This window comes from Elgaria multicarinata, chromosome 13 (genome assembly GCF_023053635.1).
Source record: "Elgaria multicarinata webbii isolate HBS135686 ecotype San Diego chromosome 13, rElgMul1.1.pri, whole genome shotgun sequence".
NCBI lineage: Eukaryota > Metazoa > Chordata > Lepidosauria > Squamata > Anguidae > Elgaria > Elgaria multicarinata.
In genome coordinates, this window is record NC_086183.1 from 3,186,203 (window position 1) to 3,474,560 (window position 288,358).

The 288,358-nt window shown below is 47.6% G+C and overlaps 2 protein-coding genes across 3 annotated transcripts; both read left to right on the plus strand.

Moving 5' to 3' along the window:
• The first annotated feature begins 26,581 nt into the window (after positions 1 to 26,581).
• Positions 26,582 to 181,620, plus strand: COL16A1 (collagen type XVI alpha 1 chain). Its single transcript, XM_063140567.1, has 72 exons — positions 26,582 to 26,666; positions 31,223 to 31,352; positions 52,826 to 52,900; positions 54,261 to 54,378; positions 72,744 to 72,867; positions 75,606 to 75,881; positions 77,982 to 78,062; positions 78,952 to 79,086; positions 84,970 to 85,023; positions 89,767 to 89,802; positions 93,240 to 93,266; positions 95,008 to 95,070; positions 95,257 to 95,298; positions 95,406 to 95,450; positions 98,645 to 98,680; positions 99,405 to 99,467; positions 100,273 to 100,317; positions 100,413 to 100,508; positions 104,253 to 104,291; positions 104,445 to 104,489; positions 105,561 to 105,596; positions 106,370 to 106,486; positions 106,791 to 106,934; positions 108,030 to 108,084; positions 108,429 to 108,493; positions 109,836 to 109,952; positions 110,981 to 111,025; positions 111,859 to 111,885; positions 114,051 to 114,104; positions 114,243 to 114,365; positions 114,689 to 114,724; positions 116,859 to 116,966; positions 118,826 to 118,948; positions 121,820 to 121,873; positions 122,538 to 122,579; positions 122,674 to 122,709; positions 123,609 to 123,662; positions 125,775 to 125,843; positions 126,591 to 126,671; positions 130,208 to 130,234; positions 130,505 to 130,570; positions 130,758 to 130,811; positions 130,940 to 130,993; positions 133,501 to 133,554; positions 133,892 to 133,927; positions 136,728 to 136,841; positions 139,285 to 139,320; positions 140,987 to 141,061; positions 141,160 to 141,204; positions 141,712 to 141,756; positions 145,897 to 145,950; positions 147,149 to 147,202; positions 148,034 to 148,087; positions 150,275 to 150,319; positions 151,424 to 151,477; positions 156,359 to 156,394; positions 159,022 to 159,084; positions 164,272 to 164,343; positions 167,515 to 167,568; positions 168,358 to 168,402; positions 168,852 to 168,896; positions 169,355 to 169,408; positions 170,341 to 170,394; positions 172,398 to 172,448; positions 174,482 to 174,571; positions 174,825 to 174,860; positions 175,134 to 175,178; positions 175,598 to 175,786; positions 176,321 to 176,387; positions 178,529 to 178,705; positions 178,963 to 179,040; positions 180,653 to 181,620. Exons 2-72 carry the CDS (start codon positions 31,265 to 31,267, stop codon positions 180,853 to 180,855), a joined length of 5,100 nt encoding a protein of 1,699 aa, XP_062996637.1. The 5' UTR covers positions 26,582 to 26,666; positions 31,223 to 31,264; the 3' UTR covers positions 180,856 to 181,620.
• A 59,689-nt stretch (positions 181,621 to 241,309) lies between these two features.
• PEF1 (penta-EF-hand domain containing 1) lies at positions 241,310 to 250,245 on the plus strand. Of its 2 annotated transcripts, none has more exons than XM_063140160.1 (5): positions 241,310 to 241,391; positions 245,074 to 245,356; positions 246,463 to 246,621; positions 247,863 to 248,006; positions 249,171 to 250,245. In XM_063140160.1, the coding sequence occupies exons 1-5, from the start codon at positions 241,365 to 241,367 to the stop codon at positions 249,398 to 249,400; spliced, it is 843 nt and encodes a 280-aa protein (XP_062996230.1). In that variant the 5' UTR covers positions 241,310 to 241,364; the 3' UTR covers positions 249,401 to 250,245. The 2 variants fall into 2 exon arrangements, with proteins under 2 accessions (XP_062996230.1, XP_062996231.1); XM_063140161.1 differs by having other exon boundaries at positions 246,466 to 246,621.
• Positions 250,246 to 288,358: the final 38,113 nt, after the last annotated feature.

Sequence of the window (288,358 nt, forward strand, 5' to 3'; positions counted from 1 at the left end):
AATCTTGCAACAGACAACAGAATACTTCCTTGAGACTGGATTGGATTTGAAGACCTCTGTAGGGGTTTATTGTTTCAAATCATTTTTTATCGGGATTTACCCAGTTCCCACCTTCTGGAACAACTATGGTTTCGAACACAATCTGCGGTTGAGGGCTGTACATTTCTGAGCTTGCAATGTGATTTGCAGGCCAAAATAAATGAGGGTTGGGCAAACTCATGCAGGTCCTATCCACCGCGTGAGCTTCTTTTGCAGCTCGGTAAACATCTGACAATGTCGCGAGCCCGTCCGCCCTCATCCAGAGCTTCCATTGTGTGTGACCATGGAGGCTGCTGAAATTATGTAATTTCCCCGGTTGTGTAAGTGGGGCCTTTCCCAGCTGCCATTTATGCAATGGGGGAAATGCACAATTTCCAGAGACTCCATCGTCACGCACAACGGAGGCTCTGGACAAGGGCAGATGGCTGCTGGGTGCTCGTCGGCCCGCATGGGTGCTCGGTCCCTAGGCCTGCGAGTGTGCCACGGGCTCCCAACTGGGTCCAGGGGGACGGACACAGGGGAGTCCATCAGGCGCCTGGGTGTAGTCAGCCTCTGTAATTGACCAGCAAGAGCACTTTTGGAAAATGCATATGAAATCAATGTACTTTTGCTTTAATCAATGAAAGAAGCATGTGTTCATTCCAAAGATGTGCACAAGTGGGAAAACATGCACAAACACACACACACACACACACAAAGCACCAAAGCTCACAACCCAATACCAACTAGAGTCAGAATGAGCTTTGAAATGGAATTTGGAGAACGACGGGGAGCTCATGGTTTGCTGCTGATTCACCCATTCCTGCTCCTCGGACGTGGTGCTGTGCAACCCTCTTTTCACGGCCCGTCACAGGGCTCCAAGCCAGTGGGCGGATCAAGGCAAGAGGCATTTGCATCGGCACGCTGCGCGAAAGCCGCGGCTGCTGCTTCAGTCGAGGCATGAGCTCTGGAGCCTCTGGGTTTCTGGCAAGCGCCCAGGCAGGCAGCTGAGCTAGCAAACGAGAGCAGGGGAGGATCAGATGGGATCTGGCAAACTGAAATGGCCTCCCCTGTCGGTGGAAGACCCCAGCCCCCTTGCAGGGAGTGGGTGCATCTGAAAGAACGGGCACTTGGCCTTCCTCTTGGGACACATGTAGAAGTCAGTCTACATGTGTGCAGGTGGGTGGGTGTAAGGAACAGGCACTGGTTTACATATTGGCTCCGAACTGGACATTCAGAAGGCAACGACAGAGAGTGGAGAAAGATGTTGCAGTGGCCATGGACATCCGACCTAGGGTGGCCGTATGTAGGGATGTTGCAAGAGCCCACTTTGGTCTGGGAGTCTGGCAGACGCCCTTGAGCCTGGATACCGTTTGCTCAGCTACGGGGTGCTGGTGGGCACATGCTCGCTGAGTGCCTCACAGCTCAGAGAAGGCCCAATGAAGCAGCCAGCACCTTTGCTGAGCTGTCGTTTTCTGCACAAAATGTCAGCTGGGACATTCCCTGTAAGCTCATGTTGTGTAAATGGCAGCCATAAAGCAGCCATTTATCCAATAGTAAAGGCATGAATACGCCTCTGGCATCCCATGCTGAGGTGTGGTGAGGAGTTCAAAAGAATTTTCCAACATGAAAATGCTCCATCCCCAATGCAAACCAGATCTCCTAGTCAAAGTCAATGAGTCTGGCTACAGTCACAACAATTGCTGTGGTCATAGTATGTTATTATTATTATTATTATTATTTATTTATATAGCACCATCAAGTATGGTACCATGTGTGAGTGTGTGTTTGTGTGTGTGTGATATAATCTATTGGAAAATCTGGACACTATACTTTTCTTAATGCAGCCTGTGTACTTCTGGTTTTGATTTTTTTCCCTCCTAAATGCAGCTTTTTTAAAAAATTCTCCACTAAATTCCATCTTCTGCATTTCAGCCCAGCGTTCCAGCCTGTCATGGTCGTTCTGAAAGTTCCTTCAATCTTCTGTGATGCTAACCCAGCCTTGCATTGTCTACATATCTGATAAGCCAGCATTCCCTCTATGCCTTCATCCAAACCATTTATAAAAAATATTGAACAGCACAGTAGGGCTATGCACTGCTTCAGATCCAAATCCGAAGTGGATCAGGGTGATTCGGACCTCTCTAAAACAGATCCAAGGTGGATTGGGGGAGGTCCGAACCAATCCAAAGCAGATCGGATCGGTTTGAATCAATTCAGATCAATTTGGAGATTCAGACATTTTTGTCAAGGACTACAGATGGGAATTTACAAAAATGCATTCATCTCCATCATCTTTAAAGATAAAGACATGAAATTTGGCGCCATAATAGCACTTAAGTAGGGCTTTAGGCATGCCAAGTTTGAAGCACATTGGTTCTACCCCTGATTTTTAGGATTTTAAAAAAAATTTGAGGTTTTAAAATTATTATTTTTAAATACGCTGTCATTTTTAAAGGTAAAGACATGTAACTTTTCAACATGATAGCACCTATGTAGAGCTTTAGGTATGCCACATTTGAAGCACATCAGATCATCCCCTGATTTTAGGATTTTTAAAAAGATTTTTCCCATCGGCCACCTAAGAGATGCACCCCAGGACCCTTTGTGATCTCGCCATGGATGCCAGCAGTCATAGGTCCCTGAAAAGGATTCCAGGGTGTATCCCTCAGGTAGCACCAAAATGACTTAGGCCGTAGCTAGACCTAAGGTTTATCCCAGGATTGTCCTGGGGTCAAACCTGTTCGTCTAAGTGCCACACTGGGCATCCAGTGCTCAGGCTGGTGCTGGGGCGTGGCCTGCGGGGAGTCCAGATATTTGGACTGAGGGACCCGGAAGTCCATATTCATCCCAAGGGCCCAATTGGTGTGGAGACAAGAACAAGCTTGATTGACCATTTGTCAGACTTGGTAGGAAACAGCTTCCCATGTTCATTTTCAAGCACAATGCGCCAATGATGAGACTCCCCTCTATCCTATACAGCTGCCTTCCCGAATCTGATGCCGTCCAGATGTACGGAACTGTAACTCCCAGCATCCCCCAGCCAGCCATGCCTAAGAATGGCTGCTGTTCCATGTTAAGGGCTCACTCTGTCAAAATGCTGCATTCGTTGCCACGTATTATGGGGAATGGCCCTTTGCCTGGCTCTGAGGTGGTGCCCCCCCCAACACACAGCTCTTCCTGCTCTTCCGCTGCCCCCCTCCCCACTTTCCTTGCGGTGTATCCCCATCAGTAACTAATTACTCGTAACCGAAGCAGCTCTGTTGGGATTCTTTCCATTGGGCACCAGATGGAACGTTAACCCTCAAACCATCATCACTAGGGGGGGAGGGGGACACACAAATCTGCTTTATAGAAGAATGGGATGGAGGGAGGCGGAAGGGGGGACAACAGAGATAAATTAGGCACCATAAATTGCTTTTAAGTGACACTCCGTTTCCAAGATGCAATTTCACAAGGCTAGAAAAATTCAGCGATAGCATCTTTTTAAAGTTTGCCTTCTCGTGCTGCGTGAGCATTTTGATTTCAGTTTGTTCGTTGTTGGTGTGTGTTTTTCCCCTTTTCTTTTTTAAAAAACTGTCTTAGCTGCCAAATCTGACAGGGGTGTGTGTGCGGGGGGGGTCTCCTTTAACCCTCTCTGGTGTCTATTTATATCTTCCTGGTTCTAAAATGTCAGAGGGGGATCCCCTCCCCCTTGGATCATCCAAGGAGTGAAATGAAAAGCTTCAAAATGGATGTCTTCAGTTTGTCATTCAAACAGATTTCAGTGTTTTGTAAAAATAAAAATAAAAAGTGGGGGTACAGAAAAAAGAAGATTTGTAACTGCTGAAGCCAAAGTGTGCGTTCCTGTTTCTCATGAAAGAAATCCAAGCTGCCCAAAAGAGATGTGTGCATACCGACCATTGCTGAAGAGCGATGGCTGCCACTTCCCACTCCCATGGCATCACCCCCACAATCCAGGATTTAACTGAGAAATGCACTGAACTTAAAATTTAGGCATATAACATGTACCTAACCATTTTTATAGGAAACTTGCACAGTGAGGTGAGCGTTGGAGATCACTGTAATTCTGCCATGCTTACGACACATCTGACGTGTCCTATATATATTTTTCTTTTTTTAAAAAAAAACTTGGACTAACGATGGCAGAGCATGTTAAATAACGATGAAAGCTAAGGGGTAACTTGTTCTTTAAATTTTACAGTGGTTCGTTGGCACAATAGGTGGGGTCACTTAGGCCGTTTCTACACTTGCCTTTTCCCCTGGGACCATCCCTGTGCACCCAAATGACACACAGGGGATCCCGGGAGCAGGCAGGGACGACCCCTCCGTTTTCCTGGGATAATCCTTAGCTGTAGAAAAGGCCCTCAGGGTGCAGAATGAATTAACCAATCTGGATGTATCAGAGAGCCTTGGCTGTAAACAGAGAGCAAAGTGGGTGGAGGATAACACCAGGCAGGCAGGCAGGCAGGCAGGCAGGCAGGCAGGCAGGCAGGCAGGTAGGCAGGTAGGTAGGTAGGTAGGTAGGTATGTATGTATGTATGTATGTATGTATGTATGTATGTGGAGCCAAACAAGTTTCCTTCTCAGCCTTGTGCATAAAAGGAGTATTACGGTCTCTATGTTTAGTGGTAGTGGCAGTGAGTTTCAAGCCTGCCTGCTTCTCTCAGCTGTTTTATACTTCTGAGTGTAGCCTGGGGGTTATCTGTTTATGACCCGGTAAAGATTGCCAAGCCCTTCACTATCTGGGTTCCATCTGCTGGGTTCCAGTTCTGGGCTCCACACTTCAAGAAGGACGCGGACAAGCTGGAGTGTGTTCAGAGGAGGGCAACCAGGATGATCAGGGGTTTGGAAACAAAGCCCTATGAAGAGAGACTGAAAGAATTGGGCATGTTTAGCCTGGAGAAGAGAAGACTGACGGGAGAAATGAGAGCACTCTTCAAATACTTAAAGGTTGTCACACAGAGGAGGGCCAGGAACTCTTCTCGATCCTCCCAGAGTGCAGGACATGGAATAACGGGCTCAAAGGAAGCCAGATTCCAGCTGGACATCAGGAGAAACTTCCTGACTGTTAGAGCAGTATGACAATGGAATCAGTGACCTAGGGAGGTTGTGGGCTCTCCCACACTAGAGGCATTCAAGAGGCAGCTGGACGACCACCTGTCAGGGCTGCTTTAGGGTGGATTCCTGCATTGAGCAGGGGGTTGGACTCGATGGCCTTGTAGGCCCCTTCCAACTCTGCTATTCTATGATTCTATGCTTTATTCAGCCATTTCTAGCACTATCCATATACATGGCGCTTTACATGTATAAGAGGCCGGGTCCCTGCTGCAAGGGTCTTACAGTCTAGAGATCCCAGGGATATAGGGTGGGATACAAATGTTTAAATAAATAAATAAATTGGGGGGGGGGACTTGTTCACCCCAAGGGCAACATACACACACACCCAAGTGTGAATGTATGTGTGCATTTCAGGGTGGGGTGGGGAGTTTCTCTCCCGCAGGCTTCCCCAATCCGGTGTACTCCAGATATGTTGGACTCCGACTCTTGTGTTTGGACTGAGGCAAGGTGAAAAAGATACTAAACCTTAAATCATCTATCCTCGCTATAGAATAACAACTAGAGTTGTACAGTGCCAGATCTACACATCGTAGCGAAGGCGCTTCCGTGCGCCTTTTTTAAAGACGTAACCTAAAAGAAGCGCCTCTTTCTTTACTGTGTGTACTGTGAGCTAGGCAGCGCCGCCTGCGGAAGAATCTCTACCCCATTCAAAGATGCTGCTCTGCTCTGGCCGCTTCCCCCTCGCGTGTTCTTCCATTCAAATAATCCCCCCTCCCACCCGGCGGCTCTTCTGGCGCGTCCCGGCGGCGGCGGCGGCGGCTCCTCCTCCTCCTGCAAAACACTTTTCTCCCTCGGTGTGTTTGTATTTGCATTTGCGTGCACGCGGCGGACGAGTTCAGCTCCTGCCTCTCACTCTCCCCCGTGGTGTCATCTCCCCGGGACTCTCTTTGGTGTGTGCTTGCACACGCGCACGCAAACGCAAATACAAACACACCGAGGGAGAAAAGTGTTTTGCAGGAGGAGCCGCCGGGACGCGCCAGAAGAGCCGCCGGGTGGGAGGGGGGATTATTCGAATGGAAGAACACGCGAGGGGGAAGCGGCCAGAGCAGAGCAGCATCTTTGAATGGGGTAGAGATTCTTCCGCAGGAGGCGCTGCCTCGCTCACAGTACACACAGTAAAGAAAGAGGCGCTTCTTTTAGGTTACGTCTTTAAAAAAGGCGCACGGAAGCGCCTTCGCTACGACGTGTAGATCTGGCCCAGGTTTTGTTTAAGCCATTCCTTCTGCGTTTCACTTCTGTTCATTGATGGAATCAGATCTTTTTGTATGAGAATTCCATTCACTTGCATTTGCACTCAACCTCTCACCTGCCCTCCAAAGCAAAAACAAACAAACAATCCAGTCCAGAAGTCCTCAGAATCCATGCAACCCAGCAAATGGCAGTCCACTGTGGAATTTGCAGATTGGATTTACAGAAATCTGAACTCATTTGAATGTGTTGCAGGTCTCCCCTACGTCCCTAATAACAACTTCATGAAATGGTCAAATGGGAACATGTTAAGGACATGGCGAGGGGTGTCTCAGAAGTGGGAAGGTAGATTCTTCTCTCACATCTTCTGCAGGGCGTCTGCTCCATCCCTCTGGTTTTAAAAATAATTGGCATCAAATTTGAATACGAACTTAAAATGTGCCTTTGAGTGTGCAGCAGCACGTGCCAACTCAGGAACTAAAGAAGCCATTCTTAATTCTGACATTTTGGGGTGGGATACCAGCCGCTGGCCTACATTAGTGATGAATTGCTTGCTGGTTTGTGGTTCATTTCCATCCCAACAGTTCCTGAATTGGAAGAACTGATATCAAAGGAGAGTCAGTTTCTTGGATTTGTGGATTGCTCTGCAGGCTCTACCACATCAAAAGCATCTGGGTCTTTATTTGCACCAACACAATGATGCATATAAAATCTTTCCCCACCCTTAACCCTGGGCTGTTTAGTTTTCATCCTTGAAAAATATGAAACCCGCGTTCAGTGCAAGGATGAATGAAGATATATGGAAGGCACAGATGGACTGTGTGCAATAGAGATTCCTCCCTTTCACTGGAAGATGCACACCTTTCCAGGATGGAATTTGATCACACACTTTGAATGTAGCAGTGCATTCAAGATGAGAGCCAGTATGGTATAACGATTAGAGTTCTAGACTGGGACTCGGGAGTTTTGGGTTGTCATCCCCACTCAGCCATGAAGCCCACTGGATGAATTTGTGCCAGTCCTTGACTCTGTGCCAACCTACCTTACAGGTTGTTGTGCGAATAAAATGAAGAGGAGGAAGAGAACCATGTAAGCCACCTTGGGTTCCTTCGTGAAGAAAAAAGATGGGATATAAATATGATAAAAGAAATAAAAATGGAAGGCACTGGAAGCCTTGAGCCAGGCTGCTGAGGTTCCGGCCAACCCAGCCATCCATGGTAAGGAAATCCGGCCCTTTGGGGGGCTGACAGATCCCTGCGAAGGACACAGTTTGGCTTGGATTTGCCAATTGAGCAGTGTGAGTTCCCCAAACCTAGGATCTTTGCCAGGCTTTTTTGCATAAAATTGCAGGCCGATTTGCACAAAATCGTGGTCATAAATGGTCTAATTTCGCACATTTACAGCTGCAATTTTGTACAAAATGCAACTTGTGCAACCCACAGGTTGTCCTGACTCATTGTGGGCCAAGTCAGGTCGGCCTGCAGATGATTGAGCAGGAGCCTGGGGGTGGCAGGAGAGCTGGTGAAACCCCTGGATTCCTCAGACATCCCCACAGGGAGAGATGCTACCGTGCGCTCTGCGGCATTTCAGCACCACCAGTGCGGATAAGCAGAGAGTGGTATTGCAGCTACCAGCTCAGTAGCCATCAAGTGACTCAAGAAGTGACTCACCAGACTTTTGTGGCACTCCTGACACAGTTTGCTTTTGCTAGTCCAGACGCACGTTTTCCCTACATTCTGGGGACTTTTTATGCAATCGGGGTGTGTGTCTGGGCTGTAATTTGTGCAAATAAATAATTCCACAAATGATGCAAATTACGCTGGATTCCTCTGACATCCCTGGTCACAAGCAGCGGTAAAACGGGAGGTTTGGCGCAAGGTTCAGGAGCTGGTGGGGAGACGCAGCTTCTGATGGTGAACTGGATGGAGAAATGACTATGACATCCTACGATTTCCCAGATGGGCCAGATAATGGCTGCTGGTTCTGGGAGAACCCCGTGAACTACCCAGAGAGCTTTGGCTGTTGGGTGGTATAGAAATGCAATAAATAAATAAATAACTTTGCAGAGAAGAGCCATGACCTGGGCAGGTGTGGGGAAGAAGGGTTACTATCCCAGCCCTCTGTTTGACTTGCACACAAAAATTGGCATGTGCAAACACGGTCTTTGGGTTTCCACCCCTATTTGTCAGTCCATGCAAAGCTATATTGTTTTACAGCTCCCAGTTGGTCTCTAAAATAAGGAGCAGCGCTATGGGGAAAAATAATTGTCCAATAAAAGAAGAATTATCAGAGCCAGGTGATACCTCATAGCCAGCAGTTCTAATTACCCCCCCTAATTACCACCATGTAACTAGCAACGGAATAAATTCCCTGTCGCGGCGTCTTTGGGGGTTGTCTAGAAAACAAATGGCCAAGGTTGGAGCTGAGAATGGGAGAAGCAGAGCACAAAAATCATTTGGACCACTGAGACGTCTCCTTCGCCATGCGCGGAGGCAGCCATCAGGTGCTAATTAGGTGCCTGCTTATTGAGATGTATGCATGCATATTTGTTAACAAAACAACAACACCAAATGCCAGGAAAATATATTTGTCACCATTAAGGACCAACGCTGTGCAGAAAAGAAGCAAACTCTCAACCAGGGGTGTTGAGCCATAAGCTGTGGGGGGGGGGAGGAATTTGGTCCTCCAGGCTTCCCAAAATGGCCCCATCCTCTTCCCCTGACCACTGAACGTTTGGTGGTTCCTTGAGCTTCATGCAGTATTTTCTAGAGCTGCGTGCAAGCAGGTTTTCCAAATCCCTCACCTATTTGTGGGTAGAGAAATTGGGGGGACAATTTCACCGAATTTCTCCAGAGGGAGTAGAAATTCTCTAACAATTTTTCACAGATTGGCATCCCCATTGGCAAGGGTGGTAGAACAGCTTCTTTCTTTCTTTTCCAAAGGGTTTTGGGTTTCTTTGCACTGCCCTGTAAGTGGCAACAGCATCAACTCTGTGGACAGCCTGGGCCGCATTTTGCATCCTCTACAATGCTCGATATATTTAGCATCACTCCAGGGCCGTGAGGAGAGCGAATGCAGCCACCGCCAAAAATAATGGTGAAGAAAATAGGGAGAAAATTCTGAAAAGTGTCCTAAGGGGTAAGAAAAGAAAACTCTCAGGAATTTCCAGGACGTTTTCTTTACCCATGAAGGGGGCTTCCATTTTTCTGCCTCATCATTCTCAGGGTATTTCAGAATTTATTTTGAATGTGTCGTGGTGTTATTGACTTTAACTAATCCCTGTGAGGGGGCTGCCTATATTTTCCTTTCTATTACACATCTCACCATTGCTCTACAGTCTCCCAGGCTGCCTGAAAAGCCCATATGGGAGGAATGCATGCATGATGTTGTCTTCCCCTGGGCAGGAAGTGTGAGAATGTCAGACAGCAGATTGCACAGGACACTCACACACACACATACTCCTCAGTTGTCTCGTAAGTAAGGTCAGCACAAGAACCCTGAACCAAACCCATGGGAATTTCTCCAAAATTTCTTCTCCTTTGAATTTCTTTTCTAAAGCAATTTCTTTTCTACCAAATTGCGTGATAATGGCTGCAATTCTTATGGGACAAATTTTCGGCACAGCACTGGTATTTTCCCTTTCTGAAAAGTTGGAACGTCCTTCCTAAGGCTTAAGTTACAGGCGGTAAGAGCTTTACTGCCCGTAACTTACTGCCCCCTCCCTCCCTCTACACCAGCGTGGTGTAGAGGGAGGGAGGGGAGAGGATCCCACAAGATCCTGATTGCGAGATCCTCCCCTTAGTCCACATGCAGGCACCACATCCCGGCAGGAAGGAGGGTGTCGCCCCCGCCATTTATTTATTTATTGGTAGGACCTGAGCGCGCGTGTGCTCCAATTCAAACGTAAGTAAAAAGAAATGAAAAAGCCCCGCCCCTGCCCCCTCCGATTCCTCCCAGCCCAGGTCCTTCCCTCTACTGCTCCCCGCTACTCGTGGGGAGGAGGGAAGAAGCTGAGACGGGCGGCCACACGCCACGCGGTCTTGGGATGATCCCGAGACTGTGGGAAGTATCGGATTTTCCCAGGGAGTACTTATCCCTGGGAAAACCCGTTCTCAGCCCTCTTTTTTCCTGGGAGTCCTTGTGCGTCATTTGGATGCACAGGGACTCGGCCGTGACCAGCCCGGACTATCGGGCTGGTGTAGAAACGGCCATAGCTAATACCCATTGACAACCTTCTCCTCCGGGAATTTATCCAACACCCTTCTAAAGCCATCCAAATTGGTGGCCATCATCTTGTGGTAGTGAATTCCATAGTTTCAAATAACGTGTTTTTAGTAGTGCTAATAATTTGGTTGTTTAGCTATAACATAACAAAAACAAGGGGTGTATAAGGCATCCATGTCACTTCATTTTTGATCAGCGTTTATCCAGTTGGCACCTTCTGGACCAAACATGGACTCTGGTACAATCTGCGATTGAAGGCTGAATATTTGTGAGCTTTCAATATGTTTCATGGAACACAGAAGATGTGTTCAACAGCATGGGTACATTTGAAAAATGTGCATGAAGAAATGCATGCTTTTGGGAAATGGGCACAAATACAGGCCTAATCTACACCAACCGTGTATTCCTGAATAATATTGAGGTCGTCCCTCCCACGCCACGTGATGTTCACCTACTCCCGTGGTGATCTAGGGACGACCCCTCAGTTATTCAGGAATATCGCAGGTTGCTTTTGCCATGGTTTTTCCTGCTCTCTTGCTATGATCCTGAAGTCCAAGGCTGGTGTGCCCCCACCCTTCCCAAAGCTGTTGCTGTTCAGTGTGAGCTTCTGGCTCGGCAAACAGCCAACCTGCTGTCAGGGGCGTGTTCAGCAGTTTTGGACGTGGGCGGGAGTGGGCGGCTGCCATTTTTGGCACATTTTTTGATTGGTTATCGGCGTGTTTTGGCCCTAAACATTTGGATTTTTTAAAAACACAAACATATCAATGCAAAGGAGCGCATTTTCGACACAGTACCTATCCCTCCCCCCCCACACACACACTGCATTTCTGCATATTTACACTGGTGCGCATCTCAGAGGAGGTGGTTTTTAAAAATATATATATTCCGTGCCCTGAACCCACCTGCCAAGTCCCGCCCACTTGTCCCGATGGACATTGGAAGGCGCCATCACAGGGAGCACATCCTCCTGCAACATGCTCAATTGTCAGGAAATTCCTGAATCAGTAAAAGACAGCATGAGTTGGCAAAGCTTGTAACGTCCATCTAGAAAAACCACCACGACCAAGAGATGATGATGATGATGGTGATGATGCATGGATTTGAGAGTGATGGAATAATTTGATTGTGGAGAAGGTTTGAGTTCAGACTGTTCTGCGGCGATCTGGAAATGTGAGGTTAGAATAACTGCCACAGCTCTCTGCCTGCCACACAAGGCCTCATGCTAAGCGATTTCCCAGCCAGAATGAGCAGGAGCTGCAATCCTCTTTCTTCCCTGCTGTTCCTGGAAAATCACTTTTGAGCCTATATGAACCCGCAAACGGCAGAGCACTTCTGAGGTTTTCCATTCTGCCTGAGTCAGCTCAGCAACGTAGCAGTGGGGGCGGAATGCATGGAAGCTGCGTGGCTCTGCAAAACGGCCCTCTAGGTTTGCCCTTGACTCAGTTCTGCAAACGTCGGCCAGCCTTGCATGTTAATTTTCCATCTTGGGGGAAACCCTTTGTGGCGGTACTTGGGAGGCTCCTCTGCATGGCAGCAGGAGCTGGAAGCACAAATGACAGCAGGGGTTTGTGAAGAAAGCAAGAGTCAGGGGACGGGTGAGCCTCCATCTCTTCTCCCCTTCCCACCCCCCACCTCACTCACTCTTTCTCATTCTTTCTTGAGTAGGAAGCAAGAGGCTGCCAGATTGTGGATGGAGAAGGATTGTAAGAACATAAGGACATCAGAAGAGCCCTGATGCTGGATCAGACCGAGGGTCCATCTGGGCCAGCACTCTGTTCACACTGGGGACAACCAGCCATCAGCCAGGGAGGAACAAGCAGGACATGGTGCAACAGCACCCTCCCACCCATGTTCCCCAGCAACTCATGCACAAAGGCTTTCTGCCTCCAATACTGCAGATAGCACACAACCATCAGGGCTAGTAGCCATTGATAGCCTTTGCCTCCAGGAATTTATCCAACCCTGTTTAAAGCTCTCCAAACTGGTGGCCATCACCACACCTTGTGGCAGCGAGTTCCATAATTTAACTATGTGCTGTGTGAAGTAGTCCTTCCTCTTATTTGTCCTGGATCTCCCACCAATCAGCTTCATGGGATGACTTTGGATTCTAGTATTTTGAGGGAGGGAGAAAAATGTCTCCCTTTCCACATTCACCATACCATGCTTTCTGGTAGATCGTGTGGCCATGTACAAACCACAGAAAAAGAGGAAATGCATCACCCCAAAAAGTGGACAAAAGAGGATATGATTCGCATGTGCAGATTTACATATATATGTGCAAATTTTAAAAATATACAGCAAATCTCGCCCTAGTATAGAAGATTGTGACCAGGTAACTTGTGTTGTCTGCCTGTTCAATCTTCTGTCCAGGTGGTAACTGGTGATGGACAATATAGTTCCAATGGTTCCTAGACCTTTCAACTAGAATTGGACCAGAGAGCCCTACAAATACAGGACATCCTTTAATAGAGAATGGTCCTCTGGAAGCCTTTCAAATAGAGGACTGTCCTCTGTAAAGGAGGATACATTACCACCATAGGTAGGCCACAGTTCAGTCTTCAGCATCTCCTGGTTCCACAGTCATAGAATCATAGAATCATAGAAAAGCAGAGTTGGAAGGGGCCTACAAGGCCATCGAGTCCAACCCCCTGCTCAATGCAGGAATCCACCCTAAAGCATCCCTGACAGAGGGTTGTCCAGCTGCCTCTTGAAGGCCTCTAGTGTGGGAGAGCCCACAACCTCACCAGGCAACTGATTCCATTGTCATACTGCTCTAACAGTCAGGAAGTTTTTCCTGATGTCCAGCTGGAACCTGGCTTCCTTTAACTTGAGCCCGTTCTTCCATGTCCTGCACTCTGGGAGGATCAAGAAGAAATCCTGGCCCTCCTCTGTGTGACAACCTTTTAAGTATTTGAAGAGTGCTCTCATGTCTCCCCTCCATCTTCTCTTCTCCAGGCTAAACATGCCCAGTTCTTTCAGTCTCTCTTCATAGGGCTTTGTTTCCAGAGCCCTGATCATCCTGGTTGCCCTCCTCTGAACACGCTCCAGCTTGTCTACGTCTTTCAGCAGTAGACAATATTGGGTGGGATGGGCCAATGGTGACTTCCTAGGTTATTGCTTCCAAAGAACAAATCTGATTGTGTTTCTTGGAGTATGAGCCAAGGTTCAAGATGTTCAAAAGCCTTCTCATCACCCGCTTGGATGCAGAGTGTGTTTGTATGGACGTGTTGTGGCTGAGATGCCACTTTGATTGCAGTAAGGGAAGGGGCTGCTTGAGGAACGTGATCTTTATGGATTCTGGTTTGACTCTGATGTACCTACAACGGACATCCCTAGCTTCTGCTGGTGCACTGCCACGCCAGCTGTGTCTCCTGTTGCAAGGAGATATCAAGGCATGGGTCATTGAGGCCAGACTAACATCCAGGTTAGATTACTGCAATGTGTTCTACCTGGGGCTCCCTGGGGACTATCTGGAAACATCAAGAATGCAAATTGGAATGACTGATCAGAACTATCCTGCTAGTTTCAAAAACATCGTCACTGGCTCCCTGTGTGTTTCCAGGCACAATTCAGCCTGCTGCTTTGTTTTTGTCTGTTTTGGTTTTGTGCTTTTTTGGAGCCTTTTAAGACTTATGACTTGGGGTTCTCCTAGGAAGCTGCCCAGGCAACCAGAGAACGGGTCTTTTCTGTGGTGGGGCTGCCCAGACTAGAGGACCTCCTTCCTGGAAATGTTCACTTGGTGCCGACCTCTAGGTGCTGCATGAAAATAGTGGAAGCTACGAAAGATGCCTTTGGTATTGTCAACACTGACTGGCAGCCGCTCCCTAGGATCCAGCAGTGAGAGGCCTTTCTTCTCCAGTCCAGCTGCCTGTGCTCTTTTTAAAACCGGAGATATAAGTAAGTAAGAGCCTGTGTGGCGTAGTGGCTAAAGTGCTGGACTGGGAGCCGGGAGGTCCGGGTTCTAGGCCCCACTGGGCGACTTTGGGCCAGTCACAGACTCTCAGCCCCACAGTGGTGGTGTTGTGAGGGTAAAATGGAGAGGAGGAGGGGGAGGGTTATGCACACCCCCTTGGGTTCCTTAGAGGAAAAAAGGATGGGTATAAATGTAATAAGCAAACAAACATTCAAACCTGGGAACTTCCGCCTGCAAAGACTCTGCGCTTTCTGTAATCTTGGCTCTCGCTGCAATGGGGAGTTGTTGCTCTGTGGTTTTACCGTTGTGGCTTTATTTTAATCTGGTTTTAGATGCGTGTGTTTGGGGCTGTTATTTATAAAGTGCATTTATTTTGGTAGTTTTGTTCCCCGCGACCATGTTAAACAGCTGCGTGATTCTCCCACAAGGAGCTGAACAATCCCGCCTCCTCAAATACTGTTGCAAAATTATAAACTGAGGTGGGGGTGTGGCTCTGATGCCTTGAAATGCAAGGCCAAACGCGCCCTTGGCACTTCACCTGGCGCAACGCCAACATGCGCGCCAAGGTGCCACCTCAGGCAGTCCCACCCTCTCATACCTTGAACCGAGCAGGCAAGGCAGGCTGAGACTCAGCTGTGGGATGCCGGGTGGGGCCTCAAAGTCAGCTTCCAGGCCTGAGCACTCTCTCCACCCCCAGCGGAGCATCTCAGGTCTGTGGGGGCCCCGAGGCCTCTGAGAGATTAGGCAAATGGCCTGGAAACGATACAATATATGTCAAAGTATGCACATTCCCCACATCCTCCTGGAGAATATGGATACTGACCAGGAAAGGTGCAGGATTCCCTCTTCATATGGACAAATAATGTGCACTTTTTCCATGAGGTGTGGTGAATGTGCACAGTGGCTGGTTGTTATGCACTTGACCATTCAAATCCCATTACAAACACGCACGCACGCACGTTGTGAGAAAACGAGTCCCAATCATGCAGAGGGTTTTACCATGTTTTGCTGAACACGTGTAGAAAGCCTCTGCAGACTTCCGTGCTCAACACAGGAAGTTCTGTGGAAGAGCTGCTTGTCAGTGTTGGTGATGGGGTTTGCACGCACGGCCCTGCCCTCCACACAGTTGTAACCTTCCAATGTGTGAGGCCAAAGTCTTCTTCTCCTTAGAGGAAGCGGGCAGGGAGAAGGAGCACGAATCAGCGCCTGCTGGGACCAGGCCAAACGGAGCTCAAAGCGAGGATGAGCAGTGTTCAAGATAGCCAGGATCCTCGGAATATTGGCTCACTGCCCAATTCCCATTCCCATTTGCAATTGCTGCTTGCTCAGCACAAAGGGGGAAATTGCGCAAATCCAGCAGCAATTGAACGAGAAATTTGCACAACTTTCCTCTGTTCCCTGTTCCATTTGCATAACTTTTTCCTGTTAAATTTCCTAACGTTATTCAACTTTCTTCCATAGACTAAAGTGGGGCTGATTAAGTCTAGGGGGAAATTTGCTCTGTTTAGGAAATGTGCATAGGAAAAGTACATAAATTTAGGAAATGCACGCAAAACAGAACGCAAGCACCTGTTTGGCAATTTATGGACATTTTTGATGGACGTGTGCTCACAGTCATGTTTAGAGTTGTGAGCAGGGCATGTTGGCACATTCTGTGAGCAAAAATGAAATTCCCGTGTTCCTGTGCACTCCATTCCCATGCACTCCAGAGATTCCCGTGCACTCCGTTCCCATGCACTCCGTTCCCATGCAGTCCAGAAGGAGCAGAGATTCCCATGCACTCCGTTCCCATGCACTCCAGAGAGTCCCGTGCACTCTGTTCCCATGCACTCCAGAAGGAGCAGAGATTCCCATGCACTCCGTTCCCATGCACTCCGTTCCCATGCACTCCAGAAGGAGCAGAGATTCCCATGCACTCCATTCTCATGCACTCCAAAAGGAGCAGAGATTCCCATGCACTCCGTTCCCATGCACTCCAGAGAGTCCCGTGCACTCCATTCCCATGCACTCCAGAAGGAGCAGAGATTCCCATGCACTCCGTTCCCATGCACTCCGTTCCCATGCACTCCAGAAGAAGCAGAGATTCCCATGCACTCCATTCCCATGCACTCCAGAGAGTCCCGTGCACTCCATTCCCATGCACTCCAGAAGGAGCAGAGATTCCCATGCACTCCGTTCCCATGCACTCCGTTCCCATGCACTCCAGAAGGAGCAGAGATTCCCATGCACTCTGTTCCCATGCACTCCAGAGAGTCCCGTGCACTCCATTCCCATGCACTCCAGAAGGAGCAGAGATTCCCATGCACTCCGTTCCCATGCACTCCAGAGAGTCCCGTGCACTCCATTCCCATGCACTCCAGAAGGAGCAGAGATTCCCATGCACTCCGTTCCCATGCACTCCGTTCCCATGCACTCCAGAAGGAGCAGAGATTCCCATGCACTCCGTTCCCATGTACTCCGTTCCCATGCACTCCAGAAGGAGCAGAGATTCCCATGCACTCCATTCCCATGCACTCCAGAGAGTCCCGTGCACTCCGTTCCCATGCACTCCAGAAGGAGCAGAGATTCCCATGCACTCCTTTCCCATGCACTCCAGAGAGTCCCGTGCACTCCATTCCCATGCACTCCATTCCCGTACACTCCAGAGATTCCCATGCACTCCAGAAGGAGCCCTACCACTGATAAACGCAGAAGAGAATAGCTCGCTGAAGTGGTTAGATCGTTTATGCAATTTTGAATAATTGGTGCTGTTTACAGTCGCCATTTTGCACAAAATGGCAATTTCCACAAATAGCTTCCCCACGATTTTATGCAAAATACTGGATCATGGGAAAGGGGGAAGCCATGCACCGGATGCCACTTGCCTGAGGACCAATTGGCAGCTTGCACGATGCACCAAACAGGGTCAGGAAGCCAGCGGGCGTCCAGCGAGTGGTGCATGGGGAAAGTGCAGGGTGCTCGGACATCCTTAATTATACTGCTTGAATGGAGAACATGATATAAAATTAAACTAACTGTGGCTAACAATGCATGTTGTATATGCAATACTTATACTCCCAAGCATTGTGAAAATCATGTTTTTCCTCTGTAATGAATCTCCCCACCAGCAACACCAGCAACACCAGCACACAAGAAGGGAAAAATATCTGTGGAAATAGAGGACAAGTTTCACATAATAACCCTTTCGAAACTCTGTGGAGAAACACCCCCCCCCCCCCATCATTTCTAGCACTGCCTCTTGCAGCAATTTCAAAGCGTTCCGCACTTGGAAAACTGCCCTCCTTTTGAAAAAGGCAAAACTCCTTTTGAATCTCAGTAGGGTTCGATAGGGGAGCGCCGCTGCCGCATCTCTGCCCGAGTCCTGACAATGGGGATTCTGTCTTGGTTCTGGTTTCACCTTCAGGCCTCTGTAGCACTTAACGCAGAGCGTGATGCTGGGGCAGCCAGAGCTGCATCCCGCTCTCTTTTCCATAACTGCGTTGGCTGGAGAGGGCTGGCAGGAAAGAGGAGCATTAACGACAGCTATTTCAGTCCCAGAAAGTAGGCTGCCATCGCCTGCTCTAAAAGTCCCTGGCAAATTTCATGGTGGGTGTTTCCCCCCTCCCCTATTTTTCATCAATATTCTTACATTTTCTAGTTTGCCTTCTCTCATACATCGGAAGCTGCCTTATACTGAACCAAGCCATTAGTCCATCTAGGCCAGTACTGTCAACACTAGCCAGCAGGAGCAGCTCTCCAGGGTTTTGGGTTCGAATTTTTCCAGCCTGCCCTGGAGATGCCATGTAGTTCGGCTTTCAGATTATTAATCCACATAAATTGGCTTTGACAGCATCTCTCCAGGCATCCTGAGACACCTGACATTAAATTTGGGGCCTTGTGCCTGCAAAACATGCGCTCTATAGCAGAGTTATGGTCCTTCTCTCAATGAAATGGTAAGATTTTTTATTACCTTGTTCCCAGCTGGGCTATTGTCCCAACTACTTCAGTATTGTTGACATTGACTGACAGAAGTTTTGAAGGTTTCAAACAGTTTCCCCCCCCCCACCCCAGCCCTAATTGGAGACGCTGGGGGTTGAACCTTGGGACTCCTGGACACAAAGTATGTGCCTGCTATTGAGTGAGAGGCCTTTCTCCCAGAAGGGAAGGGATCCCTGAGCTTCCGGCTTCTTGCTTGAAATGCCAAGCTGAGAGCACAGCATGGGAACATGGGAATAAGGCATTTATTTATTTGGAGTGCAACCCTATGCTGTTTACAGAGAGAGGAAGTTCTACAACTCCCAGCATTCCCCAGCCAGCATGGGAGTTGTAGGACTTTTTTCTGTCTAAATATGCATAAGATTGTGCCCTTAAATATCACTTTTCAACATAGGCTTAATCTACACCAAACAGGATATTGCAGTATGAAAGCAGTATGAAAGTGGTATATAAGAGGCAGGAGCCACACGGCTGCTTTATAGCGGTATTGAAGTGCACTGACAAATGCTGGGGCCCGTTGAAACAGGCCACATACTGCTTTCATACCGCTTTCATAGTGCTGTATCCTGCTTGGTGTAGAATAGGCCATAGAAAATAGAGTGGTTCACATCCTGAAACATTTTTAATTCCAAAGTTCTCAATATAGGCCATGAATAGACCTGACGATATCCCGAGGATCTCCCAAGGATCATGATGCACAGGGGATCCCGGGAGCAGGGAGCGATGATCCCTCCCTTGCCCAGGGATATCAACATAGCCTTTAATCCCACTTTTTCCATGGTCTTGGGATTGTGGGTTGTCCCAGCTCCTCGTGAGGAACCGTGAGGACCTGGGACCCGGGCACAGAGCTCCTCAAAGCTCTGTGCCCATCGGGGGTGGGGTGGGGGGAGCAGGGAAATTTAAAAAAACAAAAAACCCACTAATATTTGCCATTCGAGCGCTTGTGCGCTCCTCCCTCTTTAAAAAAACCACAACATGGCGGGCATGGCGTCCTCTTCCTTCTAGGACGTCCCGCGCCCTGTGTAGACAGAGAGGGAGATCTCGCGATAACCATATTGCGAGATCATACCCCCTCCGTCATGCTAGACCGGGTAGGTCTGGCCATGGCCATGGTGATGGTGTGTCTTCTGCTCTCTTCCCTGAATCAGCTGTTCACGGACTCTCGCAGTCTTTGCCCATGGCATGGTCACTCCGCGATGGCTTCTGGCCCCTGGGAGTTTCAGAGCTCTTGAGGGAGGGGTCTGTGTAACCTCCTCATGCACATTACAAATCCTCAGTGAGGGACTTCATAAACCAGCTGACAGTCTTGAAGAAATTGTCAATCCTCCTACTGCAAGGACCCGTTCCCAGACATTCTCCCCCTTTGGATGGCCTCAGATTTTCCAGTGACTGCCGGCTAATTTCCTTAGGCTCCAGGAATGAGCACCGCAACATTAATGGGACTTAAGAAAGCAAACCACAGTCTTGAGCCTGGAGGGAGAAATGTACAACGAGGCACTTTGAGTTGGCAAGCGGCGCTCCCATTCAGAGATCAGCTTCCACCGGAAGGTGACTTCAGGAAACCTTTCTCCAGCCTTTCACAGGTCATGGTTACCACATCCCAATTCTCATCTGCTTCGGCTATTGGGAAGTATAAAAATGTGATAAATAGATAAATAAACAAACCTGTAGAGTCGCTACTTAAGCCTCCTTTTCTCTCCCCACCCTGCTCCCTGCCTGGCTGGGTGATGATGGGAGTTGTAGTCCAACACATCTGGAGTGCATCAGGTTGGGGATGTCTGGTGTAGGCTGGATTGGTTTACTCTGCAAAAACCTGTCCTCCGTTGATTTCCAAGCCAAGAGGGCCATTAACCGAACGAAATGTGCTTGAGAAACATAATTATCCTACGACAGCTTATCAGCAGTTCAGAACAGGCCTCAGCAGCTGCAGTGTGTGAAACGGTGCCTTTAGTGGTCAGACGGATGTTCGCTAGAGATGAAGTGTATACCTTCCCTGTCTGGAAGTTTATTGTTTGTTTATTTGCTAGTTCGTTGGTTTATTTAGGGTATCTCTGGACTGCACAATAGCCTCAGGCTCACTTACCCCCAAAATCAAAATTCAATAAAAACAATTTAAAAGAGTACATTAAAAACAATTGTGAAGGCATTATTTTCTAGAGACAATCCTCCCTGCCACCCCTCGGGGAGTTGAATCCTGGAGGATGGCCAAGTATAAGGCAGACTTCTCCAATCTAGGAGACCACCCAACTTTGTTCACTTTTTGGGCTCCTCCTTCACTTCTGATGATTCCTGAGCAGGAAAAAATCCTTCCAGTGGGTCACTGCCATACAAGAACTGCCCTTCCATTCTGGACAGGCACCTGTGGGGGGTCACCCAGTGCCAAACCCACAAGACCTGGATCATTGAAGTTATAAAGAATGCCTCTGAGCATGTGCAATGTATGCACATCACACACACACACACACACACACACACACACATTGATCCATAATTTCAACCAGCTTCCTATAGTAGATAGCATATTGGTCAGGAAGTATAGGCAACCATGTTCAAGGTGACCGTTGTCCAATCACCTTTTCTCACCCTAATGTACCTCATGTGTAGGGCTGAATCCAGGTTTTGGGGGCCCTCGGGCATGCCCTCCCACCACCTCAAATAGAGGTGAAACATGTGGACAGAGAATTGTCTTGGGCTGTATCTCACCTTCTTGGACTCTGTGCAAACTGGAAATGGCTGCATGGTGAAGGCAGTGGGACCCTCTGCTGGTTGTGGGGCCCTGGAAAACGTCTGACTGTGCCACCATCCGGAGCCATACCCTCCTCACAGGTCTGCTGTGAGGATAAAATTATTATTATTTATTATTATTTATTACATTTATATACCGCCCCATAGCTGAAGCTCTCTGGGTGGTTTACAAAAGTTTAAAACAATGAATATTAAAAGAAATATACAAAATTTAAAAGCATAAAAGGCATAAAATACAAACAAAAACAGACATCTATTTATTGGATATTAAGGGGAAAGAAGAATTGTGTGCTGCTGACGCTTATTGGAAGAAGGCTGACATTCTGTGGTTTTGGTTCCTATTTTTTGCACCTAGACATATGTCCCTTTTCAGTCTTTTTCTTCCACATTTCCTGTACAAACACACTTGAGATTAAAGATTTGTTCTTTCTAATGCATCCTAAAAGGTTGCCTTTTTTTCTCTTTTAAATGCCACATGTGGATCAGACAGACAGCTGTGACCTACATGTGCCTGTAAGTTTGCTGGGGTTCCTGGCAAGCCAGGGGAGGAGAGAAATTCTCTGGGATTATGCAAGTCTTGATCACAGTCATCTGGAGCCCAGAAAGCCAGTCCCTGGTTCAAATCCCATCTCAGCTATGAATTCACTGTGTGGCTGTGAGCTAGTTATACCCACCACCTTCCTAGGTCACGGGTTCCATTGTCGTACTGCTCTAACAGACAGGATGTTTTTCCTGATGTCCAGACAGAATCTGGCTTCCTATAACTTGATACTGAAAAGAGAGTAAAACTCTGGTGTTTAATGAAGTAAATGAATGGTTTTAATAGTTTTCTTTCAAAAATAATCCAATGATTAAAACAATAATAAAAATTGTGTATTGGGAGCCCACGATTTCCCTAGGTAATTGGTTCCATTGTCATACTGCTCTAACAGTCAGGAAGTTTTTCCTGATGTCCAGCTGGAACCTGGCTTCCTTTAACTTGAGCCCATTCTTCCGTGTCCTGCACTCTGAGAAAAGATCCTGGCCCTCCTCTGTGTGACAACCTTTTAAGTATTTGAAGAGTGCTCTCATGTCTCCCCTCAATCTTCTCTTCTCCAGCCTAAACATGCCCAGTTCTTTCAGTCTCTCTTCATAGGGCTTTGTTTCCAGACCCCCGATCATCCTGGTTGCCCTCCTCTGAACACGCTCCAGCTTGTCTGCGTCCTTCTTGAAGTGTGGGGCCCAGAACTGGATGCAATACTCAAGATGAGGCCTAACCAGTGTCAAATAGAGGAGAACCAATACCTTGTATGATTTGGAAGTTGGCTCCGATCCACCGATCTGCATGCACCTGTCAGGGTGCGTGCAGAGCCCTGTAAAATCATTGGCCATTGCACCGATCATGCATGGGAAGAAGACAACAAGAATTAGAGAGGATGTTCTAAATTGGGTGGGGGTGGGGGGTTGCGGTCTGAGCTGAGCTATAAGTAGCCCCTACTGCCCCTGCTGCTCCCTGAATTCAATGAAAAAAATGGCAGGAGGAAAAAAATGACAGGGGGTTGGACTCGATGGCCTTGTAGGCCTCTTCCAACTCTGCTATTCTATGATTCTATGAAATGGTGTCTGTCTACAGAGTCCCCAAAGGGTCAAAATCAGCTTCCTTGAAAGTTAATTCTGTCTACTTTAGCACTCCATAGTTGCTATTGACTCAGGGTTTTCCCCCCTGCTCCTGGGAAGGGGGGGTCCAGGAGTGAAAATGGTACCCAGATTTCTTGCAGTAGCCCACCCCTGCTCTAAACAAATGCTGCTTGACCAAGTGTTTCTATTAAATATGCCTATCCAGGAACAGATGTAGCTGGCATACCAACCAAAGTTGGTAGTTGGCACTCCAGGCTACCGAGGAACCTGGGCCTCCAGTGACAGAGATGGATCTAAGAGCACCCCCAAACTATGGACCTGCTCCTTCAGAAGGAGTGCAACCCCATCCAGAACAGGAAAACACCCAGACTCCTGGACCTGCTACCTCTAACCCATGGGGTCTCTTGTCTTATTGGAATTTAGTTTATTGGCCCTCATCCAATCCATAGCTGCATCCAGGCACTGGTTCAGAATGTGCACACACCCTCCCAATTCAGATGTCACAGAGAAATAGAGCTGAGTGTTGTCAGCATACTGGTGACACTTTGCCCCAAATCTCCTGATGACCACTCCCAACGGCTTCATGTGACCCTGTTACTTCTTCTTGATCTCTCAATGGCTTTTGATACCTTTGACCATGGTATTCTCCTGGACCACCTCCATGAGTTGAGAGTTGGAGGCACTGTTCTACAGTGGTTTGACTTGTACTGGCGGAGTCAGTTCCAGAGAATAGCACTGGGTGAAAATAACAAAGGGGACAGAATGGTGCCCTGTGGTACCCCAAAGCTGAGGTGCAGTCACCCAGTGCTATTCTCTGAAACTGACTCCGCCAGTACAAGTCGAACCACTGTAGAACAGTGCCTCCAACTCTCAACTCATGGAGGTGGTCCAGGAGGATACTATGGTCAAAGGTATCAAAAACCACTGAGAGATAAAGAAGAAGTAACAGGGTCACACTCCCCCTTTCCCTCTCCCAAAGTGGGTCTTCCACTTTGAGGGTGGAACTTGGTGAATTTTTGCCAGCTTGGCCCCCCAGATGCCAGCTCACATATCCGTGAGCTGGTTTGACTTGGCATGTGCCGAATTGAACACGCTCCCAGTTTCCTGTTGGGTGTTTTTGTGCATATACGTGTGCAAATCACAATTTGTGCAAATTCACAGCCGGGAAAATTACAGAAATTGTGATTTGCATAAATACTTTCAGTCCATTACACCTACATTTTTATGCAAATTGTGCTATTTATGATTATGATTTTAGGCAAATCACAATTTCTGTAAATATTCCCTTATGTGAATTTGCACAAATTGCAGCTCATGGACAAAAAATGATGCAAGCACTCGCTGGGTGCCCACGTACCATCTGGTGGATCTTCCCACATGCATGCCAGGGCTAGGTGACCAGGAGGAGTCCAACAAGCAGAGCGTGAACAGGACTCGGGAGTTCACCTATCCCTAGGCAATCCGTCTGGGTAACCAAGGCCAATTCTGTCCCAAAACCAGGCCTGAATCCAGACTGGAATGGCTCCAGATAATCAGTTTCATTCAGGAGCACCTGCAGCTGAGATGCCACCACTATCCCAAACACCTTTCCCAAGAAGGAGTGTTTGCGACGGAACATGATTTAGCATAGATCTCTGAATCACGAGAGAACTTTTTTCAGGAGTGCTCACACCACTGCCTCCTTCAAGGCAGTAGGGACCACCCCATTATGCAATGATGCATTCACCACTCCCCTGATCCAGTCGGTCAGCCCCTCCCCCCATGGCTGGCTTGGATAAGCCTTGAAGGGCAAGGGTCAAGAGAGCATGTGGTGGGTCGAACAGATACAAGCGTCTTGTCCACATCGTCAGGCTCCACATCACTGAACATGATCCCACAAAACAGAATAAGATGTTGCACCGGACGTCTCAACAGACGTTGTTCAAGTCAGCATGAAGGTGAGGAATTTTATCCTCAAAGTGTCCTGCAAACTCATCACAGCAGGCCTCTGAGGGTTCCAGTACTGGATTCACTGGGTTAGATGTAAGCAACCCTCAAAACACTCAGAAAAGCTCAGCTGGACAGCTGCACAAGGATGCGATGGCGGTGGCACCGTAGGCCTTCTTTGCTGCCTTCACTGCCATGCAACAGGCAAGGTTATAGGCTCTTCTGCCTCTTCCATCACCTTCATGACGAGCCTTACGCCACTTAAGCTCCAGCTGTCTTCTGACATGTTTCATTGTCTGGTGCTCCCCGTAAACCAGGGAGCCTTCCGAGCTCCACAGTGCTGAAGAGGGCCCTCAAGAGCTGTTGTGCCAATGGCCCTTCGCCCCATACCATGCCATAGTGCAACAAAGGCCTCAACTAGAGACACCATTAATGGGGGGGGGGTGCGTGTGCGTACAGGGAGAAGGTGGGTCCGGGTGGTAAAAATGTCTCCTGACCTCCTGACATTGCCCAACCCTGTATTCTAAGGATGGACAAATCCATTTATTTCTCATCTTTATCACCTTTGTATGTGTTCACCCACAATTCTTTCCTGTCCCATTTCTACATTCATTGGCTATTTGGGGGTTGGTTCCAGATTTAGTCATTCTTAGAGTAGGCCTGCTGAAATCAATCATGACTAATTTCAGTCCCATTGACTCCAATGGGTCTACTCCAAGTACGACTAAATCTGGAACCAGCCCATTATTTTTAAATCCGAAATGTTCTCTCAAACTACACATTTGTAAATGGATTATGAAACTTTTTTTTTTTGAGCTAGGAATTCCACTGGAATGTTTGGGAAGTGCAAAAGCTGTTAGGTAGCCAAGTTCTAAAGTGTACATTAGACTGGGAGGAGTGGATCAGATAAGTTTATACTGGAATTCACAAAGATCAAATTCCTCAACGTTTCCTAATCTAATACAACCAGGCGTGAGTTCCTAAATAAATTTAAAAATGGACTTCCACCCATCCCTACGATGAGCGGGGATGCTTTGCATGGCAGCCATCTCTGGCTCATTTCTTGGTGTCCCCATTTAAAAGGAGCAGGAAGTAGGTGATGGATAAGAGCTTCTTCTTCCTGAGAGAACCACTGACAGTCAGGGCTGATGGTGCTGAGCTAGGTGGATCAGGACTCTGGCTCGGTAGAAGGCAGCTCCCTAAATTCCTAAGACGGGAGGGCTTGAACACACTGCGAACTTGGACCCTCTCTGCGACAACTTCTTGGCCCAGAAAACTTCATTATGCTGTGTCAAACATTAGGAAGACGGGGGGAGAGAGAGAGAGAGAGAGAGAATAGACAGCAAAGCGATGGAGGAGCTAGATGAGGCTTCCCTTGCCTACAGGCCTTTGTTCCTCTCCCAGCTGGGCTTGATTAAGCTCTCCTGGCGTTCCGGCACGTTTAATAGCTGTTCGCTTCCAGCTCAGGGGCCTGGCGAAGTAGCAGCTCTCTGTCACAGAGACAGACGCCAGCTCAGTGTGCGCGTGTGCGCGGGGGGAGTAATCTTCATTTTTCCACCTCAGGAAGAAAGTCGAGGAGAGGGGGTAGGGGGTGAACAAGTCTAAAAGAACTGCTAGTTGGGTACTGAGATGTCGAAAAATCTATAAGGACCTCATCCGGCTTACCCTGCAGCCAAGGTTGGAACCAGCACTTTTTTGCACACATACTGATCGTCCCTGATTCCCTGCTTTCTCTGTCTTGAGTCCAGACACATCAGAAAGGGGGGGAGGGGGAGTTCCAAACAACCGAAAAGTTGGAGCAGACGTCTGCCAGATTCAACTGTGACGTGGGCTGCAGTCTCGCTGCTTGCTCGCTGGCTTGCTGGGGGACACACGATTTCTCTAACTCTCCTCTTCCCTGCTTAGAAGTATGGCCAGCTGTGTGTAGCACCTCCAACAGGTAAGAGAACTAATCCCTCCCAGCTAGATTTAGAGCTAGCTCTCGAACATCTGTCCGCAATGCAGTGGGGACCCTTTTGCCTGGCTCCTACGGGCATGGGCTTGCTGTCTTAGGGATGGATGCTTTTTTAGGTGAGGCAAGATGGGGGTTGGGGTGTGCTGGAAGGTAGCTTTTGAAGTACAGCTTTTTGGCCAGCTCAGCAAAGGGAGGGCATCACCAGCTCAGCTGCTGCAAGCTTTCCGCAGAGATGTGGATCTCCTGTCTTCTCGCCTTCGGTGACTCCTTGATGAAATCTTCTCGGAATTTCTCCTGTAATCCCTTCCTGGGAAGGAGTAGTCAAATTTCTCTTAATTTGTTGAACTTTAGGTGTCTGTGTGCATGTGGGGGTAGAGCAGACATGACAAGGAGGCTTAGGAAGACCCGGAGGAGCAAAGACAGCAGCTTTGTAATGCACTGTGTACCTTTCCCTAAATGTCTCCAGATGTAGTTTATGTGCAATAAATCCTACTTAAAGAGGGTAATGGAAAAAATGACCTCTGCTTTGGAAAAGCTGGTGTATTCTTTTTTTAAAAAAAAAAACCCATAAAGGTCAGCAGTTTTGTTCTGGAAACAGACACCTTTTAAAGGGGGTAGTTTTATGAAGAGTCATTGGCCCTTTCTACACCTAAGGACCCTCCCAGGAAAATGGAGAGATCATCCCTGCCTGCTCCCGGGATCCCCTGTGTGTCGTTTGCACGCACAGGGATGATCCTGGAATGATCCCTGGAAAAAAGGCAGGTGTAGAAATGGCCATTGTTGGATTTAGCACATGTTTTCGGATACACACCTGTGAGGAAATGATGACGTGAAATGTAGGGGACCCATTCTTATTTATCTAAGCCATTGATCCTAAAACTTGAGGAAGTTACAGGCAGGGAGCACCCAGGTTCTCCCCCCTCCCTTTAATCTGACGCATCAATCAATCTGGGGATACAGCAAGGATCATAAATATAGCATCACATGGTGCAGTGCAAGTTTTTCTTTTCTTTTAAAAACTGTTTAATAATTAAGGAGACTTCTGCCTCAAAGCAAATTTGCTAGCAAATTGTTTGGGGCGTTGTTGTTGTTGTTGTTGTTGTTGTTGTTGTTGTTGTTTTACCAGGGATGGGGGCGGGGGCTTTTCATAGCACAGTGTCGCTTGGTCATTCCCGCAAGACATCTGGGCCATTTCCTCCACAGAAGTTACGCTTGATGACAACATAGTTATATCTCAGCCCTGCGCAAGGAAAGATCTGAAGGCACACCATCAAAGATCATTCATAACAAACTATCCACATTCTGCTCAGCAGAGCCAAAATTCAGTTAGACAATGACTGGCAAATGCACAAAAACCTTGGTGATTGTTTTGGATTAGTTCTTGTTACTTCTTTTTTTATCTGAAAATAGAAGAAACGAAATAATATTTTTTAAACAAAAAACAAAACAAAAACTCTAACATTCTATAGTTAATATTGCGGGAGGTTGCTCCCCAAATGTCCCAAAATATTGAACTTTAAATTCCATGATGTAAAGGATTAAGTTGTGGCTGGAGAGCCGGCTAAGAGACCTACATCCTCGCAAGTAGAAGAGCAGTTGGAATGGTCTAGCCCTGTCCTTTCCCTGCTGTACTATTTTTCTGCTCACAGTTTAACACAAAGGCACATTTTTTAAAAATGGTATTACCCCAACTGCAATATAGGCCTTTGCTAGACCTACCTGAAAATCCAGGACTGAAGAGGGGAGAGCCCGCGATACAACTATGGTGGGATCTTGCCCTTGCCCTCATTTACACGCAAGGCGTGACGAGCTAAGGGAAAGACCCATTGCGCCTGCAATTTCTTGGCTTTTTTTAATAGGGCTGGATGTGCACGAACGCTCATGCGCGGAGGTGAGTTTTTTTTTTAAGGTTTCCCCGCTCCCCCCACCCTGCCCCCGATGGGTGCAGCACTCTTGGGGAGCACTGCGCCCTGTGCACGTCTCCTGGCTATGCATGAGTAATTGCGCGCAGCCAGGAGAAGCCGCTTCAAAGGGCCACACGCTCGCGGTCTCATGAGAAAAACCGGGCCAAAAGTGGTGCCCACTATCCCGGGGCAAGGGAGGGTTGATCCCTGCCTGAGCCCGGGATCCCCTGTGCGCCATCTGGATGCACAGGGGCAATCCCGGGTATCAGCTCGGGATAACCCTTCATCTAGCTAAGGCCATAGTCAGTCCATTTTACCACCTTATGAATGTACCACCACATTTTATTTATTTATTTATTTATTTATCATATTTATCCCCCGCTCCTCAGCCAAGAAAGGCTCTCGGAGCGGCTTACACTTAGCAAAAAAGACAGTCCCTGCCCTCAGGCTTACAGTCTAATAAAGACATGACACACAAGGAACAGGAGTTCAGGAGGGAGGAAGGGAGGGGGAGGAGAGAGAGAGAGTCCAACAGGAGCAGGCCATGATGTTTCTTCTGCCTGCTCCTGTCCCCTTATACATTTTGATGCACGTATAAATCCAAAGGTCATCAACAGCAAGAGTGGGGAAAAGGTAGATCACAGTCCAAGTGTTTGGGACCTCAGCTCCCAGAACCCCCTGTCAGCAAGGCTAACGCTCAGGAATGCTGGGAGTTGAAGTCCCAGCTGCTGGGGACGGAGGGCAACAGCGAACACTCACAGGACTCCTGCAATGCAACCCCAACCCTCTCCCAAACAGCTGGAGATCTACTTTCCACTGACACACAAAACAACTGAACAACTGAACCACACAAAACAATAATCTCCCCACACATCAGTTTCTTATTATGAATCAAATTTCATCAGAGTGCTTACAGGCTGGTAGCAAAATGGATGCTGGAGGTGTTGGGGGGTGGAGCCAGAGAATGAGCTGGGTGGTGCTTGAGATTTATTATGGGAGCTGTGAGGTTCTCCTGTTAAAATGTGCCTTCCAGATGTCCTGTCATTCCAGGCACTGGGGTTGTAATAGGGTCCCACTGGGAGTAAATAAAAAAAGGAGAAATGCTGCAAGAGAAATTCTGAACCGCAAATCATTACATGAAGCATCCTGTGAGCTCATCCGTTAGAAGGAAGGTCCCATAACAGCTTCACATAAGTCCAACAGGTTCCAATCACCTATGTGCTAACCGGCATTTCCCACCCCTTCCTGAAAGCTGCTTCCCAGATGTAGTGGCTCGTCCAGGCTCTACCAGCCACCCTCCCGCCCTGGTCTTCCCTGTACACCTAGGCTAGAACTACCAATGAACTTTGCTTCTACTAAAATTTTTGAGACAAATTCAAGAATTCCTGGCCAGTTCAGGCAAAACATTTGAGAATTTTTGAGATAAGCTGAAAGAGTTTTGATTTAAAGGGATGGATGCAGTATTTAATTGTGAAAGTGAACAAGAGTGCAATTTCCTCTTTTGTATTTGCACTATTCCTCTATACAGGGCGTATAGAAGAAAAGCAGGAAAGGAAATGCTCCCCATGTAGTGTTTGGATCTCAATTCTGCAACAAAACCAAAAGTAGATACAGCAGATTAGTAGCTTCGTAGAAAAGCTCAGGCAAAGTGCTGTGGAGAGGATTGCAGAGGTGTGCATTCATGTCAACGAAGTCCCTAATCCAGAGCCACAAAAGTCCATCACAAATTGTGCAAAACCTCTTGCATTTATCTCTCTGAAATTTGACAGCTTTCATACCCTCAGAAGGGACAACAATGCCTGCAAATCTCATCCTATTTTTTCAAAAAATTTAAGCTTTTTCCACTTCAAAGTGGGTACTATGGCTGCAAATTTCATCCAATTATATAAAAAAGCAAAAACATTATAGTGCTTTCTTGATTTGCACACTATAGTCAATGGAGAGAGATGCAAAGCTTCACATTTCCTGAAGCAAGAGTCTGATCTGGACCCAAGTCAAAGCAGGAACCCTCTGAAGTGGTCCAAGTTGAATCGCAGCACTTTCCAAAGCAACGAAGTGGGTTCCACACCAAACCTTGGCCTCATCTACACCAAGCAGGATATGGCGCTATGAAAGTGGTATATGAAAGGCTGGAGCCACAGCAAGCAGGGTATGGCGCTATGAAAGCGGTCTGTGGCGTGTGTCGATGGGCCCCCACAGCTGTCCGTGCACTTCGATACTGCTATAAAGCAGTCGTGTGGCTCCTGCCTTTCATGTACCGCTTTCCTACCGTTTTCCTACCATTACATCCTGCTTGGTGTAGATGAGGCCCTGGTCTTCAGTTCACAGCCTCTTGTACAGCCTTTGGCCACTTTTCTACATCATGCTGCTGCTTATCTTATCTCTCTTTCAGAAGCTAATTTGGGTAGGAGCAGGAGCAGGAGGAGGAGGGGGGATAATTATCTGCTGAGGAAAAAAATATGGATTTTGTTGTTGTCATGACTGATGACTGTCTCCTGGGAACTTTTTTTCTGGCTGAAGAATGCGATAAAAAAACTTTAAATAAGTAAATAACATGATGTTGGCTAAGCAATTCTGACCTGTTTCTTTTCTCCTGTCAAAGCATCCCAAGTGACAGCTGGTCTCTCTACCTCCCAGGTGCCGCCGCCCTGCCGCGCCTGGGCCGTCTGAAGACCCACCATGTGGGAGCTCAGGGTTTCCACCTTGTGCCTGTTTGGCATCTTCTTTGGCTCCTGCAGAGGAGGGAAATTGCTTGCTTCTCAAGAAGGTAAAAGCTACAATGTTAGATGTGTCTGACACAGACAGGCGGTTCTTTAATGGGGCTATAGATGGATTGCAAAGATTGTGTCTGAAATCTATACAAACTAAACGTACCGATGTTTGGAAGGAATGTTGGGTTTCAGGTATACAATAGCATTGTGTTTGTACCGTCTGTTAAGGCAGTTTTTCTTTGCCTCTGTCTATGTTTATTTTTTGGTCTCTTAAATAAATCGGGATTCTGCTTGAATTCCTGTTTGACTTTTAATGAATTAAAGCTGAGCCCTGCCATTAATTAAGATGCCAGCTAAGCAAACTGAATGACATCCAGCTGCCAAAGTTCATGAAGTTATCCACATTTGTGAATTCAAAATTCAGCATCAAATCTACGCAAATCCTTCTGGCACTAAATTAAAGCAGGTTGCAAAACTTTGACACCAAAGAAAGACAGGATTTGAGGATATTTTGGGTTCATTCAAGCAGCCACTTGTCAGGTGGAGTGGTCACCTAGTGTTGAATTTCCCCCTCCATTTCCCTAATATGTCTTGTGAAAGCACACACACACACACACACACAAACTCTCACTCACGTGGAAAAAAATACAAATTGCTAGAGAAATTTGCTAAAGAAAAGTACTATGAGCCAAATAGGATACTTTGGGATTTGCACCTAAGGAAAGACCAATGCCCTTCATCCTCCCTGCTATCTCTGAAGAATAAGGCACTAGTCCTGATGACACTACATCAGCGGAGGCTGGTGGCTCCAATATCAGTGGGGCGGTGAATCTGCTCCAAGTTTCTACCAGAACTTCACACCTTGGATAGCTCCTCTAGAGTTCTGACAGGTTCTGACTGGAACCCAGAGCAGATTCACCACCCCAGTGACATCTGAGCCACCAGCCTCAACTGCTCCACATCCTGCTGTGGTCCTTGCACGGTGTGGCCAGGCTTGATTTGAGATTCAGAGCTCACCATGGCTTAGTGCCAGAACTTATTTTTGTATTATTCATATAGTGCCGCCAGTGTGCATGGCTGGCTCATTACAGCAGAAGTGGGCAGACTTTAGGCTTGTAGAATCTACTGGTTGGTTGGTTGGTTGGTTGGTTGGTTTTTCATTCAAACTCTGACAGTGACCAACTAAAGTTGGGTGCAAAATAGTGGTTCAGGAAGACAGAGATGCACTATGAATTAAGGCTACGATACCTCTGAGCACTTGCTCAGCCCTGGACAAAAATCCACTCCTAGATTTAAGAACGTAAGAACAGTGCCCTGCTGGATCAGACTGAGGGTCCATCTATTCCAGCACTCTGTTCACATAGTGGCCAACCAGCTGTTGACCAGGGTCCAACAAAGCAGGACATGGTGCAACAGCACCCTTTGTTTGTTCTTTGTGTGTATTTCGCATGTGGGTGGGTGGGTGGGTGTGGAGTGCTTTTGGTTGTTGCTACTGTTGGATGGAATCAGAAATCTTTGCCCATCTGTTGCAGATCACCCAGAGATTTACCACTAACTCCCACTCCACCTTCTACTCACCCCTGCTTTCTAGATTACAAGAGGAGAGGTCCCTGCTCTAAGGATATTACAATGTAAAATTTGACACAGTCCAGGGCCAGATCTGCACCAAGCAGGAAAGCGGTATGAAAGCAGCATAAAAGAGGCAGGAGCCACACTACCCTTTAAAGCAATATTGAAGTGCACTGAGAACTGTTGGGGCCCATTGACACGTACCATAGACTGTTATCATGCCACTCTCACACCGCTTTCATAGTGCTATATCCTGCTTGGTGTAGATCTGGCTCTAATCTACTCCAAGCAGGATTTAACACTCTGAAAGCAGTTTGAAAATGGTATGTGGAATGTGCCCTGCGCCTCAACAGTTGTCAGTGCGCTACAATACAGCAGTAGTGTAGATCCTGCCCCAGAGGAACCAATAGAAGAACTTGAGGGAAATAGAGGTCAACAGGGAAGAAATATCTGGAAAAAAACCAGGCCCCATCCTTGAATATATAATGTAATAATCAAAGGGAAGGTTCTCTGAACATGTGGAAAGTACTTTTTGACACTACCGGCTAACTTCAACCTGTCAAAAATAATGGGTTGGATCCATCTTTAGTTATACCTAGAGTAGGGATGTGGAGGAATCAGTTCAGGCGTGGAGCTCTCTCAGCTTTCATTAGCTCAGCCCCCAGGACTCCACCTCGCTTCTTCATTGAGTCCAGCTCACGGATTTTCAGGAGGTGTTTCTCTCATAAATAGGAAGTTGCACTAATTGCAGCCGCAATTTGTGTAATTTGCACAAATTCTTGCTGTAATTTGCACAAATTTTGATGAGTTGTAATTTGCACAACATTCTTTTTACAAGGAAAAATACCCACCCACCCCCAAATTCCTGGATTTCAGGAAACACCCTCAGTTTGGCTCATAAATACAAGATGAGCTGAATGAACAGAGGGAATCCATCAGGTTGAAAAAGGGATGGATTTTCAACAGGCAGACATCCCTAAGATAGTGCAGATCCATTGAAATCAAGGGGACCTGAGTTAGCCATGCCTAACTTGCATTCCATTGATTTCAATGGGTCTGCTGTAAGTATGATTAATTCCAAGCCCGTGTCTCATGGTTGCTGCCCATATGCACTGCTAATTAAGATGGAAAAGTTGTGTGTGTCAGTCTCAGTAAAAGAGAGTTCGAGAATCCCGTCATATTTGCCAGCTCCTCTTGAACGGAGCATGATCTGTCACAAACATTTGAGAGGCAGATTCTGCCCCAAGGCAGGAGGCTCAGGAGGGCGCTGGGGTGAACGTCAGATCAAGCCCAAACTAAAACACTGCAACACACACACAGACACACACTCCCCTCCCGTCATACACCCACCCACTGGAGGGCAAAATTCAGCCGTGAAAGGTGAGATAAACCTGAGCCTGTTGCTGAATTAATCTGCTGCCATCTTTGATTGACAGATGGAAGTCCTCCAAGGTGCATGTTCAGCAACAATTTGCTGTGACTGATAGCTGCCTTCATGGCTCTTGGCATTTTGCTACTGGCCATCTCTTGAGACGTTCACGGGCTGCCCAGGCTGCACTATGAAGCAGACTCCAGCAGCACCCTGAATAAATGGATGCAACAGTATCTGCCAGTTCAGCTCAGATCCCCCATTTCCGGGGACCATTTACATCTATTCTAGGGCAGGCCAAGTTTCTTTTAGTAGTGGAGGGGCCTTTTCTTTACAACACAGTGATTTCGGATTGGAAATTTGTGTTACAAAATTAGCTTCTTTATGTCAGGACATCATGTAGAAAATCCAAAGGCAGAGGGAGTATTTATATATTTAATTGATTATTACATTTATATCCCATCTTTTTCCCTCTTCCATGGAACCAAAGGTGGTTTATATGGTCCTTCCTCTTCCTCATTTTATCTTCCCAACAACCCTGGGACGTAGATTAGGCTGAAAGTCAGTCACTGGCCCAACATCAGTGAGTTCCCTGGCCGAGTGGGGAGTAGTATCTGGACCTCCAACATTACACCAAACTGGCCCTCAGTGAACCACGGTTTAGTGGGGAAAGAAGCCTAAATCAGTGATGGAGCACCCAGTTTGCATGCAGAAGGTCTAACGGATAAATGTATTTGTCATAAGAACATCAGAAGAGCCCTGATGCTGGATCAGGCCAAGGGTCCATCTAGTCCAGCACTCTGTTCACACAGTGACCAGTCAGCAGTCGACCAAGGACCGACAAAGCAGGACATGGTGCAACGGCGCCCTCCCACCCATGTTCCCCAGCAACTGGTGCACATAGGCTTACTGACTTAAATACTGGAGGTAGCACACAACCATCAGGGCTAGTAGCCATGAATAGCCTTCTCCTCCAGGAATTTATCCAACCCCCTTTTAAAGCCATCCAAACTGGTGGCCATCACATCTTGTGGTTGTGAATTCTATAGTTTATCTATGCACTGTGTCAGCCGTCCTCAACCTGGGGCACTCCAGATGTGTTGGACTGCATCTCCCAGAATGGAGATGCAGTCCAACACATTCTGGGAGTTGTAGTCCAACACATCTGGAGCGCCCCAGGTTGAGGAAGGCTGCACTGTGAAGGAGTCCTTCCTCTTATCTGTCCTGAATCTCCCACCAATCAGCTTCATGGGACGACGCCTTTGGTTTCTAGTATTAGGAGAGAGGGTGAAAAATGTCTCCCTATCCACATTCTCCACACCAGGCATAATTTTGTACTCTGCAATTTTGTCAAACTCACTTTCACCAAGAAAATAGTTTTGGTTTTTTGGTTCTGTTTTGAGGCCTATGTCATTTTTGCACAACCTTATGATTTAAAAAAAAAAAAAAAACTGATAAGGAATTTTTTACACATTTTTCATAGTGTATGAATTAATGGATTTTTGTGCAAATAATTTACACATTCCTGGATGCATGCATCCATGGACTAAAATGTGTTTGTGCACTTTTTTAAAAAAAAGTCTGCCATTTTTCAAATGTGCGCATGCCGTTGAGCACACTTGTTTGGTTTTCGTTCGTTTTTGCGTAATCCATCGCAAGCTCGGAAACACGCAGATTTCCAACTACAAATTGCTTTTGCTTCCATATTCAGATCCAAGAGCTGCAGATTGGATACATCAGTTACAAAAGAAAAAGAGAAAAAGAAAGAAACTTGATGGTTTTTGTGAACCGCCCAGAGAGCTTTGGCTATTGGGCAGTATAAAAATGTAATGAATGAATGGATGGATGGATGGATGGATGGATGGATTTCTCTCCACTTCTCCGCAGAAGAACCCCAGGTCAGTCTCTAGCACTTGCAGTTTTAACAAGTGACAGCAGGTGATAGAAAAGGCTGCTGGAGACCCCTGGGGAGCCCCTACCCATCATGGTAGATCAGGCGGTTGGTGGCGCCGATGTCAGTGGCGTGATGAATCCACTCTGGGTTTCAGTCAGAACCAGTCAGAACCCTAAAGGAACTATCCAAAGTGCAGAAAAGCCGGAACTCTGTGAAGCACCGTGGCTGGCTCCTTCAGAGTTCTGGCTTCACTGCCTCCACTGAGATCAGGGTAGGCAATGTGGTGCCCGTGGGCCTTAATGTGCCCCCAGACAATTTTCTTTCACCAACTGGGATACCCTGCTCCTCCCAATCTTTATTTTAAAAATAAGCTTATATTTTCCTACTGGCTGCAAGGATTGCCTCAAAGCAAAGTGGGGACCTCTAGCTGCTGCTATCTTAACTTCCCATGAAAGCTTCTGAACAGGTTACTTGACCTTTGTGGTTAGCCAGGCCCACCCCCGGCGGTCATTTTATGCTGATGCCCACGACACTTTCTCAAATTTCTAGATATGCCCATGGTCCCAAAAGGTTGCCACACCCTATAGGACTGGGCCAGATGGACAAATTGCCTGGCCCAGTACTATAGTGAAGTGACTCTCTTTCTCTCCCTCCCTCCCTCCCTGCCACCCCGTCTCTCTCTCTCTCTCACACACACACACAGCAAGCCCTCCCCAACCCCATGCTGATCACCGAGACACTCCACCAACTGGTGCCCCCCCATCCCCTACCATCTGCCGCTGCCTCACGAGGGACCAGGGTAATCAGGCATTCCAGGAAAGCAACCAGTGTGGCCCCAATGCCTTGGTCTGGAGAGTCGGAGTCATTCCTCAGACCAAGGCGTTGTGGAGGAGGTGCCCTTGAGACCCAGAATAAGGGGGCAGTGGCACGTGTCTTCCTGCCTCAGGTGGCCAGAGATCTTGGCCCACTGCTATATGCAGACACTGCTCTTCCCCTGTTTTCCATGCAAGTAAAATAGTGGGCAAGCTTTTTAGCACACGTTGATGGCCATCCAGGCCCACATAAAATGGGTTAGCAGTTGGCCATGCAATAGCTTGGCAGTTGTTGAAATAGTGTTGACTACTTGTGCAATGTTTTATTTTCTGCATCACATCACTGTCATGTTTTCAATGTAGTAGTGGGAGAACCAGATATCTGCTTGCTCAGAGGCTCAGTGGGGGCAGCAGTTCTATCTGTTTGTGTCCACTTTGTTGCTGATCCTTCTCTTCCAACTCAGAGCGAAATTTCTCTACTTCTCTCTCTCTCTCTCTCTCTCTCTCTCTCTCTCTCATTCACTCTTTCTCTCTCTCCTGCTTGTGTCAGTGTGAAGGTTGAGTAGAGGTGCTTTTTCAAACAGACACCCACTAACCTTTTGTTCTGCCAGAGGAAGTAGTACAAGGCCCGCCCGTCTCGCAGGGGGTGTTCTCAGATGCCTCCAGCTTGGCTCATGTGATTGGCGCGGCTGTTCGAACCCAAAGCTCCTAGTGGTGGAGTGAATAATTTGTTGGTTTTGATGGCTGGAGTCTACATCATAAGTGAGAATAATGCTAGGGTGAGTAGTGAATAATTCATTAAGGCAGGTTCTGTGTCTTTTTCTTTGCCAGTGTGTCTGTCAGCTGTTTACATCTTTGCAAGGGCATTAGGAAGAAAGTGCTTACAAACAGAAAATCTGGGAAGAAGGAAGGACTTCCACTAGGAATGGAAGAATCTGCCAATTTCAGTTTCTCTCACTTTCTCATTTTTTCCAATCTTAAGTTTGGTTTGTCTCCCACGTAGGGATTTTATTTTTAAGTTCACATAAAAATCTGAATGCATTTGGGTTCCCATTTATCCTAATATTTGCATTTTTTGACTAATGTCCACATTTTTGCAAGCAATTTTCCTAATATAATGCATTTTAACGTTATTTTCCTATTGTCATTGCAATGCTGTAAACAGCTGTCCACTTTTTTGTGCATCTTCCCTTAATATACACATTTAGTATGCTTTTTTTAAAAAAATACCTGAAGAACTCTGGTGAAAAAAATTGGAGATTAGCGGATTTTGAAGGATGAAAGATTTGAAAGTGCAGAAGCAGGTGGGGCCCTAGAAAGAAGGGGGCAGAGACCCGGGGAAATTGCACCCTAAGAGGAGGTGTGTGCTAGACAGGTGAGTTGAGGGAGGGGCTGGCTCAGAAGGAAGGAAGGAAGGAAAGAAGGAAGGAAGGAAGGAAATCTGAGAGAAGAGATGCCCATGGGTGGGGACTGCTGAAGACAGCCAAAGCTCACATATTGATTGGGGGAGGGGCTGCAGCCCAACTAAAATTAATCTTAATTAGAAATGGGCAAATCTGTCAAACTCAGTTTTGTTCAGATTCAGTTTTTTCCACCCCTCAACTTGTTCTGAGTGTTTTTTCCACACACAGAAATCCATACGTATTTGTTGCATTTTTGAAAGTGTGTGCTTTTTGTGCAATTTTTCCCCAAATGCAGGGCATGTATGCATTGACTAAAGTATAATTGTGTGCATTTTTCATATGTGTACATTTTTCCATGCACATTTTCCAAATGTGCACATTTTCAAATGCATTTTTTTCTTTTGCAAACTAAGAAATGTATGGATTTATAACTGCAAATTTCATTCACGTACGCATTCAGTTCTGGGAGATTCCAGTTGGGTAATCTTGCATTAAAATGTGAATCCAACAAAATTCTCATCCAACCCTGGCCTTAATTTCAGTTTTACTTAATTCTCATCTCACCTAAATGCATCTGTTTTTCAAATGCTAGTGACCACTGCAATAGCACATAATCAGTAAAAGCTCTTTTGGACTGCAGGAGGATTCATTTGCTTCATTACAGTTTTCTGCACAAGGAATTACTTGTAAGATATCTTGAGTTGACAGGCTGTTAAGAAGATCGTAGAGGCTATGGATCAAATAGGCTTCCCTCCCTTCCAATTTGTAAATGAGTTGTCACACAGAGGAAGGCCGGGATCTCTTCTTGATCCTCCCAGAGTGCAGGACACAGAATAACGGGCTCAAGTTAAAGGAAGCCAGATTCCAGCTGGACATCAGGAAAAACTTCCTGACTGTTAGAGCAGTACGACAATGGAATCAGCTACCTAGGGAGGTGGTGGGCTCTCCCACACTAGAGGCCTTCAAGAGGCAGCTGGACAACCATCTGTCAGGAATGCTTTAGGGTGGATTCCTGCATGGAGCAGGGGGTTGGACTCAATGGCCTTGTAGGCCCCTTCCAACTCTACTATTCTATGATTCTATGAGTGTGGTCCATGGTGGCCAGATACGCAAACTTCAGCCTGGTTTACTGGTCCCATTTCCAGTGCTGTAAATGTAAATGGCGCTTTTACAACATACGCAAAATTGGGCCCTGTCTTTAAGGTGATTACAGTCTAAAGAACTGTATGCTGTGCATGATGTGGGCTAGCACTGGTGATGGACAAGCTCACCCTTAGCCCCGGCTTCGTCAGTTGCTCATCAAGCCGCTGCCATCACCCATCCCTGCTTGCAGCATTGTGTGAGCTTCTTGGTGGCTCCATGAGTGGCTGACGAGGCCGTGGGGGTTGTCCGTCCTCTTTCTGAGCCACTTCTGAGAAGGGAATGTTGCAAGGAAGAGAGGAGAAGTGGTTGGCACACAGCAATGGGGGCAGGAATCGCCCGTCAATTGGCAGTCTCCATCTTGCACAAAAAGGGGTCCTTTACACAACATCGCCTTTCTGGAAGAGATGGATTTGTACAAAATGGTGGCTCACAACAAGAGTGGGCTGCTCTAGGGAAATGGACATGGGGGAGTCCACCGGCGTCCCGGACCCTAGTGGATACTCACAACATCCCTGGCTAGCACAACTCTACCACTCTGCTCCAGTTGCTTTCCCCACACCGAAAGGAACACCCTCTTTGAGGCTTGCACAGCACAGAGATGCAGCTTGCCCAGGGTCAAAGAAGAAGAGCAGAGCAGGGCTAGGAATAACCCAAACACAATGGCCATTGCAATTGGAGACAATCCGTTATGGGCCTTCAGGCACGGAGCCATTCATGTCTGCATCTCTCTTTGTTCAAAGGCAGATGTACTTATTCCAAGCATATCTGCGGCTCCCACTAGCCTTATAAATGAGCGCCCTGTGTCACAAATAGGACACGGCCTGGGGATAGATTTCTGATTGCTCTTTGGTTGCATTTTTAGGCCTGAAAACCTCTTCTGTTTTCTCTTCAAACAGGGGTATAGTAGGATAAGTTTCAGAAGGGGAAAACTAATCTGATATGGAAGAAGCCCAGCTTCAAAAATATAACCAAGGTTGCTAAATGTTATCGTGTCCCATGGTCCTTGTGGCTTACCATGTTGCTTTCAGCCATGGCTTGTCCCTCTTTGTTGGTCCACAATGGCTAGTAGGTTGAGGTCCACATTGTGTCTCTTGACATGGAGTTACGCCTTTCAGCCCTTGCAGTTTGTAGCTATTGGAGACTCTGGGATTTGAGCCAAGCGCTCTTGCTTCTTTGGGATGGATGAATCTCTCCATTTCAGCTTCTCTCAATTTCTCATTTTTCCAGTCTTAAAGTGGCTTTTTTTTAAAGTGAAAATTAAAAATTAAAGTGAACTATAGCTCTCTAGTATCGCATAGCTAAAGTGACCAGATACAGAAGAGGGCAGGGCTCCTGCAGCTTTAACTGTTGTGATGAAGATGGAATTTCACGAGGTGCAGCATGCATGCAAGTGACACCTGCTGAAATTCCCTTTTCTATACAACTGTTAAAAATGTTCTCCTTTCCATGTTATGGTCACCCTAACCAATAGGCTGTGCCTTTATTTCAAAAGGCCAGGTACCCCGGTGGCCATCATTATCATAATATCCTGCAACAATAAGTTCCACAGATTTATTTATTTATTTATTTATTTATTACATTTTTATACCGCCCAATAGCCGAAGCTCTCTGGGTGGTTCACAAATATTAAAACCATAATAAAACAACCAACAGGTTAAAAGCACAAATACAGAATACAGTATAAAAAGCACAACCAGGATAAAACCATGTAGCAAAATTGATCTAAGATTAAAATACAGAGTTAAAACAGTAAAATTTAAATTTAAGTTAAAATTAAGTGTTAAAATACTGAGAGAATAAAAAGGTCTTCAGTTGGTGACGAAAGGAGTACAGTGTAGGCTCCAAGCAGACCTCTCTGGGGAGCTCATTCCACAACCGGGGTGCCACAGCGGAGAAAGCCCTCCTCCTAGTAGCCATGATTTAATATCATGATTGACCTAGGCGATGGCCAGTATGTCTCCTCCACCAATGAAGGTTCTGAGACCCAAGATCCCATGAGATTTTCCACACACACACAATTCCAGCACTCCCACAGGCACCCCTGAAACCCTCACAGAGGCTACACAATTGGCAACAGTGGGCTCTGAGGCTAGAAATACAGCTCTTGATGAGCTTGTACTGTCCATGGAGTCAGAAAAGAAGGCCACACAACCAACCCACTCTACAGCACCAAAACGTACAGGCCGAGGTGGCCCCTTTCAACAAAACACACACCTGAGGGCCCAGAAAACCAGACTACCCAGCAGTAGGAGGAGTCCTTGGAGGTAGGAGAGCTCCTCAAGAGTAGGGGACTCTTCAAGAGCAAGAGCCCTAGATTAACCTTTTTGCAGCTGGGTCTGGGTGGGCAGGCTGCATAAGTAGGGTGACCCTATGAAAAGGAGGACAGGGCTCCTGTATCTTGAACAGTTGCATAGAAAGGGGAATTTCAGCAGGTGTTATTTGTATATATGGAGAACCTGGTGAAATTCCCTCCTCATCACAACAGTTAAAGGTGCAGGAGCTATACTAGAGTGACCAGATTTAAAAGAGGGCAGGGCACCTGCAGCTTGAACTGTGGTGACGAAGAGGGAATTTCACCATATCTACAAATAACACCTATTGAAATTCTCTTTTCTCTGCAACTGTTAGATACAGGAGCCCTGTCCTCCTTTTCATAGGGTCACCCTAATGGCATAAGCCTCCAGCTGTGGTCCACCTGCTGTGGGAACAACACAGGTTCTACGTAGCCTGCCTGGGGAACTGCCCGTGGTACTGACTGCTGAGTTACCGGCTTTACCTTATTCCTAAGACCTCATTGTTTGACCTTGGCTTTGCTGATAGATCCTGCTCTCTGTGAGAGGTTTGTCCAGGTTTGATCTCAGCCTTTGTTTAGAGCGGTCTTTTGGCAGGCGCTGCCACTCAACGCAAACCATGAACGCTGCAGGGATTCCTCCAACCTGCTGCCTGTGGTGGTTGCTGGCCTTCGCTTGGTTCAGCCAACTCAACGACTTCTGAAGCAGCCTCTCCCGTTATACCAGTCTGCATTGCTGGTGTCCAAAGCTGCTCCGTGCTCCTCCCTTCATTCTTCATGTGCTCCCCTTTCATTCCTCCGTGAGGTGTAAAACAGACATTCCATCTTCCTGACTTATGGGCTTGTTTTTCCGAGGAATTGGCTACGTGTGAAGTAAACAGCAGACGCCTCTCTTTTACTGCCCCGTTTGTTCTCTGGCCCTTTCCTCTCTGTCCTGCTGGGTTGTACCGGGTGACAGCTGCCACCTTTGGCAAAATGAAATGAGGGCCAAATGATGTGTGTGTGTGTGTGTGTGTGTGTGTGTGTGTGTGTGTGTGTGTGTGCGTGTGGTGCAGTTCGGATGAGCGGGGAAGAAAATGCCCCTTGAGGTTTACACAGGCCAGCTTTTTAGGATCTGTCTTGCTTCGTTGCTCTCTCAGTTTTATCCAGATTCCTGGATTTTTATTGTATGATTGGATTTGTATTGTGAATGCTGGATCAAAACCCCATCTAGTCCAGCATTCTGTTCCCACAGTGCCCAACCAGATGCCCCAATGGGAGGCCCACAAGAAGGACGTGAGAAACGTACCATCTTCCTCCAGCTCATGTTCCCCTAGCATCTTCCTCCAGCTCATGTTCCCCTAGCATCTTCCTCCAGCTCATGTTCCCCTAGCACCCCGCATACAAAGGCGTACTGATATTGGAGGTAATATATAGCCATTGATAGCCTTGTCCTCCAGAAATCTAGTTGATTAAAAGGTAAAACATCAAATCAATAAATCAAATTCAGTCAACAGAATTCTCAAGGGGTGTACATGCCAGAAGAAGAGCCCTTGCTGGATCAGAACAAAGGTCCATCTAGTCCACTGTTCACACAGTGGCTGCCCATGAGTGCACCCATGTTCCCCTGCCAAAGGTGTACATTGGCTTACTGCCTCTGATACTGGAGGTAGCATGTAGCCATTCAGACTAGCAGCCATTGATAGCCTTCTGCTCCAGGAATTTGTGTGAGTTTGGCTGCTAAAAGAAGGAAGAATGATTCATTAGGCAGGAACAAACAAGATGCTTCAGAAAGGCAATTTAACCCCCCCCCCCCCAGCTCTGCTACAGATTTTCCATTATGACCTCAGGCAAGTTTCTTAAGAAACCATAGAATATGTCCTGTGTTGCCTTTTGATGGTCTATCACTGCCCCTATTTGCTGTTGGGGGATTCACTGGGAAGGGTGTGTGTTGTGGTGGGGATCCCTTCTATTTCCCCTTCTATTTTCTTGGTAGGCACAGTAAACATGCTGGCTTTCCTTTTGCTACCCATAACTGCCTATCGAGACAGTAAATGTCCCTACATGTGTTTGAGTTGTAGCTATTCTACAATATGACCAAACAAATCCATCCAAACTCGATCCAGATAAGTTCTGTTGATCTGGGCAGAGCGCCTTCTTACTGCTGGTTCCACAGTTGTGCCATATCTTAATGACAATGACCCAACAGGCTTCCTTCCTTTCAGCTTTTAGATGGGTTACAAAATTTCTTTTTTTTCCCCTAGGGAGGCTTGGTAACTGCCAATTTTAACTGCTTTTATGTTCTTTTGTTACTGCTTTTTCACTTTATGGTTATTTTTCTTATAGTTTTTGGTATCTGTATTAATGTTCTTATTATATGACGCTTGGGGTGCATTTTTATGTAGGGAAACAGGATAAAAATAAACAATTCATTGCGTAATTAAACATTAAGTGCTTAATTGGTTAGGCCTCATCTAGAGTATTGCATCCAGTTCTGGGCTCCACAATTCAAGAAGGACGCAGACAAGCTGGAGCGTGTTCAGAGGAGGGCAACCAGGATGATCAGGGCTCTGGAAACAAAGCCCTATGAAGAGAGACTGAAAGAACTGGGCATGTTTAGCCTGGAGAAGAGAAGATTGAGGGGAGACATGATAGCACTCTTCAAATACTTAAAAGGTTGTCACACAGAGGAGGGCCAGGATCTCTTCTCGATCCTCCCAGAGTGCAGGACACAGAATAACGAGCTCAAGTTAAAGGAAGCCAGATTCCAGCTGGACTTCAGGAAAAACTTCCTGACTGTTAGAGCAGTACGACAATGGAATCAGTGACCTAGGGAGGTTGTGGGCTCTCCCACACTAGAGGCCTTCAAGTGGCAGCTGGACAACCATCTGTCAGGGATGCTTTAGGGTGGATTCCTGCATTGAGCAGGGGGTTGGACTCGATGGCCTCGTAGGCCCCTTCCAACTCTGCTATTCTATGATTCTATGACTCTATTTGCATGCATGTTTAGATAGAAAAAAAGTCCTACAGCTCCCAGCACTCCCCAACCACCATTTTAGGGCTTTTTCCCCCAGTCTAAACATACCTAGGATTGGGCCCTAAGTTTTAGAAACAGGAAAATCTTGCAGTCCTCTTACTAACGCACCTTCTTTCTAGCCCAGTACTAGATAAGCTATTGAGCTACCAAAAGAGCAGGCAGAGAATATTTTTGTAGCATTGTGTAATAGCTGGGGGGTTGGTCAGCAAATACACCTGAGAATAGGGGTGTTATGTATAGGGATGGCTGAGGAATTATTGCTGAATATTTTTTATGGGTTTACCCAATTCATACTTCCTGAGCCTTTCAGCGAGCCAAGTCATAGTTGTGTTCTGAAATCCACACTTTTTGTGAGTTTTCTAATGCAGCTTGTTTCAGGAAAAATGAGCACCAAAAATGTGTATGTTAAGGGAAAGTGCCCACGAGGAATGTGCCCACAGAACTGCATTAGTTCAGAAATGATGTTGTTGACCACAGAAAGCCAACGATTTTGCCATGACTGCGGCTGACAGATCCTTCCATTCCTAGAGCAGTGCTGGTTTTTGTTTTTGTTTTTGTTTTGCGGGGGGGGGGGGCTCAAGGCAAAGTTTTCAGTGGGTCTATCCAGCGGAGGGCTGACATGTCCGATCTCATAGTTAAACTACAGAACTTGATACCACAAGTTGATGGCCACCAATTTGGATGGCTTAAAGAGGGGGTTAGACAAATTCCTGGAGGAGAAGGCTATCAATGGCTACCAGTCCTGATTTATTTATTTATTTATTTATTTCACTTATATACCGCCCCCATAGTCAGGGCTCTCTGGGCGGTTTACAGAAATTCTAAAATTGAGATAAAAACAAGTATACAAAATTTAAAATTTTAAAACACAGAACATACACACATAAAGCATTAAAAACTGTTTTAAAAATAAACATGTGGGTGATTAAGATGTGCTGCCATATATATGCCTGGGCAAAGAGGAAAGTCTTAACCTGGCACCAGAAAGATAGCAGCTCTATGCTGATGGCTCTATGTTGTTACCTTCAATATCAGAGGCAGTATGCCCATGTGCACCAGTTGCTGGGGAGCATGGGTGGGAGGGTGCGGTTGTTGTCATGTCCAGCTTGTGTGGGTTCCTGCTTGTGTTCGGCAACTGGTTGGCCACTGTGTGAACAGAATGCTACACTAGACGGACCCTTGGTCTGATCCAGCGGGGCTCTTGTTGTGTCAGTTGGATGGTGAATCTGCTCTGCGTTTGAGCCAGTCAGAACTCTAAAGTACTAGCCAAGGTGCAAAGCTATCCAACAAGCTATCCAAGACTGTAAGGCAGAGCTAGGGTGACCTTGTGGAAAGGAGGACAGGGCTCCCGTATCTTTAGCAGTTGCATAGAAAAGGGAATTTCAGCAGGTATCACTTGTGTGCATCACTTGTATGCATGCAGCACCCGGTGAAATTCCCTCTTCATCACAACAGTTAAAGCTGCAGGAGCTATACTAGAGGGACCAGATACAAAAGAGGGCAGGGCTCCTGCAGCTTTAACTGTTGTGATGAAGAGGGAATTCCACCAGATGCTGCTTTCATACAAACGACACCTGCGGGAGCCGGGTCCTCCTTTCCATATGATAACCCTACTGGCCCAGAGCAGATTCATCGCTCCAGTCAAAACAGGGCAATCAGCTTCCATCACATCCATCCTTTCTCCCCTGTAACTTCCCTATAGGTCCAATCTGCCCTTCTGCCCAGAGAGAGAGAGAGAGAGAGAGATGAGTGAGCAGACATCAATTGTTCCTTCTGCTCATTCCCATTGCTTTCTGGCACTCCTCTGGGGCCAGAGTAGGGGAGCATGTGGCAACACCAAGAGAAACAGCTAAAGGGCCAGTGGGCACCTGCTGAGACGTGGGCCTTGGGAAAGGCCCAACAATGCTGAGCCCTGACACCAACCCTGCATAAGAGCGTCCTTTCCTTTTTGCCTGTGAAAAATTAGAGCAGATGTTTCACACCCTGCATAGACACATTATTTGCTCTTTCGTGGGTGGTGAAAACTGCAGAGCAGCCTTTGCAGAAGCAGGCTCCTTTGGAGAAAAACATCACGGGACAAGCCCCTGATAGCCAACGTTTTCACCAGTTCCTATTTCAGACCGATTTGTGAACTTCAATCACGCCGGTTTGGGCTGTGTACAATTCTCCTTCTTGACCCTCTTTCCTTTATGACGCCTCCCCCTCCTTTGGAACTCCTCTTTCCCTTCGTGTTATTGAAACTCTTCCCTGGACATTCCTCATGTCTTGCGTCACAACATGAGGATCTTCTCTTTGAATTTTCGCTTTAGGCCAAGTCTGGAGATAACGTAGAAATGTGGGGAGCCACAGCCCTGCCCTCCGAGCCCTGCCCTCCGAGCCTATTTATACAATTTCCATCTTGCCCATTATTTATTTTAAAACATTTATATACCCCGACTTTCTGTGGAAACGTTCAAGGCATCTAAAGTTCCTCAGATGTTTGGCTTGAGGAAGAACCCGCAAATTCACTTCCAGCTTTGATTTAGGCCCAATTGCGGTGGCAGCAGCTCTTTATCTAGAACGTTCCGCCGTGGTCTCCTTTCGCTGCCTAGGCAGCTGTCCAGGTGACGTCCCCCGGGCATCCTAGGGCCCACGCTAACTCGGCCACTTCCTCTTTGGGTGTTTTTTAACGGGACTGGCTTCAAGACAAGAAGCAGATGTCGTGGCCAGGACGCCTCCAGAGGGCCCTTGGGAGCAGTTTTTCAGGCGCTGTGATGATGTCCCTTCACAAAGACACTGCAGCGAACCGTGGCTGCAGCTGCAGCTGTTGCACCTTGTCACTCTGGGGGCGCCGCAGTTCTGAGATCATTCATATGGGAGGGGGGTATTTTATGGGTCTAAAGCAGCCTTCCCCAACCTGGCGCTCTCCAACTGTGTTAGAATGTGACTCCCATCATCCCCAGCCATTGGCCATGCTGGCTGTGATTGATTGATTGATTGATTGATTGATTGATTACATTTCTATACCGCCCAATAGCCGAAGCTCTCTGGGCGGTTCACAAAAAGTAAAATCACAATAAAACAATCCAACAGGTTAAAAGCACAATTACAAAATACAGTATAAAAAGCACAACCAGGATAAAACCACGCAGCAAAATTGATATAAGATTAAAATACAGAGTTAAAACAGTAAGATTTAAATTTAAGTTAAAATTAAGTGTTAAAATATTGAGAGAATAAAAAGGTCTTCAGCTGGCGACGAAAGCAGTACAGTGTAGGCGCCAGGCGGACCTCTCTGGGGAGCTCATTCCACAACCGGGGTGCCACAGCAGAGAAAGCCCTCCTTCTAGTAGCCACCTGCCTCACTTCCTTTGGCAGGGGCTCATGGAGAAGGGCTCCTGTAGATGATCTTAAGGTCCGGGCAGGTACATATGGGAGGAGGCGTTCCTTCAAATAACCTGGCCCCAAACCGTTTAGGGCTTTAAATGTCAATACCAGCACTTTGAATCGGGCCCGGATGCATTCACATCCCTGCAAATGATGACAGTTGCAGCTGAACACAGCTGGAGGGCACCTAGTTGGGGAAGGCTAAAGTATGGTGTCTTGTCTGTCCTAAACCTACCACCAAACTTTTTGACTGAGGCCACAGCTAGACCTAAGGTTTATCCTGGGATCCTCCAGGGTTCGCCCCTGCCTGAGCACTGGATCCCCTGTGTGTCACCTAGATGAACAGGTTTGACCCCTGGACGATCCCGGGATAAACCTGAGGTCTAGCTATGGAAAACATTTCTCTCTCCCCAGCATGGAGGGCAGAGGGGCCTGGCCTCCAAAGAAGACCACATTCCTCTTTCCTACAGCAGGGCTGGCATTAAGGGTAGGCATGGCTGAGCACCTGCTGAGGATCCACAACCCAGCAGAGACCAACTGACAAGTGACTCCCCTTCCCCTGCCTCTCTGGCCCAGACAGTGGTGGTGGTGAGAAGGAGGATGAGTAGATGCCCCGGCCTCCTGGCTCACTGGCTCTCTGCCTGCCAAGCAAGCCGGGCCAATGTGAAAGAGGCCCCGCAGCAAGAGCAGCTGGTGACAACGATGGCGGACCCACTGAGGGAGGGGGAGCCAGGCAGGGCACCCTGCCCAAAGGCCTTTCAAAAAATCTGGAGCCGGCACTGTCCTACGGAAACACAATGGCCCAGGGAGATCATGCTTAAAGGCTCCTTTCCCAATTTTCTTTCCTCGCTATGCATTAACTGCATCCCCTTCTTGGCAGCGATGTCTCTTTGAACTCGAACAAGACACTTCTGGCATCTGCACTTTCCAGCAGTTTTGACTACACGAGTTTTTGTCCTGCTGTGCCCTTTGGATAGAAGGAGGAGGAGGAGGGGAAGAGGCTGTGTGTACTAGGGTGACCATATAAAAAGGAGGACAGGGCTCCTGTATCTTTAATAGTTGCATAGAAAAGGGAGTTTCAGCAGGTGTCATTTGTATATATGGAGAACCTGGTGAAATTACCTCTTCATCACAACAGTTAAAGCTGCAGGTGCCCTGACTTCTTTTAAAATGGTCACTCTACTATAGCTCCTGCAGCTTTAACTGTTGTGATGAAGAGGGAATTTCACCAGGTGCTTCATGCATGCAAATAACACTTGCTGAAATTCCCTTTTCTATGCAACTCTTAAAGATACAGGAGCCCTGTCCTCCTTTTCATATGGTCACCCTATGTGTACAAGAGCATTGAGACTGCAGGGGGTGGATGCATAGAGGACTGGTGGTAGGGTGACCCTGTGGAAAGGAGGACAGGGGGCTCCTGTGTCTTTAACAGCTGCATAGAAAAGGGGATTTCAGCAGGTGTCACTTGTATGCATGCAGCACCTGGTCAAATTCCCTCTTCATCACAACAATTAAAGCTGCAGGAGCTATACTAGAGTGACCAGATACAAAACAGAGCAGGGCTCCTGCAGCTTTAACTTCATTAGGTGCTGCATGCATACAAGTGACACCTGCTGAAATTCCCTTTTCTATGCAAAGATGAGGAGCCTGGTTTGAAAACAAGGATTTGAATCCAGAATTTTAAGAGCTAAGCATTGAAAACTGTTGGCCTGGCTAGAAGAATCTGTCCATTGCAGGTTCATTTAAAAATAAAAATAAAAAAATCTCCAGTTCTTTTTGTCCCAAAGATGGCTAACTTTGCAAATTTTAGTAAATTCTTATCTAAATAGAATTGAAAGGAAATTCTCATTCATCCCTACTTAATAAACATTCACTCCATCACATGGAATTTGCAAGAACTGTAAATTTGTGAGGAGGTCTCTAGGAGTAGATTCTCAGCATTATTATTATTATTATTATTATTATTATTATTATTATTATTATTATTTATATAGCACCATCAATGTACTGATGGACAGTACAGTACAGATGGACAGATGGTTGTACATTGTACATGGTCAGCACACACACACACACACACACACACACCACCACCACCACCACCACCACCACCACCAAACTACAATCTCTGGCAAGGTGCCATGATGCTTAGAGAGAGAGAGAGAGAGAGAGAGAGAGAGAGAGAGAGAGAGAGAGAGATCCTATACATGTTTATAGTGTAGATGTGACCCTGATTACACCATAGGTCATGGAGGTCAACCACTCGTTCCCCCTCCTACACCAGGTGTCCCCAACCTTATGCTCTCCAGCCCCCACTGTCTTTTTCTCCCACCTTAGCTTTCACTGCTCCCACCACTCTCTGTCTTTTAGATCTTCTAAGAAAACATACACAGAAAAAATGATGGTAGAGTGACCCACTCAGGTTTGGGTGCAACCAACTTGTGGGCTCTTCTAGGGTGACCCTATGAAAAGGAGGACAAGGCTCCTGGATCTTTAACAGTTGCATAGAAAAGGGAATTTCAGCAGGTGTCATTTGTATATATGGGGAACCTGGTGAAATTCCCTCTTCATCACACCAGTTAAAGCTGCAGGTGCCCTGCCCTCTTTTAAATCTGGTCACTCGAGTATAGCTCCTACAGCTTTAACTGTTGTGATAAAGGGGGAATTTCACCAGGTTCTCCATATATACAAATGATACCTAATGAAATTCTCTTTTCTATGCAACTGTTAAAGATACAGGAGCCCTGTCCTCCTTTCCATACGGTCACCCTAGCTCTTTCCTAGCAGTTGGAGACCAATAATGTGTCATGTATCCTATTCACACTTGCCTGGGAGTAAGTTGTATTCAATCCAATGGGGCTTGCTTGGAAATAGACCTGTCGAGTCCAGTACAGATGGACAGATGGTTGGACTTTGAACATGGAGATAGATTTTAGATCCCTACTAAACTATGATGCTTACTGTTAGGCTGACCCTATGAAAAGGAGGACAGGGCTCCTGTAGCTTTTACAGTTGTATTGAAAAAAGAATTTCAGCAGGTGTCATTTGTATATATGGAGAACCTGGTGAAATTTCCTCTTCATCACACCAGTTAAAGCTGCAGGTGCCCTGCCCCCTTTTAAATCTGGTCTCTCTAGTATAGCTCCTGTACCTTTAACTGTGGTGATGAAGAGGGAATTTCACCAGGTTCTCCATATATACAAACGACATCTGCTGAAATTCCCTTTTCTATGCAACTTTTAAAGATACAGGAGTCCTGCCCTCCTTTTCATAGGGTCACCCTATTTACTGTTGTTGACACCAGTCGCTCAGACAAGTTACTGGCTCTCTCCCTAACCTACATCGCAGGCTCACCTTGAGCTCCTTGGCTGTACAAAATAAAATAAAGTGGAATTTTAATGTGAAAAAGAAATGCTTTCAGCCAGAATGGCTTTGAAGGCCTGGGAAGAATTTGCTGATCCTTTACTATCTTTGTAGAAATATCCGCAAGAGAGGTGCATCAACCTGGTTGTTGTAATCTAAACTGGAAACTGGATAGAGACCAACCTTCATTTTGCTGGGGATTCACCTCTGAGGAGCTGCTAAATATCTGTGCTTCTGCAGAAATAAACGTTGTCTGTTCCATCCTGCTCTCTCTCTCACTCGCTCCCTCTCCCTCTCCCTCTCCCCTCCCTCTTTTAGACCCCTGCAACATTGCAGCGTACTGATAATATCTGAACTTGGAGTATTCTGTTGTGTAATGCAAACACATCAGCGATGGAGCCAGCTTCACGACAGCAGCAGAAAGTATTAGGAGAGGAAAAATTAGATGAAATGTTTGCTGGATGTAGTGCCTTAGCCACATCTTTTATACTTATATTGATAGATAGATAGATAGATAGATAGATAGATAGATAGATAGATAGATAGATTTCAGGATTGTTGTCACCCAGGTTTATTTTTTTTAAAAGAAACAATTTTGTTGTTTAATTGTATGAGTTTTCCTTAATCAGCTGGTCCCGTGTCTTCCCCCGTCCCTCCCACATGTTCAATGCACCCTGATTCTTGTTTGAATTGTGCTCTAGTGAGTTTGTGGTCAATGGGAGATCAGCCCAGGGCTTCACAGCTCCCAGTCCTGGCTGCTACACATTGATGCCATCTCTCATGTGGCTTCTTAATTTCTAGGGGGAGGTGTCAACCATGCTAGGTTTTAGCCATTGGGATATTGGGAATTGGGGAAGGAAAGACCTACCACCAATGGGAAGCAAATATGGATTCTGGTAAATGAGCATTCGGGGATGAGTCATTTTTCCCTTAAAAAAGCTACATCATCATCATCATCATCATCATCATTATTCATTGTCATCAATTCCATAATAAAATATAACACCTGGAAATAGAAGGATCTCAAAGTGAGTCATGGTAAGGCAGGACTGGTGTCTCAGCTGATATGACATTTCACCAAAACAAAAAACCCACACGAAATATGCTTATACTACATTCCGTAATTCTGTAGAGTTAGCTTAGCAATTATTAATCAAATGTGTTTCTCTCTGTAAACATATAGAACATCTTGTAGGTTACAACCTTTTCTTCTACTTTTTTAGAGGGGCGGGTTTCTACTGTTTTAATAAATTCAAATAAATTCAAATCCTAGGCACTGATGGATGGTATGTTTCTTCTTGTAGGGGAGAAGTGTCCACAAATGCAGAACGAAGGTCTCCGGCTGGACCAGAGCAGTGATGAATATGTCAATATAACAGGTGAGTGTGTGTCGTCTTCCTGCCAGGGTTCTTCTCCTGGCCAGCTGCTCCCCCCACTACTTCTACGCTCCACCCCATGGAATTTCACCAGGGACAGAGAGAAACTTGCAGTGGTTCCTTGCTGCCCGGTTAAGCCCTGTGGATCGAAGAGTCCAGCATTTGGGGCAGGGGGCACTGGGGCATGTCAGCACTTCTCTGTCTTGTGAAACTTGGGGGCAACAAGCAAAGCTAAGACCCAGTGAGACCCAGTGTGGTACAGTGGTTAGAGTGCTGGACCAGGACTCAGGGGATCTGGGTTCTAGTCCACACTCAGCCATGAAGTCACTCATTCTGAGTCTGACCTACCTCGCAGGGTGGCTGTAAAGATAAAATGGAGAGGAGGAGGATCGTGTACACTACTTTGGGTTCCTAGTAAGAGGGGAAAAAGGTGGGATATAAATACGTAAAATAACGGAAACTGCACAGCCAAACAATACAAGGACTGCCCTAATCTAGATTAGCGAGATTCATCACAATGTCATAGGAAGAATTTGCAAGGGTTTAAGTGTTGAAGCTGGGGATAGGGCTGGACGTTTGTGGTCAGGGGCTTAGAGGGACCCCCGAGCAGCCAACATTCCTGCAGTTCTTATCCTCCAGAAATTGTGTTGGAGGAAAGAAAGCTGATGTCTTTTTTTTCTTTTTATACTAAGATTGATGGAGTTCATGATACTTTAGTGAACAAATTAAACGTGTGGGCCACATCACTGAGGACTAGTGACATGTCTCACTAAAGAATATTTTAAAACGCGGAGCCCCAAATGGATATTTTTCAGTCCACTAGACAACATTAAAAATAATTTTTAAAAAAACATTTGTACTTCCTAAAGGGGTGTTGAAGCTCTTTCAACATGAAGGCTGAATTCAGAGGCTGCATTTCAGTGGCGGTGATGGAGCTGCAGGCAAAATGTGTGAAGCCAAAAATACCAGCCTATTTTAGCTTGAAGATCTTGTGGCCAGTAGCTAAGCCTTGGGAGAGGCATCCCAACCTTCCAGAATGCGGCGGGGGGGATACACAATTGTTGGGAGACAAACCCCCCCCCAATGATCTGGGAGAAAGAGGGGGCTTGGGGAGAAGCACAGCCCTTGAGGAAGCCCAAGGGGACAATTCGAGGTTCCATACCCCTATTTTATTGTCACACAACCATTCACTCCCCATTCTCCAGCCTTTTCAGAGTTTATCTTTACCAGCAACCTATCCATGTAAAGTGAAAACTGGAATTGAATCAACTCAATAGGCACAGAGGAGGATGCTCTGGGAGGTGTGGCCTAGTCACACAGACCTGGCTTGACTCTCCTCCTTTCTCTCCTATGCCTTTTGCAGGATTCAATCTTATTAAAAGGTTTGCTTTCCTGAAGACCTCGGCGGTTAAGAAGATTCGCAACCCCAAAGGCCCAATGATTTTGCGACTGGGCGGCACCCCTCTCGTCCGGCCCACAAAGTGAGTATGCCAGTTCTCGCTTCTATAAGCTGCCACAGGGCTGAATTTGTACATGTACACCTGCAGATGATGTTATTATGCCACCTTCCTGACTGTTAGAGCAGTATGACAATAGAAACAATTACCTAGGGAGGTTGTGGGCTCTCCCACACGAGAGGCCTTCAAGAGGCATCTGGACAACCATCTGTCAGGGATGCTTTAGGGTAGATCATAGAATCATAGAATAGTAGAGTTGGAAGGGGCCTATAAAGCCATTGAGTCCAACCCCCTGCTCAATGCAGGCATCCACCCTAAAGCATCCCTGACAGATGGTTGTCCAGCTGCCTCTTGAATGCCTCCAGTGTGGGAGAGCCCACAACCTCCCTAGGTAACTGGTTACATTATCATACTGCTCTAACAGTCAGGAAGTTTTTCCTGATGTCCAGCTGGAATCTGGCTTCCTGTAACTTGAGTCCATTATTCCGTGTCCTGCACTCTGGGAGGATCAAGAAGAGATCCTGGCCCTCCCCTGTGTGACAACCTTTTAAGTATTTGAAGAGTGCTAGCATGTCTCCCCTCAATCTCCAGTCTAAACATGCCCAGTTCTTTCAGTCTCTCTTCATAGGGCTTTGTTTCCAGACCCCTGATCACCCTGGTTGCCCTCCTCTGAACATGCTCCAGATTCCTGCATTGAGTGGGGGGTTGGACTCGATGGCCTTATAGGCCCCTTCCAACTCTACTATTCTACGATTCTAGGGAGGCAATTGTCACAAATAAATGAGTTCTTTGATCATAGACATTCAGGTCCAGGCCTGCCCTTAACAGACTGAGGTGGTCTCATCAAGCAGTAGATGCCAGGATGTGGCAACAATGTGTTAGAGGAGAGAGCTGTGTGCCAAGCAGCCTGCCTTGTGCCCACTAAGCTGGCCTGCTGCCTCCAGATGTGGTACAGTATTTCTGTCCCATCACTAGCATTGAAGGAAGATTCAGTTGCCAGTCCATACAGCTTTGGTACAAGGAACAAGAGGTGGCACCATCTTGTTCTTCACCAAAGGGATCAAAATGTCTTGGTATGACCCTATTGACATTCCAATAGGATGTGTCTTGGCTAGGATGTTCACTTGGTACCAATCTCATGAAGAAGCAGACAAAGAGCCCGTTGGCTCCCCAGATGAGGTGATTGTGGGAGATTCAGCCACAGTCCAAGGGCTGGAAAGACATCTTAATCCTAGAAAGTAAATCACAGCACAAAAAGCAACAGAGTTTTGGGTGTTTTCCAAAGCCTTATGCAATTGCTGCTGTTCCGTGTGTTTTTCTTTCTCCGCTGAAACTTGGCGTGCAGCCATACGGGTCTAGACTAGTAGACTGAAACAGCTTTAGCTATTTACTCGCTGGGCCTCTCCTTTCATAAGGCCCTGGTAACAATGCAGAAAAGGCAGGCTTAGAAATTGACTCCCTTCCCTTTCCTACTTCTGTATATGGGACAGTCTTTTAACATCTACAACAAGGGTGTGCAATTATGTGAGATCTAAAGGGCATTTCCATCCCCTGGGCCTCTCCCCTTCCATAGCTGCTGGTGGGTGGGGGGAGTGTCTACTCTGCTACAGAGCATCAAACAAGGTCAAAAATATATTGTTTGCAAGCAAATTTTGACTGTTTGGGAGCATCGTGCTGGCTACAAAGCTAATTTTTACCCTTGTTGCACTCCATAGCCACGACAAACTTCCCCACAAAAAAGTATTACTTTTCATGCACGTGGTCCATGTGTTGCTCACCCGCAATCTACAAGGTGCGATGGTTCGTATCTGCCTGAAATCCATGTCCTTTCTGAAGCAGGCTCCAACGTGCTGGGGAACTTCCCCAAGCGACTGGTTCTCATGGAGCAACTCAATCAATACAACACTTCCTAGTTTCCCATTTATAGGACTGAGTTATTACTGGCTATTTTTGTAGAAACCAAAGTGGAATATAACAAAACCACAACAACCCACCAACAACACTACTATACAGTAAAATTACAACATAGAAGAAATCTCATAAAAATGGCCTGTAACAAATACCAATATAAGGACAACATCAAGCAGCAGAACATCCAAAGTTCAAAGTGTGGCCTACGTGACTTAGCTAATGGTGATCATGGACACCACATTCATACGGCTTTCTCACTAGGGCTGTGCAAATATGCAATTCCTGAGCTCATTGAGAGTATCTGAGTTCTACCTCAAGTCCACGTTTGTATTTTTGTGCACATTTTTGTTTACAAATGCATATCAGTTGTGGGCATTTTTAAAAATCTATGCATTTCCCCCAATGGATTAAAGTGTGTGTGTGCGCGAGTGTGTATGTGTGCACGCACACACATTTTTCAAACACATTACTTTTTATTCGCCAAATCACATTGCAAGCTTGGCAACGTCCAGGGACATTGAACTGGGTAAATTCCGGTCAGGAACAAACTAAAACAAATTTCTCATACATCACTATTTGTAGCTGAAATGGAGCCCTCAGAAATAAGAGAGAGGAAACTGCATACTCAGGGTAACTCTGAGGTTTGCAGAAGTGCATGCAGGCCTCATCTACACCAAGCAAGAGATGGCGGTATGAAAGCGGTATATCAAAGGCAGGAGCCACAGTACTGCTTTATGGCGGTATTGAAGTGCACTGAGCACTGCTGGGGCCCACTGGCACACGCCATTGACCGCTTTCATACCTCCATATCCTATTAGTTGCTGGCATCTGCAGATAGCGTTGGGCTAAACTGTGCCTGAAACCCTGGAGAGCGTTTGCCAGTCAGTGTCAGCAATACTGGGCTAGATGGGCCCAAGGGTCTGACTCTGGAAGGCAGCTGAGCACCTGCCATTTTACAAATGAACCACTTGCTGCATCTTTAACTTATGAAGGCCTTATTTCATGCTCGCCGCTTTCCTGAGCAGTAAGACATTCCGGAATAGCTTTTTTTACAGAAGATAGTAAGACGAGAAGAGATGTGTGGGTAAGAGTCTCTGTTCATTTGGAGACACACCTGTTGACCGGGGGAAGCAGGCGGCCGTTCAGACAGACAGCGCGCATCTTTAAAGGATCATCCGTTTCCCCAAAGCAAGTGGCGGAGCCTCAAATACCACCCACTTGCAGACCAAGGCTCCATTGGCACATCTCTTCCCCCCCCCAAAAAAAAAACCCTGTTGAACGTGTTATCTCCACTCCCACCCACCCCCAAGCAAGTTGGAGACTGTGCCATAAGCAGTAGCCATCAAAGGCCATCAAGGTTCGCTTAAGCAAGCATTTCTGAGCCCTTGGTGTCCACTGGGCTTTAGCTAAAAAGCGAAGAGCAGTCGGGCCTCTCTTTGCTTACAGAAGAGGCTTACAACAATAACAGAAGTGCCTTGGAACTCCTGAACATCTGTGCGTTTTCCCCACACAACCACAAGTTCAGAGCCTCCCTCACTTCTGTGCCCTGCATCCAAATGGCTCGTCCCTCTCCCAGCTCAGAAGATGTGGCACGGAGGAAATGAAGCCAGTTGCTACTTAGATTCTTCTGGCGCCAACAGCATCCAAGACAAATATTTCAACATATTTACCAAAGCCCGGCTTTGACGCTCACTCAAACACCTGGAACTCAGCCCTTGGGAGAGGGTGTTCTGCTACAAATAATCCAATGACTGGAAACAGCCGCTGCGTGGTAGAACAGCCACCACGGCTCTCCCTCAGATGTTCTCCTTGCTGCCTCCTTCTAAAGAGACAAACCTAAAGCTGTGGCGCAAAAATTGCATCAGCCCACATGGAGAGGCAAGTGATCCAGACCCGCTCCAGGTCTTCCCATCATCATTGTCCCCAGCTCCTATTGCTCCTCCTCCTCCTCCTCCTCCTCCTCCTCCCAATCCCCATTGCTACCACTTGCTTGCTTGACAAGCAGAGAGCCAGGGCGTCAGTAGGCCATGGCGTCTGCTGCTGCTCCTTCTCACCACTGCCATTGTCTGGAGCACAGCGAGAGGCAGGTGAACAAGCAGGTTGCAATAGTGTAGAGGAGAAGCAAGTCCAGGGAGCTCCTGTTAATAGGACCCTGATGGAGTGTGGGCTTTCGGCAGGTGCCCAGCCATGGCTAACGTTGACTAGGGTGACCCTATGGAAAGGAGGACAGGGCTCCTGTTTCTTTAACAGTTGGGAATAGGGAATTTCAGCAGATGCCATTTGTAGGCATGCAGCACCTGGTGAAATTCCCTCTTCATCACAACAGTTAAAGCTGCATGCCTAGAGTGACCAGAAACAAAAGAGGGCAGGGCTCTTACAGCTTTAACTGCTGTGATGAAGAGGGAATTTCACCAGGTGCTGCAGGCATACAAATGACACCTGCTGAAATCCCCTTTTTTATGCAACTGTTAAAGATACAGGAGCCCTGTCCTCCTTTCCATAGGGTCACCCTACCATTGACCCTGGCCCTGCAAGTGATCCTTGAATTTGGCACCTCCTGCAGGAGGGGCAGGGTGGGGAGATGACATTTGGTGTTTCATTCCACCATAGAACCACTCAGACAGGGACAACTGGGAAAAAAAACACAGCAAAACGTATGCAAGGCAAGAGGCAGAAGGAAAGAAACACTGAGTGTGTCACTTCAGAAAGTTACTTTTACCTCCTAGCAGCTTGGTCTTGTGACCCAAATGCAAGAGGTCCGTGAAAAGCACCTAATTTTACTGGTAGAACATGTGGCGTTGAAAGCTGAGATTGAATAGCAGGGTAGAAACATGGGGACGAGACTTGTTTGTGCATCTATCCCAGCTTTCCCCACCCTCCAGATGTACTGAACTGAAGCATGTTTAGCCTGGAGAAGAGAAGGCTGAGGGGAGACATGATAGCCCTCTTCAAGCACTTGAAAGGTTGTCACACAGAGGAGGGCCAGGATCTCTTCTCAATCCTCCCAGAGTGCAGGACACGGAATAACGGGCTCAAGTTAAAGGAAGCCAGATTCCAGCTGGACATCAGGAAAAACGTCCTGACTGTTAGAGCAGTACGACAATGGAACCAATGACCTAGGGAGGCCGTGGGCTCTCCCACACTAAAGGCCTTTAAAATTCCATCACCCAAAGTTCTTCAGAACAAGGGACAAGTATCTCCCTCACCAGCTCAGTTCAGACAACATGTTAGTCAACACAGTGTGAAAACTCCACTCAACGGTTGAGTTTTTATGAGGTACCCACCACACAACATGTTCTAACTCCACCATTGTGTGACTGTGGGCTACCGTGGAGTTGAGTAAAATCCATTGTGATGTTTAATTGACAGTTCCTCCACCCTCTCTCCTTCCCCGATCCTCCCAATGGTTTCCCATCAGCCATTGCTGCAAAAAAACCACAATCCCGGTGGCTCTCCTAGAGTGGCACTCGCTCCTTTTGCCGCTTTTGCCAGGGAACTCTATAGCCAGTGGGAAAAGTCAATGCAACAGAAAACTCCATGGAGCTCTTCACACAATGGTTGTGCAGGAACTCTCCTCTGCACAGTGTGGATATTCAGCATGGTGTGTTTTTTTAAAAAAAACCTCTGCCGTGGGGTGGAGTTTTCCCGCCAGACAACACATTTCTCAATGGTGATATAAAAACTCCACCGTGGAGTTCTAAAACCACTGTTGAGAAACATCTTGTCTGAACTGAGACTCTAAGAAACTTTAGTGAATGGAGTGATCTTATATATTACATATTTATCTTTTATCTGCTAAAATATTAAAAACATATATTATTTATTTATTATGTATTTATTCCATTTCTAATCCACTTAATAACTAATGTTCTCTGAGCATCTATTTTAAAAAAATGAAAGGTGCCACACTTGAGGAATCCGGGAGGGTCATGCCTTCCACTTGAAAGTCTTCTACTAAGTCTAGGTATATGCGCAATGGTACAGTTCATAATTTCATTTATTTGACTCATCTGTGATGCATATTCCAAGTGTTCAAAACACCTTGTACATGTTGTAAGTTCGGTCACTTTTATTATTGCCATCTTGTAAATGGAGAGGAGCAAGACTGAGAAAATAGTGGAGGGCTAAATGTAGCTACTCCTCAAGCCTATTTCTGACTTTCAGTTCATCACATGGGGCCTGAGGTAGGGAAAAGGTGCCAGGCCTAAGCCCTTGCTGGTCCGTTGCTCAAACTAAGCCCTGAAATAATAGGGACAGATCTGAAATGAGAAAGTGGAGGGATTTCAAATGATGAAAGAGAGAGGTATTTTTCTTTCCTTTTTGCAGTCAGTGCCAAAATACCTCCTTTTGAGTTTTTCTTGCCTTTTTTTTTCATTGATGGTCTTTAAACAGTTTATTTAATGGCTGGATGGGCGCCGATGCTGTTGGGAAGAGGTGTGTTTGTTTAACCACTTGGCTAGCCGCGGGGAGCCAGTTACGCTCTCCTTCTGTTGGGTCTTGTTTTGCTGGGGTGATTCATGAGCCAGGCCTGGCCCCAGAAAGCAGAGAGGGGAGCAAATGAAAGACGGATGACCAGAGTGAGCCTCCAAGAAGACGACAACGGGAACAGCTTGCATCCGGAGCAGCAGCTATGCCAGAGGCAGAGCAGTGGCCAAGCAGGCTTTCTTCAGGTCTCCTTCCTGAACTGGGCAGGGGAGCCTGAGATGGAGGGAGAGGTGAAAGAGCTCTCCACCACCGTCCCACACTGAGACTGATGAGGGAACCACCTGCAGAATGATAACTTTTAGAAAGCCTTGGCGTTGGCCGTCACCAGGAGCTGCCTTTTGCTGCAGCCTGTGAGAAGCTTGTCTGAAGTTGTTGTTGCAATTCAAAAATGGAAAGACCTTGGTGCTGTTTTCCAAGTTGAGGAAAAGGTTGGCGGGTGGTGATAATGGGCGAGCGAAATGTGATGCCGATCATTCAAAGTTGAAAAGGGAGAGGTTCAGCTCCGCTATTATGCCGGCAAGGGGCTTGATGCACACACAGACTTTCTTCGCAGACCCAGCCGCACCGCAAAAACGGGGGCTTTATTGAGCCCTGGCTGAGCCTCCACACTCAGGCTGCCTTCAATGTGATGGGTTGCAAGCTGTGCAGCCTGCGACCCATTAAGAGGGGGAAAGGGGGGGGCATTGTCTATCATTTAGATCTGGCCAGGCCAAGTCAAGCCCACTGGCCATGGATGCTGGCCCAGCAGGTGCTTGGCAGTTCTTGCGGCCCTCAGCAGGGTAACATCCCAAAGGCTTCTTATCAAGCCCCTGGCTAAGGAGAAGAAGGTTCCCCATGTTCCGTTCTTTTATTGTTCTTCTGTCTTGCTCTGCCTGGTCGTCCAGCCATCTTGCATTCTGGTTTAACTAGGACAGAGAATGTCTAAAATTAATCCCAGAAATTGGGAGCATGTGCAGGCCTGTCCCTGCTTTCAGTTCATAGGGATCTTTCTACATCTCTGCATCAGACATGGGGGGGAGTCTTGGAATGGGTCGTCTATATGATAGCATTACAGTAATTTGTGTGATGTTTTACTGTTTTTGTGCTTTTGCATCCCTGTGCATTGGTGAAAAGTCACACGTAGGACCATACGCTTGATCACATCAAGTTTACCTTTATTTTATTTATTTATTTGAAGCATTTGTTTACCCTGCCCTTCTGCCAACCACAACAAAAAATGCTCCCAGAACAGTTTTCAAAGATTGATAACAATAGAGTCCCTGCTTAGGGTAACTGTCTAAAAGTCATGACACAGAAGGAAAGGAGACTGGGAGGGAGAAGGTGGGGAAAGCACACTTGGGTGCTAGCTTTTCATTACAAAGTTCACCCAGGCCTTCTTGCTGGCAGGGAAGGGCAAAGCAAGCTCCATGCAGCTGCTCCTTCTCCGGCTGATATATGGGAGCAGGTGGGCCTCCCACTTGCGGCGATGTTCCACTTGGGAACAGGGGCAGCATCAAGGGGGCATGGCTGGGCCCTTACTGAAGGGTCCACTGAGAAGAGGCCCCTGGACTCACTCCTCTTCTTCACCAATGCAACCAGCTTGCTTACCCACCTCTCACTCTGGCCCAGACAACAGTTGTGAGAAGGAAGAGCAGTAGAGACTAGGGATGTGCTCCGCTTCTAATCGGACCGGCGAATTAGAAGCGGAGCGGGGTGCTTTGCCTCCCCTTAAGGCGGAGGCAAAGAGGATTGGGGGACCGGCGGAGCATTGCGAAGAAGATTGAGGTGAAGGCAGATCCTTCGCCTCGATCCGGAGCTCCGCAAGAAAGGTAAGTGGGGTTTACCGGGCCCTGCCACTGTCGCTGTCGCCCATGTGGCAACAGCGGCAGGGCCCGGTAAACCCCCCTCCCTCCTCTCCCTTACCTGCATCCATCCGCGGTCCCTCGGCTTCTTCAATTGAGCCCGTGGCTCAACCACGGGCTCAATTGAAGAAGCCGAGGGACCGCGGATGGACGCAGGTAAGGGAGAGGAGGGAGGGGGGCCTTACCTGGCGCCACTCCCCTCCACTGCGGAGCTCCAATTCGGAGCCGGAGCTCCGCGGCAAAGAGGAGCGGACTATGGGCGGAGCAGGGCGGAGAGGAGCGGGCCGATCCGAAATTTTCGGATCGGCCCGCGGGGCGGAGCAGGGGGTCCGTGCACACCCCTAGTAGAGACCACCACTGTCGACTTACTCACTGGCTCGCCGCCTGGTAAGCAAGCCAGTGGCAGCAAGGAGAAGGAGGAGGAGGAGGAGGAGCTGGTGACAATGGCAATGAGGTAGGCTAAGCAAGGGAGGGGGCATGGAGGGTCTCTTGCCCAGGCCCCCAAAAACCTGGAGCTGGCACCGCTTAGAAAGATGGGGAAGAGCCTCCTAGCAGCCCTTTCTTCCCTGGCTGATGGACGAGGCCAGTGTGTGCTGTCTGTCCTTCAGCTCTGCAGTCTGAGGGACGGCCATTGCTCAGGTGCAGACAGCATGCTTCTCATGCAGGAGGCTCCAGATTCAATCCCCAGGAAGTGGGCTGAGAAAGACTCCTGCCCCAAACCCTGGACAGCCACTGCCACACTGCACTGAGCAGTTTAAGGCAGCTCCTGATGTTCCTAACCATTTTAAAAGATGCCCCAAAGAGTCTTGATGCAAACATATATACACATATATGGTCATATCAACATGGCTATTTTGCAGACAATGCACATGTACACGGTGATGACGCAGATGTGGCTGTAAGATGTAAAGGAACTGGAAGCTGTAACAACATGTCCACACAGAATGCTCTGTACAAAATTAGGGAGTTAAAAACTGAACAATAAAAACACTCAGTGCATTAATTCAGGACTCCAGAATCCATAATGGTGTGGGGAGTGGGGGGGGGGGGACCAATGTGGAGAATTTCGGGAATACCCTTACCCTGGCAGGAGGCCACAGTTCAGGGCTGATGGGCTGCACCCTGCTTGGTGGATCATAAGATTTACAGACCTGTGGTAGAGCTTTGTCTCTCAAAACTCAAAGGGACCCGGTTCTGATCTCTGCCTGGCGTCACTGATACCCTCTCTGTAAAGACCTTGGTCCTGTTCAGACGACACAGTAAGCCACTGGGGTTAAGCATTTTGAGCCCAATATGATGGCTTAGCATGTCATATGAACCATTTCTAGACATGGTGGCTACCTAACCACAGTTTAACCACACTCACTAACCATTTGTTGCCCAAGCAATAGTGGCCTAACCATGGCTTAGTGCAGTGCTTCCCAAACTTTTTCAGGTCACCGCCCCCTTGGTTCCACAAACTCATGCCCAGCGCCCCCTACCCTACACTATAAAAATCATTATTCAGAATAGTGGTTTTCAACGACCCACTAGGGAAGATAATAACAAAATTCAAAACAGTAACAATTAATTGAAGATTTATTCAAAATCCAATTACATTTTTTTAGTTTATTCAATTAAACATAATTGATGAACTTGATGCAGTGATATCACCTTTTCAAAGTCTGATAGTCATTTAGCAAGAATATTAGATATCACATTTAGTAACTAGGGTAGAGTACCTCCCTATTCTGTAAATTCTTAATGTGATGGATGGGCTTGAGGAAAGGATACCAGTTTCCCAATGTATGGGTTAAAGTCACTTAACATGAGTCTTAAATCACCACATTTAGTAATCTGGAGTCGATTTCTTTGCTTGGAGAGAAGTAGGCAGACCACACTAAAACCACATTCCACCAAATATGATGTTGGAAATGCAACCAGGAGCTTCTGAACCACTCTCCATAGTGCAGGATAGCAATCAGAAATTTCCTTCTGTAACCAAAACTCCTGGTATGGAAAAGACCACCTTGAGCACCCCCTTTGCCGCCCCTTAACGCCCCCTATACAATCCCACTTTGGGAACCACTGGCTTAGTGTGTTGTCTACCCATGTAATGCAGCCTTCCCCAACTTGACCCTCCAGATGTGTTGGGACTGGAGTGAGTCCATCAGCCATTGGCCATGCCTGCCTGGGAATTATGGGAGTTGCAGCCCAACACATCTGGAGTGCATCAGGTTGGGGAAGGCTGGTTTGTGATGTAGGGGCAAGTCTGTAGCGGAAAGACTTGGCATAAATATCTGGCGGTGATTGAGCCCCAGAATGGGTCATCACTGATGGGCAATGTTGCAATCATAAGACGAATTCCACAGATGAAACTGATCCCAGCTTGGCTTCCAAGTCTCCCAGTCTTGCCTGGTCTGGATCTATTTTTAATGTTCAGAGAAGCAAACACAGATGTTAGTGGCTGCTGTTGCTACCGGAACAAAAATGTTGGACTGACTTCTAGATTCTGGGCCTGATGTGACTTCATCCTATTAATCTTTTTAAAGTATTATTTGCGTTTTGGAGGGTGGCCGGTGAAAGACATTTCTAAATGGTTTTTAACCTTCCTCCTAATATTGCATCTGAGCATGTGCAGAGAATGCTTTCATGGCATTCTAGCATGATGATGCAGTGGTAAGATGGGAAACGTTGCCTCTTGGGTTTATTTACCTCTGCACTAGCATGCCACCTTTCTGCCGATACACTGGAGGTGGAGGGCGGCAAAATGTAAAATAATGGGTTACAGTTTAATAGACATGATGATGCAAGGTGCGGCAAGAGATAGGGAGGAGAGGGAAAGAAGCAAGTTGTAGAACCAGGGCCGCTACATGAGGCCGTTCGGGGAGGTGAGGAGCTAATCGGTATAGCAGGCTCTCTCAGGAACTGCCTCCTTTTATCTCAGCCTCGTGGAGATGTTCACTCGGTCTCTGAGGCCCTCTTCTCATCCCCTGTCAGCTGAGATGCAGCTGGTGGGGTGAGAAGGAGCAGAATATTTGGTAGCAGCATCTAAATTATGGAATAGTTTCTCAACAGAGGTCTGCCCAGCCCCTCCTTCATCTTCTTTGAAGAGAGCTCTTCAGGCTATTTTATTCTGGTAGGGATTGTTAAAATTAGAGCCCCTGAGGGCACAGTCCTGTGCATGTTTAGAGAGAATCGCGTCCTACGATTACTAGCATTCCCCACACTTGAAGGGCTTTCTCTCTCTCTAAACATGCATAAGATGTTGCCCTAAGTCTGTGCTATTGCTATTGCCACTACTCTTCTTGTTGTTATATTCAGGATTGTATCATGTCTTATCTTTCTAAATGTATTTTTAAAATTTTATTTTGTATGTTTCTGTGAGTTTTCCTTTGGCATAGAAGGGCAAGATATGAATGCTAATATGAAATAATTCAGTCAATAAATCAAATAAATACAAACTGAAACTGAATCCAGACAAGACGGAGGTGCTTACTGTCAAGGGTCCTAACCTGGTTTGGAGGTGTGTCAACCAGTTCTGGATGGGGCTACACTCCCCCTGAAAGACTGTGTTCGCAGCTTGGGGGTGCTCCTGGATCCGTTGCTCCAAATGACAGCCCAGATGGATGCGACGGCCAGGAGTGCCTACTATCAGCTTCGACTGATATGCCAGCTGCGCCCCTTCCTAGAGTCGGAAGACCTAAAGACGGTCGTGCACGCGCTGGTAACTTCGAGGCTCAACTTCTGCAATGCGCTCTACATAGGGCTACCTTTGTGCCTAGTCCGGAAACATAAACTAGTTCAAAATATGGCAGCCAGGCTGGTCACCGGAACACCTAGGGGTGACCACATTACACCAGTTTTAAAATCTCTTCATTGGCTGCCAATTAGTTTCCGGGCAAAGTATACAGTGTTGGTTATTACCTTTAAAGCCCTACATGGTTCGGGTCCACGGTACCTGCAGGATCGCCTTCTCCCATACAATCCGCCCCGCACACTCAGGTCCTCTGGGAAGGGTTTACTCCAATCAGCCATAACTAGGCTGGCAACTGTTACCCAGAGGACCTTTTCTTCTGCCCCCTCCAGGCTGTGGAATGGCCTGCTGGAGGAGATTCGTCAGCTTAATGCTCTCTCTGAGTTTAAGACAGCTGGTCTACCCAGATGAATTTTAAACCTAAGAATTTTAAAATGGTGTGATTGTTATTTTAAACTTATATTGGGTTTATATGCTCTTTTAACTAATTTTATGTATTATATTTCATTTAGTGTTGTTCCCCGCCTCGATCCAGAGGGAGAGGCGGGTAATAAAGAAATAATAATAATAATAATAATAATAATAATAATAATAATAATAATATGACAATTGAGGCCATCCAGGGGACCTCCCTCTCTGTGTGTCAAACACACAAACAGAGGAACATAGACAGCTGTCTTGTAACAGAGTCGGGGCATTGGTCCATCTAGGCCAGTCTTGTTGACACTGACTGGCAGCAGCTCACCAGGCTTTCAGACAGAAGTCTTTTCCAGCTGTACCTGGTGATGTTGAGGATTGGACCTGGGACCTTCTGCATGCAGACCAGGGGCTCTTCCACTGAGCTGTGGCCCTTCCCATGCCGCTGGGACGGCAGCAATCCTAAGAGGGGGGAGCAACATGGCAGTTGGTTCCCAGCCAGGCTGATTGGGGGCGGGGTGTGTGTGCTCAGTGTCTCATGTCTCCCTCCCACTGGCAACGCTGAGCTACAACTGCCCCCCACTTAAACAGAAGAGCATCAGAAGAGCCCTGCTGGATCAGACCAAGGGTCCATTTAGTCTGGCACTCTGTTCCCACAGTAACCAACCAGCTGTCTTCCAGGGACCCGCAAGCAGGACACGAGTGAAACAGCACCCTCCTGCCCATGTTCCTCAGCAACTGCTGTAGATAGGCTTACTGCCTCTGATACTGGAGGTAGCACATAGCCATGAGGGCTAGTAGCCACTGATAGCCTCCTTCTCCAGGAATTTATCCAACCCCCTTTTAAAGCCGTCCAAATTGGTGGCCATCATAGTTTAACTATGTGCTGTGGGATGAAGTATCCTGGATCACCCACCATTCAGTTTCATTCAGAGGTGGTATTTTCAGGGGAGGGGGGTTGGCGGCGGGGGGACACAGCAGGTCTCCTTATTTTAAAATGTTTTTTTAGGCCACAGCCATCCCACCATTTTCTATTTCCACAAGTGACTTGGATGTAGTGTCATTTAGGGGAATTTTGGAGGGGAAAGTGCCAGGTGGACACCCTTTCTGCCACCCCCTCCCCAAAATGCCCTGACATGTTGCTGCATCATGGGCATACTGGGAAATAGAAAAAGCAGGCCATCAGCCACTGAGACACTGCAGCATTGAAACTAAATTAAAAGATAAAGAGACCAGCTGCTGCCTGCCTGCCTCTGAAGGAATTCCACCATCCCCACACTTAGTTTTCTACCCCCCTAAAGCCTCTGAAACCCTGCCCAAGGTTCTCAACCCAAAAGACCGTGTGTGTGTGTGTGTGTGTGTGTGTGTGTGTGTGTGTGTTTATTTTTGAGAGCGGGGGGGGTGTCGGGCTGTGATATTGGCTTAGCACAAGGTGGAGCGGCGCCCATCGAGGCAATTACGCTATTTTGTACTTTTCTCAATTTTGCAATGCACTTCTCCACCCAATGTTGTGATGCGATTCTTCCAAATACAAAAAATTCACTTGGGAAAGTACACTGAAAAAGGGGGATATTTGTGTAAATATATTGTGTAAATATTAGAGGGAATTGCTTGCAAAAGCTGCATACATTAGACAAAATTGCATCCGTACTGCATATACTGCCCAGAGAACTTTCGGGTGGTTTAGAAATGTGATAAATATACTAGGAGAAAAATGCACCATAACGCAGATGAGAGGTAGTGCAGATTTTGATTTTGATTTTTTTAAGGCAAACTGATGTGGGACAAAACAAACTTAAGCTCTGAAAACAAAATGGGAAACACAAAAACTGAAATGGACAGATCGGCCAATCCCTAATAAGAGATCCTGGGTAGGAAATGATCGCAGCCCTTGCAGTGTTCATTTCCCCATAGAGGTTTGGACATACCTAGGGGGCGGGGGGGCACGTGTCCTACTTTAGAGGGGGTAGTCCTCTATCTGAAGGCATCCTCTAGCTGAGGGACAGTCAGATCCGAGTCTGGTTTAAAGAAAAGAACCATCAGAAAGGAAGACGTTGACCTTGAAGTGGCCCATCACCTGAACAGCAGACTGGTGGTGGTTGCTGTTGCTGTTGTGATTATTATTAATTGCGTTTTTATACCTCCCAATAGCCAAAGTTCCCTGGGTGGTTCACGAAAACGAAAACAATTCAAAGTATAAAAGAAACAGTATAAAAACATGATATAAAATAAACATTAAAGCGGATTACAACATCTTTAAAACATACCATACATGATTAAAACATCTTTAAAACATCCTGAAAACATCCTGAAAACATTCTAAAATTTCACTGGATAGGCCTGCCACTAGGGTGAGAGGGGTTGTATTTCTATTTAAATTATAATAACCATTTCTAAATTTGCATCTATACATATACAAATTAGCATTTTATGCAAATAAGTGTCTCCTTTTTTCACCCACTTTTTGGTGATGCATTTCTTTTTTGTTGATATGTAAGGCACCACCCTAGCTGATTCCAATGTTACGTGTGTATGTGGTTTTGGTGGCCACCTGGGATGTTTTAAGTGTACATTTGGGACCGTAAAGCAGAAAAACAAGGGAGGACAAACTTGAGTTTGCCAACATATGTAGCAAGTGCTTCCATTCCTTAGGGTGTCAGGACTGGTTGTGGGTTCTGGTCGAGTGTGTACTTGCCAGTCCAGGAGGGAATCTACACGTCGTACTAAAGGCGCCTGTGTGCGCCTCCAGTCTGCCCTCAAAAGGATGGTGTAGACGGAGAAAGAAGAGGCGGAGGAAGAGGCGGAGGAGGAGGCGGCTGGGGCTCCCCAGCCGCCGCCTCCTCCTCCGCCGCCGCCGCCTCTTCCTCCGCCTCTTCTTTCTCCGTCTACACCATCGTTTTGAGGGCGGACTGGAGGCGCACACAGGCGCCTTTAGTACGACGTGTAGATTCCCTCCAGGTTTGTCATTGCATAATGTGTGAAACATCCCGTTGTGTGAAAGAAGAGTTGGGAGTCATCCTATGTTTGCCGTAAGAAATGATTTAGTGGGCTGGTGGGAGGCATTTATTGTAGGACAAATGTTGAGTAATCATCTGCCTTTAAATATATTAATTAGATTAATATAAATAAATTGGTATGTTGCCCATGGGTGCCTTTTTTAGATATTGAAGAAAAGGATAATTTGCAATTAAATAAATAAAAGCTAGCCCTTATGAGAAGGAAAGGTCATCATTCATCTTTTCTGTTTCATTTCTTAACACACCAGACTCAAAATAGCTGCAAAAAAATAAACAAGTGTGACCTTCATTTTCAACCTTGCCAATTAAAAGGACCTCCTAGAATAAACTAAAGCTGTCGTTAATTGATCTGCCAATTAAACCTTTTTATTATCATTTCTATCTAACCTACGTGTGCTCAGACGGGTCTCTACATTTGTTTTCTGCTTGTTTGGTTGAGCTCCTTAAAAATGGGAACAAAACCAGCCTCATCACACACACAAGAGAGCTTTGGCTTTTGGGTGGTATAAAAATGCAATAAATAAATAAGAGGGAGGTATCCTCAGGGAATACAAAGGTTTGCAGTAGCACAAAAAATATTTAGGAGGGGAAACCTTAAAAGAACCGTGGGGACACAGTCCAGTGACAAGTGAGCATGCTCGGTGGATACGAAATGCTGGCAGTCTGGGGGGAGGAAAAGGGAAAACCAAGGGAGGGGAACAGTGAAATGGAGTATTTTGGAAGGGGGACTGGCTGGCTGGCACCCTGAACAGGAGCACTCTGTGGTGCAACAATTTGTTGCAGGTCCCACTTGCACTATAGACCGCAAGTATAATTTTATGCCATAAAGGTTAACAAAGAAGTTTATTCAAAATGTTCTGGGAAGGTGACAGGGCTGGTGTCAAGGGTAGGCAAATTGGGCCTGAGCAGGGGCCCCACCCAGCTTCTCCAGGTAGGGCGAGGAAAGGATCCCGCCTGAGAACCTGGGGAGCCGCTAATGCCAGTCAGTGCCGGCGATGCTGGTCTAGATGGGCCGAGGGCCTGACTCCGCCTAAGGCAGCTCCCCCTAGCCTCGGCTGGCTCCTCCTCTTCATCAATGCAACCTGCTTCACCGGCCTCTTTCTCTGACCCAGACGTCGGTGGGACTGGGAAGGGGGGCAGGAGACGCCGCGGCCTATGTGCTCTCTCTGCCTGTTAAGCAAGCCAGTGGTTGCACCAATGAGAAAGAGGAGGAGGAGCAGGAGGAGCAGCTGGTGACAATGAGAAGGGCGACTCGCTGAGGAAGGGGGGCCACTGACGGTGCCTTGCCATAGCGCCCCCCCAACTTGGAGCCAGCACTGGGGTGACAAAGAAATGAGAGCCGTAGCTTTCTTCATCACTTTGTCCCTCATCCAGGAAACGTTTGATTTCAGTGGCTCAGACAGGAGCTCCCCAAAGCTGGGCAACCCTAGCACTGGCCGGGCCACGCCCACGCGGACACGGCTTTGAGCGTGCCTGCTCACACTCATGCTCACAGACGGAGGTTTCGCACGGAGATAGGCGGACACGCTCCCCTGAGTCCCCAGGTGCCTGCATGATGCCAGCCAGCCTTTGGATAGGAGCCCCTGTGAACAGTCAGTAGCCCATGCTCCTCTTGGTCAACACCCCAGCCAAGCCCCTGTGCTCACACCCAGGGCTGGGTGCAAATGGTGTCTTCACGTTGGAGAAGGACAAGGTGTGCGCACGTGCAAATAGACACGCGTGCCTGCACTGTCTTGTACAAACACACTCACAAATATACTGGAGCCCTTTCCTCATGTTCTTCAGTGAAAGAATTTCAGGTTACAGGGCTGGGAAACGAGAATCTCTAGTCCATGCTGGGAAAGATAGTAGAGCAGTGGTTCCCAAAGTGGGCGGTACTGCCCCCTTGGGGGTGGGTGGGATTGCATGGGGGGTTGCTAAGAGGCAAGGGGCAGCAGGGGGGCACTCAAGGTGGCCTTTTCCAAGAAGCGCCTCTCCAGAAGGTCTTAAAACCCAGGGACATTTTATGGGAGAAGGTAGTTTGGTCCCAAGCCATATAGGGGAAGAATCCACAGATGTATTAAGTTTAAGAAGAGTCCTGTTTAAGAAGAGTCCTTTTAACGGTGAATTGAAATGTCTCAAAAACACCAAAACGCTAATGAAGAGACATACCCTGCTTGGTGTGCCCCACCACACCAGCTGCAAACAGAGGCGTTCACTCTCTTTTCCCTCCCTCCCTCAGCAAGCCTGGGGCGGGTGCTTCCCATTTAAAGGGGAAGTATGGCCCCTTTTTCATTGTCAGCTCAGCTCCTCCACCCAGACGCTGCCACTGCTGCTCCACCCGGATGCCCAGACCAGCAGGATCCAGAGGAGCGCGGCCCCTTTAAATGGGAAGCACCTGCCCCAGGCTTGCTGAGGGAGGGAGGGAAAAGAGAGTGAATGCCTCTGTTTGCAGCCGGTGTGGCGGGGCACACCAAGAAGGGTAGGTCTCTTTATTAGCGTTTTGGTGCTTTTGACTAAATGTGATACCTAATGTGATATCTAAATCACATTTTAGATATTACTAAATGTGATCTCTAATATTCTTGCAAAATGCCTATCAGGCTTTGAAAAGATGATATCACTGGATCAAGTTCATCAATTATGTTTAATTGAATAAACTAAAAAAATGTAATTGGATTTTGAATAAATATTCAATTAATTGTTACTGTTTTGAATTTTATTGTTATTATCTTCCTTAGTGGGTCGTTGAAAACTGTTATTCTGAATAATGATTTTTATAGTGTAGTGTAGGGGGCACTGGGCATGAGTTTGCGCAACCAAGGGGGCGGTTACCTGAAAAGGTTTGGGAACCACTGTAGTAGAGACGCCGTATTGCAGGGCTGTGAGCGTTGAGGTTCTCTGGAGGCAATTGCATTGTGTCGTCAGAATGCCACCCATGAAAAGCTGCCTCTCTTTCCCCTTGACTCATCTCTCCCCCACACACTTTCTCTTTGTTCCCAGACAGCTGTTTCCCCTGGGCTTGCCAGATGAATTCACCTTGGTGCTCACTCTGCTCTTGAAGAAACAGACCAGCAAAGAGAACTGGTATCTCTTCCAGGTCACCGACCGTCAGGGTTACCCTCAGGTACATTCGGCCAGTGTGCCTCTTCCCTACCTTGGCCTCAGTGTTCTTTCTTGGTTATCGCATGCCCGTGCTTTGCACTGAGGTCCACTCCCCCCCCCCCCACAAGTTTCCAGCCCTCCTTCCTTCACCTCCAACTCCAAGGTTAACTAGTTAGTGCTAACAAACGATTCAATCTGTTCCCTGCCTTATCCTAACGGCGCCAGTAGACCTAGTCTACCTTGCATAGGTCAGAAGCTTTTAGCATAGAGTAGCCCTCTAAGGCAGGGCGGGCAGTCTGGTGCCCGTGGACCCCAGCGTTGCCCCAGACCCCTTCCTTGCTGCCCTCGAGGTTCCATACCCCTCCCACTTTTACAAGCAACAACCCATGTTCTTACTGGTGGCTGGGATTGCTTCAAAGTAAAGTGGGAGCTGTAGTCACCGCCCTTTTTACTTCCCATGAATGCTGCTGGGCCACACGTAGGGATCAGAAACAGTCTTAGGAAATTAAGATTTGGGGGGGGGGGTTGCCATGAAGAAAAAGAAGGCAAGAAAAGAAAAGAAAAGGGGACTCCTGTGAGAGTGGGTGAGAGAGAAAAACAATAGGGGGGATGGAACGACTGGCAGAGGGGTGGGGGAGAAAGAGAGTTTGCCTTCAGGTTTCTATTAGCCCTCAGAAGTGTGGGTTCAAATGAGTCGTTCAGTGAGTTGGGGCTCAGACCCCAACCCATCCCCTTTGTACACAGCCTTTGGGGCAGGTGAATTGTCCCTTGTGGTAGCCAAGCCTTTCAGGGCAGCTGTCAGGTCGACCTGGGGATGTGAGTCCCTGGAGGGCAGGGGGTCAGTTCTTGTGGGTGGGGGTACAAGCTCTGAGGATAGGCATTCTGGGGGAGGGGGGTCTAGAGTCAAGTGGTCTCTCATCCAGTGGGTCATGATGCTGGGGTCCTTCCTGAGCCCACGCTGCGTCTTGGGGGTTGGAGGGGGGAGACCTGACACAATGAGCATGACTGATCCTTTTGCCGTAGAGTGGGTCCTCACAGACTTCCTACACTGGTTTTTGCCATGGATAGATTGCAATGTGGGGCTGGCTTAGGCTCTATATCATCTAACATCCAATGTAATACATTTATATCCGGTTGGTATCCTGCAGAGCTGGCCCTACCATTAGGCAGAGTGAGGCGGTCACCTCAGGTAGCAGAAGCTAGGAGGGGGCTGAAAAGTGTTGGAGGAGAGAGCTGTGTGCCAAGCGGCTTGCCCGCTACCCCCCAAACTAGCCTGCCGTCTTCAGGTGTGATGCCGAATGGTAGCCCGTCATCAGTGTTGAAGAAAGGTCCAACTGGCAGTCCAGTAAGCCAGCTTTTGAATCTGGAATGGAAGGAGGCTTGCCCTTTACCTCAAGCAACGTCTTGGGCCAGTCCTGGGGCACGTCTACACAGCTTCACTGTAGCGGCACTCATCTACATGACGCAGCCGCCATTGCGAAGCCATCCAGGGGCAAAACCCGGAAACTCCGCTGAAAAAGAAGTCAAGCACTTACTCTGACTATTTTTGGCAGTGGAGACTTGTCACAGCCCATGGCGCCCCCTGATTGGTCGCCATGGGCTGGACAGGGAAGGGGTGGAGCTCAGGAGCTCGGGAGAGCCCTGTGCCTGTGGATAATAATAATAATAATAATAATAATAATAATAATAATAATAATAATAATAATGGGGAAGGGGAGGAGAGGAGCGGCCCCTGCACCTCTTTAAAAATTAAAAACAGAGTGGGGGAGAGCAATGAGGCCCATTCCCCCCTGCTTTTTAATTGTTTTTATTTGTATCTGCGCAGTTGCACAGATACAGATAATAAAAAAGGGGGGAAGAAACGGGCAGCCAGAGGGAGGTTAGAGGGAGGAGAGGTGGCTCGTGCGCCCGGCTTCCCTCTCCTCCTCCTCCTGGCTGCTCTTGGCTGCCTCGTTCCTGCTCCCTCGTTCCTTTCCCCCACAGCGCCACAGGGAACGCAGGTGCGGGAGCCAGGCACAACACCGCTGTCAAGACAGGGGCCTGGTATCCTTGATATTCCAGAAACATTCTTGATGGATGACCCTTTAACTATCCCATCTCCCCCTATGATTGGCTGAGGAAAACAGCAGGGCCTCCACTTTTCATTTTCTGCTCCTTTGCCTCTGAGAGCAGTTGGATGCAGCAACTGAACCTTTGTCCCAGCATGGACCCAAAAGTAATGTGTTGGGTCGGGGAAGAACTCACCTCCTTCATTTTTTCATGTTTGGCTCTTGTTATTGTGCAGAATCAAAGGTCACAACCCTAGAAGATAATAAGTATGAAGATGAAAGCCAACTTTTTGTATACTTTATGATATTATAACTGCCTTTTAATATGTCTTTCCTTCTCTAATAAAGTAGAATATGACTAAAATTGACGATGTGTGATGAAGAAGCCACTTCCATGGGTGGGATGTGATGTTTTGCCCCGTTACAGCCCACCATTTTATAATGGACAGGTGGACCAGTGTGAACACTACGTGGGCAAAAAACTAAGGCTTCTCTTAACTCATCTGCTGTCACCATCCTCGTCTCTATTTATTTATTTATTACATTTTTATACCGCCCAACAGCCGAAGCTCTCTGGGCGGTTCTGGCTCTCTCTGTTTATTGCACTGTCTCCATCTCTCTGCCTTCTCTGCTTCCCCTCATGCCTTTCCTCTCTCTGCCTCTCTTTCTAGAAAATTGTCTTAGTCAGCGCCGTCTCCTTTCACCCCTTCAGCTCTCCCTGGGGATCAACAGCAAAGAGCGAAGTCTGGAGTTCCAGGCCAAGGGCCAGGATGAGGAGTTCATCAGTGCCGTTTTTGCCGGCAAAGGGGTTTCCTCCCTTTTCGATCTGAAGTGGCACAAGATGGCCCTCAGCGTCCAAAGCCAGGTGGTCTCGGTCCATATTGACTGCAGCTACATCTCATCCAAGCCAATGCCGCTCCGCCGGCGGTTGGTCAGTGAAGGCAACGCATTTGTTGGACTGGATGCCACGCAGGGTGCGCCTGTGTCGGTGAGTCGTGGTGGGGCTTCATGGTAGGGCAGTCCTCTATAAGAAGGGCCATCCTCTATTTGAAGATAACCACTGTTAGAAGAGCTGTCCTGTTCAATCCCAGTTTCAAGATAAAGAACCATCATAACTTATATACTATCTCCTGGAACGCTTCTCCCACAATGGCTGGCTCTGAGGAAAGACCCGTTCATAGCCGGGCATTTTGGCCTGGCCAGCTTTCTGAAGAGACGCACCGGCTGCTTCCTCGGCCAACATGGCTCTCCAGAGGGTGCCTGCTCCAGAGAGTCCTCCAGGCACTCTCTTCATGGGAGAACGGCTAGCAGGGCTCTCTTGAGCTCCTGCTAGAAAGGGCCGGGGGGGGGAGGTGCAATTTGCTACTCCTCCCACTCTGCCGCCCGAGGCAGGCCACCAAATAACTGGTGGGCTGCATTCACCATGGCGGGTCATTAGGGTGTCCATGTGTCCCACTTTATAAAGAACAGGTCTCTATTTTACCAGGACTGTCAGAGGACAGTCCTCTATTTCTTTTTTTCCCACTTTGTAAGTGGTCATAAGTTGCATTAGCCCAATTTGAGTGTTGGTTTCAGCTTCAATGCAACTACTGTGGACCACAAAGCGGCTGGGGAAGCAGCTGGACTTTTAAGCGAAGAGCCGCGAAAGGGACGGTGGGCCTCAAAGGCAGGAGAAGCAGGATCAAGGGGACCCGGTCAGGAAGACCACAGTAATCCTGGCTTGCTATGGAAGGGTGGATGGAGAGAGGGGGAGAGGGAGAGAGAGGGGGTGGCTGATTTGTTTCACACAGCTATACAGCAGTCCCAGGCAATTGGCAGGCGAGCCCAAAGAAAGACTTATCAGGTCTTCAGTGTCCCAAAGTATAAGATTCATGGAGTAGACACAGTGATGTCATAGGCGGGGGCCTTGTGATCTCATGTGCTTGCCAATTCACAACAGACAACATCTAATACCGTAACCAGATTTTGATCCAGCAGGAAAGGGATCTAACTAAAGATGTGAAGGCCAAGAAAATTGGGAAATCAGGGTTTGGTTGTTTGCTTTCCCCTCCATATTGGACGGGGATTCCCTCCCCCCTGCGCAAATTATTCCACTAGGGGTCATGGTAGAAGTTTAGGGAAGCATTTATAGAGAAAAAACTTTCATGCAGTATTTTCTCTACCAGAATGAGTGATTTTTAAAAACAGTAGAACTTTAAAATCATACTACTGCAGAACTCTTTGTAACTTGAGACTAGCCAGAGGCCCTCAGATATAAAAATGCTGTCTTGAGTTCTCCTGAGAATAGGCCACAACACCAGAGCTTTGAGGCCAAACCTCTGAAATGGTTGGCGAGCCTAGCCAGGAATCGTGGGAGGAGCTGAGAAATATCTGATGCAATAAGTGTCGTGTTTCTCAGAACGCTCTTACTTTCGATGGGAGGCAAATGACGAGGCTTGCTAAGTAATCTACAAAGCTTTTATTAAGCAATAAACATCTCTTCTACCTGAATAAAGTCTACCCTCTTGGAAACGTCCTCCTAGGCAAAACTATGCAAACTAAGCAAGACAATTGTCTATTCAAGAAGAATAAGAAGCTACTTCTCAAATGCCCGTAACTTCAGAGCGCCTGGTGCGGTGGCAGGTTCTGGCGTAATCTCTCCGACTTTCTCACGCCTTCTTTATGCGCCGTACATTTCAGCTTCCGGTGGACCCTAGCATAAGCTAGCTTGTCGGGACGCTCACTTTTGGAAGAAACCTCACTTCCCACTGAGTGTGTATTGTTTGTCCTTGAGGAGATCAGCTCCCAGCTGGGGAATCGCCTGTGAGAGCTTCTTCCCCCACTGGTACAGGCTGGCTAGTGTCTGGCGCCTCCTCCTCTATTTCCAAATCTGTTTCTGATTGATTACCTGAAACATCTTCTCCCAAAAGAAGGGCAGAAGGGTTAGACATAACAATAAGGAGAACTGGGAAAGTTAACAATTTGCTCAACTAATTTTATCTGGGGCTTCTTCTCCTAGACCTGAAGTATCCGGGTTCCGGTACCCCCTCAACGCCCATAGGTGTGTGCTCTTGATTTCCGTCCTATAATTGCATTTGTTTGTTTGCAGTTTGACATTCAGCAACTGCACATTTACTGTGACCCGGCCATGGCAATGCATGAGGGATGTTGTGAGATCTCCGATAACGGGGTGAGTAATATGAGAGATACGTGGAACCTGACACTTTTTATTTATGTCTGTGTTTCTGCATTTTCTCATTTTGAAATTGCATCACATGCAACATTTATCCACAAGAACACATACACAATTTTTCCCAGAGTCAAAATAATTATTGTCTCTCTGTTACATGCTTATTAGTTTCTATAACTGTGCATCATGTTCCCCATTCAAAAACACAGGCGATGGAAAACATTAATAGGGTTTTGAATCACTGTTGTGCGTTGCATATGCACGGTTGATTGTCACTTGTACGATTGGAAGTCCACACTTCTTTGGTGGATGTGATGGTAATATTTTCAAACCTGCTATTTATTTGGGTCATATTTTCTGAAACAATGATAACGTGTTTTTGCTTCAGAAGCAGAACATCATGATTATTTATTTGGAGTATTTTTATCTTGTTCCTCAGCCAAAAACCCACAGGATTACAGTCTAAAAAGACACAACACATAAGGAAGAGGGGGTAGGGAAGGAAGAGGAAAAGACTGAAGTCTTTCAGCAGGGCTGGTGGAATCCACTTCTTATCTCCCTCAATGCAGTCTGGTGGAATGACTGCTGGAGATGACAGTTGAGTGAGGAGCAACCTTTGTGGAGGGCTGGTGGAATGGCCCTCATTCCCTTCTCATGTCCCTCAGTACAGCCTGCTGGAATGATATTCTTGAAAAGCCCAGTGAGCACATCTGCCCACACATTCACTCAACAAACTCTGTCCTTTTGTAATATCCCAGACACGGTGAGTCTACAAACACTGGTCTCCCAGGTCCATGTTCATTGTACTAAGGCCAGGACATCTCCATTCATAAACAGTTATCTGGTTTCCTCGCTCAAATTCTTTTAGTACTTTTCTTTGTTTCCATAGTGTTTTCCTGAAGCCTCTAAAACCCGTCGGGATGTAGAAGTCATGCAGAGTAATGACCTGATAGAGATCAACCCCCAGACAGAAGGCAAGGTCTATACACGTTGCTTCTGCTTGGAGGAGACTCAAAGCAAGCAGGTGAGAAACACCAACCAGCTAAGCACAGAGCTATGAAAAAGTCTTAACGCTACTTCCAAAAGGTGCAAAACCTGGAGTCTTGATGAACCTCCAGTTGAAGGGAATTCCAGTGTTGAGGAATATTGCCAAATCTGATTGATTGTGTCTGATCACACGACTTTATTTCCTGAAGCCTTGTTGCATTCTTGCATCAGACGTAATACCGTGACATCATCCTATTTACTATGTATGTGATCCCTGATGGGATGGGATCATCCATGTGACTAATACTGAAAGGCAAGAGAAGCAACATCCAGGAGAAACAATGGCATCAAACAGTACTGGGAAAAGCTTAATATATGTGGGGTGGGGTGGGGCGGGGCAGGGCGGGGAAGGGGGGGGCAATACCCCATCGAAATTGCTAGTGATGATCCAAAAATCTGAAACCAGTGGATACTCAGCATAGGCCTAATCCTCAGCTGAGTAAATTTAGTTTTAACATGGCCCATCTGATAGAGATCAAGTTTGATGTTCCACCACCACTGCAGTTTGGTAAATAGGTTAAAAGGGTCAGAGAGCATGGCTGAAATTAAACACCAGTCATCTGCTTGCTTTTGCAAGGGAACACATTTGCTACCAATTTGGGGATATTATTATTATTATTACTTGCTATCCAATCCTGAGAAGAAATGGACATTGGAAAAGAAAGTGGGTGGGGAAGAAGGACGTTTCAATCCAAACCGTTTGAGGCAACCAGCAGCTTTAGAACCCAATTGTGTACTGACAAGATGGATGAACAGAATATGGAAACCTATTCTTACCCAACATAGTTCTTCAGGAGACATTCAGCTTTTTTTTCTTCTAAAAGTGAGATAATAGAAAAGCAAACACCAGTACAAAAACAAAATGTAACCCTCGGCAGATTAAAAACAGCAGCAGAATTTAATCTATTAAATGCTCATAAAAGCCTCAGTGCGTAACCGTGTTTTTAGCTGGTGCCAGGAGCCGGGCCACAGGTCACTCGGCGGCTGCAGCACATTCTGGCCAGCCCAGCCGAGCTGGAAAGCACAACCTCATGACAAGGAATAGCCAGGCTGGACGTGCCGGTGGGCCAGGGGGGAGGAGCGGGTCGGTGGTGGGCACCTGCCAGAGAAGGCGCTTGAGCTTTTGCATCGCTGTGGCAAAACCCTCCTTGCTTGGCAAGCAGGTGGATTTACAGCCTGCAGCTGGCTGGTCTCCAGGCAGCTCCTGATGCTGCCTGTTGTGGGGAGAGAAGGGCATGAAGAAGTGGGGAGCACGGCGGCGGCAGCTACCTTCTGGGGGGGAAACCAGCACATCCGACCGATGGAGTCTAAAGCAGACTTTGACCAACTTGGTGCCCTCCAGATATGTTGGGTTACGGCCATGTGGGCTGGATGGGGCGGGGTGATGGGAGCTGAAGTCCCAACACATCTGGAAGGCACCGGGTTGGGGAAAGCTGGTAGGGCGAGTCTGCTCATATTTATTTTATCGGTAGTATTTCTATACAGCATTTCTATACCAATCAAAGAGCTCCCAAAAATAAACGCTGTAATCAGATGACATAGTAAAACATGAAAATCATAACAACCTTATTAAAGCCAAGTTAAAAAGATGTTTCTTGACCCCCTTCCTGAATGCAGAGAGAGTGAAAAACAGCCACAACTCCAAAGGGAGGGTGCACCAGAGTTTGGGAGCAATGCAGGAGAAAGCCTTTCTCACGGGCCTAACGAGTGGGCCTCTGAGAGCACCATCAGATGGGGGAAATTGCATTTCCCTACTGTCACTTTTCTGTCCCACAATAGGGACGAGTAGCTTCCTCGTTCTTCTTGGAGAAGAAAGAGGAAGCAGCAAAGACCACAGTGGATATTCTTATTGCGCTGCTTTTCCTGCACACAGCAGGAAACGGCAGCAGGTTTCACTTAAAATAAAAATCAGATTACTGGGTCTTATTTTGTTGTGGAAAATAGAGCAGAAAGAGCGGGAGACGTGCGGGAGGTGGAAAGTGTCATGAAAAGGACCATGTCATGAAAAGGACCCACAAGCATCTGTCAGTGGACAGTAACGAGCGTGCTTTAAATCACCCATCTGATGGTGCTCTAAAAGTGGGGGTGTCTTCAAAAGTGCCTCTCCTACCCATCTTCAGGCAGTAGGGATCAGTGAGAGATGCTAAGCACACCTCAATACTGACACCCCTCAGAAATGTATTCCACACCTGGCCCCTAAACATCATTAAAGTAGGTGCCAGATGAATGGACGATGGACGTGCCTGCCTGCACTCTGAAACGTTGCAGTCCCGGAATTCTACCACATCCTTCTGTAAATGTATCAATCAGTTCTGACTTCTCAGACTTTTGCATCAGGGTCTTCAGTGTGCACTTTAGATCTACCCACCCCCAAAAGGAGAAAGTTGGCCCTTGCACAGGTCCCATTAAAGTGACCTGCGGGTCTGGGGAGTCAACCTGCAAACCAAGTGAAAACTATGGCTGGGATGCAGGAGGAATCCAATCTTTGCAAATTCTTATGAGAAACGATCAGATCCTGGGCTAATGTGTGGATTGAAATTTAGCTATCTATTGAATTTCATACTTCTTCACATGCAGTTGAAACATATCCAAAATACACATTTACATCAGTCTTTGAAGAAAAATACACATTTTTAAAAGTATTTTGAAAGATAATTATACATTAAATGTGCATTTAAATATGTATTTTTGAGGATTTTTTTGAACTGCAGGTTAATGTGGAAATGGAGTGGACATATTATGGGAGGGATGGTGCCAAAGTGGCACAAACAGATCTGCCCACCCCTGCTTAAAACTGACCTCCCCAAGGAAGAAACACTGAACTATTGGACTGTCGTCGTCCCCACCCCACCCCAAAAAACCAGGTTCCCTTTCCCAGTTACTGCTCTCTCCATGCTTCTGTCTGGTTGCTGCTACGGCAGAGTACACAGCCTCAATTCATGTCCCCTCAGGGACACAACTGAAACTGCCTCATTTTTTCCACAAGTCTGAAGGACTCAGAAGCGGAGAGGCCTTGCCCCCAAAGGGCCCAGAGTGAAGGAAACCCAGCTTATCGAGGGGGGAACCTTGGCAGGAAGCAGCAGGAGACGAATGGGAGTGGGGGGGGAACTTGTCCCCCGACTCACAAGCATCAGCGTGTGAGGCAGAGGATCTTGCTGGGCTCAGAGGAAGCGGCTGGGGCGACAGGAGGCTGCAGAGGTGTGGGTGGACAGTGCGAAGTAGAGGGAGAGGCGCCACTGCTGGTCAAGGAAATTCCAGGGGCAGCCTGACAGGCTCTCTTTGTAGGCCAGGAGAATTTACTGGAGGACTGGATGCTGTTTCCACAACATTCTCTTTGTTTGCAAAACAGAGAGATGGAGCAAGCAGGTCGCACTGGCCTCAAAGCAGCATCCATTCTCGTGAGGACAACTTGGCCACTCTGACTCTGGCAGGGTTCCAACCCACAGCTTGCTTGGCTAAGCACTGGCCTGCAGCCCCTGGAAGCGTGTTCAGAGGAGGGCAACCAGGATTATCAGGGGTCTGGAAACAAAGCCCTATGAAGAGAGGCTGAAACAACTGGGCATGTTTAGCCTGGAGAAGAGAAGATGGAGGGGAGACATGAGAGCACTCTTCAAATACTTAAAAGGTTGTCACACAGAGGAGGGCCAGGATCTCTTCTCGATCCTCCCAGAGTGCAAGACACGGAATAACGGGCTCAAGTTAAAGGAAGTCAGATTCCGGCTGGACATCAGGAAAAACTTCCTGACTGTTAGAGCAGTACGACAATGGAACCAATGACCTAGGGAGGTTGTGGGCTCTCCCACACTAGAGGCCTTCAAGAGGCAGCTGGACAGCCATCTGACAGGGATGCTTTAGGGTGGATTCCTGCATTGAGCAGGGGGTTGGACTCGATGGCCTTGTAGGCCCCTTCCAACTCTGCTGTTCTATGATTCTATGACATCACCCAGTGCAGGAGCTGGCTTCCACCTACCACCTGTATGCAGAGGGGAGTTGGCAAATAACCCAGGAAACTCAGCCTCGAGTGAGTTTATATAGGGTGACCATGTGGAAAGGAGGACAGGGCTCCTGTATCATCAACAGTTGCATGGAAAAGTGCCATTTGTAGGCATGCAGCACCTCATGAAATCCCTTCTTCATCACAACAGTTAAAGCTGCAGGACAGAGCCTAGCATGACCAGATTCAAAAGAGGGCAGGGCTCCTTCAGCTTTAACTGTTGTGATGAAGAGAGAATTTCACCAGGTGCTGCATGCATACAAATGGCACTTGCTGAAATTCCTTTTTCTACACAACTGTTAAAGATACAGGAGCCCTGTCCTCCTTTCCATATGGTCACCCTAGTTTATAAGTCCCATGGAGGTCAATGGGTCTGCTTCTAGGTAAATGTGCATAGTTCCATCTTAAAGTAAATATTTTCAAGGAATCTTTGCTGTACCTGCTAGGCCAGCCTTCCTCAACTTGGAGCAGTCCATCACATCTGGCGGGAAATTCCCATTTTTTCCGAGAATGATAAGAATTACGGCCCAAGGCATCAGGGGAGCATCAAGTTGGGGAAGGGTGTACTAGTTAGTTTCCATCACTAATAGATAGGGTGACCATACGAAAAAGAGGACTGGGCTCCTGTATTTTTAACAGTTGTGTAGAAAAATGAATTTCAGCAGGTGTCATTTGTATGCCTGCAGCACCTGGTGAAATTCCCTCTTCATCGGGACAGTTAAAGCTGCAGGAGCCCTGCCCTGTTTTGTATCTGGTCACTCTAGTATAGCAAAAGTGCAGGAACCCTGAAGACGATGTTAAAAGAGGTTCCCTGCTGTCCCAAGCAGGGCTTGGCATGCTGGGTTCCCCTCCCCTGCTGAGCAGGAGGCCAGCTGGCTGAGGCAGCAGCAAGGACGTCAGGGCTAGACACGTCGCCAGGTGCCTCTGCCCAGGAGGCCAGCTAGGTGGTGGCAGTGGAGGCCTCGTGGCTGTGGCGACTACAGCAGCAGATTGGGGCATGAAGACCAGGGCAGCAAGCACTGGGTCCTTCCCAAAGCAGTGGCAGGAGGCCTCTTCCTCACAACCGAGAAATAACTAGGGGAACACACACTGGGTTCTCTCACAAGCACAGGCCACCAGCAAGAAAAACCATGTGAGGAAGGAGCAGAGGCTGTGAACAGCAAGCACTTTCCTCACCCACACCCACACAAAAATCTTTTAAAACTGAACAGCTCTAAACAGGAACAGCTCAGAACCCTGCACTTTTTAAAGAAAGCAAAGACAAGTCTCTCTCTCTCTCTCTCTCTCTCTCTCTCTCTCTCTCTCTCTCTCTCTCTCTCTCTCTGTGTGTGTGTGTGTGTGTGTGTGTGTGTCCGTGTCCGTGTGTCCGTGTCCTTCAGGGTCGGAAGTGAAATTTCCTTGGCCTTCTCAAGCTGGTGAAGTTCCCCTTTTGCTGCTGGCTCCACTCCTCTGCTGACTGAGAAAGGAGCTTTTTTGGTCTACAAGGGAGGATCATCAGAGGCAATTTAAGGCCATCAAGGAGAAGGGTTTTATGGGCCAATAACCTGGAATATCAGGACCAGCCCTACCATTAGGCAGAGTGAGCAAGTCACCACAGGTGGCAAATGCTGGGAGGGGCAGCAAGGTGTTAGAGGAGAGAGCTACGTGCCAAGCGGCTTGCCCTTGACCCACTAAACTAGCCTGCCATCCTCAGGTTTCGTGGGGGATGCTGTACCATCAATGTTCCTGAAGAAAGTTTCAAGTGGCAGTTGGGTCAGCTTTTGTACATGGAATGGAAGAGGGTGCCATCTTGCTCTTCACCTCAGGCAGAAAAAATGCCTTGGGCCGCACCTGTGTAATATTTCTCTTTCTCTCCTCTTTTCCCAGGAGGTGGTGAGAGGTTCCAGAAAGGTTGCTGTGAAAGGTGATCAAGGAGAGAAGGTGAGTCATATAAGAGAACTTTCGTACCATATATTTTATGGAGTCTGAAATATTCATACAGCCTAGGTAAGAAAACTAGTGTAGTAGGGTGGCTGAGAGACTGAGCTACCGATCCAGAAAGCTCCAATTTGGTTCTCCCCTTTTTCTTAAACTCTTCAGACGGCCTTTAGGCACCTTGCTCTCTCTCTCTCTCTCTCTCTCTCTCTCTCTCTCTCTCTCTCTCCTCTCATCTGCAATATGGGGATAATAGCACTGACCTACACCATAGGGTTCTTGTAAAACAGTGGTGGGGAACTCCAACTCCTATCAGCCCTAGCTAGCATAGCCAATGGTGAGGGATGATGGAATTGTAGACCAACAACTTCTGGAGGACCAGACATTCCCCACCCCTGCCAGCAACAAGATATTTATTTTATTTATTTATTTATTTATTTATTTATTTATTTATTTATTTATTACATTTCTATACTGCCCAATAGCCAAAGCTCTCTGGGCGGTTCACAAAAATTAAGATAATGGAACAACAATGGAATCAGTTACCTAGGGAGGTCGTGGGCTCTTCTCCCACACTAGAGGCCTTCAAGAGGCAGCTAGACAACCATCTATCGGGGATGCTTTAGGGTGGATGCCTGCATTGAGCAGGGGGTAGGACTCAATGGCCTTGTAGGCCCCTTCCAACTCTGCTATTCTATGATTCTATGTCTGTGAAGGACTTGCTGGGAGGCTGAGCAATCCAAAGTCAGGTTGAAGGGGAGATCTGCCATGGACCCAAACTGGGGCATCTAGAACCCGGCGAACACAAAAGTGGCTGGAGTAGGAGGGGTAGCTTTCACTGCTTTTTTTCTTCCAGCAGGTCTTGTTGGTTTGTTTTACTTTAAAACAATTCCTCTCATTTACATCAATGGAAGAGGAAATACCTATGTCAGCCTCGGGCTGGCACAGGGAATGGGCCCAGTCCTGGGCTCTCAGAGGGAAATGGAAGATCCAGCAGATCTAAAGCTGTCCCTGGAGTGCTCTATTTCAGGATGTACTGCTGGCAGTAGATTGATGCCTGCAGAGTTTTCCATTTTTTTTTTATTTTTTTTTATTTATTACATTTCTATACCGCCCAATAGCCGGAGCTCTCTGGGCGGTTCCATGGGCATAACTGGGTCCTCAGGGACAGACATGCCCCATCCTAACCTTCTCCAGCTAGCATATCTGGGAGTTAAGATTGTACTCTAAATGTTTATCTTCATCTGAGAAGGCAAAGGGGAATATAGTTCAATCAGTTAAATTGAATTACTTCCTGATAATGTGGTTTCTAAATCACGTGCTCTCAAAATTCAGAGAATATTTGCAATTTGATCCAAAACTTTTGCATTTTCAGATTGCATTGTGAGAACCATTTTAACAATTATTTATTATTTTATTATTGATTTGAAACAAGACAGTTTGGATTTTATTTCTTTTTAATGGAAGTATTGGCATATAAGATATCCACACATTTCAAGACATTCTAACGTGGAGGAGTTTTCCAAGCAATTTCCGTTTCTCTGCTCCGAAGTTATTTCACTGCCATATAACAGACCTGCAGAGCCACAGAATCAAGGCCCTGCTTGTTCCTGCTTAGCGTGTAGCACTTAAGGCTTCCTTGACGTTAATTCTTTCCTGGAGAGCTCACAGTAAACAGTTCCTTCTGAGGACATCTTTGTACATTCCAGACTCCAAAGCTATCAATACCTCAACTGAGGCCAGCAAAAACCTTCTGTGCCCTGGGGCCCATTTACACAGTCAGGAATTATAACCTTCATAGCACACTATCCACCTCACAACTCCTATGAACACTGTGGTCACCAGGCAAGTTCAACTGCTGATGTGGATATTGTAGTTATTCTGGTGTCAACAGTTCTCCTAAACCCATCAAATCTCCAGTTGTATCTAGAGATTCTGATGAAGTTCTTCTGAGCCAGGCCCAGAAAAGAACTTCAGGGGCTCAATAAAGCCCATCTCACAGAAGAGGTGAGTTTTGCAATCTCCACAATTCTTCTTCACTTGAGATTAGAATCCAAAGAAACGCTTACTCAGCTTACCCCTGTTGAATGTAACGGAGGTGAGGCCCTGCGGGGACAAAAACTGAGAACCAGAGAGCCTCACTCCTTTGCACCAGGCCCACAGAGGCTGGCCTCCCCACCAACCATGGCAACATATTTTACTGACCCACATACAAACAGCCCCATCACTTTATATGGGGATGGCTAAAAGATCGTGCAGGAGCAAAAAACAGGTTTCTGGGGTGGGGTGGGGTGGGGAGGCCAAACCCTTGTGGAGAATCTCTTGGCAATGGTCTCCCCCACACCTTTGGATTTTACCTCTGTGGCGCGTTTTATCTACCCCCCATGCAGACTAATGGAATGGCAGTTTGTATGGGGGCAGGTAGAAAGAAGCTCTTGCTTCCTCATTTTCTGAGTCCTCCGATTGCCCCAAGAACTCTTCTGATTCCCCCCCACCCCCGGCCAGAAGAACTCACTGAGGTAATTTCTGAGTTAATTTGATGGGGAGCTTTGCAAAGCTTGTCTCTCCCAAACATAGCAGCAGCTGGATGCCTCGACTCTTGCGCAACCTAGCCAGGGCGTGTTGGGCTACGAACGAGGGCATCTGAATGGGGATCCCACTGAAAGTGAAGGACAACGTCTCCACACCCCATTAAATGTAACAAACAACATCCAAATTACCCTATTTCTTCAATTCTAAGACACACTTTTTTTCCAATATAAACATCTCTAAAAATGGGGTGCGTCTTAGAATCGCGGGCGTCTTAGGTTTTTTTTTCCTGTTTGTGGTACTGAAATTAGTGTGCATCTTACAATTGATGGCGTCTTACAATTGAAGAAATACAGTATATGTATTCTAGGCTGACCCTATGAAAAGGAGGAAAGGTCTCCTGCATCTTCAACGGTTGTGTAGAAAAGGGAATTTCAGCAGGTGTCATTTGTGTGCATGCAGCCCCTGGTGAAATTCCCTCTTCATCACAGCAGTTAAAGCTGCAGGTACCTTGTCCTCCTTTTCATAGGGTGACCCTATACAATGTATTCAGATCCATATCTGAATGCACATCTGATTTATGCCTAAAAGCAGGAGATCTAAGTTGCTCTGTGGAGTATCCATGGATATCCGAGTGTTGTATAGAAAGAGAGGGATAGGGTTCACATCCCCGGACTATGCATCTTGGGATGGGTTGGATACACTCAGAAAAAAGGCACTTCTCCAATGTCCACAAAGCTGGTGTTTCTATCAACAGTTTGTAAATTGGCATTCCAGGTCGTTCCTTCACCTGTGTTTGGTGCAGGGAAACCACAGCAGCCACTGGACACTTCAAGCCGAAGCCTGGTTTTGGCTTCTTTAGATCTGCCTCTCCCATGGGGAGCATCTCATACTTAACTGGTTTGGTGGGAGGAAACTGAGGTTAAGCCACAATCCCTCACATGTAATATAAGACTTTGGCTGCACCCAGAACTTTGCCAGGGAAAAATGATGGAGCCGGTTGCCTTACAAATAACCGAGTTCCTTCACCAGCAGCAAATCGTCTCCTCAAAAGTAAGCTCCATTGACTTCACTGGGACTTACTCCCAGGTCATTGTGGATGGATTGCAGCCCTATACTTCCATCCGCTTTTATTAAGCTGCTTGGCGTGCGCTTAGTAATTAAATCTAAAAGGAGATGAAGGATTGAAACCAATCATTTTGCAAGGTGATCAGAGAAAGTATTTGCTTAGCCCGAGTGCTCCATCTTGGTGTCTTTCCCATAAAAACTGCAAAAAGTATCCAGAATTTGATAATTTGTTTTAGGCCGTAGCTAGGCCTAAGGTTTATCCCAGGATCATCCCAGGTTTGCCCCTGCCTGAGCTCTGGATGCCCTGTGTGGCACTTAGATGAACAGGTTTGGTCTAGCTACGGCCTTAGTGTCCATTAAATAGAATGTTGTAGCAGTACAAGACAAATGACTGATAAATGGATGGATGGATGGATTTATTTATTTATTTATTACATTTTTATACCGCCCAATAGCCGAAGTTCTCTGTAGAGCTGTCACCCAATTGAAGCAGTCTAAGCCTGTATTTAATCTGTATGCATTTGTGTATGAATAAAGCAATAGTTCTGGGGAGGCGGAAATCTTTCTTGGTTTTCAGATGATACACACATGTCGCCTTAGAAGAGGCATTCCTAGCTGTGCTAGAGAGAAGAAGGAATGCCTTTTGTAAGGTTATGCCCACTGCCTACAGATTTTTGTAAGTAGTTGCATTAAAAGCATTTCTAAAAAATCTGCGGCCCAATTCATTGGGGAATCTTTTGAATTTATCAAAACATTTTAAATCAGTGAATCCAAGAAATAATTGGCAATCCAACGCACACATATCTATTTATTTATTGCACTTTTATACCTCCCAATAGCAGAAGCTCTCTGGGCAGTTCACAAAAATTAAAACCATTCAAAGTATAAAACAAACAGTATAAAACATGATATAAAATACAATATAAACGCACAACCAGAATAAAATCAGCGGCAGTGCAGAAATATAATTTTAAAACACAAATTTAAAACAGCAAAGTTAAAATTAAGTTTATAGACTCTAGGGGAAAGCCCCACTGAACACAGAGGGATTTTCTTCTGAGTAAATATGCATAGGATTGTGCTGTAAATGTTGCATTCCTAATTATAAGGCATTTTCCTTTCCAGTGTTCTAATTGCTTTCTCCTTTTGCAGTGTCCCCCATGTCCACAGAGGTCACCGCATGCAAATGTAAGTCAATGGGCTGATGTTAATATAGCATTAATTTTCTAATAGGCTTTGGAGAAGGTGGGCCGATGGATCCCTTGGCTGCTAGCTTGAGAAGGCAATTGCTGTTGCGTGTGGCTTTAATAATCAACACAGGCTCTATTTAATTCTCTTTTGTTTCTTCTCCTCCACTAGTTGTCAGGAGTCAGACATACAGATGGTTATTCCCTCAGTGGGACTCTGGGGCTTGGCTTGGTGTCAGTAGTGGGATCCATCATCAATCCTCTGTAAAACCAAAAATCTGAGAGCAGGCTTCTCCAAGCAGGTTGAGGAAAAGAACCCCACCTGAAACCCGGGAGAGCTGATGCTGCCAGTCAGTGTCAACAACACTGGGCTAGATAGACTAAGGGCCTGACTTAAGTATAAGGCAGCTTGGACCATTGGGACCATTCTCCAGTTGGGACTCCTTCAGCTCAAATCATAGTGGAATGTGCAATGCCCCAAGTGTAGAGGAGCGTGCGGCGTTAACTCCCAGTTGTGAGTAATGTTGAAATCACCAGCCCCCTCCCCCTCCCATCCCCGCACACAGGGCCTTTAATGGGACAAGGCTATATTCTTAGATCTTTCCCCATTTGGCAGCCTAACTCCGCTGACTCAAAAGACTGAGCAGCTGCAGAATTGTTAACCCCAACAGGGACCAATGATTCATTCATTGATTCATCCGTTCTTTCATCCCAATGGCGGGCCTCTTCCCCGGGACCTGGATTTGCATCCTCTTTCTCTCGACGGCAAGCCTTTTTACCTGCCCCAGTTGGCTCTGTGTGTGTGTGTGTGTGTGTGTGTGTGTGTGTGTGTTTGTGTGATATACATGCACCACATGCTTTCCACACAGAACTGTCCCCATCACCCCTCTGACTTTCTCCTGTTCCTTCTGGCTTGCATCCATTGGAACATCTGGATAACTGAAGAAATCTCGGATGGCTTCCAGATGTCAGCAAGAGTTTCTATGGCAACTGCTTTGGCATGTGGAACCGCAGAGGATGAAAGGGGGAGGTGGGGAGAAGGGACTCTATTCAAGCTCTTCTTTGCACTATCCCCTTTCCTTCCAGTGGCTGCACGGCAGGGCTGGATGCTGGAGCTGCCAAGCCATTGCACAGGAATTTGTGGAGGCAGGGCTGCCATTTGGGAGGAAAACCACAGAGTGGTATCTGGGTGGCTTGGCTAGAGTCCCTGCCAGCCATTGACCTGGGAGGCATGCTGATGGGCCCTGTGGCCTGAGCCCTCAACATGAACTGCAATGGGGGTGAAGCAGGGCCAAGTTGGTGCAAAAAATGTAATACAAACGCAGCAGGCTGTTGAATCAGAGCATTGATCTAGCCCAGTACTGTCTACACTGGCTGGCAGTGACTCCCCAGGATTTGAGACAGAATTCTTTTCTAGCCTTACCTGTAGATGCTGGGCACTGAATTAAGCTCTGGCTACTCCTAAATATAGGACTGATTTGTGAGATTCCATTTCTAATTCCATTCTGGTTCTACCCTGAGCACTCGAGTACTCTGCCTCCCTCACATGGCTCCCAGTCACCAGGACAGGGCTGTCCCTCCCATGCCTCCCTCCTGGCAAGTGGACCCTGCTGAGTCAAAAAGAACACAGCAGCTGCAGAATAGTGACTCTTGACAGGGGTTCTTCATTCATCTCCGCAACAGCCAATTTTCCACCGGGCCTGTCTGAAACTCAGCGCCAAAGCTCAGGGCCACTCTTATGTCAGTGTGTGAATGGTTTGTGGCGTGTGCGTTTATTTGCACAGGCTGAACTTGTAGATACCAGGAGTGCTTGCCGCGGGTCTTGAACCTGTGACCATAAGGGATGTCAGATGAAGAGTCAACCTGGACAGGCCAAAAGAGGGGACTGCAGGGAGGCCACCCAGGCCAGAAAATAAGCATTTTACCAGTGATTGGCCAGAGTGAATCATGTGGTACCCTATACAAGCTTCAGGTCAGACCATTGGCTCACTAGGCCAATAGATAACGGGGACTTTGCTTCATATAACAAATTTGCGTAGTCCTAAATCACCCTGGACATGACCAGTGTTTATACAAACTTTGCTGAGAACCTCTCCAGAGTTCTAGGGCAGCTGACCTAAGGATACAAATCCTTCACAGTGGTTAGTTTCTCAAAGTAGCTTGATTGGGTCTAGCAGCATTGCTGTCCTTTCTTATCCCCTTCCTCCCAAACCCAGATGTGTGTGCAAGCTACTCAGTGAGGATGGAAAGGCACTCTGCGTGTCCTTTATTGAAACATGACACATTCCAGGGTTGAGTGTTGGCCCTGGAAATAAGTCCTGGGGCTGAGCCTTGAGTCATGTGCTCAAGGAAGCATTGGACTTTTCTAACCTTCAGGGGTGGCCCTCTCAAAGGCCCTAGTCCAGAAGCCCTTCCGGGGTCTCATCAGCCCAAACCCAGGAAGTTTTTGTCCTGGGATTTCCTCACCCAGGCTTGCCTACCTCTGCATCTTTTTGCCTTCCCTGCTCATTGCTTTCCACATATTACAGGATATCCACCTCATCTTTCATCTGCATGGCTCCAGAAATTGTCTTGCCCCTAAATCCGGCATCCAGAATTAGCCCCATGGCATAGGGTGGCAGTGTGTCCTCTTCTATGGAGGATTGTGCTCTGTTTGAAGGCTTCCTCTATGTGAAAGGCTCTCCTGCCCAATTCTAGTTTCAAGATAAAGTGTGTAACGGCTGTTGCGCATCACCACTTAGCACCTGGACGCCAGGTTGAACGGACAGGCCCCTCAGGTCACAGTAGAATGACCTGTACTGCATTTCTATTTCAATTTTACAAATTATTTCTACATCTGAATCTATACATACACATTAGCACATGCAACTTATATGAACAATTGTATCCTCTTTCGTCCACTTTTCTGGTGATGTGTTTCCTCTTTTTCGGCAATTCATAAGTGGCCACCCTACCCCCAGGCCTGAGCCTGCTACCAAAGCTTATGATCAGCATTGCATTCCGCTTTCTCTATCAGGTTTCCTGATACTTTTGCAGGCTGTTCCACGATTGACCTGCAACATCTGCTTTAACAGAGATTCTTTCTTTTTTAACCATTGATTGATAATACACTTACATTTTCTTTCTGGCAACTTAACTTTCTTTCCGTTATCCTTCCCTTGGAGGCACGAGGGTCGCGGGGGACGCAGGTAAGAATTCCTCTCCATCTTCTTTATGGCTGGCTCTTAGGTCTGAGGCCTGTTACGTTGCCTTTTAATCTTCTTTTCTCTAGGCTAAAGTTATCCAGTCCCTTATGGTTTTGACATTTCATCAGCATTTAATGCTTGCTCTCAGTCTCTTCCTCTTTGGCCTTGATGCTTCCTTGGTTTTCCCCTCTCAGCCTGCAGAGGGATCCTGAGGCCTCCAGCAGATGTAATTATTTTGTTTTTGCCTCCTCAGGCTACTCTGGGTCCCCCTGGCTTAAAGGTAAGTCTTTTACCTTTGCGATTGACTGTAGCTTATTGCATGGATTGGGGCCCCATTGGGCTTCCTGAGTTTCTCCTGTTAATGTCCCACATAGAAATACTTGTCCAGGTTGCTGTTATTAGCACAGCTAAAGATTCCTGTTGCTCTCTTCTATTCCCCCCACCCAGCTTCAGGTGTTTTTTTTTTCTTTTTAAATTTACAACATGGAAGTTACACTATCCAGGACATTCCCCACACTGTACATGTTTTTGCATAAATTCCAAAAATTAATAATGATCGCTGTGTGCGTAAATGGTGCTACTCCTTTCTTGATCTTAATGAGAGTGTTATTTTCTCTCTTAACTGCTAAATCTTACAGTTAACTGCAGGTACTGCAGGCACGTGATCAGGCTTTCACAAGTATTTTTATTTGTGTATGTTTGCAATCATTTTAAGTGGACCTTTAAAGCAGGCCAACCAATTTTGTTAGAACAGGTGCTAAGCCTGCTATAAAGTTGCAGACTGTAGATCTGAAGCTAAAGTTTGAGCTCACATTCACACCTCAATCAAAAGACCTTGAGAGATTCTCCCCATGCCGAAACTCTCATTCTGCCTTTCTCTTCCCCACGTGATCACAACCCCCAAGCCTTCTTCACCCATCTCTCCTAACCCCCCAATCCCATTTTCTTATGCAAGTAAAGGTCAAGTATGGTGTTTACATTTGAAGGACATCACCTGAGGATTTATAAGCTAGTCTATGGTCAGATCTACACCTTGAGCATCATCAGGCGAGCATTTTATCACATGCTCACTACTGCCCACTTATGGATGTCCGCAGGTCCTTTAGACAACGACATCTGCCTCCCACGCACCTCCCGCTCCTTCCACTTGTTTTTCCATCGCAAAATAGACCCCTCTTAATCTGTCTTTTTTAAAAACAAAAAACAAAAAACAATGTGCCACCATTTCCTACTGTGTGCAGGAAAAGTGGCATGATAAAAACAGCCCCTGAATGGGCCAGGTGGTCGTTGCTGCTTTCTCTTTCTCTTCCCATGTAAAGGGATCATTGCTATTGTGGGACAGCAGCAGGAGGCCATAGCGGCGGTAGGGAAATGCGAAAATCTACCCATCCCATTATGCTCTTAGTGTCAAATCATTACAAATGTGGAATAAAAAGCATCAAGTCATCGCACAAGGGGAAATCATGTTTGTTTACCATCGCTTCTCTGCCCATGTGTTTCTCCCTCATTCCTTCCTCTTTCGAAAGAGGAAGTAAACAACATGCACGTGGCCCAGCCAGTGCGCCGTTTTGATCCCGCTGCTTCCTGTGCACACAGCGAGATAGCAGCACCTTCCACCTTTAAAAATACTGGGGTGTTTTTTTGTTGCACGAAGAAGGCCAGAAGGGACGGGAGGCACGTGGGAGGCAGGCGGCGTCATGAGAGGGACCCGCAATCCATGAGTGCCCAGTAATGAACGTGCAATAAAACGCTCATTCTGATGGAGCTCTATAAAGTGGAATGTGGATTGTGCCTCAACAGTTATCAGTGCACCTCAATACCGCTGTGAAGCAGTAGTATAGATCTAGCCTGAGTTTGCACGTAGACGTGGAACTGATAACTTTTTCCTGCTGTGTACTGCTCAGATTCACCACAAATGGCCTTTTGCGCATGCTGGGGAAGCATATTCTGTTGGTGCTCCTGATATTTTCATTGGTGTAAAGACAATCCTTTCCTAAAGGACTAACTCCTCTTCCGTGCAGGGTGGGAAAGGCGAACGTGGACCATCAGGAGCCCATGGATCCAAAGGGGAGAAAGGCGATCGGGTAAGTAGGTCTTTTCTTCACCTGTGTCGTATGCTAGCACGGACTCTGCCACCTAATCTGACTTTGCAGCTACCCCAACGTGCTCTGGGGATCAGTATAGCTGCCACGTGCAGAACTGGCACATCCAAATCCTAACCACCCCCCTCTCGACATGTCTTAAGACTGCTGCTTCTTCTCATCCTCCAGGGTGCTGACTGTGTCCGGATCTCACCTGAAGCTCCGTTACAGGTGAGCTGCCTCCCATCTCTGGAGAGAGGTCATGCATGTTCAGCCACTCCCTTGTCCAGGGTTGCTGCCCTGCCTCCTCACCTGTTCATTTTTTATCTTTTCTGAAGTGTGCCGAAGGCCCAAGTGGGGAGAAAGGAGAGCGAGGAGAAAAGGTAAGCATGGATCTACAAGAGATGGTATCGCCATGCAGGTCTGCCTTGCTTACCCCACCGTTATTCCTTCTTCTTACAACTGGGCAACAAGTCTGTGAGGGGCCTCAGCGACCTCGCACTGCCCCCTCTCCGTATCACCTCTGTTGTGTGGTATATTGTAAACACACCCCACCAAGAAGCTTCATAAAATATATAAAACACAGGGGAAATAACCCAATGCAGATTACTAAAATCAATTTCATACTGTAAAACCAGGAGCAGGATAAAACGAATTCAGCATAATTCAGGGAAACAGAACTTGAATGCACCCGAACAGCTTGCCAAAATCAACAGGTATTGGCCTAAAGCGTAAAAGAAACAGAGCCAGCTGAACCTCTTTAGGGAGGTAGGGGAATCTGCCTTCCTGTAACTTAAGGCCTTTACTTCGTGTCCTCCAGTCTCAGATGATAGAGAACAGCTGGTGGCCCCCTTCTGTGTGACAGCCCTTTAGGTATTTGAATAGCACCCTCATATTCCCCTTCAGTCTTCTCTTCTCAACGCTAAACAATAGGGATGTGCTCCGCTCCATTACAGATCCACGGATCCGAAGCAGAGCGGGCCGATCCGGACTTCTGAAGACCGGTTCCGGATCGGGGGAGGTCCAGATCAGCCCAAAGTGGTTCGGACCAGTCCGAAGCTTTGGAGCCAGGGGCGGAGGGGGGCTTACCTGGCACCGTCGCAGTCCGGGTGGCGGCTTCAACTGCGGCCCCAGGCTAAGGCTGGAAATAGGCCTGTTTCCTGGGCTGCAGTTGAACCCGCCGCCCAGACCACGACGCAGCCAGGTAAGGGGGGGGAGGCTTACCTGGCTCTGCCGCCACAGTCCGTGTGGCGAAGGTGGCGGAGCCAGGTAAGTGGGGAAGGGGGAGGAGGCTTACCTGGGGGGAGGGGGCTTACCTGGCTCTGTTGTCCCCTGTAGTCTGTGCAGCGGCGGACAGCGGAGCCAGGTAAAGGGGGAGGGGGCTTATTCAGCCCCCATTTTGTCCCCCTTTTCCCTCTTACCTGCCTCCACCGTCTACCACGGAGGCAAGTAAGTGGGGAAGGGGGGTAAATGGGTGCCGAATATCGATCCTGACCTCCGGATCTCACTCCGGATCCGGTTCTGGAGTGGATCAGGGGAGGTCCGGATTGACTCAAAGTGGTTCGGGTGCGCTGTGCACAGCCCTACTAAACATAAACAGTTCCTTCTAGTCCCCTGGTCATCTCAGTTGCCTTTCTCTGAACTCGTTCAAATCTTTAAGTGTAAGGTCTAATCAGTGCAGAGTAGAGTGGACCTATTTCTTCCTGTGATTTTGAAATCATACTTCTGTGGCTGCACCTGAAAAATGCATTTGCCTTTTGTGCAGCCACTTCACACTACTGACTCATTTTGAACTTGTATTTGACTATTGGATACTCAGAGCTCCATGGTTTGGAATTATGATCCAGCTATCTGGCTACTCATCTCATTTTTATTTTATTTCAGACATTGTTGTTCGTTGTTTATCTACTACATACGTGAATTACAGTATAAACCTACTGAGGTATACGCTAGATTTGAGATTTGGCTCAAACCCAATTCCAGTGCTTTGGAAAATGGGCTAATTTGACTCAGACCACTTCAGATGAGATCTGCTTCACTTCAGGTTCGAAGCGGAGCCTCACATTGGAAATCCAAGTCTTCATTTGTCTCACCATTGTTTAAGATGCAGATAGCCATCAAGGCTAGCCAGGGCTTGGCAGGACATCAGCAGAAGCCTCTGCCTCAGCCGGCTGGCCTCCCTTGACCCGAGTGACCCCTATCTGAGTTTTGCTGACCAGCCACATCATGTTCCACCAACTCCCTGTGCTGCTTTGCAGAATTTCTGTCTTTGTTTTCCACGTAAATCCGCAGATTTAAATAACGGCCAGTGAGAAAGTTCACTGTGCAGGGCCAAAGTTTATGCTGTGAATGATAAATATTTAGTTTCAGCATCCTGCAGCCAGGCCTGTAAAGACCCTCTGTGTGTGTGTGTGTGTGTGTGTGTGTGTGTCTGTCTGTCTGTCTGTCTGTCTGTCTGCGTGCTTGGCCAGCTGCTTCCTGCACAGTTCGCTTAGCGTGTTAATGCAACGCTAGAAATGCAAATGGTACTTGCATCTTTTACTGGAGCCAAAGACGTTGGCTGGCTATTTCAAACCAATATGAGAACGGCAGGCTTCCGCTCCTAATAGCTCCTCACAGGAAGCCCTGCTCTGTCCTGCTTTCCATCTCTCACTGGCCTCCTCCATTCCCCCTTATTCGTCATCCAACCACTTTTCTCTGCTGCCCCCTGAGGCCTTCACCGCCTTAGCTGCTGCTTCCCTATCTGCCTGGACTGCCTCTCTTTGGCCTCATCTTCTGTGATATGCTGGGAGCTTAGCCAATTGTTACCAGAGGCTTCCTCACTGCCACCAAATCCCTTTGTACGTTATAATAACCTCCTTCAGAAGTTACGCTCCACATATTCAACGAACGTGGCTCACTCACCCTGGCCCCCTCCCTGCCAGTTCCGCCCCCAGACATGAGAGCATAAGAAGAGCCCTGAGGCTGGACCAGACCAAGGGGCCATCTAGCCCATCTAGCCCAGCACTCTGCTCACGCAGGGGCCACACAAGCAGAACATGGTGCAACAGCACCCTTCCACCCATCTTCCCCAGCAACTGGTATATACAGGTTTACTGCCTCTGATACTGGAGGTGGCACAGAGCCATCAGGACCAGTAGCCATTGACAGCCTTCTCCTCCAGGAATTTATCCACCACCACCCTTTTAAATCCAAATTGGTGGATGGCCACCATCCAAATTGGTGGCCATCACCACATCTATGTTTATATATTGGATGGACGGTCTGAAGGGGAAACCTATCCATGTTCACTGTAAAGGGAAAGGGTCCACAGGGAAGGGGATGTTGGGGGCAGACCCAGGTCTGGTGGCTTCAGTGCCTCCTTCTTTGAACCTGTTAACATAGATATTTCATTCCATCTACCTTCAGCCCATGAAATACATTGTGCCCACCCCGCAAACAACAAACATGGATGTTTTTACATATATTGTATGCATTTATTTGCTGATCATTTTGGAACTGGCCCTGACCCTTTTGGATAGTTTGGGGTTTAAAAGTCTACACACCACCAATTAATAAACAATTATGTTGCCAACAGGGTCCTCCAGGACTGGCTGGAACACTTGGACAAAAGGTAAGCAGCTGTGGGGAATAAATATAGGCCACCCAAGGGAATATATGACCCATTGAAAGTTCTTTTCCTCACACCTTATGGCAGGTGGATCTGCTAAAAGAAGTTGCCCACCTTGCTTTCTGGACACTGATAGGTCATCCAAGGAAATGTGATATGAGTAGGAATGAGGTAGAAAGTTGTTCAGTTCGCATTTTAATGCAAATCTGCTTACTTTGCTCTACCCAAATGAATATGCTAAAGAAAACACAGTTATCCTTTGGTATTTGCACTCCCCCAGATCTTGCAATGTAGTTCTCTGATCAAAGACATATGTACAAAAACTGAATATATTAAGGGAAAGTGCACACAGAAATGTATATATTACTGGGGGGGAAATACATTACATTAAGGAAAACTGTTTGGGCAAATGTGTTTATCAGGAGATAACATAATTTTCTGATTCTATACCCATTTTTGTGAAGGATTTTTTTTTTTAAAAAAAATTGCAAACTGGTGTGGAAATGGGATAGAATGGATTGGGAAAAGAGAAACAGAAACTGATGGGAATTGTCCCTCTCCAGATATGAGCTCGAAGAATTGTGGATCTCTTGATGGGTTGCTGCTAGGGAAGCAGCGAGACGTGGGACTTCAGGCTACAGTGATACCTCTGATTCATCCTAGAATAAGGCCAAGTGGAGGGCGTATTAGATTACTAACTCATGTCTTCCTCTGTTGTTTCCTGCAGGGGCAGAAGGGTGAGAAAGGCGACTTCGGGCTTCAAGGCAAGCCAGGGAGCCCAGGGCGTGACGTAAGTTGTGCCGTCAGATTCTCTGCCTTTTGCACCACCAACTCTGAGAGCCAGTGTGGTGTAATGGCTAAAGTGTTGTTACTGGGAGCCGGGAGATTCAGGTTCTAGTCCCCGCTTCGCCATGGAAACCCACTGGGTGACTTGGGCCAGTCACAGACTCTCAGTCCAGCCTACCTCACAGGGTTGTTGTTGTGAGGATAAAATGGAGAGGAAGAGGAGGATTGTGTATGCTGCCTTAAGTTCCTTGGAGGAAAAAAGGCAGGAATCATCATCATCATCATCATCATCATCATCTCTCTCTCCCCATCCACTTTCTCCTCTCTCTTTTTTTCTGTACTAAAATGGCACCCTGAATATCATGGCAGTGTTCTTGGGCAGTGCATTTGGGGACCAATTCTCTGACTTTCAGGAGGAATGCCCCCCAAATTGTCCCTTACCTTTAGCCATGGTGGCTGGCAAAGTCAGCTTCTGCTTGTATTTTTAACTTCATTTCACTGCTGCCTGTTCAGCTGCTTCTATGGTGAGTGGCCATGTGTCCTCTTTTACCGAGGGAAGTCCTCTGTTTGGAGGGCTCTCCTAACATGTCTGATTCTGGTTTAAAGATAAAGAACAATAACATCTGTTGCCCATCAGTAATTATAATTCTAAAGTTCATCTCCACCTAGAAATTAGCATATGCAAATTTTATGCAAATCAGTGTCCTCTTTTGTCTTCTTTTTTCAGTGATACATTTCCTCTTTTTTGGCAATCCATATGTAAAGAAGCCCCATCTTCTAATATGTCCTTCTTTTTTGCTTCTGTCCAGGGCCGGGCCGGGGAGATCTGCGTGGTGGGACCGAAAGGCCAGAAGGTAGTGTGCTCCTTGGAGGCTGGAAGGAACCTTAGGGACCTATGGCTGTTCTGCAGACGGACGTAACACTAGTAATGGCTCTGCCTGTGTTTTAGGGTGACCCAGGCTTCGTTGGTCCTGAAGGGCTCGCTGGGGAACCCGGACCCCCAGGGCTGCCAGGCCCACCTGGAATTGGCCTTCCAGGGAAACCGGTAAGGACTGTGTTTCATGCCTGCCTGCCTGCCTGCCTGCCTGCCTGCCTGCCTCTGGTTTCTCAGTCTGCTGTCAGCACAGGCCTTCTTCACCAACATGTAACTCAGACAAGAACAAAAGTTAGCGTGACAAACTTCATGAACAGCTTCTCTCGTGGATGTTTTGTTTTAGTTCAATGCAGCTGTCTGGGGGAATCAGACTGGGGACAAGAAGGCATTGAGCCCTCCCCCATGTCATTTTCCTGATCTAAATTCCCCTCTTCCAACAACTGCTCCATGGCGTGGAATATACATGTGTGTTTTTTCTGCAAGTCAAATTACAGCTTGAGGGTGGGGTGATTTAGATCAGTAAAAAAAATGTGCAAGGAAGAAAGGGTTATACGCCTCCTCCTGCCCAGTCCTTGTTCTGATCCCACACCCTGCAAGCCCCACTCCATGGCTGCTTTGAAATAAAAGAAAAGCTGGGGCGATTCTGTCCACGGTTCTCCCGCTCCGTACCAAAAATCCAGGGGTCCACTGGACCTCCAACAAACTTCCAAAATTGTAGTATGGTTAGGGGCCGGTTTTAAAACCATCGGAAACCTGCAGTGCAGTTAGATCATTCAGAGCCCTGAATGGATTCGTAGGTCCAAAGGTTTTTTAGGTGATGTGAGGGCACGTTTCATGTTGATGGACAGCTAACTGAATACACTTCCTTATTAGAAAGACTCCTGAGTGAGCGGAGGGGAGTTTTGAGATTGACATCTGTGGCTAACCAATAGCCACAGTCTCCTCCCTGTCCCCCCTTCCAATCACAGTGCTTACGAGGAGGGATTGCAAATGATATAATCCGTTTCCCCCCATCCTGGAGCTCATTCATTTGCTAGCTCGTGGAGTGAGAAAGAGTCCAAGTTCCACTCCCCATATGCGCCATTGATGGTAGCTGAAAGGAACAATTTCGGAAGAATGGCTCACATGAAAATAATGAAAACCATTCCATGTAAATGAGTTGTCCCAAAGTGATGATGACTGGCAGGCGGTGTAGATCCATATAGTCTCACAAGCCAATATTAGGATATGGAAAAGAATCTTGTGCCAAAGGCTGATCTGTGTACTGCAAGTATGGACAAACTCAGGTGGATGTAAAGTCAAGAGAAGAAGGGGCGGTGAGAGAAAAGTCTGCTAGTACTAGTATATCTCCTGTTTTGAAGAGAGGAGTCAAGTTTATATGTTTGAAAATATATATAAAATATCTGTTTGTTCTTGTCTGAGCTCTCATAGGGAGAGCACCCCCACCCACCCACCCATTTCACCCCATTAGAGCAAATGGTTAGGGAACAGATCTCTATTTTTATAAACTGAAGCAGATTTCTGTTTTTATAAACTGAAGATGCACAACTGCGCATCAACAAAGTAAAGGATAAAAGGCGCAGTTTTGTGTGTGTGTGTGCGCGCGCGCACGCATGGGAGGATTTGGGGGGAATTTAAAAAGACTTCCTAAAAATCAAGGGATGAAGGGATCTGCTTTAAACTTGGCATGGCTAAAGCCCTACTTAAGAGCTACCAGGGTGCCAAGTTTTATCTCTTTATCTTTAAAAATGACAGAGATGTATGCTAATAGACTGGTTGTCTGAAAACAAAGCGGTTTTCCACCGGGTAATCTGATGGTGCGTGGAGACAGAGTCGCTCTGAAAATCTGTGTGGGGAATTGCCTCATCTAAGCACTGCTCCAAATTTCAGGGAGGAGCAGACCCACTCTGCACATCTCTAATATATATATATATATATATATATATATATATATATATATGTGTGTGTGTGTGTGTGTGTGTGTGTGTGTGTGTGTGCGCGCGCGCACGCGCATGTATATATGTATATGTGGCTGTAGAGATATGCTTAAAAACACATAAGCAATGCCTTTGGATGTCAATGCCGGGGGCGTGAGCTGAGCAGGACCACCCAGGGATGGAGGGGAGAAGCTCTGGTGTCCTGCTTATCTCCTTAACCCTCTTTGTGGCAAGCAGCAGACAACAGGGAGGAGAATTACAGCACTATTCCAGAATGCAGTACAGAAATTCCCTGCCCCAAGGAGCTTACAGACTACATTTTGACAACCGTGAGGGAAATGAGGGAAGGTTGTGACCAAGGGGACAGAAAAGAGACGAATGGCGGAGCAGAGGGTCAGGAGAACTTGTAAACAAATAGTTAAACCAATTTAGGAAGCCTGTTTTAGTGTGTAAATAAAGAAAAATATATATGCAAACCACTAATTTGCATAACGGTGCAGAATTTGAAGGGTTTTAAAAGACGAACGCTGCCGGAATACAGTGAAGTGTAATGTGCAAACAAACCCCCAATCCCCTTTTTTTAATACCAGCAAACTGTTGGCCCAGCTTCAACGTTGAAGTGTCAAAATCATTTGGTTTGGAGCCAGTGCAGCATCTTACAGCCGGGAGAAATGTTGAGCAATGGCCAGTGGGTGTTGTTTCCATGAAGCCTAAGCAACATTTGCAGCACTAAACAGATGAGTTAAGAAGAGAAGTTTAAAAAGTTGCTTTTCAGGAACCTGAAATGGGGGCCAAGGGAGAAGCCGGTATGCACCGTCCATTCTTATCTCCCACCAGATGCTCTCCAGCCAGTGCCAAACACCACTCCCCCATGAGCCCAGATCCTCCAATATTTTCACGTGCTTCAAGTTCTACAGGGTGTGGAAAGACAGTCACAGGGCCTGCCGGCCTGCCGTACTATTTGCCACTTCCTAGGGTGCAGTGCAGAAGAAGAGGGCGTTATTAGGAGCTGCTTCTCCATTTTCTCTGTCCAGACAAACGGCACAACAGTGGGCCAAGGGAGGGAAAGACTGTAAGGATGCTCATGGTTCCAGCAAAAGGTGTGGGGGGGGGGGGTGAGAAAGCACTTTGTGGCTACAGCATAATAACAAAAGGTTTTTTCATCACCCAACTATAGGATGTGATTGGAGAAAATCCTGCGGTTGCAAAGCAGGGGCGGGGGAGTGGTTTTTCATCTCTCACCAGCCTCTACATGACCAATGGCCTTATAGGTGCCTTCACCTCTGTACACATCCTCCTCACTATCTACAGATGGTTTTCCAACTTTCCTCTGTATTATATGAACAATAGCTGGGGTCCAGCAGCATTCAAGCACAGCTGCAGAACTGGATACTCTGGGGTAAAGGCCTTTCACGAGTTTTGCTTGTTCGGACATCCTTAGATTCTCCTGTCAAGTGGCTGGCGAACAGTCTAGCAAGGCTGCTTCCTTACCAAGAGGAGAATTCCTTTGCAGGTGAAGTGAGATCTCAGCCCTTGTGGGATCAACCACCTCCAGAACCCTTTAAAGTCCCTTCTGCCAGTTAATTCAGTTACAAAAGGCTTAAACAGTGGGGTCTGCCTGGGAAGGGAAATTATATATTTTATACCTTGTTAACATAATTAGACAGCATTGGCACAATTACTAGCCCCAATGTCTCTAATGGGCGGAAAGGTCAGACTCAGTTCAGATTAAATGCAGAGTAATATACCAAATGTATAACGTGGTACAAAGGGCAGGGGAGTTTGGAAGACAATGATGCATGCTTATTTTTCATAGTCATAAGGGACAAAAGTTGTACAGAATCCAAGGCGAGTGTAATGGGCATAGCAGACCTTACCTGGCAGAAGTGGCATATTCTGGGTCCTGTTTCAGATGACAATGTCCTGGGTGGATCATTCAGCTTCTGAACAACTTTTCACAGTTCTGCTCTCATTTCAGGGCGATCCTGGTGGTCCCCCAGGACTGAAAGGAGAGAAGGTAAGGCATATAACCATGTGTGGAGCTTTGGAGAGCTCCGGGGATCCCATCCCTGAAATCTAGTTGATCTCATTAATTTTGTTCTTAGCAGGGTCATGGATCCTACGCCCAATTCCACTCACATGGATCTCATTCTCTGATCTCTCTTTCCAGGGGGGTTCGGGACCTCCAGGGCCCGGCGGGTCAACCGGAAAGCCAGTAAGTGCCTCCTCCAGTGAGTAGACCAAACCAAAGGGGGGAGGATCTATGGCAGCCTTCCCCAAACCAATGACCTTCAGATGTCCTGGACTACAGCTCTTACCATTCCCATTCAACATGGCTGTCATTGGGAAGAGTGGCACTGTGGAGTTGCAACAGCTCCCAGAAAAGCCATGGGAGAGCGGGGCTGTCATATTTTATGTAATGCTTATGCTTTTGACCAGGCCAACCCCACCCCCATCCCCCTTGGCCCACTCCAAGAGATTCTCTACATTAACCAAAAAACCCACATCCTTACAGGACCTTTTTGCCTTTGGTTTCTTGGCAGGATTACAATGGGGTTCTTTATATGCCGTACATGTAGCTTGAATCGAGGAAAGTCCTTCCTCAGCAAGTTCTATATGTTAGTGAGTCTTTCAGTTTACAACCACTAGAAGGCAGTGTCATTATAGTGCATTATAGCGTTGTGCCAGCATTTCACAAAACCAATAGATTGGAATAACATCCCTTTTTCGCATTATCACCGATTTTTTTGAAAGCTGGATAAAAGGGGGAAAGTGCCCCACACACATGCAGCATAGGGAGAGATCTTGATACAATTGGCCAGAGATATAAAGGAGGGTTGTATTTGGGATGGGGCATTTGCTACGGGGCGGTGTGGGCCTTGCTTGCAACATACCTAGCTCACATTGATTCACATTCACTTTCCCTGGGTGTTTAAGACTGTGATCCTATGCTCATTTACATGGAAGAACTTAGTGAGACTGATGTCCGAATAAACAAGTATGGGCTCAGGATGTGGATATCTTGGGCCTAATCTACACCAGGCAGGATTTTGCGCTATGAACGTGGTATATAAAAGGCAGGAGCCACACCAAGCAGGATATAGTGGAATGAAAGCAGTCTATGGCATGTGTCAGTGGGCCCCAACAATTGTCAGTGCACTTCAATGCCGCTATAAAGCCGTAGTGTGGCTCCGCTCTCATGGTGCAATATCCTGCTTGATGTAGATGAGCCCATGGTCTCACTGGTGTTGCATCACAAACTTAACCCTTTCCTTTTTCTCCGCAGGGGAAACCAGGAGTCCCAGGCTTTAAAGGAGACAAGGTAGGTAGAAGGAAGTCAATCAAGGCGGAACTTGTGCATTCTCTGGTTTCAGAGAGATGAGAGGATTGCCTCTGCTATGTTAACATGCCTGCTAGTAGTAAAGTCAGGTGGTGAGTGCTGACAGGACGGGAGCCAGACAGGGCCCCTGAGAAACAACAAGAAGGTATCAACAAGATCCAGATAATCTCAAGAGTAGAAGTATTCTAGTACTCAGAAGTATTCTAAGGGGGCAACCCCAACCCCTCCTGAAACAGCCCTATGGGACAAACACATTAGCAGTGGAATGTTGAGTTTCAGTTGGAAAAGAAAAATGGAAACCTGGGAGGGGTGTGTGTAATGGAGTATCCTGGTGTAGGGCATGGCTGGCTAGCTGGATGGAATCCTGAATAGGAGCACTCTTCTTAGGAGGTGAGGACACGGTTCAGCATTTTGTTGCAAGTCCCACTTGTTCCCTCTAATTGTGAAAGTACGTAGTTTGGAAAACAGCCCATGGGTTATGCGAGGGTTGTTTAACCCTCACATAAGCCATTCTCACCAGACTAGCACGACACGATAAGCTATGGCGACTGACCCTGCAGCTTTAATATTCAAAAGGGTGGTTTTGCAAACTGGTCCAGTGTTTTCAGATATAATTCATTTTAATGCCTTTATGCAAATAACTTTATTCTCTGTTTTAGGGAAGATTGCCACTGAGACTGTTTTCCTTTGCCCCAATTGTCTTTGGCTTGCTTTTATTAGTTTGCTCAAAGCATCTTGAAAATCTTTCTCAACAGGGAGATCCATGTGAGATTTGTCCCACAATCCCTGAAGGAATAACTAACACTGTCAGCATCCCTGGGAAACCAGGGCCCAAGGGAGAACCCGGCCCTCCAGGGAAACCAGGCAAATCGGTGAGTCCCAGGTCACTGGATGAATGCTTCATCCTTTGTGGGGGGGCATGCTGCTGCAGATAAGATACCCCAATAAAATCTTCCCCAACCTGATACCCTCCAGATATTTTGGACTTCAGCTCCCAACAGCCCCAGGCAGCATGGCCAATGGTCAGGAATACTGGGAGTTGTAGTCACCTGGAGGCAATCAAGTTGGGGAACTCTGCCCTGAGATGGGTAGGTTTGTTGGACAGAGAGACAGTGGTTGAGCTGATTGACCCTGGAGTTCCTAAGCGTGACTTCTCCTTCTGCCTCTCTTTTTCAGGACAAGCCTGGCCTTTCAGGAACCAAAGGCAACAGGGTAGGTGTCAGATCCAGCTGCTGGACAGATTTATTTTCAATATTCCTAGGCTGCCTTTTGGTAGAAGAGACCCTCCCAAGGCGGCTTACACAAAAAAGATCCATACAGTAAAACCAGCAAGAATTAATAAACCCAAGCAGTACACTATCTAACCTACATGTTAATAAAAGTATTATTCTGCTCAGGCCCCAGATGAGGACAGAGCAAGAGAAAGGCAGAGTGGAAACATGGTGAAGTCAAGGGACACATGCTTTGCATGCAGAAAAGGTCTCAATTCAGCCCCTGGCATCTCCAGATAAAAAGGGATCGGGTGATGGGAAAGTCCTCTACCTGAGTGTCTATGGAGCTGCTTGTCAGTGCAGGTACCAGACTAGATGGACCAGCAGCCTGACTCTTGGTATTTGCCTGTGTTCCTTAAGGCCATTTGTAGCTAGCAAAACAGCCCTTTTAGTTGCCAACCAGATATAATTGCTTCTCTAAAGTTCACCGCATTGTTCTGGCATTGTTAAACTGATCTCTTCCCTCTGCCAACCTGGTGACCGCCAGATGTTTGAGACTAGCAGGCATGGCCAGTGATCAGGAATGCTGAGAGTTATACATCAAAACATCTGGAGGGCCCCTGGTTGGGGATGGTTGATGCGACCCAAAGGGTCCTGTCGGAAATGTAGCCCTCAGAGTTCAGCACTTGATGAAGCATGTGCATGTTTCCTTGGCCACGCGTGCTCTTGCGGCTCCACCCACATGTACTGAGGTGTGATGTGTATTTATTTGAGGTATTGTTATGCCATTCCTCAGCCCAAAAAAGCTCCAGGAGGAGTGTACATATATAATCAGTAAAACGAGACAGTCCCTGCCTCCAGGCTTACAATCTAAAAAGTCCTCACGTACGGTGGTGGGGGAAGGAAGAGAGAAGGGGCGGAAATTAAGTCTCTCAGCAAGGGTGGCTGAATGGGCTGGTTTCCCCCTCTCATCTCCCTCAGTAAAGCCTTGTGAAATGGAGGTGGATCAATTCACGATGAAAGCATGTAGAGAAATGACTGCCCAGTTGCCCACTGGTTTGACTGTGTGGACCTGGGTTGGCCTTTACCAGGGCACAACAGGCACTGGAACACTTTCTGGATTTGTTTAAACTGGAGCTGCTGTCCATGAATTCATGGATGCAGGCAGCAAGCTGTTTCCGATGCTGGTGTCCTCTCACCCCAGTCTCAGCTGCTTCCGCCAATTGCTGATAATGACATTAAGAGCGTCATCAAACCGGGTGGGTTTTCGCGTTTCCCTACCGCTGCTATGGCGTCCTGCTGCTGTCCCACAATAGTGACGGCCTCTTTACACGGGGAGGGAAAGAGGAAGCAGCAACGACCACGTGGCCCATTCAGGGGCCGTTTATATCGCAACGCTTTTCCTGCACACAGCAGGAAATGGCGGCACGTTCTGTTTAAAACAAACAAACAAAAAAGACAGATTGAAAGGGGGCTATTTTGTGACACAAAAATGAGCGGGAGGTGCGTGGGAGGTGGACATCATCGTCTAAAGGACGCACGAATAACCGTAAGTGGGCAGTAGCGAGCCTGCGATAAAAAAACTCATCTGATGACACTCAAATTTTCTCCGTGACTTCTTTTGTTTTTCAGGGGGACCCTGGGATCAATGGCATTAAAGGAGAGAAGGTATGTGGCCATTTCTTTTAATCTACCCTCTCTTTCCACTCCTGGCACTGCTATTTCTGCTTTGGTTCAAAGTCCTGTTTGCTTGACAGCTTGTTGTTGACTTACTGACTTCAGATCCTATTCAAGTGTCTGCACTGCATGGTGCAAATTCTCGGGTGTGGGACGAAACCAAATTTATGAAACCAGCTAAAGGCACAATGCTATACAGGTTGAGACAGAAAAAGGCCAAAATTCTCAGCATGCTGGGAGATGTGGCCTAAACATGCATAGGACTGCACCTTAATTTGGTTAGAATTAGAGACTGCTGTCAAGGAAGTGTCACTTCAAGGAAATGAATTTTTAGAATAATCACTTTGGGGAAACATCACACAAAGTTTGCTTTATCTGTGAACTGGATATTATTTTATTTGTTACATTTTTGCATCCTGTTCTCACTTCCCCCTCCCTCCCTGACAACAACTTTATGAGGTAGATTATGATGAGGTCTAGGAATGGTGAATGGTCTCTTAGCAAGCTTCATGGCTGAGTACTGAGGTACATGGATTTGCATGGGAAAAGTTTGCCCATCACTACTTTATTTGTTTAATGTGTACTACATGAGAGTAACACAGGTATCTGTGACAGGCGGATAAGTAAAATACTTCTTTTGCGCAGAAAGGAAGAGCTGAAGAGCTGATGACCCCCCCTTGTCCAACTTGGTCCTCTGTATTTTCACCCCCACCACATCCAGCGCAAACGCTTTGCCTGTACCTTGTAAATTCTCCATGGCCTTGTTGCCCTTTACTTTTTGTGGTCTTGCATCCTGATATATTTCCATGAACTTAACTCTTCCTACTCCGCCACCCTGAACTTCCCAAAAGTCTCCTGCTTGCTTAGGACTTGGCCTGTCCTGTCCTGTATACTTGGAACTCCTTCCCCAAATACCTCCAGATTCTCTTCATTCAATTCCCTCCTCAAATGACACCTTCTCCACAGAGCGTTTGGTTGAACCCATCAGTTCTCATCCCCAACTGAGATGAAGCCTAAAGTAAATATAATATTTGCCCTTCTCCTTCCCGTTTGTAAATTCTTTGAGGCAGGGACTTGTCTTTCTATAAAGCATCATGTGCACAGAGAGTGTTGTGTAAATAAAGTAATACATAGTCAAGGGAAGCTTGGAGACTGAGGTTGGGAAATCAGCCAAAAAACGCCCCCTTCCTGCTTCCTCGTGCCTTTCCCGTATTGCCTGCACCTTCCACCTCCGTCCTCCCCCCACATCCTCTAGAGCCTTTTTGGCTTATGGTGACTATTATGGAATGAGCTACTCCAACCTAATGCCAGGCTTTCTCCATTCTCCCTTAAGGGTGAGCCGTGTCTGTCATGCAGCCCTGCGAACCTCATGTCTCAGTTGCAACCTTCTGGAAAAGAAGGGTCCAAAGGAGAGCCAGGACCTCCTGGGATTGGACTTCCTGGCCTTCCCGTAAGTATGGGGCTCCTGTGCCTCTTCCCTCATGCCTTTAATGCCCACTACTGTACGGACTTGGGAACAACAGAGAGAGGGATGAGCATCAGTGCCGGAGCAAGAATGTGAAGGATCACAATCATTTCTAGTACTCATGGACATGGTGAAATCAGCTGTAATTTCCCGGGCAGTTTCTGTGAACAGGCAAGTTTACTCTACGAACATAAGAAGAGCCCTGCTGGATCAGACCAAGGGTCCATCTAGTCCAGTATTCTGTTCACGCACTGACCTGTTTCCCACAGGAAACCCACAAGCAGGACATGCGTGCAGCAGCCCCCTCCCGCCCGTGCTCTCCAACTGGTGTGTATAGGCATTGCTGCCTCTGATACTAGAGGCAGCACATAGCCATCAGAATTGTAGTAATTGATTAGCTTTATCCTCCTTGAATTTGTCCAATCCCCCCTTTAAAGCTATTCAGTGTGGTGTACCCTACAGCCCAAAACTCTGATCAGCCCTAGACAGCATAGCCAATAGTGAGGGATCATGGGAGTTGTAGGCCACAGCACCCGGAGGGCCATAAGTTGCTCACCCCTTGTTGGTTTCCTACTTGCCTTATTATTGTGGCTCCAACCTGAAGAACTGCAGCTCTGTGAAACAGGTAGCAATCTTCAAGGAAGAATTCTTGTCCAACACACAGAACTAAAATTTATAGGATTTGCTGGGGGATGCTGTGGCATTTGAATTTCATTCAAACCTGTTTAATTTGGTCATTCAAAATGGCAGCATGTCTGGGCAAACTGATTTTGAGGGGTTTCCCTGCTAAGAGCAACAGTTAGGGCGACCCTATGGAAAGGCGGACACGGCTCCTGTATCTTTAACAGTCATTTAGAAAAGGGAATTTGAGCAGATGGCATTTGTATGCATGCAGCACTTGGTGAAATTCCCTCTTGCAGGAGCCTTGCCCTCATTTGCATCTGGTCCAGAGCTTTTTGCAGAATTTTCTGCTGACCTTTTCACTGAATTGATTCTCCTTTGTACTATCACAGGGCAAGGCAGGGCCCCCAGGGCTGGCTGGACTCAAAGGGGAAAAGGTAAGAGCAATATTGAAGATAAGAGTCTGACCTAGGATTCTACTCTGCCCCTGCAAGTATAAATTAACCAGAACTTGAAATGAATTCATTGGTTATAATCACATGATAATTGCCTGTAATGAGTATCCAGGTCACAAATTCACCATTCTAGTTTCCCCCTATTTTTTTTCCCCTCCACTATTTTCCTGGTGCTATTTTCCAAATTTCGGGATTTTTCAGGACCAGGGAACACCAAGATTGCAGATTTAGGATGATAATCATGAACCAGCCAATGTTGTTTTTTCACAAGCAGAGAATTTGATGATGTGTTTGCAATGCACACAATCTTCCTATCTGTCTTGAATAAGGCTACGTATTTATTTTATTTTATTTATTTTATTACATTTCTATATCGCCCCATAGCCAAAGCTCTCTGGGCAGTTTACATATCTACCCTACGAGCTTAAACTGCTCTTAAAATGGCCTGTGCATGATTTCCTCACAAGAGATTCTGGAAAGTGTAGTTTTATGAGGGGGCTTAGAAGTTGCATTATCTTTCTCTGACTTACCAGAAAGAGTCACAACAGTTAGACCAGGTTTAGACCGCTAAGTTTGTACTGCAAAGAGGTTGAAGTTAATACCACGTTACTGTGAATGCTCATTTCCAACCCCATTTGCAGACCTGAAGTTTGCATCCTCGCTTATCCTGAGATAAGTGAGGCCTGTCTTACTTCCACCTAATTCCTTGCATATGTAAACAGGTGAGTGGAAGGCTCAGGAGGGTGGATCATCTAAGTATCATTGCTGTAACTTTTCTTTCTCCATCAAGTCACATCTTCTTCTTTGTTCCCTAGGGAGATATTGGAGCTGTAGGCAAACCTGTGAGTATGAGGATGTGGGGGACGGGTATTGGGTATCATCTCGGGCCACACAGGATGCTGCTTTTTGTGGTATGGACAGCAGTGGGGAGCAAGGACAAAGTCAAGTGTACAATAATAGAATGCGGACGAGGGAATGGGTGGATTCACATGTTATGCTGAGCCACCCTGTGAATAAGTCACATGGGTTGTTTGTTTGCTTGCTGACAGACAATTGGGCTTGATGTAGCTTGTCGTCCCCCCTCCCACATCCCGCCTCAATCCTGCCAGCTCTGGCATGTATCCCAGGGAGTTTCCTCAGCCCCTGCGTCAGCACCCTTTCTGCCATTGGTCCGCTGGTGTGGCCGGCTCCTGGGGAGATTCCTGCCCTACCTCACATCAGAGCACCAAATGGAATTAATTTTCTGAGCCCTTATGAACATGGTAACATGGCCACAAACTTAAAAAAATAATAATCCGGGGAATTTCGCTCTTGCAAGAGTACCTGTATGACCTGTATGATCTGTCTTCCTTTAACTTGAATAACGGGCTCAAGTTAAAGGAAGCCAGATTCCCGCTGGACATCAGGAAAAACTTCCTGACTGTTAGAGCAGTACGACAATGGAACCAGTTACCTAGGGAGGTGGTGGGCTCTCCCACACTCGAGGCCTTCAAGAGGCAGCTGGACAACCATCTGTCAGGGATGCTTTAGGGTGGATTCCTGCATTGAGCAGGGGGTTGGACTCGATGGCCTTGTAGGCCCCTTCCAACTCTGCTATTCTATGATTCTATGTTTAGCCCAGCATGCAGATACCCTCCTCAATGTCCTTGTCAATTTCATCCCCCATTTCAGGGCTTCCCTTGCTAGCGAACACCTTTCTCTTTCCTTAAATGCTCCCTCATGTTCCAATGAAGGAAGCACACCTGCTGGCAAAGCACCTCCTCTCCAGCTGCTTTCAGCTCCCCTTCCAACTTGTCGCTTCCCTCTATTCCTAGCTGTGACATATACTTATGGGTTACAGAGCAATTTTGAGCAGAATCACTAAACAGATGCAAATGTCATGGCAAAGAAGTAAAGTGGGAAGGAAAATTGCGCAAATCTCATGGCAGAGCAGTAAAATGGTGGTGAAATTTGCACAAATTTCCTGGTAGCTGTCATTTACTCCCGCACATTTGCACAGGGTCGAAAATTAAAATTAAAAAAGAAGTTGCAAATGTGTTCAGGATACTCTCTGGTGTCCTTCTTTTGCTGTGCTTAGGAGCACCGAGAAGGGATGAGAGAGGACTATGGTGGCATTAAAAGATCATGAGAAGCAGCAGGGGGTTTCACCACTCTTGCTGGCCAGCTCTATAGCTGTTCCCAGCCACCCATGATGAACTTGCCCTGCTGGGTTTGACGACACAGGAAGCCACCATTGGTATTGACAACCCTAGAAGAAGCCATAGGTTCTCAGAGTGGCTTGTTCAGGAAAAATAAGGCACCCTGTAGAAACCGCGCTGGGTTCACACAACACAGCAACCCACCATAACTGAGGTGAGTTGTCATGTTGTGCGGACCGGGTCAATGTCCAAGCCTTTGAGATCACTTGGGGCCCTTCCACACGCCGTACTGAAGGCGCATGCATGCGCCCCAAGTACGACCCCAAAACGATAGTGTGCACTACAGCCAGAAGAGATGGAGGAGGAGGCGGCTGGGGAATCCGGGCGCATCCTTGCCGCCACCGCCTCCCCGCCGGCCTCCTGCTGCCGGGGTAAGAGCGACCCGGGTCGGAGAGCTCTCAGTACGCCTTCAGTACGGCGTGTGGAAGGGCCCTTGTTGGTCAGGTTCTATCCAAGGTAAATATCTTCTCACCAAAATAATAATTATTCTGAAACTAAGTGTGATTTTGCTTGCTTTGTGTTTTGCTTCGTTTGGTAGACAGCCTGTTAAATTGTGTCCAATCACAGTTCTGCATATTTCTAGACTTCAGGATTTGTATTACATCAAGCCCAAGGGATAAAAAAAATAACAACCACAAAATACTTTTCAGTTCACTCTGGTGCTGACAAATTAACTCCAATGGTTAGTCTGTTTATGCACCTCTGTAGCACAATGCAGAAAGGATTTTTCCCCTTTCCCCATTAGTCTCATTGTGCGTTTGTACTCAAAGCTCACCTGTGCCTCACTTTACTTCTTCCTTCACTTCTAGGGAGTCCGAGGAGACAAAGGGGACACTGGAGGTTCAGGAACCAAGGGTGAGAAGGTGAGAGAGTGCCTCGCTATGAAAGGATGCCAAGGGTCTAAGCACGACCCCTGCTCGCAATCCACGGGTCTCCTTTTTCTTCTGCCCCCTGTTCTGCCATCTTCTCTCATCTCACTATCTATTTTCTGTCCCTTGCAGGGGGAGCCTTGCATGGAGTGCCCTGCCTCTCTAGAAGGTGGGATGACCACGGTTGCCGTACCGGGGCATCCAGGAGAGAAGGGCGAGCCAGGACTTCCTGGTGCTGGGCTTCCGGGAAAGCCAGTGAGTGAGCTTTTGTGGGGTGCCTCATTGGAAGCAGAGAGGGGCAGAGGGTTTGGCAGCAGAGCTCGAGGGGAGATGGCTCCTGAAGGCCAAAGAGAAAAGTCTGGAGAATTAGACAGGCACTCGGAATAGAACAGGAGCAGCCTCAGAGCATGGGTGGAGATGGCCACCAACTTCGGATTGCCCTCTCTTACCAGGTTGCCTGCAAGACGGGGTCTGTAGAAAGGGGGTTCCTTGTAGCAGGAGGAATGGGGAGGCCGAGGCAGTCTACCGGTTTTGAGTCGAAAAGGTTTTGTTTCATATTGCCTGCTCTACTTTTTCAGGGAAAACCTGGAGAAACTGGCATGAAAGGACAGAAGGTAAGGACAAGCTACAGGTTGCGGCAGCCTGTGAGAGCATAACCCAAGGGTGGTGGGCAGGGCCGGCACCACAGCTTGAGGAGATCCGGCATTTTCACTGGACTTAAAATGCGAGGCAAAGGAAATCCACCCCTAAAATATTGATGTGTGAGGGAACAGAGGCATTCTCATTGTACTGACACTGCATAATTAGAAAAACAAACTAATTTTCAGTGGTGGCCCCCCAATTATGGCATGATCTCCCCGACGAGGCTCGCCTGGCGCCAACGTTGTTATCTTTTCGGTGCCAGGTAAAGACTTTTCTCTTTTCCTAGGCATTTAACAACATTGAACAATGCTAAGTTTGTTTCTTTTTTAACAGACCCCAGAACTGTTGTTTTTAAATGGATACCATTGTTTTTATACTGTTTATGTTTTTGATGGTTTTAAATTTTGTATACTTTTTAATGTTCACTGTTTTAAACTTTTGTAAACTGCCCAGAGAGCTTCAGCTATGGGGTGGTATAGAAATGTAATAAATCAAATCAATCAATTAACAAAGTTATAAAAGATGGAGAGAAAACTCTGGTAAGGCAAAGACCAAATATACACACAACACATTACCAGGAATGACCAAAATCTACAATCCAACACAGGAATGAAATTGCTTGATGCCCATCAGTGCAGATGAGATTTCTATTCTGAATAAGTCCCATCTAAATGAATCCTGACAGACGATTTGGTTCATTAATCCCTTCCAGTTATCTGTATTCACGGGAAACACATTAATTGCTCCATCTGCAAAGGAATGGCAAGGTTCCACATGCACTGGACCTTTAAAAAGTTACATGCCATGTCTCTTTGAGGGTCCCAAAATGGGCAAAGGGCACGCTTGCCACAGTGGCATCGCCCATGCTCCCTTTGCTCAGGGCAGCCCGAAAAGTCATAGGTGTAACAGACTCGTTTCACCAACAGCAGTGTGTGTGTGTGTGTGTGTGTGTGCGCACGTGGCTGCAAAGGGTGGCCCAGAGGTATCTTTTCCACCCCCAGCCCACCCATTTCATCCTCAAGACAGTCCCTTGAAGTAAGTTAGGCTGAGAGATAGTGACAGGCCCACAGAAACCCCAGTGAGCTTTGTGGCTGAGTGGATATTTGAATTTGGGCCTCCCAAACCCTAGTTCGACACCTTCCGCTCTCTAGCCACAACACCAAACTGACACTTGGTGTAATGCAATGTAGAGTGGTGCCAGAAATACACATATGGCACACCAGACTGTAAGCTGGTATACTCACCATGGAGCATTGTTCTGTGTGGAACATGGAGGTTCGCCTCAGGAGCACTTGCAGCAGAGGTTTTAATGTTGCAGCACCCATCCTCTGGAATACTTTACCAATTAAACAGGCCCCCACAGTTTTGATGTTCAGACATCTTCTTAAAACTTATCTCTTCATGCATGGTTTCCCTGAAGTTTGGCCCAGCCAGTTATAGCATATGGCAGAGTGTGGAGTTTTATTGCTGATTAATTTGTGTTATGTTGTTTTTATTGTTACATTCATTGCAGTTCTTATGCCATTATATTTTATGTTTACCACTTTAAATCATAGTATAGTATAGTTGGAAGTTGCCTACAAGGCCATCAAGTCCAACCCCCTGCTCAATGCTGGAATCAATGTACATGGGGTTCCTTCCAGAAGCTGACCAGGCCTAGACCCGCTTAGCTTCATCAAGGTTGCAGCATCCCATGCCTTCACACCAGATAAGCTTTGATACCTTTGTAGAAAGGAGTATACAAATTTGAATAATAAGTAATGAATAAAAGCACTTCATGTAATTCCCCTTTCGATACAACTGTTAAAGATACAGGAGACCTGTCCTCCTTTTCATATGGTCACCCTACTCAGAGCACATGGCTCAGATTGGCTTGTGAAAAACAGCCAGTCCTGCTCATGCTGCACACACACACACACACACACAAACACACACACGCAGGACACACAGTTGAATAGTCTGTATCCTTTGATTTTATGGTTCTCTGCAAATATGGCAAAGGGGCTGCTACCTACAGAGAGAGTCTGAGGGAGCCACATGAGAGAGGAAAGACCAAGCTCAAAAGCGTCCCCATGTCTCCTCAGATCTGTGTTCTTTCCTGTTTAGGGTGATGCAGGAAACACGGGAGATCCTGGCATACCGGGCACAGCGGGTTTACCGGGCCTTTCTGGTGAGCCCGGAGTCAGAGGGTCTGTGGGGGCCAAAGGCGAAAAGGTGAGTGGCTTTTTGTGTGTGTGGTACAACCACCATATGACTACTAGGATCTCAAAAGAAAACTATGGGGGAAGGAGCACAGGTAGGTTCGCTCATCTGCATCATCCTCTCAATCAATAGAGATAATTTTACCAAACCTGCAAGTCAATTATTATTATTATTATTATTATTATTATTATTATTATTATTATTATTATTATTATTTCTTACCCACCTCTCCACTCTGATCAAGGCAGGGAACAACAGCAAATGCAAAATACATAAAACTGAATTAAGAACATAATATACATTGTTAAAACATCTAAAAACAGTCTAAAAACATCCTAAAATTCCCTGGATAGGCCTGCCGGAAGAGATCAGTCTTGATAGCTTTCTTAAATGCTAATAGGCTTTCAAGTTGACGAGTCTCCTCCGGCAGGCCATTCCACAGTCTGGGAGCAGCAGAAGAGAAGGTCCTCTGGGTAATACCCGTCAGCCTAACTTTGACTGACTGAAGTAGATTCTTCCCAGAGGACCTGAGTGTGCAGGGCGGATTGTACGAGAAGGCGATCCTGCAGGTAGCCTGGACCCAAACCATGTAGGGCTTTAAAGGTAATAACCAACACTTTATACTTCGCCTGGAAACTAATTGGCAGCCAGTGAAGAGATTTTAAAACTGATGTAATGTGGTCACCTGAAGGTGTACCAGTGACCAGCCTGGCTGCCATATTTTGAACTAGTTGAAGTTCTGTAGAGGACTGTAGAAAAAAAATTCATTTTTAAACAAGACATTGTGGGGTAGGGAATGACTTCTGCCACACACACAAATGATAATATTTTGTGACCAGAATTCCCTGTCCTATAAAAACCACTACTGAAGGGAGGGAAACAAAATGGAATCTGGGTAGCTCTTGTGTAAGGGTGGACAGTTTCATCTGTTTCCAGTCTGTGTAACTTTGACATGCGTTCAATCGTAAGTCTGTTTTCTGCAATTAAAATTACCTTTAAATAGTATACACTTTCCACTAAAATATACATTTCTGTGAGCATTTCCCTTAAAATATGCATTTTGGTACACATATTGTGAACTGAGAACTGCATCATATACTTCCAGGAGCTGCGCCGTCTGAAAGATGACTGCGTTCCAAGCCATGTTGTCAGTCTGGGAAGTCTGGATTAGGGTGGTTCACTTAAAGAGGCAGGCTAACCAAAATTCTCCAGCACCCCGACTGCTGCTGACGCTGTGGTGTCGGTACCTAGAAAAGGAGGGAAAGGAAGCCTCTTGATGTCAGTGCTAGAATGAGCTGCTCCCCTGATGCTGGATTTTGTGCACCCCCCTCTGAACAATTTGGAGAAATTGCCCTGGAAATTTGCCACATTTCAACAGGACTACAAAATTCGGGGGCCATTTTAGCCCATCTCTAAATCAAGATGGGTCAGATCCATTAGTATTTACCAGAGTACTGCATGAATAGCTCTAAAACATTGCTCTAAATGTGTTGAGGGGGGAGGCATTGAAATCTTGCCTGCTGGCCCTGCCTGAGACCTCCATGCTTTAAAGGTTCTGTTCATTTTGCCCTACACACCTGGACTCTCTATACATCATCCAGACTGTCCATTCTGGTGCATCCTGGTGTGTGCACATAGGCCCCTCTCCAAACAGGAGCTTCAAATTGTGAAATTTGGGGGCAGGGGCAGTGGACACAAGTACGCTCTGCCTCCAGTCACCCTCTGCCAGTGAATATTTGCACAGGTTATAACAGAACACCCTTGTGAGGGATGAGGGGATAGTGTACCTGTTGTATCTAACTTTGTCTATTCTTTGTTGACACGTTCTCTCTGCGTATGTTCCGCTCCACCCTCATCCTCCTGGCCTGCAGGGTGATGCTTGCGACTCCTGCCCCATCCTCAATGGAGACCTCTCTGGTGCGGTTGGGATCCCAGGAAAACCCGGTCCAAAAGGCGACCACGGACTTCCAGGCGTGGGACAGCCAGGCAAACCTGTAAGTAGCTTTCCACCTGATCAAAATCATGATCCACAATGCACTGGGAAACTCTTCAAACTGAATGCCAAGTTCCAAATTTGTTCTGATATTCTGGCTATGATGGGCCCAGCTGCTAACATTATTTTCAGTTATTCACATGAGCAATCAGAACAGTTCAGATTGCATCCTTAAAAAACAATATATGCATGCGTGACTTTGTATAATACACAGGTTGGGAACCTCAGGCCAGGGGTCCCAATCCAGCCCTGCTGGCTTCCCTGGATGGTCATACCTTCATCCCCTTCCACCACCTGCTTCCCCCATTCACCAGTCATTGGGTGGTTTTTCCAGCTTTTATGCCATTTTTTCCCCATTCTTGAAGTGCCTTTCCGGAGGTTTAGTTACCAGCAGTAAGAGCTTGAAGCTAAAATGCTCTGGCATGTTTTTGTATTTTTCGCTCTGCCCCTTTGTGCCTTTGGCCCCACCCAGCACTGGAATGCAGATCCTGAGAATGTGGTCCTCCGGCTAAAAGAGGTTCCCCACCCCTGGTAGAATGGAATTGTCAACTGGTTTAGGATATTTTAGAAATGCCTTGATGGCTGGTCAGATATGTATGGGTGTCACAAGCAGGCACAACAGTGATGCCCTTCTCTCGTTTCTCTCCCCTACACACACACACACACCAGCATCTGGTACTAAGACACACTGAATGGGTTCACGTATCATGTTAACCTGTGCTGGGTGGTAAAGCTACACTGGATGGGCGGTTATGCAAAGAACCCACCGTGTCCCTGTCAAGCTAGACAGAGTAGTTTATTCCAGCCTCTGCCCCAACCCTCTCCCTCCTGTAGTCCTCCTGTCAAAGCAGGCAGGTATCCCGTCTTCCTTTGCAAGAGGAACAGACCGCTTGAGAGGAGCCGAGTGCTGGCAGCATTTTTGGAGGCTTGGGCCAAACAGCTCTGTAGGTGATCTCTGCAATGCACGCTGCATGGCAGACAACACTCTAACCCACTATAGATATACTGCAGACTGTAGATTCTCTAGCTGGGTTACTAGGGGGAAATAACCCACCAAGCCTGGGGAGTGGGGGCAACACACTGACCCATCATGGGTTGTTCTGGAAAATAAACCATCATGGGTTAGGCTGTTGTGTGAACCCAGTCACTGCCTCTGCACATGGAGTTGCCATATAGGAATCGTAGCTAATAGCTGTTGATAGACCTCTTCTCTGCCATGAATTTGTCTAATCCTTTAAGATATCAGAAGCAATCATCGCAGCTTTCAGTAACGACTTTCATAAGTTAATTATGCATTGTGTGAAGAAGTGCTTTCCTTTCATCTGCCAGGAACTCGCTGCCATTCAATTTTATTTGATGGCATGGTGTTAACTGCCTGGTTTTTATTCCTTTAATTAACTGATTTGATTTACATATCGCAACACCTCCTTAAAGAATCTCTGTAAAGAATCTCCTTTGAATAAAGGTGACCGTATCTGTTAAGTATGAGGATGTCAAATAATTATAATTTTAAAAGCTACCATTCCTTAGTTAGAGAAAGAAAAGCCATCTTTGTTGTTTTCATCAAAGCAGCAGAGTAAGCGATGCTAATGTCCTATTAAGTTTGTGGATCTAACAGGGGATTTGTGAGGTAATTGAAGCAATCTTCTCTTCTTACAGTTAAACACTGTTCTTCAACCAGAGTCAAGAGTTGTGCAAGAACCTACTCTATCTATTACCTCACAATTTCATGCAAGCACAGAAAAGATCTCCAATTTGCTAACTGGTGCTCAGAATGCATCTTCTTGAAAATCACTGCATTCATTTTATTTTAAAAGTAGAAACAAGTTTCTAGCCTTTCATGGTTGAGAAGAGTGACTTGAAAGGATGTAGGCAACGTCTGGTGAAATCCTAGAAGTTGGAAATAAGTTGGCTGCATTTTTCAGCCTTCAGAGTAGGATATAAAATATAAATGGTCCTCCGTGTAGGCAGTGTCCTTTCCTGCAACAAACAAAATCAGAATAGATGATGCAAACTAAGGAAATATTTGCAAATATTCATGATGTTTACAGGTTGCACAATTCTGTTTTTCTTGTCACAAAATTGGAGTGATCCTGGTGCAGAATGTTGCTATCTTTTGGTTGTTGTGAACACCCTTTCACAAGCATAGAACTGGAACATGGTCCCATATTTCTTTTCTCAAGGAAAGGCCCTTTTGGCTCACAAAACATTTGAAAAAATCAGTTTCACAAAGCTCGTAACTTTCTGAAATATGCTTTCAAAACTCCATGCTGAAAGGTCCCAATCAACTTTCTCCAATCAGTGCCCTCCAGACATGTTAGACTACTACTCTCAGGGGAGTGCTGGGAGTTGCAGTCAGCACATCTGGAAGGCACCAGGTTGGGGAAGGCTGTTTTAAATTATTAATCACCCCACCTAAAGTTTCCAGACTTATTTTGAAATCTACTGTTCCAATGTCAAATGGGTTAGGGTTAGTTTTTTAAATTATTTTTAACAATTTTTCCTGCTCACCCCACCGCACCTTGTGCACAGGTCCCGGCTGCTTGCAAGTAACCGTGAGGAGCCGGAACAAACCGTGACGCCTGCCCACACGTTCCGCGGTCTCGGGATCAGCCCGAGAACACGGAAGAAGCAGGCTGCAAGGGTAGGGCCATATCCCGGGGAAAGGGAGGGATGATCCCTCCCTGCTCCTGGGATCCCCTGTGCATCATGTGGATGCACAGGGATGATCCTGGGGATCACCCAGGGATATGGCCCCATCTAGCTATGGCCTTTGTCTAAGAGGTAATTCTGCAAGCAGAGCTGAAAGTCTTCTAGGGAGAGGGGATATAAATCATTTAGGCTAATTTTTCTGCACGTCCCCCCTCAACAGGGAAAACCTGGACTTCCAGGAATTCAGGGACCCCCTGGCTTGAAGGGGCTACAGGTGAGTAAGAACCACTGTTGGGTGGAGATTCAAAGGTATGTCGCGAGTTTGAACAGATGGGGCAGCCTTCTTTAAATCCTCTCTCTAGGCGCAAGGCAATAGATGAAAGGAAGAGTGTGATGCTATCACAGAGCAGCCGCACAAAGTGCCCTGTGACACCTCCATGGCAAATAATGCCCAGCGTAGTGCTTGGGATGGTGAACGGCTTAAATGGGACGGGGTTAAGGCAGCCCCCATGGGCACCCAGCCTGCCCCCCCAAAGCTCCCTCCCCTGTACCTGTGCAGGTTGGTCTTTCTCAGCTGCTGCTAGCAGTGAAGAAAGAGTGGTCTGTATCCAGATCGCTGGAATGTGTGTGCGCGTGTGCAAGAGTGAGAGAGTGCCTGTGTGTATTCGTGTGAATGCATTTGCATGTGGCCCCCGGGCTCCAAGCCAGCACCGCATGTGGCCTTCAAGGCCAAAAAAGGTTGTGCTCCCACTGCTAAGGAATGGTGAGAGATGCAGGGCGATGGGACATAAAATCCCAGGTTGAGGAGGGAAGAAGAAGCAGTCAACCAGGCTTCTCTGTGAAGAGTGTCCAAATAGGTGTGTCCTGGGTGGGTTTCATTAATGGGGAAGGTTTGAGGCTGCCATGTTTCCACTAACCAGCAGCTTATATTTTTCCAGGGTGAGCCTGGTCCCCCCGGGATAGGCAGCCAAGGTCCAGAAGTAAGTATCTCCACTTCTTGTATGTGGCAGTGGTTGCCCCTTCTAGGCATTGCAATTAGAATAACCACTCAAACTCTTCCTTCTTGTTTTTCAGGGAGACCCTGGACAGAAAGGCTCACCTGGCAATCCTGTAAGTACCTACCATCTTGCCCTCCCCCCCACCCAATTTGGCCACACATAAGGCAGGACTGCCACAGTAGACCTCTGTCACACCAGCCCCAGCCCACTGCAAGTCATGGACTCACAGTACAGGTTGTGGTACTATTTTGGAAATTCGCACTCACCTGGAAGATGCAGCCATAGAAAACCCACGTAGCCCTGACATCCCAGTAGGAGGAGCTGACATTCCAGAGAGGAGCGGATCTGAGAGGAGGTTCCGAAACCCAGGGGCCAGCAGCTCAGGATACCTGAGCTGGAAACTGAAGTTTCCTGAGCGGGACTGGTGTTGGGCATTGACATCTCTCAAAGATTTTTTAAAAATCCACTTTGGTTGTAAGGCAACTCTGTTTTATTGCGCGTAATACAGCTGTATGGAGAAAGTCCTACAGACAAAGAACTTCTCAACTGGCAGTGTGAAAAGCAGGTCTATTTATCTTAATCACTTAGCATCTTAATCACTTAGCAGTTAGCAAAGTTCTGAAGCAAAACAAAGACAGATAAAAGAAAACTTCATTATACTTTATCAACAGATGGCCCATAACTCTTCTGGCAATGTCAGATTGACCTGGATGGTCAGTTCTCCTTATCAAGCTAGCTTATTTGTCTTCTCCTATATCAAGAGGTCCTGATAGTTAGAAATTCCAACTAAGCATTTCCTTGCTGATATATCAGTTGTAGCATTACAGCACATTCAGGCACATACATTATTCCAATCTCATCAAACTCCCAATGTGATTTATTATTATTATTATTTATTTATATAGCACCATCAATGTTTTGCCACCAGTATATCCTAATTTTCCCAGCACCTGAGTCTGTTCACCGCCAACCATTTCATTTGTGCTATAATTCTCTTTTCTTGCTCCACAGGGACCCCCGGGACCTCGAGGTCCATCAGGAAATGTTGGGGATAAGGGTGCAAAGGTGAGAATTTGCTTGTGGATTGTATAATTTGCTATTGGGCAGGGGAGGAAGATACAGCATCTAGCAGCCTGTGTAAAGTAATTTATTCAACTTCCATTTCTTTATTATTCATTTCCTGGGAATTATTTCTGGCGATTGCTGAATTTGATAGAATGTCACAGTGCTCAGACCTACCTTTTAAAACAACAGTAGCTTACTCTAACCTTCTATACTGTTCTCATTTTCATGCTTTAGTCAATGGGGGGGTGCACACTTATGAAAACTGTGCACGGAAATGCCATTTTTCCTGTTCAAAATGCACACCTTTCCCGTTTGAATGAAACAAACGAAGAGGTCACAAACAAAAACTATAATGATGCAAACTGAGGTTTGAAGTGAGGTTCGGAAAATCTTGGGAAGCTCAAGCATCCCTGGTTCTCCCATCCCAACTGGGAGCAACTATTCCCATGTTCCCTTCCACTAACCTAGGAGCAAAAAAGATGCTTCCTTTGCAAATGATACTTCATATCCCATGTTTCTTGCCCAGGAGCTATTAGGGATTCCAGCAGAGGCCACGTGGGTCTTAGCTGCTTTTTCCCTGTGATGCTCGGAACTACTAATGCGTCTTCTGCCACTAACAACATCAAACCACGTATTTCCAGTAATACATTGCTGTGGAATGTGCAACGCAGGGAGGCTCACCTGGCACCTACTTTGGTGTCATTCCAGCACCAGGCAAAGACCTTTTGGGGTTTTTTTCCCAGACCTTTCAGTGTGTCTTGTGTGTTAAGCTGTTTTTTCTCTCTGGTGTATTAAGCTGTTTTTACTCTCTGCCTCTTGTGTTTTTATGCTGCATTATACTTTCATTAGCATTGCACTGAATTTTTCTATTTATTTTTGACAATTCTTTATGGGGAGGTGTAAAAAGAGACTGAACCTGAAAATCATGGGAAGGAGTGAGACATTTAGAGAAGTTTCTCAGTGTGCAAAGCTTCAGTGCTTCCCTTGAGCAGGATTTCCTCCCAGTACCAGGAAGTCAAATGAGGCTTGGCTTTCTTCTGTTTTTGTTTTGTTGTTGTTTAGAATCCTTTTAACAACAACAACAACAGCAACAGCAACTTACTCAGCTTTCAGGCACTCAGCAGGTGGCTGCACAGGAAAGCCTCCAGGGAGGCCGCCCTGTTCCTGTCCTCTAGGGGCCTTTTCAGAGGCTGGAAGAACTGAACAGCATCAAAATGGTGAAATAAAGAGTGGGCATGCCCTCAGTCAACTCCGCAGAGTAAGATAAGCCCTGAAGCCCTGCTGCATCCTGAGAAATGCCTCTGGAATTCTCAATATCCCTGCAGAAGAGGAAACAAACCAACTACCTCTTTTACAGGGAAGCAAAGAGGTTGCGAAAGGGCAGATCAAGCTTTCGCACAGCACTAGTTTTGGGCATTGTGTTTACGGTTATTGGATTTTAAATGGGTTTATTTCTTGCTGTGAGCCTCCTGAGAGCTTTGTTACAGGATGTCTAATAAATACTGTCATTGATAAATAAAAAAGAAAGAAAGAGAGAGAGAGAGAGAGAGAGAGAGAGAGAGAGAGAGGTCATGAATAACCATGATTACCTACTGCCAAAGTAAAACCTGCATATTCATCGCTGCAGGTAAGTTTCCAGAACAGGCAGCAGGTTTGTGCATGTTAACCATGAGATCGATTCGGCAGAAAAGCAGAGGTTTATTGCTCAAGGTATTGCTTAAGTAAATCCATTGCCTTTGTGATACACATCAAATTATTCAGATCTGTACTAGACTCTTTCCTTTCAAATGTGTGAGAACAATGGTGTACAGGTACGGTTAAAAATACAGATGTGATGTGCAATAATAATGAAGGATCCACTTGGCAAAAATCACTCAACTCCTTTTGTGAATATGTGTCTCCATTATGCCATGCCAACTTAGGGAAAGGTGGACACGGCTGTGAAAAAGAAGGGGTACATTTTGCACACACCTGTACGTTGTTAGGATGGCCTGTAAATAGGATGGAGCTACGTTTGAGACCTGGACTGTCAAACCGGCATGGCTTGTGCTTCTGCATGCCTGCAGAATGTTCTCAGCTTGGATATAATGCTGTTGTTGTTGTTTTGTATAGGGCTCCCAAGGTCCTAAAGGGGTCATAGGCCCTGCTGGGCCTCCAGGAGCCAGCATCACTGGCCCACCGGTAAGTGTACAGTACCTTTTTTGCCATTGTTTTGTGGCTGTCAGAGAGTTAGGGCTCATCTGCACCAAGCAGGATATTCCACTGTGAAAGCAGTATATAAAAGGCAGGATCCACACTACTGCTTTATAGTGGTACTGAAGTGCACTGACAACTGTTGCGGCCCATTGACACATCTACACCAAGCAGAATGTTCCACTATGAAAGTCTATAGTCTGTTTCCATGGCCCCCAGCAGTGGTCAGTGCACTTCAATACCGCTATAAAGCAGTCGTGCAGCTCCTGCCTCTTATATACTGCTTTCATAGTGGAAGATCCTGCTTGGTGCAGATGAGCCCTTAGAGCACCGTCACACGGGGGGGAACGACATTTCCTTACCGTCGCTTCTCTGCCTGCACGATTGTCCCTCATTCCTTCCTCTTTTGAAGGGGGAAGGAAACAACCTGCCCGTGGCCCATTTAATGGGCCATTTTGATCCCGCTGCTACTCCTGCACAGAGCAGGAGAAAGCGGCAACTTCCATCTTTAAGCATAAGTCTGATTTATTTATTTTTTTGTGGCACGAAGGAGGACAGAAGGGGCGGGAGGTATGCAGGTGGCAGACGAAGTCATGAGGGGGGGTCTGCAAAAATCCCTGAGTGTCCAGCAACAAGCGTGCGATAAAACTCTCATCTGATGGAGCTCTTACAGGTGCCGCCACCTTCCAGTCTTTCCCTCTTTCCTGATTCGCTTGTCGTCTCTGTCGTCTCCAGGGGCGCGAAGGCCAGCGTGGTCTCCCAGGTATTCCTGGCTCCAATGGTTTAATGGTAGGTAAGCTGCAGCTCTGTTTGCTTTGAAGGGGATTTTATTTGGAAAGGAACAGGATCTTGTCCAGTTACCTGAGAACCACCCAGCTCTGGCAATCCTATTGCTGGCAAAAACAGAGCACTAGTCTTCGAAGGCAGGAGAGGTGTGAAAATGCCCTCCCTGCAGCAGCAGTTTTCGAGGTGGAACCTTTCCCTGGAAGAAGAACCTCCTCCGCCCTGCTTCTTAAAATCCTCTAGGTGCTGGAGAACGTGAGAGGCCGCCTTCTCCCCCATGAGCCTGCCCAGGTTTTAAGACCTCTTTTCTCAGTCCTGCCACCTTTGGAGGCACATTTGGAAGGCCTTCTCAGTGGCTGCTCCCAGGCTCTGGAACTTCCTGCTAAAGGGGGGGGGGAGTCTAGCCTGGCCCCCTCTCTGCTGTCCTTCCGCTGGCAGGCAAAGACATTTTTATTCAAGCCGTTGGCACATAAGCTGGTCTGTTGCTGAAGCAGGTTCTGTTGGGTTGGGTGCTGTTTATATTTATTTTATTGTTGTGTTTTTTTGTGTGTTTTTAAATTATGTTTTTATCTATTTGTTTTTATGATTAACTAGTTTAACTTTTAATGTTAGTTTTATTACTGTTAGCCACTTTGAGCGCGATTTTTTTTTTTTTTTGCTATAAAGGAGGTAAAAGGAAAGGTACCTCTCGTGCAAGCACTGAGTCATTACTGACTCTTGGAGGGATGCCAGCTTTCGCTGACGTTTTCGCTGGCGTTTTCTTGGCAGGCCTTACAGCTGGGTGGTTTGCCGTTGCCTTCCCCGGCCGTTATTCCCTTCCCCCCAGCTAACTGGGTACTCATTTTACCGACCTCGGAAGGATGGAAGGCTGAGTCGACCCGAGCCGGCTGCCTGAAACCAGGTTCTGCTGGGATCAAACTCAGGCCGTGGGGAGAGTTTCAGCTGCAGAAACTGCTGCTTTACCGCTCTGCACCACACGAGGCTTCTATAAAGGAGGAGGATATATCAAATTATTATAGTGATTGCCATTATTATTATTATTATTATTATTATTCCTATTATTTAAAAATCTGAGCAGGATCCTGAGGGCATGCAAACCAGGTTCATGCAAACCAAGACTGCTCTCATGCGGCCTCTGACCTTCTTGTGCGACGTGAGCATGGCGGCACCACTGTTGAGCGTGTGGCAGGCCTTTGCTTGTCTGTTGGGCCAGGACTTGCTTAGCTCCGCTGCCTTTTTGAGCAAGCGCTGGAATGGAACTTTTGAAAAACGTGAAGCTCCACACTCAGCCCTGGCATGACTAATGTGTGGGTGGATGTGAGCACTTTGTTTCCACTCCAAAAGAAAGTGGAATGAAAATGACTCAAGTGATGGAGGGTCAGGGAAAGGAGCGGTATGGGCGGAGCACATTTTCTCATTTGCAAAACAAAGACGATGGTTCATGCTGTGGGTGTGACATGTGTGTTTGAAAGGGGCTGTGCAAATGCTCAGTGCACTTCTTACGACAAGCCGTTTCTCCAAGGCCAGCATACGGCACTGAAAACCAAATCGGATTTGGGGCACGTTTTCTTATTTAATAACCTCCGATGAGATTAGCAAGTGAGATAAAGGGATTATTATGTGTTCCCTCTCTCATGGGAAGTCTTCTGACTGTTGAAATCTAGGAGCTACTGTGTGCAGCCCTAAGTGATCTGTTTTGTGGCCTGTGCTATTTTCGAGTAGTTCCAATTGATTTTAGCATGCAACTCAGCCTGTTTTTCTATACAGCACAATCGTTATCATACTGGATGGAAAGTCAGGTGGACCATGGAACAAAGCACAGCTCTGCTGAATCCACAATGGGCTTGGCCTCAGTTCCATGGTCTGTAAGTTAGAAATTGCATACGTCATCCCATGTACCTGCTTCCCTCGGATTATCCCCGTAGCGCTATGCTTTCGTGGTTGTTGTTTTTGCTACCAGGCAACAGCGATACTTTGCATACCAGGAAGTGAGTTTAAGGGGGGAAATGTAAAAAATCATTAAAAAATCAACGAATGACCCAATTCAATTCAAATTTGGTATGCTTAAAGCTCTCCCTAATATCTATTACTGTGCCAATTTTGGTGTCTTTATCTTTAAAGCTTACGCAGATGTAAGCGTTTCTTTAAAATCCTGCTCCTGCGCCCCAATGGAGGCTCGGAAGATACGCTCAAAAAGTAGGGGCTAAATAAGGCGAATCTTTTGGCTTTATTGCACAATTAAGGCAGGATGCATGGGAGTCCTTCACAATCAAAGCAGATTATAAGGTGGATAACGTCGGAGTCCTTTGCATGCAATTTGCAGTGATTGCACAGTATGACGCTGGTGTGATAAAGCTCTGTAAGCAGGGATGTCTCAGGAATCCGTTTGGTGGGTTTGCGCTTTCACCAGCTCAACCCCCCAACCTTCGACTCTGGTGTGAGTCTTTCCTTCTTCCTCCCAGCCTTAAGATGGAGAAAGAAAGACTGTGTGCAAATGGCTGCTTCTCCTGAGACCCAGGAGGGGAGAAGCAGCCATTTGTGTGCTGTGGCAGCGGCAGCAGGTGGTCGTAGCGGCAGCAGGAGCCGTTTGCACACAGAACCTGCAAGTGCTGGTGGGGAGCCGGCAGCTTGGCTTGCTAAAGCAAGAGGCCAGGATTTCCCCATGCCCTAAGCCACAGCTGGCCTAGGGAGAGCTGTCCCTGCAGAAGCATCGCACCATGGCCGTATCTTGGGCAGGGAGAAGGAGAAAGTACAGGAAAAGTTGTAGTGCGGCCACTTCTGAGTCGCGATAAGAAGGAAATGCATCACCAAAAAAGAGGACAAAAGACAACGCCCATTTGCATGTGATTTGCATATGTTAATTTATATGTCTGTTTGTTTTTTATTTATTTATTACATTTATATACCGCCCCACAGCTGAAGCTCTCGGGAAGGTTTACAAAAGTTAAAAACAATGAACATTAAAAACAGATATACAAAATTTGAAACCACCAAAAGTATAAAAACAAGTTTCTATGTGAAACTTTAGAAATAATTATTATAATTTAAATTCAAATACAGCAAATCTCACTATAACATGGAAGACTGTGGCCAGGAGACCTTGTGTGCTGGCCTGTTCCGTCTCCTGTCCTGTCCTGTCCTGTTTCCTGTTGATGGGCAATGATTTTTATAGTCCTTTATCTTTTATCCAGAATTGGGCAGAACAGCCCTTCAAATAGAGACACCTCCAGAGCAGGCTGGTCAACTGAGCATCATCATCATCATCATCATCATCATCATCATCATCATATAAATAAATAAATTTCTTACCCACCTCTCCACTTGGAACAAGGCGGGGAACAACAGTGAATATAAAACACATTAAAAACTGATTAAAAACATAGCATACATGACTGAAACATCCTTAAAACATCCTAAAACCATTCTAAAATTAGGCATGTTTGGTTGCATATCTGGGTTGGTTTGAATGCTGAAGTTTGACCTGGTCATCATATTGTAGTTATATGTGTGTGTGTGTTAAGATCAGCACCATGTTCCATCTGACTTCCTGACCTTCTCTTTTTCTCCAGGGTGAAAAAGGAGCCAGAGGTGAGAAGGTGGGTCGGCTTCCCCTCCCCCAATCCAAAGCTTGAGGACACTCAGTGCTTGTGGCCCCAGGCTTGGGGGGGGAGGTGTTGCCCCACACTACCAGTATATTGTGCAAAAAATACGCGCTGCTTTGCTGTGACTTGCACCCAGCCCTCCAGCCCTCCTTTCTGTGAGCAAACCAGGGGCAAAGGCTGCCCTGCAAGCCCCACACTCCTCTGGCCCCAGCATCTCCAGGTGCTCCAGCGGCTCACCCCTTATCCCCACCTTTGTCTCCTCAGGGAGATTCCGGCGAATGCAGCTGCCAACCCGGCTCTCGCGTGGATCCGAACTATGTAGGCCTGCCGGTAAGCGTCGCTTCCTGCTCCCCCTTCCCCAAGGCCTTGGGGATTCGCTGCCAGGCTGGATGATGGCTCAAGACACCCGCGCCCCCCATCCTCCGCTCAACCGCTCAACGCCTTTGCTACCTCGGAGGTTGGCGTGCCCACGTCCCGCTTGGCCTTTGCTAAATGCTCTCCCCTTTTGGACCCGCAGGGCGCCCCAGGACTATGGATCGGGAGCTCCTGGCAGCCGCAGCCAGGCCCTCAGGTGTGTGCGTGTGTATGTGCATGCTTGCTCCTCTATGCGCGGCGACCTTGGTGCCTCTGTCCCCATCCCTCACCCCGTTGCTTGCTTCACAGCTGTTCCTCTCTTTGTTTTTCTTTGTGGCGTTACAGGGACCGCCAGGTGCTCCGGGACCACCAGGCCCACCAGGAGCTCCTGGGAGGCAGGTAAGTGGTAGGACAGACAGACATCCCAGTAACTGACCCAGGTAGGCATGATCAGTCCCAGCTCCAGGATTTGGGGGCCTCATGAGCAAGGCACAGCCTTAGTGGATCCCCTCAACCTGGAGGAAGTGGGCTTCCCAACCCTAGGATTCTCGCTGCCTCTGGTTTCCTTGGTTGCTCAGTGAAACTGGCAGCTCTGTTGAGGTCGTAGGACCTTTGTCGGCCTTGGAGCTGTGTGCTGTGCTGAGCCAGTGAGTTGTGCGAGGGCTGTGAGCGAGGGCATCGCCCTCCAGAGCGCCAGCCCTGCAGCCCTGCTGCAGCCCCATGGAAATGGCGAATGCTGTTAAAAGGCTTTGGGAAGGTGGAGGTGATCTATGAGAATTCTGCTGCCATGACCTTCTTGGTGCTGAACCACCCTGGTCTCTGGCGATCCAAAACAGGAGACAGGAATTGCTCAACAGCCACTGGTGGCATAACACCATACCATGGGTGAGGAAGAGTCCTCAGCACCACCCTGAAGGAGCCCCAGTTGACAGCAATTTCTCACCACCACCACCACCACCACCCTGCACTTCTGAACACAAACACTGATCTAAGCCTCTGACCCTCCCCCTTCCCCCCCTCCATTGTAACAGCAGAGGCTTTGCTCCAACTACAGATGCAGCAGGGCTGTTGGCTCTGTGTACAGGCAACGGATGCATTCCCATCTGTAGACCTTTTTGTGCTAAAGTGGCATCTAGGTCTGAACCACGCCCTCTCTTAGCATGCACACTGGAACACGGCAAGATCAAAAGTTGTGTGCCTTCTAGAAATGCCATGAGTCCAGGATGCATGGGGCAAGCATGCTGAGCCCAAAGTGGCTTGGATTCTAATCTGAGCTGCAAAGAGATTCTCCTCCCACTCTGCTCCCATCCCCCACACCGCCAGCCCATCTGTTTTCCAAATTCTCTCCCCCTCCCCTCCCTTTCCAACCCCCCTCCCTACCTGGCTGATGCCCTAGTGCTGGGGTCTCTTCCAACCCAGGGCCCATAGACACCTCTTTGAGTGCCCCACAGGCTCCCTGAGCCTCCCAACTTTTATTTTATTTCTTAACATTTTTTAAAAGCAACAACAACTGTGAGGCTGGAATGCTGCCAAGCAAAAGGGGCTGCCCTCCAGCACCATCTTTATTTGGGTTCAAAGGGGGGGGGGTTGTGTGTTTTGGAGCTCCGATCCCCTGCCTCTGCTTTGTGCTTAGGTTCTTGGGCAAGTGACTCTTCTTTGAGTCCCACCAGCTTGTCTTCTGAGAAACGAGCAAGGCCCCTCATGGCATTTCAAGAACGGGAGAGCCCTCCTGTGGCAGCCATTTTGTGAGAGTGTAAAAAGGGGGGAGAAGTCTTGCGTGGTCTGGTGAGGGAGGAAGCCTGGAAGCTACCAGGAGGTTAACCATCTGTTTAAAATTCAGATTGGCTCAGAAACAAAATTTCCGAATTTTCAGAGGGAACAATCTCAAATTATTTTCATGCTGGGGGTGGGGGACACACCCTTCCAATTTCTGTCCCCAGTTGGTATCACTCAAAACAGATTTGAATAAAGGGAACGCCTACTTTAGATGGGCCCAGGAAACTCTAAAACATCCCCCCCTTGAAGGGTGGATATAGTAAGAGGTGTTTGTAATGCCTGTACTGGACACTAGGTCTTACCTGGGGCACAGGAGAAGTCAACATGACAACACAAGAGTGGGCTATTTATCAAAGCACAATGCTAGACCATTCCTTTTGGCATCAATCGGGCTAAAGTGTCCGCTTTTTGGCATCTATGTCGTTTAACCCTGGTTGATGGAATCAGGAAATTTGCCAGGCTTCATAGCCAAACCCAACCAAGATAATCCCGCATGCCCAGGTAGTAGAGTGTTTTAACTACCCTTTCTCCCACCTCTAGGTGCCCACTCTTTTCCATGAAGAACCAGGCCATATTGGAGTCTTAAGGAAAGCCACTTAGCGGAATATGCCAGCAAAGAAGCATTGGTTTTACACCCAAGACCATTTCCGCAGTGTAGTAAACCATCAACCATGCTGCATTTGAACTGGGAGGGCTGAAAGAAAAGGAAGCAGCAGGACTTGCCAGATCTGGAGAGAAATGGGGGAGCAAATTGTCCAGAATTGGTTGTCACCTGGAGATATAAAGCAGAGTGACCTAGATGCACAAGAGGGCAGGGCTCCTGCACCTACAGAAGTAGGATTTTCTGCTGCAATTCCCTCCTTTACACATCTATTAAAACTGAAGCCCCCTGTCTGCTTTTGCATCTAGCCCCCCGTCCATCAAGAGGTCAGGCTAGGAGCCTACAGGGGATGAGGAGTAGGTGAAGGGTTGTGGGGGGCGGAGGAGGTAGGAGCCTGAGGCCCCAAGTTCTGCTCCCGTTTGAGGTGCCAGCAGCAACTGAGGGCGGATCCCTTTGAGAAAGCCAGGGTCACTTCAGGAACTAACCGTTGAGAAGGACTCAAATATTCAAAGTTTCTCCTTGGCTTTAGGGCATCCCAGGACACAATGGCTTGCCAGGACTGCCTGGGCCGGCGGGAAACTTGGTAGGTACAGGACCGGAGTGTCCACCTTTCCTTGCCCTCGCTCAGGCCTGTGCTTAGTGCTGCCCTCTTTGCTCAGCTCTTTCCCAAGCCCCCTCCATCACCCCAAAAGGCGAAGTGCGGAAGAGGTCCAAGCTAGAAGCTGTGCTATTTACAAAAGCAGCAACCAGGGGGCTGCTTGAGGGATGCTGTCAGGAGTTCACGCTGCTTTTGGCAAACAACCCTAGATGCTCATAGCAGCACGTTGCTTTTAAGGAAAAAGAGGAAGAGAAGAAAATGCGTTGCTGTGGTCCATGCACCTTTTATCTCTCCCCACCCCCTCTCCATTTCTCCATTGCAGGGACCGCTGGCTGTTGAGGGCATTGACGTGATTAAGGTAAGGACAAAATGATCTCTGGTTGACTTTTGTTATAATGCAAACTACAGAATTGGAGACCCTGGAATTTCGCAGTTGAAAACCAATGTCATCGAAAGGAAAGGTTGGAGAGATGTATGTCAGAGGTGTTTTAGGGTCAGGCCATCCTGCTTTAGGATACAGGGGTGGACTGCACGGATTTAGGGTGGTTTCAGAAAGTATGGTAAAAAAAAAATAGAAGAAAATGCCAAAAACATTTGCTACCACAAGTGGTGTCGTGTCGGACATCAAATTAAAGGTCTTTGGAACGGATGTCTTATACGTTTATGTTTGTTCACATGGCTACTTCCTAACTTCAGAAAAAGATCAATCCCTCATTAATTGATGAATGGATTAATCGGATGGGATTAATAGGATGTGGGAAGTCATCTATATAATCAAGTTGATAAATTTGGTGCAGGTGAGGCAAGGCAGGCAACAGGAGAATAACTTTATAAGAAAGTTCCAGATACAGTTAATCCACATGCATTGGTGGGAATAATTTAATCTGGTCAGAATAAGTGAAGTAATCATAGGAAAAATGTATACATTTATTGTAAAATGTTATAGTGTTTATAAGTAGTTGATATGTACAGGGCATTGTTAAATTATGGAATTCACTACCACAGGATCATAGAATCATAGAATAGCAGAGTTGGAAGGGGCCTACAAGGCCATCGAGTCCAACCCCCTGCTCAATGCAGGAATCCACCCTAAAGCATCCCTGACAGATGGCTGTCCAGCTGCCTCTTGAATGCCTCTAGTGTGGGAGAGCCCACAACCTCCCTAGGTAGCTGATTCCACTGTCGCACTGCTCTAACAGTCAGGAAGTTTTTCCTGATGTCCAGCCGGAATCTGGCTTCCTTTAACTTGAGCCCGTTATTCCGTGTCCTGCACTCTGGGAGAATCGAGAAGAGATCCTGGCCCTCCTCTGTGTGGCAACCTTTTAAGTATTTGAAGAGTGCTATCATGTCTCCCCTCAATCTTCTCTTCTCCAGGCTAAACATGCCCAGTTCTTTCAGTCTCTCTTCATAGGGCTTTGTTTCTAGACCTCTGATCATCCTGGTTGCCCTCTTCTGAACACGCTCCAGCTTGTCTGCGTCCTTCTTGAATTGTGGAGCCCAGAACTGGACGCAATACTCTAGATGAGGCCTAACCAGGGCCGAATAGAGAGGATGGTAGTGACAGACACCAATTTGGATGGCTTTAAAAGGGGGTTGGATAAATTCCTGGAGGAGAAGGCTGTCCATGGCTTCCAGTCCTGATGGTTACGTGCTACCTCCAGTATCCGAGGCAGTAAGCCTGTGTGCACCAGTTGCTGGGGAACATGGGTGGGAGAGTGCTGTTGCACCGTGGTTTGCTTTCTTGGTCCCTGATCGACAGCTGGTTGGCTTACTGTGTGAACAGAGTGCTGGGCTTGGACCAGGGGGTTGGACTCGATGGCCTTGTAGGCCCCTTCCAACTCTGCTGTTCTAGGATTCTATGACCCTTGGCATGATCCAGCATCAGGGCACTTCTTATGTTCTTACTTCTTATTATATATCTTATGGATGGAGATGTATATGGTATGGTTTATACATGGTTTGGTTACATGATTATATTAGTGTATTTATTAATGAATTGAAATAAAAATTGTATTAGATAACAACAAAATACCCATGAAATTAAAATTCAGCTCCATCTGCATTTCTGTGGAGCTGTACCAAATGTGCAGCGAGGAAGAAAGAGGAAGCCATGATTAGTAGGGCTGTGCTCCGCTTCTCCTCGGACCGGAGAAGCAGAAACGGATTGGGGTGCTTCGCCTCCTGTTAAGGCGGAGGCGAAGAGGATCGGGGGAGTAGCAGAGCATCGCGGAGCGGATCGAAGTGAAGGAGGATCCTTCACCTCGATCCGGAGCTCCGCAAAAAAGGTAAGGAGGGGTTACTTGGCCCTGGTGCCACCGCCCACACTGCGGCAGCGGCAGAGCCAGGTAAGGGGGAGGGGGCTCTTACCTGCATTCGTCCGCGGCCCCGCGGCTGCTTCAACTGAGCCCGAGGACTCAAACAGGAAAGTCCTCAGGCTCAGTTGAAGCAGTCACGGGGCTGTGGATGGATGCAGGTAAGAGGGAGGAAGGAGGGGGTGGTTACCTGGCCCTGCCGCCGCCTGTGCGGCAATGGTGGCAGAGCCAGGTAAGGGGGTAAGGTGGAGGGGGGTCTTATCTGTGTCCATCACAGCCAGTCGCCGGTTTCACTAGAGGCCGCGGCTCAACCCGGAAGTGTAGACCACAAGCGGGGCCTACAGTTCCTGGTTGAGCCGCGGGCTCTAGTGAAGCTGGCGGTGGGCCGGGACGGAAGCAGGTAAGGGGGAGGAGGGAGGGGGGCCTTACCTGGCGCCGCCCCCTGCCGCTGCAGAGCTCCAATTCGGAGCCGGAGCTCTGCAGCGGAGCGGAGCAGACCCTAGGCGGATTAAGGCGGGGTGGAGCGGGCCCGATCCACAATTTGCGGATCAGGAGTGGGGCAGAGCGGGGGGAGGTCCGTGCACAGCCCTAACGATTAGGGAGAGGGCAAAGTGGCTGCTGGGTTTGTGAGTGCTGCACCTTACTGAGGTGTTCGTCAGTGAAAAAAAGCTGCTGCAGTTCCCAAGGCAGCAACGACCTGGACCTGCCCAGATCTGGCAAGCCTTGTCCATCCCTCGTTGCTTGTGCATCATTCATAATACAACTGGTGATGATCCGAGTTGGGGAGGCAGCGGGCAGCGCCGGGCTTTTCTGCATCTCGTGCTCTTTTTCCCTCTCTCATGCCAGAACATTTGTGGTGATTGTGCTCAGGCGCAGTCGTCCCAAGCCCCCGGTGGAGTCAAAGGGGAGAAAGGTGACCAGGGCATGCCCGGGGCTCCTGGCATAGAAAACTGTGCTCGGGTGAGTAGCCCACCAGACTCTCTTACGCTTCCTGCAGCAGGGCTTTAAGAACACTGTGAAACCAGTGACCTTGCAATAGCAGGGGTCACTAACTTGCATCCACTCTGCAGGGATGACATGTTTGTACATCTTGGCATGTTATGGTGAACATTAGAGGCTGGTGGCTCTGATGTCGGTGGGGCGGGGAATCCGCTCCAGGTTTCAGTCAGACCTCTAAAGGAGACGTCTAAGGTGCAAACTTGCACCTTGAACAACTCCTTAAAGGTCTGACTGAAACCCAGAGCAGATTCACCGCCCCACCGACATCAGAGCCACCAGCATCCACTGATGGTGAATGTCAAAAGCTCATTGAATGCCAGCATTTAACATTTAAATCTAGATTTAAATTTGCATATTTATTGCAAAACAATTGCAAAGGCATAAAACTCACATATATCCAATATAAACATTTCTTCTACTAACATAATAAATAATATACACCTTGCTATCTCTCCTCCTCGTCATTCTTCCTGATCTTTCACAACAATTCTTTAGAAGACAATATCTACCCATTCAAAGGTTCCACTTCTGTTATTTCTTCCCCACTAATCAACAACAACAAGAAGAAGTTAACCATTTGCATGGTCTCACTATACTTGATTTCTCTTCATCTACGAAGTAGCATACATGTTACTCTGAAATAATGATCACTCCCCAGACTTGATTTCCCCACAATCTAACAATTGGAGTCTTCCTCTTTTTCCATCTACCAACAATTCTTAGTATATGGGGAGGTAAGTTAGATACGTTAGAAACTTCAGGTATTTACTGTAAGAAATCTCAAAATTGGATCAGGACTCTTTTTTTTCAGTTTAATGAAATTTCGTCCTCATTTCCAAAATGCTGATAAAGGAGTGTGGAAGAGCTTCCCAAATAAGTCTGCTGAAGCCACTCATTTCTGACACATTCCTGTCCATGGGCACTCAAAGCCCCACGGTGGCTGCAAATCTGCGCTGCGTCAATTAGATGGTGCAGCCGCAAATGCGCAGCCACTGCGGGACTTTTCCGCAAAGCTGCACAGCAAAACATTTGGGAACTTTACCCTGACTTTTTCGGTGGGAGTGAGGACGCCTGAGCGCTTCTGCCGTCTGACCTCATTCCATGGCAGATGTGGGTGCGGGGAAGCGATTCTGGAGGATGGCGACCAGCAATTGGTTGCTGGACACCAAGAAGAGGCGTCATGGGTGGCTTCAGTACCTGGATAACTGCCAGAAGCTGCTCTCACTTTCTCTTTGGAGTGGAGATTGCCTGACGCCACCCCAGGTAAGTGAAACTGTGGGGTTTAGGGGGATGTGGTGCCACCTCAGTGCCATGAAGACAGCCCTCTGGTAAGCCTCAAGAAGTCCCTTAGGTCAGTGAAACTGTAGCCCTACGTAGCTGTTCATGTTTACGTGCAGTGGGGGAATGGGAATGTGTGGGCTTGCCTGTTCCATGTCATGCTCTCCTACCATCCATGTTTTGTGTGAACCCACCCAAACATCAGAGATCCTATTCTCTGGGCCACCAGCAAGAGCCATTAGGCTGGCAAGTAGTAGGGATAGGGCTTTCTTAGTGGTGGCCCCATACCTTTGAACTCCCTCTCCAGACAGCTACACATGGCCTCATCAATGCTGGCTTAAAAAAACATCAACAGACTGAAGACACATTTATTCCCATCTGCATTTGGTGCTTGAAAATCATTAGCTGCTGCTGCTATACCTGTTTAATTGTAATTTGTATGTTCATGTTTTTGAACTATTACAAGCTGCCTTGTGAGGGCAGTGCAGCTTGAAATGCAGGTTAAAAATCTGATAAATAAATAAATAAATGAATAAGTAAAAGAAGTCCGCATGAGGGGCTACTTAGGCAGAGTGCATTGCATCTATCATGGATTACAGGTCTATGCATCATAGCCTTTACCTATGTCGGCCCCCATGTAAATGCCATGTCAAACACTAGGATACTGGGCATGCCTGGAAGTGGGGCAGGCACACATCTGGGCAGAGGACATCTTCCGCCCTCCACCAATTACTGGTGTGGGCCAGCATCCAGACAGGTCTGACCCGGGACATTTTCCTGGCGTGAATGCCTGTGTTGTGTGTGAGCCAATCAATGCACCTAGGACTGCTGGAATTACCGCAGCTGATGATGGGGAACACATCTTGGAGCACTCTACAGCCATGCATGGTTCACATCTTGTGCCCATTCGAATATTGCAAAAGGGGTCCTGGGCTGCACTTGTCAGGTCACCCACTGCTTCATTGACCCCCCTGAAAACATTGCTGCTCCTACCTGGGTTGCTCCTGCAGTTGGCCCAGCCCTGCCTGTATGACAAAGCATTGGGGTAAATGCTGGACTTTACTGGTAAATCATTCCGCAAATTCTGGGTGAGGAATTAAACTCTCTGCATCTCTACTACTTTCAGTGCTTTGCCCAGTTCCCCAGAGCAGAAGAGCCACAGGTAAGTAAAACTCTCGGCTTTCATATCTCTGCAGCAGAAAGCATAGAAAGATAAAAGCATAATGAATGTCCATAATGCATAGATAATTGTTGCTTGCAAAAAGAGGGTATAACACAACGCATATGTGCCAGGTGATCATCGCTAGTGGGGGCTGGGGTGGGGTGGGGTGGGGCGGGGTGTTGCCTCTGGATGCCACCCTGAAAATGGCTTCCCTAGCAGCAGAGATGTGCTCACAGCTAAACATCCGTCTGCCTTGGTGGGCTTTGGGATTCGTTGTGCTCTGTCTTTGTACATGATCCAGCCACGTCACTCTTTAACTCAAGTTGTTGGGGCTTCAGTTTCAGCTATGCTTTGTAGGAACTTGGGGGATTTAGAAGTTACATGTATTTTGAATATTTCCTTGAGCTCCGAAGATAACTTGAGTATATTATGTTGGGCTAAAGTGTGACAAACCAAGTTTGCCCCAGGGTGGGGGAGGAGGGGGTGAAGTTGCCAGAGGTTGGACAACTTCCGAAAGTCTTTTGTGTTCCTTTAGTTGCGATGACGGCAGTTCCATGAGTGAAACACAGTAACAATTAATCCATGTAACAAGAAGAATCAAAGGCCATGGTTTCATACCTGTATTGGAAAAAGAGGGTATAGCAATAATTAGGTGTAACGAGGAGAAAAATATAAATGCAAAGCAGTTCTAACCAAACACACTGCCAACGAGACTAGAGGGCACAGCAAGAGATGGGCCCTCCCATGTGGGTTTTTAAAATGGCAGGAACAGCTGCGGGTGACATTTGGATCAGGATCACAGTGCTGTTGGAAGGCTAAGCTTTCCACCCTACATGGGGCAAAGAGCAGCTGGGGGACAAGTTTAACTGGGAAAATGGAATTGGGGCAAAGGAATCAACCCCCTTCCCCCAGATCTGTGATCCTGATGGAACCCAATGGCCCCTTCCAACTGCATTTGCCATTTAAAAAAATTGTGGGAGCTCCAGTAATTTATTTCCTGCTATCCCATCTAGCTTGGCCTTTAGAATTAGTCTAAGTATAGAAATATTGTGTCTGTAGTCAACAGTGCATGTAAATATACAGTTAAAAACAGCTGTGACAAATTCACTGATTCAATTCGCAATGGGTTCTGGAAAATGTAAAGTCCCAGACTAGTTCCAGTTCACTGATCTAATCCATTATGGGTTCTGGCAAATTCTCATTCTACTCTCATTCCAATGGGAGAACAGCCCCCAGACCCTGAGCTGGCTACTCTTAAGTCATGCAATTTTATCTCTGGCAATCACCAGTTTTTCTTGCGTTGGACCTCAGCACTGTGATTTCTCTCTGCTCGCTGTTTACTTGAAAGAAGTTCAAAGAGATGTTCCTAGGTGATGGGGTTGTGTGACACTCCAGGAGCAACAACTGAAGTAGCTCACATAAAAAAGAGAGAACTCTTCATTCCCATGACCGATGTCTTAAATGATGTTTCTGCTTGGCTACGTAAAAGATCTGGAACCATGGCTGCCACTTGAATCACAACTACAAGTATTGAATTAGCTGTTCGAGGCAAAGCTGCTGATGGTCCTCATCCAGTAGATATTGTTCCGTGCCTGGAAACTGCTAGCGCCCCTTAAGCACTTAGGAAGGTTGGGGTTGGCTCAGTGCATCTCGTCTTCCCTTCCAGGATGAAAGTGACAATGGACAAGACTGTGCCGGCCTTCCTGGAATCCCTGGCTTACCTGGAGACAGGGGGGAGCAGGTAATGCTACCTGGAGACACCAGGGAGGAGCGATGCTCCCTGTCGCATATTCTTGAGCTTAGAAGTGACCTTCTTTCCTTTTGGCTTCTCCTGCACAGGGCCCACCAGGCTTAAGAGGCTCTCCGGGCCCTCCTGGACCAGCTGTGAGTACATCTCTTCGGCTTTGGGTCACCATCTGCTTTTGGCTTCTCCCTCAAGCCTGTATCCCTCACAGCATCCTTTGCTACCACAACGTGATCCCTGCCCAAGAAGCCAGGAAGAGAAAAGCTACTTCAGGCATATAACCTTCCCCCTTTGTGTCCGATCCATATTTGGGCTTTCACCACTGCTCATGCTGTTCCAGTGCGAGCTCTGACCACTCTGCTCTCCAAAGAGAGCTGTGCTTACATCAGGGAGAGGGAAGGGATGGGCGAGTCCTTGTTCTCTAAGTAGCCTTGCTTTGGGGAGGGAAATGGTGGTGGTTAATTCAGGAGGGCGAGCCCATCGCATTGCCCGTGTCCTGGGGAAAAGCGCAGTCCTGCTTGCTGTGTTAGGACGTGCCGTTCCTTTCAAGCCAGACCTCCCTTCCCTACTTACTTCCCTCTTTGCCCGCCTTCCCTGGTCTAGCTGATGTGATTGCCAAGGTATGACTTCACTGTTTCTTCCCTTAGGGCCCCCCAGGTTTTCCTGGAACGCCTGGCGCACCTGGATTACCTGTAAGAACCCAGTACAGCACGTGCTCTGTGCCGTCCTTTGTCGCTGCCGCTTCTCTGGCTTGTCACCCCCACCCCCCGTCTCCCTCCTTCTCTAGGCTCCGTATCTAATAGCACAGCCAGCCCCCATCCCAGGCGCACTTCTCGGTCACCTGATCTAAAGCTGCGCACCCCCCCACACCCCCACACACCCTCCGGCCACTGCGCTGTGGCACAGGGCAGCTGCCCTAGAAGCTCCCCTGCAACCAGGATAAGGCCCCATCTTGGGCCGATGTGGATCAGCTCAGTTGGACGACGTTCCAGCTTCCATGCAAGACGGGATTCCTCCTTGACTTTATAGGGGCAAGCTGCTTAATCAGGGTCTAGTGCCCCTTCCCTAATACACAAATGCATAAACTCCACAAATGCCTAACTCATGGGCATTTTGTATCGAGCACCATCTGTCTGCCAAGTGGCGAGACGCGCTGGCAGGTCTACTCACAGAAACAGAGGACCCTGCCTTATAGTGAGCCAGACCCCTGGTCCATCTAGCTCAGTACTGTCTACACTGACCAGCAGCAGTGGCTCTCCAGGGTTTTAGGTAGGATGCTTTCCTAGCCCTACCTGGAGATGCCGGGGATTGAACCTGGGACCTTCTGCTTGCAAAGGAGGGGCTCTACTGCTGCGCTACAGCCCTTCCCCAGTTGGCATTTCAGGACCATGGAAGTTGGGTTCCAACAGCCCCCTTTTTTCTCAGTGCATAGCTCGTCCAGTGGCCTTGAACCTCGTCATGAGCTGAATCCCTCCAAATGGAGCAGTTCCACTTGATTCGCTGCAGACACACTGAGAAAGAGTGAGCGTACTTTGAAACGGTGCCATCCCTCCCCTAAATCAGTGAGCCCTGCCTGCCATGTATGTGTTTCTGGTTCTTGAAATAATCATTCCACCTCGCCTGCCCACCACCACCATTATTAATGCCTTAATCTCATGCCCCCAGTGCCTCACGCCACTAATGACACTGTAACTCCCACCGTCTGTGTGATTAATTGCTGTGCCATGTGGGCCCTGTTGCCGGTGTCACCAGTGTGTCCAATAAAAGCCATCACGGTACCACCACCACCACCACCATGTAACCCAAACTAACCCTACATTGCAGTACCCCAAGAGAACCTCTCCACTCTTGAGGGTCACGGGACAGTTAATGGAGAGGCTTTCCCGTATTCCATGTGGTGTAGCTTTATCTGTCAGACATAAAACACAGTTGAGGGCTGCTTGGGACATGTCTGGTGCCTTCTGGGTAGAAAATTACTCCTGGAGAGATTCCCATTGACTGGATAAATATGCCAATCAGTTGTACATGCAGCCTTACACGACAATGTAAACTGAACGCAATATTCTACCACACTTGCTGAACCTTTACATTGCAAGTTGCTAGTGGTGATGGAAAAATGGATTGCAATCGACTTAGAGAAGAATTCAGCCTGCGTCTTGGAATTTACATTAGGAAGTGAAACCCCATTTTTATCTGAGCCTTTCCAGACCACAAAGCAGAAATAATTGTTCCTGGCCAAAACCTTCACTGCCCGGTGGTTTAATTGGGAGTAGAAGCACAGTCTTACAGAAAAGAAGAGCCCACATCTCCCCCTGCCCTTTGGCTACTCAGAAGGGAGAAGAAGCGGGGTCTCTATTGATCACCATCTCCTTCTCCAACTGGCCACCAAAATATGGAAAGGTGAAGGCCATCTTGAGACAGTCTTCTGTGGAAATGGTACCTTGTTGTAACTGCAGTGGAGAAAACATAGTGTCCTTTAATGTGGGAGAGAGAGAGAGAGAGAGAGAGAGAACATACAATGCATCCACTTATTATTATTATTATTATTATTATTATTATTATTATTATTATTATTATTATTACATATTTGTATGCCACCTTTTGCTCAATACTGGGCCTCAAGGTGGCCTTACAAAGTTTAAAACATACTTTGTAAAACCTAGGAAAAGAAATGTAAAAAAAAAATTAACAAAAAAATTAAACATAAACGTTTAAAATACACGACAAAATTATAAATCTACCCCCAATAAAAATAATAGGAATTTCTATTCTAATGGCATTCTAATGTATTCTAAGAGATATCTTCTGGAAAATAAAGTCTCTTGAAATCCTGATGAAACAGGATCTGGATCTCATGTAATACAATAGCTTTGCAGAATGCCAAAGTCCAGCTCTGCAATGGCCCGATGTCTTGACTTATTTGCAGAATACATTTGTGTGTCCAGTCACAGGAATTACTCTGAGCGGTGCTGCCCAGTGTCCGGAAAAATGATTCGGCATACGAAAAAGAGGAAAAATCTCTTACCAAAATCACTATGGTATTCTTTACTATGGAATTACTAGTGAATACTCTTACTAGAATTCACATGGCTAGAAAATAGGACTTACTCGTTGATAATAGTTACTCCAAAAAGAGCCATGAACACGAAATCTGGCATTTCCTAATTTAACAAAAAATAGGGTGCATCATTTTGGATGTTTCCTCTTTTTCTTGTGCTCAGTCTACTGGTGCTACCCGCCATTACTGGCTTACACCTTAATTTAGGACTGCAAAAAGGAACCAGCCTTTCCACCTCTTCTACAAACTATGTCCTGGTTGCCCGGAGGGATTCCCTCATCCTTGGTCTTGTGCTTCATGTGCGGTGATGGCTGCTCATACTGCTAGTGGTGGAGGGAGCTAAATAAGTTACCAAGCAGGAGAGGAGCCACAGCACAGGCAGAAATCCGTTGGTTCTATAGCAGAGGTACAAGAGGGGGCGGGGAGTTGGGTTGGTGAAGATTCTCTGAGGGATGTTGGATATCCAAAATGTCTAGAAGGAGAGCAGCACCACAGAACTTTGAGAAGTAGAAGACAAATTTCCACGAGCTATTTCCAAGAATTATGGTAAGGAGAGGAAGGGAAAAACATTTCTTGCCATTGTGTCCATACCATTTTCAGCCACATTCTAGCAAAGTTGATTGCAACTAATGAAATTTAGGGTGCAATCTTACGCATGTTTAAACAGAAAAAAAGCCGTACAACGCCCCGCACTCCGCACCTGGCGTAATGAATACCCTGGTCGTATACTTGTTTCCACAAGAGTGAGCCTCACTGGGTTCAGTGGGATTCACTGCCAAGGAAATGTGCATACGATTGGAAACTAAAATTGATTACGTTATTTTCAATAGCATTGAGATGTAAGTTACTTTGGCTGGGAAACCACTGGGTGACACCATGGTTGGAGAGTGTGATTTGATCTGATCAGGTTTGGTGGTTCTTGCTTAGATAGCTAAACAAAGAGAAAAGCAGAAAAGAGCAAGGATGAATGTGAACTCTTCTAGAACCTCCAAGATGCCACTGCTGGACATGAGACAGGTCAAACAAACATCACCTCTCACGTCCTCTTTTATTGGATAGTTTCAAGGTGATTTCAGAGGTGCTTGTTCCGTGCCAAAACTGCTTATTTTCTCTAACCGTATTACTCTGCACCACACGCTGCTGCGCACATTCACACAAATATGTCCAAGATGCCTTTTTCCAGAATGCAGGAAAGAAATCCCATCAGTGTCGGTTCTTTTGCCATAATATAATTTCTGGAGGAACTTTTTTGTGCGTGGGGATGTACACAGTTCTGCCTCCATTCTTTTCAAGGGGTGTCAAGGTAAGCCCCTTAGCCTAGACTTCAAGGTATGGACGTGTGTGTGCATGAGCACAAATCATGACTCGGTGCAATATTTGACTGCGCCTTCAAATGTGGCAAGAAGTATTGCTGTAACCACTTCCCTTCTAAAACTTCCCTTCCCTGGCTAATTGGATGCCTGATCAATACAACCTGGAATGAATCATATGGGTATGTAAGTCTTCAACTTCTTAAAAGAAAAGCCAACTGTGTTCCAGATATGTTGACAACAGGGAAAGCTTCTAAGCAACAGTATCCAATTTTTTAAAAAATGGTGTCTGATTGCCTTGGGACCACTCAACGCCTATGCTGCGTTCTAATTTCTATAACTCTTTGTCCATCCATGCTCGCGGTTGTTACGTAGCTAAAGCCTCCCTCTTCACCCCCAGATGCAATTCAGTGAAAAGAGGATAAAAACGAGCAACACTCCCCTTTATGTTTCTCTTCCCAAAGGGTCTCCAGGGCGAACGTGGACCATCTGGCTTCCCCGGATCCAAGGGAGAACAGGTGAGTGGTGGATCCGACAGCTGAGCTCCGAAGTAGCCACAAAACATTCATGAGGCCTCAGCTTCCTTTTGACTGAGTGACTAGGAAGGAAGATCACATGAATGAATGGTGTTGACACTGGTTGAGATCCGCTCAGTGTGATTGCTAGCCTAGTCTGACTGCCTCCACCGAGTAGTTCACATGACTCAAGCAGGCAACTGCCTGCCCAAGGCATTTTGGTGCTTTGCAGTGGACAATCCCAAAGGTCCCTGACTTGGGGGAAACCATAAAAAAAGAGAGATCTGTTTGCTCCCCCATTAATGGGGCCTAAGATCTGCTTTCTGAGGTGATGGCTTCACTTTGCTTCGTGACTGGTCTGGCCAAGCCGTCCACTACAGGACAAGGAAAGGCCCATAGATTGCCCAGATCTGGAGAGATCTCTTCCCGACCACCTACTCAAAACCACAGTCTTGCACTCTGCATTGACTATCTGTAATAGCAACCCCTAGTTCTGCACTCATGGTGGCATGAGAGCTCTCACTTTACCTGTAGGTCTGCATTGAAGGGGTATGATAATTCAGGCTTTTACCGCACTAACTGTGAGTGTCATCACACAGGGGGAAGTCATGTTTGCTTGCCATCACTTCTCTGCCTGCACGTTTGTCCCTCATTACTTCCTCTTTTGAAAGAGGAAGTAAACAAAGTGCATGTGGTCCATTCAATGGGCCGTTTTGATCGTGCTTCTTCTCCTACACACAGCAGGAGATAGCAGCAACTTCCATCTTTATTTTGTCGGACTTACTGGGGTGTTTTTTAGTGGCGAGAAGAAGGCTAGAAGGGGCGGAAGGCAGACAATGTAGTGAGAGGGACCCGCAAAAATCTGTGACTGCCCAGTAATAAGTGGTGTGATAAAACGGTCATCTGATGGAGCTCCAAGAGTGTGACATTGGTAAACGGTCATTTGGAGGGCACTATTCTGTGTTAAACTAACACAGGCAGGTATCCATACTCTGGCGGTGGGGGGAGAGAAATGGGACATTCACCTGCAATTTTATGAGAGCCACCCAGTCACATGAGAATGCAGCTTAGTGACAACACAGAGCTCAACAATGGAAGGGCCTTCCCCCATGGATGAAAGCTGTTATCCTGGTTCCGTTGTGGCTGTTTGAGATCGCAGGCCTCACATGCATTGACCCATTCCCACTCTCCTTCTCTGCAGGGTCCTCCAGGTCAGCCCGGTTATCCTGGTTCAATGGGTCCCCCCGGGCTACCCGTGAGTATGGCATGTGGAGGGAAGGACGGAAATGCCAATTAGGCAGGTGCAGAGGTAGAAGGCTGGATGGATACTCAATCATATGATCCTGGAATCCTGATTTAAAACTAAGCCGTGGAAGTTGGTAGCTCTGATGTCAACGGTGGGGGCGGGGATGAACCACCCAAAGTTTCCATCAGAGCCAGCCAGAATGCCAGAGGAGCTGTCCGTGGTTCAACCACCCCATTGTCATCGGCGCCACTAACTTCCGCTGCATGTTGGGTTGGACATAAGGCTGATGACCTGGGCATATTGCCCCAGAGAGGCTATTTTGCTGGCCTAGCAAAAGGCGTGCAGCAGCTCGGCCAGGCCCAGGGCTCACAAACCAGCGGCCTACAGCAGAGCCAGAAGGCCTCAAGGGAAACAGTCAGAGCTCATTGTTCCCACCAACATTTTGCTCTCTCCAAAATTCACGTTTTTATTCTTTGCATTTGAATCTTTTTTACAGCATACCTCGTTGAGAGCCCCATTGGCTTTTTAAAGGTGGTGGGCAGGGTGGAAAATATCAAATTTGCCTAGCTAACATTTGATATGATTTGTCACAATTAAAATCTACTGTTTGTTTGGGTTTTTAAAAAATCCATCTGACTTTAAAACCAGAATTTGAGCATTTCTGCAAATATTTTCAGCTGTAGCTCAAAAGCTCTAGATGAAACCGGGGGAGAAAGAATTCATTTACGGCATTGCTAAAAATAATGACGAAAAAGCTTTTTTAGTTCTTGTTCAGTTGATCTAGTATCACCTGATGCTAAGCCTTTTTCTTTCCTTTTATGTATACCTACCTGCTACCAGGGTGCTAAGGGGGAACGAGGATCCGTAGGGCCACTTGGGGAGAAAGGAGAATCCGTAAGTACCTGGGAGGCTCTCTCTTCCTTGATGAACCTACGCACACAATCTCCGGAGGACGGCCCTCTGCACATGCCCGCCTTGCTCTCTGACATTAGGCAGAGGGTGACCAGAGAGGAGAGGAGAGGGCCTTCTTGATCATGGCACCCACCATCTTTGGAAGGCGCCCCCTAGGGAGGCTGAGGTTGTACCTACGATTAAGTCTTCTTGGCACCAATCAAGATTTGATTTTTCAGGCCTTTTTAGGCTGCTGCTGTTATTATTATTATTATTATTATTATTATTATTATTATTATTGTGAGTTAAACAAAACAAAAACAGATTGTGAAAAGAAGTGAGTGGGGGGGGGGGGAACCCAAGGAATTATGTGCATAGATTTACCAATGTTCCATCAAATTTGACATTCTAGGTGGGTGGAGGGAGATTATGCATAGACTTAAAAAAAAGCAGACCAAATATCTATATATTGATCCATTTGCGAGTGGCGCCTATATGCCCCCCAATAACGCTGTTAGGTCCTCAATCCATTGCATTATAGGAGGTGAACATTTATTCTTCCAATGTTGTAATATCAGTCTTTTGGCTGTCATAAGGGCTTGAAAAATCCATTTGCACTGACCATCCGTTAACTTATAAGAAACCAGTAAATAGTTTAGAAATACATAATTCTTTTTAGGCTTCATCTAGATTGGGCTTTTTTGTTAGTGCTAGATTTGTATTGTTTCTGCTTTTCTTTTTAAATCAATTGGTTCTTATAACAGTGAGAAGAACTGTCTTAAGGTAACCAGGAGTGGAGTTTTTATTTGGAAGGACCATGTGCTCCATCCAGTTCTGATATTTAATACGATTTCCTGGGCTCAGAATTCTTTCATTCTAAGTTTATGTCTTTTGCACCTGGCTTTGGATGGTGGATCTCAGGGTTCAAGTGAAAAAAGCAAACTAGACCCATCCCCCAAAAATGGTGTCTGCCTAGTCAAGATCCACACTGACTGTCAGTGGCTCACCGGGGATTCCAAAAGGAATCTTTCCGTACCTGCCGGCCCTCTTGGCGGTGTCGCTTTGATGCCGCGAGGCGCCTGGCTCCCGCACTTGTGTTCCTTCCTGGCATCTGCACGGGAAGGAAAGCAAGTGCGAACTTTTCCACTATGCAAAAGTAAAAAACAACAACACGGGGAGTGGAGGAACGAGGCAGGCAGAGGAGACCGCGAGGAGAGGGACTCCAGGCGAACCACCTCTCCTCCCCCCTCGGGCTGCCCGTTCCTACACACACACACACACCATTTCTTTTTCTTTTTATTATCTGTATCTGCACAGTTGCAGATAATAAAATTAAAAAGGGGGGAGGAACAGCCCTGTTCCTCTCCTCCCCCATTTTAATTTTTTTTACTTTAACATAGGCGTGGCCCCCCTTCCCTGTCCTGCCCATGGCAGCCAATCAGGGGGCGCCATGGGCTCCACTGCCAAAAAAGTCGGTGTAAGTGCCTGTCTTTCGGAGCAGCGTTCCCAGGGTTTGCCCCTGGATGGCTTCGCAATGGCGGCTGCATCATCTAGATGACGTGCTGCTACTACAAAGCCACCCTGGGGCAAAACCCTCTATGTAGACGCAGCACTGGAGATGTGGGGGATTCAACCTGAAACCTCCGGCATGCAAAGCAGGTGCTGCTCCAACACCAGACTTCCCCTAATGCAGCCTTCACTAGATGGACCCGCCCCCTCCAGGTATTTTAGACTACAACTGCCAGCATTCCTAGCCATTGGCCATGTTGGTGGGGGTTGATGGGAGTTAAAGTCCAAAATACCTGGATAGTACCAGGCTGGGAAAGGCTGCCCTATTAAGGAGTGCAAATGAAAAATAAAAGCTGACATAATTATTGTTTATGACTATGAATATATTCCCCTGCTCATTCTCGCCATAGACTCAACACAGATCACGATACAGTAGATAGATAGATAGATAGATAGATAGATAGATAGATAGACAGACAGACAGACAGAGGCATCAAAGAATTTCCCAAAACAGCCCCTTTTCTATTCTATGGTCTTTCTTGCCTTCTGGAAATTCTTGTTGTTAGAGATATGATAGGCTCACACTAGAGATAATCTAATCACACACAGATCCGACGGCTGCCTCATTTTCAGGAATTCTGAATTACATAGGTATCCTTTCTCTTCCCTTTGTCCCTCCAGGGTCCTCCAGGCTCAGATGGTCTCGCAGGTCCCATTGGGCCACAGGTAAGCTCACAGCCAAGTAGTATGTTACGATATCACGTGTAAAACCTTTGGCTGCAGGCATTTGGTGTCAGCCACGGTGGGACTGGCCTTTTGTTCCATTGGAAGTTGCTGTTATTTATATGGTGATTTACAAAGAGCAGGTTTGACAGGTCTCTACCTGAAGGGGCTGACAGTCTAAAAATAGACACAAGGGGGGGAGTCTCCAATGGTGCCCCAGCACTAGCGCTAATGATGTTGCACTGGCGTAAACTGACACTTGTGCAATGCAACTAGCACTTTCCCTAGCAAGTGCTAGTTACACTGCACAAGCGTTGGTTCGTGGTAACACAACCTCCTTAGCACAAGCCCTAGAACACAATTGGACACGATCCAGAGCAAGAGGTGAGAAATGGAGGTGGGTAAACAGGGGAAGAAGATGGTGTCCATCTCAATTGCACGTACTTCAGCTTGTATATCTGTGTGTGTCCTTATTCATATTTTATCTATGTCCAGAGGTGGTAAACTTGTGCCTGGACTGTACCACTTCCAACAGCTGGCGGAGGCTCAGATGACTCGCATACTCCTCTATACTTAAAGATTTCCCCCTACACACAGAAAATTAGCACGCTAGGGAATAGGTTTCTGGCCTGGCCTTCTCCCTGGCATGCAAATTAATGAGAAATGTCATTAATCCTAGTGAGAAATTAGTGGGGAAATTAGTGAGAAATTCTTTGCATTCATGCAAGATGTGGGGGACAAAATCCCAGATTCACTTTGGATTTTGTTCTGGGCAAAATGCTGGTGGCGACCCTAAAAATGCCTTCTCCCCAGCCTTTAGAGGTAGAAACTATATTTTCTATGTAGAATGTGCCATATTTGACCCATGGTAATTATAGCTAGAAGAAGAGAATATGTTTACATCTAGGAGCATTCTCTCTCGCTCTCTGACCTGACTCTCTCAAGTCAACGGGAAGTCCCAGCTACAGAGGAAATGTGAGTCTGCACCTACAGTCTGAAGTGGTACAGCCCAGGCACAGGAACCATCACAGTGAGAACTATGTGTGCAGCCAGCTTGTCACGGGGAAAGAGGGCACTCCGTTCACCTTTGTTTTCTCCTTGCATCAGGGTCCGAGAGGAGAGCGAGGGGCGGCAGGCAGCACGGGAGAAAAAGGCGACCAGGTGAGAGATGCTCCTGTCGAAGGGCCCTTCTTCTGCCTGGGTACGTCGGGAGCTGCCTTAGACGGCGTGGAACCATCTTGCCCAATACAGTTGGCAGCGACTGGCAGCACCTCTACGGGCTTCTTCTCTAGCCCTACTGAGTGATGCCGGGATTGAACCGGGGACCTTCTGCATGCAAAGCCGGTGCTCCTGCCACTGAGCTACGCTGCCAGCCCCCCTCCCTGCTGGTAGCAACCGGCATATTTGGCAGACGTGTCATAGGCCAAGCCTGGAGAACGAGAGTAGGCTACTCTGCTGTGCACTGCTGTGCATCACACCTTGGTGTAGTTTTGGCCTCTAGGCTGCTTGGCTGGAGGGTGGGCCGCAGTGCAGGCCTGACTCTGGCTGCATTCTCACATAACCCTAAGCCATGGTTTCCGTTTATCGTGATTTGTTGCTTTAGACGGGAATCATCTTGCAGGTAAGCAAACAAAACACAGCTTGTTTTCCCTATTTGTGGCTTGCTTCTCTTCCATCGGTTTTGCCAGCCTTCAGAGCAATTTCATTGTCAGGCTGTTCTTGCCAGATGCCTCTGTTCCAGAGCAGACAGCAACGTAAACAAACCAGGGATAAGCCACAGTCCCGGGTGTAGATATCACAACAACCCATGGTTAAAACAAGCCAGATGTCATAAGCAATAACAAGCCACAGCTTCTCTTTGTGGTTTCTAGCTGGTTAACAAACCATGGTTTGTTTGTGGGAATAGGCTTCAGATTTCAACAAACCACACCGTGGCTTAGTGTTATGTGAGAACCTGGTAGGGATGTTGCGGGCGCCTGACTGGGCCCGGGGGTTTGGCAGACTCCCCGTGTCCACGCTCTGGACACAGCTCGCCGGACGCGGCGCTTCAAGCCCCCACATGGCCCGACGAGCACCCAGCAGCCTTCTGCACTCGTCCGGAGTCTACATTTTTGCGTACAGTGGAGGCTCTGGAAATTACGTATTTCCCCCTCTGCGTAAATGGGGTCTTTACGGCCGCTATTTACACAACAGAGAAATGCGCAATTTCTGAAGCCTCTATTGCGCACAACAATGGAGGCTCCGGAATTTTCATATTTCCCCGTTGCATAAATGTGGCTTTTACAGCACCATTTACGCAACGGAGAAAATACAGAGTTTTTGGAGCCTCTGTTATTGTGCACAGTGGAGGCTCCAGATGAGGGTGGACAGGCTCGTGATGTCATCAGACACTTGCCGAGCCTCAAAGAAGCTCGCACGGTGCCACGAGGGGGGTCAGGTGGTGGTGGGGCGAGTGACTGACAACTCGGATGTGGGTGAGTCCATCCATCCATCCATCCCTAGAACCTCCGTGTCACAACCAGGCCTCTAAGCCCAACTCCTTCTCCAAGGGTTCCACAAATTCCACCTACTGGCGTCACCCATCCCGTGGTGGCTCCCTGTGCTTTATTCCTCCCATCCTTCCTCTCTGAGATATGTGCACTGTAAGCCCCCAGTACTTACTCACAGAGGAGGCTCCCTGCTGAGTCTCTGTATGATTCAATGATCTGACTTTGCCCCTTGCCATGCATCCTCCCGCTGGCAGGGACCACTCAGTAACCCTGTAATAGTAACTCAGTAATCAGTAATTCAGTAATCAGTCATCCCCCGTCCCCCCGATGCAGAGAGGCAGCAGAATTGATCACCCTCAGGGAAATGCGCCTGTTCTACCTCTGGGAATAACTGCCTTAAGATTGCCTCATTCCAGCCAGGACACTTGCTCACTCAGGCCAGTGACTGATGTGGAGACCCTGGAGGGTGGGTGCCTTTGAGCACAGGCCATGCTTTCTCATAAATGTCACAGACTCTTAAAGGGCCCACACTTGCCACACAACGCTGCCTGCTCTCTCAGGTCATAGAATCATGGAATCATAGAGTAGCAGAGTTGGAAGGGGCCTACAAGGCCATCGAGTCCAACCTGGACTCATCTGGGGAATCCTGCAGCGTGCCGCGAGGCCAGAGAAGGGAGCCACTTCTGCAAAAGAGGGGCCACAATGGCCCCAAATCAGGACAAGTGAGGGAATGTGCATATGGCGAACACTTAGAAATCATTACTGTAATTTAAACAGAAATGCAATATATCTCGCCATGGTTGGGGAAGACTGTAGCCAGGTGAGGTGCACATCTCCTCAGTCTGCTTAGGGTTCTTTGTTTTTATATCAGAATAGGGCTAGACAGCCTTTCAAATGGCAGATGCCTTCAAACTGTTCTCTGTACAGTGGGATGCATTGGCCTCCCTCCTGCTGGATGAAGGTTGATTGACAGAAACACTTGATAGGACCTTCTCTGTTATCCTGCCTTGGTGGTGGAATACTTTGCCCCCCACCCCCTGGAAATCCCTGGATTTTCTCCCTCTCTGATGCCTTTCTGCATGAAGCTAAAAAACCTATTTTTCTGGCAGCCCATTGGCTGCTTGACATTGGGTCTATATAGGGGCTGTTGGTCTTTTAATCTGATTTTCAGTTACGTTTCTATACTGCCCTATAGCCAAAGCTCTCTGGACCGTTCAGAATGTATAATCTGCCGTCTCTTCCTGTTGTGAATATTTCGCATTACTTTATGGATTACTGCGATGCAAGCTGCCGACTTGAATGCCTCCCAGGGAGGCAGAAAAGGCAGAATCAAAATGCTGTGAATCAACTAAACAAACAAGCAAACTCTCCTTCTTAATTCCAAGAGTTCAGAGGCAGGCTGCAGGTCTCCAGAGGTAGAAGAGCAGCATTCTGAAGATGTTCAGATGTTAATTGGCACAGCATGAAAGATTTCTTTAAAGAAAGGGTCTCACCACAGAGGGGAAGGGGTAGGTTGAATGGGTATGACAGCCAGTGTGGTATAATGGTTAGGGTCTTGGACTGGGACTCAGGAGATCTGGGTTCTAGTCCCCTCTCCGCCATGAAGCTCACTGGGTGACTTTGGGCCAGTCACTGACTCTCAGCCTAACCTACCTCACAAGGCTGTTGTTGTGAGGATAACACGGAAAGGAGGAGGAGCATGTAAGCTGCCTTGGGCTCTTTGCAAGAGGAAAAAAAGGACAGGACATCAACGTAATAATACCTGCATGCATATATGGAGGAGGGTAAGTGCACAAGTCCAAGGGTACCTGCGCAAGACTTTTCCCACTTGCACCGCAGCGTAGGTGTGACTCAAAACATCGTCCCATCAATCTTCTGCCAGACAAGGATGTGTGTTGGCTTAAGTTGGCCTTCCCCAACATGGTACCTTTTGGATGTGTTGCACCAGATGTGTTGCACTACAACTCACATCCTCCCCAGTCATCGTGGCCATCATCCCCATGCTGGCTGGGGATCAGGGCTGGTATCAAGGGTAGGCAGGTCTGAGCTCCAGCCGGGGGTCCATATCCCAGCAGAGCCCCACTGACAAGAATACTCTGCACTTGCTGTTCACTTGCCTCTAGCTCCAGCCTAGACAACAACGGTGGCGCTGAGGAGGAGGAGGAGGAGCACATGCCCCAGCCCACTCCCTCCCGGGCTCTTTGCCCGTCGAGTCGGGAGAAGAGAAGGCTGAGGGGAGACATGGCAGCACTCTTCAAGGACTTGAAAGGCCATCACACAGAGGAGGGCCAGGATCTCTTCTCGATCCGCCCAGAGTGCAGGACACAGAATCATGGGCCTAATCCAAGCACGTGATAGCACTATGAAAGTGGTATATAAAAGGCAGGAGCCACACCAAGCAGGATATAGCACTATGAAAGTGGGATATGGTCTGTGTCAATGGGCCCCAACAGTTGTCAGAGCACTACAATACCGCTATAAAGCAGTAGTGTGGCTCCTGCCTCTTATATACTGCTTTCATACCACTTTCATTGTGCTAGATCCTGCTTGGTGTAGAACAGGCCATGGGCTCAAGTTACAGGAAGCCAGATTCCAGCTGGACATCAGGAAAAGCATCCTGACAGTTAGAGCAGCACCACAATGGAACCAATGACCTAGGGAAGTAGTGGGCTTTCCCACCCTAGAGGCCTTCAAGAGGCAGCTGGACAGCCATCGGTCAGGGATGCTTTGAGGTGGATTCCTGCACTGAGCAGGGGGTTGGACTCGATGGCCTTAGAGGCCCCTTCCAATGCTACTCTTCTATGATTCTATGGGGTAGCAATGAGGAGGAGGAGGAGGAGGAGGAGCAGCAGCAGCAACACAAGCTGGTGACAATGGCCATGAGAAGATAAATTCACGGAGGGAGGGTGACCCCTGAGGGTGTCTTTCCCACGGGCTTCAAAACCTTGAACCAGCACTCCTGGGAATGATGTGATTTGTAGTACAATTACAGCTGAAGGGCACCAAGTTGGGGAAGGCTGGCCTAAATAATTGCCCTTCTGCTATGTGGAGTTTGCCTGATCCATGTTTTCCTGCCCGCATGTATGTCAATCTTGAAATCCTTTTGCTTTGGTGTGTGGGGAGAGGGGAGAATTGAACACTCACCCTATTTGCTGCCCCTAACCAAGGAGAGAGACCGTACCCAGCGGCTCAGCCTTCGTGCCCTGTTATCCTTACCTGAGAAAAATAATTTATATTGGATGCCTTGGAAGTTTTTTCACCAGAGCTAGCAAGTGTGTGCATGTGTCACTGATCGGAAGCCAGAGGGAACAGATCACCTTCAGTCACCCGCACACTATGGGAGTGAAAAAAGAGCCATCTACATTAATATGTATGTGATGTTTATTTATTTAAAATGTATCCAGCCTTTCTGTTAAAATGTCCAAGGCAGCTAACACTGTTAATTATCCCCAAAGGCTTCTCTGTAGTCTCCTTCAGACTCATCTATGGGAAGTATTTTATCCACTCCGCTGTGGCTTCAATTGTGATTGATCTAAATGTCCTTTATCCCCAGGGATTCCAAGGCCAGCCTGGTTTCCCGGGACCGCCTGTAAGTACTGCACATCCCTAAAGTTTTTTCACAGGCTAAGGCATTGGGGACCCATTACAAAGTCGCAAATGTCTGCTAGGGGCTGTCTATATGCAGCAAAAGCCCCAGGGTGGCTGCGTGGTGCTGCTGCGTTGATTATACAACACAGCAGCCACCTCGCAGCCATCACAGGGCTTTCCCACAAAGCTGAGAAGCAATGAAGTCGGGGATATACCCTGACTTTTTTCAAGTACGACTCATCTGCCAGCTATACTTGATCCAGAGTTGCAGCGAGGCGTGGCTGGGCGGATGGTAACCACTGATTGGTCACCCCCCGACTGGGCAGAGGGTGGGCCCGGCCGCTGGAACCCCCATGCTTTCACTTCTGCGTCGGGATAAGGCACCGCCCTGCTGACGCAGCAAAAGTGCGGGGGTTTGCTTATCGTGGCGGCAACCCGCTGCCATGCAGGGAGCCCCTTAGTGAGCTCTCCGTGAGCTGAAAGCAGTGTTTTGCAAAGGCAGAAGAAGCACTGGCACCTCCCTTCCTCCCTCCCTGGGGGGCTAGATGTGATTTTGGGGCTTCCTGATATAGAGCAGAATCCTAGGGTGGGGGGAATCATCTTAAGAGGAAAGGCTCTTCAGCCCCGTTCAAGGAAGGCAATAAAGGTGCAAGAAAAACAAACAATCTAACCTTTTGTCTGATTATTACAGAAGGATTTTGCTGGGCTGGGAGTTTTTCAGGAAGAGATGAAAAGCTTAGAACAGGAGGCAGCTGCGAGAGGTTTTGAGTGGCGTGCAAAAACATTCCTAAAGCAGCTTCCTTTATGCCTTCTTGTAATACAGAAATTGAAGGGATATACCAGGCAACTAACATAATGCAATAGGCTTTAACAGCTGCTTTTCAGAAGCAATCTATGGAGCTAAAGGCTGGGGTGGCTGCATGTGCTGCAGTTCAGCACAGGTGTAGAAAATGCGCAGAACTCTGGTTCTGGAATTCAGCTTCCTAAGTATCTGTTTATAGGCAAGTTTCCAGTCTTTATGGTTGCAGAGAAAGCATGTGGGCAGCACCTGCTGAATTCTCAAAAGCCAGAGAGGTGTCTGGATATAGGGTTTAGGAGTACTCTGCACAGTTCCTGCCCTCTCTCCATGACTAGCAAAACAAATTATGCAACATAAGGGCAGGGCCGGTGCTACCATAGAGGCCACTCAAGCTGCCGCCTAGAGCGCCAAGGTAAGGGGGGGCGCCAAACGGCGCCCCCAGAAGCTGCTCTCCCACAGCAGCTCTGAGAAGGCGGCTTCTAGGTACACTGTGCCGAAGCCACCCGCCCGCCCCAGCGTCCTGGCTTCGCTTCGGCTGGGTGGGCGCTGAAGTGAAGCCAGAATGCTGGGGTAGGGGGGCGGGCGGCTTTGGAACGGCGCGCCCAGAAGTCACTCTCCCAGAGCGGCTTCCAGCTGGGTGCGCCATTCCGAAGCCGTCCGCCTGCCGGCCCACCCCACCCCAGCGTCCTGGCTTCACTTCGGCGGGGCGCCCACCCAGCTGAAGTGAAGCCACGCCCACCCACCCCCACCCCAGCATCCTGGCTTCGCTTTGGCTGGGTGGGCGCCCAGCCAAAGCGAAGCCAGAACGCTGGGGTGGGGGGCGGCTTCGGAACGGCGCACCCAGAAGTTGCTCTCCCAGAGCGGCTTCTGACCAGGCACACCATTCCGAAGCCACCGCCTCACCCCAGCGTCCTGGCTTCACTTCAGCTGGGCGGGCGAGACGGCGCCCCGCACCCAGGTATGCAGGGTTGGGGGTGGGTGAGTGAAAGCAGCTCACCTGCCTAGGGCGCAAAATAGTCTGACCCTGCATAAGTGGAATTATTTAGAATCTCTATAATTTAGACATGCTGCAGAATGTGGCTCTTTTTAATACAAGATTTTGATTCATTCCATTTCTTGTTTTGTTCACAGTGGCCACTTATGCCTAGCTGGAACTTTGCTCTCAAATGAAGCTTGCTTATAGATTCCAAAGCCAAATGACTTAGGGCTCCATCAACCCCGCCTCTTCCCCAGCCTTTTTTTGTCTTTTCCTAAAACGCCTAAAGTCTGGATTATTTTCCCTAAGCGCGTTTTCCTTTGTCGCGCATGTGTGTGCGTGTGTGCTGTGATGGGAGCCTTGATGTTGTCTTGAATGGATTGCATCAGGTCCTGGCAGGGAAAAGCGATGTCTCTCAGCAACTGGCTCCAAGCCTCAATAGAAAATCCAAACCTTGCATCCCAGGCTCGAAAGCGTTTTTCTACACACACTCAAATCTCTGCAGAGACAGGACTGTACTCCCTCGATGCCCCCAAAGAGACAGACTAAAGGGTCATTCCATTTTTGCTGGGCAGAAGGGCAGTCTGGTTGAAGTACTCATCTGACCTGCTTCTATATGTCTTGTGAAGCTTGGGGGGGGTGGGAACCAATGAAAAAGAGGGGGAAAGAGAAGGGGCGGAGTGGAGTAGCAAACCATCGAAAGAGCAGTGTATTCCGGTGGGAGGAACCATAAGCCTGACATGCTTTTGCATCGGAGGTAAAAAACACGGAGGCAAAGCAGGGGAAAATATGTGTGATGGAGCCCTTGGTCCCGAGTGCGTTGACCTATCTGTTGCTTTTGTGTATTTTATAGGGGCCTCCAGGTTTCCCAGGAAAAGCAGGGTCGCCTGGACCTCCAGGACCCCCAGCAGAAAAGGTGAGAAAGCAAAAGCTGGATATTGCGGAAGGATGAATATTGTCTTTCCCTGTTCATGGCAAGAACGGAAGGAGTGGGGGAAAGATGTGGCAGGACTGACTGGCCAGTGTCGGAGCCTGTGTGACCCGAACGGGCAGAGAGTGAATCTTGGCCTTGGGAGTGGGGGGGAATACAAATTCCAAATGGGGGAGGGGCGGAGTTTGGGATGAGAGCCCCTCCCGGCTCAGAATGACCCTTCTCACAGTAGGTGCTTCCCAAAGGAGCTTCTGCTGTGCAGTTGCCCTGCCTTGTTCACAGGATTTTACCTTGACGTCTTCCACTTGTGACCTTTCTCCTTGCTGCTTCTTTTTTCTAACCAGAGAAATCCATTGCGGAAGGAAAGGGGGGGGGGGCTGCACAGGGCTCAGAACCATCCACCCTTGAGCCAGGGCTCAGTTGGCTTTGCGTTTGGATCCCCCCACCCCTCCACTGCTGCAAGTCAGCTCTGTCTTTCCTCCCTGTTGCCTCCTTCCCTCCCCCCAGGCTTACCTAGGGCCAGGAGAGGGGCGTTGGGGGAGCAGCAGCGCTAGCAAGGCCTTCGCACCTTCCCCTCCTCCACTGGCCAGCCTAGACGACTGCAGCAGCAGCACCATCCCATATGCAAGCAGCTCTTGGAAAACATGGGGGGGGGGCTCCTTGGCACCAGGTTGGCGCCACCTCCCTCACAAACACCGTGCTTTCCTTCCTCCGGGGTGGCGTTGGGTGATCCCGATGCCAAGAAGGGAGCGCAGGGTTTCTGGGCGGCCATCTGGAGAACGGAGCCCCCCCCCCCCGGTCCCTGGTGGAAGGCGACCCGTCGCAGGTTGCTTTCCACCAGGCACCGCCCGGCCACGCCTCTGCTGCGACTCCAGAGTAAAGGCGAGGGGCTGCCTTGATGTCGCCTTGCGCATCCTGGCCTCGCTCTGGAGGGAAAATGTCAGGGTCGGTCCCCGACTCTTTGCAGATGTGGGTGGGTCTGTGTGTGTGCGCGCAATTGCAGCAGTGTTGTATAACTGATGCCACCGCACACCCACCCCGGGGCTTTCTGAGCATTTAGACAGCTACTGAGGGAAGCCTGGAGAATTTGACACGGTTGATCATGATCTTCTCTTAGATTCCCTTCATGACCTTGGATTTTGTGGCTCTGTCTATAACTGGTTTGCCTCCTATCTAGCGGGTCGCTCTTTCAGCGTGTTGCCTAATGGCAGCTCGTCTTCCTCCTTTCCCCTTTCAGTAGGGGTTCCGCAAGGCTCGGTGCTTGGCCCGTTGTTGTTTTCCTTATACATGTTGCCCTTGGGCAAGCTTATTCAATCTCATGGCCTCCAATATCATCTGTACGCCGATGATACACAACTATATCTGTCATCTCCGGAACTTTCTCCTGATGTTCACGATCGTATCTCGGCATGTCTTTCAGATATCTCAGCTTGGCTGCTTCATCGTCGCTTGAAGCTTAACATGGCAAAGACTGAATTGCTTGTTTTTCCTCCTAAACCTTCTCCTCATCTCTCATTCTCTCTTACTGTCAATGATGTTACGCTTACTCCGGTCAAGGAAGCTCGTAGCCTTGGCTTTATCTTCGACTCCTCGCTCTCCTTTATTCCTCATATTGAGACAGTAGCTAAATCTTGTCGATTTTTCCTGTATAATATTGCCAGGATTCGATCATTTTTGTCTGTCTCTTCTGCCAAGACGCTTGTTCATGCACTGGTTATTTCACGGTTGGACTACTGCAACCTTCTTCTCTCTGGCCTTCCTTCTTCTCACATCAGTCCGTTGGTTTCTGTTCACCACTCTGCCGCAAAGATCATCTTCTTGGCTCGCCGCTCCGACCATGTTACTCCGCTTCTGAAATCTCTTCATTGGCTTCCAATTCACTTCAGAATCCAATATAAACTTCTCCTGTTAACCTTCAAAGCTTTTCACGGTCTAGCTCCTTCCTATCTCTCCTCTCTCATCTCACACTATTGCCCCGCTCGTGCTCTTCGCTCCTCTGATGCCATGTTTCTCGCCTGCCCAAGGGCCTCTACTTCCCTTGCTCGGCTTCGTCCATTTTCGTCTGCTGCCCCTTACGCCTGGAACGCTCTTCCAGAACATTTGAGAACTACAAGTTCAACCACAGCTTTTAAAGCTCAACTAAAAACTTTTCTTTTTCCTAAAGCTTTTAAAACTTGATGTTGTGCAGACTTCTACTGTTACTTTCTACTGTTAGTTTTTCCCTACCCAGTGCCTGCTTACCCTACCCTGTACCTGTTTGCATTCTCTTCCCCTCCTTATTGTTTTACTATGATTTTATTAGATTGTAAGCCTATGCGGCAGGGTCTTGCTATTTACTGTTTTACTCTGTACAGCACCATGTACATTGATGGTGCTATATAAATAAATAATAATAATAATAATAATAATAATAATTACAGTTTGCACCCGGGATGCTGAGGTTGCGAGGGTTAGGTTCCCCAATGGAGGGGGTGGGATGGGTGAGAAGAGTGTTGCGTTTCCCAGAACCTCCCCCCCTTATAGGGAGACAATAAAGAGGTCTGCTACGCAATCCACAAAGCTTTATTTAGGCTATAAACTTCCCTTCCCACCTGAAGAGAGTCCAACCTCTAGGAACTTTCCTCTAGGCAAAACTATGCAAACTAAGCAAGACAATTGTCCTTCCAAGAAAAAGGGAAAGCCTTTTCCCAGAACACTTTAACTTCGAGGAGGCTGGTTCCGAAGAAGCCTTTGGCGAGAAGCTAGCCAGGCCGACCTTAAGAACATCAGAAGAGCCCTGATGCTGGATCAGACCGGGAGTCCATCTAGTCCAGCACTCTGTTCGCACAGGGGCCAGCCAGCTGTCGACCAGGGATGAACAAGCAGGACACGGTGCAATAGCACCCTCCCACCCATGTTCCCCAGCAACTGGTGCACACAGGCTTACTGCCTCGAATACTGGAGACAGCACACAACCACCAGGGCTAGTAGCCATGGATAGCCTTCGCCTCCAGGAATTTATCCAACCCCCTTTTAAAGCCATCCAAATTGGTGGCCATCACTACATCCTGTGGTAGTGAGTTCCATAATTTAACTCTGCGCTGTGTGAAGAAGTCCTTCCTTCTATTTGTCCTGGCTCTCCCACCAATCAGCTTCATGGGAGGACCCCAGGGACCTTCTCTCGCCTTCCTTTAGTTCCGCCCATTTGAGTCTTTGGCGGACTCTAGGGTCAGCGAGCCCTGAAGCACTGCCCTCCCCCTCTGAAGACTACGGACTTCCCCCAGACTGTGTGTGGTTAACGTTCTCAGTGATAAGGTCTGGCGAAGGTTCACCCCCAGCTGGTGAGGAGCCCGTGGGAACCACCTCCCCCACCTCCCGTGTAGGCCGGTACGTTTCTGGCGCTGCCTCCTCTGCTTCAGGACCTGATTCTGATCGATCGCCTGAAACTCCTTCCCCCAGCCTAAGGGGAACAGGCCCGGCCACGACAGAGACAGGCAGCTTGCTGCCACCATCCCATGGCCAGAGAGGGGTGGCAGGAGAGACCGAGGGGCTTGCAGGGATTGGGGGGCCTGCAGGGAGCTTGGGGAGGAGGTGACACAGCTCCTCCATTCACTTTTTGCTATCTTTCCTTGGAAAGACTTGAGGACTGGTGTGTTCTTGTTACACAAATGTAGGAAAGATCACTGAAAGCAAGTGGGAATTTGAGGCAAGCCGAGGGAGTTACATCCGTCAGTACTTGGGCGTAATGCTCCTCCATCTGGCAAGAGAGCCTTGTGGTCAAGGGACGACTGGGGAAATTCGGTTCTTTTGCTCAGCCACTGACTTCCCACGTGCGTCGACCTCCGAGTGGAGTTTTCACCTTTCCTCCGCTTCCACTGCTCTCTGGAAGTGGTTTTTTGTGTGTGTGTACAAAATGCTGGTCAGGGAGAAAAGACTGTTTATAGTATATCTTGTCAAGAAGCTGCTCTGATGACACCTATGATAAATCCAATGAAGTAGCTGCTGACTTGCGGTGGGAGGGAGAGGGGGAGGGGGAGGAGGGTTAGAAAGCCTGGCCGGGGGGGGGGGGCTCCCCTGGCTCCCCTGGCTCCCCAGCCTCTGCTGACATCTGCTGCTCAATGCCAGGACTGCAGCCGAGATTTTTAGCTTGAATCATAGAATAGCAGAGTTGGAAGGAGCCTAGAAGGCCATCAAGCCCAACCGTCTGCTCAGTGCAGGAATCCACCTCAAAGCATCCCTGACCGATGGCTGTCCAGCTGCCTCTTGAAGGCCTCTAGTGTGGGAGAGCCCACCACCTCCCCTTAATTGCTGGGGAGTGGGCTGTCTCCTTCAAAATGGGCAGCTTGGAAAGCGCATAGCAAAACTGCTTGTATAGGCAAGAAACAGCTTCTTCTGCGTGAGGTCAAGCAGGTCTTGGCATCTGGGCCCACATGATACACCTGCATGGCAACACCCGCTGAGCATCTGCAACAACAACACCCATTCACCTCCAGCGCCCAATCTGGGGCAACCTACTTGGAACAACCTTCTGGTGGAGCTACATCAGCTGTCATGTCCAAGTGTTTTCCACATGCTCTCCCAGTGCCATCCCAGCATTCCCTGGTCCATATTATCCCCCCCCCCTCCCGGCAAGAAATCCCCAGGAACAGATGGCCGAGAGAAGGAAGAGAGCAAGGCCTCGCCAATGCGTCTCTCGGTCCCAGCCTTTCTTCCTGTCTTAATGTCGTCTTTGCCCTGGGGTGGCTCCGAATCCGCGTTGCGTCGGTTAGATGATGCAGATTCGAAGCCACTCCGGGGCAAAGATGATGAGTGGCTAAAAGTCAGGGACTTACCCCGACTTTTCCAGCCAGAGCAAAGTGAGACCAGCTCTTCCACCGTTCTGTCCTTGCTTGGAGCCACTCTAGGCGGAAGGCGTGCTCCTATTGGTCACCAGAAGCCGTGGGAGGGGGAGGGGGCGGGCCCAGCAAGCCTCATGGCTGCCGGAGAGCCCGCGCTGCCTCCCCTCATTAGGACCACTTGTTGCCGCCACGCGCCAGCGAGAGCACAGGGCTTGGCGGTGGAACGGTGCCCTGGCTTCCCTTGCAGCTGAGCTCTTTTTTCTCTGTTCTGTCTCCGTTGGTTTCCCTTCATACACGGCACCAGTAGCAGTTAAATCATTTAGACTGTGGGGTTTTTTGTCCTGTTTTTTTGCAGGGTGGCGAAGGGATGCGTGGCGCTCCCGGGATGACCGGCTCACCGGGGCCTCCAGGACCTCCTGGGATACAAGTAAGTGCGCTGGGAACACAGGAGCACACTGTGTTCTAAAGAAACCAAGCATGGCGGTGACAGGCAGGAGCTGGCTTAGCCCTGAGGAGGCACTCTGCTGCACGCTGCAGGGAAGAGGCCCCACCGTGGTCTTCCTTGCGGAGTAGGTGCTCTTTAAGTGTGGCAGCCCCATCTCCTTAAACTCTTTGAAGAATCTCTGCTGCTCAGGATAACGGGCCTGCTCAGATGACACGCTAAGTCACGATGGTTAAGTGCTTTGAGCTAGCCATGATGGCTTGGCGTGTCATGTGTAGGGCATTTCCCCGACGATGAAAGCGGTATGTAAGAGGGAGGAGCCGCACCAAGCAGGATATGGCGGTATGAAAGCGGTCTGTGGTGCCTGTCCATGGGCCCCAACCGTAGTCAGTGCACTTCAATAGCGCTATGAAGCAGTCGTGTGGCTCCTGCCTTTTATACATCGCTTTCATCGTGCAATATCCTGCTTGGGGTAGATGAGGGCCTAGTCTTACTTCCTCGATGGGCTCCAGGACAATGGGCAAGTATCCCTCCTCCCAGCAACTGTGGGGTGGTCCACTGAATGACTGCCTGCTCCTGACGTCCCTCCTTTGTTTCCTTTTGCTCCAACCATCAAGGGTGATGGGGTGGGACTGTGCTCTCTGGGCAGTGCTGATGCCTCTGGGTTCCCAGGCACCTGCCAGCTGCAGTGTAGGATCTGTTGGGGAACCCATTTCCCTTTAATGCGTCGCACTCATGGTGCCACAGTCCATGTATAGGAAGAAAGAAGGGCTGGGAGCAATGGTGCCCCTGGGTGCATTCTTTTCAGGGGCAGAGTCATGAACGCATCTAGCAAAGTCACTTAATCGTTCAGCTCCCCCCTCAGACCCTCTCCCAGCACTCAGATATGTTCTGACACACTAGGAATCACTGGATCCCTTAGATCATAGCACAGTTCAGCCCCCAATAAACCATGGCTTGCTCTAACCATAGTTTAGAACAGGGGTGGGCAATGCATGACGCTCAGGCTACCTTGGGTGCCCTGCCCCCTCTTTTCCTCCCCTGCATGTGCAAGCGCTCTGCTACACTGGGCGCATGAGGAGTATCTTCCCAATGTGCCCTGTTTAGTTGCAGAATTGGGCTCTTCCCAGTTTACCAATCAGCTCTTTAGCAGGCTGTCAGGAGCCCAATTCTGCTGAGAATCGAGTGCACAAGGAGCGCCATCCCTGCACATCCATTTCCTGGCAGAATCTGCTCCCAATCACAATCTCGGAGGAGGAGGAGGAGAGGTTAAAGCCTCTTCCTCCTCCCTGTGATCATGATGGAAGTTGCTGAGATGGGCATGGGAGAGGGAGTGTGTCAGTGGGAAAAGGGAGTGTGCAGTGGAGGCTGATGGCCCCAGAGTCAGTGGGTTTGCCTTTTAGATAGCTCCTTTAGAGCTCTGACTGAAACCCAGAGCGGATTTACCACCCCACTGACATCAGAGTCACCAGCCTCCACTGGAAATGTGTGCCTGTGCATGCAGTGTGCACATCCGGGAGGTTCTGGGGGGATGATCTTAGCCTCTGGAACCCCACTGTTTCCCACCCTGGTTTAGAACCTAAACCATGGTTTGCTCTTCCAAACTTTCTAAAGGCAAATCATGGTTTAGGGCTGTTTGTCTGCTTTCATTTCCCATCCTTCGCTCCATAGGCTGATGAATTCACTCCTATCTCCATGGTGCAACATGACACCTATGGTTTGACTATTCCGGCTTTCATTACACCGAACCAAACTTAGTTTGCAAGCCAACTTCAAGGGGGGATTCGCACGTCGCTCCCAGAGCGCTTCTATGCGATCCCAGTGCACCCTGAAAATGATAGTCTTTCCCCCTCCTCCCTCCCAATCCCCTTTCCTTTTGTGTCATGTCTTTTAGATTGTAAGCCTGTGGGCAGGGACTGTCAAGAAATACTTTTGTAAGCCGTGAGAGCCTTTTTTGGCTGAATGGCGGCATAAAAATCCTTAAATAAAAAATAAAATAAAAAAATAAAATAGTCTGACTTCCCTGTAAAAGAAACGAGGAAGAGCCGTCCATGCCACCGCTGAGGGAGAGCTCTCCTCGGCGGCGGCATGGACGGCTCTTCCTCGTTTCTTTTACAGGGAAGTCAGACTATCGTTTTCGGGGTGCACTGGGATCGCATAGAAGCGCTCTGGGCGCGACGTGCAGATCACCCCCAAATCATGGTTTCCGATTCTGGTTTGGCAACCAGTTGCAAACCATGCTTTGTTTTAAAGAGCAGCCTTGAGCCGAAGCGTTATCTCTAAGTGTTTTATTATGCTGTCCAATTAAATCTCTGGCCAAGAATGCAAGTGGAGGCAAGCGTCAGTCTTTGAGTCATTAAGCCAAGCAGAGCCGGTCACGCAAAGTCCAGAGCCAAGCCGAGGTCCAAAATCCAGTCCTTTCCAAAAGCCGAGTCCGATGTCCAGAATGCCAGGGTCACACGTACAAGCGAAGTTAGTCAGCCGGTCCGGGTCGAGAGTCCAAGGTCAGAAGCAGGGAACAGGACAAGGCATGCACTGGCTGTCAGAGAATCAAAAGGTGACGGCCAGAGCGAGGCAGCGTCCCGGTTCCTTCTTTTCAAGCCCTGCCAGTATGGCCCCACCCTGAGTCCAGCTGTGCCTCATCACTCCATCCTCTGACCCAGCCTCCTATTTAAGCTTGGTGTCTTTTCCCAATGGGTTTTGCATGCGTAAACGCTTTCTTACTGCCTGTGTCTGCTCTGCCCTTTTCCTACACCTACGCTCCCGAGGGCTGGGTGGTCTCCCAATCTCTGCCTCTGATTCCATCTCCTGAGCGTCAGGCAGGGCAAAGGGCTGGCTAGACCCCTCGGCTGCTGGGCTTTCTTCTCCCTGCATGCCTCTCCCTGGCCTGGCTGTGGGGGAGGAAACACCCTCTTCTTCAGGTAAGTTTTCCTCCTCCTCTTCATCCGAGGAGGCTTCCTCAGGTGCAACCCTAACACTTTGTCAGCTCAGACATCATGCGGAATCGTAGTGAAGCCATCATGCAGCATGACGTATGGACTGAGCTAATGCCTGTGAAGCCCTGCAATGCACGACATAAATATAACCTGTGAGGTGGGCAATCTGGATTTTTGATGAGATAGAATGAGTGCACCTGTGACGTGTGTTTATTTTCAGGGCCCACCTGGCTTGGAGGGACTCGATGGGAAGGATGGGAAGCCGGGACTACGGGTAAGAATGGGAACCCCCAGGGCCTGGCAGCTTGTTCCCCTCCGGTTTCTCTTGGCCCTATAGAAAAGATCGCTGTGCATTATATTGTGTTCCATCAATACTGCCCGTGATGAACACCTTCGTATCGACAAGCTCAGTTTGCCCTGTGATTTGGAGCTTTTACCTATACGAAGGTGTTAATCAGCTGTTAATCCCACCTTGGGGTGGGATTACTTTGGGGTTTGTCTTAGCATTGGCATCTGAGCACCTGACAGAGAGTGTTTCCTGCCCTGGTTTTCCACTACATGACACTGTACAATATTTGTACAATAGTACAAATGCAGAATTGAAAAGGGTTTTTTTCTTTGCATTTACAATGAATACCCCACCTTCCCCACTCTAAATTTTTTTTGCAGAAAATGCTCTTCAGACACTGAACTGAAACTGTTGTCTAAAGAGCCCATAAATAGCCATGAGTAGGATATGATGAGCGCATGATAAATGCCTTGTGGAGAAAAGCCCTTGATACCCATAAGGGTGATTAAGTGCATTGCCTGTTTGGGGCTGCTGGACTTTGGTCCAGTGAGACCCAGGAAGAGGTGATCGTGGCTTTCTGCTCAGCCTGCCTTCCGGGCTGGGAGGATGAACCCCTCTGGCAGGATGGTCAGGACAACAGCTGCTTCCTTCACAAGCTGTGCAAGGAGCTGTACGCCACAGATGGGTTAATCACCCTCCCCCCCTTCCCAGCCAAAACCTTGGATTTGCACTGGCCTCTTCCTCTTGGTAGCATAAACTATTTGCTTTCTCTAGGGTGACACTGGACCCGCAGGACCTCCGGGAAGGATGGGGCCTCCGGTAAGTTGTAGGTCATCTAAGGCCATATTGGGCCTAAGGCCACGTTGGGCCTAGGGGTTGTGGGCTTCTGTTCTGGGAACTTCTGCCCTCTCACGTGCCCATTTGCATCACCTGTTTTTCATTGAAAGATCCAGTGCTGACAAGGTCAGCCGGACTGCCAACTTTTCAGCCAACCCCAGCGGCTGCTGTACTTTAAACAGCACCTCGGTCTGCAGATTTTAACAGGTGGCAGGATTTATTTTCATCCTGTGGAAAGCTTCTCTAGCTGATCCCTTCATGGCAAATGGCTGCTGTTGAAGGCACAAAAGCAAGCTGGGTTATTGGGAGAGGGTGTGCCTGTGTCCTGGTCAGTTGGCAACCGTGAAAGGGAAGGCGATGGAGCAACAGCACCTGCAGGACTTAGTCTAGCACTGTAGATCACGACTCTCTCTTTTCTTGCTTCCTTCTAGGGGTTCAAAGGGAAAACGGGTCACCCTGGACTTCCAGGACAAAAAGTGAGCTTTATCATCATTTGCAAGACCATTAATTGCTACCATTTTAAATTACCTTAGAAGTCTAAGCCTCCCACTATATGTTGCTGGTTCTTGTATCTAGACCTCCAGAAGATGTCTCCAGCTCAGTACAAAAATGACAAAGAATAAGAAAGGGAAAGAATTGTTCTAATTTACATTGATCATGGATGTTCTAGTAATGAACAGTACAGAAGCCAGGCTCTAAGAGTTGCTTAGGAAATCTTACTAATTTCAGCCCCATCCGGCATCCTACAACTATTCAAAACTGTCTCCGTGCAATTCGTCTCAGGGCCTTCTTCACACATCGTGGGCAGGTCCAGCCTCCTAGGCATATGCTGACAGGTTCTGCTAGTCCAGGATCGCTTCATGTTATGGTCTGTTGTGGAATACTTCATGTCCTCCCGATAAACATTATGAACCCTGCATGTATTACTTCCCAGGGCGATTGTGGCAAACCAGGACCACCCGGGAATACTGGCCGGACGGGGGCCGAGGTGAGTTACCCAACCGGAAGCGGGTTGTCATCCCAGGCCCCTGCTCGGGGTGCGTGCACAAGATTGCACTCTTTTGTTTTGGATCCCCAGCCACCAAATCCAACCCCCAGCGCTAAAGCAGTGGGAGCCGCATGTGCAAAGGGAAGTCAGTTCCTGGGCTGTGTCTCTTTGCCACACTACAGTGTGACCAATGGAACTCCAGGTGGGGCTATGCAGATGAAGCAGGGTGGGGGACCAACGCAGAGAGATGTTTCCTTGGACATCGCCAGCGCTCTGGGATTGGCAGCCTGTACGGGGCAGGAGCAGTTCTAAGACACTGGCTGATCTCCTGCCCGTCGTGTCCTTGAGTGCAGGTCTCTTGTTTCTCCAAGGTAAGTGAACCCAATGGGGGGAAGCTCTTGGGACGCTGTTGCTCTCAGGCAACCTTCCCCAATCTGGTACCCTCCAGATGTTTTAGACTACAACTCCCAGCATGCCTGACCATGGGTCAGGCTAGCTGAAGCTGACAGAAGTTGTAGTTGAAAACAACTGGAGGGCACCAACTTGGGGAAGGCTGCTTTGGGGGATGTTCCTTGACACACTCCCCCCCTCCCAGACTTTATGCCTTGCCAACCATCACATAATGCAAGGCGAGAGTAGACGTGATGCAGAAGGGTGGCTTTGTAGTCCAAGTCCCCAACCCAGGGGAAGACTGACAGCATTGAAGTCGCTAGTCCACCTCACCCGGGTTTACAAACAAGAGGCGAACAAATCAGTGATAACTTAACGTGTGCCCTCAGCTACCAACATGCCATAAAAAGGCATCGTCAAGAGATCTTTATCTCTTACTGCAAGGGCTGCTAAATAGAGACCTGAATATGCTCTGATTTCTCATGACTCTCTCTCTCTCTCTCTCTCTCTCTCTCTCTCTCTCTCTCTCTCTCTCCTTCCAGGGAGAGCCAGGTCCTATGGGACCTCAAGGCAGACAAGGTCCTCCTGGTCACGTTGTAAGTCAAAATACTTATTCTTGTCCTTTCTGTGGACTGATTCATAGTTGTGTGGCTGAGGGTTCCACAGAGATGTAGTCTTAGGCTGAATCTGAACCTTTCCAAAAACCAATTCATGTGTGTACCCCTGGGTGTGTGAGTCAAAACTAAGCTCACTGCAATTTCTTTCCTTTCTTGTTATCTTTTCCCCATCGTCATTTTATTTTTTATTCTTTAAAAATCCACAGTTGTGCTCTCACAAAAGCTAAACAAAAAACTCGCTACCCATTCCAGAAGAATGACGGCTATACTTAGGAACCCCTCTGAATAATATATTCCAGTTACAGATTCTGGCCCAGCCCAGTGAAAGGTAGTTATCACTAAGCCCCACTGAAACTGTTGGTACTTCAATTAGGTGCAACTAACTTATTCTGTTGGTTTCAATGGGACTTAGTAACCATAAGCCCTGGGTGGATTGGAGCCTCTGAGATTTCTGTGTGTCAGGTTTGGATACTGAGAGCTTGCTAGAGGGTTGCATCTTGGAAATCCCAGTCCTGCCTTGGCCATGGGCTCATTGTGCGACCTCGGCCAAGTTTCACTTCCTTGCCCTTCATCTGTAACATGGTAGCAACAGGGATCAACCTTTCAGGACTGTAGGGAGGGTGGCTGTAGCTGGAAGTGCAAAGCTCTTTGCTAGTTAGAAGCAAAGGCATCTAAATGGAGAAAAGATGCTGTTAGGGCAGACATCCAAACAGAAACACATACATACATGTGTGTACACACAGAGAGAGAGACACACGCAGACACCCCTGATTGATTTACCTTTCAAGTGAGGATGAAACAAGATGAGAAAGGCAACCAGTTCTGTTTATTCAGAGGAGGGCAACGAGGATGATCAGAGGGTCTGGAAACAAAGCCCTATGAAGAGAGACTGAAAGAACTGGGCATGTTTAGCCTGGAGAAGAGAAGATTGAGGGGAGACATGATAGCCCTCTTCAAATACTTAAAAAGTTGTCACACAGAGGAGGGCCAGGATCTCGTCTCGATCCTCCCAGAGTGCAGGACACGGAATAATGGGCTCAAGTTAAAGGAAGCCAGATTCCGGCTGGACATCAGGAAAAACTTCCTGACTGTTAGAGCAGTACAAGAATGGAATCAGTGACCTAGGGAGGTTGTGGGCTCTCCCACACTCGAGGCCTTCAAGAGGCAGCTGGACAGCCATCTGTCAGGGATGCTTTAGGGTGGATGCCTGCATTGAGCAGGGGGTTGGACTCAATGGCTTTAGAGTCCCCTTCCAACTCTACTATTCTATGATCCTATGACTGCCACATTCACACATAAAGCAGGAGTGGTTCGGTACACGAGTGGGGGCAGAGGGCAGAGAAGAGCTGCACCTGCCTTGCCTTGGCAATGCCCAGTTGCTTCAGGCCCTCGGCTCCAATGGCAGAAGTGAGGCAGGCTGGTTGAAAAGTGCCTCGGCTGGCAGAGCAGAGCCCAGGGGACACGAGGCGGGGGGTGAGCCCAACTCCCCTGCCCCACGTGCTTTGTTGGACATAAACATCAACCCCCGGCCCATGCACTGGATGCGATCATCGGGGCAGACGTGGGCACAAGAAATAGGTCTGCCGTCTCATCTCTCGGGGGGGCCCCAGTTCAATGAGGAATCTGACAGGGCGAGCGAAAAATGCACAAGCCTGGCTTGCCCAAACTGCACTGAAAGCGCGCCTGGGCTCTCCACTCTATCTATTCATTCATTCGTTTGTTTGTTTGTTTTTACCAGCTGTCTTAGAACTATCCTGGTGACTCTTGATTATTCAGATCTCACTTGTAGCTGGTTTTGGATACATTTTGCATTTAGATTTTCAGCAGTTTTTAGGATTTTCTGAGCTGTCTTATGAGTCCTTTATGAACTGAAAGCCAGGGGAAATGCTGCAAAATGCCCACAGGAAAACGCCCTGGTTGTGGATTTGCCTCTGTCCTCGTTTCTCCCTTCTTCACCTGTTCCTCTTCCTCTGCCTCTGCAGGGTCCTCCTGGAAGTCCCGGCCAGCCAGGCCCAGCTGGACTCGCTGGAGTTGTGAGTATCATTCCCACCACTGTGGGTTCCCTCTTGGCAGCTGCTAAGTAAACGCTCGACTTCTGGGTCTCGCAGATGAAACTGCCACAATAGTGGTGCCTTTATAGAAATGCATGGTGTGGCCACACTTGGAAGACTGTGTACAGATCCAGGGTCTGTCAGTTGTATTTCTTTCTTTATTTGAAACATTTATATTCCGCCCTATATCATTAAGATCTCAGTGCGGCTGCAGCTTCGCAGCCCCCGCGTGGCTTTTCCCGCAAAGCTGCACAATGAAAATTCCAGGGACGTATCCTGACTTTCTCATTGGAAGCAAGGTCAGTACGGCTCTTCTGCCCTCTGCCCTCGTTCCCAGGGCCAACCCAGGGGGAAGGGGCAGTCCTGGTGGGAGGCGAGCGGCGACTGGTCGCCTTCCACCAGGAAGAGGGGGGGAAGGGGTGGCGGCTCCAGTACCTGGATGACCACCAGTAACCCCGCACTCCCTCCTTGGCATCAGAATTACCCGACGCCACCCTGGGTGAGTAAAACCACGGGGTTTTGGAGGGAGGAGGTGGTGCCTGTTTGGTGCCGTGAAGGCCGGGCTCTGGTCGTTGCACCTCAGCAAGGATATTTCAGAGCTGGAAAAGGTGTAGAAAACAGCAAACCAAATGATCAGAGGGCTGGAGCAGCTCCCCCAAGAGCAGTGGCCATGCTGGCTGGGGATGATGGGAGTTGTAGACTAACACATCTGGAGGACATTCAGATTTGGGAAGATTGTTACAGGAGAGAGGTGCAGCTGCTGCCAAAACCAGCACATTCCGTTTCCCTTTCCTGGCAAGGTCTCATAAGATACATCATGTATGATGAGGTGTCGCCATGTGAAATGACTCACAAACGTTTGTGATTTCTTAATTTCAACCCAAGTTGAAACTTCCAGTGCATGTTCTGTGTGAGCAACACGTATCCCAAACACAACTGGACTCAACCCGCCAGGAACATTTTTAAAGAGTTCTTTTGAAACAGGACGTACCGAGTTGCCATTTCATCACTATGATGATGAAGACCCATTTCTACCTTGCCTTCCTTGCCCCATGGAAACTTGACAGCTAACATCCAAACAGCAATGCAGTTTTAGTAAAATTTCATATTGGGGACTTGGCAAGAGCAGCTCAGTACTTACCAATCTGCTGGGAGTCGTCTCTGTTTGCTCAGAATGGGCTTAACCGTGCTGGCGTGAACGAGTCCCGGAGCAGAGCTCTGACTCCAGGGTTAAGTGCTGCACTCCGCGAGTCCCACAGTGGGGCTGCTGTGCATCACACACGGGTGTCCAAATTGCTCACCACCAACGATGGCGAGGAAGGCAGGCGAGGAAAGCCAAGTCCCATGTCCCTTCCTGCCCAGGTGGATGGATCTTTCCCTGCTGGGGTGGAGAGTGGACCAACCTGCCCTTCTCCACACCTTCTGGAGGAGCCTCTGAAATACAGGCTCGTGCTGGCCGTCACCAGTGTGATCCCCACATTCAAAGGGATCTCAGCACACAGTGGGGGGCGGCGGCGTTTAAACTCCCTATCTGTGCAAGCTAAGATGGCGGAGGGGAGGGGAGAGAGAGTGTGTAGCCCCCAATCCGCTGCCCCATTGTCTCATGCAGCCTTCAGAGCAGAAAGGCTTGTCTACACATACAAGAGGGGAAGACATTTTAAAAGAGACAAAGCATTGGGAAGACTCTTTTTGACATATTTGGAGAAAGAGAGGTGGCCCTTGAAGGAGGAAAGTCTTTTCTGAAACACAATGGGCATCATAAAATGTCTTTTCAGGCACCTGAGAATAGGCCCTCTTCTGTTTGGGGTTACCTGTACCAGAACCAGTGCTGGTCTGGCGGAGCTTGAATAAGGCTGTGCGGGGGAGGGGGGCCTTGGAATTCCGCCCTTTTGACCATCAGGGCACCAATTCACCTGGGGTGGGGGCAGCATCTTTCATTCCGGAGCCTTTTAGGCTTCAGGTCCCTTCTCGGCAGCCTCCGGCGGTATGTGACGCCTACCTCCTCTCTTCCCCAGGGGCTGAAGGGTGAGAGGGGGTCTCCTGGAGAAAGAGGCCTCAGCGGGATTCCAGGCCAGCCAGGCCCACCGGGTCACCCAGGCCCACCGGTGAGTGGAGCGAGATGACACTGCAACGTTTCTGGAGGAATTTGCTCTAACATCTTGTTTTGTTTTGTTGAGGGCCGTTATGGAACTATAGACTGAAGTTTGGATTTGGACTGGAAGATGCAAGTTCAAATCCCTGCACAGAGCCACGAAGCTCTGTGACGCTGACGTTGCAAAGAGAACCTAATGAGACCATTACAAGAGATCACGTATGAGTATTAAGAAGAACGCTCTTTTCTTTTCTGTTGATTCCTAGGGCGAGTCGGGCATGGATGGAGAAGTGGGCAAAGAGGTATGGCTGTTGTTATCTGTGTAGCTGACCATCTGCGCCCTCCCGCTTTTGGCTGGGCTCTGCTCAAAGAGGGCTGCGTCCCTCCATCTCCACCCCCACCTTCCCAGGACTGCTGGGTGCAATGAAGTAATCAGGGGCACAACTGGGGAAGGGAGGGAGTGTCTTTCCAAACATCCGGCCCATCCTAGCTGGCACCATCAGCTTTGCTTACGGTCAGGGAAACATCCTGGGTCCGTCTCCCAAGGTTCACGCCTCCTCTTTGCTCCTTGCTAGGGCCCATCTGGAAAACCAGGCCCTGCAGGACCGTCTGGGCAGAAGGTAAGCAGGACTTGGATGGGAGTGGAGGGTTAGCCTCCCATCCAGTGACCATGGGTGTCATCACACAGGGGGAAATCGTGTTTCCTTACCGTCGTTTCTCTGCCCGTGCATTTGTCCCACATTACTTCCTCCTTTGAAGAAGGAAGGAAACAACCTGCCCGTGGCCCATTCAGTGGGCCGTTTTGATCCTGCTGCTTCTCCTGCACACAGCAGGAGAGAGCGGCAACTTCCATCTTTAAAAATAAGTCTGACTTACTGGGGTGTTTTTTTGTGGCGCGAAGAAGGCAGGAGGCGCGTGGTGGGAGGCAGACGACGTCGTGAATAGGACGCGTGAAAATCCCAGGAATGAGCGTGCGATAAAACACTCGTCTGATGACGCCCAATGCCTCACGGACTTGCCTTGTTCTTTTTTCTTTCAGGGCGAGCGTGGGTCTGCTGGAGAAAGGGGGCAGCCTGGAGAGAAGGGCAGAGGTGGGATGCCAGGAGGGCCAGGAAAGAGCGGCGAAATGGGCCCCATTGGACCACGCGGCCCGTCTGGGGAGAGAGGACAGCCCGGCCCGCCCGGCCCCTCGGGTAGCCCCGGAAACCCAGGATTGCCTGGGACGATGGTAAGAGATGGAAAGAGTGCGTTTGAGGGGTGCGATGGAAAATGAGGGTACAAGATGAGATTTTCAAGCAAGGAGGTTCTGTGGGATGGTGCAGATAGCAGGTGAAGGCTTTGGCTATTGGGATCATTATATATTAAGGTTAATAAGAATAGATGAACTACATGGGTTACAATGCAAAGCAGAGATGTTGGCCCTGTTCAGAAGACACCTTAAACCACTTGCCTTAATATTCGCCATGATTAAAGCCGTGGTTTAAGGTGTCTTCTGAACAGGGCCAATGTGTTACTTGTCCAACACCCAGCGGTATACTAAGTGGTGTATCTAAGCCTGCAGCCAGGGTCAGGGCAGGGTGAGGCGGGGTCTGCCGCTCACACCTTGGCGAGGGCTGGCGCGATGGTGGAGCTGGCCCCAGAGAGGTGGGGCAGGGCTGCACGTGGGACTCCAACCCTGTAATTAATATATGTATGCGGTTTTTCGTGCCAGAACGGAGAGCAACCGACTTCTGCCTTTTCTCTGCCTTGCTTTTCTTGCTAGGGAGACGCAGTCAATTACGATGAAATCCGGAGATTCATCAGGCAAGAGCTGAACAAAATGTTTGACGGTTGGTAGCAGGCTTTGCGGCGCGGGAGGGGGAGAATTGGGTTGGGGGCAGAAATGAGCCTGGGCAATGTGTGGGGAACAGGGAGGAACCCGGCACTCTGGGAGCGGGGGACGGTGGTGTCACCATTCAAGGGAATGAGACTTGCCCCAACGTGCCATCTCATGATCGTACAATATCAAGGCCCTTGGGCCAGTTAAGGTGTCCTTTTCCTCTCTCTGTCGGGGGAAGGAGTGCGTCTTTTGGGCAGTAGAAGCCCCTCCGTGAGGCGAGACGTTGCAGCTGCCTCAGGGGGTCAGTTCTGGCTGTCGTTGAGAGGAGCAGAGTGCAAAGTCCTGTGCAGCTCCTCGTCATCTCAGTGGGAGAGTTTGTACCTCACGGAAAACCATAGTTTATTTGATGATTTATACAATACTTTTATACCATTTAATATAGGAAAATCTCTAAGCAGTTCATATTAAAATATACATATAAGACAATATGAAAACAACCCAAAATAGTAAGTAAAATCAAATCAAATAACAAAACAGAGCAGTGTCACAGTCCGTTAGAGAGCAGAGGAAGTCTGCATATGCAAATGAGTTCTCAAGAGGCGTTTGGAACTTGCCACAGTTTCTGCCTCCCAAACCAGGCACAGGAGAGGGTTCCAGAGGGTGGGGCGCTCTGAACGTTGCGTGGTCCACAGTAGGACAAGAATGAGCCTCAGCATGCTTCCCCCTCCCCTCCCCTCCCCTCCCCTCCCCTCTTCTGGCCTATCAGGGAGGGAGTCCTTAAAAGCTTTCACTTCCATTTATTGTGCTATCCCTGTGGCTCATTCTTGTCATCCTGTGGATAATGTTCACTATGTTTAGTATGAAACAAGCCGACTTCAAACCATGGGTTATGAAGCTGGCTTATTTAAACAAACCGTAGTTAAGATTAACTACAGTTTAGGGTTTGGATGACACGTTAAACAGTAGTTACTGGGAAATAGAAGCAAACGTTTTCATGCTCCCATTCAGAGCTGTACAAGGTGAAGGGGGGTTGCCTGAGCCCGAGGTTCTCTGTGGCGCATTCTTGTCATGCTAAACTAGGGCCGCCTCAGTGAGTTTTGCACAATGTCCTGCTGCATCAGGGCCCCATGTGATTCCTTGGGGACGTCGTGCGCATTGAGTGGGGTGAGGAGCGCAAGCTGCCTTTTTTGCCTCAGGGACCAAAGTTCTTCTCACAGGCCCGTTTTTCTGAACCTGTTTATCGTGGCCCTAAATACCCTTGACCGAAGAACGGTACACTCCTTCTATCAGGGATGGTCGTCCTCTTCCACCGAGCGCGCAGTTTCGGGAGGGACGCCCATGGAGCAGTGAGGGAGGAAGGGGACACCCGCCTAGCCAGCCAGATCAGCCGAATCCACCCTGGCGATCAGTGGGGTGACAGAAGTCGCAGCCAGATCACCCTCACATAAGAAACCCCAAGAAAGAACCTGAGTTGGTGAAGGGGCTCGATGTTATAGTGCATGTTTCAGAGTAGGAGCACGGTCCATCATTCCCCTAGCTCTGACCCCTACTGGGATTGACTTTTTTGTTTTAGTGGATGGATAAACTACCCTTCAGTACGAGACTCACAGGGCGAGGTGCAATTTAAAATAATTATAGCAGATACAATAAAATTCAAGAAAAGACTACTACAAAATCACAGAAGAAGCAGCCATAAAATACAGTAGTCATTTTAATCCAGCAGAAGCCATAAATACACAACAAAGACCACCTCTAAACATGCAGGAAAGCCTGGGAGGGAGGGAGGGAGGGAGGGAGGGAGGGAGATATATATATGCATAAACCCCCACCCCACCCCCATAAACATAACACTTATTTTTGCTGTTGTAAACTGCTTTGAACTTCTCAGAAAAGCAGTATATAGCTACTTTAATTAATAAATAAAAAAGGACGTTTTACATGAGGAGGTGTTTCATATATGGGGTGCCACAACTGGGAAGGCCCTCTATCAGGTCTCCATATGCCTGTTTCCACTGAGCTACTAAATACAAGACCTTAGTTGCAGGTGAGCATCGTTCCCCCGTGCAAACAGCAAATCACCACTGCCCAGACGCGTGGACCAGCCTTACAATACCAGAGCCAATACTGTGGTCCCTTTGTCTCCCCCTGCAGAGCGGATGGTGTATTACACCTCCCGGATGCAGTTCCCCGTGGAATTGTCTGCCCAGCCAGGAAGGCCAGGACCCCCTGGTAAAGACGGAGCACCCGGACGGCCAGGATCTCCTGGTGCCCAAGGAATGCCCGGACAGATTGGGAGAGAGGGGCGGCAAGGTGTGCCGGGAATGAGAGGTAAGCATCCATTTCTGCTCCTGAAAGAAGCAGACTCAGGAAGTCTCTTGCTCTTGGGTAACCAATCATTTTGTTTTGTCCCATTATGGTGGCAACACAAGGAGTTGGATTGTGGGATGTTCCCTTTGCAACATGAGGAGCAACTGATGACAGAAGAACAAATCAATGCATGCTGATACAGGAAGGCAATTCTGTTGGTGCTGAAGATGGGTCAGCTACCTGGTACATTCTCTTCCATTCTCTTTCTCTTGGTATAGGTGAGCCTGGTGCCAAAGGAGAAAAAGGAGACAAAGGGATTGGAATCATGGGAGAGACGGGAGCCCCAGGCCCACAAGGTAACGCAGCCTTCTTTCTGTGTTCAATGGCAGGCCTCCTCTCAAATACGTTTGCTTTCATGATGGGCTAGAGATAAAAAATACGAGTCTTTTTGCAGACCAGGGGTTGGATACAGAGTCAGTCAAGCCAGATTCCAGCTGGACATCAGGAAAAACTTCCTGACTGTTAGAGCAGTACAACAATGGAATCAGTTGCCTGGTTTGGTTGTGGCTTCTCCCACACTAGTGGCCTTCAAGAGGCAGCTGGACAGCCATCTGTCAGGGATGCTTTAGGGTGGTCCTGCATTGAGCAGGGGGTTGGACTCGGTGGCCTTGTAGGCCCCTTCCAACTCTGCTATTCTATGATTCATACTTGAAGTACACTCATTGACATCCATGGGGCTTAAGTTAGTACTCAAGCCCCATTGATTTCAGTGGGTCAGTTCTAGGTAGGATTAAGTCTGGATCCAGCTCCAACACTGTGACCCTGTGCATATTTACTCAGAAGAGAGAGTCAGTGTGGTGTGCTGTGCGGTTAGAGTGTTGGACTGGGACTCGGGAGAGATCCAGGTTCAAGTCCCTACTCAGCCATGAAGCTCACTGGGTGACTTTGGACCAGTCGCTGACTCTCAGCCTCGCAGGGTGGTCATGAGGATAAAATGGAGAGGAAGAGAAGGACCAGGTGAGCTGCCTTGGGTTCCTTGAAGGAAGAAAAATGGTGGGATATAAATGTAATGTAACCCTTAATAAATAAAGTAGGTCCCACTATATTCAGTAACATTTACTCCCAAGGAGGTATGCATAGAATTGCAGGCTTTCGTACAGCTACCTTTTTGCTACCTTTTAATGTTTGTTATATTCAGTTGTTATATTCACCTTCAGAGTGGTTTGAAGGCTGGCTTTTTGTGACCCTTTCAATCCATATTTCTTGGTGAAATGGAGATTTTAATCCACAAAGGGTTGGTAGTTATTCCAAATTATTTAAACAGAATACAAGCATCAGTTCTGTTGCATGGACCGTTAGAAATGCAATCAAATTCTGCCGTCTCAAAGGGTAAAAGCGTTGCTCTGGTCGCCCACTGTGAGGAGACGACCTTTTCTCTAACTTCAGATGAATCCTTATGGAGCGTTGGTGACTGGTTGATAGTTTTGGAGTCAGAAATGCAACTCACACCAAGGTGTGCATGTGAGTGGAAGGAGAGCAATGGTTTGGGGGGGGGGGGGGGAGTCGTCCAGCTCACGGGCCTGAAGGAGCAGGCCTTGGTCTTCCAGGGCCTACGGGACATCAGAGGTTGGCATCACCAGGTACCTGCCAAGGCTGGGCTCTAATGCCTCCAAAGCTCTTTCTTGCTTTGGAGGAAACTGATAGCACTTTATAGGCCAAGCGCCTGCTGTTCTTCTTGCTCGATTTTAGATTTGTAAACTGACTGATATTGCAAACGTCTCATGAGTCTGCCGTACTCTCTCCTCAAAAGGAAATGAGGTTCCCCTGGAGCTTCTTACCTTTTCAGGTAGTGGAGAGCACAAAGCATGCAAAAGAAGCAAAGCAAGCAAGCAAACAAACAAACAAACGCAGCATCTTTTGTGTCCCGTGAAGTGTCCTCCTCATCTGGTTCTCCTTTCCTCTCTGCAGGGATTCAAGGACCGCCAGGATACGGCAAGCTTGGTCTTCCTGGGCCAATGGGACAGCAGGGTATTCCGGGCATCCCAGGGCCGCCGGGAAATACCGGGCCTCCTGGGAAGGCAGGTCACTGCAACCCTTCGGATTGCTTTGGCATGATGCCCCTGGAGCAGCCCATGTACCAGCCCAAGAACATGAAGGGGCCTTTAGGCTGAAGATCTGCTGCACAAACCATTTTAAAAAAAATCACCAAAAAGGACTCCATTGGGAATCACCAATGATCTGGTCTTCGTGACTGGTCAAGGTTGATTATTTTTTCATTGTTGTTAATATTTTGACCATATTTTTTCTCCAGTGGGGTTCAGCCTCTTGTGATGGCCTTTTTTTAAAAAAAAACAACCAACAACCCGTGTGTGTATTTGTGTGTGTGTGTACATTTGTGCGTGTATGGCTCATGTCCTAATGGGAAGTTGATATTGTCATCTGGTCAGCAAAATACATTTCAGAACAATGCTTCAGTCTTTCCATTGCTATGGGCAGGTCTAGCACATAGCTTTCCTGTCCATTAGGAATTAGTTATTATTCTTTCAACATTACAGGCACAATCCAGTGGGGAGTTCCAGGAAGTACTGGAGGATGTTGAGGAGCTCCAGCTGTCCATTTCAGTGTGACTCGTGGGTGGAACATCCTGGTGGATTTTCCTCTTTTAGTTGAAACTGGAAAGCTTGGGGATTTGGAAGGGGAAAGTTCTAAAATGACATTAACAGCACAATACTATGTGTGCCTACTCTGGAATAAGTCCCCTGAATTTAATAGGATTTCTCCTAGGTAAATGTTGCAGCCTAACAACACAATCCTGTGCAGATTTACTCAGAATTAAGTCACATTGCATCCTGTGAGACTTACTCCCTAGCCAGGCAGGATCTACACTACTGCTTTAAAATGGTTTATAACAGTAGTGACAACTGTTGAGGCCCAGGACACACGCCATAGACAGTTTTCAAACCATTTTCAAAGTGTCATATCCTGCTTGGTGTAGATCTGCCCCCACTGTTTATACACTTACGTGAAAGTAAGTTCCATTGAACTGAATGGGCCTTACTTCTAAGTAGTCATGCATAGGATTGCACTGTAAAAGTTTGGTTTTCAAGCATTTCCTTTCCAAATCAATAAATAATACACTATTCATGGATTTGGTTTTGTTGTGGTTCCTGAAAATAGTGACAGATTTTGACGTGTTAGAACTGTATGTGCCTTAGCTATTCTGTCTTCCACAGCTAAAAATCTACGGAGCTCCTGAAACTAAAAAAAACCAGCAGGAAAAATATATTGTATGAAGGTGTTGTTGCTTTGAGGGGTTTGTGTGTGTGTAGCAGGGGAGGGTCATCTTGTGTACTGTGATGTAATTACAATTTTTGCAAGTGTCCAAAACGCTGTTTTCTTCCATTTCGATTGTATGAAATGTGAAATTCGGGGGGGGGGGGCAGTATACCTTTGATTTTATTGGAATCAGTGGTTACTGGATCAGTGTTACTGGAGCATAAATGGTTCATTTTCAAACAAACTTTATCCAAAGTTAAACCTACTTCTGGTTGCTGGCGCCGCTGGGCTTTAGAACCGAGAGTCTTTGGAGGTGGGAAACAACCATATATCCCCACCCCTCCAGCCCTTACATGCAACTGCAGAGGGGGCAAAACTCTCTTTCACTCAAGAGTTCCCTCTCAACCCTCAAATCTTATTTGCAAAGGGAGATTCCATCAGGCCTCGAATTACTTCAATTCGGAAACTAGAATTGGCTGCAGTACAAGCTGTGTGTGCTGCCATCCAGGTCTTTCCACCAACTAATTCTAGACTCAAAACACTCCAGGATGGAGGGATTGTGAGTGTCCCAAGACAGCAGCAGAGTATCTGAAGTGTGCACCCTTGTCCCCTTGGTCTAGAGGAGGGTAAGTAGTGGAGAATCTATCCCTCATCTGGGCAGCCTTTCCCAGTGGCTCGCCATCCTCCTAATTATTTAAATAAATGATGCCTTGTTTCCTAGTTGGTATTTGGCTCACTTTCATTTCGACCTATTGGCACACATGCCATATTTATGCCTGCCTGATTACAAAACATATTTATGCCTTTTGTCCATTTAGCAAACAGACTCTGTGGTGGCAAACATGCGTAGAATGGCAACAACTCTGCTTTGACATCAAGCTTTGCTTCTTTTGTTAAAAACAAAGCAAGGGTTGCAATTAGAAATAATGGCTACAATGACGGGGCTCTTGCCTCCAAACAGGGATCTGCGCAGACTTTGACATTTCTTTATCAAGGCGAGGGGGGGTTCAATGCCTTTCTCTGAACAAGCAAATACATAAGGCATAAATTAACACTTCTCTAAACTTCAGACTCTTAATAACAGGGGGAAAGGAGAGAGGGAGAGAGACCTACTTTTACCAACTGTTGCTGAATAGGAAATTATATTCTCATACACCAGGAAATCAAATGCATGGTTATAAAATGGGGGTCGCCTGGCTTAGCAATAGTACGTGTGACAAGGATCTCGGCGTTGTAATCGATCACAAACTGAATATGAGTCGACAGTGCGATGCGGCTGGAAAAAATGCAATTTTAGGTTGCGTCAGTAGAAGTTTAGTTTCAAAACCAAGAGAAAGAATCATTTATTCTGCACTGGCCAGATCTCACTTCAGATAATGTGTTCAGTTTTAGACACTGCACTTTAAGAAGGATTCAGATAAGTTGGAATGAGTTAAGAGAAGGGCAGCAAAGATGATCAGGGGACTAGAAAATCCTATGAAGAAAGATTAAAGAAACTGGTATGACATGATAGCACTTTGCAAGTACCTAAAGGAGTTACAACACAGAAGGAGCCTGCATTTGATCATCCAAGACTGTAGGACACAAAATAACAGGAAAAAGTTCCAGGAAGGCAGATTTTGGTTAAACATTAAAGAGAGAGAAATTCATAGAATCATAGAATAGTAGCGTTGGAAGGGGCCTATAAGGCCATCGAATCCACACACACACACCCCGCTTAAAGCAGGAATCCACCCTAAAGCATTCCTGAAAGATGGTTGTCCAGGTGCCTCTTGAAGGCCTCTAGTGAGGGACAGCCCACAACCTCCCTAGGTCACTGGTTCCATTGTCGAACTGCTCTAACCATCAGGAAGTTTTTTCTGATGTCCAGCTGGAATCTGGCTTCCTGTAACTTGAGCCCATTATTTCATGTCTTGCATTCTGGGATGATTGAGAAGAGATCCTGGCCCTCCTCTGTGTGACAACTTTTAAACCTGTGGACATAATATATCTTGACTTCAGCAAAGCTTTTGACAAAGTGCCCCATGATATTCTGATTAACAAACTAGCTAAAAGTGGGCTAGATGGAACATCTATTAGGTGGATTCACAGTTGGCTACAGAATCGGACTCAAAGAGTGCTTCTAAATGGAACCTTCTCAAACTGGGAGGAGTGGGGTACCGCAGGGCTCAGTCCTGGGCCCAGTGCTCTTCAACCTTTTTATTAATGATTTGGACGAGGAGATGCAGGGAACGCTTATCAAATTTGCAGATGACACCAAATTGGGTGGGATAGCTAATACCCTGGAAGACAGAAACAAACTTCAAAGTGATCTTGATAGGCTGGAGTGCTGGGCTGAAAACAACAGAATGAAATTTAATAGGGATAAATGCCAAGTTCTACATCTAGGAAATAGAAACCAAATGCACAGTTACAAGATGGGGGATACTTGGCTCAGCAATACTACAAACGAGAAGGATCTTGGAACTGTTGTAGATCACAAGATGAATAGGAGCCAACAGCGTGATATGGCTGCAAGAAAGGCAAATGCTATTTTGGGCTGCATTAATAGAAGTATAGCTTCCAAATCACGTGAGGTACTGGTTCCTCTCTATTCAGCCCTGGTTAGGCCTCATCTAGAGTATTGCGTCCAGTTCTGGGCACCACACATCAAGAAGGACGTAGTCAAGCTGGAGCGTATTCAGAGGAGGGCAACCAGGATGATCAGGGGTCTGGAAACAGCCCTATGAAGAAAGGCTGAAACAACTGGGCATGTTTAGCCTGGGGAAGAGAAGATTGAGGGGAGACATGAGAGCAGTCTTCAAATACTCAAATGGTTGTCACAGAGGAGGGCCAGGATCTCTACTCGATCCTTCCAGAGTGCAGGACACGGAATAACGGGCTCAAGTGACAGGAAGCCAGATTCCGGCTGGATATCAGGAAAAACGTCCTGACTGTTAGAGCAGTATGACAATGGAACCAGTTACCTAGGGAGGTTGTGGGCTTTCCCACACTAGAGGCCTTCAAGAGGCAGCTGGACAACCATCTGTCAGGGATGCTTTAGGGTGGATTCCTGCATTGAGCAGGGGGTTGGACTCGATGGCCTCGTAGGCCCCTTCCAACTTTGCTATTCTATGATTCTATGACTCTAATTGCATGCATGTTTAGATAGAAAAAAAGTCCTACAGGCAGGCAATGGCACTAACAGCCTATGGAGATAGTTGGGTCTCCGTTGCTAGAGGTATTCAGGCAAAGACTGGACAGCCATTTGTCAATCATGCTTTAAACTGGATTCTTGCACTGGATTTGGTAACTTAAATGGCCCCATCCAGCTTTATTTTTCTATTATGGGATTGCAACAACCTCATCCTTAAAAGAAACTGATTCATTCCACATTCATCTTTAGGGTTAGACTACTGACACTGTACTCTATGTAGAGCTACCATGAACAGTATGGAAATAGGGGCTTCAGCTTCTGTCTTGATATCTTATGAACAGAAATCAGAGTGTTGGTGTTTACCTATAAAAGCCTACTGCTGCAATCCTATCTCCACTTACCGGAGCTGAGCCCATTGAACTCAATGAGGCTTACTGCCTGAATAGATATGGATAGGAGTGCGCTGTAAATGATTTTGCTGCCAAATGTCAAAGAAAGTGTCATTATCTGGCCCTGTGCAAACAGCAGCCTCTCGAACTAGCAAAGCAAGAGAACTGGGCTTCTTTAAGATAGATAAATGTTATAAATCAGCACATGAAATGTTCCCTGAATCAATGTCATTTTTCTTCTTCAGTTGGAGTGTGTTGTTTGTCAGTGTTGAAATGGGTCCCTCCATGTGTGAAGCTGGCAGCAATGCCCCCCCCCCCCCATTGCTCCACACCTGAAAGGCCTGTGGAGGAGCATAGCCGGGCCTGCTCCAATGGACATTTATCTATCCTTATCTGTTACCACGCATGTCTATCCACATTTGCAGTCTACTCCATGTTCAGGAAATAAGCCGTTCCATGATATTAATGTCTGGCCAGGGATGGGGGGATGTGTGAAATTTAGCGTGAATGTGCTGGCAAAGGGTGGGCAATGTGGAGACCCAAGACACTTTTCTTGGTGCCCACCGAGGTGCCCAACACCTCCCACTTTTCTTTTCTTTTTAACCCCCCCCCCAATAACAAATAGGTTTCTGTTGGTGCTGAAAAGTGGGGCTTTCAAAAGAACTGCTTATTGTGTTGGGGTTCAGCCTCCATGTCTGCCTTGTACTCAGTCTTTGGGACAAGTTACTTATCCTTTGTGGCTAGCCATGCCTCCCAGGGCAGTCATTTTGTGGTGGCGCCCACAACAGTTTCTCAAATTGCCAAATATGCCCATGGGCTCAAAAAGGTGGCCTACTCCTGTGCTGAGGGAACTCTTTCCCTCGGCAGCCCTGGCTCGACTCCGCTAGAAGACAGACAACAACCTGTCTGTCTAGTAAAGCCGGTCCCCAAATTAGCACATTTTCCAAATACATTGCAGCACAGCATGTATAAGTTTGGATTGCTTTGTCAAGGTACTGGAGTGTCCATGTAAGGTCCATAGGAGAAACACAGACAAGATCAGAGCTTTTCCAGAAGTAGATTTTTATTCAGAAAGTAAACAAAATGGCAGCTTACTACTTAGTTATGAAGGTTGTTCCAGAGACAGGACAGGAAGAGGGTGAGAGGGGGCTAAGAACTGATGTTAAAACTGCAGGAGCCCTGCCTAGTGTGACAAGATTAGCTTTAACTGTTGTGATGAAGAAGGGATTTCACCAGGTGCTGCATGCATACAAAGGACACCTGCTAAAATTCCCTTTTCTATGCAATTGTTAAAGATACGGGAGCCCTGTCCTCCTTTCCATATGGTCACCCTAGAAGCTTTATCACACCAGCGTTATACTGTGCAAACACTGCAAATTGCATACAAAGGATTCAGAAGTTTTCCACCTTATAATCTGCTTTGATTGTGAAATACTCCCATGCATCCTGCCTTAATTGTGCAATAAAGCAAAAAGATTCGCTGTATTTAGCCTCTACTTTTTGAGCGTATCTTCCGAGCTGCCGCTGGGGCATAGGAGCAGGATTTTAAAGAAACGCTTACATCTGCGTAAGATTTAAAGATAAAGACACCAAAATTGGCACAGTAATAGATATTAGCAAGAGCTTTAAGCACACCAAATTTGATTTGAGTTGGGTCATCCATTGATTTTTTAATGATTTTTTACATTTCCCCCTTAAACTCACTTCCTGGTATGCAAAGGATCACTGTTGCCCGGTAGCAAAAACAACAACGGCAAAAGCTTAGCGCTACAGGAATAATCCGAGGGAAGCAGGTACGTGGGATGAAGCTTCTTCTCTCTCTGGACATGTGATACAGGGCAGTTGGTTAGGCCGTCTACTGGAGTGTTTAAGCAGTAAATTCAGATATTACAAAACACCATAAACCTCGAATGACCATGTTCCAAACAAAAATGAATCTCAATATGCAACTTTGGAGTTATAAACATACAAACAGAACATGAGCAAACAAAAGCTTAAAATACAAATTTGCCCCAATAGGGTGGGGCAAAATAGGGTGGGAGCCACACTGTGCAAACACATTGGAAGAAGCCCCCAAAGGCTGGTATTCTTGTGGGACTATCAGTCATTGCGGCAAAGCAGCCACAAATCTTCCTACGTCTCTAAACATTTTTAAGGTGCACGTTACCCAAGCATTAGTCTGAATGCCACAAGATGGCTGAATTAATATCGGCTTCAGCTGCCTGGAAATAAACAACATAGAAACACAAGGGTATTTTTTCATCTTCATCCACAAAACACAAGTCAGAAGCATCAATCAATACAAGCAAATAAAGCTGAAAAGGAACATTTGAAAGCAAATTGACTTGGAAGAAGATTCTTCCTGACGTAAAGACGGTATGTCAGATCCCAAGAATGAGCACAATCTATCAAGGCTTCAGAGGAGAAATTTTACCAAGGCGCAAATCCACAACCATTCATTCTCCTGGACAACAGGTGTAGCTTTTTGCAGCATTGCAGAAAGTGCTAGAGAAAGCAGCACCTGTTGGAGTTCTTCTGCCCTGCCACTCATATAATAATGTCTCCATTAGGGCCATAAGGAGCAGGTGTGGCAAACATAGTACAGGTGGAACCAGGGTCAGCGCAAGACAGTGGCTGGGTTCAGACAGCATGATAAGCAAGAGTCAACCTACCGTTGCAGTGCTTATTGTGTCATCGGCAGGGGCAGGGCAGGGCAGGGCAGGGGGGGCAAACAACTCAAGTTGTGCTAATTTCTGTAATTAAGCCATGGAGAAAAACAACGGACTGCCCCATTGCTTATCCGGAGATCCATTGGTTATCATGTTGTATGGCAGGCTCCGTTGCGGACTTTCCTGTGTTGCGTGTGTTATTTCAGAAGGACATAGAGTTCTCTGGCAGGAGGTGCCCTGGCCAGCAGGACTTGCAATGCCTGATGGGATAGCCTTGGGAGGAGGGAGGGTGGACCAACGGCCGGCTGGAAGGACAACGAGAGCTTCAGCTGCGCAACAGGGGGCGGGGCAACATGTTGTGTGGGGAGTACCGGTGAGATAACATACGGCGAGTCGCCTATTCCCCCCTCCATTGGTGAAAGTGTCGCCCAAACTCAGCCCGTGTACCAGCTGAGATGGGCAGACCTACCTCCTTCTCCTCACTGCCTGCCCCCTGGTTGCCTTTTTTGCATGAGTGGGTAATCCCAGGTTCCTCATGGTCATCTAATTTGTGTAGGAAGAGGCACTATGGGTGAAATGGTGTTTTAGCAAGGATAGAATCATAGAATAGGAATCCACCCTAAAGCATCCCTGACAGGTGGTTGTCCAGCTGCCTCTTGAAGGCCTCTAGTGTGGGAGAGCCCACAGGGCTCCCAACGCCCAGCTCCTCATTGGGAATCTGCAGTGTGTGAAACGGCTGCTGCCCCCGTGCCCTGCATGGTGCCGGAGCATTTAGCTGCATGTATTTGTATGTATGTATACTAGAGCCCAATCAGCCTCCCCTCAGAAATGCAACGACTCTTCCAGAAACTCTGGAAAAGGGTAATGTTAGCAACAGAGAGAACAATAAGGAACTATCCCCCAATAGCAAAAGCAGGGAGGTTGTGAGCTCAGCCAGGTACAGGGACCAGACGATGGGTAACACTCCCTGGGGAAAAGGGGCCCTTGGAACATTTGCCACATTTCAAAATTGAAACAGGGGGCACGTTTGTAACACCCCAGTCCTCAAGCCAAGGAGCACTGCCTGAACCCCATCCATGGGTATCTGCAAAGGATGGCAATCCTAAATGTATGTCTGTATGTCTGTATGACTGTATTTATTTTCATGGACACAGACACACATTCAACTAGTCAAAAAGAATTTTGCACCAATTGCTAAGACTCCTCCTATTGAGAATGGCTGGTAGGCTTGGGCTCACAGCACTTTTCTGAAGGAGCGGGAGCCTTCCTGGGCCAATGGGCGGCTCACATAAATCCTGTTTATTCTGATCTAATGATGCTGCTTTTGCAAATGTTATGAGAGTTGGAAACCCTAGAAATGCAATGATAATGTAAACAGAGGAGTTGTGGTACCTTTGTGTGACCAGGTGAAAGCCTTGGGGATGTTGTTGGATCCAGACCTGCTTTTTGAGGGCAGGCGGTGGCGATGGCAATGGCAATGGCCAAGAACAGACATCAAAAGTGCTGACCAGGCCTTGACTACACCAGCCGTTTATTCCTGAATAATATCACAGTCGTCCGTTCTGGGTCACATGATGTTCACGTGATGATCTCCGGTCGACCCCTCAGTTATTCAGGAATATCACTGCCTGGATTTGCCACGACTTTTCCAGCTCTCTCACTATGATCCCGAAGTCCGTGGCTGGTGTGCCCCCCACCCCCGTTAGTGAAGTTGTTGCTGTTCAGCGCAAGCTTCTAGCACAGCAAGCAGCCAATCTGCTGTCAGGGGAGCGTGCAACGGCATGTTTCATCACTGAGTGTTTCTTTTCTTCTTTACACAAACATATTGATGTGCAGGAGCGCATCTTTGACACAGTACATATCTCTCCCGCCCCCCCATGTTGCTGTATGTCTGCACTGGTATGCATCTGGGAGGAGTAATTAAAAATAAATAAATTCCGTGCCTGGACCCATCTCTCCAGTCCCGCCCACTTCTCCAAATACCCATTTGGAACTGCTGCCACAGGGCACACGTCCTCCCGCTACAGCTCCCCTTTACTTGCAGGAAACCTCCCTCGCGTGTGCCCAGGAGCGATGACCCCGGGAGCGGGAAACCTCGCAATTATCCCTCCTCCGTTGCAAAAGGGCTGTAGGTGTAGATTTGCCCCAAGTTCTCAGGAAACGGGTCACAAAAATTCTTTTCTTGGGAAACAGAAACATGGTGCTACTGCTTTGATTGGCTGAGAGGCTGAAAGAACAGCATAAAGGTTTTCTATATAAGGTTTTGCTAGAGAGAGGAAGCAAAGAAGTAGAGCGCTCTCGGTTTGTTTGGCGATGGAGAACTGCACCTACGCCCCAAAGCAGAAGACAGCGAGGGAGCCCCAGGCACATGCTGATGGTCCTACTTTATCAGCCGTCATGCAAGCAGCACCCAATGTGTCTGCCTCAAGAGTCATGGGCCGGGCGTGAGAACATACCAAGTGGAAATACTAAGGCAGCTGTCGGTACGGCACAACTTGAATGACAGGAAAAACTGGACATAGGGAATTACATATCAGAAGCAAATCCTCTATTGGCTGAGTTAAAATCTGAGCTGCTTACACAATGCTGGACCGCTGCATGAGTTATGACATGACCGTGTGGGTCCAATAGGGTGACCATATTTTGGAAACCAAAAAGGAGGACAACATGGTCGCCATCTTAAAATTATTTTTTAAAAATAATTTTAAAACCTCAAACTTTTTTCAAAAAATCCTAAAACTCAATGGTTGGACAGAGCTGTTTCAAACTTGGCATAGCTAAAGTTCTTGTTAAGAGCAATCATGGTGCCAAGTTTCATCTCTTTATCTTTAAAAATAATTTTTTTTAAAAAAAAATTTAAATCTTCAAATTTTAAAAAATTCCTAAAAATCAATGGATGAACAGAACTGTTTCAAATTTGGTATGGCTAAAGCTCTACCTAAAAGCTATCATGGTGCCAACTTTCATCATTAAAAATGACAATTTAAAAAATAATAATTTTAAAACCTCAATATTTTAAAAATTCCTAAAAAATCAATGGATGAACCGATCGGTTTCAAATTTGGTGTGACTAAAGCCCTTCCTAAGAGCTACCATCGTGCCAAGTTTCATGTCTTTATCTTTTAAAATGATGGAGTTATAAGCATTTTTGTTAATTCTCATTAGAGCTGTTCTTGGGGGGGGGGGGGGAATCTGGATTTCCCCTCCCCCTCCCGGATTTGTCATCAAAAACCCGGGCAAATCCGGTCATATGGTCACCCTAGGTCCAAGAGCTGTGCTGCTGGGCCTTCTGCCTGTAGTATACACTTACGCTATAAGCAGCCATCTTCCACAGGTATAAAAGCCAGCACAAGGGAATGTGGCCTACTTTTGCTTTTCTACTGCTCCTGTAGCCTGATGGAACGCTAAGAAACGTGTGTGTGTGTGTGTGTGTGTTTAAAATCTTGAAGAAGCAGCTCTTGAAGAAGAATTATGTACATGTCAGAAGCTCACACTCTATGACAACGCTGATAGGTCCTCATCAGTTATTCCTGCCTTGTCTTTGGGAGTCAAGGTGCTCCATTTCTATAACAGGCTGAGAAAAGAAGTCACAAACCTGCCAAGCACTCAGAGATGGGGGGGAGCTATTGATGTGCTCACTTCCCCAATGCCATCACCGGTCCGCGGGGGAGGCCTCTGCCAGTACCAGCGAGGCAGGAGATGAAGTCAGAGATGCTGACTGGTAGCAATTGGACCCTATGACCTGGTGGACATTTTTGTTTCTGTGCTTGGAAAAATAGAGACAAAACCCTTCTCCCAGTGTCTACAGGAGCATTTATAGATTGCATTATTTATTTTAGAGGGTTTTATCCTATCCTTCAAAAGGTTTCCAGGGCCAGATCTACACTATTCATTACACTGTTGTTTAATTCGATTGTTGTGACATTCCTTGCTACGTTACCGAATGTAACTGAGCCCAATCAACCGAAATACCTTTGTTTCGTTTTACCTCTGCACATTCTTCTTTCCAACGTTGTTCATTATGCTGCATTCCGTCTCGGAAGTGATCCTCCTACTTCCTGTTAGTCACTTGTGCGCCTCTGCCTTTGCCCATGTACTATGCGCATGCTCCCAATTCGAAAAAATTTCAGGCAGGATTTCTGGAGGAATTCTTGCTTTGGTGGTTGCAGTGATATATGTCATGGTTGGTGAATGGAATCTCAAAAGATTTTTGGATATGATTTCAGTGGCCTTGCATTCATTGGAGAGTGCAATACACGCCTTGCAAAATATGGATGAGGTGGAAGTGATGATTCGCCATTCACGGCTGAGTAGGTACATATCATATCAAAGGAGGTTTGCCTGCCTTGTTCAATGCGTTAACATTAACCTTAATGACATGTGTAAAGGAAGCACGCCCCAGCAAAAGCTGGCTCCTTGACTGGATTTAGCACAGATCCCCAGGACAGACACTCACGGCTCACAATTGGAGGTTTAAGACCTTTATTATTAGGAAACGGGTAGGATACATGGGATTAGCAGACTAAAACTATAAAAACATGCATATATATGTCAGAACCCAGAAGGAGCAAGCAAGAGACTAAAACTACGAATCATACGTCACCCAACCTTGGTATCCAGCCGACCGCAATTGTTCCCCCCACCAAGTAGACTTTATACTGTCTTTTCATGCTCCTTCCCCCCTCCCTTCAGCTTTGATGTGAAGATCCTTTCACACCTCTGCCTGAGATGTTAATTTCTCTCAAGGCCAAGCGGACATGCCACAAGCGGTCTTTGGTTCCGGCCGTCTCCCACATGAAGCTGGGCCGCTTATCTCCCCTCCTATGGACCATAAAATTTTCACATTGAAAAGATGCCAGCCCCAAGTTCCAGTTAACCCTTACCTTACCCTTACAACATGGCCCAAATTTCAAGATTTATCTACATGCCTGTCGTATTCCAGTGATACTGGTCCCTTCCTACCAGCAAGGATTGGTGGGAAAACTTTGTCCTCAAGATATGGAGTGATGCGCAGTGTATCAACACCATTAGAATGACAAGGGCAACGTTATTCAAAATAGTTGCCCTGTTAACTCCTTCTCTCCTTCGGAAGCGTACCGCAATGAGCGAACCCATACCTGTTGAAAAGAAAGTCGCAATTGCAATTTGGAAATTAGCAAATCCGGGGTACTACAAAAGTGCTGCTAATTTGTTTGGAGTTGGGCGGTCAACTGTTGCAGCAGCGTTCGTGGAATTTTGTTTCACCCTAGAGGAAAAGCTGTTGAAAAAGACTGTCTGTGTTGGAAATCTACAAAAGGTAAAAATAAATAAATAAATAAATACTTATTATGCGCACATGTGCAGATTTCGATTAATTCATATGTAACAATAGAGTTTAATTTGGTTTACTGATTTTTATTAATTTTAAACATTAATTACATTAATACAGAGTTTCGTGTAATGTTATTTCAAAAATCAATGCTTGTCGTTGCTGTTTAAATGCGCTATTAGGTATTGTGATTAATGTTTAACTTTTTTATTTCCTCCCCACAGATTTTGGATGGATTCGATAAATTAGATAAATCAGTCTGGTTTTATGTTTCATTGTAAACTGCCCTAGGAACTTTCCTGTAGGGTGCGTGAACCTTTCCAGAGGAGTAACTGTCTTAATCTGTTGTAGCTTCCAAATTTCTACTGTGAAACATTCCCTACCCTCCACGCACCAGGAGTGAATTCTGGCAGTTCACTATAAATGATAATACTTGCTGTTGAATTCTAAGGAGGTTATAGGTTATCTCTTGGGAACAGAGAATGCTGTGGTCAGGGGTAAATTAATTTTCTAGGATGCTACAGTAATTTTTTCTTGTAACAGAAACTTTCTAATTGGAGCTCTTCAGGGGGAAAAAATACTGAAAACTGGACAGATTTTCTTTTCATGATCCCATCTCTCTTCTTGCTTTAATTCCTTTCCGGGTTTTTTGGAGGGACATTTTGGCAACTTTGCAATGTTTAAGAGAAAATCACATTTTATTCCTGTAGTCATGCCGGTGTGATAAGTTAAAGGCACAATCTTCTGCATATTTAGACGAGAAAAAGTCCCACAACTCCCAGAATCCCCTAGCATAGCTGGCTGGAGAATACTGGGAGTTTTAGGGGTGGGGGGTTCTGTCTAAACATGCATAGGATTTACCTTAAGTGAGTTTAGAATGTGAAACTCTGCACATATATGGAAACATGAAAAAATTAACAGGGTTGCCATTATTATTATTATTATTATTATTATTATTATTATTGCTGTAGCATCAGAAATGTAGCAGCTGTGCAATGTGTAAGTGAAATTATGCATTTTAAGATATAAAGGGGACTGTAAGACCATTACACCCAGCATCCAAAATTGCTTAACAATACCATTGTAAGCTGGTGCCTGTCAGGGCAGAGAGGTGCCCACCAGTCAAACACTGCATTTTGCCATTGTAGGCAGTGAGGCTGCTTGCAAGGGGTGAGCAGGTACCCTGGCTGCTGACATGTTCAATAGAGTGCCAGAGGCCTTCCTCACCTGTTGCTTCTTCCAAGCTAGCTCAGGTTTTGCTGCCCAAAAGGGATTTGAGCAGTGATGTTTGGACTAGAGGGCAAGGAAATATGTGAGTGCATAGTGTAGCTTGGCTTGGCTTGTTTGAGTGTGTCTGGATCTCCGCGGCTATAATGGCATCTTTCTGGAGTGCACCTGCTAGTTGCATGATCCATGAGGCCAGGCTCTGGTGAGTGCATAGTCCTCCTTGACAGAAGGGGTTTGCACTTGCTAAAGTAATAAAGTGTCGCGTGGCACCTTGAGGACTCGCAAACTATGTTCATCTTGTGTGTGACTGACAACTTGCTCCACAATGGCAGAAACCTCCCCCTCTTAACAACTTCCCCCCTTCTCTGTCAATGATCTGGTTTTGTGTTTCCAATTATGTTTATGTTAACACTTTGGGATTGCAGGCCCTATTGCAGTCTTTATATATGCCTGGTTATCACTACAGCAAAAAAATAGTATTCAGAGTCTCCGTTTTAAAATGTGTATTTTTAAAGTACAGATTACTTGTTAATTAAAAAAATACAGTTTACTTCAGTTTTCGTTTATTTCATTTGTTTGATGAATGAAAAAAAAGTCCTTTATTACTGTATATTCAATCAATGTTTACCTTAAAAAAAAAAAATCCCTGGCCGAACCACCTAATGAAATGTGCTGCGCACGCCTATGGTAACAGTGTGCCGGTAATTAAACCAGCAGGGAGTTTGGCCAATTCAGAAGACGCAGAGGGAGAAGCAACAAACTTACCTGCACAGTTGTTTAGGCAGCATAGGGCGGAAAAGGAAGCCTGGCGCAGGTCTCTGCGTATTTATGCTAAACGCCAGGTCATTAGGGAACACCTGTAGCTGCCAGGGAGGGGTATTTAGAGAGCAGGGTAGCAACAGGAACTTTGTCAGAGATTAACTGAGCATCCTGGTGAAAGCTCTTGGTTCCTGTTTCTGATCTTCGTGACCGTGTATCCTGGTTGGACGTCGGACTGCCTAGGCATTCGAGACCTGCTCGTGCTCCTGGACTTCTGGACTGTTTCTTGGATTCTCTCTGCCTGTCGTAAGCCTTTGACTCTGGGAATGGAACTGGACTCTGCCTCATGTTTTGCAGTCTCTGCTACTCTGATATTAAAGAGTTAACTGTGCTAACTTCGTAGCACAGCTGGAGACGAACCTTGGTGTTATTTGTGGGGATTGGGTTTTTGGCTGAATTCCCGGACTTTACTAGGCACGCTGCCCACGTCTGTATCTCTGTCTAATTAGCTGGTCATTTGGCCTCTTTCCCGGACACGAGGTTGTTCTCCAAATGCATGACCGTTGTCTGTGAGAATCTCAGACTCTCTAGCATTGAGGTATATCCATACCTCAACAACTGGCTCCTTGTCACCAAGAAAAAGCTTCAACTACAGAGGTCCATCGATGTCACCTGCACCCTATTAGATCAACTCGGTATAAACTATGACAAACCACATCTTCACCTGCAACGAATGATCCAATTCATTGGCGGTGTATTGGACTCTACCATCAGCAGGGTTTTTCTCCCAAGGGATCGAGCCCAGAAGATAATGCACCTGGCAACAAACATCAAAAGAGCAACCCTTGTCAGGGCATTCAATATCCAGCGCTTACTCAGGCTCATGGCCTCCACAATGGCTGTCATAGAACAATCAAGATTCCAAATGTGACGTCTGCAGTTTTGGTTTCTTCAGACGTACAACCTCAAAGCCAATGCCAGGCATACCAGGTTGGTCCTACCCCCTTTGATCTGGGCATCCCTGACATGGTGGACAATGCCAAATTCTTTAAATCAGGAATACCTTTTCACCCTCATGACGTCCAGGGAACAGACAACAGATGCCTCCCTCCTTGGTTGGGGTGCGCACTACCAAGTAGATACGCACATGGACATTGGTCAGATGTTGAACGCACCAACCACATAAACTGGTTAGAACTAATGGCGGTCTACAACGCATTAAGAACATTCCAACGAAATCTAAGATAAGGGCTCTTACAAATTGCATCAGACAATACCACTGCCATTGTTTACTTGAATAAGCAAGGGGGAACATGATCTTGCCCCCTTCTGGAGCTTACTTTGCAGATACTGGCTTGGTGTATCAACAAGAACCTGCAGCTCACGGCCATACACGTTGCCGTGCCGGTGCTTGCAACACCGTAGCAGACACTCTCACATGAGTGGCAGCTACACAGATGAGTCCTAGACCACCTATTCCACACCTGGGGCCATCCGGAGATCAATCTTTTTGCAACACCAACCAACTCTGCTTCCCCGGTTTTGCAGAAGAGTGGGACAGGGAATGAACTTGATGGGGGATGTGTTCACCCTGGGGTGGAACACAGCTCTGTACTACGCTTTCCCACCATTCCCTCTCATAGCTTGGGTCATCTCGAAGATCATAGCCAATCAAACATCCTGTATTCTAGTGACACCGTGGTGACCACACCAGATGTGGTTCGCTCGTCTCCTCTCTCTGTCACAAAACAACTACCGCAACCTTCTGAACGACCCAGATCTCCTCACTCAATGTCGAGGGATGCTCTGCCTCACAGCGTGAAAAATCTAGCCCCTGAACTGAACAATTGGATGGTTGAGGGGGCGTGCAGATTGGCTGAGTAAGAGTGGGAGGAGCTGGAGAAATGTATCTACAGTATATATAGTTAAGTGAGTGGGAGGAAGGGGTGGGAGGAGAGGGTGGGAGATGGTATGTGAAGAGAGTGAGAGATACAGTGTGTAGGTTAGAATTCTGTGAAGTAGGGAAAAGTAGATGATTTTAGGATGCTATAGTGGAATCTTGTAATAAAGAAGTTACTGAAACCAATAGGCTTGAAACCTTGTAACCATACACATTTGAACTGAGGAAACCATTAAGCTTCTACATGCATTTACTTAAGTTAATAAATTCAAATTATATTTACAAACAACTGGTGTGGTGTGGTCTGTGGAGGGGTGTCTGAGGAGAAAACAATGGTGGCAGCGGAATGGGAAACTGAGGGCTGGGTTGCTGGGCTGTGGCGCTGTGGAGCCTGAGAATAAAGGCGAGACAGGAGCAGCAGCAGTAGGCCTAGACACCCCCACACACACGCCATCAGCACAGGGGGGATTGAAGTGGTCCTGGGTGCTAGTGGCGTGGATAGTCCTGTCAGGTAGCTTGTGGGTGTCTCATGTGAAGTTGCTACAACACAGAGGTGTTGTCCCCTAAGTGGGGGGAGGGGTTCATTACCCTGGCGCGTAATTCCCAATCAAAAGTCATGAGGCTGGAGGATTGAACTTAATCCATTTACTTCCGATACTGCAGTACGGCGTGCTCTCCAGTGATATGCAAAATGGAGGCACACACAACAAAGGAATCCCACTTACATTTATAAGCTCTGTTTAAAAGTGGGTGTGAGTCTCTTGATTAGTCATTACATTCAAAGTCTTTTATTGGTCAGCTTTGGATTAGCAAGCTAGGCTACATTCAAAAGATAGTTAAGGTGCACATTTTCATAGAGTCAGTTCATTCGAAGGCTAATTGGCTACTGTCCGCCATTAAGGAATACAGCTGGAGCCACCCTTTGGCAGAGAGGAGCAATCTTCTAACCCTTTAACTTTCTTTCACAAGATGAAATTCTCTCTGCAGACATCAGAGGGGCAGGACGTGTCACAGTTACTGTGTGTTACCTTGCAGCAATCTCCGCATCCCACCCTCCTATTGAGGGATTCAGTTTTTTCACACAACCGCTCGAAAAGGTTTCTCAGGGGTGTTCGTAACTTGGAACCAACGGTCAGACCTATTGTCCCAGCATGGAGCCTTTCAGTTGTTCTAAAGGCCTTAACCACTTCTCCTTTCGAACCAATGGTCACACCGGACCTCAGGTTGCTATCATGGAAAACAGCCTTTTTGGTCACAATAACTTCTGCACGCCGATCTAGCAAACTTTGTGTGCTCTGAGTAGACCCACCATATCTTTTATTTCATAAGGATAAGGTTCTTCTAAGACTGGACCTTGGCTTCTTGCCCAAGGTTGTGTCGGATTTCAACCGTAATCAGACAATCATTCTGTAAGGGTAAGGTGAGGGTTAACTGGGACTTGGGACTGGAATGTCTTTTAATTGGTAAATTTTATGGTTTCATAGGATGAGAGATAAGGAAACCAGGCAGCTGTATGGGGGAGAAGACTGGAGCCAGGCCGGTTGTAACTGTCTGTCCTTGAGTGATTAAACGGCCCAAGCGAGAGGTGTGAAGACACTCCACGCATCAGAGCTGAAGGGAGGGGGGAAAGGAGTGAAAAGGATGGTATAAAGATATCCCCTGTGAAGGGAACAGGGGGTGTCGGCTGAGATCGGTCTGGGGTGACATATGAGATTGTAGTCTTAGTTTTTAGCTTGCCTGCACTGGGTTCTTACGTATATGCATGTTTTTATAGTTTTATTCTGCTATTCCCATGTATTCCTACCCTTTTCCTAATAAATGGTCTTAAACCTCATTTTGTGAGCTGTGAGTGTCTGTGCCTGGGGATCCGTGCTAAATCCAGTCAAGAAGCCAGCTGGGTGCTGGGCGCTCTTCCTTTACACACTCTTCCAACCTTCTTTCCAACACTGACTTCAACTTTGGAGAAAGCAATGCATATACCCTCGATGTCAGGAGAGCACTTGCCTTTTATAAAAAAAACAGGTCTGAGGATTTCAGATCGTCACCTCGTTTATTTCTGTTACTCTGGCAAAAATAAGGGCTTACCAGTTTCATCCCAACGCTTAGCTACCTGGATCATTGAGTCTATTGCTCTAGCATATGAACTACAGGGCCTATCGCTCACCACACCAGTCAGAGTACATTCGGTTTGGGCTATGGCTATGTTGACAGCTTTCAACAGGGGCATTGGACTCCCAGACCTTTGCAAGGCTGCAACTTGGTCTCATCCTCCCACCTTCGTCAAGCACTACCGTTTTGACATTCGGGCTCGAGCAGATTGCACCTTCGGAAGAGCTGTCCTTTCATCGCTATTGGCATAAATACCAACCATCCGACCTGGTAAGTCAGCTCGCTATTCACCCATCGCATGATGCACAGAGACCGCGAAGAAGAAAGACAGGTTGCTTACCTGTAACTGAAGTTCTTCAAGTGGTCATCTGTGCATTCACACGACCCACCCACCTTCCCCGCTAAGGCGTTCACGCCTACATGGGTATCATACTGACATTTCAGAGGGCATGTAAGAGGGGAACGGTGTCATATAACTATGATATATGTTTAGTAAAAAGTCTCGGTTCGAGGCCACAATGTCCACCTCTGGGAACTGAGGGAAATGGGTGGGAACCCCTCGCAGCATGCCGTGGGGAAGGAGTTCCCGCCCCAAACGCCTCAGCTTTAGAAGTTTCCTGGTGGTTGCTCCGTGCAGGCTCAGAGCCCATAGTGTGATGCACAGATGACCACTCGAAGAACTTCAGTTACAGGTAAGCAACCTGCCTTTCTGTTTCCTGGCCCCCGTCTTGACACCTGTGCATTAGCACGAGGAGCCCTCAAATCCCCGCATTTACGCTCCTTCGCGTTGTCCCCATGTGAAGGAGAGAATGCAGGGGTTGCGACAGGAAGGGAGAGAGGAGCCACTCTGCCGCGCCACCGGATAGGCATTGCTGCAGTTCAGCGCGTCCCTCCTCAGTCCCCACCCTCGTTTACCTTGCTTTCCCAGGAGGATGGGGCTGATCTTGGCTCTCCCCAGAGGAGGCGGGGAGGTGGCCCGGCAGCCAAAGGAAAGAGTGAGGGAGTTGTGACAGGAGGGGAGGGAGGAGCCGCCTCCCCCCTCCCCGGTCTCAGTGCACCAACGCCCCATCCATTGTTTTGGTGGATTTTTTTTACAGTTTTGCGCAGAGGTGAAGAGGCAGCCCAGTAGTCAGTCGACTTGCTTGGCCATCCCCTCCCACCTGTCCGGGCCCGTCACACTTGGCTCCACTGCGCTGCGGGCCCATGGAGGTGCAAAGCCGGCCCAGCGGCCATTTGCCTCACTGCACTGCCCCCTCCCCCTGTCACTGCCCATGATGACCCAATCAGGGTTCGCCAGTGGCTGGGGACACGCCTCCGGCGCAAAACCGGAAGAGGGGGATAGACGAAAGATGCGGGTCTGCCCCTCACTGGCTTGAAAAAGTCAAGGTAAGTGCCCAACCTTTTTAAAGCGGGACTTTGGGGAATGCCTCTGGAGGGCTCCGCAATGGCGGCTGCATCCTATAGATGACCTGCCGCCACTGTGGATCCACCCCGGGGCAAACTCCTCATCAAGACAGGTCCCTGCTGTCAGTTAGGACTTCCACTGGAAGCCCCAGGGTTTCGTATCCTTGCCTGGTAAAAACCATTTCATTACTTGAGATCTAAACTGTCCTAACAATAATTAACACCCTGCAATTAACAATTATTAACCATAAAAACCAATTGCTAATATAAAAGTTAAACTCACAATTAATAAGTTAAAATAAGTTTGACATTAAAAAAGCAACATACTAAAACAAATAATGTAAAAATGTCTGTAGAGCTCAAAACACAATGATCTCTTACAAAGAGATTCTTCAGCCCTCGAGACGAGAGTTCCTGCCACAGTGTATGATGATACGATGTAGGGACCACTTGCATTGAAGAAGACACCGGACATGTGTAGCCTCCTGTACGACTTAGTGCCGTACTTGGTACAGCTCCTTCTCCACAAACACTCTCCCAGCACCTTCCCCTCTCTGTTGTTTCGCCCCATCCAAGAATCCTCCAGATCTCTTGCTGAAACACAAGCACCACACAGTGTAAATCCCATCAGTGTAGCCTGAACTCTACCCCAGGATGCATAATCAGGGAAGGAAGTCACACATCCCAATTCCCTGGTTACCCTAAGCAAAGGAGGCCATAGTGGGTCTCTCTCTGCTTCCTGTCATCCATTTTGGCCCTTTCGAACCAAAGCTAAATCCTGGGCCTCTTTTCAGTGCCTTAGTCTCAGCCCTACCACATATCAAGCAAGGATGATAAGAGTGCCTCTGACCATGTACAGATTGCCTTCCTTCCCACAGCACTTTGTAAATACTGACAGGTCTCATGAGTCTGGAACTAAAGGGCAGGGTTTCCAGGACAGTAGTCACACCTTCCCGACTGCCTGAGCCACAGCACCTCTTCTTCCAGAAAGATGCCGCTCAACATGGCAGCCTCCAGGGCTAACACTGCTCTCAAGCCGAATATGGCATCTGACGAAGGGCTTAAGGAACCTCCCGTTGCTGCAGCCTGCCAGAGACTGTAAAATTCACATGTTTGTGTGTTAAGCACCTGCTAGCAAGCTAAAAAGAACTTTGTAACTTTAAGAAGCAATGCCTGTCTGCTTGTTTTCCTCTTCCTGCCTCCTCTCTTTTGCCTTTCCTGTCATGACTTTTAGACTGGAAACGTGCTGGCAGGGAGTACCTTGTTTTTAATTCATGTACAGTGCTTAATATATTTCAGGCTCTTTATACGTGATTAATAATAACAATCATATTCAATCCTAGCTGCTAGCTATTGCTTCATTTGGTGGGCTATACATTGTGCAAACGGAAGCTTCCATGACTAAATGACTCTTGCTTGCACACCACTTATTTTTACTCGCCTTGCTTTTCTACCTTTAACAACAGCTTGGCAGCCACACATCTGAAGATGAAGCTTTTCTTGGCATGGAAATAAAATAATGGGAATATCTACACCTGTTTTATTTATACGTGCCAGGCTGTTGTTGAAAGTACAGGTCACAGAAGGAGTGCAGAAGCACAGAACCACACAAGCCAACAACTGATATAATTGTGGTTCCTGACTTTCTGGTTCCTGACTTGGAGCTAAGCAGAAGCAGGGAAGAGCAGCTGGCCCAGCTCAAGTAGGAGCTATAAAAGTAAGCCAGATTCCCAGGGAGCGAGCGAACAGGAAGAGCAAACAGGAGTTTGACAGGGGGAGTTCGGCAGGGGAGGCCAAAGGGGAGGCTTCTAAATAAATAAATAAATAAATAAATAAAAATAAAAATAAAAAAGAGGTGGGGGAAAAAAAGAAAAACATAAAGAGAAAAAAACCCCACAAAACCACCACCAAACAAAAGCAAAAAAAAAAACCCAAAAGATTACTTTCCCTTAAGACATCCTCATATAGTTGTGTACCTTCAGAGAGGACACAACAAAGCAAAGGCAATTCCACTATAATCAAAAAGGAAAAAAAACAAAGCAGAAATCGACAATATGGATGGAAAGGAGTCCCTAGAGGTGGTGACCTGCAAAGGGTGTGCAATGTTCGTGTTTCTGCCTGAGCTCAACATGGCGTATACCTGCAACAAGTGCAAGCTGGTGGCACTTTTGGAAGAAAAAGTGAGAGGACTTGAGCGGCGAGTGTCCACCCTCCAAGGAATAAGAGAAGTCGAGAAGTTCTTAGACCGAATGGTGGAACTGCAACAGCAACAAGAAGCACATGAGATTGAAGAACAACAGCCAGCTGAAGCAGAAGTGGAGTATGCTGAGGGGAGGGAAGCCAATGAAGAGGAAACTCCCTGGAAAAGAGTGACAGTTAGGAGAGGAGGAATTAGAGGGCGTTCTGCACCGGTGGAGCCATTGCAGTTAAGCAACCGCTTTCAGCTTCTGGAGAATAAGACTGAAGGACAGCTTGCAGAGGAAGAAGTACAGGAGACACCGTGCAACAGTGACCAAGAGGCAGAAGGTAGGTCAACCAAGAAGAAGAGAAGAGTAGTCGTTGTGGGAGACTCCCTGCTGTGTGGGATTGAAACCCAAGTATGTCGTGAAGACCCATGGACTCGCCAGGTGTGCTGTCTCCCTGGAGCACAGATTAGAGATGTGACTGAAGGGTTACCGAAGCTCATAAAGCCCACGGACACATACCCCTTTCTTCTCATCCATGTGGGAACAAATGATGTCGCCAAGCAGAGCTACGAAGAAATCATTTCAGACTTTGAAGTTCTGGGAAGGAAACTGAAGAACTTTGGGGCCCAGGTAGTTTTCTCATCCATCCTCCCGGTTCTTGGAAGAGGATTAGAAAGGGAAAGAAAAATACTCTGGATGAATGACTGGCTTCGAAGGTGGTGCCGTCATGAGAGTTTTGGATTCTGGGACCACGGGCTACGCTACTTGGAACATGGACTGCTGGCAAGGGATGGGTTGCACCTCACAAGGGCTGGAAAGAATGAGTTCGGCCACAGCATGAAGAACTTCATCAGGAGGGCTTTAAACTGAATCTTACGGGGGTGGGAGACGTAAATTTTGAGGCAACAATGGATGAAGGCCAATGCACCACAGTACAGAGAACAGCTCCAACAGTGTCCCAAAATAGTGTCTGCAACAAGGTAGGAACAAAGCCAGACTATAAAACACATGATCTTCGATGTCTATATACTAATGCCCAGAGCATGGGAAACAAACAGAATGAACTTGAACTCTTATTACATGAAGGCAAATACGACTTGATAGGTATAACTGAAACTTGGTGGGATGACTCCCATGACTGGAATATAGCAATTGAGGGATATGACTTGTTCAAAAAGAAAAGAAGAAATAGAAAGGGAGGTGGAGTTGCACTACATGTTAAAAATACCTATCCCTGCACAGAAATACAGGCGGATGAGATTGGGAGCCCCGTCGAGAGCGTCTGGATAAAAATAAATGGGGCTAGGAATAAAAAGAATACGATAATCGGAGTCTACTACCGACCACCCAATCAAGGAGAAGACGAGGACGAAACTTTTGAGAAACAAATTGCCAGTGTTTCAAGGAAGTGTGATGTAGTAGTGATGGGGGACTTCAATTACCCTGATATCTGTTGGGAGACCATCACTGCCAAAAGCGGCCTTTCCAAGAAATTCCTGACATGTATGGGTGATAACTTTCTCCTACAGAAAATGGTGGAAGGAACTAGAGGATCGGCAATCCTTGACTTGTTATTGACCAATAGGGATGACTTAGTGGATAAAGTGGCAGTTACGGGAACTCTGGGGGAAAGTGACCACGTCATACTTGAATTCTTGATTATGAAGGAGACAAAAGTTGAGCGTAGCCATACACGTACTCTGGATTTTAGGAAAGCTGATTTTAATAAACTCAGAACTATAATAAGTAAGGTCCCGTGGCAAGGGAGCCTAAAGAGAAAAGGAGTGCAGGATGGGTGGGAGTATCTAAAAAATGAAATTTTAAAGGCACAGTTACAAACAATTCCAACAAGGAGAAAAGATAGAAGACAACAGAGGAAACCAATGTGGCTCCACAAAAAGCTTATTGATGAACTGAAAACAAAAAAGGGATACATATAGGAATTGGAAGGAAGGCCAGGCTACAAAAGAAGAGTACAGACAAGTGGCGCAGAAGTGCCGAAATGGCGTCAGGAAGGCTAAAGCTGTGAATGAGCTGAGATTAGCGAGGGATGCTAAAAGCAATAAAAAGGCTTTCTTCAGATACGTGAGTAGTAAAAGACAGAGGAAAGAAATGGTGGTTCAACTGCTTAATGAGGATGGCAAATTGATAACAGACAACAAAGAAAAGGCTGAAGTGCTCAATTCCTACTTTGCCTCGGTCTTCTCCCAAAAGCGGGTCTATGACCCCCCTGGAAAAAGTGAAGCAGAAGTTGAGGGGGCAGGATTGCAGTTTGAGATTGATAAACAAATGGTCAAAGAACACCTAATTTCCTTGAATGAGTTCAAATCTCCAGGGCCCGATGAACTGCATCCAAGAGTAATGAAGGAGCTAGCGGAAGAACTCTCAGAACCTTTGTCTATTATCTTTGCAAAATCATGGAAGACGGGTGAGGTGCCGGACGACTGGAGGAGGGCTAACGTTGTCCCTATCTTCAAAAAGGGCAAAAAGGAGGAACCTGGGAACTACAGACCAGTCAGTCTGACATCCATCCCTGGGAAAATTCTGGAGCAGATTATAAAGAAGTCAATCTGTAAACACCTTGAAATCAATGCAGTGATTACTAGAAGCCAACATGGATTTGTCAGGAACAAATCCTGTCAGACTAATTTGATCTCATTTTTTGATAGGATAACCTCCCTTGTGGACTGTGGGAATGCTGTGGATGTCATATATCTTGACTTCAGCAAAGCTTTTGACAAAGTACCACATGACATTCTGATTAACAAACTAGCTAAAAGTGGGCTAGATGGAACAACTATTAGGTGGATCCAACAGTTGGCTACAGAATCGGACTCAAAGAGTACTTATCAAGGGAACCTTCTCAAACTGGGGAGAGGCAATGAGTGGGGTGCCACAGGGCTCAGTCCTGGGCCCAGTGCTCTTCAACATTTTTATTAATGATTTGGACGAGGAGGTGCAGGGAACGCTGATCAAATTTGCAGATGACACAAAATTGGGTGGGATAGCTAATACCCTGGAAGACAGAAATAAACTTCAAAGTGATCTTGATAGGCTGGAGTGCTGGGCTGAAAACAACAGAATGAAATTTAATAGGGATAAATGCCAAGTTCTACATTTAGGGAATAGAAACCAAATGCACAGTTACAAGATGGGGGACACTTGGCTCAGCAATACTACAAACGAGAAGGATCTTGGAATTGTGGTAGATCACAAGCTGAATATGAGCCAACAGTGCAATATGGCTGCAAGAAAGGCCAATGCTATTTTGGGCTGCATTAATAGAAGTATAGCTTCCAAATCACGTGAGGTACTGGTTCCTCTCTATTCGGCCCTGGTTAGGCCTCATCTAGAGTATTGTGTCCAGTTCTGGGCTCCACAATTCAAGAAGGACGCAGACAAGCTGGAGCGTGTTCAGAAGAAGGCAACCAGGATGATCAGAGGTCTAGAAACAAAGCCCTATGAAGAGAGACTGAAAGAACTGGGCATGTTTAGCCTGGAGAAGAGAAGATTGAGGGGAGACATGATAGCACTCTTCAAATACTTAAAAGGTTGTCACACAGAGGAGGGCCAGGATCTCTTCTCGATCCTCCCAGAGTGCAGGACACGGAATAACGGGCTCAAGTTAAAGGAAGCCAGATTCCGGCTGGACATCAGGAAAAACTTCCTGACTGTTAGAGCAGTGCGATGGTGGAATCAGCTACCTAGGGAGGTTGTGGGCTCTCCCACACTAGAGGCATTCAAGAGGCAGCTGGACAACCATCTGTCAGGGATGCTTTAGGGTGGATTCCTGCATTGAGCAGGGGGTTGGACTCGATGGCCTTGTAGGCCCCTTCCAACTCTGCTATTCTATGATTCTATGATTCTATGATACGTTAACAGCTTATTAATGCAAAAGTACAGGAGCAGGGGCAGTAAAAGAGTTGGCAACCCAGCCACTTGAGCCCCATGACCACCCTGGGCCCTGAGAAGGCCACCTTACGCGTACTGGTTCGAAATATGGCAGTTGTTGCTCTGCCGCCCAGTTCTGGGTGTATTTACATGGTTGCCAGATCACTGAGGTTCCGATCTGGCCCACCTCATTCCAAAGGAGGATGCAGGTTCCATTATTGCTCTTTGATTTCTGGACTTCGTTGCAGGCAGAAGTGCTGTTGCATGGCTCCTGCTAGCGCTCAGCTCCACCCTGCTTGCCTGTGCCTGAGAGCCACCTCCACCTCTGAGATGGCTACGATGGAGAGGTCCAGAGTGAGGGTTGACCCCCCCTCCTGGGTCCAAAAAGGTATGGGGAAATTGTTCTCTGGGACTGGTTTGTTGTCAGATAAGGGAATTCTATGATAGGGCCCATCCTGTCCACTTTGGGGTGGCCAAGGTGGGCACAACCCCCCTCTCCCATCTCCCCCTCTGACCCGGGGGAATTTTTACTCTCCTCTTTCCTCCAACAAAGATGAGAGCAGGGATGTCCCTTCAGCCTCCTGGACATCCTCGAAGAAGGAGATCCCCTGGCTCCAGTGAGGTAGGATACACTGCTCCCAACCTCTGCTTCAGATGGCTTAAGCGCCACCACCTCTCTCTATGTGAGCCCCAAAAGACAGAGCCCTGCAGACAAGGAGCTTGTGGTCCCCATCAGCCTTCCCCAACCTGCTTTCCTTCAGATGCATTGGAATACAACTCCCAACATATCCAGTCAGCATGGCCATTTGGACCATGGATGATGGGAGTTGTAGCCCCATACATTTGTGAGCACCAGGTTGGAGAATACAAATCTAAATTCTGGCAGTGGTGGGAGGACGAGGGGAGGCAAGGATAGGAAAGGATAGATGTGAGCAAATGGTGGTTCCCAGTTCTGATGGATGAGGTTTGTGACCCCAAGCACAAAAGCAGGTTCTCACGAGGGCAGAGGTGGGGACCGTCCCGCCCCAAAAGACATATAACTCTCCATGGCCGAGTTAAGGATCAGTGCCGTCTACTCTGAGTAGCAGCAGCCTACCAAGGCCCAGAGAAATGGCTCCCCCATCTCAGGGGCCTAAGACTTTGAACTCTGAGCCTGTGCTGTAGTCCAGGAGCCGTGATAGCCTCCCAACCCTCCAATCCTTTAGCCGCGGCTTTGGCTCAGTAGAAGAGGGGATGTGGGAAATGGGTCTTCTAAAGCCAGAGTACTGCAGGGAGCAGAGAAGCTGCAACTGCCAAACTGCCCTCCTGTGCACAGAGATTGCCTCTGGTCACCCAATGCTATGTGGTGGCCAGTTCCATAAGAGAACAATGTCTCTTGGGTGCAAACAATAGTGGTGGCCGTTGCCATTATGCCTTCTTCATGAGCTTCTCTGAGGCCTCTGGCTGCCCACTGCTGAAAACAAGGCACTGGGTCCTTGAGCTGACACAGCAGGGCTCTTGCAGTGTTTCCATGTTCTCAGAGATTGTGGCTTCTTTCTCCTCTCTGTGCCCTGGAGCCAGCAGGATGTGGTGCTGAAGAGCCCATGGAGGTATGGCAAGAGGAATCTCCTGCCTGAGATGAAAGCATAGTGGAGGTAGCCCCCTTTGTCCACATCCCATCTTTCCTCCTACGTCCCACTGTTTCCCCCTCAGCAGTGTCCTGGAATTGCTGGGAGGGCAAGAGAGCTGTCTCTGGCCTGTTCTGCCCAGATCTGCATTTGCTGGCAGGGGCTCCCCAGGAGTTCGGAGAGGGGCTGCTGTGGCATTACCCCACAATTAGGATGTCTGGTGAGTATAGAATGCTAGCACTGAGTGGGTGTGGTTTGTGATGTAATAGGTAGGGTGGGGGAAGGAGTATATAAGGAGTGTACAGTCGTGTGAAAAAGAAAGTACACCCTCTTGGAATTGTATGATTTTACATATCAGGACATAATAACAATCATCTGTTCCTTAGCAGGTCTAAAAATTAGGTAAATATAACCTCAGATAAACAACAACACATGACATATTACACCATGTCATGATTTATTTAACAGAAATAAAGCCAAAATGGAGAAGCCATGTGTGAAAAAGTAAGTACACCTTATGATTCAATAGCTTGTAGAACCACCTTTAGCAGCAATAACTTGAAGTAATCATTTTCTGTATGACTTTATCAGTCTCTCACATCATTGTGGAGGAATTTTGGCCCACTCTTCTTTACAACGTTGCTTCAGTTCATTGAGGTTTGAGGGCATTTGTCTATGCACAGCTCTCTTAAGGTCCCGCCACAGCATTTCAATCGGGTTGAGGTCTGGACTTTGACTGGGCCATTGCAACACCTTGATTCTTTTCTTTTTCAGCCATTCTGTTGTAGATTTGCTGGTGTGCTTGGGATCATTGTCCTGTTGCATGACCTAATTTCGTCCAAGCTTTAGCTGTAGGACAGATGGCCTCGCATTTGACTCTAGAATACTTTGGTATACAGAGTTGTTCATGGTCGACTCAATGACTGCAAGGTTCCCAGGTCCTGTGGCTGCAAAACAAGCCCAAATCATCACCCCTCCACCACCGTGCTTGACAGTTGGTATATGGGGCGTTTGTGCCGATATGCTGTGTTTGGTTTTCGCCAAACGTGGCGCTGTGCATTATGGCCAAACTTCTCCACTTTGGTCTCATCTGTCCAAAGGACATTGTTCCAGAAGTCTTGTGGTTTGTTCAGATGCAACTTTGCAACCCTAAGCCGTGCTGCCACGTTCTTTTTAGAGAGAAGAGGCTTTCTCCTGGCAACCCTTCAAAACAAACCATACTTGTTCAGTCTTTTTCTAATTGTACTGTCATGAACTTTAACATTTAACATGCTCACTGAGGCCTGTAGAGTCTGAGATGTAACTCTTGGGGTTTTTGCAATTTCTCTGAGCATTGCACGGTCTGACCTTGGGGTGATTTTGCTGGGACGTCCTCTCCTGGGAAGATTGGCAACAGTCTTGAATGTTTTCCACTTTTGAATCATCTCACTGTAGAATGATGGACTTTAAATGGTTTGGAAATGGCCTTATAACCCTTCCTAGATTGATGGGCAGCAGCAATTGCTTCTCTAAGATCATTGCTGATGTCTTTCCTCCTTGGCATTGTGTTAACACACACCTGGATGCTCCAGACCAGCAAACTGAAAAAACTTTGGCTTTTATACAGATGGTCATACTTGCTGATGATCAATTAATCACGGACATTTGATTAGCAGCACCTGTCTGCTACTTAGCATCTTAATTCCTATGGAAGCAGTAAAGTGAGGAATTATCATGCTAGTAAGTGAGGAATTGTGGGTGTAACTAATCCCAGGAAGAAAAATGTAGGAAGTTCAGCCCAAGTTCCTCCCCATGGTTCTGCTCCCTTTCCTTCCACGGGTGGATGGAGGTGTGGAGGACTGCAGGAGATGCATTTCAGGGCAAGGAGAGGGTCCCTTGAGTATCCCTTGGCCTGGCTGTAAGCTGCCCTTCTCTTGCATTTCTGCAGTTGTCGACATCTTGATCCGCGACAAGGAACCTGCCATCAGGTGAGTTGCAAACCAGACCAGTGACATCCACTGAACTCCATAGGTAGACTGGGCCGCCCATTGATTTTAACAATTGAATATGGCACCATTGAAACTCCTTTGCTCCGCTTGCAGTTTGTGTAACAGAGGATGCTGCGAATTATCCAGCACAAATAAATATCAGTGGATGCTGTTGTGTAAGCCTATTGCCATAGTCTCACAGCCACAAAAATCAGGGTTTTCAAGGAATCTAGGAGCTAATGAGGAGTCGTATGGACACACACACTCCAGAGTGGTTTAAAAAGGTCATTTGTCTTACAATGTAAAACACACCAAACAAAAGGAAAAGAGATTGGGAGGGAGAAGCAAAGACGTAAACTCAAGCACTAGTTCTTAGTTGCCAATTTTTTATAATGGAAGTTGTTCTTCTGGAATGGAAGTTGTTCAAAGAGAGGAAAAAAGAAAGCCCTTCTAGCTATTTGCAAAGCCCCCAGGAGCCCCCGTGGTTGCTTCTGAATCTCCTTCTCAGCACAAGCGACGAGGGCCACTGGGATGATCATTCAGTCCATAGATGATGCCATGGTACTGGATGCTCAGTTCCTGAACTTCTGCTAGGCCTAGTGAATACATTTTATTTGTCTATGGTGCAAAGGCCATTACAACTACAAACAAACAAACAAACAAAAAACAGGTATCTGTATGACAGCCTAAATTCTTACAAACTCAGAGAGAGAGAATTCATATAAAAGAACCAAGCTGAGAGAAAAGGCTGAGATTTCTGACCCTAGTAGCAATGTTAACAGAAAATTATAGCAGGTGGTCCCCTCTACAATCTATGCCTGATTTCTTTAGAAAATGTTGGCAGAGTTTTTGAGCTGCTGCAGCAAACGTTGCAACCTTGATTGTAATCGCTTTACAATAATCTGCTAACAGATCACAGATATTTATTTATTTATTTATTTATATTTATTTTATTACATTTATATACCGCCCCCCAGCCGAAGCTCTCTGGGCGGTTTACAACTATATCAGCAGTGAGCCAACCCACTCTTGCTCTTAGATCTCCCAGAAAACAATCCCTAATATCTTTATACAAGGAGCAGCATGAGAGGTAATGTACTACATTTTCCACTTCTCCCACACCTCAAATACATGTCCACTGAGCATAGGGAACCCCTTTGTACTTCCCCTCCAGATAAGGCATTGTTTGGAAATGCCTTTCTTAGAGCAAGGGAAGTCAGTTCTCTAAAATGCTGCAAGTATTGTTCTCTCTACAAGGGAAAGGCCTGCAGCTGGCTGGAAAGTAAATTTTCATAGAAATCTGCCTCAAAAATTTTATTTCGGATAATAATAAAAATCCTTGTTGGCCAGAAGAAACTGAGCATCCTCTAAACAAGCATGTGGCAATGCCAACCAATTGCAAGCCCATCCACCTTTTGCAAGCTGTTCTGTAAGACATTGTTTTGCCAAATTGCTTTCCTCAAAATACATGTCTTTTCCCATAAAGTATGATTGCCTTATGAATTCTTTCCTTAATGGACGGCAAATCAACTTCCAATCATAGTAAAGGGGAGGCCTACCACAGCGTGGAGTGCCAGCAATTCTTTCAAGAACTTATTCTGCATGATCTTAGCAGTTGGGGCAATGGCTGTTCTGAATCATCCAATGTCTTATCATCCAGCCAACAATGGACTTGCTGAACATTTCAATGCTATCTTAAAAGGGATGATTAAGGCATACATACAGGATCACCCAAATGACTGGAATGACTGATTAGGTTGTTTTCTGTTTGCATATAGGGAAGTACTCCAGGAATCCACAGGCTTTTCTCCTTTTGAGTTGATGTTCGGTAGAAGAGTTAGGGGACCCTTGGAACCGTTAAAGAACTTTTGGGAAGGAGAGTTAAAGGAACAAAAGACCACAATTGTATTGTAGATTATATATTAGGATTGTGCTCAAAAATGGAAGGTATAATGCAAGCCTAGCACAACAACAAAGTGTTTGGTATAATAGGAATGCACGAGAGAAACAATATGAGGTGAGAGACCTGGTGATGCTATATAGCTAGACAACACAACAAGTTGCAAGCTAGCCAAGAATGACCATTTGTCAGCTGCGACAAGTTAGACACCCTGACATATGCACTATCTATCGGGCAAAGTGGAAAACACAAAATCATACATATGAACATGCTGAAGCCTTTTAGAAGCAGGGAAACTAAGATATCACAACTGACCTTATTCCCTGAGGGTAGTGGCCCTGATCTGCCAGAACTAGCGCAAGACAGCAAGCAAGAAGGGGGTCCTGATCAGATTGTGTGGTCAGAAAGTGTGAATGAGAACGTAAAACTGGAGATATCAAAACTGTTAACAGTACGACGGGGTTTCCAGTAATAAACCTGGAAGAACAACAGCATGCAAGCATTTTTTTTAGATACTGGGAATCACCCTCCCATCAGATCAACTCCCTACCAAGTCAATGGTCCAATACTTGATTCCATAAGGAGGGAAGTTCATGAGATGTTAGAATTAGGGGGTCATTAGGGAATCTATAAGCCCTTTGGCATCAAGGGTGGTGTTAGTCCCTAAGAAAGTTGGAACTATATGTTTTTGTATTGACTTTAGACTCAGAAAAAGTATACATTGGCTGATGCCTACCCAGTGCCTAGGGTGGATGACATGCTAGAGCTATTAGGGTCAGCTCTGTGATGCCCTGCCCCCGTGTCGTCTCAAGTTTACCTGAGGCACCCACAAACACCTGACAGGAATGTCCACGCCACTAGCACCCAGGACCACTTCAATCCCCCCTGTGCGAATGACGTGTTGGAGGGTTTAGGTCTACTGCTACTGCTCCTGTCTCGCCTCTTCTTCAGGCCCCACAGCTCCACAGCCCAGCCACCTAGCCCTCAGTTTCCCATTCCGCCGCCACCATTTGTTGTTTTCTCCTCAGCTGTAAGTAGCGAAGGCACCCAGCCTGCTGCCGTTGGCGAGATCGCTCCAGTGCCTTCAGATTGGACAGAAGCACGCCTAGACCTGCCCCTGGGGAAAGAGCCTCAAGCTCACCAGACCACACCAGTTGTTTGTAAATATAAATGGAATTTATTAACTCAAGTAAATGCATGTATAAGCTTAAAGGTTTCCTCAGTTCAAATGCGTATGGTTATAAGGTTCAAAGTGTATTGGTTTCAGTGTCTTCTTTATTACAAGGCTCCACTATATAGTTTTAAAATCTTCTACTTCTCTCTACCTCACAGAATTCTAACCTACACCCTGTATCTCTCACTCTCTTCCCAGACAATCAAGCTCTCGTACCCCACAGACTCATCTACCCCTCCTCTCACTCACTTAACTTTATTTATTTATTTATTTATTACATTTTTATACTGCCCAATAGCCAAAGCTCTCTGGGCGGTTCACAAAAATTAAAACCATGAAGAGCATTAAAACAACCAACAATTTAAAAACACGAATACAAAATACAATATAAAAAACACAACCAGGATTAAAACCACACAGCAAAAATTGATATAGGTTAAAATATGGAATTAAAAGAGCAAAGTTTAAATTTAAGTTAAATTAAGTGTTAAAATACTGAGAAAATAAAAAAGTCTTAAGCTGAGGACGAAAGGAGTACACTGTAGGTGCCAAGCGAACCTCTCTAGGGAGCTCATTCCACAGCCAGGGTGCCACAGCAGAGACGCTTGTTCATGCACTGGTTATTTCTCGGTTGGACTACTGCAACCTTCTTCTCTCTGGCCTTCCTTCTTCTCACATCAGTCTGTTGGTCTCTGTCCACCACTCTGCCGCTAAGATCATCTTCTTGGCTCGCCGCTCTGACCATGTCACTCCACTTCTGAAATCTCTTCATTGGCTTCCAATTCACTTCAGAATCCAATATAAACTTCTCCTGTTGACCTTCAAAGCTTTTCACGGTCTAGCTCCTTCCTATCTCTCCTCTCTCATCTCACACTATTGCCCCGCTCGTGCTCTTCGCTCCTCTGATGCCATGTTTCTCGCCTGCCCAAGGGTCTCTACTTCCCTTGCTCAGCTTCGTCCCTTCTCTTCTGCTGCCCCTTACGCCTGGAACGCTCTTCCAGAACATTTGAGATCTACAAGCTCAATTGCAACTTTTAAAGCTCAGCTAAAAACTTTTCTTTTTCCTAAAGCTTTTAAAACTTGATGTTGCTCGGACTTTATACTGTTAGTTTTACCCTACCCTGTGCCTGTTTACCCTACCCAGTGCCTGTTTGCATTCCCTTCCCTTCCTTATTGCTTTACTATGATTTTAGTAGAATGTAAGCCTATGCGGCAGGGTCTTGCTATTTACTGTTTTACGCTGTACAGCACCATGTACATTGATGGTGCTATATAAATAAATAATAATAATAATAATAATCCTAGTAGCCACCTGCCTCACTTCCTTTGGCAGGGGCTCGCGGAGAAGTATATAGATACATTTCTCTAGCTCCTCTACTCAGCCAATCAGCAATCCCCCTCAACCATCCAATCAACATGCAGGCATTCAAACCCCCTATACTAATTGTAAGTACCTTGAGGCCTACTTATTTCCTAAACCTTATACATAATATAAACAATAACTTTGTATATATAGGCTGCTGAACATCACAAGCTCACATCATCTCCGCCATTGATCTGTGTAAAGGGTTCTGGCCAATGGAGCTGGAAGAAGATTCAAAGTGCAAAAACAGCTTTTAGTATGCCGGATGGGTTGTATGAATTCAGTTTTACCTTTTAGTCTAAGCAATTCTCTAGTTTCCTTCCCAAGACTTATCAATACTGTGATCTCAGGAATGTCAGAATTTGCCATGGCTTACATAGATGATGTTGTCATATTCAGTAAGACTCTATCAGAACACTTACAACATCTGTTTATCGTATTAAAAGCAATGGACCAGGCAGGGTTAACTGTGAAAGAAAAAAAGTGCCAGTTTGGACTGTCTGAGGTCATAGACTTAGGTCACAGAATGGGGAGTGGCCAAATATCACCATTATGGGATAAGGTGGAAGCTATCCAAAAATGGCTGATAGCTGTAACCAAGAAACAAGTAAGATCCTTTTGGGGAATGTCAGGCTGTTATAGGAGATTTATAGAAAAGTTTTGGAGACATAACAACACCTCTGCATGTACTCATCAAAAAGAAAGGCCCAGACAAGATCAACTGGAACAACAAATGTCAAGAGGCATTTGACCAATTGAAGCAAGCTTTGTGCCAGAGCTCAGCATTGATGGCTCTGGACTTTGAACAGCCTTTTGTCATGGCTACTGATGCCTCAGATATTGGAATTGGTGTGGTGCTTTTACAAATAAAAGATGAGGTAGACCTCAGTCAAATTGTGCGGTGGGAGGTGGATTACGAGAAGAACAGAGTTGAATGCTGGGAGTAAGATGCTTACCAGAAAAAACCTATTAAAATGATCCAGCCAGGAGAGGAAGCACTGCAAGGCAAGTGGCCAACCAGCTGCTGCTGTGTACTGCCTTGTGCAGGTTTACCTGGTCTGCGGAACTTTCCAACTGCCTCCTGGCAGACTCAGCCCCCAGCAAAGAGTCATCCCACCCCCAGCTGCAACAACTTTTCGGGACTGGGAACATAAAAAGCAGGATCTTGCAGGGGTCGCTGCCAAAAGAGCCACCGCCAAAGGGCGAGGGCCCGTCCCCATTTTTGTGTGTGTCTGTTTGTTTTTATCCCACCCGCCGCCGCCACTTTCAGTCTGCCGGACTGCCTCCATTTAATATTATGTGAGGGTACTGCCAGCCTGTCATAATGAATATATACTTTCCTGGGAGGGGGGGTGAAGGGAGGCAAGGAGCAGCCATCAGAGTTATACAGGGCAGAGGGAGATACAGGAGGGTGGGGAGATTAAGAGAGGGTATACAGGGTGTTGGCTGTCATCAAACTTTCCCCCAATTCAAATAACCTGGATGGCCCTGGCAACAGACCCCCTTGGTTGGAATTGCTGCTAGTGAATGCCAGGTCCGTTAATGGGAAAACAATTATCCAGGACTTGATCCTGGATGGGCATGCCAACCTGGAGTGTATCACAGAGACCTGGTTTGGAAGAAACTTGGGGAGTTAATCTCTCTCAGCTTTGCCCACCAGGGTTCTCTGTCCAGCAGCAGGCAAAGCTTGGAGAGCGAGGAGGTGGAATGGTAGTGGTCTATCAGGATTCCATCCCCCTGATCAAGATGGTTTGCCCCAGGAGGCTGATGTATCCGAATGGTTTCCTGATGGCTCTTGGGGATTTTCCTGTTGCCTTGGAAGGTGATTCTGTCGAAGCCCTGGTCGATCTCTGGAATAGAGAAATGGTCAGGGCAGTGGACATGATTGCTCCTGAGCATCCTCTTTCACAATGTGGAGTCACACCAGCCCCCTGATTTTCCAGGGAATTGGCAGCAATTAAACAAGTGAGACGGAGACTAGAATGACATTGATGGAAACCTCAGAGTGAATCCGATCAAACATGGGCTAGACTAGAGCCTATTTGAAGGCCTACTCTATGACAATACAGGCAGCAAAAAAACCTTCTTCCACTACTGCGTCTGCAAAGAGCCGTCCATCGGAGCTGTCTCGGATGGTCAGGGGCCTTTTACACACTGGCCCCCAAGAAGAGAATTCAGACCTTTCAACAGCTCGTTGTGATCAATTTGCCCAGCACTTTGCAGACAAAATCGTTCGGATCTGCTCTGACTTGGATGCTATAGTTGATACAGACCCAGTGGATGTAACTTTGGTACTGTTTGTCCAGTATTACTGGATACTTTTCAATTTGCACAGTCCAATGATGTGGACAGGGTCCTTGGCGAGGTGAGAGCCACCACATGTGTGTTCCTTGCCCTTCCTGGCTTATAAAAGCAGCCAGAGGGGGACTGGCTGAGTGGGTAAGTGGAGTGATCAATGCCTCCCTTCGCCAAGGTAGGGTGCCAGCCTGCTTGAAGGAGGTAGTGGTAAGACCCACATTTAAAAAGCCCTTCTTGAATCCCACTGTATTGGATAATCACCGGCCAGTCTACAATATTCCATTTTGGGGCAAAGTACTGGAACGTGTGATGGCCTCCCAACTCCAGGGATTCCTGGATGAGACAGATTATCTAGATCCATTTCAATCTGGCTTCAGGCCTGGTTATGGGACAGAAACAGCTTGGGTCACCTGGGAACTGGACAGGGGGAGTGTGTCTCTGTTGGTTCTGCTGGACCTCTCAGCAGCGTTCAATACCATCAACCATGGTATCCTTCTGGGCTGCCTTGCTGGGATGGAACACCGAACAGGCCTCCTGTTCGACACCGTTGGCCTGTGGAGTCCCTCAGGGTTGTTTTGTCCCCCATGCTATTTAACATATACATGAAACTGTTGGGAGATGTTATCCGGAGCTTTGGGGTGTGGTGCCACCCAACTCTACTACTCCTTTCCACCCAATTCCAAGGAAGCGGTTTCTGTGCTAAACCGGTGTCTGTTGGCAGTAATGGATTGGATGAGAGCAAACAAATTGAAGCTTAATCCAGACAAGACAGAGCTGCTCCTAGTCAGTCGAAAGGCAAATCAGGGAATAGGGATTCAGCTTGTGCTAGATGGGGTTACACTCCCCCTGAAGACACAGGTTCACAGCTTGGGTGTACTCCTGGATTCAGCCCTGAGCCTGGATCCCCAGGTTTCGGCAGTGGCCAGGAGTGCATTTGCACAGTTAAAGCTAGTGCGCTAGCTGCACCCGTTCCTGGCCATGGTGACACATGCCTTAGTTACATCCCGGTTGGATTATTGAAACACGCTCTATGTGGGGCTGCCTTTAAAGAGTGTTCGGAAACTCCAGCTGGTTCAAAGAGCTGCAACCAGATTGTTGACCGGGGCTGGTTCCAGGGAGCACACAACTCCCCTGTTAAAACAGCTCCACTGGCTTCCAGTCTGTTTCCGGGCACAATTCAAAGTGCTGGTTATGATCTATGAAGCCCTATATGGCTAAGGTCCACGTTATCTGAAAGACTGTATTCTCCCTTATAAGCCTGCCCGTGCTTTGAGATCTTCTTTTAGTCCCACCATCATCACAGGCGTGCCTGGTGGGTACATGGGAGAGGGCCTTCTCGGTGGCTGCTCCAGTGCTCTGGAACTTTCTTCCCAGGGAAGCTAGACTGGCTCCCTCCTTGATGTGTTTTCGGAAGCAGGCAAAAACTTCTTTGTTCCAGCAGGCCTTTGGCGAATAATCTGGCCTCTGTCTATGCTAAGGACTTTTAAAATTGTCATGTATTTTAAATGTTTAATGTAATATTGTAATATATTTAATATTTTTTTAACTTTTGTATATTTCTTTTCATAGGTTTTAAAATGCATGTTTTAAATTTTGTAAGGCTACCTTGAGGCCCAGTATTGGGCAAAAACTGTGCAGGGCCTTTTATCCTTTACTTTGCTGATGCACAGTTGTGCATCTTCAATTTATAAAAATAGAGATCTGCTTCAGGGTGAAATGTGGGGGGGGCATGCTCTCCCTATGGGAGGTCAGACAAGAACAAGCATATATATATATATATATATATATATATATATATATATATACACACACACACACACACACACACAGCCTATAAACTTGAGTCCTGTCTTCAGAACAGGAGATATACTAGTACTAGCACTTTTCTCTTGCCGCCAGTTCTTCTCTTGACTTTACACCCAGCCAAGTTGCATCCATACTTGCAGTACACAGATCAGCCTTTGGCACAAGATTCTTTTCCATATCCTAATATTGGCTTGTGACACTGTATGGATCTACACCGCCTGCCAGTCATCATCACTTCCTGGGACAACTGATTTACATTGAATGGGTCCTTCTCCATGAGCCCCTGCCAAAGGAGTGAGGCAGGTGGCTACTAGGAGGAGGGCTTTCTCGTTCCAGCTGTGGAATGAGCTCCCCAGAGAGGTTCGCCTGGCGCCAACACTGTACTCTTTTCATCGCCAGCTGAAGACCTTTTTATTTTCTCAGTATTTTAACACCTAATTTAACTTAAATTTAAACCTTGTTTTAATTCCGTACTTTAACCTATATCAATTTTTGCTGTGTGGTTTTAGCCTAGTTGTGCTTTTTATATTGTATTTTGTATTTGTGTTTTTAGATTGTTGGTTGTTTTTATGCTCTTCATGGTTTTAATTTTTGAGAACCGCCCAGAGAGCTTTGGCTTATTTATTTATTAAAAAATGTACTAAATAAATAAACAAATAAATAAATTATTTTCATAGTTTTAGCCATTTTCCTAAATCCTTCCTTTCAGCCAACATCAATTTTTCGAGAACTGAAGAAAAGTTCAGACACACCTCCCATAATTTAAACATATGGCACCAAGTCGACACACATGGGGGACTTCGATTTTTGTAGGTTAGTTTCTGAAAGTTCTGCAAGCTCTCTTGAGAGAAGATGAAGTGCATATGGGGAGTGGAACTTGGACTCGTTCTCTCCTGCTTCCTTCCTACCACTCCACATACAAACAAATAAGTTCCAGGGCAGGGGAAAATGGGTTACAGTATATAATTTGCAATCCCTCTCCCTAAGCACTGTGATTGGAGGGGGGGGGACAGGGAGGAGACTGTGGCTATTGGTTAGCCACAGATGTCAATCTCAAAACTATCCCTTTCTCACCCATCAGCAAGAGCATCTTCCTAACATGAAAGTGTTCAGTTAGATGTCCATCAACATGAAATGTGCCCTCACATTGCCTAAAAAAACTGTGGATACCTATGGAGCCATTCAGGGCTCCGAACAAATTTCTAACCGCACTGTGGGTTTCCTACAGTTTTAAAATGCCCCCTAACCGCATCACGATTTTGGAGGTCTGCTGGACCCCTGGATTTTCAGTGCACAGCGCACACCCCTATCAGATGCTACCGAACCTCAAAGTCAACAGAGTATGAAGAACTGCCTGTAACATCAGTTACAACAAATGAACACCTAACATTTCAAAAGAATGACCACATAGCATGTTTATATGAAAAGTGGTAGTTAGCTGTGATCCAGGAAGTCACCTTAGAAAATAACAATGTTATGGTGAATTTTTTCCATCTTGAAGGACTATGAACATCCTTTAAGCTGTCAGCAAGTGACACAGTGGCCCTGTTCAGAAGACACCTTAAACCATGGTGGTTAAGGCTTTTTTTGTTTAGAACTTACAGCATCAACAGGACAGTCTTATTCCATTACAGAGAGTTTATGCAATGGGATAAACAGCCATTTGCAAAGATTTTTGAAACAATACTCTACAATAAAGGTAAGCCGTCATATAAATTTAAAGCATTTTAGTGAGTAATTAAATGTGCCATAACTCCCTAACTGGTTGAATATCAAACTTGAAATTTTAACTACAAGTAGTCCCTGTATTTGTATTCCATAAATTTCAGGAGCTTCCTCACTGGAGAAATTAAGCCTTAAAAATAGCCTATTTTGACCAAGAAGCCATCTTTGTCAGCTTGTAAAAAAAGGGGGTGTTTTTTTATATCAGGCATGAAACTTCATGAGTATACTGTCTATTACAGGGAACTGTTATAGGCGATCAGTATCAGTAAAAAGAGCATTCCACCATGTTAAGGCTGAAATTGGGGGTGGGTCATTCTGACGTTCATAAAATGGAAAATGTTTCACCAATCTTTCTGAAAATACGACCTGCCAGAAAGAAATGCTGGTTTTACATACCCTGGCAATTTCAAGAAGTTTGGTGAAATATTGAGGGGGTGGTGGCAGTTGAAAGGACAAAAGTAAAAAAATCCTCTCTGACTCAAAAGTGAAACTGAAAACTGGGGTTGGCGACTTTTTTTTTGCGCAGGGAAAGCTCCGAATTGGGACCCTTACCCTCCAATCCATTGGTGGGATCGTGTTCCCCAGTCCTTCTCATTGATGGAATGGCCTTTCTTTTTTTGAAATTCTGTTCCGTTCATTTTTAATTTATTTATTTGCGTCCAATGTTAGTATATGGGAGCTGATAAGGCAGCGCATGCGCCTCACAGCTTACCAGGAGGGAGGGGGAGAAGGAGGGGGGAGAAGGAGAGAAACTGCCCCTTTTTTTAGAGGGAGAGGTGAAGAAAATGCCTGCAGCGGCGTGGGGGAGGTGATGGGATGACGGTTCCCTCCTTCAACTCTGTGCGGGAGAGGCTGGGGCACCCTGCTTCTGTCTCCCTTCCCCTCCCACTGCTTATCTAAAGCAAATACCTAGAGGAAGCCTGGATCTCTGGCAGCGCACATTTTCCTCTTGCTCCTAGGCGACTTGGCTGCTGCTGGCTGTCCCCACCCCCGCCTCTTCCTCTTGGGCCGGCTCAGGAGAGCAACCGGGCTGCAGGTGGGATCTGAATCGGGCAGGGCCCAGCGCCTTTGCCAGCAACATGTGCCTCCTCTCCGAGGAGGGTGAGTGGCCCCTTGCCCTTTGAGTCTGAGGGAGGGGAGGGTGAGGCTCATCTGTGTGCAGGCCAGCAGGCAAGGAGAGACCCCAGCGTGGTTCTCAGGACGCAGGCTCCCTCCCTGCTGCACAAAAGATTCCCGCTCTTCTTCCTCATGAGTAGCTCCATGAGTGTGTGGGAGGGGAGAGCGAGTGTCCCGAGTGTGGTGGTGGCCAAGCTCATCTCAGGACGGGAGCTCCCTCCCTCCCTGCTGCACAAAAGATTCCCGCTCTTCCTCCTCATGAGTAGCCCCATGAGTTTGAGGGAGGGGAGAGCGAGTGTCTCGTGTGCATAGGGGGCGGATGGGTCTTTCTTCCCCACCCCACCCTGACATTTTTTTCTGTTCTTTTCTTTCTCCCTCCCATTTCCTCCCTCTCTTCCGTCGCTTTTTTGTGTTATTAGCGCTGGTCTCCTCGAAGGAGCCACGTGCACTGCCTTATCGAAGGCAATATTCAGCTTAAGAGGAGAGGCTCAGTGTCTACTCAAAAGTAAGTACTAACATGTTTAACTGGGCTCCAGGAGGGCTCCAGGTTGGAGAAGTCTGATTTAGGGACAGACTGGCTGGGACTGGCAACAATAGGTTTTAAACACCCCATCCTTCCTGGCTTCCTATTTTTAAATATTTTATTTGTTTATGTAATTCATTTTTGTGTTAATTGTACTAAATTGCCTAGAGTGCTTTATTGGGAGTTGGTTTGTGGCATTTCCTAGGATTTAGCACAATCTTATGTGTGTTTACTTAGAAGTAAGTCCCACACTCAGTCGTTTGGGACACCATGAAGGCTGTAGTAAGAGGAATTTGTATTAGAGAAATGTGCAGTTTAAAAAGACAACAACATGCAGAGCAGGAGAAGCTAGAGACAGAAATTAGAAGTTTGGAGGAAGAATATTGGCAAGGTAAAAATAAATATAAATTAGTAGAAATACAAGCTAAGAAGAAGCAATTAGAAAATTTAAATTTAGAGGAGGTTCAAAAAAATTTAATATATATGAAAAGGGAATATTTTGAAAATAGTAATAGGAATTCTAGATTGCTGGCCAGGCTCACACAAAAAGAAAAAGGGAGAAATAGGATAGAAGCATTGAAGGATAATAGAGGGAATTATTGTTATACAATGAAAGATAAAATAAAAAAATTTCAGAAATTTTATCAGGAATTATATAAGGGTAAAGATATTCAACAAGAGAAGATGGAGGAATATATTGGAAGGTATATAAAGAAGGGAATAAAAACAGTACATAAAGAGCAAATGGAGAAGGTAATAACTCAAAGGGAAGTTGAAGATGTAATTGATAACTTGAAAGTGGGTAAATCACCGGGAGCAGATGGTCTAGGATCAGAATATTATAAAGTTTTTAAGGAGTTTTTAGTTCCGAAATTAGTGAAACTTTATAACGCTATATTAATAGGAGAGAAGATACCAGAATCCTGGGAACACTCATTGATAATATTAATTCCAAAACCAGATAAAGATTTGACTATCCCTGATTCATATAGACCTATTTCATTAATAAATCAGGATGCTAAATTTTTTTCATCTATTTTGGCTAAAAGGTTAAATAAATTTATATCAGAATATATAGGAGAAGATCAATGTGGATTTGTGGCAGGAAGGCAGATGCATAGTTTGGTGGGAAGAGTTTTAAACGCAATACATGCAATAAAAAAATCAAACATTAAGGCAGGAATTTTGGCATTGGATATTTTTAAGGCTTTTGATTGTGTGAGCTGGCAGGCATTAAAGATTATTGTAGATAAAATGGAATTTGGAAATAAATTTAAAACTATAATAGAACAGTTATATTCCCAAAATACAGCTGTAGTGGTGGTAGACGATGGACTCACTGAAAAGATACAACTAGCCAGAGGTACAAGACAAGGATGTCCGCTCTCGCCGGTCCTGTTTGTAATGGTTATGGAAGTATTGGCGAATGCATTAAGGGATGATGGAGAGATAGAAGGAATTGGAGAGGTAAGGGAAATAAAGTTGAATATGTTTGCGGACGATACCTTATTGACTATTAAGAACCCAATAAGAAAAATAGATAGAATTAAATATCAATTGAGAGAATTTGAAGAAGTTACAGGGTTAAGAATAAATTGGTCTAAATCAGAGATGATGTTGTTTAATTATACTAAGAAGGAAGAAAAGGAATGGGAACATAAGGGAATAGAAATGAGAGTTAAAGAGGAGATTAAATATTTGGGAATTAAACTTACAAAAAACCTAGAGAATTTAGAAAAGGAGAATTTAATGAGGTTAAAGAAAGAGGTATTAGAAAAATTGGAAAAATATAAAAGATTAAATTTATCTTGGTTTGGAAGAATAGCACTAATAAAAATGAAGATTTTAGCTAAAATTAATTTTGTGTTTAGGATGTTACCAATAAAAATCTCTGAAACTGAGATAAAAAGTTGGCAAAATATTATTAATAAATTTTGTAACGGAGAAAAGAAAGCGAGGGTAAATAAGAATAATTGGTATTTAAGCCAAAAAAAGGGTGGATTGGGTCTCCCAAATATAAAATTATACTATGTAGCAAATAGATTAAGACATATTGTAGAAGCAATTATAGGAGTAGGAGATTTACATTGGATGGAGGATAAAATTATAAGTAATGTAGAGATGAGTTTGGAAAATGTCTTTTTTAAGGAAGGAGGGAGAAAGTGGGTTGGAAATATAGATAATCCACTCCTGAGGACTCAATGGGAAATTTGGAGTAAATTTAAAGGGAAGCTGCTTCCGAGCAACTCTCCCTTATCACCCACCGGTAATAATGTTAAAGAATTTCCCAGTGGATCTGAAGGGTAGATTATGTAAAATATTAAAAGAGAAAAATAAAATGAAATTAAAGGATTAGTTAAGAGATATAAAAACAAGAGAAGATATGGAAAATTTGTTAAAGGAGAAAAAATTATCTTGGTTAGAGTATGGGCAATTAGAACAATGGAATAAAAAGTGGATTAAAGACAATAGAGTTTGTAGAGAGATGACGAAGTTTGAAGAGTTAATAGTAAATAAGGAAAAGGTAAAGGAGGAAGTAGAGTTTTAAAAGGGTTAATGAGCGAAATATATAAAATATTGTTAGAAAAGGAGTTAAGGGATAGCTCAGGGAAAATGGTATGGGAGACAGATTTGAAGGTACAAATAGGGCGACAGAGCTGGGAGGGACTGTGGAAACAGAGAGTGTTGAGAAGTATGTCAGTGAGAATAAAAGAGAATTATTTTAAAATTTATATGTACAAAGATTATGGAAGATGGTGTTTTTAGAAATTGAAGAAATAGTGAGAATGAAAATAGAACAAACACCAAAGATTGCATTACTGTCACTATTTGAAGATTTAAAATGTGAGAAAGAAACTAAAGAGTTGATATCGAGTTTGCTGACTGCAACACGATTGATGGTAGCTAGGAACTGGAAGATTCAGGGGGAATATTGTATGGTATAAAAAGTATGGGATATAGCTATTAATGATAAACTGACTTGTAATATTAAGTGGAGAAAAGGAATAATTAAAATAAATGAGTTTGAAGGAATCTGGAAACAGTTCCTAATATTTGTGTTTACTAAGGGAAGTGGGAAACTGCCAGCAGAAGAAACGATAAGATTTTGGAATCAGGAATAGATCCCGAGGTGGGGGGTGCACTTTTATGTTAAGAATGATTATGCTGTGGTATGATATTTTATAGTTAATATCTATTCAACATATATGTATTCAGTCTATTTAGTATGTATGTAGTAGTTGTTGGATGTTTTTATTATTATTATTGTAATGTTGTATGCATAATTAATGTAGAAAAAATAAAATAAAATAAAAAGAAGTAAGTCCCAAAACTGGCAATTGAGGGGGGCCCAGGTTGGGGAAAGCTGGCATTGGTAGTGATAGGTTTAAATAACCCCTTACCAGCAAGATCCCTTCCTCACTTCATAATTGTATTTTTTTTTAAAAAAAAATTATTTTATTTTATATTGCAACTGTTCAAAGAGCTTTGTTGGGAGTTGGTTTGTGGCATTTTCTATGGTTTACCACAATCCTATGCATGTTTACTTAAAAGTAAATCCTAACATGTTTAACTGGCAAATGGGAGGGGGCCAGGTTGGGGAAGGCTGGTTTAGAGGAAGACTGGCTGGGACTGGTAGTGATAGGTTTGAACACCTTGAGAGCAAAAATCCTTCCTCGCTTACTAATTGCATGTTATTTTATGATGCATTTTGTTGTTTTAATTGTACTGAAATGCCCATAGAGCTTTGTTGAGAGTTGGTTTGTGGCATTTTCTAGGATTCATCACACAATCCTATGTGCGTTTACTTAGAAGTAAATCCCAACATGTTTAATTGGCTATTTGGAAGGAACCAGGTTGGGGAAGGCTGATTAAGAGGAGGAAGAATGACGTACTGATTACTGGGGTGGGTGGGGGGATTTTCTGGATTGCTTCAGGCAGCAAAATGTCTTGGAACAGCCCAGGGGCTGCCTCTACTCCCTGAGCTTGCTTTAGAGGAAAGGAAGCAAAGGAGAAGACAACTCCTACCTTCAATCTTCCAAGTGACTGGAGTACATGGTGGGGGGTGTTATATTAATGATCCAATCAGCACTCATTATGTGCAAGCCTTTGGCCTTGACTTGTGTAAATGTTTTAAGGATGATTGCAGTGCCTTTGGTTCATCACTCGTGTTCACTTGTTTGGCCTCCCTCCACTAAAGCCTTCATTTACTAGCTCTTCAGCGGAGGCTGATGGCTCCAATGTCAGTGAGGCAATGAATCTGCTATGGATTTCAGTAAGAACCAGTAAGAATTCTAAAGGTGCACCTTGGAAGACTCCTTTAAATTTGTAACTGAAATCCAGAGAGAATTTCCCAACCTCATTGACACCAGAGCCACCAGCCTCCACTGCAACATGTGTGACTGTTCCCAAAAGTGCCAAAACTGATTCCTAGGCAATGTAGCCCCCCCCCCATTTTTTCTTTCTTTTTTTTAGGGCAGTTTCCCTTAACCTGGTGCTTTTCGGATGACACGTTCCTCCAAACCACAATAAGCAACCAGCAATCAAGCATCCAGTTTACAGATTTTACAAGATTTTTCTTCAATGAATAGATTTTAAAATGTGAGACCTTTTGGCATCAAATGCTATGCTTCAGTCACCAAAGACTGAAGGTAGCATTTGGTGACAAAATGTTTCACCTTTTAAAATCTATGTGTTTATAACAGCAAGAACAAAATCTTTTAAAATGTATAAACTGGAAACTGGATGCTCAGTTGCTTATTGTGGTTGGGTGAGGGGAGGACAAAATGCAAAATAAACAAACCTCTTTTCATCTAGGGCAGCCCATGCATGGATGGGGATGATGTCATCATCCAGGATCTCTTCCCGATCCTCCCAGAGTGCAGGACACGGAATAACGGGCTCAAGATAATGGAAGCCAGATTCCAGTTGGACATCAGGAAAAACTTCCTGACTGTTAGAGCAGTATGACAATGGAATCAGTTACCTAGGGAGGTTGTGGGCTCTTCCACACTAGAGGCATTCAAGAGGCAGCTGGACAACCATCTGTCAGGGATGCTTTAGGGTGGATTCCTGCATGGAGCAAGGGGTTGGACTCGATGACCTTGTAGGCCCCTTCCAACTCTGCTGTTCTATGATTCTATGTATGTGAAGAGAAGGATCATTATGCAACCTATGACCATGCCTTGCCTCAAAGTGCATTTTCTCCTTGAATCCAAATTTTCTCTGGTATAATATAATTCCAGAAAATGATCAAACAATAGCATAATGGCAGATAAATGTTTACATTTCCCTACACTGGCTTTATCCCCAAAATAGCAGAAAGGTGACATCAATCCCCTGTTAGTTCAAGTATCAGTTCCAGCATGGCAGGGCAGATCTTAAGATGCTTAGTGAACTTAGTCACTGAGAATCAAGCTACCTGCCTAGGCCCATCTCATGTTCTACTTCTTGATCATGCTGGAGTCAGGATGAAGTGTGATGGAGGGTGGCTTTTCAATATGTGGATGCAGACTAAATTACTGTTACTGTGCAGCATGTTCTTAATATGTACAGGTTTTGGCCAAATTGCCTGATCTTCATGATACTTGTGCATCCTCTGAAACCCCTCCAGCTTGTTTGCATCCTTCTTGAAATACTCAAGATGAGGGCTTCCCAGTGCTGAATAGAGGGGAACTAGTACCTCGCAAAATTTGGAAGCTGTAGTTCTATTAATGCAGCCCCAAAATTGCATTTGCTTTTTTTACAGCCACATCACACTGTTGGCTCATGTTCAGCTTGTGATCTACAACAATTCCAAGATCCTTCTCACTTGTAGTATTGCTGAGCCAAGTATCCCCCATTTGTAACTGTGCATTTTGTTTCTTTTTCCTAGGTGTAGAACTTGACATTTATCCCTATTAAATTTCGTTCTGTTGTTTTCAACCCAGCACTCCAGCCTATCAAGTTCTCTTTGAAGATTGTTTCTGTCTTCCAAGGTATTAGCTCTCCCACCCATTTTTGTGTCATTTCCCCCCTCCCCATCCTGTATTTTAATTTTACTTATCAGTGGGAAACTGGTATATCGTTAATTTAAAAAAGTAAAGAATATAGTTCACAACAGAGTTTTTTTTACTTCTGTGATGGCAAACTTTCCTTTGGAGTAGCAGCTCCTGACCCAAGTTTAAGCTTTATGGAAAGAAATATTGAAAGAATCAGACTAGGAATGATTCTAGGCAAAAGGTGTAGATGCGGTGTACATCCTCCTCTCCATTTTATCCCCACAACAACAACCCTGTGAGGTAGGTTGAGCTGATATTTTGTGACTGGCCCAAAGTCACCCAGTGGTTAGACTTGTTATGGAAGCTTTTTCCACACTCAGTACACAGAAATGGTTTTTCACCTCTGTGAACAATTTGATGTAAAGTAAGAGTGAACGTACAAGTGAAGCTTTTCCACACTCCACACATTTGTATAGTTTCACTCCTGTGTGGGTTCTTTGATGTCTACTCAAGGTCCCACTATAGCTGAAGCTTTCCCCACATCCCATACATTTATATGGCTTCTTTGCTGTGTGGTCATCCGTTACACAAAGCCATGAAATTCCATAAACAAAAAACCTATGGTTTACAAAACAACGTTAAAGGCTCTACAGTTTTCAACCAAACTCCAAAAACAGGGAAATTGAGAGTTAAGACTCACAGGCCTATAACGCCACATCCTCCCTAAGGAGGCAGAAAGTGCCAGTGAAATTCTCATTCTCCCAAAGCAGATATAAACCATGAGGACAGGATGGAGAATAGGATATGCAGAGGTGACTGTGGGGTGGTGGAAAACTGATGACGAACAACTTAGGGCCACCTACTTCTCTTTTTTTGTTTAGAGCAGCCCTTCCCCAACCTGGTGCCCTCCAAAGGTGTTGGACTACAACTCCCATCATTGCAAGTCAGTATGTCCCATGGACAGGAATGCTGTGACTTATACTCTCAAACATGTGGAGAGGTGACTGTGGGATTCTGGAAAACTGATCGGGGAATGTTGTTCTAGAGCAAGGGCAGGCGAAATGTAGCTCTCTAGATGTTTTGGCATTCAACTCATAGAAGTCTCTGTCAGCAAGGACAGTGATCAAGAATGCTGTGAATGCTGTGACTGCAGAGGATTTTTCTTACGTGTTCAGCAGTGTGAGATCAAAGGCAGAGCTACCACCTAATAGATTTATGTATAAGAAAGGATTATTTTAAAAACTATAGATGAAAATGATTTTAGTCCTCACCATAACATGGGAGTTGCAGCGCAGCACATCTGGACAGCACCAGGCTGGAGAAGGATGGTTTATACTTGGATCCTATACATGTCTTCTCAGAAGCCAGTGCCACTGAATTTACTAGGGCTTCACCTCAAGTGGTATAGGATTGCAAACTAATCTCATCTGAAAGGAGTTCAAGACACCCAAACTAATCCTTTTCTGTTCCTCTGTCACTCTGATGAGATGATGTATTGTGGAGGGATTGTGGGGAGTGAACAGTATATTTTGTATGAACACATTTTAAGAAAAAAACATTGGTTCTTTGAAGGGCAGGGTATTTACGAAAAGCTGAAAGTGCCAGCTCTTGCTCTGGTTCTACATCTCCAACAAATAGTGCCCCTTCTGTTATCAATCGTGCTGCTCTATGCGAGATGTGTGTGAGAAAAAAATATTGCGCAGCCCCTGTATTTGGTAAGGATATAGAACAGTGTTCCTCATCCTGCTGTCCCAGCTTTCCTGACCATGGGACATACTGACTTGCAATGATGGGAGTTGTAGTCCAACACCTTTGGAGGGCACCAGGTTGGGGAAGGGCTGCTCTAAACAAAAAAAAAGAGAGAAGTAGGTGGCCCTAAGTTGTTCGTCATCAGTTTTCCACCACCCCACAGTCACCTCTGCATAGCCTATTCTCCATCCTGTCCTCATGGTTTATATCTGCTTTGGGAGAATGAGAATTTCACTGGCACTTTCTGCCTCCTTAGGGAGGATGTGGCGTTATAGGCCTGTAAGCCTTAACTCTCAATTTCCCTGCTTTTTGGAGTTTGGTTGAAAACGGTAGAGCCTTTAACGTTGTTTTGTAAACCGTAGGTTTTTTGTTTATGGAATATAGACTATAATGAAGGAGCAAAAAGTCAGGTCTGATTCTTTTCCCCTTCATGAAGTTTTTTTAGCTCAAAAACTGTTTCCCCCCCAAAATCTAATCTTAATTTCCAAATCAAATTTCAGATAGGAGATATATAAAAAGAATGTATATGAAGTGAAATGGGGCTCATATCAAGAGCTTTATGATGAATGTTTTAACCAAGTCTCTAGCTCAAATAGGATGAGATATTGACGACTGCGTGAACATGGAAATTTCTAAAAATTGATCTGCAACATTTTGGCAAAATGGCTGTAGCAGGAAAACTATGGGGGATAAAAATAAAATAATGTTCGCATTGAACTACCAATACATGTTGGAACATATATACCATATATATTTTTGAAAAATGGTCACGCAACCATTATTCAGTGATTTGACATGGAATGACACAGCGTTAATAACAATTCAAGTGATCCATATCTCCCTGATGGTGGGCTTACTCTCATTATATGGCAGTGTAAACACACAACTAAAAATACGGCTCTCCTGACATTCTTTTGGGTAGCAGCAGCAAGGATGGAAATAGCAAGAACTTGGAAAAGTATTCATGGTCCATCTATTCAGCAATGGAAACTCAGATTATGGTCAACAGCTTTAATAGGGAAGTTAACCAACACATGAAGGGCATACAGAAATGGGCAAGAAGGTGAGATTTTATAAGCTTTACAGCACAAAGGGATATATCAACCACAAGTCACATGGTCTTTTATGGAAAGATTTATTGGGTTGATAAAGAGATCAGACTGATAAAGAGATCAGACAAGCAAAGCAATTGTAACAAGGATTAAGATAGATGTATGGATGTTCTTATTGTTCTATCACTTTGTTCAGTTACTAATATATTTATTTTAAATTTTAAAAAATGGCAGAGGTGAGATTCAGACCAGAAATCTGACAGATCTCTCATTCTCATAGCCACTATCCTCAGTTTTCTTCAGGCGTCAATAAAGATCCTGGTAGGCCCCATTCACTTTAGGGTACTGTCTCTCAGAGAGAGGCTTGGGGGGCTCCCTTTAGTAGTGTGTGACAGAAACCCAAGGGAGGGAGTAAAGTATTTTCAGCATGGCCACCAGTTGCTGAGAAATTTCTGTTTTCTTCAGTTGAACAGCTATCAGAGTATATATGCAATAAGATGTGAGAGATGAACTTGGTTCAGTGGGACAGAGCATTGCTCCACCATCAGAGAAGAAAAGGAAACTCTGAACTAACTGCTGCCTACAGCTTCCCCACTAGGTGGCAATAGATGGAATTGCCATATATGGAAGAAAAGGCGGGAAACTCCCCCTTCCCTTGGAGAACTGCTGAATCTTGTCAGCTGTGAGAGGAAATGGCAGGCAGCACCTCAGACAAAATGGATGCTAGTTGTACAAAAACACTAGTCATATGAGTTAGGGGATTTGTGAACAATCAGCAAGCAAGGAGAACTGCTTCTGAAATGAATCATCATCCTATATCCTTCAGAAATCTGGGTGTGGTTGCTTGGTTGCCTTTAAGGGATGTAAAGGAAAACCTGCATTGCTCAGGCAACTTTAGGGTTTGTGCCATTATTCATAGAATCATAGAATAGCAGTGTTGGAAGGGGGCCTACAAGGCCATCGAGTCCAACCCCCTGCTCAATGCAGGAATCCACCCTAAAGCATCCCTGACAGATGCTTGTCCAGCTGCGTCTTGAAGGCCTCTAGTGTGGGAGAGCCCACAACCTCCCTAGCTAACTGATTCCATTGTCGTACTGCTCTAACAGTCAGGAAGTTTTTCCTGATGTCCCGCTGGAATCTGGCTTCCTTTAACTTGAGCCCGTTATTCCGTGTCCTGCACTCTGGGAGGATCGGGAAGAGATCCTGGCCCTCCTCTGTGTGACAACCTTTTAAGAATTTGAAGAGTGCTATTTTGAAGAGTGCTATTTGAAGAGAAGCCTTCCACTTGTTCTCGTGATCCGATTCCTTCTCGCGTCTTTATTAATCTTATTCCTGCTATCCTCCCTTCCTTGCTACATATTATTAATCTTTCTCTGTCCTCTGGTTCATTTCCTTCTGCTTTTAAACATGCTACAGTCTCTCCCATTCTCAAGAAACCTACTCTTGATAGGCTATCTCTGTCTAACTACCGACCTGTCTCTTTGTTGCCGTTTGTTTCAAAGATCCTGGAGCGTGCGGTCTACTCTCGCTGTCTTGACTTTCTTTCTAGTAACTCTGCTTTGGATCCATTTCAATCTGGATTCCGTCCTCTGCATTCCACCGAAACAGCCCTTACTAAGATCACCAATGATCTCCTTACTGCCAAGTCTAAAGGCCATTATTCCGTTCTTATTCTCCTTGATCTAACTGCAGCCTTTGACACGGTTGATCATGATCTTCTCTTAGATTCCCTTCATGACCTTGGATTTTGTGGCTCTGTCTATAACTGGTTTGCCTCCTATCTAGCGGGTCGCTCTTTCAGCGTGTTGCCTAATGGCAGCTCGTCTTCCTCCTTTCCCCTTTCAGTAGGGGTTCCGCAAGGCTCGGTGCTTGGCCCGTTGTTGTTTTCCTTATACATGTTGCCCTTGGGCAAGCTTATTCAATCTCATGGCCTCCAATATCATCTGTACGCCGATGATACACAACTATATCTGTCATCTCTGGAACTTTCTCCTGATGTTCACGATCGTATCTCGGCATGTCTTTCAGATATCTCAGCTTGGCTGCTTCATCGTCGCTTGAAGCTTAACATGGCAAAGACTGAATTGCTTGTTTTTCCTCCTAAACCTTCTCCTCATCTCTCATTCTCTCTTACTGTCAATGATGTTACGCTTACTCCGGTCAAGGAAGCTCGTAGCCTTGGCTTTATCTTCGACTCCTCGCTCTCCTTTATTCCTGATATTGAGGCAGTAGCTAAATCTTGTTGATTTTTCCTGTATAATATTGCCAGGATTCGATCATTTTTGTCTGTCTCTTCTGCCAAGACGCTTGTTCATGCACTGGTTATTTCACGGTTGGACTACTGCAACCTTCTTCTCTCTGGCCTTCCTTCTTCTCACATCAGTCCGTTGGTTTCTGTTCACCACTCTGCTGCAAAGATCATCTTCTTAGCTCGCCGCTCCGACCATGTTACTCCGCTTCTGAAATCTCTTCATTGGCTTCCAATTCACTTCAGAATCCAATATAAACTTCTCCTGTTAACCTTCAAAGCTTTTCACGGTCTAGCTCCTTCCTATCTCTCCTCTCTCATCTCACACTATTGCCCCGCTCGTGCTCTTCGCTCCTCTGATGCCATGTTTCTCGCCTGCCCAAGGGCCTCTACTTCCCTTGCTCTGCTTCGTCCATTTTCGTCTGCTGCCCCTTACGCCTGGAACGCTCTTCCAGAACATTTGAGAACTACAAGTTCAACCACAGCTTTTAAAGCTCAACTAAAAACTTTTCTTTTTCCTAAAGCTTTTAAAACTTGATGTTGTGCAGACTTCTACTGTTACTTTCTACTGTTAGTTTTTCCCTACCCTGTGCCTGCTTACCCTACCCTGTACCTGTTTGCATTCTCTTCCCCTCCTTATTGTTTTACTATGATTTTATTAGATTGTAAGCCTATGCGGCAGGGTCTTGCTATTTACTGTTTTACTCTGTACAGCACCATGTACATTGATGGTGCTATATAAATAATAATAATAATAATAATAATAATAATAATATCATGTCTCCCCTCAATCTTCTCTTCTCCAGGCTAAACATGCCCAGTTCTTTCAGTTTCTCTTCATAGGGCTTTGGTTCCAGACCCCTGATCATCCTGGTTGCCCTCCTCTGAACACGCTCCAGCTTGTCTGCGTCCTTCTTGAAGTGTGGAGCCCAGAACTGGACGCAATACTCTAGATGAGGCCTAACCAGTACCTCACGTGATTTGGAAGCTATACTTCTATTAATGCAGCCCAAAATAGCATTTGCCTTTCTTGCAGCCATATCGCACTGTTGGCTCATATTCAGTTTGTGATCTACAACAATTCCAAGATCCTTCTCGTTTGTAGTATTGCTACATTCATTGCGCAGTCCTATGCAGAAGTTGCTTCTGTATAGCAGTTTTCTCTGGAATGGGAATAATTTGCCCACACTGTTTTAATGCAGAATTTTGACACCATCCCTGTCAAACTGTTGCATTCCAGCCTTTTCATGTTGGCCTCACTGCCTGAAGTTCATTTGCCTAGTGCCATTTGCAATTATCTATTAGGGGTGTGCACGGACCCCCTGCTCCGCTTCTCTTCCAGATCCGCGATTTGCGGATTTGGCTGCTCCGCCCCGCCCCCGCTCCGCCTATGTCCGCTCCACTCTGCTGCGGAGCTCCAGATCCGGATCGGAGCTCCGTTTCCCCCCCCCCCCATAGGCTTGCATTAAGCTAAATAAGTATACAACTTTTTTTCTGTTAAAGTTAGAAACCTCAAGTTTGGCACCATGACACCTCATGGATGTATACACACGCACGCCAAGACTCAAGGCAATCCCATCATCCCCTGATTTTTGGGGAATTTATGAAAATCAGGCACCCCATTCACACCCCTTTCGATAGTTCCGTCAATTTGCACGTTAAAAACCTCAAGCTCGCCACCATGATAGCTTATCCAGGGATACACATGCACGCCAAGGTACAAGCCGATGGCGATGGCGGCAGAGCCCGGTAAGGGACCAAGGGGGAGGGGGGCCTTACCTGCGTCCATCCGCAGTCCGTCGGCTTCTTCAATTGAGCCCGCGGTAAGGGAGAGGAGGGTGGGGGGTTACCGGGCTCCGCCGCCGTCGCCGCAAGGGCGACAGCAGCAGGGCCCGGTAAACCCCACTTACCTTTCCGGCGGAGCTCCGGATTGTGGCGAAGGATCCGCCTTCACCTCGATCCTCTTCGCCATGCTCCGCCGGCCCCCCAATCCTCTTCGCCTCCGCCTTAAGGGCAGGCGAAGCCCCCCGCTCCGCTTCTAATTCGCCGGTCCGATTAGAAGCGGAGCACATCCCTATTATCTATTATAATTATCTTCTCCCCCCTCCCCACTTCCTGCACTGGCTGCGCTCCTGTACATTTCACAGCAGTCTGGCATGCAGGCATTAAGGAAGTGAAGCTTTTCCTGGCATGCTAATGTGATGCAGTGTTGGGGAAAAGCTTCATCTGTTGAATTTACATCTGTCAAGCTGCTATTAAAGGCATAGGAGATGGGCCAGCAAAATAAGAAAGGTACAGTCTTAGATCAGATATGGGGGATGTTGTTGGACTTCCAGATGTTGGTCTTCAGCTCTCATTTGCCCCAGCCAGGCTTGTGAATGGTCAGGGGAAATGGGTATTGTAGTCCCAACAAAATCTGCAGGCGACAGGTTGCCCATACTTGTTCTATACTGAACTCTTTTGAAAAGGATTGTGTTGTTTCTTTAAAATGGGTTTTTTAAACCACTCACAAATTAAGTATAGTTACTAAGAGTCTGGCTTTCTTCCTTTGCTGTGGTGAAACTGAATAGATAGGCATTTATTTATTGTATTTTTATCCCTCTCCTCAGCCAAAAACCCCTCTTGGAGCAACTTAAGTACAATCAGTAAAGCAGTCCTTGCTGACACATTTACAATCTAAAAAGGAAAAACGGATGGGATGGGAAGAGGAAAAATTAAATAGCCTTTCAGCAGAGCTGCTAGAAAGGCTCTGCTTCCCCTCTCATCTCCCTTTGTACAGCCTGTTGGTGGAATGGGTGGTGGTGGTGACAGTTGAGGGTTTTTAAAGAAATCCTAGTCCATACTTTGGCTGGTGTAATGCTCCACCCTGGAGCACTAGCCTTCAACTGTAGATCAGGATTCACACAAAGGTTACTACACTGTTTGAGATGAAGGATTGAAACTAGGGGTGTGCACGGACCCCCCGCTCCGCTTCTCTTCCAGATCCGCGATTTGCGGATCGGCCCGCTCCGCCCCGCCCCCACTCCGCCTATGTCCGCTCCGCTCCGAGCTCCGTTTCCCCCCCCCCATAGGCTTGCATTAAGCTAAAAAAGTATACAACTTTTTTTCTGTGAAAGTTAGAAACCTCAAGTTTGGCACCATGACACCTCATGGGGGTATACACACGCACGCCAAGTTTCAAGCCAATCCGCTCATCCCCTGATTTTTGGGGAATTTATGAAAATCGGGCACCCCATTCACACCCCTTTCCATAGCTCCGTCAATTTGCACGTTAGAAACCTCAAACTCACCACCATGACAGCTTATCCAGGGATACACATGCACGCCAAGACTCAAGGCAGTCCCATCATCCCCTGATTTTTGGGGAATTTATGAAAATCCAACACCCCATTCACACCCCTTTCCATAGCTCCATCAATTTGCAAGTTAGAAACCTCAAACTCACCACCATGAAAGCTTACCCAGGGATACACATGCACGCCGAGACTCAAGGCAGTCCCATCATCCCCTGATTTTTGGGGAATTTATGAAAATCCAACACCCCATTCACACCCCTTTCCATAGCTCCGTCAATTTGCACGGTTGAAACCTCAAACTCACCACCATGAAAGCTTATCCAGGGATACACGCACGCCGAGACTCAAGGCAGTCCCATCATCCCCTGATTTTTGGCGGGGCTTAAACCTGCAGACATCTCAATGGGGCCATTTCAAAGGAAATCCCAACATGCCATGAATTGGGGAGTAGAGATAAACCTATGAAATCTTCTTCCACACTTGAAAAATGGATTTGGAACTTCCAAAAGTCTAACTTGAGCGCAGGAAGGACTTCTCCCCTGAGTCAAAGCCAGACACACACAACATCCCTGCGAGGTGGGCAGGGGAGGAGGGAGGGAAGGCAGGTAGGTAGCAGACATTTCTGGGGGCATAAGGAAGTGAGCCAAGAATAAGCCAGTAATGCATATAAAATGGAATAAATAAATAAATAAATAAATAAACGAAGGAGGGGTGGAATTAAAAGCAGCAGTGTTGCTGAATAAACAACAAGAAGAACTTTTAAAAAAAGGCTATATCTGTCTTTTACCAGCAATAGGGGGACGTGCCCAGGGGAGGGGGAAGCAGCTGCCAGTTCAGCTCATGAAAGCCATTGCTTCACCAACAGCTCTGAGGAGTAAACGCTCACTTCAACTCATGATAGGCATTGCTCCACCACTAAAAGTAGAACGCTCACTTCAACTCATGATAGGCATTGCTCCACCGGGTTACTCTCTTTGGAAGGCTCTGATGGCCTTCCAAGTGCAGGAGAGAGTGGGGGCACGTCCACAATGAGATGCCCTAGGGGAGCTCATCCCCTTGCACCACATCTTTTCAGTTGTTCCCCAAAGTTAGGGTGGGTAGCAGTGCTGTGTTTCTATCTCTTATTATTGGCTTAGTATATGATTTCACAGGTTGTGTTTGTGCATTTGGTGGGGCTACTGTTTTAAAAAACACTGGGAAAAGTCCGTTCAGACTAAGAAAGAGAAGTTCCCAGAATCCCAAGTTACCCGTTTTGCCTATCCCCTCCTCCAACTTTGGGATCATGTGATCATGACCGGGAGTTGACTCTGCCCCTCAGCCCTTCGAAAAAGGTATTTCCCGCCGCTTTTTTAAAAAATTCTAGCGTGCGACCTGCACGACGCAGAGAGTAGTCTCAAAATGACCCCCATCCACGACTCTCTGAGCACAAGAATTTTCAGAACGATAGCTTCAAAAACAACCCAGTTATCCCCGATTGTTTTCCGCAATGCAATTCTATGGGCGAAATGTTTCAAGATGGCGATCCGCCTGAAAGAGGAGCTCCGAAAAATGGGCGCTTCTCTTCGCCTTGCTTCTAGCGGTCCGCTTCTACTCTGCCTCTGGGCAAGGCGGAGCAGGCCAATTCGCTCCTGCTTCTGCGCTTCTAATCGGAGCGGAGCACATGCCTAATTGAAACCAGGAATCAGCACCAAAGAACTCTCCAGTGATAGGAAGAAGTTGCTCATGCAAAGTCCCATCCTGAATGGAAAGACTCAGTGGCCAGCCTGGATGGGTTAAGTGGCGTAGTAGCAGTGTATGAGCTTCTCACTTGCACATAATTCTTCCTTAGATTGATAGTGAAGAAGATATCGATGTTTCTAAGCATACACAGAATGTTAACCCCAGTTTGACTTTGTGGGTAGACTGATTTTAGTTTTTAAACAAATCCAAATTCTCGGGTATATTTCAATTAAGGTGACTGACACCACTTGACTTATTTTTGTTTTTCGGGAATGTTTGCAAAACTTAGAAGCATCGTCAATAGTACAGAGAGCCCACCTGCACTCCCCAAAACAGCATACCACACTTTCCCCACCCTGGAGGAGAAGAGGTTAGATGATTGCAGGACAGGGGCGATGTTGTGAGAGGGTCACGGGGCAAAACGGTAAACAAGGCAGGAGGAAAGTGTGATAAAAAGCTGGTGTGATGGAATTCCCAGTAAGTCTGACTTATTTTTAAAGATGGAAGTTGCCTCTATCTCCTTCAGTGAGCAGGAGAAGCAGCGCAATCAAAATGGCCCACCAAATGGGCCACGTGCAAGTTGTTTACTTCCTCTTTCAAAAGAGGAAGGAATGAGGGACAAACGCATGGGCGGAGAAGTGACAGCCAGCAATTGCGATTTTCCTCATGTAATGATGCTCCTGGTCCTTCTTCCTCTTCCTTATTCCATTCAGAGTAAACCTTGGGGAATTCTCAAGAGGGGAGGGTGGTAGAGAAGGGAAGTTCTGAACTGCGTTTGACATTATAAGCTCCATCCAACGAGCATTTTATTTTACGCTTGTTCCTGGGCACCCACAGAGTTTGCTCAGGTCCCTCACATGATGTCGTCTGCCTCTCATGCGCTTTTCGCCCCTTCTAGCCTTCCTTGTGCAACAACAACAAAAACCTCATTAAGTCCGATGATTTTTTAAACTCAGAATTGCTGCTCTCTCCTGCGGTGTGCAGGAGAAGCAGCGCCATTAAAACAGTGGACTCAATGGACCTCATGCTCCTTGGGTACTTCTTGTTTTGAAAGAGGAAGTAACTGAGGAACGAAAACAGGTGGAGAATCGACAGTAGGGAGCATGTTAACCCCTGGTGTGATGGAGCTTTAAATGAATAGACAAGCGGATTTGGTTTTCTACTCACCCAACTCTTTGGGAAAAGTGGCTTCACATGATTGCAAAGGAAGAACCTGGGGCCATTTTGCTGGTCACTTATCCAGCAATGGAAAGACAAGCTTTCATTAAACCAGGAGGGTTTGTTTGGATGGAGATAAATACTGCTCACTTATACAATCTATGTATGTCTACATAGAGGTAAGTCCCATTGTGTTCAGTGGGGCTTAATCCCATGAATGTGTACATTGCCACACCAGTTACCTTTGTGAGGAGGTTGGCAGCCTAATCATCTCTGAAATTTACTCAGAAATAAGTCCTGAGCATGGTATTACTAGCTCAACAAACTGGCCACTCTACTGACTTGGCTCCCTTTTCAGCCCAATCTGATGCACGTCCAATCGTTTGTTTGTCCTTTTGCATGGACACTAGCTACTGTGGTGAGAAAGGGCACTTAGTACATGCTCAGACAACTGAATCTTGGCAAAGTCTTGGCACAAATTAAGTTATGGGGAGGAGGAGACGTTGTTTGTAACAAGGAAGTCTTTGCAAAAAATCCAACAACCAATGTGTGTGCATTTATGAAGAGCTGCTGGAGGAACGAAACCGTATTCTATGAGGAAGGGAACAGAACATACCCTATTTCTTCGATTGTAAGACACACTTTTTTCCCCATATAAACATCTCTAAAAATGGGGTATGTCTTAGAATCACAGGCGTGTCTTAGGTGTTTTTCTTTCTGTTGGTGGTACTGAAATTAGTGTGCGTCTTACAATCGATGGCGTCTTACAATTGAAGAAATACCGTATGTAATCAGGTTGTAGTTTTGTTGCAAACAGGTGTGGTCAGTGCTTAGGGTGACCCTATGAAAAGGAGGACAGGGCTCCTGTATCTTGAACGGTTGTATTGAAAAGGGAATTTCAGCAGGTGTCATTTGTGTATATGGGGAACCTGGTGAAATTTCCTCTTCCTCACCTCAGTTAAAGCTGCAGGTGCCCTGCCCTCTTTTAAATCTGGTCACTCTAGTATAGCTCCTGCACTTTAACTGTTGTGATGAAGAGGAAAATTCACCCGGTACAAATTACACCTGCTGAAATTCCCTTTTCTATGCAACTGTTAAAGATACAAATGGGTCGCTGAGGCATTCATCTATACATTGTATCGCTATTGTGTGGGAAGGGGAAAGCTGTAATCCGCCAGTGGTGAGAGAAAAGCATTCTGCATATGCTCAGAGGCACTCTTTACTTCACTATTTTGGTCAACATTAGAGACATTTAAATGAATTCTTGTAACTCTAAAGATGTGTATGTTTGCCTAGGGTGTGGGTGTGTTCATATAATTAGTCTCGTGGGCCTGCGCCCTGGATCTTGCCTTTTATTTACTTATTGTTGTTATTGCTATTATTAAAAGCCCCTGTATTACTCATGACTCTGACTTCGCCATCTGAGGTAAGAGTGGGGGAGGGGAAGCCGCGTCTTGGCCAACGTCCAAAAGGCGGAGCCAGAGCTTCGCTCCGCCCACTCGCTCCTCCTTGGGAAGGGAGGAAGTCCTGCCTCTCCTTTTATGGGCTTCCGCAGCTACGGGGCTCCGCCCACGCCTGGCGACTGACGGACGCTGGGCGATGTCCGCGCCAGGCCGGGCGAGGCTGCCGTCCAATGGGATGGGATGGGAGGCGGGGCGAGAACGGAAGGGGTGGGCGTGTCAGCCGTGGCGGAGAGGAGAGGGAGGGCGCGGCGGTGGCGGCAGCCCGGCCGGCAGGAAAAGACTCGATGGCGGCCAGTTACCCGTATGGACAGGTGAGCGCGTGAGGGGAGAGCGTGGAATCTCTCTGCACGCCGCGGTGGCTGACGGGAGCGTCCTGGGCCCACCTGTTACCTAAACGGCGGAGTACTTCCTAGTAGGGTTGGACGTTGCCCAGGCAACGGGGGTGGGGGGAAGGGCGGACCCAGGAGCCCTGGAAGGTGGTCGAGACGCGATGGGGAGCAGGGCGGGGGCAGTGACGTCACGCTTAGGGTGGGGGCAGGGGGAAGGAAGCCGTCAGCCCCTCTTACCCTTCCCCAGTGTGTTGGACTATAGCTTCCATAATTCGCAGTCATTAGCCCTGCGGGCTGGGAGTTATGGGGGTTGTAGTGGAACACACCTGGAGGGGCCCAGGTGTGTGTTTGTGGGGGGGGGGGAGGGTTGCAGCAGCCTCAGAGGCTCAGTTGCGAACAGGAACCTGCCGTAAGGTGGCTGGCGTTCTCCCTCTGCCTCGTCCCTTGAAATGATAATGAAACGACAAATGCAGTGGCAACGTTATTTGCCGACCTTGCAGGGCGATGGTGGAAAAGGGGGGAGGGGGTTTCTTCAGCGTAGTAGCGTTGGCTGCGGTTCCAATCTTGCCTTTGGCTAGAAGCAGGCTGCTCCATCCCTTGCAATAGGCAGTATTAAGTAGGGTGACCCTATGGAAAGGATGACAGGACTCCTGTATCTTTAACAGTTGTATTGAAAAGGGAATGTCAGCAGGTGACAGTTAAAGCTGCAGGTGCCCTGCCCTCTTTTAAATCTGGTCACTCTAGTATAGCTCCTGCAGCTTTAACTGTGGTGATGAAGAGGGAATTTCCCCAGGTTCCCCATATATACAAATGACACCTGCTGAAATTCCCTTTTCTATGCAACTGTTAAAGATACAGGAGCCCTGTCCTCCTTTCCATATGGTCACCTTAGAAGTAACAACAAACATCAGCACTTGGGACCTTACTCCCAAGTGAGGGTGTCTAGGAAGTGCAGCTGCTGAAGCTGTGGTAGAAAAGGGAAGTTCTAATAGGTGAAGCTTGTGCAAGGGAGGGAGAAACTGCATTTAGCAAAATCCTTCTCCTAGGCAACTCCTAGAGGTACAAGAGTCATGCTGTCCCCCTTTATTTATTTATTTTATTACGTTTATATACCGCCCCACAGCCGAAGCTCTCTGGGCAGTTTACAACAATTAAAAATAGTAAACATTAAAAGTATACAAAATTTAAAAACCATCAAAAACATAAAAAAAAGTATAAAAACTTTGTGTCTGCTCAGCCTGTTTAAACACTATCGGGTCCAGATACATAACTGGGCTGGAGCAGAGACCTTTCCTAGCACGTCTGCAAGCCTCATCCCCAACCAAGCTCAATCCTGAGGCTGTAATCTTTACATCTGTTGGTGTAACCACCATTGAATTCAGTAGGACTTACTTCTGAGTAGACATACACAAGATTGCATTGTGACTATAAATTCCTCCTGTCTTGGCCTCTTTCCTTTCTGTGTATTCTTTCCTCACTGGCCACCCTATGCTCCTTGCAATAGGGACCTGCCCTTCTTCTATGCCTGTGTAGATGGTACTATAGAAGTAGCTTTCCCAGGCTTACTGCCAGAGATCTTCTTAGTCAGCCATGCCAGGGGCTGAACTTTGACCCTTTCTACATGCAAAATGTGTGCTTTATGACTGAGCTGCGTGACCCAATTCCTAAATTCACAGCTTCCTGCCACTCCTCCAAATGTGGTGGGAGCTGAGGGGATCCAGCTAGGACTGTGGTGGTAGAAAGCCAAGTGCTCATAAATGGAAGGCCAATCTAAATGGGACGGGGGCAGCCATATTAGTTAGTTCACCTGTCTGCTCCATTCACATATGGCAGCTTGGGAAATGTGGTCCAGATGTTGGACTGCAGCTCCAGTTGCCTCTCACCATTGGCTATACTGGGTAGGCCTTATGGGAGTTGCGGTCCAACGCCATATGGAGGGCCACACATTCCCCATCCCTGGTAAATGGCAAGTGGTGGGGACTAATGCCAAGGGTATGTTGTTAGTGGGGGGAGGTGGCTCACTTTCCCTTCCCACAGTCTGTCGCCTCTGGCATGGGAATGAAAAAACAGTCCTTTTCAGCTACTTGCTTTGTGGATGGCGCAGAGGCGTGAAGAGGAAATACGGCTGCCCCCGTCACATCTGTTAGGCATGCGAAGTTCGGGGGAGGGGTGTACCCAAAAGGCAGAGATGGAGGAAGGGGCTGATGCGTACTGAGGGTGAAAAGCAAACCAATGAGAAACCTCCAAGATGTAAGACCAGTGTTCCCCAACATGGTGTCCTCCAGATGCGTTGGACTACAAGTTCCATAATTTTCAGCCACCATGACCATTGGTAGTCTAACACATCTGGAGCATACCAGTTTGGGGAAGGCCGTAGAAGATTGTGCAAATCCAGTGTGCCTCGTTCCTTTACAAGGAATGCTCATTCCCCCATATGGGCAGGGATGCTAGATCTCTTTGTGAAGGGGCAAGATGAGACCCTTCAACTCTAATTTTGCCCTGTCTCTCTGGCTGCTTTCATCCAAAAGTTGTACCATCTGGAGTTGAAGACTGGGGACGCATCCACTACCCTTGCCCTGTAAAAATGGCTTTAGCAGTTGTTGTATTTAGGGGGAATTAATTTGTTATCTCTAGTAACTGCTAGCATTTTGTAAATGTGTTTTAACTATCACTTTTATGCTTTTAATGTATTGTAAGTCGCTTTGAGTGTGTCCGCCTTTTCGGAGGTGAAAAGCGAGGTTTAAATTCCTTAAATAAATAAACTTACGTGCATGCAAGGTAGACTTCTTGTGGAGGCTTCACTTCACCTCTGCTGTATAGAGGAAGCCCCAGGATATTGGGGCTGTGATGCCACACCCTGCTCTACCTGTTCAAGTTCAGTGGAGAGTGGTTGTCTCCGAAGTCAGCAACAGGCCTTGACTGTGGGATTTTCCACAGGCTTCTGCACTGAGACATCCCAAGTTCGTCCGACTTCACCTCTGACAGTACTGTTGGAACTGTGCTTCTTTTATGTGCCTAAATGTTTACATTGACAAAAGCTGAATTCCTTGCCTCTAGTAAAATGCAAACTGTACAGTTCCTTCGTTGTTGGGTGAGGGTAAGATGAGGGCAGGAGGTGCCTGCTGAATGGAGCAGAGGAAATCCCATCTGAGCCAAACTACTATATCAAATTTTAAATTTATTTATTACATTTGTGTCACACTATTCCTTCAGGAAGTTGAGGGTGGTGTTCATGGTTCTTACACATAAACACAATTTTACTTCACAGCAACCCTGAGAGGCTGAGAGAGAGTGAATAGCTCAAGGTTGCACAGTGAGCTTCATGCCTGCATGGGGAGTTGAACCCAGGACTTCCTTGTCTTAGTGCGACATTCTACAGCGTGTTTGCTCTGCGTATTTGATAGAGGCTGCCATGGATTCTTACTGCCATTCTGCATTCAAACCCAACCCTTTAGACATCCTCACTTTGAGTAAAATTCATTGAGGGTTAATCCATATACATTATAATTGTCTTGAACATGCACTGCAAGTGCTTAGGATGCTCCTGCCCCTTGACTTGCACATCTATGAGACCTAGAAATCCAGGGGCTGTATGGATTCATTGTCCTTGGGTGCTTGACAGTTTGATTATTCACTCATTCATGGCTCTTTGCTTCTCCTTCAGGGTTACTCTGGACCTGCAGGACAAGCTCCAGGTGCTCCACAAGGCGGTTACTCTGGAGGGCAGTATGGCGGTGGAGTGCCTCCTGGAGGTCCCTATGGTGGGCCAGCCCCTGGGGGTCCACATGGGCCACCATCTGGTGGAGGGCCTTATGGCCACCCTAACTCTGGGCCTCCTGGTGGTATGTATGGAGGAGGCCCAGCACCAGGCGGGCCCTATGGGCAACCATCGACTAATCCATATGGTGCCCCTCAGCCCGGACCCTATGGCGGAGGTGGTACTGGAGGTGAGTGCTAAAGTACCTATAGCTTTCAATTCACTTGAAAGGATGATGTCCTTTCATGTGTGGTGTGGTATTCTGATTCTTGATTGTTATTTAGGGAGCATTGGAAATGGTTAATGACACAGTACCTCATGTATTGTCTCAATAATGTCACCTATTTATCTGGAGTTGCTTATTCAGCTGACCTTTCCAGGTAGTACTTCTTAGTGATTACTCCCACCTTTTTTCTTTTTCTTTTGCTAATTAAAATGTCATGCTAGGTTCCTTTTTCCCCCCTCCCCTGTGCCAGGGGTGGAGGAGCCAGCCAAACAGGGTGTTATAAATTTTTAAATGGTGGGTATTCCCTCCCCTATCTTTCAGCCATTTATGTTCCACAAACCACTAATACAGGCACTTATGCGCTAGTTACACACTTGGTGGGCTAGTCACATTTTGCAAGGCTAGGTGAGGTATTTTTGGATTCGTGATGCATAAATGTGGTCTCCAGAAGCCCTATGACTTGCCAGAGTCTCCCAAGATTCACACTCTGCTACTTGCAAAGTGCTTCAAGGACCTAAGCCATCTATCCTTGGCATCTATCACTTAAAGGGCCTCGTGGTGTGCATCTGGAGCTCTTGACACACGCTTCATACTGCCGGGTTAAGAGAAGCAGTCACTAATTGAATTATTCATCTCCGTTTAGACTGGTGGTTCAGAAAGATGTCCCCGCTGCATTATTTAAGGTTTCAAGGTGGGAGCTGAAAAGCACCAAAGCTGCCATCCTGAGTGGTGGAAATAAAACTTTATGGCCCCGCATCTGTCTCCTGTAACCGAGTAGCATTTTCATATTGCTGAAAAGACATAACTTCCACATGCTTGCACACAACATTCTGAAGAGATCTCATTTATTTTCCTTCTGTGTTTACAAGGTTTTACATCCCAACTCCAACAAAATCCCTTTCAGAACAGGAGGGCTGACTAAGCAGGCATGAGAGAGGTCTGTCTTATCCTTCCTGCTCTGGTCACCAGCAACTTGCAGATCTGCTGAGCTAGACATTTACTGTCACTGGTGATGGGTTCCTACTGTGCCTTGATGGATGCTGCTAGTGTGTGTTTCGCCCTTTCCCCAGCAGGGAACATCCCACCTGGTGTGGACCCAGAAGCCTTCTCTTGGTTCCAGAGTGTAGACTCCGACCACAGCAACTATATCTCAATCAAAGAGCTACGGGAGGCCCTGGTCAACTCCAACTGGTCCACTTTCAATGATGAAACTTGCTTGATGATGATGAGTGAGTCTAGATTCTGAGGATTCGTTTCAGATGTGCTGAGCAGCACGAGGAGGACTGAAAGGCTGATAGGTTCTTGCTCAAAGTCCCTCCAGCTATTCTGTGGTTGGGCATACAAAACACGGAAGTGCTGTGATACTTTTGGAAGCTGCAGCATGCCTTCCTTGAAATGCATGTGTGTCTGTGTGCGCTGGGGCAGGAAGCAAGCTTTCGTGGTCACCACTTCCCTATACTTGCTTTTCTCTTTAAAGCTGAAAATGCACATGTGCCCTTCACCAACATGATACATTTCTGTTTTGTATGTGTATCGGGTATGCCATTGAACAAAGTATCGCTGAAAAAGCCACTCTTGTTACCTAGAGAAATCAAGCTGCGAAGTAGCTTCTTACTTGGCTCATCCCACTTGAGTTGTGAGGTCTTTGGAATTGGAGAAACTCCCGCAAGCAAAGGGAATGCAGCACTTCCACATGAACTCACAGGATGTTCTCTAGGCTTCACCCCCTCCCAAATTTGCATTGTGTAAATAATACTGACTTGATGTAACGACTGCCACATAATGTATGTAGGGTGCACTGAACACTTGAATTTAGCTACATAAATGCTAAAGATGCTTAGTACTATTGTGCTTGAAGCTCATATACATCTCCATTTGAGAAAGGAAAGCATGAGAATACATCAAATTATCCCTCTCCATAAAAAGTTGTGTGTGGGTGGGTGTTTATTTTTGTCTTTATAGCTGGTCACTTAAAACACAACTAGTAGATGCAAGGGAGATCTGGTATTTAGTCAATGCTGAAACAGTAACTCAGTTTAAAAGTCATGCATGGCATTCAAAAGATGTCCCAACAGTGCCTGTGGCAAGTTTCCTGGGGAAGAGTTTTCCAACTGCAGCACAGCTCCAAGTAGCCCTGTACCTGTCTGTGCTATCAGAATGTGGCATGCAGACAGTATTATAAAGAAGAGCACGTTAGGCTGGAGATGAATAATTGTTTTTAAAAGTGTTGAAAATGGTATGGTAGGTGCCCTTTTAGTCTTGGCATACCCTTTTCTTTTGTCCCCCCTTTTCTGGTCAAATAGATTTTGCACATTCTTATAACACTTCAAAACCTGACTGACCAAAGTGGCTTTAGATTCCTCTCTTATATCCCCTTTAATTCTTGGCCATGGTGGATATGTTCTGACAACAGCCTTAAAAATCTATACTTTTTGTATCACTGTTCAATGCACTTCCTTGTTTTTTGCAGATATGTTTGATAAGAACAAGTCTGGGCGGATTGATGTCTATGGGTTTTCAGCCCTGTGGCGCTTCCTCCAGCAGTGGCGTAATCTCTTCCAGCAGTATGACCGTGACCAGTCGGGAAGCATTAATTGTAATGAGCTGCACCAAGGTGAGACATAAAGGGGCAGCGGTCTTTGGAGCTTCAATCGGATGATCGTGACCTTAGACTCGATGTAACTAGGTGGAGAGCTCTTCAGGTGATTCCTTCCAGGCTAAGAGGTTAATTCAAGGCAATCCTGAGGCAGTTCCCATTTCTTCGGTGGTTGGCAAGAGCTTTCTCAAGAGTCGCTAGGGGCCAAATGATCATTTCTCCAGCCCTTTGTTGGACAGGCTGGCTGTATCAGTCTTCAGTTGATCCACTGACACACTCCAAACCCTTAGTAACTGTTTTGGGACTGAATCAGTCCCACAATGCCTTATGACTAGGGCAAACTAAAACCTACTAAACGGCTACATTGGGAAGAACATAAAGCTAGATGAGGTTTGGCAGCAGACTGTGTAGTTCTCTGGTTGAATATCTGGAGAGCAGGTGAACCAACTTCGGGGCTCTCGTGACAGCAAGGGCAGCTGAACTGTAGCTTGAAAGACTCGTGTGGCTCCTTGGGGAAGGAACGTCACTCATTGATAGACCAGCTGCTTTGCATACAAAAGGCCCCTAGTTCAGTCCCTGACATCTCCAGGTAGGACTGGGAAAGAACCATCACTGAAACCCAAGAGAGCCACTGCCAGTCACTGTAGGCTCTACTGAGCTGAAGGACCAATGGTCTGACTCTGTATGAGGCAGCTTCCTATACCAGTCTGTGTAAGTAGAATGAAACCTGAATGCAAGGCCCTGGTGTGGATGTGGGGGTTCCTTGGGGTTTGATAGCTGGTCTTGGAGACTGAGAAAGAACTGCTTTATTTAATTTATTTAAAACATTTTTATCCCGCCCTATATCATTAAGATCTCAGAACGGCGTACAGATAAAAACATACAGTATTAAGCAATAAATATGCTTTAGGGAGAGTCGATGGTGATTGGATGCTGCACCAGAGAGGAGGGTGGAAAAACACCCAAGCAACAACTGTAAGACATCTGCACAGCTCCCAAGCATTTAAAATCTCAGCTCCGGGTGATTCAAGAAGAGCTGGCCTGTCTCAGAGCCATAGCCAAGTTAGCCTTTAGGAAGTAAATGATGCTTGAAGCATTTGTGATTTCCACCCCACCCCCACCCCCCTCCCCCTGTGTGAAGCATGGATTTCTCCATTGCTCTCTCTGTTGCCTTTCTCCTAGCTCTCTCCCAAATGGGATACAATCTGAGTCCCCAGTTTTCCCAGCTGCTGCTGTCGCGTTACTCACCAAAGGCCAACAATCCTGGCATCCAGCTGGACCGCTTCATTCAGATCTGCACCCTGCTCCAGACCATGACCGAAGCCTTCCGAGAGAAGGATACCGGAATGACGGGCAGCGCACGGATCAACTATGAAGACTTCCTTATGATGTCAGTCACTCGCATGTTGTGAGGCCTTTCCTTTCGGAGGACAAAGGGTGTTCATGACATTGGTGATCTCGCTGGAGACTGTTGGCACTTCCAACAAACACTCAGAAGGAAGATCAATTGACCACTTTGTGTAGAAGATATTGTGTTATGAAGGGAAATGAAATTGCCCTTCTCTTTCTTCATTTGTAAACAGTCAGATGTTTAGGCATTGCCAGATGGATTCTTTGACATGGTTATTTGGTTCAGTTTGATTACTGTGAAGAAGCTGCCCCAATGTAGCTACTAGGGGGCAAACCAAAAACGTCAAGCCAAAATTAGAATGTTGTGCCGCTCCACCAAACAAGTCTTCTCCCCTGCCCCCAAGGTAAATACCTTCGTCCTTCAATTTAGGTTTCTACTGCAGCTTCAGAGATGGTTGGCAGGCAATTTGAATAATGCCTTGTGCTTTGGAGTTTGCTGTATTTTAGGGCAGATCTATCTTGGGCAGTCTTGAATTGCCAAAGCAGAAAACAACGCCAAGGAGAGAATGCCAGGCACCAGGGCTTTTGTGTTTAACACCAGTCAAGATTCCTGTGCTCCTTGACATCCATTTCAAACGCAGCTCCCCTCTTTGCCTTGAGATGAGCCAAGATTTTAGACTTTTCTTCTGGGGACCCTTTTCCCTGAAGTTCTGGTGCCCCACCCTAGTCAATATGTTTCCCCAGTGCTAAAGTGCAAAATTTTGCCAGGAAATAATTTAACTCTTCCTCTTTTCAGTTGCCAACACTATGTGATTTTTTTTGTAGGGGCCAAAATCATGTATAATAATGTGTCAGTAAGAGATTTATGCCTAGGTAAAACTCTACAATAAAGGATCCTAAGCACTGAGAGATGCTTTTTTCTTCTTGTTGTGTTCACATGATAACTCTACAGAATCTTGTGGGGTCAAAATGGGATGGGGTACTGCAGGGCTGAGTCCTAGGCCCAGTGCTGTTCAACATTTTTATTAATGATTGGGATGAGGAGGGACAGGGAATGCTTATCAAATTTGTAGATGACACGAAATTGGGTGGGATAGCTAAAACCCTGGAAGACAGAAACAAATTTCAAAGTGATCTTGATAAGTTGGAGCGCTGGGCTGAAAACCACAGAGTGAAATTTAATAGGGATAAATGTTACACAGTTACAGGATGGGGGATACTTGGCTCAGCAATACTACAAATGAGAAGGATCTTGGAATTGTTGTAGATCACAAGCTGAATATGAGCCAACAGTGTGATGTAGCTGCAAAAAAGCAAATGCTATTTTGGGCTGCATTAATACAAGTATAGCTTCCAAATCATGCGAGGTACTGGTTCCTCTCTATTCAGCACTGATTAGGCCTTATCTTGAGCATTGCGTCCAATTCTGGGCTCCACACCTCAAGTATGGAGCGTGTTCAGAGGAGGGCAATGAGGATGATCAGGGGTCTGGAAACAAAGCCCTATGAGGAGATGGAAAGAACTGGGCATGTTTAGTCTAGAGAAGAGAAGGCTGAGGAGAGACATGGTAGCACTCTTCAAATACTTGAAAGGTTGCCACACAGTGGAGGGCCAGGATCTCTTCTCGATCCTCCCAGAGTGCAGGACGTGCAATAATGGGCTCAAGTTACAGGAAGCCAGATTCCGGCTGGACATCAGGAAATATTTACTGACTGTTAGAGCAGTATGACAAGAACCAATGGCCTAGGGAGGTTGTGTGCTCTCCTGTCCTAGAGGCCTTCAAGAGGCAGCTGGACAGCCCTCTGTCAGGGATGCTTTAAGGTGGATTCCTGCATTGAGCAGGGGGTTGGACTTGATGGCCTTGTAGGCCCCTTCCAACTCTACTATTCTATCATTCTATGAAAATTATCCTGAGCTTCTTTAAGAAAAGCTGAGCCACAAATGTGATTAAACATAGTTGGAAAGTGATCTACCTGCTCTTGGGCAGCTGTATAAAGACTACCAGCTCGTTATGGAAATACTCATTGTGTGTGGAGAACCTCATCTTTCTGCCTTAAAATAATGATTTGCTGGTCCTTGCAGTTGCAGAGAGCCTACGGCATCACTGGTGAAGATTCACAGTCTAGAGGAGGACCAGACAGGGCTCCCTTCGGTCGTGCAGTGCGATGCTGGTGCCCTGCACAGTCCCTGCTTTCTCTCCTATGACCCGTTCTCTGCTTCTGCTGCCACCTGCCAAGACTGTTCTCCTTACAAAAGACAGTCGTGCATATGAACTCTTAAACATTTGTTATGAATTTTCTTGAAGGGGGTCAGGGCTTGGGGCCACACCTTCTGAACTGGAAACCCTCATCCCAAACGTCTGGTGTGAAAATGCCCACCCAGTGTGCGGCAGCTTTAAAGAAGGAAAACTCCATGTTAGGCATAAGAAAAGGGATTGAGAATACTCTGTACAGCACCATGTACATTGATGGTGCTATATAAATATAAGAACAACAACAACAACAACAACAACAACAACTGCCAGTATCATACTGCCTTTAGAGCAATTTAAATGATCCAGGGGCTGGAGCATCTCCCCTAGGAGGGAAGGTTACAACAGCGGTGACTGTTGAGACATGATAGAGGTGTACAAAATGATGCTTGGTGTGGAGAGCCTGGAGAGGGAGGCATTTTTCTCCCTCTCATAATACTAGAACGAAGTTGGGTCATCTCACGAAGCTGATTGGTGTAAGATCCAGGACAGATCAGATGAAGGGCTTCACAGAGCGCATAGTTAAATTACAGAATTTGCTACCACAAGATGTAGAGTGCCGGCCACCAATTTGGATGGCTTTAAAAGGGGGTTGGATAAATTCTTGGAGGAGAAGGCTTTCAGTGGCTACTAGCCCTGATGGTTATGTGCTACCTCCTGTATCCAAGGCAGTAAGCCTGTGTGCACCAGTTGCTGGGGAACATGGGTGGGAGAGTGCTGTTGCACCATGTCCTGCTTTGTTGGTCCCTCATTGACAACTGTTTGGCCACTGTATGAAAAGAGTGCTGGACTAGATGGACCCTCGGTCTGATCCAGCCTCAGGGCTCTTCTTCTGTGTGTCTGTGTCTCTGAAGTTGGTTAAGGATGAGGGGAGAGGCACTTAACCTTCATAACTTCCCAATTTTCAGATCTGAGCCCTGACATTCAAGAACTGTTGATCTTATATACCAACCAAAGGTACAGGGTGTCTAGCTGCAGTTTTTAGGTTAAATAGATATTACCATGTCTCTTAAACCAAGGGTGGATGACTTGCGCTCTCCAAATGTTTTGGCTTCTAATTCCCATCATCCCTAACCAACATAGCCAGTGGTGAAGGATCATGGAAGTGGTTTACGCCAAAACATCTAAGCAGAGGGCACAAGTTCCCCAACTCTGGCTTAAAGGAAATTGCATTAAAAACTGATCCCATAAAGAGACTCCAATAAGTTAACGAGAAAGGAGAACAAAACATAAAAATACCACCGGAACTTTATAGTACTTTCACATAGAGAGAATGACTGAGGTGGTGGTGGCAGAAGTGGGCAGCTCCTTGGTGTTTTAAGAGCACGCACACAGGGTGCTTTTGTCCCCCTCATTCCTGGCTCACTAAAAATTGCAAGCTCTGCTTGGAGCCTTTCTCCTGGGTATTCTGTCCCTGAACATGGAAGTTCAGTCTAGCTATCATGGCTAATGTCAGAAGTGAAATCTCATGCAACACAACAGCTTTGCAGATAGATTCAATCTGAACAATGTAATTTGAGTGCAACACACCTGTCCTTTCTTGGAGCATGTTCTCCAAGCAGGGACAGGTCTTGCATAAAACATGGTTTTCTGTTTTCTCACTTCACTTGTGCTAAGATCATTGTGGTGCTGAATCAGGATTCCAAGCACCCAAACTTGTGATTTTTTTTTTAGCTAGGTTGAAAACATATCTCAGATTGGTCTGATGCCTTCTGGATGGAGAATTTCACTGCCATGGAAATACCAAGAGGAAGCAGCTTTAAACTGTTGCTGTAATTTCTCTTGCAAAAACAAACGGGGGGGGGGGGAGAGAGAAAGGAGGAATCTACAGTGCAAATGATGAGATTAACTTTTAGCTTTGGAAGAAAATTGGACCACTAATTACCCTTTTTGCTCTTAACGAGCAGCTTCCTCATTAGGCACGGTGTGCGACTCCAGCTACAGTGCCAAACAGTTGGCTTTCCTTGTAGTCAGAGAGCTGTGCTTTTAGCATAAAATCACTGCTTTTGCAACAGAGCAAATAGCTCCCACTTGTGTATTTCCAAGAACTCAGACAGTTTACGCCTTGGCTTGCCAGCTGCGGGTTGTTTATTTTCACTTCCCCGCAGGCTTACAGCAAAAGCAATCTCTCTGCTGGGCTCCCCGTTATATTTTCTCAACAAAGAACTTGGATTTGGAGTAGCGAAAGTAAGCGAATAATAACACAATGTTCGCTGGTCAATGGGAGAAGTCTTTTGGGGACTGGGTTTTAACCTGTTGCCCGGTGGGGGAGAGGTAAAGGGGGATGTCCTTGGGACCTACACGCTCAAGGAAACTATGCCCCTTTAGTTTTCAGCTTTTTTCCCTTTTTGAAGTTTTAAAGACATTTCCCCTCAAACTTTAGAAAAGGGTGGCACCATTTTTTCCTGAATTTAAATTGAGTCCATTTGTTTGCCCATAAAAGGTTTGCTTTCAGATGGTTTAAGAAGAATTGCCCACTTTCAGAGGAGCTTTCCCACAAATTCCTATAAATGTGTTGATCTATGATCATAATAAATCAGTCTACAATTTCTAGGAGTTGTTGAGCTGGGCTTCCTGACAGAGTAGCTAGGCCCCGAGCAGTGATTCATACAGAGGTTCAGTGGGAATCCTCCTCAAGGTGACTCCGCTACCTCTCTGCAGTGATTGAGTAATCAGATGACAACTCCCAGAAACTTCAATTGTACGTGAATACTTGGGACACTAAGGATCCATCATTTATTTCTCACAGCACACAGACTGGGAATTGATCTCCCAGGGCTGTATCATATAAATGAAACTTTGGCATACAGGAAAACTAAGTGTATGCTGTGAGGATTGGTTTCAGTTTTTAATTCCGTTTAGCTAAACTGCATGTATTTTAAGCTGCCATTCTTTTCATCCCTGGCAGTAAGTCCCATTGAACTAACCTCTAAGTTGACCTACAGACAGTTGCACTGCAAATTTTTCTATCATGCTGTGTTGGCTTAGGTGGGAATGAGGCCTGTCCACACTTATTTTAGGGCACAGTGCCCATTTGGGATGGCGCGAAAGGCCTAACAGGCCTGGCCAATTCGCCACATTAATTTAGAATCCTCACTACAACCCATCCCAGAATCCTCAGCACTACCTACAGCTTCCATTAGAGATATAGAAAGGTCTCCCTGAAGGCAGGAAGTCCAAAAAGTTTTTTGGCATAGAGATTTTGGAGCTGTGATTTGTTTTTATTTTATGTTTATTGGTTGAAGCACTTATATCGCACCTTCCCATTTTAACAAAAACACTCAAGGCAGCTAAGAAAACCATTCGTAAAAAGCAATACGCAACCAAGTAAAATAAAACAAATGTGCAAGGATCCATTCTTATTTCTTCTCCATCTTAGAGAGAGGATTGGTGATTGTACCTTTTCTCATCACATTAGAACTAGGGATGTGCTCCGCTTCTAATCGGACCGGAGAAGCAGTAGCGGAACGGGGGGCTTCGCCTGCCCTTAAGGCGGAGGCGAAGAGGATTGGGGGGCCGGCGGAGAGTGGCGAAGAGGATCGACGTGAAGGCGGATCCTTCGCCTCAATCCGGAGCTCCGCCGGAAAGGTAAGTGGGGTTTACCGGGCCCTGCTGCTGTCGCTGTCGCCCATGCGGCAACGGCAGCAGGGCCCGGTAACGCCCCCCCCCTCCTCTCCCTTACCTGCCTCCGTCCGCGGTCCGTCAGCGTCTCCAATTGAGCCCGTGGTTCCAGCAGGAAGTCTGGGCTGCACTTGCGGCCCAGACTTCCTGGTGGAACCACGGGCTCAATTGAAGACGGTGACGGACCACAGACGGAGGCAGGTAAGGCCCCCCTCCTCCTTACCAGGCTTTGCCGCCGTCGCCGCATGGGCGGAGATGGCGGCAGGGCCCGGTAACTCCCCCTATGGGGGGGGGACCGGAGCTCCGATCCGGATCCGGAGCTCTGAGCGGAGCGGAGTGGGCACAGGCGGAGTGGGGGCGGGGCGGAGCGGGCCGATCCGAAAATGGCGGATCTTAAAGTGAAGCGGAGTGGGGTGCACACCCCTAATTAGAACCACTTTCTCACAGAATAAAATGAGTGGGTCATTGCAGGAGGGGTTCAGGAAAGAAAATGTGCAAGGATCCATTCTTATTTCTTCTCCATCTTAGAGAGAGGATTGGTGATTGTCCCTTTTCTCATCACATTAGAACCACTTTCTCACAGAATAAAGTGAGTGGGTCATTGCAGGAGGGGTTCAGGAAAGAAAATACAAGGCCCTTTGAAATTTCTCAACATCCAAAGAGAGTACTTTTTCTGCTGTTTGGCTTCTGTGGCACAGGTGCTATGTGGGTGCTAATAATTTCTGTAGCCTTCCAGATGTTCTTGGACTGCAACTTGCATCAATCTTAGCCTGCATAGCCAACGGTGAGGAATTATGGGAGTTGCAGTTGAATAACGTCTGGTGGGCTGCACGTTCCCCATCTGTGCTAAGTACCCTCGGTATTATTAAGTGTTTGTAAGCCACTTTGCACAAATGATGCACGTTGCAGCAGTAGAGCGTTTTTCCTTCCAAGGTAGTGCTGCCCTCTAGTGGCTGCAGATTGTGGGCATCCTAGATGAATATTCCTCCAATTGCATTCTCAATGTGGCGTATCCCAGGGGAAACTCTGCCACTTCGTTCTGCTTGATCCAACCGGCCATGAACCTTTCTGCAGCCCTGTGGTAGAGAACATGTTTTGCATGGGAAAAGTCCCAAATTCAGTCCTTGGGCATTCCAGGTAAGGCTTGAAAAGACCTACCTGGGGTGTTGTTGCCAGTCAACTTACAGGCAGCACAAAGCTAAGTGGGCCAAACGACCTGACTCGGTACAAGGCAGCCTTCCTGTGTTCCTATGACAACCAAGCTCATTTCAGGGGAAAAGACAAAAATCTCAAGATCTTGGAGAGGAAATTGCTTCTTACTCACAGTAGGCTGCAACTGAAGCACCGGATTAATATTGGCCCTACAACATACTTTCTCATCTTGTTCTTTGTGTTTTTCCTGATAATATCTTATTCCAAGCTGCAGCCGTGCATTAGCCCAATGTTTCCCAAACTTATTGCTTCTTATCTGATTTAAAATGGAGGGACAATTTACAGTTACAATTATTTACTTTTAGAGTGTGCAACAGCAGGAATTACTCACCCTGCCATGTCTCTTCTGCACTGATCTTGAATGGATGGGTGCAAGCCCAAAGACGAGCCGGGCAGCCTCCTTTAAGGTCAGGTAATACTGATGCATCAGCAAAGATAGCATGACTGGGAGAATTATTCACACGTGTGACAAAGGAAAGAGGAGCAGGACTGCAGACATTCATGGGTGCTTTTGCTTCTCGCAAGAGAGAGAGAGAAAGAATTATCTGCAGCTGCACGGAGGCTGGGACCCCACAACACACAAATCACTTCTGAGTAGCGTCCAGGAGTGTCCCATGAGGAGTTAATACGTCATGGGGGGGGGCATGTTTTCCCACCCATGATGGGTCTAGTACCCTCGCTTGGAATCCATACTCTGCAGAGTGGGTTAAGAGCCATAGGGTGGCCTACTGCGTCCTGTGGCAAGCTCTCCGTGGAAAAAATGCAACTGGCCATAGAGACGGAAACACCACCAATACTGTGGCTCACTTGGCAGATCTCTATGGCCAAGATCGCCTAGCAATGGCAGAGGGAGCATGGATAATGGGGTAAGTGAACCATGCTGCCTGGCGTGGTTTGGCAGTCACGTGGAGGTAGGGGCACGGTTCCCCTATCCCTCCCCACAGCATGGTTCCCCTGGGAGTTTCCTAACACGCCCACTATGTACTTTGGCCCTTAGCCATGAAACTCCCTAGGTGTCTCAGGTACAGTCAAATCCAGTCTGATGCTCTGGCATAGTAACTGGGTTAAAATGAGATAAGAAGACTATGATTGGACAATTTGGGGCTCTTGAGGAAGGATGGGAAAGAAATCTAAACAAAGAATAAGCATTCTTTATTTCCTTGACATCTGAGGTGTGTTTTGATTTTGTGCACAGTTCAAATGGAAAGCACACATCACTCTTTCAATGAAAAAAAGTTTTTTCAGCATCAGTTCTGATTTTAATTGTGCTCTAGAGTGTTTTTGTTTTCAATTGTTTTGAGTCATCTTGAGATCTGAAACTGGGATCATAGAAACTCAAAACTAAATTCAGAAATGAAATTTCTGAATATGAGCCAATATGAGCCATATTTTGAATATGAGCCCACAGTGCGATATGGCTGCAAGAAAGGCAAATGCTATTCTGGGCTGCATTAATAGAAGTACAGCTTCCAAATCATGGGAGGTACTGGTTCTTCTCTATTCGGCCCTGGTTAGGCCTCATCTAGAGTATTGCGTTCCGTTCTGGGCGCCACACTTCAAGAAGGACGCAGACAAGCTGGAGCGTGTTCAGAGGAGGGCAACCAGGATGATCAGGGGTCTGGAAACAAAGCCCTATGAAGAGAGACTGAAAGAACTGGGCATGTTGAGCCTGGAGAAGACTGAGGGGAGACATGATAGCACTCTTCAAATACTTAAAAGGTTGTCACACAGAGGAGGGCCAGGATCTCTTCTCGATCCTCCCAGAGTGCAGGACACGGAATAACGGGCTCAATTTAAAGGAAGCCAGGTTCCAGCTGGACATCAGGAAAAACTTCCTGACTGTTAGAGCAATATGACAATGGAACCAGTTACCTAGGGACGTTGTGGGCTCTCCCACACTAGAGGCCTTCAAGAGGCAGCTGGACAACCATCTGTCAGGGATGCTTTAGGGTGGATTCCTGCATTGAGCAGGGGGTTGGACTCAATGGCCTTGTAGGCCCCTTCCAACTCTGCTATTCTATGATTCTAATCAGGGATTCCAGCAAATAAGAGGAGCTGGGAGAAAAAGATAATGGAGGGGATGGAAAAACAGGCTCAAAGAAGCCAAAGGGCATTTCCTCTCTCGTTTGGCCTCCTAAATTCCAGGTCACCCAATTTTTTTAAGAAAACAGTTGATTCGTCCTATGACTTTAATCAATATATTGATCAATTAAATCTGCAGATATCTGCAGAGAAATGAAACAACTGATCTGAAGAGGGGAAAGGAAGACATTCTTCCTTCAGTTTTGTACAAGGCATCTGGGAAACAGCCGTAGCTCAATGGTGGGACACACGTTTTGCATGCAAAATATCCCAGCTTCAATCCCTGGCATCTTCAGGTAGGGCGAGGAAGGACCCCTGTCTGAATCTGTAGAGGAGCAGCTGTCAGTCAGCACTGAAAACATTGAACTTGATGGATCAAGGGTCTAACCTCAGTGTAAGGCAGCTCCATATCCTGTAAAAGTGATCGTCTTGGAGAAGGCCTGTAGACCCGTGTTAGAATGCCTGCTTTTAACAGGCCCCAGGTTCAGTCCCTTACCTGGAGAGCTGTTGCCACTGCCCGTCAGCACAGGCAATACTGAGCTTGATGGACTAATAATCTATCAGGCAGCCCCTGTGTTAAAGTGGGAGAATCTCTTGCTGTGCCTGGAGCCATGGCAAAGGCAGCTTCTAGTGCCCATCCCTCCTTTCACTATCCTGCTCCAGTTATGCCATACAGCAGTTGTTCCCAATTAGCTAAGTGCTGCGGACCCCTTGTTTTACAAATGCCAAGCCATGGACCCCCTCCTCTAAAAAAAATTGTTATCTCTATGGTAGTTTCCTGTGTGAAGCAATTTTTTGGAGAAAATAAGGGGTAGCCCCTAATAAGCAAAGGATTTTAGGTATACTAAAACAGACCATAAAAATTGTGATATTTGTTATATTGCCACGCAAAAATGACAATGATTTAGTTAGGAATATGAAGACGAATTTAATTTTACTAATGTCTAGTTTACAATTGAACAAATTATGACATGTCTAGCAGCTACTAAACCTAAATGTGATGGGAGAAATCATGTTGTTGTTTTTTGTCCCGAACAATCCCTTCCACATCTGGTTCAATATTTCCTACTTTTCATCTCAAATCTGGATCAACATCGAGCTGATTTCTATGCTTGTTCTTCATAAAACAAAATGTTGAAAATGTTTGTTCACAAAGATATGTGGAACAAAAGGGAACTAGATGTTTGAAAGCTTTTTCACCTAACTTCTTATAATCAGGAAAAACCTTCACCCAGAATTGGTCCAATTTATATTCTTTGAAAAATGGTTTCAATGAACCATCACAAGTCACGTCAACAAGTGCACCTTGCTCTTCCGCAGACAGAGTTGTTAGTTGTACATCACCACATTCAAAAGGATTCCTTATCCATGAGTTTTCAGGATTAGGTGCAGGGAAGGAATCTCTGAAGCTAGTTGCTAAATCATGCAGGTGCTCAGTGATGTTATATTTTACTTCTGATAGGAATTCATCATCAGTGGACTCCAGAAATGAATGGTGAATATGTGAATGGTGCTACGGACCCCCTGGGTGGGTTACACGGACCCCCCGGGGTCCATGGACCACCAATTGGGAACCACTGCTGTACAGCAAGCTGGGGAAGAGGGCAGGAGACAGAACCATCAGGGGCCGGCACTACTGCCCTGTCTCCTCTGGCATCAGGAGCATGTGTGTTCTCTGACTTTGGATCTGGTGACCCTAAGCAGGCATCATCGTAGAAGTGTGCAGGGGTGGGTGTGGGTGGGGGTGTTCAAAAGCATTGCCGCCCACCTGCATTCTGTAGTGGTACAGAGAAAAATGGCGGCTGACACACCATGACCACAACAGGGGAAGACCTCTGAGATTTCCTACCTCAGCAGAACAAAAGAACTTGCCTGTAGAAAGTCCTCCATTCAATCCCTGCCTTTTCCAGATAGGGCTGGGAAAGGCCTGCTTGATTACACCGAAGGCCTGCCTCGTTCAGCAGACATCTGGGAAACTCACGAGCTGCAGGGCAAAAAGACAACCGACCTCCTCTTCTGTTGCTCCCCAGCAACACTGCCTGGGAAAATGTCTAAGGGCAGCTTTTATTGGGCAATAGTCCTGCCTCATTCACAGGATTTTACAGTGTGTCCAGCCCCCGCCTTCCACTTGTAACCCTCCCATTGCTACTTCCATACTTTTCTTTCTTTCCAGAAAGACATCTAGAATGCCTTTTGACTGCTAACACCAGAAACCCCCTGAATCTGGAGTTCTTACACAGTTATGGTTGGTTGCAGCTCTCCAGGGTGCCAGGCCTACCTGGAGAGGCTGGGTGTCCCACCTGGGTCCTTCCACATACAAAGCAGGAGCTTTGCCCCTTTCCTCTCAGCAACTGAAAGCATCCGAGTTTGGGACTCTGAGCCACTTCGCTGACCCAACTCTCAAATGCAAAGGCACAGCATGGGTGAAGGCACTGTTGCCTTATGTTATACTTCTTTGTTCTCCTGTTCTGCTCGTGCAGAAAAACTTCCTGGTGGATTGTGCCTTTGCCTCCCAGGTCAAAGCACATTACTTTCTCCCAGCCCGCACCAGCTCTCAAGCATCTAATGCACTGTGCACAGCTTTGGCTATAAAATTTTCTTTGCTGCATCAGCTGCACTCTGTGACCTGTGGGTGGCCGCCTCCGGCTGGCTGCATCCATCATGCCAGCCCAGCATACAATGAAATTCTGCTTAAAGCTGCAGAAAAGGGGGGTGATCCTAATTCCATCTGTTGTAGCGACTCCCAGCCAGAGATCCTCTGAACCCCATTAAAGACATGGCTCACTTCATCCACCCACCCCTCCAGCTGTGACCACCAGAGAGCCTGTCGTGGCAGGAGGATACTGATGTGAGTAACAAAAGTTAATTCTGGCCATGCTTTTACAGGGAGGCTAACATCTCTGTGAGACTAGGCCTCTGCGCCCTCTTTTTATGAGTGATTTTGCCCCTTAATGATCGGGTGGTTTTTATTTTCATTTCTTTCTTCTTCTTTTTGCGTGTGTCGCATCAAAACATCCCTCTCTGCTCTTCAAGAAGCAATCCCAGCTTGGAAAGCTCATCAGAAACACTTCAGCATCTCAATTGCCCTGAGCCAGAAAGGAGAGGAATAAAACAAATAGATACTGCAAAAAGGGAAATGAAGTCTGGCTAATTTTATCCATTTGAGAATTTATATGAGGCTTATCCTTCTCAAAGTAAAGCCAGCAGGACCATCCTCCTTAGTAATAACAAGCCATGGGGGGGGGGGGAGGAGTTGCACTTCCCTGGGCGACAGTGGACCGGCCTCCCTTCAAGGGAGCATTGTGTGGACTCTTAGCCTTCAAGTGTGATGTTGCCCGTGTGCCCTGCTCAGGGAGAGGTTCTGCTAGCAGGGAGGCAGGTGAAGCAGTCACCCTGGGCTTCACCCTACACAAACAATTTATGGCACGCTTGTGACTGGTCACTCACAGAAGTTATTGGGTCATTTACATGATGCTCTGGGACAGCTCCCATGCCTCCCCCCTTATTCGTTTTCAAAAAGATAGGGGAATAACCCAAGAAGGGACTTTATTCCGATCTATTGGTTGTCTGAAATGCTGGCATAGCAAACATGTTCAATAGTCAGGAAATTTCTGAATCAGTAAAAAACAGCATGACTTGGCAAAGCCCATCATGTTCATCTAGAAAAAACACCACAAGCAAGAAAAGAGAGATAAATAATGATGACGATAATAATAATGGCAACCCTATTAATTTTTTAAAGGTTTTTAAGAATGATAGACAATTATCAGCCATTGTTACAAAATATACATCATGCCAATTATATCAAACAAATTGGTGGAAAGTGTATGGGTCAAAATGCATTATTTAATAGGAATATCACGTCCAAATCACCCCCCACAACTACGTCCGTCCCCCCCCTGCAAACATGCATCCATTCATAGTCAAACAACCAGAAATCCCATTCAGACATCATCACATCAATACACACACTGCCAGTACACACACACACACACACACACACACACACACACACACACACACACACACAGGATCACCCATTCCAAAGCACACTCAAACAACCAGGCACCCTCACCCATACACTCACTCACTCTCTCTCTCTCTCTCTCTCTCTCTCTCTCTCTCTCTCTCTCTCTCTCTCTCTCTCTCTCTCTCTCACACACACACACACACACACACACACACACACACACACACCTTAGTCTTATCTTCTTCTTCTTCTTCTTCTTCTTCTTCTTCTTCTTCTTCTTCTTCTTCTTCTTCTTCTTCTTCTTCTTCTTCTTCTTCTTCTTCTTCTCCTCCTCCTCCTCCTCCTCCTCCTCCTCCTCCTCCTCCTCCTCCTCCTCCTCCTCCTCCTTCTTCTTCTTCTTCTGCGTTGGGTGTGTGTGTGCTGGAGGCCGCGCGCTGGAAGTTCCCGCACACAGCCCCCCGCCACTCGCCTCACGTCGGTCCCGGATGTGCGACACGAGGTGATGGGCGGGGCTGGAGGCTGTGCTCCTGCACTTCTGGGAACGCAGCCCCCAGCCCCGCCCGTTGCCTCACGTTGCGTCGCTCCGAGGCTTTTCTTGGCTGGTGCCATTGAACTGATTGAACTGATGTCCGCATCTCTAATAGAGGCAGCAAAGCTAAAATGGGAGATTGACCAAGATCCTCTGTTTAGAGTACGAAGAATGGTCACAAACGGATGGAGTGCTGGGGGAGGCACAGATTTGCAACCCTACTCTCAGTGTAGAGAGTCCTTGAGTATCCAGGATGGATGTCTGTTATGGGGATCCCAGATAGCGGTACCACCAGGGAGTCGGTCTGCTGCACTGAAGTGGCTACGTGAAGCGCATCCTGACATTGTGCTGTTGAAGGGGCTAGCACGTGGTTATGTGTGGTGGCCAGGAATAGCCCAACAGATGGAGACAGTAGTGCGGCAGTGTGGTGTTTGTCCCCCTAATTGCCATGCTCCTCCAACAGCACCCTTGGGAGTGGCCACAACGACCCTGGGCAAGACTTCAGGTAGGTTATGCTGCTCCATTTAGTGGGGGGGGGAATGTTCTTGATAATAACAGATGCACACTCTAAATGGCTTTAAAAACGTCTCCTGGCAGGAGTAGGTCCCTGCTTCCCTGCTGTGGGGTGAGGTCCACATACACGCACCTCCCCGCCCTGCCTCTACATCCACGTAGCAGCTTGGCCTCTCTATGGACGCGCAGACCTGGCTCCGGCTTTAGCACGGACCTTCCCAGCACTTCCCGCCTGGCTTCAGGCAGACCTTGGCTGTGTTTCACCATTTCCCCCCAGGAGGCTGGCATGTCGATCCACTTAAAAGTGGGTGTTGTTGTTTTTACTTGAAACATTCGTGGTGGGTTCATCATTGTGGCAGCAGCCTGCCTCAGGCAGCTGATTTTGGGTGTCATGAAAGGGCAGCAAGTTGTTATTTCATTTATTTATTATGGCATTTATATCCCGCCTTATGAACAACCCAAGGGAGTGTACATAATTCTCCTCCTCCTCTCCATTTTATCCACACCACAACAACCCTGTGAGGTAGGTTGGGCTGAGGGTCTGTGACTGGCCCAAAGTCACCCAGTGGGTTTCCGTGGTTGGGAGAGGACTAGAACCCGCATCTCCCAACTCCCAGTCCAGCACTTTAGCCGCCAGACCACACCGGCTCTCTTTCTGTCTATAAGAACTTAGCTGCCGTGGGGCTACTATGAGTCTTTGCTTGCAGGGCAGGGCAGGCGCTTTATCTTCAGTCTACTTTGGGCATTAAGGGCATCTGACCACTTGGGTCCTCTGATGGAGACACCACCTTGGCGGCCCTGGACTTTGCCAGGTGCTCCTGCTCAACATGGAGAAGGCTGTGCAGGCGAACCGCACTAAGCATGGGGCCCCAAGCGAACAGAGGGCTGCCATTTGGATTCTCCGCCCCAGCCACAAAACTGGGCTTCCCCAGCCCCCGCTGCATCTGTCAAAAGCGCTCTGTGAAGGTTCGCAACACATCTGGATGGACGGCTTAGAGGCACAACAGGTCTACATATTCATGCTGCAGGTGCTGGACCAGAGGATGAGGCCTCTAGAGAGACCTTCCTCACCCCTCTGGTGTGTGTGTCTCTCTCTCCCACACACACACACACCAGCACACGCCTCTTCTCCGTCTGCCCTCCTCTCCTGTTCTCTGAAGCTGGCGATGAGGACTCAGAGGGCTCCAAGGCCTCAGCTCAAGCCCCCCTTCTCATCACTGCTCTCCAGACGAGGCTGCTGGAAGTCGTTGCACCTGGGGCTCTTTGGAGACGCATCAGGTCAGGAGATGGCTGCTGGGCTGCTCACTGGGCCCAGGTAACTCTCTGGTGACGGTTGAGGAATCATTCTCAACGTTTCCACTGAATTCTATCTGTTCGGGACGACAGCTAAAAGACGCAAATGAAAAGCTTCCTAAGGGGATTTGCATCCAGAACACAGCAACGAGGAGACGAGGCAACAGTCCAGGTTTGAAATGGGAAACAAAGTTTATTCATGACAATTTAAAGGGTTACACAATGATCGGCCGCTCCTAGCTCCTGCTCTCGCCCGTGCTGGTCCCTGTGAATCGGTGTGGGTCCCCAATCGCCTCCCGTCATCCTCAACTCCTGATGGCTCCGGCCCTGGCCAGTGCGGCGTAGGCGAAAACCCCCTCCGTGGGTCTTGGAGGGGGGGAAATTCCTACGCGGCCCCAGATGGAAACTGGCGACCAGAACCTCCCACACTGCACCAAGGGCCGGCCGGAGGCTGCCAGGCTGGAAACGGGCCTGAGGGAGGAGACGCGGAGCAGGGCCAAACGGCACGGCCTCTTCTTTCCTGGGCCCGATCCTCCAGACCGCCTCTTCTTCCTCCCTCGATGTCCCAGGAGGCTCCAGGGCAAGGGGCACCTGCAGGACCAGAAAACGGCGTCAGTCTCATCGGCTCTGCTCCTCCCCCCTTCCCACTCCGGCAGCCGAAGCCACGTCCAGCTCGGTTCGCTCGGGGATTGGGGGGGGGGTGGGGCCCGGATGCAGCCAGGAGAATCCTCCTCCCCGGTGCATCTCCTCCTGTGGGGGGGAGAGCACACAACGCAGCGAGGGCCTGGCCCCGGCCCCCACCGTAGCAGGCAAAGGAACGTCTCTGAGTTGCCTCCGGGCCAGGACAGGTGGGAGTATTGGGCTTTTGGGGGGGGCAGGAAGCAGAGGAGAGCCCCCTCCCAATGGGGACCCCAGCCTCGGAGCTGTGGAGAGGGGAGGGCGGAGCCAGGGCAGGAGGAGCTCCCTGACTGACCCCGTCTCCTACACCGGGGGAGCAGCAATGGCAGGGGCCGGAGAGACCCCCGCTGCTCCCTGGCCTGGCCGCCTCTCCTCCTCTGCCAGGTACAAGGCCAGAGGCCTGGTTGAAGGTAGGGCGATTTATTAGGCATCGTTCTGGGATGTCTGGCCAAGCGGGTCTCTGTAGGAGCTCCCACGGGAGTAGCTCTCTGGCTCCCTGGTGTGGCCTTGAAGCTCCAAAGGCTCTCTGGGAACTCGGGAGTGTTTTGGAAAGGTGGGGCCCCCTTAGTGAAGGGGTCCCTGAGATGGTAGCCTCACCTTCGTGGCTTGTGCAGTCCCGCCCTGTTGGCACATGGGCATGGTGCTCAGGTCAGAGGACCTGTCTGTCAAGTGGCTGTGAAGGGGCTGATAAGCGAGACTGCAAAGCTGGAAGTTCTTCTCATGGCACCGTCCTTAGAAATCCAGAGTCCCAATAGCAGCGCGTCCACGTGCAAAGTGCTTTCAAAGTCCCAATCGGAGGTGGAATCCAAACAGCAGGGATTTCAGGCCTTGCCTCGAGGGATGGAACCTAGCAAGGCTTTCAGCTCTGCAGTCTCGCTTATAAGCCTATTCAAAGTGACTCCTTCAAAAAGTGGGCCCCCTCCTTTCCAAAACAGTCCCAAGTTCCCAGGGAGACTTTCGGGCTTCAAGGCCACAACAGGGAGCGAGACAGCTAGTCCCACGGGAACTTCCCACAGATTTCCGCTTGCACAAACAGTCCAAAAGGATTCCTAATAAATCCACCGGCGTTCAACAAGGGCTCCGGCCCTGTACCTGACCTCCTCCTCCTGCTCCTCCTCCCACTAGCCTCTTGGGCTCCCAGGGGCCTCTCTGCTTCCAGGGCTGCTCTGCGGCTGACGCTGCCTGGGGAAGGCGGCAGGGAACGAAGGGGGACGCGGGGTTTGGCTGCTGGAGAGGGAGGGGAGGAGGAGCTGCACATCCTGGCGGGGAAGGGGGCAGGGGCGGTGGCCCGGAGGCCGTTTGGGAGCAGGGGAAGGGGGTTCAGGAGTAAAAGGGGGGCACTCCACTCCCCAGCAGATGGAGGAGAGGGGAGATGACCTTCCTTCCTCTTCCCTTGCGGCCCCACAGCCCCTCCTGACCCAGCAAAGGATCCCAGAGAAGGTCACTTGTGCAGGGGAGGGGCCTCCTGAGACTAGGGGTGGGGCTGCATGGGCTCAGGGGGCGGAGCCAGGTTCCCCCTCGCTGTTCGGCCTCACGTCACTTCCCTGGGGGGCTGCGGCATGGCTCCCAGGCGGTGTTCCGAGCCGGAAGTCCAGATCTCATTCCTGAAAGACACACACAGAGAGAGGAGAGATTTGGGGCTGTGCCAGCCTTTGCCAGGGACACGAAGACAGGGAGAGGAGGACTCTTCCCAGCCGCTAAGCGAAGCAACAGCAATCTTTAGGGGGTTTGTGGATTCCCAGCCTACTCCTCACGCGAAACGTCCGCAAGAAATAAGCCTCTCTCGCTATGGCACCCTGACCGGAAGGGAATCCAGCCTTCCCTAAAACTCCAGCCCTCCACCCCGCCTGTCTTCCGCCAGAGGAAACATCCCAAAGGCAGCATCCGCTTGGGAAAAGCTCCGTGTTCCTCGGCGCTTCGGCCTCCTCATAGAACCACCTCATGGATGCGCAGCCCCGGACTGGTGGAGCCCAGCAGAATCCAGCCACCGCAAGGGCCGCGAAGCCCCGTCGGAGGGAGGGCTCCTGCAACCCGCCAGGCCCTCAGCCGTCCTGCTCCAATTACCATTCCATCAGGCAGGGAGGTCGTCGTACTCTGGCGGGTACCTCGTCCGCCTACAGCCCGCAACAAAGCGCCGGACGGCGGCCCGCAGACCGCGGCGGGAGTGGAGAGCGAAGTTCTTCCGCAGGATGTCCCCTGTCCGGTAGCCGACTCTCCTGACGGCAGGGTCCTTGTCGCAGATCAGGAGGTCGACAACTGCGGGGACGCACGAGAAAGGCAGCTCACAGCCAGGCCCGGCGACACCGAGGGGACCCTCTCCGGGTCCTGAAGCGCACCACGGCCGGAGGGACACCTTGGGCCCCCCTTCCGCCCTGAGAGGTGGCAGTCCTACTGGGAACACCAACCCACGCGCCACAAAATGCCCAGCCAGCGGGAGCATCCGTCCCCTGCAGTCCTCCGCACCGCCATCTGTCCAGGGAGGGAAGTGGAAGGAAAGGGAGGAACGTGGGCTGAGCACCCTACAGTTTTCCGCCCGGGGGAAGTGACACCCGCAGCTCCTCACTTACAAGCATGATAGGTGCGGACGACGCATTCAATGATGACACTGCCATCCTTGTGCATCAGGTGACCTGGACAGACACGGAGGGAGCCATAGGAGACCTGAGCTGTCCACATCCACGGCCTGCATCCCATCCGCTCGCAGAGGGAACCCAGTGGCCTCGGATTCCCGGGAGCCCCGAGGCAGCCTGAGCAACACCTCCAGGGGCTCGCATCTTGCACTGGGCCTTGGGGGGAACTGCACAGGTGGTCCTGCCCAGCCAGGATCAGGCGCTCCATCAAACGCCGAAAGAGCCAGGCCTCTCCTGGGCGCCCCACATCCTCCAAGGCTGGGCCAGAGGCCGCCCTTTGACCTGGGGCTGTCCACGAAGGGAGACCCAGAGGTTGTGCTTCCTTACCCAGGAACATGGCAGCCGTCCTCCTCACTGAAGCCTGCTTGCTGCGGAAGTAGGTCATGATGTCGTACACCTCGCTCTCCAGCACCCACCTCGACATGTAGTGCCGTAACTAGGATGACACGGAAAAGCGCAAACGCTGAGCCCTCTGGGAAGTCATCCCCCCTCCCCGCCCCCTCCCCGCCCCCCCCCCCCCCGCTCTTGCCTGAGCGGGACCGAGAAGGGCTCTTACCAGTCGCTTCGAGATCTTGTGCAGCAGCTCCTGCAGGCTGAAGGGTTCCCTCGCCAGAACGTGCCAGGGCAAGTCCCACTGCAGGTCCTCCGTCAGGCGCCGGGCGATGTCCTTCGCTGCCTTCGAAGGAACAGAAGCAGACAATGAGATGCTAGCAGGGGGAGAAAGAGATCTCCAGGCAGGGAAGGGCTCCTGCACAGAGACTAAGGAGCTGAGACCCCCAGGAGTGACATCCATGGGTGAATAGCCGCAAGAGCCACGGAGGACGTTTGCCGTGGGGAAGCCAGAAGCCCTTTGGAGGGGCACGGAGGGGCCTCACCTCTGCCACGGCCTCGTCCTCGTCCTCCACATGCATCAGGGCCGCTATGAGGTCTGTGACCTTCCGCCTCCTCTCCTCATGAGGTTCCTGGTGCTGCAGAAGAACCCGGTAGTAATGCAGGGCTGCCTTTCAGACCTGAGCCGACTCCTACGAAGAAGGAACAAAGAGGAACGTCGGAATCGTTTCCTCGCCTCTGTCACCACGGAGATGCCCTCTTCCCCAACCGATGAGAATCCGAGTGACGGGGCCCGGGGCTGAGTCTCCGTCGGTCACGCCTGCCCCAGCTTCTGTGCTGGACGGAGCGCCCCTCGAGGGCTGGCGTGCAATACTCACGTGGTGGAAAAGAAGGCAGACCTGGGCAGCCAGCGGAGCGTTCAGAGGCACCTGTTCTTGCTCAGGGAGGTGGCGCCACAGCTGCTGGGCAAAGTCCAGGGCCGCCAAGGTGGCGTCTCCGTCAGAGGACCCAAGTATGCCCTGGACCAAATCCTCGGGCCTCTTCCTCTGCGGGGAGAGAAGGAGGATCCTGTCCTATCTCCTAAGAGGTTGCCCTCTGGGTGAGATCAGACGACTCCCTTGTGAGGAAAGCCCTGCATTCGCTCTGAGCCAAGAGTCCTCCCTGGAACTTCCAGCCACCCGCCGGGATACCACAGGGGTAAGAACACCGAGCACTTTCAGGGACAAAGTTCTGCTGGAAAAGTGCAATAAAACGGAAAGGATCCCGCCTGATCCCACCATGAGCTGGCTACGGACGGGGAAACATCAAGGGCCCGGTCCACCATCCTGCTACTTCGGTTATTGCCCAGAAAAAAAGCCAGCAGACAGAGACAGAGGAACCGCTGGGAAAGTGAGTGTGTGTGTGGGGGGGTGCCACGTAGGGCCCCCCTTAGCCGTGGGTGCACGAAGAGTGGCAGTTCCTCAGTAGGAAGGGCGAGAGCCACTCCTGGGCTCGTGTGTGGCTGCTGCCACTTACCCTCTTACAGCTGACGTAGAGGTGGAGAAGGCCCTTCCTGCTCAGCTGGAAGGCGGCCTGACTGGGGTGCGCCAGCCAGCCCGCGAGGAGCGGCCAGGTCTTCTCCAGGGAGACAGGGCACGTGTCGCTGAGCAGCAGCTGAAACGGAGGAAGCCAGCAGAAACCGCATCAATACCTGGAGCCCCACCGAGAGGCGATGGCCTGGGTGCTCCAGCCCTGAGCGCATCAGCTCACCTCCGCCACGCTGCACGTCGCTTTGCCCCTGCGGGGGCTGTGGGTGTCCCCTCCCCACCCACTCCTTGACCAAACCCCAGCGGGAGCACAGGGGGAACGGCCAGCCTCGCCCAGGAACCAGACCTCTCCAGGAGGAGGAGGAGGAGGAGGAGGAGGAGGAGGAGGAGGAGGAGGAGGAGGAGAAGGAGGAGGAGAAGAAGGAGGAGGAGGAGGAGGAGGAGGAGGAGGAGGAGGAGGAGGAGGAGGCTGCTCTGCTCCCACAAGGGGAGGTGCGGGAACCCCGTTTTCTGGGCCCCGTCCCACGGACTGCTTCTGCCCCTCTACTCTCCACGGCTGCTCCTACCTCGATGAAGAAGGCCACCGCTGCCACCGAATGCTCCGTGGGTTCTTCTCTCTCCATGAGGGACCTCAGGTGTTCCTGGAGGCCCCGCTGCGTGGAGGGCGATGCTGCGAGGAGGGCCCTGCAACACACAAGAGCCCCGGCTGACTGAGAGGGAACGTCCTCGCGGAGAGCGGGAGGGGCTGACCTCCGGGCCCCCTCAGACAAAAGGCGCCACGCTCCCTCTTACCTCACCAGGACGGCCACTCCGTGCAGGCAGGTCTTAGGGCGGCACAAGATGTGCCAGCAGACCGGGTCCACCGCCACGTGTGCTGCCGCCCGCTGCAGCAGCATCCGGATGATGGCTGTTGTTTCTCTGCAGAGGAGAGGGGGAGGCCAGAGTCACCGAGGCACCGCTTGCCCGGGCGAAGGGGGCCTTTTCAGCCAGGAAATGGCATGTCTGGGGAGAAGGGCCCTCGTGCCCAGAGGACGCCTCCCTGCCCCAAACATCTCCACTGCCGGGGAACGTGGGGCAGGGGGCCTTTCCCGTGCCCACTGAAGCGTGGGGAGACCAGGCCCCTTCTGCCCCCGATTTCCCTGTGCCGTGACTTACTTAGGAGGCAGGGAGCCGGTGTCTTGGCTCTCGGATCCCTCGGACGTCCTCTGCAGGCCGGCGGCTTGCATGATCTTATTCACCAAGGCCAGCAGAAGTTCCGGGAACCGGGCCTCCAGTGCCGCGACGTCATCCGTGGACTGGATGATCCTGCCGATGGTCCTCGTGGCTTCTGCCTGAGGAGAGAAGGAGATTGGGACTCGTCACCGGGGCTCCTGGGAATGGGGATTTCCCCACCGCCCTCCTCCCCAGTCTGGGATCTGTTGACCCCCAGGGGTTGGACTCTGCCACTGCCTCCCCCCACCCACCCTCGGCTGTCCTGTCCCCAAATGTTGCCGAAGGCAGGCTGTCCACCCAGAGCCTTTGCAAACAGTGAGGGGACTTAAGGGCTGCATGGAAGCAAAACTCCAAAGGTTTCCGAACATCTCTGCCGGCATTGTCCCAGGCGGCTCCTACATCCAAGCAGAGGCGAAGTAAGATGGCTGCTGGATGATGCCAATGGGAAATCCCTGCCCTGAGTGCTCTTGGGGGGAACTCCCCTTAGGTCCGCTGGAACATGTGGGGGAAGGGAGGGGAGGGGCCTGGAGTGGCAGGCAGGCGAGGCCTCGAGAGAAAACGGCCCCTGGGGCCAAGGAAGGGTTCTCTTCAGCTGGTAGAAAGGGGCACTGGGGAGGGGAGGGGGCGCTCTGGGTGTCCCTGTTGACGTATGTTCAGAGCTGCCTACCTGGTTTTCCATGGTTTTCAGGAAGAATGAGATGTCGTCCATCCTCTCCTGGGCCGCCTCCTTCTGCAAACCCAAACCCCAAGAAAATGTGAGGGGTCAGTGTGGATGTTTCGGTGAGGAAATGATGTTGGGCACCTCTTGAGATTTCCCACAGATGTGCCCGAATCCCAACAGGACCGTTGGCCATCTCCACGTCCGGCCAGGAGAGGACGTTCCGGGAGCGGGAAAAGGTGGGCAGGAGAGGCGGTGGCATGGAAGGAAGTCCTACCACTCCTCGCTGGGCTTTCAGGCCTTACCTCTGCCAGGTTGACCGGCCCTAGGCAGCTGGGGCTCAGGGTGGCGTCTTCCGGGGACACCCGAGGGAGCTGCAATCCCAGGCATCCCTTGTCCCCCGTCCTTGCCTCTTCGGCCTCCTGCTGGTCCACGTGGCCCATCTGGAAACCCAAAGAACATGTGAATGCTCCATCTTGGGGATCAGGGAAGCCAGCTTGGAAAAGGATGGGGAGAAGGCCATGGAGGGACAAGGGGGCAGGCAAAGCCAGCCTCAGGGCCTGCTCCACCTGGAGCGCCCCGTCACACCACGCAGAGCCAGCTCACATCGACGGCCCTCTTGCAAGGAGTGTTAGAATGAACGCTCCTCAAGAGAAGAAAGCCGGCCCTCTCTCGACCTCAGGAAAGAGTGGCATGCCTGAAGTCCTTGTGGGGCCATCAGATGAAGAGCTGAGCACGGATTCAGGCTGCAGGCTCCAACGAAGCCCCTGTGGCCACGTCCGTGTTGTGCATCGGCGTTTGCAAACCCGGTTCAGAACCTCAGCAATGTCGCAAACCGGGCCAGAGAAGCATCCTTCCACGGGTGGCGATGTTGTCATGGTGCAGTGATGGCTCAGGAGACGCCTTGGGCCTAAGCCAGGGCCAGGGGTCCCCCCTCGTGGATCCCCAGCCGAGGCCAGGAGGCCAGGCTCCCTGCACTTCCCCCAGGCAGGCCGGACCAACCGAGAGCCTTCCTACGGCCAGCCAGGCGCAGGGACTGACGTTGGGACACCCGGATTGGCCAACATCACATCTGTCCCGGAGATGTGGTTGCCAGTGAGCGGAATGGGCTGGGTAAGAGAGGTGGTGGGTCAAAGGAAGCCCCCAATGTTCCCCCGGGAGTGTCACGCCTCACCTCCTCCAGCGGCGGTAAGCAGCTGGGCGTCAGCGGTTGCTCCTCCTGGTCCCTGAGAGGAAAGGAGAACGCTTGGTTAGGCAGCTCCCGCCTTGGGAAAGGCAGCCATTGCTAGACAGACCCCAAGGGAAGGCAGAGCACTTGGGGCAGGCAGGGAGGGAGGGAGGCAGGGAGGGAGGGGCCTGGATTTCGAAGCTGGGCGGGAAATGACCCTCAGGAGCTCCAAAGAGCCTGGCTGGATGGGACCCGAGATCCACCGTCTTCTACGGTGGCCTTCCGGACGCTTCTGAGAACTGGGAAGCCCCCAAGGAAGGAGCAAAGGCAACATCCCACGGCCACCCCACCCCCTGGGTTCGTCCCGACACTTGCTTGGTATGGAGAAGGGCGGAGCTTGCCCAGTCCCACCATGGATGCGCCTCCTTCCTTTTAAAGCGAACGGCCATCCCGTCTTGTGGCAGTGAGTGCCACAGGTAGGCCAATCGGAGTGTGAAGACAGACTCCCTTTAGGCTGTGCTCAGTCAGCTCCTCTGGCTGGCCCCCAGTTGCAGCATGGGGAGGGTGAACCAAGTCCCCTCCGAAGTGTTCTCCTCCCGCCCCGCCCCTGGATCCCCCTGGAACCTCTGGGGGAAGGTGCTCCCAGCCCTCCACCGCCTGAAGCGCCCTTCCGCGGAGGACAGGCTACCTGGCTGCCTCGGGGGGGAGGTCCCACTCCTCGTCCTCGATGCTGCTGATGTCGGCCAGGGTGTCATCGCTCTGGGAAGGAAGGAACGAGAGAAGAGGCCGACGGGTGTGGAGGACATGGAGGACAGAGGTCCGCCTGGAGGCAGAGTCCGGTCCTGCGTTCAAGAGGAAGGGAGGGTTTGGGCCCGCCAGGGCCAGGGCCAGGGCCAGGTTCCCTTGGGCTTTGAGCCTTCGGCATGGGGAGGGAGAAGCCCAGCAGGCCTCTTGCAGCCGGAGGCCCTGGCGTCTTTCCTGGGGAGACTCCTCCGCCTCCGGATGCAGAGGGAGGCGTCTTCTACCGGGGGTCTCCCGGGGGGGGGCCCAGACTTCCCTTCCCTTCCTCAGGGGGCGAGTGTGGGGCGGCCGTTTTTGGGGTGGGAGTCCCCTTCAGGAGCAGGGGCTCAGCGGGGAGGGAGGGAGGGAGCAGCGTCTGCTGAGCGCCGCAGCTGAGCGGTGGAGCTCCTGATGCGCCTGCGGCAGCTCCCCATGGGCCTCTCCAGGGAGGGCTGGGGAAGGCCCTCGCTGAAACGCCCCAGAGCCCTTCCAGGGAGGCCAGGCCAGGGGAGAAGAGGCCAGGGCTGCCGTCCCCCCACTGCCAGGGAACCACAGCTCATCTCTTTGCCACGGTTTGTGCTTGTGTATCTCGTGTATGGTCTGGAGGTTTGTACGTGTGTGTGGGTGTATGTGGGTGTGGCCACAAGAGGCGGAGTCAAGGGGGCCAGTGGAGTGGAGCCATCCTGGAGTCCCCAAGAGTCAGTGGTCTGTGTGTGTGCTTGTGTATGTATGCTGTGGAGTCTCCGTGTGTGTCCATGTGGGTGGTTTGGAGGTTGTGTGTTTGTGTGTGTGATGTGGGCTTCGTGTGTGTGTGTATGATTTCAGGGTTGTATATAGTTTGAGATTTGTGCGTGAGTGTTTATGGTTTGGGGTATATGTGCTCTTGTGTATAAACAATTTGGGGTTTGTGTGTGGGTGTGGCAGGGACTTGTGTGGGTGTGTGGGTATCTTCATCATCACCACCAACACCAAGGAGATTGTGTACGGCTTTGTGTGTGTACATTTGGGGGAGTGTATAGCTTGAGAAATGTGTGTGTGTAAAATCTGGGGTTTCTATGTCTATGTTTATGCTTTGTGAGTTGTTTGTGTTTGTGTGTTGAATAGTTGTGTTTGTGTGTGTATGGTTCGGGTTTTGTGTTTGTAATGTTAGGGCTGCGTGAGTGTATGATCTGGGGGTTTGGATTCCCTGTGTGTATGATTGGGGTTGTGTGTTTGTGCTTTTGTGTGGTATAGTGTATTTGTGTGTGCATATTTGGGGGGTTTGGTGTCTGTGTGTGTATGGTCTGGGTTTCGCCTGCTCTTGTGCATATACTATTTGGGCTCCGTAGGTGTGGGTCTGCATGTGTGCTCCTGTACGGCAGGGACTTGTGTGTGTTTGTAGGTTTGTTTGTGGGTGTGTCTCTTCGTCGTCATCCCCAGCAGCAGCACCAGGGTTAGCATCAAAGGGACACCCATCCTTCCCCTTGGGCCACCCAGGCCTTCCTTCTCAGTCCCGTCACTCTCCCCGGAATGGGGCTTGTGGCTGGGAGAGGAGACAGTGGGTCCAAAGGGTCCCCTTTGGGCGGGCTGTGTGATCTCCCCCCGCCCCTCTGCATCTTCTGTGCGCCAGTTGTCTCTTCCGGTGGGGGCGGGGGCTGCTGACTCTCGGGGACTCCACGTCGGCTCCACTCCACTGGCCCCCTTGACTCCGCCTCTTGTGGCCCTTTGGCTCCGCCTCCCGTGACCCCTGGGTTCCACCTGTCTTCCGCCCCACCAGTCGGGCGGTTCTGAGGGCCCAATGGAGAGACTAGCCCTGGGCAAAGCGGCCGGCCTGCTGTATGCTTACGTCTCCGGAAGGGGATCCCTCTTCCTTCACCTCCCTGGGCTCTTCAGCGCCACATCCCTCTGGCCCCAGGTCACTGCGGGGAGAAAGAAGGCACAAGCCCTGAGAACGTGGAAAGACTGGAAGAGCCCTGCTGGGTCGGCCCACGGGCCCAGCACCTTGCTTCCAGCAGTGGACAGCCATACACCTTGAAGCAGGCTACGGGGAGCCCAGCAAGGCAACGGCCAACCCCACCGCTTGCACCCCAGAGATCTGATTCTCTAGAGGGACTCACGGCATGTTTGTGGGAGTGGTCCTTACCTAGAAGCGGCCCTTGAGCTTCCAGCGCAAGCCCTCTGGCGTCATTTCACCCCCAAGGCATGGCACTGGCTCCGCAGGACCCCTTCCTCCCCTTGCCTCTCCCCCTCCTCTGCCCATGTCCCCCAGCCAAAGGGTGCCAGGTTGGGGAAGGCCGACCTAGACCGCAAGCTCCTTGTCCACGGGGCCCTGGCTTTGGGGGCTGACGTAAGGAGACGGCGGTGGCGCTGAAGCCGTGCGAAGCAGAGGTTGGGAGCAGCATATCCTACCTCACCGAAGCCAGGGGATCTCCTTCTCCGAGGATGCCCAGGAGGCTGAGGGGACATCCCGGCTCCCATTCCTGCAGAAAGAGGAGAGCAGAAATGCCCTGGGTCAGAGGGGAAGGGGAGAGAGGGGTTGTGCCCACCTGGGCCACCCCAAAGTGGGCACGATGGGACCCATCCCAGAGTGCCCTGATCCGACAGCCAACCAGCCCCAGAGCCCAATTCCCAACAAACCTCTTTGGCCCCCAGGGGAAGGGGGTCAACACTCACTCTGGACCTCGTCTTGACGGCCATCTCTGAGGCGGAGGTGGCGCTCAGGTGCAGGCAAGCGGAGCGGAGCGCTGGCAGGAGCGATGCAACGGCGCTTCTGCCTGCAACGACGTCCAGAAATTCAAAGAGCAACAACGGACACTTCGGAATGGGGTGGGCTGGATCGGAACCTCAGCGACCCGGCAACCGTGTAAACACACCCGGGACTGGGCGGCAGAGCAGCAACTGCCACGTTTCGAACCAATACACGTACGGTGGCCTTCTCAGGGCCCAGGGTGGTCATGGGGCACAACCAGTAGGCAAAGCTGCCAACTCTTGACTGACCCGGCTCCTGCACACAGCCTCACATACGGAAAACAAAGACATGGAAATGTTATCTCACTTTATCTCCATACCAAGAAAAGCTTCACCTTCTACATTTATGCATGTCAAGCCTTTGTCAAAGGGACAAGAGCCAGGCCAGGAGAAGAAAAAAGAAGAAAACATTTAGACTTCTAGGCAGGGACCCAGAGAGAGAGAACATGTGTGCCATCTTCCAAGCAGGGCGTTTGTCTTCAGTTTTCACAACGTGTTGCCCACCAAGCAGAGTAAATCCCAGCAGCCAAATCATCAGCGTTATTATTATTATTAATAACAATAATAATGTTTCTAAAATGTATTAAATCATTGTATACAGATTAAAAACAAGACAGTCTTAAAGATGTAGTGAAGGAGCTAGCGGAAGAGCTCTCAGAACCTTTGTCTATTATCTTTGCAAAATCATGGAAGATGGGTGAGGTGCCGGACGACTGGAGGAGGGCTAACGTTGTCCCTATCTTCAAAAAGGGCAAAAAGGAGGAACCTGGGAACTACAGACCAGTCAGTCTGACATCCATCCCTGGGAAAATTCTGGAGCAGATTATAAAGAAGTCAGTCTGTAAACACCTAGAAATCAATGCAGTGATTACTAGAAGCCAACATGGATTTGTCAGGAACAAATCCTGTCAGACTAGTTTGATCTCATTTTTTGATAGGATAACCTCCCTTGTGGACTGTGGGAATGCTGTGGATGTCATATATCTTGACTTCAGCAAAGCTTTTGACAAAGTACCACATGACATTCTGATTAACAAACTAGCTAAAAGTGGGCTAGATGGAACAACTATTAGGAGGATCCAACAGTTGGCTACAGAATCAGACTCAAAGAGTACTTATCAATGGAACCTTCTCAAACTGGGGAGAGGCAATGAGTGGGGTGCCACAGGGCTCAGTCCTGGGCCCAGTGCTCTTCAACATTTTTATTAATGATTTGGACGAGGAGGTGCAGGGAACGCTGATCAAATTTGCAGATGACACAAAATTGGGTGGGATAGCTAATACCCTGGAAGACAGAAACAAACTTCAAAGTGATCTTGATAGGCTGGAGTGCTGGGCTGAAAACAACAGAATGAAATTTAATAGGGATAAATGCCAAGTTCTACATTTAGGGAATAGAAACCAAATGCACAGTTACAAGATGGGGGACACTTGGCTCAGCAATACTACAAACGAGAAGGATCTTGGAATTGTTGTAGATCACAAGCTGAATATGAGCCAACAGTGCGATATGGCTGCAAGAAAGGCAAATGCTATTTTGGGCTGCGTTAATAGAAGTATAGCTTCCAAATCACGTGAGTTACTGGTTCCTCTCTATTCAGCCCTGGTTAGGCCTCATCTAGAGTATTGCGTCCAGTTCTGGGCTCCACAATTCAAGAAGGACGCAGACAAGTTGGAGCGTGTTCAGAAGAGGGCAACCAGGATGATCAGGGGTCTGAAACAAAGCCCTATGAAGAGAGACTGAAAGAACTGGGCATGTTTAGCCTGGAGAAGAGAAGATTGAGGGGAGACATGACAGCACTCTTCAAATACTTAAAAGGTTGTCACACAGAGGAGGGCCAGGATCTCTTCTCAATCCTCCCAGAGTGCAGGACACGGAATAACGGGCTCCAGTTAAAGGAAGCCAGATTCCGGCTGGACATCAGGAAAAACTTCCTGACTGTTAGAGCAGTGCGACGGTGGAATCAGCTACCTAGGGAGGTTGTGGGCTCTCCCACACTAGAGGCCTTCAAGAGGCAGCTGGACAACCATCTGTCAGGGATGCTTTAGGGTGGATTCCTGCATTGAGCAGGTGGTTGGACTCGATGGCTTTGTAGGCCCCTTCCAACTCTGCTATTCTGTGATTCTATGTGACACCAAGGGAGAAAGGAAGCAAAGGCAAGCATCTCCAGGCACTCTTGAATGAAATGGATTATCTAGATCCATTTCCATCGGGCTTCAGGCCTGGCTTTGGAATGGAGACTGCCTTGGTCACCCTGTGGGATGACCTTTGCCGGGAGAGGGACAGGGGGAGTGCAACATGGTGGATTCCCTTGGACCTTTCAGCGGCTTTCGGTAGCGTCAACCATGGTATCCTTCTGGATAGGTGGGCTGGGCTGGGAGTTGGAGGCCCTGTGTTCTACTTGGACGGCCGATTCCAGAAGGTGGTGGTGCTGGGGGATTATTGCTCTGTGCCATGGTATTTAGGCCATGGGGTTCCCCAGGGCTCTATTTTATCCCCTATGCTGTTTAACATTTACATGAAACCGCTGGGAGAGGTTTTCCGGAGATGTGGGTTGAGGTGTCATCAATGTGCGGATGACCCCCTGCTCTGCCTCTCCTTTTCATCAAACCCAGGTGAGGCAGCGGCTGTTCTGAACCAGTGCCTGAGGACGGTAATGGGCTGGATGAGGGCCAATAAACTGAGACTCAGTCCAGACAAGGCAGAGGTACTGTTAGCGGGTGGTTCGCTGTCCTGCTAGGTGATGTTCACCCTGTTCTGGGTGGGGTTGCACTCTCCCTAAAGGATCGGGTTTGTAGTTTGGGGGTGCTCTTGGATCCAGAACTGTCACTTGAGGCACAGGTGAATTCAGTGGCAAAGAGCACCTTTTATCAGCTTAAGCTAATATACCAACTGCGCCCTTATCTGGATGGAGATAGCCTAGCTACAGTTTATTTTATTATTTATTTATTTAAAACATTTATATCCCGCCCTATATCATTAAGATCTCAAAGTGGCGTACATGCTCTCATAACCTCTCCTTTGGATTACTGCAATGCGTTATACGTAGGGCTGCCTTTGAAAACAGTCCGGAAACTTCAACTGGTACAAAACAGGGCAGCACGTTTACTAACAGGGACTGGCCAACGAGACCACATCACGCCAGTCCTTTTCCAGCTTCACTGGCTGCCAGTCCAGGTCCGGGCCCGATTCAGAGTGCTGGTATGAACATTTAAAGCCCTAAACGGCTTGGGGCCAGGCTATCTGAAGGAACGCCTCCTCCCATATGTACATATGTACCCTAAGGTCATCCTCAGGGGTCCTTCTCCGTGAGTCCCTGCCAAAGGAAGTGAGGCAGGTGGCTACCAGGAGGAAGGCCTTCTCTGCTGTGGCACCCCGGCTGTGGAATGAGATCCCTAGGAGGTTCGCCTGGCACCTACAGTATATTCTTTCAGACACCAGGTGAAGACCTTTTTATTCTTTGAGTATTTTAACAGTCTATAAATTAATTTTAACTTTGCTATTTTATATTTGTATTTCTGCACTGCTCCTGCTATTTTCCTGATTGTGCTTTTATGTTGTATTTTATATCATGTTATATACTGTTGTTTTATACTTGGAATTGTTTTAATATTTTTGTGAACCGCCCAGGGAGCTTCGGCTATTGGGCAGTATAAAAATGCAATAAATAAATAAATCACTTCTAAAAGTTATAAAGTTTGTTATGGTTTGACAGCAGGAGGGGCTTAATTCCTCCGGGGCTGTTTCAGTCCCTGGCAGGCAGCAGCAATGGGAGGGTCACCAAACCAAACCATGGGTCAGAGGTCATATTGGGCTGCCAGGCAGTGTTCAGCATGGCGGGTCCAATTCAGCCAGGACCTTCCTAAAAGGAGAGGCTCTGAGACTCGTGCACTCCTGGAAGGGGCAAATGCTGGCTTGGAAACCCTTCCTCTCAATTCCAGGGGGCAATCTACACTACTGCTTTAAAGCGCTTTAAAATGCTTTATAACAGTTTTGACAACTGTAGGGGCCCAGGAAATACTGCATATACAGTTTTCAAAACGTTTTCAAAGTGCTTTAAAAGCAGTAGTGTAGATCCCCCCCAGGTGTGCAGGACCTGGCAGTGGGCGCGGAATGCTGAGGGAAGGGCCATCTGAGCGCCAGGACAGGCATGGAATTTTGGGTTCACGGGAATCGGAATGTGAGGAGGGGGTGGGGTTTGGGGGGTCGTGTTGTGGGAGGGGGAGTGTGGAACGTTAAGGGAAATGGGAGGGGAGCGCGGAATGGCAGTTAGGAGTAGGAATTTGGCCGGTTGAATGCTGAAAGTGGGGAAGGGAAGCGAGGGGGTTGGACTCGATGGCCTCATAGGCCCCTTCCAACTCTACTATCCTATGATTCTATTAAGGGAATTAGCTGGTGGGGATGAGGTTTTTAGGACATCGCTACTTGTGGTCAACACAGTGCTGTTCAGCACAGTAACATTCTGAGCCAGTCTTGGTCCCATCCTGGGCAAGTTTGCCCTTCTCCTGACGGAGCTCATCTGTAGTCTGATCTGTAGTCTATGGCACGGAGCACCTTCTTCCCGCTGAGGCTGGGGCGCCAGCTGTGATCCTCCACAGACAGAGATCACCTCCGCTTAATGATCCACGCCCAGATCACCTCCAGATCCGAATACTGGGATGCATTGCATGTGGGATTTCTTCTGAGGATATCTTGGAAATGGCAAATAGCCACTCGACTGCTAACTGGGACTGGGTGTTACAATGCTGTCACGGGCCCTGCTGAGATGACACCTTAAGCCACAGCTTCAACCATGGTGAATAAGGCTTTTTGCCTCATTCACGGTGGTTAAAGCTGTGGTTTAAGGCGTCTTCTGAACAGGGCCATCAAGATCGTTGACAAAGGCTCTTCTCCAGGTGCCCCCCACCAATAGACAATGGCTACTGTGTGGCCATATTATGGGATGCTTTCCCTAGGGAGGCTTGCTGATGCCTATTTTGTTGTCCTTCTGCCCATGCTTTTTCACTGTTTAACATAATCTGTTTGGTCTCTGTTGCTGGCACAACACTGCTCTTTTAGATATCACTGCATCCAGTATTTAAATTATCTCGTATAGAAAAAACCTCTACTGCTTCATTAAAGACCTTCTCATGCTACTCTGGGGCAGGCTAAAATATTTTATTAAAGAAACAAATAGGCATAATATTAAGCCCAAACTTTGTTTCAGCCTTAAAAAATTAATTCTGTGATTCCTATCAGTTTAGTTAATTAGGCTAAAGTCCCTGCTTTTCACTTGCAGGGTAATCTCAACGCAGAGGTATCTCCCCTCTCTGCTTTTAGGTCCACCCCCCTTGCCGCTCTAGTAGCAAGCATACCTGGCTCCAGCTCTAGCATGGACCTTCTTATTATTATTATTATTATTATTATTATTATTATTATTATTTATTTATTTATATAGCACCATCAATGTACATACCTTCATACTACTTCCCTCCTTGCTCCAGGAAGACTTTGGTTGAGGTTTGCCATTTCCCCCCCAGGAGGGTGGCATGTTGAACCCTTAAAAACAGTTTGGGGATTTTGAGACTTAAAAGATTCATGATGGCTTCATAATTGTAGCTGTCTCGGGCAGCTGATTCTGAGTGTAATGAAGGGGCAGCAAATTGTTAGTTATTTAATTTATTACTCTAATAACTTGGCTGGCCTTGGGATACGATACACCCTGACTTGGAGCGGGGGGGGAGCACCATTTGCTGCTCCATCTCAGGGTGCCTCCCCTGGGCACTTGACCCCTTGGATTTTGGTTCCAATTGCATTTTTGCACTGCAGGACATGGAAGTGAATCAGATTCACAACCTGACCTCCACAGGGTTGCTTGGTTAAGTGCATTTGTTAAAAATAAGATCTAAAAGATTCATGTCCTTTAAATTATATCAACTACATCTGCAACTAAGAACTGGTCTGTCCAGTTTTAACTGTTCATTGAATGATCGTTTATCATTTTTTTTACAACATGGCACAAGTTAAAGCATGCAAATGAGAACCTTCAAATTAGCTCTTATCCCCAAACCAGAGGAATGAGGAGAAATGCAGTCGTTTAGGTTTTGAATGGGCAACAAACTTTATTGAATACAATTCAAAACAATCCTAGTTCCTAATTCTCTGTCACCAGTGCAGGTCTCTATTAATCAGTGTGAGTCCCAATTAATTTTCCTCAAGCCATCGAATCTTGGGCAAGCTCAGAGAGTAGCAATATTCCTATTTCTTGCCCCTCCTGGATTTACCAAGGTGTTTCTGGCTGTATCCCCACCTTCTTGGCCTCACAACGGTGAAGTTCGCAGACCGGAGGCCTCCCACAGGGTCTCCTTGGTCTGACGGAAGGGGCGCAGGCTCTAAGTGTCCCTTGCCAGAAGGCTGCCCTCTAGTTCCCATTGGAGGTTGAGGAACCATCGCATGAGGTGAAACTAGAGTGCAAAAGGGATCTTTGATATGGGGAAAGCTAAAAGGTCTTTTGGGGGACACAGAGGTTCCTCAACTCTGCCACATTCTTGTTCTCACCCTTCACATGTATCAGAACCACAATGAGATCTTTGATTTCCTACTTCACAGTGTTTCTAGTGCTGTAGAAGAAGCCAATAGTTCTGCATGACAACTTTTCAGATCTTGACAATTTCCTACAAAGAAGAAACAAAGAGAAAAATCAGAAGCATTTCCCCACTTCTGTCACCACAGAGAAGTTCTCACATTTCCCTTCTGTTCTTGGACAAGTCACCAGAAAAAATGTGCCTCCTCCTCCTCCTTCTTCTGTCCCATGAGGACTAGATTGGATTGACAGGCTACATCACAGAATCAGTCTGTCAGTGAGTCCTACTCTAGCATAAGTGCTGAATCGACTAGCCACTGGCTGGTCCCCAGGAGGGAGAAATTGCTGGCAATACTCACATGGTGTGGTACTGGGCAGTCAGCACAGCATTCAGAGGCACCTGGTCTTCCTCTTGGATGTAGTGCCAAAGCTTCTGGGCAAAGTCTACAGCCACCAAGTTGACTTCTACATCAGTGGACCCAAGTATGCCCTGGATTTCATCGACAAAATACTCGGGCCGCTTCTATTACAGAGAAAAAGAAGGAATTTGTTACTTCTCCCACCTGTTTCCCCACTGTGTTACATCACAAGACTTCCTGTGGTTCCTTCTGAGGAAAACTCTGCATTAGTTCTGAGCCAAAAGTCCACCATAGAACTCTTCTGGTCAACCCCCTCCCCCGGATATTTCAGGGGTAAGAAGACCTAGCGATTTCAGAGACAAACTGTACCTGGAAAAGTGCAATAAAAAACATGATAAAATAATTAGCTGGTTACAAAGAGGAAACTATTAACTAACCTACTCCTAGCACACTGGGACCAAATAAGCTCTCTAAACAAATTGCCAATTCAGCCATCCCATAAAAGCAAGGAAAGGGGAAGGAATAAATTGGGCACAAGCCTCCAGAGGGACCATACCCTTAAGCTCATCTACACCTGCAGAGATTGTGCTATTGTTTGGTTATTGCCAAAAACAAAATAAGCAGACAGAGGAACCACAGGTAAACCACAATATTTGATTATAATGCCCTTTAAAAGTCTGTGAACAAAGGGTGGGGATTTCTCAAGAGTAATCATCTAATAATACCTGACGGAACGCCTCTCCCGACATGAACCTACCCTCTCACTGCCCTCTACATCTAAGGTCCTCCTCCAAGTGGCTACTCCGAGGGGAGCTCAGAGGATGGCAACAAGGGAGAGGGACTTTTCAGTGGTGGCCCCCCAATTATGTAATGATCTTCATGATGAGGCTCGCCTGGTTAAGACCTCCTCTTCTCCCAGGCATTTAACAGCATTTGACAACATATGCTGAGTTTGTTTGTTTTTAACGGACCCCAGAATAGCTGTTTTTATAAGGATACTGTGTTTTTATGCTTTTTATGTTTTTAAACTTTGTATATTTGTTTTAATGTTTACTGTTTTTAACTTTTGTAAACCGCCCAGAGAGCTTCGGCTACGGGGCGGTATATAAACGCAATAAATAAAATAAAATAAATAAATAAATAAGAAGCACTGCAACCGCTCCCGGCTTGGGGCGTGGGCTGTCACTTACCCTCTTACAGTTGGCATAAAGGTGGAGAAGGCCTTTCTTGCTCCGCTGGAAGGCGGTTGGACTGGCGTGCGCCAGCCGGGCTGTCGAGAGCTTCCACCTCTTCTTCATGTGGGCAGGCCGCGTGTCTCTCACCAGCAGCTGAAGCAAAGCAAGCCAGTAGAAACCCCATCAGTGCCTGAGCCCCATAGAGAGGGGTGGGTCTGGGTGCTCCAGCCCCGACCACATCAGCTCACCTCCACCACTCTGCACAGCACTTCACACCTGTGTTGCCTGCTTTTGTGCCTCCCCTCCCCCTCCCCCACCTGAGACCTTGCTTGGGTCCCCCGTTGGGAGTTCTTCATCCCCTATCTGAGTGTCCGAGACCCAGTGGGAACAGGGAAGAGATGGACAGCCTCACCCAGGAACTAAAAGAGCTTAACAACCGTAAGTCAGAGAAATGCTGGACTGATAAAGAGAAGGAAAGGTAGGAGGACAGAGTATTTCGCCAGGTGCTGCACGCATACAAATGACACCTGCCGAAATGCCCTTTTGTATACAACTGTTGAAGATACAGGAGCCCTGAAACCCCTATTTCTGGGCTGCATCCCACTGACTGCTTCCCTTTGAACCTTGTCTGCCTGATTCATTGTCTGACTTTCAGCTCCTTTGTGTGATCCCAGCTGATCCTCCTAGGCCCCAGCTGCAGCCTCTCCCAGAGTTAAGACAAGGGCTCACGGGCAGCCCTGAACGTAAGCAAGAGAGGCTGGAACAACCTTCTCTCCCAAAGCTGGTTTTCAGGCCTGGACTCCTATGTCTCCCAAAGCTGGTTTTCGGGCCTGCACTCCTATGTCTCCCAAAGCTGGTTTTCGGGCCTGCACTCCTATGTCTCCCAAAGCTGTTTTTCGGGCCTGCACTCCTAGGTCTCCCAAAGGTGGTTTCCAGGCCTGCACTCCTAGGTCTCCCAAAGCTGGTTTTCGGGCCTGCACTCCTATGTCTCCCAAAGCTGGTTTTCGGGCCTGCACTCCTATGTCTCCCAAAGCTGTTTTTCAGGCCTGCACTCCTATGTCTCCCAAAGCTGGTTTCCAGGCCTGCACTCCTAGGTCTCCCAAAGCTGTTTTTCAGGCCTGCACTCCTAGGTCTCCCAAAGGTGGTTTCCAGGCCTGCACTCCTAGGTCTCCCAAAGGTGGTTTCCAGGCCTGCACTCCTAGGTCTCCCAAAGCTGGTTTTCAGGCCTGCACTCCTAGGTCTCCCAAAGCTGGTTTTCAGGCCTGCACTCCTAGGTCTCCCAAAGCTGGTTTTCAGGCCTGCACTCCTAGGTCTCCCAACGCTAGGGTGACCATATGACCGGATTTGCCCGGATTTGTCCAGGTTTTTGATGGCAAATCTGGGGTAGCTCTAATGGGAATTAACAAAAATGCTTATAACTCCGTCATTTTTTAAGATAAAGACATGAAACTTGGCACAATGGTAGCTCTTAGGAAGGGCTTTAGTCATACCAAATTTGAAACAGATCCATTCATCCATTGATTTTTTTAGGAATTTTTTAAAAATTGAGGTTTTAAAATTATTATCTTTAAAATCGTCATTTTTAAATATAAAGATGAAACTTTGTACCATGATAGGATTTAGATAGAGCTTTAGCCACATCAAATTTGAAACAGATGCGTTCATCCTTTGATTTTTTTAGGAATTTTTTAAAAATTGAGGTTTTAAAATTATTATTTTTTTAACTGTCATTTTTAAAGATAAAGAGCTGAAAGTTGGCACCATGATAGCTTTTAGGTAGAGCTTTAGCCATACCAAATTTGAAACAGATCTGGGGCCAGTAGCAAACCCTGTTAACAACAACAGCAGCTTGCAATGAGTGAAGATACAGTCAGAAAAGATATTTGAGGGAAGGGGAGAATGTAACACACAGAGTATAGCAAAAGCTTCAAAGTACAGCAAAACCTACAAAAGTAGGAGTGAGTGAAGGTAATTTCAGATACATTGAATCTCTCACTTGTTCTTTATTTCAGTGATTTTAACATTAAAATGTTATGTAGAACAGATTTGTCTTAAATGTGCTGTAAAATCAGACATGTGACCAAGGCTGTGTTTGGGTGGGCACGCCCCCTTGGTACTGGAGACGCCCCCTTGGGGGCGACCATGTTGTCCTCCTTTTTCGTTTACAAAATATGGTCACCCTACCCAACGCTGGTTTTCGGGCCTGCACTGCTATGTCTCCCAGAGCTGGTTTTCGGCCTGCACTGCTATGTCTCCCAGCTGGTTTTCAGGCCTGCACTGCTATGTCTCCCAGAGCTGGTTTTCAGGCTTGCACTCCTATGTCTCCCAGCTGGTTTTCGGGCCTGCACTCCTATGTCTCCTAGCTGGTTTACCACTATAATGACAGCACCATCTAGTGGCTATAAGTTGAAACGCTTGGGACCACAATACCTGACGGAATGCCTCTCCTGACAAGAATGTACCCGGTCACTACGTTCAATATCTAAGGTCCTCCTCTGGGTGCCTACTCTGAGAGAGGCTTGGAGTGTGGCTACAAGGGACAGGGCCTTTTCGGTGGTGGCCCCCAGACTATGGAACAATCTCCCTGATGAGGCTCGCCTGGCACCAACACTGCTATCTTTCTGGCGCCAGGTTAAGACTTTCCTCTTTGCCCACGCATATAGCGGCACATCTTAATTACCCACATGTTTAGTTTTTTAACGGCTTTTAATGCTTCATGTGTGTATGTTCTGTGTTTTAGAATTTAAAATTTTGTATACTTGTTTTTATCTTAATTTTAGAATTTCTGTAAACCGCCCAGAGAGCCCTAGCTATGGGGGCAGTATATAAGTGTAATAAATAAATAAATAAATAGAACTTGCCAAGGAAGGACTTTCCTCGATTCAAACCACATGTCTGCCATGTAAAGAAGCTCTTTGTAATCCTGCAAAGAAACCGAAAACAGAAAGCCCCAGTAAGGATGCAGGGTTTTTTACTTAGGGCGTTACTAGACGAGGCTCTAGCGTGCGTTACCTTCCGCAGTCACGTCGAGGCTTCCAGATGACGTTCACGAGGATCCGCCGTTATCCTGCGGTGAAGCCTCTTTCTCCCGACTTTAAAAAAGTGAGTTTTAGGGTGCCTTTTCCTGCCGTCCCGCGGTAATTTGGAGTACGTGTGGGAGGATGTGAGGTCACTGCGGTCCGCACTGGGCAGGAAAAGGCGTGCTAAGGGGGAGTGGTCAGCGGCTTCGGTCAAGCCGCCTCCGCCATTTGCGCGCAGTCCGCCAGCTGGGGCAGTGCGGCGGAGCGGCTTTTTTTTTTTATTCCCCCAGTGACAGTTTGCGCAGGAACGGAGGAACGGAAAAGTGGCTAGTGTGCTGCTGGGGTGTGTGGGGGATGGGTGGGGGATGTGCACCTGTTCTAGTGGTTTTTTTTTTATTTCCCCAGTGACAGTTTGCGCAGGACCGGAGGACCGGAAAAGTGGCTGGTGACTCCTTGCGGTGGGCAGCTACCGTGGCCGCATAATGGCGGTGCTGTACGCTGCCTGTTAGTGTGGGTACCAGGCTGGCAGAGGGCAGAGCTGTTTGTGGGCTGCTGCCATGGCTACGGCCAGATGTGGGTTGGCTCCTTGGGATGGGGCAGAGGGCACAGACGCGGTCATCGCCGCCGACACCTCAGAGGCATGATGGGAGATGTAGGCACAGAGTGGCCATGCAGACGATTGACCTCGGGTCATATGACACCCGCCACGACCCCCATCAGGAA

Coding starts and splice junctions, on each gene's coding strand:
- COL16A1 (XM_063140567.1), top strand. CDS start 31,265: ATGTGGGAGCTCAGGGTTTCCACCTTGTGCCTGTTTGGCATCTTCTTT. Junction 111,026..111,858: donor CTGGACTCAAAGGGGAAAAG/GTAAGAGCAATA, acceptor TTTGTTCCCTAG/GGAGATATTGGAGCTGTAGG. Junction 126,672..130,207: donor AGCTGCAGCTCTGTTTGCTT/TGAAGGGGATTT, acceptor CTTTTTCTCCAG/GGTGAAAAAGGAGCCAGAGG.
- PEF1 (XM_063140160.1), top strand. CDS start 241,365: ATGGCGGCCAGTTACCCGTATGGACAG. Junction 241,392..245,073: donor CCAGTTACCCGTATGGACAG/GTGAGCGCGTGA, acceptor CTTCTCCTTCAG/GGTTACTCTGGACCTGCAGG. Junction 248,007..249,170: donor TTGTAATGAGCTGCACCAAG/GTGAGACATAAA, acceptor CCTTTCTCCTAG/CTCTCTCCCAAATGGGATAC.